Genomic DNA, 288,358 nt, shown 5'->3' with positions numbered 1-288,358 from the left:
CATCTTTTCCTCTTTTACTGAATTTGGGTCTTAATATATTTTTTATTGATTTGTATGATTTCTTTATATGCTAAGTATAATATTACCTTAGATATCTGTTAAAAATACTTTCCTAATGTATTACATGCCTTTTACTATGTTTTGTTTTCATATTTTTAATAGAGAAGGTTTTTTTAAAAATTATTTTTAGGTAAGAAGTCAAGTCTATCAGTCTTCTCTTCTGTTGCCTCTGGGCTAAAAAATCCTTTCCTATTCCTGGATCAGAAGCCTTTCCTATCCCTGAATATTCACCTATATTTCTATCCTTTTCATGTTTTGTTGATTTTGACATTTAATGTTTTAATCCATCAGAAAATAGATGATCATTTAGTAAGAGAAAGAATTGTAAGCTTTTTTCTAATTGTTTTAGAAGTAATTATTAAATAATCCTACACTTTATTATTGATTTTTTTGCCTCCTTTATCAGATATTAAATCTTATTTATATCGTTATTTTTCTGAATTATCTATTTATTCACTTGTCTACCGGTGCTGTACAGATATAATTGCTATAACTTTACAGTAAGTGATAATAAATATTTTAAATAGAATCCAGTAAGGTTGTTTTCTGCCTCATTATATTTCTTTTTCAGTATTTTTTAGTGCTGTTATATCTCATCTGTTTATTCTTCTAAGTCATGTTAAAAAATATTTTGGCAATTTTTAAAAGAAAACAAACCCTGTTGAAATTTTTACTGTAATTACATTAAAACAAGTTAATGTAGGAAAAATTGACATTTGCACATTAATCACGCTTCCCTTCAAGAACATTTTACGTCTACATTATTCAAATTCTTTTATATCTCTCAATTGAGTTTTGTAATGTTCTTCATAGAGATATACACATTACATTTTAGTGTTATTCATAGACATTTTCTCCCTTTTATTGCTACTGTGAATAGAATCTTTTTTTCATTGCTACTGCTAACAGGTTATTAGCCACAGTAATTTCAACCCAGAAAACTTTTAAAGCAAGTATTACCAAGTGCTCATTTCTATAAAAGAGAAATAAATCTCTGTAAAGTACTCATAATACATCTAACCCTAAGAATTGTGTCTTTCTGATGAACCCTCTAAAATAAACTGCACATACTTTTATGTAATTAAATAAGTTGATTTGCTCAATTGCTTAAGCCATAAATTTTTGGATATGGGATCATGCTCACTAAAACAATTATTTTTAGTTAGAATTATTGCTCTGAAATCACAATTTTTTCTAATAATTAGATAACAAAGCCAGTTGTCTACTGAGATTTCTCCTAATCTATGAAAATAAAACCATGCAATCTGCTAAAAGAAGAATGCTTAATTTCCTCTTCTCTGTAACAGGGTGAAGTGAAGGGAAAGGAGCATGTGTCCCCCTCATTTAAAAATTCTGTAAAGTCTCTAAGATGCACATGTCATAAAGAAGAAAAGCCAGAATGTGTCCTTATTTTAATGCTATGAAAATGAATTAATTTTTGCAGGCTGTCAATGAGCATCAATGGTTGCATGTGACAAAACTTCAACTCAGTTCAGCTTAAGACAGAAAGAGCATTTACTGACTCACATAATTGGAAAGTCGAAGAGTAGACAAGGCATACTTAAGGTTTCCCTCTACATTCCCCCCTTCATCTGCCTTCTCCTCCTTTCTTTTGGTTCTGCTTTTCTATGCTTCTCTTTGCTTATTGCCTCATTTTCCAGTGGAGATGAAGAGGGTTTATCTGAAACTCATGTGTCTTCCACTTATTCCTCATTCTATCTAATTAACATGATCTCATCAACACAATGGACCAAAGTGAAGCTCTGCAGAATGTCCAGATAATCCAAGTCCCTTCAGACTATATTATGACAGATGGAAGGAGAGTTAGCACAGTCCTGTGGCAAGATCATAAATGTATACTGTTGTCCATTCCACATAAATGAAAACTGGTTCTGATCCTTCTTCTTGATAAAGATGAAAAAAAATTCTTTCACCATATTGATGGCTGTATATCATCTACCTAAGGCTATAGTCATCTACTCTAGCGAAAATATGTCTGGCACAGCAACTGCAGCTGATGCTACTATTGATTGCATTTGTGGTAGTCCACCACCATCTGCCAGAGACCATTGAGTTTTCATAGGGTCAAGACTGGTGAACTAAATGGGGATTTGATGGAGATGACCACTTCTCCTTTTTTTAAGTTTAGAAGGTCATTAATCTCTGAAATAACCCTAGATTGCAATATTGTGTTTTTACTTATTGTCTTGGCCAGAAACTGTAGGACAGTTTCTGAGACTTCCAGTTGGCCTTCCCCGGGTGATAGCTCTTAAACATAGGCCAAGAAACCAATGTGGGAGTGCTACCAACTTACAAGTATGTCGACTCCCATAAAACCTTTCTTCTTTTCTAATATAAGCATTTAAAGCTAGAAATTTTCCTCTAACCATTGCTCAATTGGATCTCACAATTTTGATGTGCTGTATTTTCATTATCATTCAATTTGAAATATTTCCTAAGTTCCTTTATGATTCTGTTTTTGACCCGTTGATTACTTAGAAGTGTGTCCATTCTAGTTAAATATTTGGGAAATGGGGAAATGACCACTAAGTGGGTTTAGGACCCTTTGTGGACTGGACTCGGCCAGGACTCCATTTATTACCTGGACCCCATATACCACCGCTCAACCTGGGAGGCATGATAATGCTTTGGGTCCTCAGATATCAATGTCAACTCGGACCCTGTGTCAAACAGTCTTCAAAATGTGGAGGTAGTCCCCTTTCCACAGCGAAGAGTTTCCCCAGTATAGGGTTACCTGAGTAAATGGCCATGATCCCTTTGAAAGACAACTGGGAAATTCCTTAATGCATATACTTACCATAGTGTTTTGGCATTCTTCCTCATGGGAACCACCTTCTCCTTCAGTCAATGGGCTCTATGTCTGAGAAGTGACTTAGTCCAAAAATTGGATAAGGATAGTGAGATTTTATTGGGCTAACTGGTATCAGCCTCCTGATCATCCATCCTTAATTTCTTTTGATTGTATAAATGAAGGAATACTCTTGTTAACTTCCATCTATCTTGACCCTAATAACATTGTGTGCTAGCAACCATTTCCATAGCTCTCTGAAGTTCAGGCCCAGCTCACCACCATTCCAACCCCGTTGCTCATTACAATAATTGCACCCATATTGTTTCCAAGGGATAAACTTTGCCATCTGGCCTCTGTGTATCAGGTACAGTTCTATAACAGTATTTCCTACCATCAGTTCTGACATACAAAGCTTCTCAATCCTGTGAGGAGCTATTAACCTGGGATAGACCTTAGAGTTGTCCCAAATTGAGGCAAGTTGGCAAGGCCTTTGTACCCCTGCATTGACCAGTCATTGACTGAAGACTGTCTCGCCTCACCCCCAACTCCTCCAATCCAACCCCTAATCCCTGCCCCCATCCCAGGAGAAGGTGTAACTTTTGGTGAAGCAGCTACCTTCAGTCCACAACTTCCAAAGGGAGATGCTCTGTGAGGCCTGACCAGCCAGCACTCCTGGCAGCTGGGGGAATGAGGGCCTCAGTCCACAAGGTGGGACCTGGGTGGTACACCACAGTATCATACATTTGAGGAATGATTAATAAGATAAAAGGCCTATAGTTTTTGGAGGGTGGGGGAATAGAGGACTGATTTTTTTTAATTGACTGAATTACATTCTAATTCAAACCAGCTGAAGCCATTTTCATACAGTAAATAAAAATAAACTCAGGAGATTAGGCACATAGTTTTGAAGTCTTCATTAAACGGCTCCCAAGGCAGGACACCTTCTCTGAATATTTTCTTTAGCTTTATGAAGAACGAGGGTATCTGGATTGTACACTGGTGGCCTAAAAGTCCAAAACCTGCCCACAGATGTATTTTGATTGGCACACAGAGTGTTTTGTAAAAATTGAATTACTTGCAAATAGTTAAAATCAATAAATCTCACAATAAAATCAAATTGTTGACTTCTTTTGAAAAATGGTAGATCTGAGAATACTGGTCCAGCAAGAGGGCATTCTCAGGGGTAGGCTGCCCTTTCCCCATTGTTATACTCAATGGCTGGGACTCCAGCTAAACTGGTCAGTCTCTTCTGGTGAAAGTACTTTCTATTGCCTTTAGCATAATAGATATAAGTTGGCAGAGGTTCAGGCTGCAGTAAGTTTGCACTACTGTAAGTTTGCAACCAGGAGCCTGGAATATATTCTTTATTTCCTGGAGTTTCAGAGCATCACTAATGGAATTTGCAAACACTTTGATCCACCTAATTCTTTAAGACCCCTAATCTCTAAAGGCTAACCATATGAACAGACAGAATCTGGGACAGCTACGTCAAAAGTTAAAAGAAGAACTGACGACTTCCTAGCCAGTTCAGAATAACCACTTTTAAATGTGTTCATAAACAGAAATGAACTCTACTATACTATACTATGCTGGCTCCAAGATTAGATATTTTTAAAAGTTTCCCCCAGATTATCTCCCACCCTACCACTCAGTATTGAAAGCTGTTTTGTAAGGACTTTTCTATTTTAAATGGGAACATCTTTATGAAAAGAATGGCCCGTAGTAGAGTATCCTCTTGCTCATGAGACCCAAAACAAACATATTATGGCATTCAGATCCCTGAGAATCATAACTTTCTTGCATAATATGTAGAATGGACCAATGAACTTTATGTGACCATGTGCCCAAATAGTCAACAAGTATACTTCCTTTGCAAAAGGAAGTATAAAGGATAAGAGCAATCACACCTAGATGAATAAGGAAAGGAAAACAGAGACTCCTACCATTCATGTCAGGGACTGAGAAGCAGCCGCCTTAATGGTGACAAGAGAAAATGGTAGTAACTTCTCACAAAGTATGTAAAGTCTTTTCCCCCAACATCCAAGAAAGAGATGAATTCCAAAACTTTAGCCATGGTCTGAAACACAAATCTCTCGATATTAACAGCACTTGAAAAACAAATCATCAGGATCTCTATATAAAAATCTCAAATGTTCAACAGAAGAGTCTTAATCATTGCCAGTCATGTAGGTGTTTCCTAATAGTCATTCTTCTTTGGTAATAATGGGTTTGGCCGGAGCAAGCAGAACAAAGGGAAAGATGAGATGGTGGCAGCCTGGGAAAAACAGGCAAAGTGCTGAGGTAAGAATATAAGATTTCTAACATTGGACACTTTCCAATGATGATAAGATAAACCCATCTCACTGGAGTCTTGTGGGAATGAGGTAATCAAAATTATGCTATGGCTTATTATGCATAGAATGATGAACAGATGTTTTCGATCTCCTCTGAGGAGCCAACAAGTAGGAAAGGGCACACACTGCAGCATAAAGTATGTAATAGTGTTTCTGCAACTTTAATGTGCATCAGCATCACCTGCTGAATCAGAATCTCTCGGGAAGGGGGGAGGCAAGAATTTGCATTTTAGCAAGCATCACAGGTGATTTAAACAGAGGTGGTCTATGGACCATATGTACATAAACCCTGCACAGAAGTGAATCAGAAGGAAGAACTGTCTGGAAGTTGGGGGTTAAGTCTCTGGAGTGACACAGTGGTGGGAATTACTGAGTCTCAGAGGTCTTTAGAAGTAAAACAGGGATGCTGCTTTCTTGGTGACCTGTGCATAGTTCTGGAAAGCAGAAGGATTTTGAGGCAAAGAATGTTATTTTTTTAGAATAAAACCTCATTGGCTACATCAGCAGGAGGTCAATAAGTAAAAACTACAGTGGAAAGAGGTGTAGACCGAGCATAATATTGTTGAGTACTCGTCTCTCTTCAACTCTAATCGGCAGAGTGAACTTCAGCAAATCGCTTTACTCTTGGTACTTCTTTGGGCATGATTTTCTTGATGAATAAAATGAGATTAGCCTAGAATTTCTAGGTGCCCCTGTCTTAGTTTTCTATTGCTTCACAACAAATTACCACACACTCAGCAGCTTGAAACAACCCAAGTTTATTATCTCACAGTTTATGGAGGCCAGAAGGCCAGGCTTGGCAAGGTTGAATTCTCTGCCCAGAGTCCCACTGGGCTGAATCAAGGTGTTGGCCTGGGCTGCAGTTCTAACCCAGAGTTCGAGGTCTTCCTCTGTTACAGATTGAATTGTGTTCCCACAAAATTTGTATGTTGAAACCCTAACCCCACATTGTGACCGTATTTGGAGATAGGGTCTTTAAGGAGGTAATTAAGGTTAAATGAGGTCACAAGGGTGAGGCTGTAATCTGAGAGGACTAGTGTCCTTATAAGAAGAGGAAGAGACAACAGAAATCTCCCTGTCTCTCTTTTTCCCCACCCTCCATAGCCCCAAGTTCACAGAGAAGAAAGAAGGCCATATTAGAACACAGAGAGAAGGCAGCTGTCTGCAAGCCAGAAAGAGAAACTAACCCTGCCAACATCTTGATTTCCAGAACTGTGAGAAAGTCAATTTCTGTTGTTTGAGCCACCTAGCCTGTGGCATTTTGTTATGGCAGCCCCGGCAGACCAATACATCTTTCAAGCTCACATGGTTGTGTCAGAATACAGTTCCTTGTGGTTGTAAGACTGAGGCCCCTGTTTCCTTGCTGGCTGTCAGCCAGGGGCTATTTTCAGCTCCTGGATGCCATATGCGTTCCTTACCATGTGGTGCCTTGTATCTTCAGGTCAGCACATTGAATCTCCCTCGTGCTTCAAATCTTTGACTTCCTCTGTGTCTGACTTCTAGACCCAGATTTAAAGAGTTCATGATATTAGGTCATGTCCACTCAGATAATCTTTCCATTTTAAGGTCACTTGATTTGGGATCTTAATTACATCTGGAAAATCTCTCTAAGCAGTATCAACGTTAGTGTTTGATTGAACCACTGGGAGAAGATGTATGTACAGCAGAGTCCAGGAGTCTTGGGGGCCATATTAGAATTCTGCCTACCATACCCCTTCAAAAAGGTCAGCTTAGCGCTAATGTTCCGTAATTTTATGATATAAAGAGTTACTCATTATTTTCCTTTCATTTATAATGTCATGGTTCCTGGCAAACCTGGACATATTATATGTGCCATCATAAAGTTTCTGGTTTTGTTTTCCCCTAAAAATGAAATTTCTGATTATTGTCTTTTTATTAAAAATATTAAATAGGGTGGTGATTAAGGTTTATTTGTTTGTTTTTCAAAAACTCAAAAATAAACAGAAAAATACTTTTGGACTACTAACTTCCATCCGTAAAAGAACAAAACTGAAGATATTTAAAATCATTTAGTCTACTCATTTTTAAATATTTCTTTAGCTGAGGAATCCTTTAACCAAGTGAAAACTTACATAGAACTTCAAACAACAATTAGGCTAATCTGCTGAAGTAAAATGGGGTCCTATTTGACCCATAATAAATAAAGAGGCACATCTGTATGGAACATAATGCTACTCCCTCACTTTACTGAAACTTTCAGTTTAAAGACAAATGTGCCTTATCCAGGCCTATATATCCAAATCAGTGATAAAGTGAAGCCTAGAACTCAGATTTCCCAGGTCTTCGTTTAATGTTCTTGGCAGTCAGCGTGTATGTAGACTATAGTTCTCTCCTGAATCTTTTCTACCTACAGTAGTTCCCCCTTAGGTGGGGGGATGCATTCCAAAACCCCCAGTGGATGCCTGAAACCATGGATAGTACCAAACTCAATATATACTATGTTTCTTCCTATACATACATATTTGAGGTATGACAGCAAAACTTGCATGAATTTCTTTTTCCTTCTTCACAATTTCACAGATAGAAGATTCGTTCTTACCATAGATTTCAGCAACCTCAGCTTATGATTTTTTCTTTCCCTATTAAGTCAAGAACTTTCACCTTTTCTCTTACAGGAAGCACTTTATGGCTGCTCTTTGGCATATCTGAATTGCCAGCATGACTACTCTTGCACTTTGAGGCCATTATTAAGTAAACTAAGGGTTACTTGAACCCAAGCACTGCAATACGGCAACAGTCGCTCTGATAATCAAGATGGCTAAGTGACTAACGGGGGTATAGCATATGTACAGCATGGATACTCCGGACAAAGGAATGATTTGTGGGACAGAGCAGGATGGTGCAAGATTTCATCATGCTACTCAGAACCGCCCGCAATGTAAAACTTATGAATTGTTTATTTCTTGAATTTTCCATTTAATATTTTCAGACTGTGGTTGACCATGGGTAACTGAAACTGCAGAAAGCAAAACCGCAGATAAGGGGAGAATACTGTGCCCAGCATTACGCATTTACCATGAAGTAGTTGGAGAATTAGATTAAGCCCACTTCCCAAGAAGGGACCTGATTGTTTTAACCTAATCAGGGCAGTCCCCTTACTTTTGCCACAGTTAATTGATTAAGGTAAACCAGACCTAAGCCACTGTGTAAACAGCATTCCTTAGGTCAAAGTGATTGAGTCAGAAATGAGCTTATGACCCAATTCAGGCCATTTAGTCTTAGAGGGAACTTTACTGCAAATGAAGATCCCTCACTCTTCTGAGACAGTCAGTAGAAGCCAGTCCTCACACAGACTGATGCTAAGCTTTGAAACATCTCAGTATCTGGTTGCATTGAGGTAATCAGTCCCTGGCCTAACTGCCATCGAGAAGCAAAAGTAAATCACCACTGGAGGAAGATAACATTGTCCAGAGCCTCAGCTTCTCATTATAATATTTCGTACACTATTCAGAGCATGCAATCTAAAATTATCAGGCATCAAAAAGATAAGAATTGTCTGAAAATTAAGAAAAAAAACAGACAACAGAAACAGACCCATAGGAAATCCAGATATTGAACCTGTCAGACACAAAATTTCAAGTAACTTTGGTTGATATATTCAACTTAAACAAACAAGATGGAAAATATCCCAACTGAAAACCATTTTAAAAATCAAATAGAAATTCTGAAACTGAAAAACACAATTACTAATATTAATCAACTGAAGACAAAATTAATGACAAAAAGATAATTCAAAAGAAAATATCAAGTGGATGGGAAGACTCAATATTATCAAGATGTCAGTGCCTCCCAACTTTGTCTATATGTTCAATGCAATCCCAATCAATATCCCAGCAAGTTATTTTGTGTATATCGAGGAACTGATTCTAAAGTTTTTATGAAGAGGCAAAAGACCCAGAATAGCCAACACAATATTGAAGGAGAAGAACAAAGTTGGAAGACTGATATTATCCAATGTCAAGACTTACTATAAAGCTACAGTAATTAAGAAAGTGTGATATTGGCAACAGAATAGACATATAGATCAATGGAACAGGGTAGAGAGCCCAGAAGTAGAACCACATAAACTTAATCAACTGATCTTTGACAAAGTAGCAAAGGCAATACAATGGACAAAAGATTCTCTTTTCAATAAATGGTGAAGGAACAACTGGACATCCCCAGGCAAATAAACAAACCTAGACACAGACTTTATACCCTTTACAATGGATCACAGACCTAAACGTAAAAAGCAAAACTATAAAACTCCTAGGAGATAACATAAGAGAAAGCCTAGATGTGGGGATGACTTTTTAGATACAACACCAAAGGCATGATTCGTGAAAGAAATAATTGATAAGCTGGACTTTGTTAAAATTGAAAACTTCTGCTCTGTGAAAGGCAATGTCAAAAAATTGGAAGACAAGCCACAGACTAGGAGAAAATATTTGCAAAAGACACATCTGATAAGGGACTGTTATCCAAAATAGACGAAAATTTCTTAAAACTCAACTATAAGAAAACAAACTCGATTAAAAAATGGGCCAAAGACTTTAACAGACATCTCACCAAAGAAGATATATAGATGAAAAATAAACATTTGAAAAGATACTCCACAACATATGTCATCAGGGAAATGCAAACTAAAACAATGAGATACCACTATACATCTATTAGAATGGCCAAAATCTGAAACACTGACAACACCAAATGCTAGCAAGGATGTGGAGCAACAGGAACTCTTATTCATTACTGGTAGCAACGCAAAATTGTTCAGCTACTTTGGAAGACAGTTTAGTCACTTCTCAGCAAAACTAAACATACTCTTACCATGCAATCCAGCAGTTGCACTCCTTGGTATTTACCCAAAGGATTTGAAAACTTATGTCCACACAAAAACCTGCACACAGATGTTTATAGCAGCTTTTATCATAATTGCCAAAACTTGGAAGCAACCAATGTCCTCCAGTAGGGGAATAAATAAATTAATTGTGGCACCTCCAGACAGTGGAATATTATTCAGTGCTAAAAAGAAATGAGCTATCAAGCCATGAAAAGACATGGAGGAAACTTAAATGCATATTACTAAGTGAAAGAAGCCAATGTGAAAAGGCTACATACATAATATACTATATGACATTCTGGAAAAGGCAAAACTATGGAGACAGTAAAAAGATCAGTGGTTGCCAGGGGATGAGGTGGAGGGGGGGGAGGGTGAATAGGCAAAGCATAGAAAATTTTTAGATCAGTGAAAATATTCTGTGTTATACTGTGTTGGTGGATAAATATTCATTACACATTTGTCCAAACCCATAGGATGTACAACACCAAGGATGAACCCTAATGTACACTATGGGCCTTGGGTGATTATGATGAGTCAGTGTAGGTTCATCAATTGTAACAAATTCCCCCACTCTGGTGGGAGATGTTGATAATGGCAGAGACTGCATGAGTAGGAGCACGGGGTATATAGGAAATCTCTATACCTTCCACTCAATTTTGCTATGAACCTAAAACTGCTCAAAAAAAATAAAATAAAACCTTTTATAAAAGGAAATATACAGAAGGAATCAGAGAGGAAAAAAAATGGAAAATACAAAAAGTTCGAGACCAAAGGAATATGATAAAAATATGTAACACATGTAATTGGGCTCCCAGAAGAAGAGAGAGAATGGAAATAAAGTAATATTTGGAGTGATAATGCTACATATTTTCCGAAAATAACGAAAGACATCAATCCACAGATTCAAAAGGCACTACAAACCCCAACCAGGATAAATACAAGAAAATCAAGGCACATCAGAGTAAGATGTTCCTAATTTACTTACAGAACTAAAACTGCCAAAAAACAATGGCAAAGAGAAAATTTTTAAAAATAGCCAAAGCAAAAAAATAAGATCACTTTCAAGGAGTCAATAAGACTTGAGATAACTTTTCAAAACAAATAATGGAAGCCAGAAGACAATGGAATAATATCTTTAAAGTACTTTAGGGGCCGGCCCGGTGGCGCAAGCAGTTGTGTGCATGCGCTCTGCTTCTGCGGCCCAGGGTTCGCCAGTTCGGATCCTGGGCGTGCACCGATGCACTGTTTGGCAGGCCATGCTGTGGCAGTGTCCCATATAAAGTGGAGGAAGATGGGCACGGATGTTAGCCCAGGACCAGTCTTCCTCAGCAAAAAGAGGAGGATTGGCACATGTTAGCACAGGGCTGATCTTCCTCACACACACACACACAAAAAAAAGGACTTTAAAATTCTATACAAAGTCAAACACCTTTTAAAAGTGAAAATTCAATAAATCCATTTTCAAACAAACAGAAATGAAAGCATTTATCACCAGCAGACCTACAAAAGAGGAAGAGAGAGAGAGAGGAAGGAACTTAGACTAGATTAGAAAAATATAAAACAGACAATAATATGATAGGTTTAAATGCAAATATTTAAGTTATTACAACAAATTTAGTCTTACTAAATAGTCCAAGTAAGAGACAAACATTGTTAGCTTTGAAAAACAAAAAAAACTTAATTCTACATTCCTCATAAGAGACATGCATTAAATCTAAAGACACCAAAAGGCCTAAAGTAAAAATTGGAAAAAGATGTATTATGCAAACACTAACCCAAAGAGAGTTTGTGTACCTATACTAATATTACACAAAGTAGACTTTTTGTCAAGAAGCCTTATTACAGATGAGGGGGGATATTTCATAATGATAAAAGTACCATTTTAGCAGGAAATTATAACAATTTTAAATGCATACACATATAATAAATATAACCTAAAGAAAACATTAACAGAGCTAAAAGGAGAGAGAGGCAAATTCACAACCATACTGAGAGAGTGCAACATACCCTTCTGAATAGTGGATAGAATAAGCAGACAAAAAAAAAATCAGTTAAAGATAGAAAAATTTGAAAAACACAATTAATTAAATTGATCTCTTTATATAGAACACTGACCATAGTAATTGCAAAAGACACATTCTTTTGAAGTATATATGGAATACTTACCAAAATTAACCATATGTTGGGCCATAGAGAAAGTCTCAATAAATTTCAAAAGATCAAAACCATTCAGAATATGTTCTCTGATCATAATGAAATTAAACTAGGACTCAATAACAGAAATATAACTAGAAATTACCCATAGTTTTCCAATTAAACAATACATTGCAAAATTACCCTTGGGTCGAAGAAGAAATGACAAAATTAGAAAACACTTTTAAGTGAAAGTCAAGGTGTAAACGAACTGAAAATTGTGCAGTACAGCTAAATGTGTACTTAGAAGGAAATTTATAGTCTTTAGTGACTATATTTGAAAAGAAAGAAGGCTGAAAATCAATTACCTTATTCTAACAAGGATACCAGTCATTGGACCTGGGGTCCACCATGATGCAATATGAACTCATTTTAAGTTTGTTACATCTGTAAAGATCCTATTCCAGATAAGGTCATATTCATAGGTATCGGGGTTAGGACTTCAACATAACTTTTGAGGGGACAAAATGCAACCCACAACACTAAATACTAAAAATATGGCCTCTCTACCATGTTCGTGTATAGATTTAATGCTATCTCAAACAAAATTGAGGCAGATTTGTTGTGGAAATTGACAAGCTGATTCTATAATTAACACGGAAATAAAAGGGCCAAGAACAGGGCCGGCCCCGTGGCTTAGCAGTTAAGTGCACGTGCTTCGCTGCTGGCGGCCCCGGTTCAGATCCCGGCTGCGCACCGACGCACTGCTTCTCTGGCCATGCTGAGGCCACGTCCCACATACAGCAACTAGAAGGATGTGCAGCTATGACATACAACTATCTACTGGGGCTTTGGGGGAATAAATAAATAAATAAATAAAATTAAAAGGGCCAAGAACAATCAAAGCAATTTTGAAGAAGAAAAAAAACAAAGTCAAAGGACTTATACACACTTCAGAATGTCTAAAACAAAAAGACTGACATTGCTAAGTGTTAGCAAGAGCGGAAGCAGTCGGAACTCTCCTACACTGCAGCTGGAAGGATAAACTGGAACAATCACTGTGGAAGATTGGTAATGAGATAACACAAAGAATCAGATTGTCAAATCAGACTCAGAAGATTCAGAGCTTTTCTCTCATATGAACAAATAACTACAAGGATACTGGTCATTATGAGACACAGGTAAAGCAAGGAGAGATTGGTGATTGCCACTCTCCAGATTCTTTCTTGTCATGTTAGGAGGTCTGTAAGGAACGCATAGGGGCATCACATATTCTAACTGGAGCCATTTCAGTTCTTAAACATCTACATTTTATATTCTGATAATTAAATAGCTTAGGTGACATTTTCTTAGAAGCCATGTCCCATAAGGACATACATTCCAGGTTTATTTGCAAAAAAGCAACATAAACTGTTCAAGTATGTCCTGCTAAAAAGCATTCCATAGATTAGGACTCTCACACTAGTAAATACCAACAGTATATTTGCCAGTGGGTCTTTCATTGTCATGTATACAACAGGATTTACCTGGGTCATTTTTCTTTCTTTCTCAGGCATCCCAAATACAGTGGGAAAATTGATTGCAGGATTGCTGCCAAATCTTTCCCTCCCAGGTAATATTTTTGAAAGCTGAACACACGTATAACCTAATGCACAGCAATTCCAATCCTATATTCCTATCCAACAGAAAAGCATTATATGGGCAACAAAAGACACATAATGTGTCTTTATGTATCAGCCCTATTTATGGTAACCAAAACTGGAAACAATCCAAACGTCTACTAACATTAGAAAAGACAAATAAATTGTGATATATTCCTAGATGGAACACTATATAGCAATGCAAATTAATGAATTACTTCTATACCCAACAGCATGGATGAATCTTGCAAACACAATGCTGAGTAAAAGAAACCAAGTAGCAAAGAGTACATACTATACAATTCCAATCAAAGTACAAAAAAGGGTAAAATTAGTCTACGGCGTTAGAAGTCATGATGGTGGGAGAGAAGTCAAGATGGCGGCGTAGGCAGACTCTGAACTCACCTCCTCCCGCGGACACACCCAATTTACAACTACTTGTGGAAAAATTACCCCTGAGACAGAACTGAAAACTGGATAAGAGGAACTCTTGCAACAAAAGACAATCCTAATTGAGGTGGAAGAGGCAGAAACTCCCTTCTGGAGAGAAAAAACGCCACCTTCACAAGCCGCCAGCTTCACTGCCCCCCGGGAGCAGTCACAGGTATGCAGCCTCCCTGGAGGAGTGGGGCCCTGAGCCGGGGAGCGCCCCCGCTGTGGGAATTTTGTGGACCCAGCACAATCGAGACAAGTGGCATAACATCTGACTTTGCCTGCTACTAAAACGTTGGGGAGTACCCCAGAAAAGCTGGTTCACAAAGACATTAAAACAGGCCCTTAAAGGGCCCACGCACAAACTCACCCGTTTCAGAAAGCAACCTAAAATCACCAGAAAGAAAGGTGCATGGTGCTTTGGTGAGAGGAGACTCACCTCATAGGCTCTGAGTGCATTGCAGTGAGAGGTGGGACCTCTCCGGGGACTGGGACATTGACGGCAGCCATTGTTGTGGCCTGGTGTGGGCATGCTGACACAGATACTGGAAGATGCCATTGGAGTTCTCCCTGGGGCCTGCTAGCCCAGGGTCTGCCTCACCCACTAGAGCACCGATTTAATCCAGCTCAGCCAGGGCAGGCAGCCCACCCTAGGGACTGGTCCCACCCAACAACAAGCCCTTGGGCAACTTGTGAGCCTGCATAGATTGGTGACTGGATTCTCTGCAGCCTGGCGACTGAGCCCACTTCAATGGGGCAGGGCGTGCACAAGGAGTGGGTGGAGAGTATGGGGCGGTGGTGGAGTGTGTGGGGCTCCTGCCGTGGAGAGACTGGGTCCACTTCAGGAGGTCGGGGTGCACACATGGGACAGGACTGTGTTGACTGTGTGTGTGGACCTGTGGGCAGCAGGGCTTGTCAGCTGCAGAAGACTTGTGCTTCTCAAAGACTCCCATAGGGGATTTGCCCCACCTTCCAAAGCTTGAAACAATTGGGTGAACTGTGTCTGAGGCCAGCCCCACCCAGCTGCAATCCTCAGAGAGCTGACAAGAGACCTAAAGGCTGGAGGCTTATAGCATTTGTAAGCCCAAGCATAACAACCTGCCTCGCTGTGGGCCTACTCACTTAAAAGAAATACTGCAACACAAATGTGGTATTAGAACTTGTAGCCAACTGTGCTGGGGCTCCCCACACCCGATAAAGAGACTGAAGGGCCCACAACAACTACAAGCAGATGAGCATTACAACAGCTGGCCAGGAGCATAACTCGGCCTCCCTGGGCGCCTACAGGGAGAGGAAACACGCCACAACAGAAGGACACACGTAGCCCACACAGGGGCTTCCAGGGGTCACCCCTGGAACATTGAGAACTGAGGGAAGCACACTGCAGGCCTCCTAAGCCATCACTTATATAAGGTCTCCTATCCCAGTGCAGGAGACATAGCTGTCCCACCTAATACACAGACACAAGCACAGGGAAAGAGGCAAAAGGAGAAGGCAAAGGAACATTCCAAGTAAGGGAACAGGACAAAACCCCAGAAAAGGAACTAAGTGAAAGAGAAATGAGCAACCTACGTGACAGAGAGTTCAAACAAAGGGTGTTAAGGATGTTCACTGATCTGGGGAGAAGAATAGATGAACTCAGTGAGAATGTCAACAAAGAAATGGAAGATATAAAAAAGAACCAATCAGAAATGAAGAATACAATACTGGAAATGAAAAATTCACTAGCGGGACTCAAAAGCAGAGTAGAGGACACAGAAGAACGGATCTGCAAGCTGGACGAAAGACTAGAAGAAATTACCCAAGCTGAACAGGTAAAAGAAAAAAGAACTAAAAAGAGTGAGCACAGTCTAAGGGACCTCTGGGACAACACCAAGTGCACTAACATCCATGTTATAGGTGTCCCAGAAGGAGAAGAGTGACACAAAGGGGCAGAGAATCTATTTCAAGAAATAATAGATGAAAACTTCCCTAACCTAAGGGAGGAAACAGACATCCAGGTACAGGAAGCACAGAGAGCCCCAAACAAGATAAACCCAAAGAGGCCCACACCAAGACACATCATAATAAAAATGTCCAGAATTAAAGATTAAGAGAGAATCCTAAAAGCCGCAAGAGAAAGACAAGTTACATACAAAGGAAACCCCATAAAGCTATCAGCTGACTTCTCAGCAGAAACCTTACAGGCTAGAAGAGAATGGCACGATATATTTAAAGTGCTAAAAGGAAAAAACTTTCAGCCAAGAATACTCTACCCACCAAGGTTATCATTCAAAATGGAAAGAGAGATAAAAAGTTACCCAGACAAGCAAAAATTAAAGGAGTTTGTCACCAAGAAACCAGTGCTACAAGAAATGTTAAAGGGACTGATTTAAGGGGAAAAGAGAAGACCACAAATAGGAAAAATTATCTATTTCCATAATAAGATGGTAATGGATACAAATGCACAAAAAAGAGGTTAGATATGATATCAAAAACATAAAATGAGGGAGGAAGGGAGTTAAAGAGTAGAGCTTTCAGACAGAGGACAAACTAAAGAGACCATCAATTCTGTATAGAGGACTACTAAAAGACTGAGGGAAAAAAAAGTTAAAAAATGGCAGTAAGTACATACTTATCAATAGCTACTTTAAACGTCAATGGGCTAAATGCTCCAATTAAAAGGCATAGGGTGGCTGATTGAATAAAAAAACAAGACCCATATATATGCTGCATACAAGAGACACACTTCAGACCTAAAAACACTCACAAACTGAAAGTGAAGGGATGGAAAAAGAGACTCCACGCAAATGGCAATGAAAAGAAAGGTGGGGTAGCAGTACTCATATCAGACAAAATAGACTTTAAAACAAAAACTATAAAAAGAGACAAAGAAGGGCATTACGTAATGATCAAGGGAACAATCCAACAAGAGGATATAACACTTGTAAATATCTACGCATCCAATGTAGGTGCACCTAAATATATAAAGCAATTATTAACAGACATAAAAATGGAAATAGACAGTAACACAATAATAGTAGGGGACTTTAACACTCCACTTACACCAACGGATAGATCATCCAAACAGAAGATCAATAAAGAAACATTGGCCTTAAACGACACACTAGAACAGATGGACCGAGTAGATATATACAGAACATTCCATCCAAAAACCGAAGAATATACGTTCTTTCCAAATGCACATGGAACATTCTCCAGGATTGATCACATATTAGGCCACAAAACAAGTCTCCATAAATTTAAGAAGACTGAAATAATACCAAGCATCTTTTCTGACCACAATGGTATGAAACTAGAAATCAACTATAGGAAGAAAATCAGAAAAGCCACAAATATGTGGAGATTAAACAATATGCAACGGAACAAGGTTGGGTCAATGAAGAAATCAAAGGAGAAATCAAAAAATACCTGGAGATAAATGAAAATGAAAATACGACATGTCAGAATTTATGGGATACAGCAAAAGCGGTTCTGAGAGGGAAGTTTATAGCAATACAGGCCTATCTCAACAAACAAGAAAAATCTCAAATAAACAATCTAACAATGCACCTAAAGGAACTGGAAAAAGAAGAACAAACAAAGCCCAAAATCAGTAGAAGAAGGGAAATCATAAAAATCAGAGCAGAAATAAATGAAATAGAGACCAAAAATCAATAGAAAAAATTAATAAAACCAAGAGCTGGTTCTTTGAAAAGATCAACAAAATTGACAAACCTTTAGCTAGACTCACCAAGAAAAAAAGAGAGAAGGCTCAAATAAGTAAAATCAGAAATGAAAGAGGAGAAATTACAACAGACACCTCAGAAATACAAAAGATTATAAGAGAATACTATGAAAAGCTATATGCCAACCAATTCGACAATCTGGAAGAAATGGATAAATTCTTAGAATCATACAACCTTCCAAAACTGGATCAAGAAGAAGTAGAGAATTTGAATAGACCAATCACCAGTAAGGAGATCGAAACAGTAATCAAAAACCTCCCCAAAAATAAAAGTCCAGGACCAGGCGGCTTCCCTGGTGAATTCTACCAAACATTCAAAGAAGACTTAATACCTATCCTTCTCAAACTCTTCCAAAAAATTGAGGAGGGGGGGAAGCTCCCTAACTCATTCTACGAAGCCAACATTACCCTGATACCAAAACCAGACAAGGACAACACAAAAAAAGAAAATTACAGGCGAATACCACTGATGAACATCGATGCAAAAATCCTCAACAAAATACTAGCAAATCACATACAACAATACATTAAAAAGATTATACACCATGATCAAGTGGGATTTATTCCAGGTATGCAGGGATGGTTCAACATTTGCAAATCAATCACGTAATACACCACATTAATAAAATGAAGAATAAAAATCACATGATCATCTCAATAGATGCAGAGAAAGCATTTGACAAGATACAGCATCCATTTATGAAAAAAACTCTGAATAAAATGGGTATAGAAGGAAAGTACCTCAACATAATAAAGGCCATATATGACAAACCCATAGCTAATATCATCCTCAATGGTGAAAAACTGAAACCTATCCCTCTAAGAACAGGAACCAGACAAGGATGCCCACTCTCACCACTCCTATTTAACATAGTACTGGAAGTCCTAGCCAGAGCAATCAGGCAAGAGAAAGAAATAAAAGGGATCCACAGTGGAAAGGAAGAAGTGAAACTGTCACTATTTGCAGATGACATGATTTTATACATAGAAAACCCTAAAGAATCCACCAGAAAACTTTTAGAAGAAATAAACGAATATGGTAAAGTTGCAGGATACAAAATCAACATACAAAAATCAGTTGCATTTCTGTACACTAACAACAAAGTAGCAGAAAGAGAAATTAAAAATACAATCCCATTTACAATTGCAAGAAAAAGAATAAAATACCTAGGAATAAACTTAACCAAAGAGGTGAAAGATCTGTACACAGAAAACTATAAAGCATTGCTGAAAGAAATTGAAGAAGACACAAAGAAATGGAAAGATATTCCGTGCTCTTGGATTGGAAGAATTAACATAGTTAAGATGTCCATGCTTCCTAAAGCAATCTATAGATTCAATGCAATCCCTATCAAAGTTCCAACAACATTTTCACAGAAATAGAACAAAGGATCCTAAAATTTATATGGAACAACAAAAGACCCCGAATAGCTAAAGGAATCCTGAGAAAAAAGAACAAAGCTGAGGTATCACACTCCCTGATTTCAAAATATACTACAAAGCTATAGTAACCAAAGCAGCATGGTACTTACACAAAGACAGACACACAGATCAATGGAATAGAATCGAAAGCCCAGAAATAAACCCACACATCTATGGACAGCTAATCTTTGACAAAGGAGCCAAGAACATACAATGGAGTAAAGAAAGTCTCTTTAACAAATAGTGTTGGGAAAACTGGACAGCCACATGCAAAAAAATGAAAGTAGACCCTTACCTTACACCACACACAAAAATTAACTCAAAATGGATTAAAGACTTGAATATAAGACCTGAAACTATGCAACTTCTCGAAGAATACACAGGCAGTACGCTTTTCGACATCAGTCTTAGCAACATATTTTCAAGCACCATGTCTGACCGGGCAAGAGAAACAATAGAAAAAATAAACAAATGGGACTACATCAAACTAAAAAGCTTCTGCACAGCAAAGGAAACCATCAACAAATGAAAAGACAACCTAACAATTGGGAGAAGATATTTGCAAACCATACATCTGATAAGGGCTTAATCTCCAAAATATATAAAGAACTCATGCATCTCAACAACAACAAAAAAATGGGCAAAAGACCTGAACAGACATTTCTCCAAAGAAGATACACAGATGGCCAACAGGCACATGAAAAGATGTTCAACATCATTAACTATCAGGGAAATGCAAATCAAAACTACAATGAGATATCACCTCACGACCATCAGAATGGATGTAATTAACAAGACAGGAAACAATAAGTGTTGGAGAGGATGTGGAGAGAAGGGAACTCTCACACACTGCTGGTGGGAGTGCACACTGGTGCAGCCACTATGGAAAACAGTATGGAGATTCCTCAAAAAATCAAGGATAGAACTACCATATGATCCATCTATTCCACTGCTGGGTATTTATCCAAAGAACTTGAAAACACCAATGCGTAAAGATACATGCACCCCTGTGTTCATTGCAGTGTTATTCACAATAGCCAAAACTTGGAAGCAACCTAAGCGCCCATCAAGGGAGGAATGGATAAAGAAGATGTGGTATATATACACAATGGAATACTACTCAGCCATAAGAAACGATGAAATCCAGGCATTTGTGACAACATGGATGGACATTGAGGGTATAATGCAAAGTGAAATAAGTCAGAGGGAGAAGGTCAAATACCGTATGATCTTACACCTAAGTAGAAGATAAAAACAACAACAGACAAACACATAGAGACAGAGATTGGATTGGTGGTTACCAGAGGGGAAGGGGGGAGGGGGGAGGGCAAAAGAGATAATTAGGCACATGTGTGTGGTGATGGGTTGTAATTAGTATTTGGGTGGTGAACATGATGTAATCTATGCAGAAATAGAAGTATAATGATGTACACCTGAAATTTATACAATGTTATAAACCAATGTTACTGCAATAAACAAAAAATAATAATAATTAAAAAAAAATGAAAGGCCACCAGAGGGCACCAGACTGCACTTTTCTGGATTAAGAAAACAGCCAGTGGGTATGGCACAGTACAAACGAAGGGGTCACAGTTGAAAGAAATTAGCTCTTATTGCTTAAAGCGTATTTTTGTTCTCTAATAAAATTAGAAATAAAAAAAAAGAAATAAGTCATGGTGGTGGTCACTTTAGGGAGTCCTAGCTCCTTGGTGGGGGCACAGGAAGGGCTTCTGGGATGCTAGTAATGCTCCAAGTCTTTAAATGGGTGTCGGTTACACGGGTAACCACCACACTGCAATAACTTATTGGTCAGTATGGTTATGACTTGTGCACTTTTCCCTGTATACGCTATAATTTAATTTTAAAGTTTTTGTGTTTTTTTTTAATTCTCCATTCTCACGAACCCTGCCCAAACACTCACCATCTTGTCATGAGGGGATGACTTTGCTTTCTACCTCACAGGGAAAATCGAGGCTGTCAGTAAGAATGCTTCTACTTCTTGCCCTGCCCGATCAATCCCTCTCCCTCACAAGCTCATCTGCATCTAAACCTAAGCCAGCTTTCCTTCCGCACAGAGGGGAACAGCTATCCCTCTCCTGTCCAGGGAACATTCTCCGTCTTTGTTTGGAACTACCTCCTTGGGAACCTCGTGCCATGAAGTATCCTCCTCTCACCTTTCTCACTCTGCTTGTCCTCCCTGGTAGCATCTACGTTTCTCAAGTATTTTCCATTATGAAAAACCCTATCGCGGTCCTAGCCCCGCTCTAGTTAGTGCCCTCGTATCCTCCTTTCCTAGTACAGCTGCTTGCAAGACTTGTCTGTGCTTGCTTTAGCTACTCATCATCTTACATTTACTACTCACGTCATTGCCTTCTGATTTTGTCCATGCCGTTCCACCGAATGTACCCTGACCACCTGTTTGCAAGGTAATAAAAAGAGGATTTCTCAGCCCCTGTCTTAATTTACTTCTTTGTAGCAGTTGGCTTCTCCCTCCTTAAAACACTGCACATTCTTCTCTCCAGATCTTCTTTCCCTTCCCTGGCTGTTTCTCCCCTGCATAGGCAGTTCCCAGGGTGGTTATTTGCTTCTTCAAGGCCAGCAGGAGAATGTTTGCTGCTGCTTGTCACGGTTAAAGCCTACCTAACCAGGTGAGGCCCACCCAGGATAATCTCCCTTTTGGTTAACTCCAAGTCAACCAATTAGGGACCCTCATTACATCTGCAAAATCCCTTTACCTTTGTCATACAATGTAAAGTGATCACAGGAAGGATATGTCCTGTGATTATATTCACAGGTTTGCCCACACTCAAGAGGAGTGGATTATAAAAGAGCATGAGTCCCTGGGGGTCATCTTGGAATTCTGCCTATCACAGGGCCATGGTTATTAACGGAAAGGGCTCCAAGAGAATGAATGTCTGGAGGGGAACTTGTAGGATTAACATGACAGTTTACCAGGAAATAAGAAGGGAGACCGATTGATCCCCACCCAGCTGCGGTGATCATTTTCCTGCCACCCCTATAAGTCACTGGAGGCCCCAAAGTGCCTTGGCCCAGGACTGAGAAGTTCAGCCTCAGGCAATGGCAAGCCTCCTGATGGGAGATTTCCCCCTGAAGGCAATGCCCAGATGGGAGTAGGGGGTGGACAGAGGGGCAGGGAATCAAAATCTGGAAAGGAATATGAGGACTTATTTTTTTTTACATTTATCAAAAGGAGTCATGGGTTTTGAAAAATTGAGAAATGCTGCATTAGATATTGATGCATAAACACATGAACGCGTGGTCAGATCTAAGAGGAGGACAGCGTGAAAGCCAGCGCAGAGAGAGCTACTGCAGCTTGCGCCCACTGTTTCCTCCCCCAGCGCCAAGTACGGCGTCCGAGCATAACGCGTGAGAGCCTCAGCTGCTGGTTACTGCGCTCCTACTAAGGAGCCCTCACTAAGCACAGAGCTTGATGCGTGTGCTCTGGTCTTCACAACAACTGGAGGTCAAGATGACCTTGAGCTTGCAGATGAGGAAACTTGTAAAGCAAATTGTTCAAACAGCCTAGCTAATAAAGGGCTGAGCTGGATTTAGGCCAAACTGTCTGACCCCAAAGGCTCTTAACTATGACGCTATACTCCCCAAATAATCCCAGGCACCAACCTGGGCCACACAAGGCTGGAGATTTGCAGGCATCGTCTCATTTACGCCTCTGGACAGCTCCATGAGCAGGCGTCAGCTCTGTTGTACAGATCAGGAAAAAGGATCAGAAAGCACCTTGCCCAAAGGCATAAGTGTCAGAGTTGGACTCAAATTCTGATCCATCTAAGGTTAGACTGGGTGATTTCTATGTTGAAGCGTATCCCTTTTGTAAGTGAACAAAAAACACCACCATCTGGAGGCTACTGAACAGATCTGGACCTTGCTAATCCCAAGGGGATAGTTTGTCTTCTTATCTCGCTTCCTTCTCTATACCTTTCCTCACCTTTCTCCTTTCCTTTGTTCCCACCTTCCCCCTCTACTTCCCTGAAGCACCTACACATAAAAGAATGCGCCTTTTACACCTTGAGGTGGATTTAAAACAGTACTTTAACTTTCTAGGGATATGCACTTTTAAGTCTCATTCCACATTGCATAATCAATGATCTTGCCCCCAGTTAAGGAATTTTAGCAAATCTGGGAAAAATTGGCAGGGCAGACACCAGAAGTTTTGCCACAGATTGTCAACTTTTCTCTGGCTCTGTGGAATTGGATATCTGATAATTTCCTAAACAAAAATTACATATATCATACACACATATATTTGCGTATCTCAGAAGGTTTGGGTTTTTTGTTTTGTTCAAGACAGTTGGGAATAATGAGAAAAATATTCTACTGTTCTTCTGTCTTAGGGCTTCTTCCACTCCCCAGTACTTATCATTAAAATAATCCTGAATGTTAAATCCTCTTTTTTTAAGGTCACCAATGTATAGGATTAGTACCCCATCCTTATGACCTCATTTAACCCTAATTACCTCCTAAAAACCTCATTGCCAAATACAGTCACAGTGAGGGGGGAGCACCATTCAGTCCATAGTGAGGACTAACGGGTCCATTAGGTACATGGGGTCTTGGAATGAAAACAAGCTTGTCTGGTTAAGGAACAGAATTTGATCACTGTGTGATTGTGGCTCCTGGTTGTCTAAATTAATCTCTATTGATTGCTTTCTCAAATCAAGTGTCCTGGAGGAATAGTGAATAAAAAAGCAATAAGCTTTTGTAAGACACACATCTAGCAGTAAATGCCCAAATTGATTATTCAATAAAAGGGTAATTTTTTTAAGTTTCTATCTTCTCATTTCTATATGGCAGCCAATCTTGGCTTCTATAACAGTCGTCCTTTTGTTAACAATGTTAGAAAAAGGAACTTCTGGTGCACTGATTTGGGTGTTTCTGTGAACTGAGCCCGCCATCCAGTGGCGAATGTAGAAACTGCAGAGACACACACACAGCACACAGTACTTAGGGCAGAGATGGGACTTCTTTTCGTCCAACAGCTTCACATAGTCACTGCTAATTACAACTGCCACCTCTAAGACAAGAAACTGCTTCTGGAAAACAGTTACTTTAATCCTAAAGTGGGTTCACCTTAGACTTTCTTAGTTGAGAGGAGGGTAGAGAGCAAATGGATAGTGGGGTTTGTGGGTAGAATTATAGGTGGAGAGAGGGCCAGTGCTCAGCCTAGCTTCCTTCCCTGCCACAGCCCTCCCTCTCTCCTGATGTTCCACCACCAAAGGTCTCAGCAGACACATCTCGACGCTGTCCAAAGCCTCTCACCTTTGCCAGCCTCCACCCACCATTGCTGCTGGGTCTGCGCGGGCTTTTTCTCCATCGACCTATTTCCCACGCCTTTTAAGCAGACATAATTAAAATATCTCAAACTCACTATCTTTCCCCAAAAACTTGCTCCCTCACTGGTGTTTGCTTTCTTAGTGAGTGGCACCACCATCTGGTCAGCCGCACGGTCCAGGCACCTGAGCCCTCCTCTGTTCCACACGTTCACACCAATGGTCACTGAATCTGGCCCAGGCTACCACTGACTGTGTTTCCAACTCTCCTCTCTGTTGCTATTATCACTTCAGCTCTAATTGATTTTTCTGTCCCCATTCTTGTCTCATCTGCATCCCTCCAACCCATTCTCCATATTGCTGCCCAGTAAACTCTACAAATTTGTACTCCTTGCTCACTTTTTTGGTGAGCCATATTAGACAAGGCAGCTAGGCATAATAGAATATTCCTTATAATAAATATGAGATAGACCAAAGAACGAAATGAATGTAGATGATAAATGTGAAGGTGTATGGTATATATATATATGTATGTATATGTACAATACATATACGCACACAGACACACATAGATATATCAAAGTGGAAAAGACCTTTCTAAACATAGTACAAAATCCAGAAGCCGTAAGGAAAAGATTAATCTGACTACAGACAAATTTAAAATTTTGATAAAGAAAAATAATGTAATAAAAGTATTTGGGGGCTTTCTTGGCTAAAGATCAAGGAATATACCCTTTCCTTTGGCATATTTTAAAGAATATAAATACAAGTCTGTAAAGAAAAAATTCAGAATTCTAAAAGACAGACATCAGTCAAAATCTACTACTCAAATGATTAATATCTACTCGAATAATTATTAAGTAATAATCAAGTATCACAAGAGCTGCTTTTTCAGACTTCTGGTGGTAGGGGTTCTTTCTTTTCATTCAAATGTTGGAATGGTGGAGACCTCCTTCCACCCATCTTAGGATGGACCAGCAGAGAGGTTTGTCCACCACCACGCCCCCAGGATGAGAACTGCTCCCTTTTACCCAAGAGTGAAGCTACCTGACTCCTTTTTACGGCCAAGTTGATGAGAGTGACGAGACGAAATTACAACTTTTCTTATTTGAGTCCCTTAAAGCTGAGCTTCCTCTATTTTCTAATAGTAATTTTACAGAATAACCAGTGTGCATAATTTCTCAGAGCAAAAGACATAAGAAATTCAGAGTATATTTCATTCTTCTGTTTCTCTTCTTGTAACTTGCATAAATTAACCTTTTGGATTGAAACTGCTCAGGTTTTGCTCTAAAAACAAAAGTGAGAGCCTAAGGGGTGGCCCTGTGGCCTAGTGGTTTAGTTCGGCACACTCTGCTTCGGTGGCCTGGATTTGGTTCCCAGGCATGGACCTACAGCAGTCTTTGGTGGCCATGCTGTGGCAGCATCCCACATACAAAATAGAGGAAGTTTGGCACAGATGTTAGCTCAGGGCGAAGCTTCCTCAGCAAAAAAAAAAAAAAAGTGACAGCCTATCAAGTCCCGGTCTCTCCAGGTGAGACAAAAAATGTCAAATGTAAATGGCAAAGCAAGAGTCTTAACCTGGACAAGCAGGATTTTTCAAGAAAGAGTCTCCTGACACAGGTAGCAAACTATCAGCTTTAATAATCACCTCCCTACAACTCCAATGGTCCCAGCAGAGATCTGACCTGACTCAACTACCCACTGACTTAACACAGAGAAGTTAGAAAATCAGGGGAACCCAGAGCAGGGAAACAAGCTGAGAAGTGCAATGCCTGATAGGAAGGTCTTACAGGAAACCAGTGCGTGAGCAGTGACTCCTGGCAGATTTAACCCTCTCCTGACAGAAAAGCAGGATCCAACCAACAGATTAGCTCCTGCCTGAAAGCAGGAATCATGAGGGAGAAATTCCTGTCACAACAGGCAAAAATAATAATGGAGACGCCTTCCCTTCACCACCACCACCAATAACACACCCCCATTCACTCACACGCCTACACACACACACACACACACACACAGACTTTACCCTTTTACCTCAGTGTTGGAACAATCAAGTTGGAACAACGAACTAGGAACACGGCCTCTCTCTCCCAGGAAGAAAACCTGTAGCGTATCAAGGAAGCTTTGCTTCCACTTTCATGAGACCTCTCTGTCTAGACCTATTACTGCTCCTTACGTGTCTTCCTTGAGCTCCTGTGGATGAAATTTTTGAGAGCCTTTAGCTCTGAAATGGCCAAAACTGAACATCTGCTAAATTAACTTCAAAGCCAAACTGCACCCTGAGCCAAAATGCACTCCCTACCTATTTCCCACCTCAAATTACGCCCAGCTGTGGTGTCTAATAGAGCCCCCCATGAAGTGTGCAAGGAGCGCAAAGGACATTTTTAAATCCCCAAATTCTTCAGCAGCAATATAAATATGCACCAAATTTGGACAATGTGAATCCTTTCGAATAGTAAGTGTCTAGAGAGAAAGTGGACTCCAGAAATAAAATCCTCTTGTATATATGGCTGAAAAAATTAACCCCCAAATTTGTTCCACTCCAAAATCCTTATGCTGCTTCATCTTAGAGAATCTCACCTCCATGCCTGGGTGGAGTCAGGCCCTGCTTCAGTAGCCACAGCCTAACTTTCACAGACTAGACTCCTGCATCACCTCCCAAGCTGAATTAACCAAACTCAAACCTCTCCCTTAAACCGCTTGTACAAGGAATTAGAGTAAATGGGAAAAATAAGACATCCAGCATTAGCACCCCAGGCACAAAATTAGCAAAACACAAGTGGTCAGCTCCTACCATAGTTACTCCAAACAAAATAATCTTCTCAAAACCCAGAATTTAAAACAATCCAGAATCACATTAGGAGACATATACCATCAAAAAGGTAATTGTGATATTATACGTCCCCTTTCCCAGGAAAAATAATTCACCTATACATACTGTACCTTCTCCCAGAAAAGCATTTGAGACCTTTCTGTCTTCTAGCATGTTGGTTTGCAACTTCAGGAGCTTCCCAAGTGAAATCTGAAATTGGTCCCCCATACATGGAGGGCAAGGAGAGACCGAAGAAAGAGGAAGACCACATCAGATTGGTGGGTATCAGGTTTAATAAGTGAGAGAATTTACATACAAGGCTTATCTTGCCTGGCCCCAAGATGACTACATCTCCACACTTGCCCACCAGACAGTTTCTATAGAGGTCTTTAAGTAGGTTCAGTCATATATATCGTCCAGATGGTCTCAACAACACATTGCTCTCTCAAGGATGCGTCCTTGTGAACGGCTTCCACTGTGGGAATAGCGGGCAGAGAGTACATTCCAAGGATGGGGGCAGGGGGGAGGGTGGGAGGGTGAGGAGCCTCTGATTACCCCATCCAGCTCTTAGCTCAACCAGCGGTCACGTCCTCTCAATGACCTCCTCTAATATAGCAAAATAGAGAAATTTGCAAGATGGTGCCTCCAAGTCTCCAGGTTTTACCTGAGATTCCCTCACCCACGCCTACCCCAGCATCCATTCCACATATTTTAAAGCCTTTTAATATTCAGTTTCCCTTTGAACCTTGTGTTCCTGACATCTTCATACTTGACTGGTTCAGAATTCAGACAGGGAAGAGTGATATCATAAATTAGATGCTCCTCAAACAACTCAACAATTTATTAACAGTCATAAGATCCCCCCTTCCCAAGCCCAATCCCAAAAGAAACACAGATTTGATATATTTCATATCTGTCTTACCTGATCTCTAAGACCTTAATCTTTCTCCTAAGGAACTTCTTTTCTTTCTCCAGCTCAATCAACAGTCTTTTCTTCATTTTCCTTTTACTTCCCAAGTATTCCTATTCTGAAGTCAAGCCTGAAACCTGATTTTACCAATTACATTCATTCTTGAATTTCAGGACAAATCTGATTCTTGGAGGTATCTGTACTCCAGTTACATCCCCTTCAATTTTCTCCTAAATTTCAGGGTTTAGAGAATTCAAATGAATTTATTCTCAACCACAGCAAAAAAAGATGAGGTAACAAGCATACTTGATGACCCTTGAATTTACAACATTTGCCACTAAATAGTTGTAAAATGCAGAGGTAACAGAACTTAAGGGAAATATATGGGTTGTATGAGACCCAGTTTTTCAGGAGGTAGTACTTTGCTCCACACATAAGAATAGGTACATTCCCTAGGATTCTGATTTATCTCTTAAATATATTTGTACCGTCTCTCCTCTAAGTCAGGATTGATATCTTCCCCATCTTTTATTACCAGCTTCAAGCACCGTATCCCACATGTAGATGGGGCTCAGTAATTTGGGGAGCACGCATGTGCCTCCTAACAACAACAAAAATCCCACCCCTGTATGCTATTGTGACTCCAATTCTTACGACACATGATGCAGAATCAAGAGGCCCAGGTCCAGTTTCCGCCCAGGCAATGAGTAGTTGTATGACTCTGTAGGGTGGTTTCACTGCAGGGGCCTCTCTTGCCTCAGTTACAAGGTGAGAGGATTGGACCTGACCTATCTCCAACAACTCCTCCAGCTCCATGTTGCCATAAGAATTACTCTCAAGTCTTTTTAAGATGAAGTGTGCATTTCAACCATGTTAAGATATTATACTTGTGGAAAGAATGTAAATAACTAGGTAATTAACATATTAGAAGAATTAGCTGATTGTCCTACTGTCACTGACTAGGCTCCTCAAGAAACTCAAGAGTGGGTTTGGAAGCATTTAACTGTTTTTCCAAGTTGTTTTTTTCCTTCTGTATGTTAACGTGATGTAACACCAATCACCCTGAAACTGACGAAGCCTCACCACAAGAGCTAAGCCCATGACCTTTGTCTTACTTCTATTGCTAAGATCCCTCCAGGAGGAGCTTAGGCCTCATTATGTGGAAGCATGTTTTCCAACTGAGCCTGTGCAAGCAAATACCCACCTCTCCCTTTTGAATATTCATTCCTCATCCAAAATAAAATTCCTGCTTCCCTTTGTTTGGGACGCCATGACTTTGGAAATGATTCCTCATGGCCTCCTATTTACTGCAAATACACTTTACTTTGTGAGACAACTTCCACTGGTGTAGAGTCTTATTTAACTCACCAGGAGGGGAGCCCACTTGGTTCAGTAACACCATTATAGAGCAGTTAGCTGAACTTCAAAATACATATCTGTCATTAGACTGGTAAATTTTGAGTTTGAATTAGGAAATACTGGAGCATGAATCCTGTCCCAATATTGGTACACATCAAAAGAGTCCTGAGCATCCAGCAGGCAGCCTGAGGCCCTCAGTGCTTCAGAGGAGTTCTCCAAAGAGGCAGGAAGCTCTTGGAGGAAGGTGACACCAGGACCTGGCCCGTCTTCCTCTCCATCACAAGTTTACCAAGGGACAACTTTGGTCCTGCAGAAACAGGGAGCTGAACTCATTGTTTTACCTCCAACATAATCCAGGAAGCCACTGTTTGTGATTCTTTTCCATTTCTTCTTTAGGTAGGTCAGTAATTCTTTTGAAACTGTGCTTTTCTCTCTTAGGTTCCTGCACATTGTTGAGTCTGACTGTTGTCTTTGGTCCCATCACTACCTCAACATTTCAGCCCACAGTGGGTGCCTTCAGTCAGCTGGGTCCTCTCTATGTGTACCATAAATGGATGCACGAATTCTAGCAACGCCTCAGACTGTATTTTACTTCCTTGGACTTTCAAACACCTCTCCTTTAGTGAGAATACCCCCTCCTTCAATAAATGACCAAGTGTCACTGCATTTCAAAATGTGAGTCCTGAACACACATCACACACTCTCAGTTCAGGATATCAAAGGGGCTATTAGGGAGAAAAGCTGTTAGGGGCTGCTGGTGGGCCTGACTCTGTAAAACAGCAGTGTTAATGACATCTTTATCCAACAGCTCACATCAAAAATTAAATCTTAATTCTCTATAAGATTAGCAAGTAGAAACTGGATCACGTTTAAAGAAAAGTTGTGTACCACCACTGAGAAATGAAAAATAAATCAATTCTTCAATCACATCTGCAAAGTTTCCCAGAGAAAAAATCCAGTGGGATTTTCTTTTTTACTTGTATGCTCAAGCTCTACCCAGCCTACTTACCATGCACAATTACACTACAGACATGCATGCACACATGCACACACAGTCACATACATACACAGCTGCAAAATATTTAAATCCTACGAACAGTTTCATCTATACAGTTACACTACACAGATCAATATTTTAGCTTCTGATAAATGCACAATCTGTTTTCAAATGTTTTTTATTCATTTATCCTTACAATACTGAGTACACTGAGTGCTTTTCTTAACCTCAGTGAATACTGAAGTCATAGTTCTCTCTTCTTCATCAATAAATCAGATCACATTTTTTCCATGTAACCAATGTCTCTCCAACTCAGTGTCCTAGGTTACTTCTCAGCATAACCAAAAACTTCTTGAGAGAAGAGATTTCCATTAGCTTTAGACTCCTTTCAGAGTTTTTCTAGAACTCTAATGGGAACTCCAAGATGAACATAAAAAGCTTCCCTTCATGTAAGAGATGAAATCTTTTCTAAGAGACACCTGTGTGAAGAGAGTCTTCACCTGGAAGCTTGCCTCGGGAGACATGGAAAATGTGGAACATACTCTGACAGCCTCTCAGAGCAACAAACCCCCTGTACATCAAAAGTCACACAAGCATGGAAATAGCCAAAACAGACACAGGAATAATCCTCTACCAACTCTTATCAAATAGCAGATCCATCCACAAACTCAACGCCTTCCTTATATCCCATTTAATTGCAAAGACGTGACTGTCATAAGATGGAGGATGTTGCCGAAAAACGGAGACCTTGTCACTATAGCCAAATCAATGAACACAATGACAAAGGATTGAGGAAAAGACAGTTATTTTTAATTTTGCTAGCAAAATGAGGCTGTAGTGGGCTCGTGCCACAAAACCCACAGTTCTCCTGTAGCATTAACAGTCAGGATTTTTAAAAGTTTTGAGGAATGTAGCTGCTTGTAGGGAGGGGGAGCCTGTGGCCTTGATGGTCAGCATTCTCCCATCAGCCTGCGTTTGGCCCTGATAAGGGAAACTGCAGGTGGGTGTCCTTGGTTATCTGCCTCCATGACAAATGGTGGATTTTGGCGCCTGGAAGCCAAGGAGTTGGGATCTGGGTTAGCTTCAGCTTCTTGATATTCTCTGGATATCAGTTTCTCTGCAACAAAACTTTAAAGGACCCGTAATTAGCCAAACTTCAGTGTGAGCGCCAGCGTGAGGCCAGCTGGTCTTTAACAATTTGTAGCCTCCATTTGCCTTGTGAAATTCAGGGATACAAAGGTTAGAAAAACCAATATTTACATATGAATGTAACTTAGGGGAGCAGAGAAAAGGGAATGAGCGCTTTTGGTTTTAATCCCATATATGCTTGGTTTAACATAGGGGAACTGATATCAGGGCCGGCATCAGGGAGACAATCATGATCTTTGTTCTGCCAGGTGCCTTCGTGTAGCTGGGTTCTTTACACATGTTCCATGAATGGACACACAGATATCCATGGGACTCTGCCAAGCACTCACAGGAAACTCCCTCACCCATTGCAGATCAGTGCAAACATACCCAGTGCTTTCCCTCACCCAATTTCTAGTAAGTCAACCATACACTGGAAGCAGAATCTTAAAGCTTGTTTATGAAACGTACAACATAGTTTGATCTATTATTGTCAGAGAAATCTAGGAAAAGTAGTTTCCTTCACAACTTGTTAGCTAACTAACATAAAACTTATGTTTTAGACATCAGAGCATTGGGCACAATGTCAAGAAGCTAATATTTGAATACTGATGCCCTTACAATCAACAAATAGGCCACTGTTTTTTCTGGCTTAGAAATACAGACTTCATGTTTTTATAAGATGAGAGTCAAAATTGGAGTAACTCTTTGTTTATATGTAAGATATATTTGAATGTATATAAATCAAATTTTAGAGAGTCTCACAAGGAAAACTTTTTTTAAAAAAACAAAGACCTATAACTTGTGATATAAGTAATCATGCCCCTAATTTATACCTTTGGTAAATTTCCACGTTTATTTGTTAAGATATTTTATTAAAGTCAAGCCTGTTTTTACTACCTAAAAAATAGTGATCAATCATGAACCAGGACTTCTGACAACAAAGGAAAATCCACCTGTGTCATCCTGCAATGCTGGCAGTCATCTCAGAGAAAATGTTGGTGGATACGGGGTGTAAGAAAATACAGGAAACTCCACTTCTTACAGCTAAAGATACAACAGGTGCTTCTTCTGGAAAGCTCCATCATAGTAACACTGCACTAGCAGAAATGCCAGCCATTCCGAGGCACAGGGAACCCATGAAGGGAAGGCCTGAAGGAGAGATCAAAACCGGCAAACAGTTAGCCGTTGATGATTAAGCAGCTAGTAACTATGGGGGATCAGAATTGGCCCCCACCCCCACTAACTAACCAAAGGAGTTTGGGATAGGAGGCCTGCCCCCAGAACAGGCCATTGCCATAGACATCTCCGGTGTCTGGGTGGGTCCGTGCTAAACCCATTCTTAGTTCTGGTTGCCCTTTATAAAATATATTTACATTTGCAAAGAAAATCTCCGTTTGTAAATGTATCTTCTTCCCTGTACCAGGAAGAGGGGGTGGGGGTGGGGGCTTACCTAGAAACTTATCAGAACGGAAGATGAGGACTTAAATCTGCATGATAAACTTACCCATTGTTAACTGTGCCGTTTAGGCAATATGCTATCTGACTCCCACCAGGTTCCTACAGGTAACATCCCCCTGGAGCCAGGGTCACCATGGTAATGGGTGTTTGAGCTATTTTTTCTCAGGAACTGAACCCCTTGTCCACTTCAGGCCAGATTGAGACCACCAACCCATCAAATGGGCCCACGCAGACAAGTGTCCAATAAGCGACCTTTTGACGGCAAGAGGTTGGAACTCCACCCTCAGGGCATGCTAATGCCACCATTTTGTGAACGTGCTCCTACATCCTACGAAGAGGCGTGAAGCCTGACTACACTTGTGCAGTTGATCAATTACCTCACCTCTCCTCACCTCCAATCATTTCAGACCACCTTGCCCCCTACCCCATAAATATCCCAGAGTCCCTATTTTCGGGGAAGCAGATTTGAGGTTCACTCTCCCGTTTCCACACTTGGCTGCCTTGTGATTAATAAACCGTCTCTCTCTGCAATCTCGTCATCTCGGTGATTGGCTTTCTGGGCGACCGGCAAAAACAGACCTGGTGCGGTAGCAAGCTCACCACTTTCTTGGTACAAGAGGCTAAAAAAAGAAAGGTTCTGGATTCCCCACTCCCTCATTTCTTTCTGTGGCCTCTTAAAAAGGAGCCCCTTACAGTGTAGGGTTGCATTTACATGGTGACTGACAAACGATAATGTACAACAAAAATTTCACAATAAAAAAAAAAAAGAAAATTATAAGAGCAAACAGCAACAAAAAGGAGCCCCTTACAAAGTCTGTCCAATTTAAGCCTTTTTAATTGTAAATGTTATTTAAAGCTATTTTAGATCACCTCGTAACAAACAGAGCCATTGTTTTTCACGGCTCTGCCGCTGTGAAACAATAAACAGGGGTAGCTGGAGGTGACCTCAAACCACGTATTGTTACAGATCACAAATTCTGGTTCTGTAAGGCATGGAGCACATTAAACCCTAAAGCAGATGGCCTGAGCAGCATCACATCTGGTGAAGACTTTTCTAGTAAATCAACTCACAGACCAAAGTATACGTCCAAAGAACGATAACTCCCAAAGCCCTTGGGAAGTGAACCTTCTGGTGATCCTGAGAAGGAGCTGAAATGGATGTTTGTTCTGCAGACAGATTCTCTTCTCATTCCCTTCCTTGTGGCCATTACCCTGGGAGTGTTTGGAGGTTGGATTAATATAAACAGGCTATCGAACAATCGGTGGGTTTGAAAGATGTGGAGGTTGGCCACTTCCCAAGATCTGAGAGAACTTCAGCCTGCGTTGCCTAAGAGCCCTAGCAAAGAGGAAAAATCCACACAGGACCCCCAAAAAACAAGCACTGGACAGCCAGAGGGCTGCTTCTCCCCAAGAAATGGGAACTAGTTTGAAAGGAGTGAGTAACTCAGAAATAAAGATGAATTTCATATTGAGCCCCAACGGGTTCCCCTGGGGTCTGCTTAAGAAAGCTTGAGTTCCTTAAGAGCAGCCTGGGAAAGGGAGTGAGTCACTGTCTTCTCTCACAGATTAAGCACAAGCCTCCTGGAAGCGAGGCACTGGCAGGCACCATTTAACATGACAAAAGGCAGAAAAGCCTCAGCTAATTACAGCCCTGGAGGGAGGCAGGTGGTCAGCACTTCCTTGTCTCAACACCCAGCTGTCACAGAGAATGAGTCATACACTGAACCCAGCTCAGAGGCAGCTCAGTGCCCTCTAAAACTGCATTTATTCAGGAACCACCATCTGGGCCAGCCCAAGACAAAACCATGAGCCAGTTGCGTATGCCCCTGGTATCCTCCCAACTGCATTTTTGCAACCCCTTTTGGCTTCTGAGCAGAAGTGTAACATTATTTCCCCTCCCCTTAGATACATGATTTTTCTGGTTTGTGTTATTGCTAGGACATTTCTAAAGAGAATTGGCATAACCACCACCTCTATCCATGTCACAAGAACACCTCAAAGCCCAGGACCCAAGTCTGCACCTCCAGGTTGGAACTCCCTCCTGTATTCCCAAAGTTGCTCTCCTCTGCATGGCTACTGACACGTCTCAGAAGTACCTCCAAACTCAGCCTAGACACAACTGAATATCTTCTCACCCAATCCTACACCTCTGGTATTCCCTGTCTTGGTTAAAACACTGTTTTAAAACAGTGTTTAAACAGTGTTTAAAACAACTGTTACCGCACAAAGGGCACGATCTGCTCACCACGAGACAAAAGCCAATCGTCAAGAGGCAAGATGGTGGAAAAGAAAGGGCAGTTGATTACAGCTTGCTAGCAAGGGGGAAGCTGGCCAACTAACGTCTCAAAGAACCATCTTCAGGGGGCACAAAATCTTACAGCGGTTATATAGGCCAGTGCGTTATACAGGAGGGTGTTAGGAATGTTGACCCCCTGGTGTTACAGACTGGGAGTGCCACACCCGATCTTTCAGTTTTCATTGATGATGGCTATCAGCATAGACTCTCTGTTTGGGGGTCATCACATTCCTAAGGAACTCAAAAGAACAAAGTTATCATCTTATTGCAGTTGGGAGGTACATGCATAAGCAGGGGTCCTAAAATATACAGAGCAGTTACAAATCCTGGAGGGTGCATATCCAGCTGGGTTAGTTTGTGAGAGGTCATTCAAAGTTATAATAGCGGGGCCAGCCCCGTGGCATAGCAGTCAAGTGCTCGCGCTCCGCTGCTGGCCGCCCCTGTTCGGATCCTGGGCGCGCACCTACTCACTGCTTGTCAGGCCATGCTGTGGCGGCGTCCCATATAAAATGGAGGAAGATGGGCACGGATGTTAGCCCAGGGCCAGTCTTCCTCAGCAAAAAGAGGAGGATTGGCATGGATGTTAGCTCAGGGCTGATCTTCCTCACAAAAAAAAAAAAAAAGGTTACAATAGGGCTTCTTTTCTACAATATGTCTTCCCTTATGTCAACCTTATCTTGAGTTGGTATCACAACCACTCAAGCAAGCAAGCAACTGGGCACCATTCCAGGTTCCTCCCCTCAATGCAGTCTCCAAAGCCTGACAATCAGCATTTTAACATCTCTACAACGTGTCTCTTTTCTCTATCCCCATCACCTCATTAGTGAGAAGATCCCAGGTTACAAAATCAAAGTAATTCCTTTCAGTTGTGATTCTTTTTTTTGACTATTTGGAAGACTAAAAGACTAATTATTTTTATATTGGAAGTTATTTCTATATTGAAAGAGAAATAAATGAGGCTTTATCTAGAACTATCAAGAAATGGGACCATTTCAAGGGACATAGATCAACCTAAACAGAAAATTCCTTGTAAAGTTTATATATATTCACTAAACCAAATAGTATAGAATAGTATATAGGTATCATAAATCTGGGAAAAACTTGACACCGACTTCTGCCAGGCAGGCTAGTATTTTAGACTATGTTATAGTTAGTACCTATGCTGGATATCTTCTATTTGCCCTCTTATATTTACTCTCAACCTTTAACCACCCTAATGTGAGCCTTAGGAGGTCGACTAGAAGAAACTACATTAATGGGATCCTTTGCCTTCTGGCTTTTGGTAAGATTTGGCCAATGAAAGGCACTGGGAAGAAATCAGAGGAAAGGAGTGAGGTCAGGCAATTTATTCTCTCCCTTCCCCCTCAATTCCTTCCTTTCCAGGTTGTTTGAGTTGGCTGCCTCCTCCCAAAGGGTTACTAGTAACTCCCTCTCTGGGTTTCAGTAACCACTTCCTCCCTTTGCCTCTTCAGACCAGGGTCGTATCAGCTCTCTATAATTACTATCCTACAGTACTGCATTATTCTCTGTTGGTTCCTTAAACTTTACCTACATCTTTATAAATAGTCCCCTATTAAACCCTCCTCAAAATAACTAGTTTGAGTAGACCATTTGTTTTCTGACAGGACTCTGACTGATATAGTAATTGGTGCCTGGAGTGGTCCTGGGAAAAAGACTTTACAATGAAATTCTGGGATTTGAGAAGTTCATAGATAACCCTGTTAAGAGAAAATGGGATTCGAGTAATCCATGGCATGTGCTGGCATCACAACTACTCAAATTATCACAGGACATGGGATGAACTGGAGGTAGAAGCCAAGTTGCTGAAAGATAAAATGTCTGGAACGTATCACTGCTATGGCAACAATAGCGCTTATAAAATTAGTGGGGTTGATTATAAAGATTGTGGGGCCAGCTGGCTTCTGATGGCCCAAGAAAGCATACACAGGGAAAAGAAGAAATTGGAGTTTGTCACCATCCAACTCAAAACATGAGTGGAAAATCGGAAAGATTCAATGACAAGGTTTAAAGAGTCCCTAATCTTATGCAGTCACAGAGAAGATATGGCTCAGGACTAAGAGCAGGCCTGATTTTTGGAGATGTAAAGTTATAAAACCTATTAAGTGCTCAGCCCCACCATGTCTCTTCACCAAGATAAGGGTATTGGCTGGTAATGAAGGAGTGGGAACCTGAGAGATGAGAGGGGATCTTTTGAGCAGTCAGAAATGAGACTGAGAACTTCACACCCCCAAATATTTCTGAACTTTCCTTAAGAGTGGAACCCACCCCTCCCCACTCTCCATCTGAGGGATGCAGCCTTCTGGGGGAGACAAAAATTTCAATGACTGCATCTGGCATGGTTGCTTCAAAAATGGATGCTTATTCTCTTCAAGACCCTCAACCGTTTCTTGCCTCCAAGTTCATAATGGGAGCTTGATACTAACAGAGCTCAGACAGAGAAGTGCATTGTCTGCTGCAGGATTCTGAAGAGCACATATACAAGTGATTTGAAGAGTGTGATACTGGGAAACTGAAATATAAAGCTTGATTGGACTGCATTTATTGATATGGATCCACTTACCCAAGAATTAGAATTTAATGAATTGGCTTCAGCACCCAGAAGTGGTGTTAACAGTCCACTGGATTGGTTAATTGAAGCCTGGACACAACAGTGACAAGCAGTCAATGAGGCTAAAATGCCAAAAATTCTGGTTTACTGCAGAAGAAGGAATCCAAAAGCTCAATGAGATGGAAATGTTGGACCAAATCTATTACAACCAACCTACTCAACCTAACTTTACTCTCTAGAAGGAACTGAGGACACTTCATTCACCAAAACATTAGGAAATTAAGATATTTATTGATGAGAAGGGAAGATATTTATTGCTAGGGAGGTAATCAGTATCTTTGAAAAGCTCTATGGTAGCTGGCCTCTAGAAGCCAATGACAACAGGGGGATACGCTACAATAGAACTATGCTCCCTGGTTTCAGTGGAAATAATGGGATCCCTGAATAATAGAAGACAGGTGGTAGCCTTCGCCAGCACAGACAAGATGGGCACGATTACCACAACCATGAAGTGAGAGGATAAATGGAGTCTTGGACCAAATGGATCACCCAGTGGGTCCAATGAGGCCAGAGATCCATCCTATCTATAGTTATCCCTTTAATCCCAGAATGTGGAGTAGGAATAGATGTATTTAGTAACTGGTAGAATCTTCATTTTGGTTCTCAGGCCTTTGAAGTGAGGGATATTTGGATAGGGAGCGCAGGGTGGAAGCCTCTGGAACTGCCTCAACTCTTTCCAAAATAATAAACCAAACACAATACTACATCCCTGGGGTAACTGCAGCAATTAGTGCCACCAGCAAACATTTAAGAAATGCAGAGAAGAGATAGTAATTCTTTTTTTTTAATTGTGGTAAAAAACACGTAACATATAATATCACATCTTAACTATTTTTAAGTGTACAGTTCAGTAGTGTTAAGTATATTCACACTGTTGCAACAGATCTCCAGAACATTTTCGTCTTGCAAAACTGAAACTCCATACCCATTAAACAAGAACTCCCCATCTTCCCCTCCCCCCAACCCCTGGCAACCACCATTCTACTTTCTGTTTCTATGAATTTGACTACTTTAGATACCAGGCATGGTAATTCTCAACACAACACCATTTAACACATGTGTTTGCCAATGCAAAAGCCAGATAGGCACAAAGATGACTATAGATTATTACAAACAGGAGCAGGTGGTGATGCCAACCACTGAGGCAATTCAGATGTGATATCTTCTCTGGAACGAATTAACATAGCCCCTGGCAATTAGTGTACACTTAGCAATTTCTTTCATTCTTATTAGTAAATATAATCAGGGGTAGTTGCCTTCCTGTAGCGGGAAGAGCAGTATACCTACACTGTGTTGCCTCAGAGCTATGTAAACTGACACCAGAATTCAATAGACAGCTAGGAATAAAAAGACAAAGAAATGATACAGGAAATAAAATTTAGTAAGAAAATTAAAGGACCAGATCAGGAGATCTAAATCAGAAAAATAGGATCGCCAAAAAAAAAAAGGAAAAGAAAAGAAATAGAGAAGAAATAATTTTTTAATGTCCCAGAACTGAAGACCATGAATTTCTCCATTGAAAATATCCACCAAGTGCCCAACACAGTGAATGAGAAAGTGAATTAGAAAGACTGCATCTAGAGATAGAGCCTCTAAGGAAGTGATTAAGGTTAAATGAAGTCATAAGGGTGGGGCCTGATCTGATAGGATTAGTGTCCTCATAAGAAGAGACACTGGAGAGCTCACTCACTCTCCTTCCACACTCACGAAGGAAGGCCCATGTGAGGACATAGTGAGAAGGTGGCCATTTGCAAGCTAGGAAGAGTTCATACCAGACTCTGAATCAGCTGGAACCTTGATCTTGGACTTCTAGCCTCCAAAACTGTGAGAAAATAAATGTCTGTTGCTTAAGCCACCCAGTCACTGGTATTCTGTTAACAGCATCCTGAGCAGACTAACACATAATCGAAATCATTCAAGTATTAGGTAATGAAAACATGTTCAAACATGCAAAAATCTCAAAAAATTAACCTGACATGCACCCTTTTGCTAGAAATTTCTGGAGGACCAAGTATGGAAGTAATCTAAGAAAGAAAAAGGCATGGAATTCAATGCAGGAAAAAGGCAAAAAGAATTTCCAGGATGATAGTAAAAGGGAAACCAATATTCAGAAACCCTCTTGGAGAGAATCTATCCAGATTGGGTCGGGAGAACTCAGAGCTACAGCAACAAAGTCACCAAGGGGGAAAAGAAAGGGGTGGGGAGGGAGTAAGAGGGAGAGAGAGGAAGGGAGGAAGGGAGGAAGGAGGGAGAAAGAGAGAGAGAAAGAAAGAAAGAAAAAGAAAAGAAAGAAGACTCTATATGTCTGGATGTACATAGAAAACAAAAAGCTGTATAAAAAAGTTACAGTACACTACACAGCTCAGCTGTGAACAGTATGTACGTAGTCATAATAGAATAAACGTAAATATTGATTTATCATATATGTGATAATATTAGTAGGACAGGGTGTTATATGCGTGGGGGGTGGGAGAGTATAAAAGCACTAAATGCTCATCTTCAATAGTGGAAACTGGGTAGAAGGAAATTAAGAAATAGTGATATAAATTTGTTATTTAGGAATATTATGGTAAAAGGAAGAGCTAAAAGCATGAAAAACAGAAGTTAGGGTGGGAAGCGGTAGGGCCCTGTCAAATATATTACTTTACGTACTCTATTTTATTGTTCTTTAATTTAATAATAATTATAATAGAGCACCAAAGAAAGAGTACCTTCCTTGAGAATTATTAAACAACCATTTCAGTGGTGGAACCTAATCCTTGATATTCGTCTAAGAGTTCTGTCTAACAGGAAGAATACAGTCGATGGCATTTTTAAAAGAGTAACCCTTTGATTCATGAAGAGTCCCTTCCTTAAGTTAGCAATAAATTCAGCTTTCATAATCTTTTTTGTTCCGGATGTTAAAATATCAACACAAACACCTATGTTTTTAAAAGATGGAAAGAAAAAAGAATTCTCTGCTTGTGATTGTGTGGCTTTCATGCCACAGAGCAGGAGTGGTAAGAATACATATCTGGTCCTGCTATCTAATTGCTCTCTGAAGGTTTTACTCAAGATCAACTATTCAAAATCAAAATTGGAAGTTTTGGTAAATGTCATCTAATACTACTGCCTAAAAATCCCGACGTTGTGAGCCTATTTGGTTACTAAGGGGTATATAATACAACCACTTTATCTTGAAGGATTCACCAAAAACTAATATTACTTAAATTTAGATGCTTTTTTTTCTGTTTATGTTGGAAAGCCTAAGGATATCATAACCATGCTATATTGTATAAAAATTTGGAATTCATTGTCCTGTTTGTTTTTATGTTGGAAAAGCTCCTGCATTTTTTTATAAAAATAAAACAGAATCAAAATAAAATAAAATAAACTCATGCTTCATTCATGAAAAAAACGTGCAGTTTTCTAAACACGACATTTGGCTACCCCAATTCAACTATCTAATAAAGTACATGTACCTGCTCCAAACTGGAAACTTAGAACGTCATCCATACAGAATTTGTGAAAGAGTTTAATCTCACAATTCTGCTATCCAGTGCTGATCAAAAGCGCAGTTTCAAAGCATGATTTTATGGGTAATTGCTTGATGATAAAAAGACCATTCTTTCCTGACAATCAGAGAAGTAGAGGCCAGGACCACATCATTTTTAGTCCTCATAGGATGGCTTACACTGAATTGTTCTGTGACATTGTGCCAGCAGCTTGCTTTGAAAGATATAAGCAGCTCTACCAATTCTTTTATAATTACTCCATTTAACACATCCTTGAGCAGCACGGATTTGTTATAAACCATCTTGTGATGGTTAATTTTATGCGTCAACTTAACTGGCCTACGGGATGCCCAGATAGCTGGTAAAACATTATTTCTGGGTATGCCTGTAAGGGTGGAAGAGATTAGCATTTGAATCAGTAAACTGAGGAAAGAGATCTGTCCTCACCAATGTGGGAGGGCATCATCCAATCCGTTTGAGGCCCAAATGGAACAAAAAGGCAAAGGAAGGGAGAGTTCCCTCTTCTCTTCTTGAGCTGATATGTCCATCTTCCTACCCTCTGACAACGGAGCTCCTGGTTCTTGGGCCTTCAGACTCCAGCACTTATATCATCTGCAGTCCTCGTTCTCAGGCCTTCGGACTCAGATGAATTACAGTCGTTTCCCCTTATCTGAGGGCGTAGGTTCCAAGACCCCAGCAGATGCCTGAAACCACAGATAGTACCAAACCCTATATACACTATGTTTTTCCTATACATACATACCTAAAATAAAGGTTAATTTATAAATTAGGCACAGTAAGAGATTAACAACAATAACTAATGTAAAATACAACAATTATAACATAACTGTAATAAAAGTTATGTGAATATGTGAAAAGTTATATGAATATCTCCCAAAATATCTGTAGTCCCCCACCTTCTTCTTGTGATGATGTGAGATGATACAATGCCTACGTGATGAGATGAAGAGAGGCGAATGACGGAGGCACTGTGACGTAGCGTCCCCGGGCAGGACTGGACAGCGCGAGATTTCATCACATTACTCAGAACGGCGCACAATTTAAAACTTATGAATTGTTTATTTCTGAAATTTTCCATTTAATATTTTTGGACCATGGCTGACCTTGGGTAACTGAAACTGCAGAAGGCAATGCCGCAGATAAGGAGAGACTACTGTATACCACCAGCTTTCCTGGTTCTCCAGATGCAGACGGCAGATTGTGGACTTCTCGGCCTCTGTAACTGTGTGAGCCAATTTCTATAATTAATAAATAAATGTATATATATGGCTCTGTTTCTCTGGAGAAACCTAATACACATCTGATTCTGAAACATTTTTCTAAAAAAAATATAAACGACTTTAGTATATAAACAACTTCAGTACAGAGTTTGTATCCTTTCCCAATGCTCTGCATGCTAAAATAACATTCTTAGGCATTCTTAATGCCTCAGAGTCACCTGTTATATTAAATAGTCCTTCTGTCTCCAACTTTGCTATCAGCTGTCACTAGCAGAATTTCTTTTCTCTTAAAATGTCCCGTCTAATTTGTTACAAAGCTCTCTTTTATGGAACCAATTTTACGAGCTGATTCTCTATGGGCAGAGACTCCAACAGGCCTCTCTGAGGAAAGGCTCACTCCCAAATGGATGGTGGTTCTTGGAGAGATTTGGCTACATCTTGGAGCCTAGGGTCATCACCATCAAACCCCAGCCCTGATTCCACAGCTTTCAAGCCAAACTGCCATCTTTCTAAACTACTTCTGATTATCTCCTTCCAATCCTTTTCCATTAGAAACTTGTTCTACACACTCTCTTTTGCTTTAACTATTAAGTGTTTACATACTATTGAAGTTCTTTTCTCCAGTGTCAGTTAATCTCCCTCCAGTGAAGGGTTGATCTCCTTTCCCAAGGGGCCACCTTGTTGATCACACAAACCAGAGGTCAAGTCCTAATGCCTTCAGTTCAGAGTCTAACCTCAATGCTAGCTGGCCTGCTGTTGGGTTGCTTGTGTAAGAGATTAAAAGCTCTCCTCCAACCAGCCTGCAACTAAGTCCACTAGGTCTGCTTGCTTTTTCAACAAAATAGCAGTGCCAAATCCAAACACAGCCTGGAGCTCCCATGGGCAACATTAAACCAAGCTCACTGGCAATAGGCCAGGCTCAATGCAACAAGGCTCCTATATTCTGATGGGTAGTTTCAGGAAAACAAGCCCAAGTATAGCTCAGGACAACCAGAGGTAGTCTGAAGCCCAGGCCAGGACCCTGAACTCCAGGATGGCCCTAAGGTTTACCCTCCTTGGTGATGCAGGGTCCGAGTTATCAGAACCAAGGGCTTCAGGATCCAGGGAAATTAGCAGGGTAATAGAGGCCCATCTTGAGAACTTCGAGGAACACTTTTACCCGTGTCCACTTTTCCTAGAATCCACGGTAATGTGAAACTGAAGCCGGGTATCTGAGAGGTACTGTAGATATTAAACCAATTTGCTGTTTAACTTGAGGGGTGACTCAGGGCTCTCAAGGATTTGTGAACTTGTTTTGCAGTAGAAAGAGAATGCCTTCAGGGATGTTGCGATCACCGGATGGCAGGCCCCCAGCAGCTGTTGAAGCCCAGAAGTCAGATTGCCCAGAGGCTTATCAGGAATGACCCCTTTGTTTCCCTGAAGTCCCTCCTGCCAAGCCCCTTAGCTTATAAAACCCCCCTGCTTTCTGTTCTAGGCAAGGTGGATTTGAGCAAACCCAGGCTCCAACCTACTCGTTTTGGCCAATTCGAATAAACCTTTCTCATCTCCAAGCACTGATGTCTCAGTGTTTGGCTTGCTGGGCATCAGGCGCATGAACTTGAGATTAAGAGGTTCGGTATCAAAACCTAGGCCGGACTGCCGGAGCTGCCAAGTCAGCCACCATAGCCATCCTCTCCCATTTCCAGCAGGGTCTAAGCCTAAGTTTCGGCTTGCACAAGCACAAGCCTAAGTTTCTAACTGAGCTGGATTTTCTGTTACCCAGGCCACAGGGAACAAAATCAGGAACTCACTTCTACTAACAGCATAGCACAGTGATATGAAAAAAAGTGAAAAGAAAATTCAGAGCCACTTATTGAAACTAAACTGGAATCCATACATATGCGTGGCAAACCCCTTCAGTTACTGTCAATCTCCAGGCCAGAACTGGCTCTATATCAGCTTGCTGGTATATACAACCAAAGGCAGAGAAATGAATCTAAATGTGCTGTGGACACTAGAGGACCAGGGACAATCTGAAACCCAGATATGCCAGTTTCCTAAAGTGAAATTTTGAGCCCCCTGAGGCCAAGGACAGGGCCTCATTCACCCCTAGTCCCCAGTCCAGAACACGGTAATAGATCAAGAGTAACTTGCTGGGTCAGGTGCCCAAGTTTCTGCATGCTATAATCTCAAAGTAGAAGCAAGAGTTATACATTTCTCTAGGCATTTTATAGCATGATTCTTAGAAGCTGATAGATCAGAGATACAAAATGGTGTATATAGAATTTCCTGATGGAATTTTCCCTTCAGACAAGGTCAGAAAAGAGTATAATTGATATGTGTCATGGCAATACAATGGATAAGTGTAGTCTTTTTTAGGGACACACAAAATAGTAGAAAAAGAGAAGAAAAATTTCCAGAACCAGGGGTTTTGGCCAGAGAGATAGATGGAATCAAAGGGGTCAGTGGGAAACCTGAGAAACTAACACCAGAACCTATAACGATGGGGTGCTGAGAAAACCCTCCTAGAAGCCATTTGGAGAGAAGAAAAGGACACGTGTCTGGCTTAGTGTCTCCTACAGAACCTTCTCCAGATTATGTTGGTAGATGTCTCCACTCAAGAACTGATAATTGGGGCTGGCCCGGTGGTGCAAGTGGTTAAGTGCACACGCTCCACTGTGGCTGCCCGGGGTTTGCCGGTTCAGATCCCGGGGGCGCACTGACGCACCACTTGGCAAGCCATGCTGTGGCGGCGTCCCGTATAAAGTGGAGGAAGATGGGTTTGGATGTTAGCCCACAGCCAGTCTTCCTCAGCAAAAAGGAGGATTGGCAACGGATGTTACCTCAGGGCCGATCTTCCTCAAAAAAAAAAGAACTTTTGATAATCAAAATAACCACTGGAAATAAAAGTGGCTCATTATAATAAAAGGATACAATACCAAGTAAAATGTATATGAGGAAACTATTAAGGCTGGATGTTACCTTTAAGCCATGAACTGCTTTTTATTTGTTTTACTTGAAACATTTTTATTGCGTTTATTACGTGCCATGAACTGTTTCTAAGAAGTTTACAAATGTTAACACATTTACTCCTCATAACAGTTGTAGAAATAAACAAAGACTGCCCAAATGAGAACAAGCAAAGGCTGTATTTTCCCAGCTTGCTATAGCAAGGGAGTCAGCCACCATCACTTGCCTTTGGCAGAGACTCAAAGTCAGGCAGAGGAGTGGGGAACTTTTATAGTGGAAAAAAAGAGAAGTCTTTGGGTACATCCTGATTGGAGGGTGTTGGCATGGGGGAAGCTGTAGGCAGACTAACCAGAAGCAAGGTATCCTCTGGGATTCATTAAGGATGAATATTTGTCTTTCTCTGGTTGGTCCTAAGTTGGAAGCAGGACAAAAATTGGAGATGCTGTCAGTTATTAATCAAGTGCTGATCATCTTAGGCTGATTGATAGAGCTTTTACTGCTTGCCTTCCTGGATTGTTACTAGAGATAATGGTCTAACTTCCTACAAGTCTAACTTACAGATAGCAGGCTGGTTTCCTGGGCTGGTTACTGTAGATAATGGGTTGGCTTCCTGGGCCAGTTGCTATGGATTGTGGGTCAGAGTTCCACTTTTTATATATGGTCTGGCCATTATTCATTTGCATATTCAGTCTCCCAGTCCTACCTTTTGGTCATTCTCTCATTTGCAAGAGGCTGACCAATTCAGGGAAAACTAGGGATCCAAATCTTCACCACTGAGACTATCCAGTCATCTTCATAGTCAACTGTATTGCAAGATCTTCTCAACCATTTTGTTGTTATATCATCATGGTGATTGTCTGATGAGGCAGCAGCTACACACATGCATTTAAGTGTCTGGATAGAATGCAATGGACCAGCATCATGACCACTGTGACAAAAATAAGAACAATCAATAAGCCCTGTAAGGTTTTCAAAACCAGGAATGCCAATCACTCAACCCAGGCCAAGAAAACAAATCCCATAGGCCATAAAGATCAATCTTAGAAAGCCAAATAGCTTTTTCCTCAAGGTAATGTATACCGTGTTCAACCTTGCCTGTTTCATTGATCCAAGTACAACAAGAAGTACTAGCAATGGCACAGATGCCACCATGATTAGTCAACAAGAAATCTAGAGCAATGCAATTGCCCATCACAATGCATGCCAATGAGTTGAGACTGGTCTGTATTCCATTTAGGGCAGAGATGGTGTCTTTAATGACTTCTGCCAGATTAGTGATAGGTTTCTTACAGTCTTTTCTATTTGTATGATTCCCACCCAGGAATACTGCTCTGACTGTTTGCATAAACAAGTCAGTAATTCCCCCAGGTAGTATGCTTGAATAATCAAGAGTGGTCTCATTTTGAAGCTCATATCTAAGTCCAAACTTGGTGACTTATAGAATTTGGGTCTCTGTGTACAGACAAGTCTCAGAATGCTATTCCTAACGTGTATGAGGTGCTAGTCTGGGGCAAACAAGACCAGGTATCCTGGCCACAAAGGAAGTGGAATCCAGTAGGGGCACATGGATATACAGGGAAAAAAGGAGTTATTCATGACATGAGGTAAAAGCCAAGACCTCACATTAGCTGGCAGACAAATTTAGATCTCTATCAGTCTCTTCCAGGTATAAGTATTTGGCCCATTGCCCTGTGAAGGTTGTTGAATTCAAATTTAGAATTACCTAGGGTCTGATCAATAGATTGTAACTATCAGTTCCTTTTCTGGGATAAAGGAATACTAGCAAAGTCCCATGTTAATTTGTTTAAGGTCAATTCTCCATGTAGGTACAAGTGGAAATGCTATCAGCTATAATTCCCTTTGGTCCCATTTAATGAAACCAGAATTGCCCAGAGGTTTTTATCATAGGGTCTGGTAATACATAGCATGTCCAGGAGTCAGTAAGATTGAGGGCAATGGTTACTGTTTGGATAATCTAAGAACAATGTTGGTATGAGTATGTTCTGAACTAACAATTATAATATGGAGGGAAGAAAAGAGAAAAAGGGCCATTATGAGTGGACAAGAACAAGGGGCCTATAGAAAATGAGAATAATGACTATATGCAAGCAGATAAACAAAACAGGAATTAGATGGGGGTCTTAGTCCAACATCTTGGGCAGAAGCCGCCCACTATCCATCCTCATCTGCTTGATCAAAAATTCTTGGGTCAGCTGTCTACTTCTGAAGACCAGCTGCTTCTGGGGGATCTCTGAGAATTCTCAGTTTGACTTCTGCTGTTGGAATAGCCTTCTAATTGTGTGGAATTCTAAATTTCTTCTTTAGTTATGAAACGTGGACCGAAGGCTTAGCTCTCTGGAGTTTCACTGCTGTCTCTGTTGTTAATGGTGCCTGATAGGGTCCCTTCCAACAAGTTTCAAAAGCAGTTTTTCTCTGATGTCACTTCCAATAGATGAAATCTCCTGGTTGAAGATCATGAAGAGGCTATTTAGGAAAATGTTGTGGGAAGGTGGCCTTAATCTGTAGGTGATAGGACTGGGTATAGCACGTGAGTCCCTTGCAATGTTTTGCCATGTCCACATGCAGTAGGGCAGAGCCTAGTATTGGAGGTGAAATCCTAAATGCATGGACCTTCAAGTTACTAATTCATAGGGGGATAATCAATGTGTCCCTGAGAGAGTAGACTGTGTGGCCATAGGACAATTGGGAACAATTTTGGCCAAGGGAACTCAAGAATTTCTGAAAGTTTTACTAATTTTACTTTAAGGATGCCATTGGTACTTTCAACCTTTCCAGACTGAAATTGTGAGTGGTAAAGACAGTATAGTTTTTAAGCAAGGGGTAATGTCTTACGGAGTTCTTTTATAATGGTTCCTGTAAAGTGTGTGCCTCCATCCCTTGATATAAAAGTTGGAATGCTCTAGGTTGGAAACCCAAAATCAAGCAGATTTTTAACAACTGTAAGGGCTATAACTTTTCACCAGGGAAATGCTTCAACCCATTCTGAAAATAGACATATAATAACAAAAACATATCCAAATCCCATGGAGGGCGGAGGCTGGATAAAATCCATCTGAAGGTGTTCAAAGGACCTTTTGGTTCCTGGCTATGTCCCACCTTTACAGTTTTTCCAGGATTATGTTGTTGATAGCTGACACATGACCCAAAAATACTCTCTGCTGTCTTTTCAAAGTTTCCCCATCGATGCTGATTTAAGATACTAACCAATTTGTCTACTCCATGATGAGTAGTTTCATGGAGAAACTTAGCTAATATCCATTTGGGATCATCTGGTGCTACCAAGTGGCCATCTTGAGAGTGCCAGAGAGTGCCCTGAGTGAAGGGTACAACTAGATTTTTTCCAATCTTCCTTTTCAAAATCAGGGCTAAACACTGATATTTTATAATGACCTCTTTGAATTCCTCCAGGGATTTATCCTTTGAGGGTTTAGACAGGATCATAATTTTGGTTAAAGCAGCTCGTTTGGTATAATGATCTGCTAGAGCATTTCCATATTATCTTTTTACGTGGGTATCAACCTTTACAATAGCCACCTCTCTAGGAAGTAGGAGTGCATCTAAAAGTTCCTTAACTTGCTGTCTATTTTTAATGAGAGTTCTAGCAGAGGTGAGAACCCTCTTTGTTTCCAAAGAGTTTCAAAGTCATATACTACCACAAGAGGACATCTGCTATCAGTATATATGTTTACTCTCTGGTCTTTGGCTAGTTGACAAGCTCTGTAAGTGCAACAAGTTCTGTCATCTGGGTTGGTTTTCTGGGCCAGTTGCTACGAATTGTGGGTCAGAGTTGTATTCTTATGTATGGTTTGGCCACTGTTAGTTCATATTCAGTCTCTCACAACCCCACAGGGTAAGTACTATTATTCTCACTTACAAATGAGGGGAGCATGACACAGAGATAGTTAGTAAATGGCAGAGCCAGAGCTCAAACTAAGACACTCTGTCTACAGTCTGTGCCCTCAGTCCTGCAGGCAGCTGCCTCCAATGTTCCTATCCCAGTGTTGGGTCTATTCTGGACATTTATTTTCTGTGAGAAAATTTAAATCTCAATTCTTCTTCCCAGTTATTTGGGGTCGTACCCACCCATTTTTGTGGCCCAACCAAAGAGGATGAGAGCTTGACTTGGGCATGCTAAAGCACGATGCTGATGCTGTGTAATGCACTGTTACATTAACAACTTATGAAATAATTTGTTTGTATTTTGTTTCTGATTGTCTTCCCTGGTAAGACTAGGAAAGGAGAATTTTTACAGTTGGGTTCCCTGGAAGCAGACTCTGAAACAGATCAGCAGGCAGAAAGTTTGTTAGAGACGCCTCTTGGACTCAACCCCTGTGGAAGGGAGAGGTGGGAAGCAGGAATGAGCAGAGAGAGAAGTGCTCTGTGATGCAGCCTCAACAAGGGACCCAGCCACCCCCATGGGGCACAGTGAAGCTGGGGTGGCCCTTCAGAGTTGGCCTGCATTGCAGCAAGGGCTCTGGCCTTATATTCCCCCCGAAAGTGGTGAGTAGTGCAGGCTGCCCCCAAGAACAGCCGTGGGCAATTTCCAGGGGGAGCTGAAGGCCGTCTTCTGGCAGCACTCCCAGCAGCCAGAAGAATGAGTCCTTCCCCCATAAAGGGGAATCCGCATCACAGCATCTAGGACAGAAAATGAGCGTGGAGCGTATTTATTGAAAAGATCATTCTAAGAGAACAAAGCACTGAGAAGTTACTCCTCAGACAGTACTAACAAAGAAAAAGTTTCTAAAGTGTTAATTCCTGGTGGTGTTATATTTGGCTGCACTGAAATAGAAACCGTTGAGCCAATAACGAACAGCCCGAGTGCTGCTGTGACAACCTGCCGGGTGAGTGAACTAATAGAATTACGTACTCAGAACTGTCAGGGGTGGGGGGAGGCCACGTGGCTCATTGCCCCAGCTGGTGCCGAAGACGCCTTGGGTCCCAGCTTGATCCTCATTCACACACAAACTGCGATTTCCTTAAGACACCAGTGTAAGCGCATGAGACTTTGTTCCCGAACTGGAATTAGACCAGAGCATGGGTCAATCAGTAAATTCCTTTGGATTTCAGAGCAGCGTCTCTACCTGCTCTAGTTTAAATCTTGTGATCCCTGAGCCAGGGGCCTCTCCCTTGAACTCTAGCTAACTCAGGGGCGATCTGGAAAGAGATTGAGAAAGTTCCACTAGGAGGAGGAGGGGCAACAGAATGGATGAAGACAAGGGAAGGGGCGGGAGATAGGGAGGAGAAAGGAGAAAGGGGGAAAGGAGAAAAGCAAAATAAGCCTGAAAATAAGACACTGCTTACACAGTGTCCTACCTGAACACAGGAGACAGATCAGAAGACATTTCAAAATTCTTTCATCCTCATGAGTCTAAGATTAAGTTGGCTTTGCAAATAATTTCCTGGTAGAGATCGTGTGCCCCTCTCCCCACCTGCTAAGGCTGGTTTATATTTGGAGAATAAAGCATTCTTCTACGTGCCAGCACTGCACTACAGGAGAACACAGTAAAGCTTTATAATGTTTCCCTCCTGTCTCTTTTAGCAAATAAGCTACAGAAAGACACAAATCATGAACTGAAACCAAACCCTCCTCGCTTATAATAAAGAAAACGGGTGGCAGACAAAGCTAGGAAGAGTGACACCCCATAATAACTGAGTACCGAAAGCTGAAAGCAATCTTTTCAATTCACACTAAAAGTAATACTATGAAAAGGAATCATCTATTTTTCAAGTGATTTGCTCTGTATAACAACAAGTTCAATGCAAAAAAAAAATGCTTAACAGTTCAGAAAATAGCTTTGGAATTTCATATACATTTTCAAAATGTATATGAAAATTCATATACATCTGAGAATTTTCTCAAAATGACCTACAAAAAACTGTATACCATTTATGGGAGGAAATAAGCTATTTTCAAATGTTGAAGAGCCCAATAAATGTCTCTCTTAGATTTCCTAAATATCGTAATAGAAAATCCCTCTCTTTATTGCACTGAAAGATCCCTTCAGAATGTTAAGCATACATTTATTCCAAAAGTGCGCTACTTTGAGATTTGGCTTTTTCTACTTTTTTCACAGGTCTCTTAGCAAAACATTCAGGCTCTCCTGGCCTCTTGCTAACTCAGACAGCTGAAGACTTAATCGGTTAAGGCAGGATTTGGAAACTTGCTTTTTTGACTTACAATACAGCTAATTCCCATATTAATTTTTAAGAAGTCATTCTTACACAGATTTAGCTAAAACTCAGGTAACCTGAACCAAACTCACATTGGAAGGATGTTAGAAAGTATAACCCTCGTGCTAAGCAACAAGATTATTTCTTCCTCTTAGATTTATTGTTTGGAGTGCAGCCTATAAAAGCCTATATGAAGGATCCTTATAATAATTAGAAGTAACTAAGACATGTCATAGGTATTTGGCAGCCAATTAAATATTAGTTATTTACACCAAGTTGTTCATTGTGGGCACTTCTGGAAAGATGTTTGTTTCATTTTATTTTTCTTTATTTTGGTGTTAGAAGATCCTCCTTTCTTTTTGCATGGGAACATTCATTTTTTTTTTTTTTAAAGATTTTATTTATTTATTTTTTCCCCCCAAAGCCCCAGTAGATAGTTGCATGTCATAGCTGCACATCCTTCTAGTTGCTGTATGTGGGACGCGGCCTCAGCATGGCCGGAGAAGTGGTGCGTCAGTGCGCGCCCAGGATCCGAACCCCGGCCGCCAGCAGCGGAGCGCACGCACTTAACCGCTAAGCCACGGGGCCGGCCCTAGGAACATTCATTTTTTAATTAAGCAGCCTAAGTTTTTTTACATATGCAAACTAGAAATTTCATTGAAGAAATTCATTAAGGTTGAAACATTCAGCCAAGAATATGCTCTATGTTTTCACTTGGAGAAGGGCGGAATACTTCACAATTCCCTTTCCTTTTTACCAATCTCTGTTTCTAACACCGACACCGAGTCTGCCTCACCTGGGGATGACACCATCATCTCTAAATATGGCACATCTTCTTTCTCTTTATTTACTGTGTGGGAGATCAAGATTTGGTCACCCTGATCTATCTCTTTACCTTGATTGTTTTCTCTGATGGACATTTGACCTCCCCCACTAACTGCCTAAAGAATTTGACATGGTGGCTCCTTCCTGGAACAGATCTTCTATCATGATGGCTGTAAAGATAACGTAGGATAAATGTTACAATAGGAAAGGCACCAAAAGCCCATCTTATCGGAAGTTCTGTCTCTCTGGCCACATTCTCTGGATGGTCCTGCAAGGAGTTGCCAGACAAACATTTACATTTATAAGGGAAATCTCCATTTGTAAAGGTATCTCCCTCTCTGTTTTGGGAAGAGGGGGGGCTGGCCTCATTTCTAGAGGCTTATCAATGTGGAAGGTGAGGCCTTAAATCTGCATAATAACCTTACTCTTGTTTACTGTGCTTTAGTGGTAATCTCCCCCCACCCCCAACATCCTCCTTTGTCATTGGCTAAACATGGTATTTAAGATGAGAATTTCTGCTATTGTGTTGAGAAACGCAGTGTCCCTGCTTTCTCCCATGTATACATGTTATTAAACTTGGTATTATTTTCTCTTGCTAACCTGTCTTGTTAATTATTTGGCCAGCCATAAGAACCTTAAGGGAAGGGGCAGAGGGGGATTCTCCCTTTGTCCCGACAAAACTGACACATGCAAGCTGTCACAGGGAAGAAGGGTCAATAAAAAATTATCACTTCTGCTGTGCTCCTGTTTCCTAAACACCCGTCTTATAGAGCGTGGACACTTGCTGGAATGGTGAAGGTGACGGTTCACAATTTCATAGGCCCCAAGGCTAAGAATTTAATTTTCTCTTCCATCAAGTTTTGAAGTGATATTGCTCTACTTTTCCTATGAGCACAGAGAAACTAACATAGATGTGAGAAATTTTTAAGCATATTACCCCAGTTTTGCTTAGCATAGACTTTGGTGACATTCTAGGTAGGGTCTGCATTATACTAAACCAATAACATAACTAAGGTGCTAAGAGAGTATAGAGGAGTCAGCAAAAGTTTCCATTTAAGTAGATCCATGAAGGCTTCATGGTGGAGGTGACATTGGAACAGGGCCTTGAAGGGAGGGTAGGGTTTCATTCAACAGAGAGCATTCTAAGAAGAGAGAGCAGCAGGAAAGTGCTGGGCACCCATGGCAAACCTGTGGTTGGGTGCAGGTACACATGACTTTTCTGAACTCAGAAAATAACAAAATATCATTCAGTCACCTTCAGTCATAAAAATAGCTCAACTCAAAAATTAAAGTACTTAGTCTCATATAATAGCGAAAGTTCCAAAACTTAGCTTAGCATTACATTTTCTCCAGCCTTCAACTTTTTCTGGCTTCAGTTCAGAAGTGGAGAAGGGGACGTCACTTGGTTCTTCTGCCTTCTACTCTCTCCAGCTTACTTCCTCTCCCATGGGGAAGCTTTGGTTTCAGACCCCTCCTGGGTTGAACAGGGGCAGCAGCAAGTGAGGCAATAAGGGATTCTTGCTTGACTGGTATTCCCAGATGGGTCTGGCTGTTAATTATACATGGATGGTAGTGTTGCTTTCCTTGGGCTCTTCAGAAGTTCGCTGAAGTTCCCATGACCCCAGGGAGCCTCTTGGCAACTCCTTCTTCAACCGTTGGACACCAGAGGTACACTACCAGTCTTGTTATGCTGAGTTTTCCGCACTCAGCCAATCGACCCTATGCAACAAGCCCCCAAAAGACCGCACACCAGGTTTCTCTCTCATTTGGTCCACATGTGTCCACAGGAAACAATCTCACGTCCTTTCCCTGACAAACTCCAGGAGAACAGGCTGCTCCCACACAGCAAGCACCAAGCACCTCTCCTGGCTCTGCCCCCAGAGTAGCTATTAGCCCTGCTCTCACTCTCTGGAATTCCTATGCAGCTGTCAGACCCCAGGCCTCTGTGTCTCTCAGCTGTGGGGAACACATTTCAAAGCTGTCCAACTGGCCCCATGGAAGCCCTGATGGGTTAGAGTTAGAAAAGAATACTCTGTCACCCCTCCTCCAAAGGGGACATTTGTCTGTGCATATATATCCATTGATGGATGAATGGATAGATAGATAGAATAAATGACATTTACTTAAATGGGATCATACCACTTTTAATAAAACATTGGATTTAACAGAAGGAAAATTGTGAACATCAAATCAATGTTCTTTCTTCACAAGAGTTATTACTTCTTAAAATACTATTCTAAGGATAAGAAAAAAATTGAGGAAAACTCAATTTTTAGTCATTCGTTTTTTTCTTACATGCTTCAATTTTAGACATAACTGACTAACTCCCTGCTATGAAAGAACACATATTCTCATATCCCTTCTCCTAACTCCTTGATTTTTCTTAGCTATATTATTATTTTACATTGTTCAGATTTATATCATTTACTTTGTATTCTGTAACCATGATTCTCGTGGGTGTTAGTATGAGATCTATATTTAAATGGATTCAATGCACCTCCCAGTCATTTTATTACAGCATCTCTAGTCTGATGTTCTTTATTTTGATTCAACTTTTTTTTCTAGATTGATTGGAAAAGACATTTTCATGAGTACTGTATTTCTTGCATGCTTAAATTAGGTAACATGCACCAGAAGTCTTTAGTTGAAGGACCATCTTCATTGGCTATCATATTCTTGGGTCAAAATTTCTTTCCCTCAGAATTTTGTGGATTGTTCCATTGTCTTCTGGCGTTAAAGATTGGGAAAGTGAGGGAGGAGCAGAGGCCAGTCTGATTTTCCCCCTTGTGGGTGATTTGCTTTTTCTGTTAGGATGCCTGAGGGTGCAAAGTGGAGATAAAGATAGAGGGCATGCCACAGGAGCTGGTCAAGACAAGGATGTTCACACAACAGGGAAACCAGGGAGTGGCTGTTGGTTCATTGCAAGACCGAGGGTTCTCTGCCTCTATTTTAATCACTTTCGCCAAGGAAGAGCAAAATTCTGCAGGAATATCCTCTCTGCAAAGAAAGGAGGTGCTTCTCAGATCCTTGTGGCTGGTGGGAACAGCCAAGATAGAAGTCTGTATCTTTCCAAAAGTTCTAACACAAAGAGAATATTTTAAGCAGAATTTAAAAAGAAAATGAAGAAAGTTTCAATCAAGGCCTAGTCAGTATCTCTCATCAAAATATCCGATGAGTCAGAACAATATAGCCTAAACATTTGGGACAAGTCTCACTAAAACTAAAGCAAAAGTTTCTTTGGTTCAGGCTTGATTTGAAGAAAATCATACATATATACCAACATGAGTCTGAAGTTTACCAAAGACATTTTATTTAAGGAAAAAAATGAAATCTAGGCACTAGTAATCTTTAACAAGATTTATAAATTTGAATATTGTAACAAGTTTCTAATATAGCTCATGGAAAAATCAATTAATATTAAATAACAATTCATTCAATACCTACAGTGACAAATTATCTTAAAATAATTCTAGGGGGCAGGCCTGGTGGCGCAAGCAGTTAAGTGTGCGTGCTCCGCTGTGGCGGCCCAGGGTTCGCCACTTTGGATCCTGGGCACGCACCAAGGCACCACTTGGCAAGCCATGCTGCGGCGGCGTCCCATATAAAGTGGAGGAAGATGGGCACGGATGTTAGCCCAGGGCCAGTCTTCCTCAGCAAAAAAAGAGGAGGAATGGCAGATGTTAGCACAGGGCTGATCTTCCTCACAAAAAAAAAAAAATTCTAAATTATGACAGTACAAACTCTTTTACAAAAAGAGAGCTTTTATTTTCTTCTAATTGTTTTAACTCCGCAAGCTGATGCCTCTCTTAAGTTGCCTGTAATTTCTAGTCATAGTTATTTGTAATACTTTGCAGAGGACTTGCTATTAATAACTTTATACATCTTCACTCACAGGATTGTTCTTCTCACTAAAGTTATTTATATTAAGACCACATCAACAACTGAATTTTACACACCAAAAATTTTTAGACTTCTGGTTCCTCCAAGATGGGAGTAGCCCCATTCCTCCCAAGTCCTCTCCCTTACAACTAAAAAGCCCTGGACATGATACAAAAAGCTTTGGAAAACCCAAACTTTGGACGACTTTGAAAGGTGGAAAGAAGGTGGAATGCCCAGGACCTCAGGACTTGAGAAACGACACAGTGGTGAGTACCCTGGGTGTATTAGTCGGGGTTCTCCAAAGAAACAGAAGCAATAGTATAGAGAGAGAGATATAGAAAGAGATTTATTATGATGGATTGGCTCACATGATTATGGAAGCTGAGAATTCCCAAGATCTGCAGTTGGCAAGCTGGAGACCCGGGAGAGCTGATGATGTTCCAGCCCAAGTCCAAAGGCCTGAGAACCAATAGAGCCAATGGTGTAGTTCCAGTTCAAATGCCAGCAGGCTCAAGACCCCATCTGAGGCCATCTGCAAGCTAGTGGCCCAGAAAGTCCAGTGGTTTAGTTCCAGTCCAAACCCAAAGGCCTGAGAACCAGGGGAGCCAATGGTTTAAGTTCTAGTCTCAGTCTGAAGGCCTGAGAACTAGGAGCACCGATGAATAAGGGTAGGAGAAGATGGATGTTCCAGGTCAAACAGAGAGCAAATTTGCCCTTCCTCCTCCTTTTTGTTCTATTCAGGCCCTCAATGGATGGGACGATGGCCCACACATTGGTGAGGGTGATCTACTTTACTCAGTTTACTGATTCAAATGCTAATATCTTCCGGAAACACCCTCATAGACACAGTCAGAAATAATGTTTTACCAGCTCTCTGGGCATCCCTTAGTCCATTCAAGTTGACACATAAAATTAGTCATCACACTGGGTTTCCTTGCTGCCTACCTTATGTCCTGGACATGGTGCTGCAGAAACCTCCAACCAGGAATCATCAACAGGCACAGATGGAAAAAGCTCCAAGGAAAATCTATGCCTCCCAGCCAAAGGACTAGGGAAAGGGTGACCTAACAATAGAAAATCTTTTTGGTAATACCTGCCATACTCCAGCCAAACACCAAAAGGAACAGCCACAGCCATCCCCACCTCCCTGTGGTCTTAATGGGGCTGGGCAGGGAGTCAATCTGCCATCCCACCACAACTCCATCCCTCAGAAGCATGCAGTGGTGTTGGCATCAGTGGGACCAAGCAAGGAGCTGATCTTCCATCACCCCCTGGAGGAAGCAAGTGATGCTCTGATTCCCCCACCAGGATAGTGTCAGCAAGGTCCAGGGGAGCTGAGTCTCCAGCCCCACCTAGCAATAACAAGATTGAATGAGGCCAAGCAAAGCAGGGCCAGTTGGCACTCCTGTCCCCCAACTCCCAGTATATGCAGGGCCCAGTGGGGACCAGAGCCTTCATCCCGACCCAGCAGCAACTAGGTGAAATGGAGTGGTATCAGGTGGATTAGTCAACACTCCACTCCCACACCTCCTCTCCCTGGTAGCAGCAGGGCCCAGGGGGAGCTGATCTTACACTCCTACTTGGAAACAATGAGGTGGTGCAAGTCAGTGCCCCACTTTTGCCAGGAAGGTGACAGTGGGGCCATGGGGGGAAGCTGAACTTCTACCCCATCTGTCTGCAAGGAGGCAATGGGAATCAGTGTCTCACTTTTTCCAGAGTGGTGTCAGCAGGACCCAGAAGAAAGTTTAAAATACCTGGTCCTCCAGGTACATCTCAACAGGGGGACTGCCTGCTAAAAAGAGAAAATTAAAAAGCATTTGGCATCTCATAATATAATATTCAAAATATCCAGGAGATAATTAAAAAAATTACTTGCCATACCAAGAACCAAGAAAATTACAACATGAATTTAAAAAGGTAATTAAGGCCAAGATAGGTTCCCTGGTGAATTCTACCAAACATTTAAGGAAGGAATTATACCAATTCTCTACAATCTCTTCCAAGAGATAGAAGCAGAGGGAATACTTCCTAACTCATCCTGTGGGCCAGCAATACCCTAATACCTAAGCCAGATAATACAAGAAAAGGAAGTTATAGACCAATCTCTCTCCTGAACATAGATGGAAACATTCTCAATAAGATATTAGCAAATCAAATCCAACAATGTATAAAAAGAATTATACACCATTACCAAGAGATATTATTCTAGGTATGTAAGTCTGGTTCAACATTCGAAAATCAATTAATATCACATCAACAAGCTAAAGAAGAAATATCAATTCATCACATCAAGAAGCTAAAGAAGAAAAATCACAGGACTATATCAATAAATGCATAAAAAGCATTTGACAAAATCTGACACCCATTCATGATTTTAAAAAAACTCTCAGCAAACTAAGAATAGAGAGGAACTTCCTCAATTTGACAAAGAACATCTACAAAAAACCTACAGCTAGAAGCTTTTCCACTAAAATTAGGAACAAGGCAAGGATGTCTCCTCTCACCACTCCTTTTCAACATCATACCAGAATTTCTAGCTAATGCAATAAGACAAGAAAAGGGGTAAAAAAAGGTATATAGATTGGAAAGGAAGAAATAAAACAGTCTTTGTTCATAGATGATATGATTGTCTATGTAGAAAATCTGAAAGAATTGAAAAAAAGAACCCTGGAACTGATAAGTGAGTATCAGTACTCACTGATAAGTGAGTAGCAAGGTTACAGGATACAAGGTTAAAATACAAAAGCCAAATCACTTTCCTATATACCAGAATGAAGAAGTGGAATTTGAAATTAGAAACACAACACCGTTTACATTAGCATCCAAAAAAATGAAATACTTAGGTATAAATCTAACAAAATAGGTACAGGATCTATATGAAGAAAACTACAAAACTCTGATGAAATAAATCAAACAAGAACTAAATAAATGGAGAGATATTCCACTGTTGATAGATAGGAAGACTCAATATTGTCAAAATGTCAGTTCTTCCCAACTGGATCTATAGATTCATTGCAATCCCAATCAATAGCCCAGAAAGTTATTTTGTGGATATCAACAAACTGATTCTAAAGTTTATATGGTGAAGCAAAAGATCCAGAATAGCCGACATAATATTGATTTTTTTAAAAATTTTATTTATTTTTCCCCCAAAGCCCCAGTAGATAGTTGCACTTCCTTCCAGCTGCTGTATGTGGCCGGAGAAGCGGTGCGCCGGTGCGTGCCTGGGATCCGAACCCGGGCAGCCAGCAGCGGAGCGTGCGCACTCAACCGCCAAGCCACAGGGCCGGCCCCGACATAATATTGAATAAGAACAAAGTCAGAGGACTGACACTACCTGACTTCAATCTTCAAGATTTACTATAATGCTCCGGTAATCAAGAGAGTGTGGTGTTGGTGAAAATAAGAGGCAAACAGATCAATGGAACAGAATAGAGAGTTCAGAAATAGGCCCACACAAATGTCAACTGATCTTTGACAAAGGAGCAAAGGCAATACAGTAGAGTAAAAAATCATCTTTTCAACAAATGGTGAAGGAACAACTGGACATCCACATGCAAAAGAATGAATGGAGACATAGACCTTACATCCTTTACAAAAATTAACTCAAAATGTATAATCAACCTCTACACAAAACACAAAAACTATAAAACTGTAAAATGCAAAATTATAAAACTCCTAGAAGATAACATAGATGAAAATCAAGATAACCTTGGGATTGACGATGACTTTTTAGATACAACATCAAAGGCATGCTCCATGAAAGAAATAATTGAAAGTTGGACTTCATTAAAATTAAAAACTTCTGCTCTATGAAAGACATTGCCAATAAAATGAAAAGACAAGCTACAGACTGGGAGAAAAATATTTGCAAAAGACAACTTCTGACAAAGGGTTGTTATCCAAAATATACATACTCTTAAAACTCAACAATAAGAAAATGAACAACTCAATTAAAAAATGGACAAAACACCTGAACAGAGAACTCACAAAAGAACATAATATAGATGGAAAATAAGCATATGAAAGGATACTCCACAACATATGTCACTACATATCTATTAGACTGGCCAAAATCTGGGACACTGACCACATCAAATGCTGGCAAGGGTGTGGAGCAACAGGAACTCTCACGCATTGCTGGTGGGAATGCAAAATGGTACAGCCACAAAATAGTTTGGTGGCTTCTTACAAAACTAAACACACTCTTACCACACAATCCAGTAATTGTGCTCCTTGGTATTTACGCAAAGGAGTTGGAAACTTATGTCCACATAAAAACCTGCACATGGATGTTTATAGCAGCTTTATTCATAATTGCCAAAACTTGGAAGGAACCAAATGTCCTTCAGTAGGTGAATGAATAGATAAACTGTGGCACATCCAGACAATGGAACATTATTCAGCACTAAAAAGAAATGAGGTATCACGCCATGAAAAGACATGGAAGAAACTTAAACGCATATTACTAAGTGAAAGACGCCAATCTGAAAAGCCTACATACTGTATAATTCCAACTATATGACATTCTGGAAAATGCAAAACTACGGAGACAAAAAAAAGATCAATGGTTGCTAGAGGTTAGGGGGGTAAGGAGTGATGAATAGGTGGAGCACAAAAGATTTTTAGGGCAGTGAAACATTCTGTATGATACTATAATGATGGATATATGCCACAATACATTTGTCACAACCCATAGAATGTACCATATCAAGAGTGAACCCTAGTGTAAACCATAGACTTGGGTGATTATGATGTGTCAATATAGGTTCATCACTTGTACCAAATGTACCACTCTGGTGCAGGGTGTTGATAATTGGGGAGGTTGTGTGTGTGCAGACGTAAGGGACATATGGGAATTCTTTGACTCTTCCACTCAGTTTTGCTGTGAACCTAAAACTGCTCTAAAAAATAAAGTGTTTTTTTTTAAAGGCAATCAACAGATACCAACACCAATTGAATTATCCAACAAGGACTTTAAAGCAGCGATCATAAATATGCTTCAACAAGCAATTACAAATTCTCTTGAAGCAAATGAAAAAATAGAAAATCTCAGCAAAGAAATAGAAGTTATAAAAAAGACACAAATGGAAATTATAGAACTGAAAAATACAATAACCAAACAAAAACTTGCTGGTTGGGCTTAACAGTAGAGAGGAGATAACAGAGAATAGAATCAGTGAACTTGAGGGCAGATCAACAGAATTTATGCAATTTGAACAATAGAGAGAAGAAAGACTGGAAAAAAATGAACAGTCTCAAAGAGCTATGGAAAATAACAAAAGGGAACATTGTATCATTGGAGTCATAGAAGGAGAGGAGAGATAGTAGGACTGAAAAATTGTTTGAAATTTGGTGAATGACACAAACCTGCAGATTCAAAAAGCTGAATAACCACAAGTAGGACACACCCAAGGAAATTCACACCAAGACATATTATAATTACACTTGCAAAAAATAAAGACAAAAAAAAAAAAAGCCTTAAAAGAAGCCAGAGGAAAAAAGATGCATTACTTATAGGGAAACACCAATTTTGAATGAAAGTGGATTTCTCATCTGAAACCATGAAGGACGGAAGGAAGTGGCACAACATTTTTCAAGTACTTTTTTAAAAAAATAAAGAACTATCAAGTACAAATCTATATTCAGTGAAAATATCCTTGAAAAATGAAGAGGAAATAAAGATATTCTCAGATGAAGAAAAACTAAGAATTTGTTGCTAGTAAATCTATCTTTAGAGAATGGCTGAAGAAAGTTCTCTAAACAAAAAGGAAATGATAATCCAAGATGAATGCTTGGAACTTCAGAAAAGAAAAAAGAATATCAGAACAGGTAAAAACAGAGGTAAATATAACAGACTATCTTACTTCTCATGAGTTTCTTAAATCATATTTGATAGTTAAAACAATAATTATAACACCATCTGGTGCAGTGATCAATGACTGTAGAGAACATTCTTGAGACAAATATATTTTAAAAGTGGGAAGGGTAGGAGAGGAAGTCAAGATGGTGGTGTAGGCAGACTCTGAACTCACCTCCTCCCATGGACACAGCCAATTTACTACTCGTGGAAAAATCACCCCTGAGACAGAAGTGAAAACTGGATAAGAGGAACCCCTGCAACAATGGACAATCCTAATTGAGGTGGAAGAGGCAGAAACTTCCTTCTGGAGAGGAAAAACGCTGCCTTCACAAGCCGCAGCGCTTCACGGCTGCCCGGGAGCAGCCCACAGGTACGCAGCCTCCCTGGAGGAGCGGGGCCCTGAGCCGGGGAGCGCCCCCGCTGTGGGCATTTTGTGGACCCAGCACAATCGAGACGAGTGGCATAATATCTGACTTTGCCTGCTACTAAAACATTGGGGAGCAGCCCCAGAAAAGCTGGTTCACAAAGAAATTAAAACCGGCTCTTAAAGGGCCCACATGCAAAATCACCGGTTTCAGAAAGCAGCATAAAATCACCAGAAAGAAAGGTGCACAGTGCTTTGGTGAAAAGAGACTCATCTGATAGGCCCTGAGTGCATCTCGGTGAGGGGTGAGACCTCTCCAGGGACTGGGACATTGATGGAGGCCATTGTTGTGGCCTGGTGTGGGTGTGCTGACACAGACACCATTGGAGTTCTCCCTGGGGCCTGCTAGCCCAGGGTCTGCCCCACCCGCTAGAGCACCGATTTAATCCAGCTCAGCCAGGGCAGGCAGCCCACCCTAGAGACTGGCCCCAACCAACAACAAGCCCTCAGGCAACTTGTGGGCCTGCATAGATTGGTGACTGGATTCTCTGCAGCCTGGCAACCGAGCTGACTTGAGCGGGGCAGGGTGTGCACAAGGAGCGGGTGGAGAGTGTGGGGTGGTGGCGGAGTGTGTGGGGCTCCAGCCGTGGAGAGACTGAGTCCACTTCGGGAGGTCGGGGTTCGCACACGGGGCAGGACTGTGTTGACTGTGTGTATGGACCTGTGGGCAGCAGGGCTTGTCAGCTGCAGAAGACTTGTGCTTCTCAAAGGCCCACATACGGAATTTGCTCCACCTTCCAAAGCATAAAACGATTGGGTGCTCCTGTGCCTGAGGCCAGCCCCACTCAGCTGCAATTCTGAGAGATCTGACAAGAGACCTAAAGGCTGGAGGCTTATAGCAATTGTAAGCCCCTGAGCCTAACAACCTGTCACTCTGGGGGCCTACTCACTTAAAAGAAATACTGCAACACAAATGTGGTATTAGAATTGCAGCCAACTGTGCTGGGGCTCCCCACACCTGAGAAAGAGACTGAAAGGCCCACAACAACTACAAGCAGCTGAGCATTACAACAGCTGGCCAGGAGCATAACTCGGCCTCCCTGGGTGCCTACAGGGAGAGAAAACAGGCCACAACAGAAGGACACACGTAGCCCACATAGGGGTCACACCTGGAACATTGAGAACTGAGGGAAGAACACTGCAGGCCTCCTAAGCCATCATTTACATAAGGTCACCTATCCAAGAGCAGGAGATGTAGCTGACCTACCTAATACGTAGACACAAGCACAGGGAAAGAGGCAAAAGGAGGAGGCAAAGGAATACCTTCCAAGTAAGGGAACAGGACAAAACCCCAGAAAAGGAACTAAGTGAAACAGAAATGAGCAACCTACCTGACAGAGAGTTCAAACAAAGAGAGTTAAGGATGCTGACTGATCTGGGGAGAAGAATAGATGAACTCAGTGAGAATGTCAACAAAGAAATGGAAGATATAAAAAAGAACCAATCAGAAATGAAGAATACAATACTGGAAATGAAAAATTCATTAGAGGGACTCAAAAGCAGAGTAGAGGATACAGAAGAACGGATCTGTGAGCTGGACGAAAGACTAGAAGAAATTACCCAAGCTGAACAGGTACAAGAGAAAAGAATTAAAAAGAGTGAGGACAGTCTAAGGGGCCTCTGGGACAACATCAAGCGCACTAACATCCGTGTTATAGGTGTCCCGGAAGGAGAAGAGCGAGACAAAGGGGCAGAGAATCTATTTCAAGAAATAATAGATGAAAACTTCCCTAACCTAATGAAGGAAACAGACATCCAGGTACAGGAAGCACAGAGAGCCCCAAACAAGATAAACCCAAAGAGGCCCACACCAAGACACATCATAATCAAAATGTGTAGAATTAAAGATAAAGAGAGAATCCTAAAAGCTGCAAGAGAAAGTCAAGTTACATACAAAGGAAACCCCATAAGGCTATCAGCTGACTTCTCAGCAGAAACCTTACAGGCTAGAAGAGAGTGGCACGATATATTTAAAGTGCTAAAAGGAAAAAACTTACAGCCAAGAATACTCTACCCAGCAAGGTTATCATTCAAAATGGAAAGAGAGATCAAAAATTTCCCAGACAAGCAAAAATTAAAGAAGTTCGTCAACAAGAAACCAGTGTTACAAGAAATGTTAAAGGGACTGATTTAAGGGAAAAGGAGAAGACCACAAATAGGAAAAATTATCTATTTCCATGATAAGAATGTAATGGATACAAATGCACAAAAAAGAGGTTAGATATGATACCAAAAACATAAAATGAGGGAGGAGGGGAGTTAAAGAGTACAGCTTTCAGACAGAGGTCAAACTAAAGAGACCATCAATTCTGTATAGAAGAAGAAAGGAACAGAGGAGGACTACTAAAACACTGAGAAAAAAAGTTAAAAAATGGCAATAAGTACATACTTATCAATAGCTACTTTAAACGTCAAAGGACTAAATGCTCCAATTAAAAGGCATAGGGTGGCTGAATAGATGAAAAAACAAGACCCATATATATGCTGCATACAAGAGACACACTTCAGACCTAAAGACACTCACAAACTGAAAGTGAAGGGATGGAAAAAGATACTCCATGCAAATGGCAATGAAAAGAAAGGTGGGGTAGCAGTACTCATATCAGACAAAATAGACTTTAAAACAAAAACTGTAAAAAGAGACAAAGAAGGGCATTACATAATGATCAAGGGAACAATCCAACAAGAGGATATAACACTTGTAAATATCTATGCACCCAATGTTGGTGCACCTAAATATATAAAGCAATTATTAACAGACATAAAAACAGAAATAGACAGTAACACAATAATAGTAGGGGACTTTAACACTCCACTTACACCAACGGATAGATCATCCAAACAGAAGATTAATAAGGAAACATTGGCCTAAAATGACACACTAGAACAGATGGACCTAGTAGATATATACAGAGCATTCCATTCAAAAACCGAAGAATACACGTTCTTTTCAAATGCACATGGAACATTCTCCAGGATTGATCACATATTAGGCCACAAAACATGTCTTCATAAATTTAAGAAGATTGAAATAATACCAAGTATCTTTTCTGACCACAACAGTATGAAACTGGAAATCAACTATAGGAAGAAAATCAGAAAAGCCACAAATACGTGGAGATTAAATAAAATGCTACTGAACAATGACTGGGTCAACGAAGAAATCAAAGAAGAAATCAAAAAATACCTGGAGACAAATGAAAATGAAAATATGACATGCCAGAATTTATGGGATACAGCAAAAGCGGTTCTAAGAGGGAAGTTTATAGCAATACAGGCCTATCTCAACAAACAAGAAAAATCTCAAATAAACAATCTAACAATGCACCTAAAGGAACTGGAAAAAGAAGAACAAACAAAGCCCAAAATCAGTGGAAGAAGGGAAATCATAAAAACCAGAGCAGAAATAAATGAAATAGAGACCCAAAAAACAATAGAAAAAATTAATAAAACCAAGAGCTAGTTCTTTGAAAAGATCAACAAAATTGACAAACCTTTAGCTAGACTCACCAAGAAAAAAAGAGAGAAGGCACGAATAAGTAAAATCAGAAATGAAAGAGCAGAAATTACAACAGACACCTCAGAAATACAAAAGATTATAAGAGAATACTATGAAAAGCTATATGCCAACCAATTCGACAATCTGGAAGAAATGGATAAATTCTTAGAATCATACAACCTTCCAAAACTGGATCAAGAAGAAGTAGAGAATTTGAATAGACCAATCACCAGTAAGGAGATCGAAACAGTAATCAAAAACCTCCCCAAAAATAAAAGTCCAGGACCAGGCAGCTTCCCTGGTGAATTCTACCAAACATTCAAAGAAGATTTAATATCTATCCTTCTCAAACTCTTCCAAAAAACTGAGGAGGGGGGGAAGCTCCCTAACTCATTCTACAAAGCCAACATTACCCTGATACCAAAACCAGACAAGGACAGCACAAGAAAAGAAAACTACAGGCCAATATCACTGATGAACATTGATACAAAAATCCTCAACAAAATACTAGCAAATCGCATACAACAATACGTCAAAAAGATTATACACCATGATCAAGTGGGATTTATTCCAGGTATGCAGGGATGGTTTAACATTCGCAAATCAATCAACGTGATACACCACATTAATAAAATGAAGAATAAAAATCATACGATCATCTCAATAGATGCAAAGAAAGCATTTGACAAGATACAGCATCCATTTATGATAAAAACTCTGAATAAAATGGGTATAGAAGGAAAGTACCTCAACATAATAAAGACCATATATGAGAAACCCACAGCTAATATCATCCTCAATGGTGAAAAACTGAAAGCTATCCCTCTAAGAACAGGAACCAGACAAGGATGTCCACTCTCACCACTCCTATTTAACATAGTACTGGAAGTCCTAGCCAGAGCAATCAGGCAAGAAAAAGAAATAAAAGGGATCCAAATTCGAAAGGAAGAAGTGAAACTGTCACTATTTGCAGATGACATGATTTTATATATAGAAAACCCTAAAGAATCCACCAGAAAACTTTTAGAAGTAATAAACGAATATGGTAAAGTTGCAGGATACAAAATCAACATACAAAAATCAGTTGCATTTCTGTACACTAACAACGAAGTAGCAGAAAGAGAAATTAAGAATACCATCCCATTTACAATTGCAACAAAAAGAATAAAATACCTAGGAATAAACTTAACCAAAGAGGTAAAAGAACTGTACACGGAAAACTATAAAACATTGCTGAAAGAAATTGAAGAAGACACAAAGAAATGGAAAGATATTCCGTGCTCTTGGATTGGCAGAATTAACATAGTTAAGATGTCCATACTTCCTAAAGCCATCTATAGATTCAATGCAATCCCTATCAAAGTTCCAACAACATTTTTCACAGAAATAGAACAAAGAATCCTAAAATTTATTTGGAACAACAAAAGACCCCAAATAAGTAAAGGAATCCTGAGAAAAAAGAACAAAGCTGGAGGTATCACACTCCCTGATTTCAAAATATACTACCAAGCTATAGTAACCAAAACAGCATGGTACTGGCACAAAAACAGACACACAGATCAATGGAATAGAATGAAAAGCCCAGAAATAAACCCACACATCTATGGACAGCTAATCTTTGACAAAGGAGCCAAGAACATACAATGGAGAAAGGAAAGTCTCTTCAACAAATGGTGTTGGGAAAACTGGATAGCCACATGCAAAAAAATGAAAGTAGACCCTTACCTTACACCATACACAAAAATTAACTCCAAATGGATTAAATACTTGAATGTAAGACCTGAAACTATACAACTTCTCGAAGAAAACATAGGCAGTACGCTCTTCGACATCCGTCTTAGCAACATATTTTCAAGCACCATGTCTGACCGGGCAAGAGAAACAATAGAAAAAATAAACAAATGGGACTACATCAAACTAAAAAGCTTCTGCACAGCAAAGGAAACCATCAACAAAACGAAAACAACCTAACAATTGGGAGCAGATATTTGCAAACCATACATCTGATAAGGGCTTAATCTCCAAAATATGTAAAAAACTCATGCATCTCAACAACAAAAAAACTACCAACCCAATTAAAAAATGGGCAAAAGACCTGAACAGACATTTCTCCAAAGAAGATATACAGATGGCCAACAGGCACATGAAAAGATGTTCAAAATCATTAACTATCAGGGAAATGCAAATCAAAACTACAATGAGATATCACCTCACACCCGTCAGAATGGCTATAATTAACAAGACAGGAAACAACATATGTGGGAGAGGATGTGGAGAGAAGGCAACTCTCATACACTGCTGGTGGGAGTGCAAACTGGTGCAGCCACTATGGAAAACAGTATGGAGATTCCTCAAAAAATCAAGGATAGAACTACCATATGATCCAGCTATTCCACTGCTGGGTATTTATCCAAAGAACTTGAAAACACCATTGCATAAAGATACATGCACCCCTGTGTTCATTGCAGCATTATTCACAATAGCCAAGACTTGGAAGCAACCTAAGTGCCCATCAAGGGACGAATGGATAAAGAAGATGTGGTATATATACACAATGGAATACTACTCGGCTATAAGAAACGATGAAATCCAGCCATTTGTGACAACATGGATGGACATTGAGGGTATTATGCAAAGCGAAATAAGTCAGAGGGAGAAGGTCAAATACCGTATGATTTCCTTCATTAAGTAGTAGATAATAACAACAATAAACAAACACATAGAGACAGAGATTGGATTGGTGGTTACCAGAGGGGAAGGGGGGAGGGGGGAGGGTGAAAGGGATAATTTGGCACGTGTGTGGTGATGCGTTGTAATTAGTATTTGGGTGGTGAACATGACGTAATCTGTGCAGAAATAGAAGTATAATGATGTACACCTTAAATTTATACAATGTTATAAACCAATATTACTGCAATAAATAAAAAATTTAAAAAAAAAAGAAAACCTATTAAAAATAAAACATAGGTTAATGGCAATGTCCTAAAAAAAAAAAAAGTGGGAAGGGTAAAAGAACATAAATGGAGTAAGTTTTCTACGCTTCACTTGAAGGGGGAACACATTGATATCAGTAGAATGTGACACTTGGCATATAGATGTTCTAACACCTAGAGCAAGCATTAAGAAAACTATAAAAAGAGATATACTCAAAACCAGTATAAATAAATCAGATGGAACGCTAAAAATTGTTCAAATAACCCACAGAAAGTTAGGAAAAGAAAACATGGGAATGAGAAACAAAGGAAATAAACAGAAAATAAATAATAAAATGTCATAGTTAAGCCCTAACATACACAAAAAGACAAGCTACAAATTAGGAGAAAATATTTATAAACCACATATCCAACACTGTATCATTATCTAGAACATATAAACAACTCTCAAAGAAAAAAAAAATCCAGGGGTCGGCCTGGTGGGTAGCAGTTAATTGCACGCGCTCCGCTTCGGGGGCCTGGGGTTCGCAGGTTCAGATCCCGGGCACGCACCAACACACCGCTTGTAAAGCCATGCTGTGGCGGCGTCCCATATAAAGTAGAGGAAGATGGGCACGGATGTTAGCCCAGAGCCAATTGTCCTCAGCAAAAAAAGGAGGATTGGCAACGGATATTAGCTCAGGGCTAATCTTCCTCACACACACACAAAAAATCCAATCAGAAATTGGGCAAAATATATGAGGAGACATTTCATCAAAGAGCATATCCAGATGGCACATAAGTACATGAAAAGATGCTTAACATCTTTAGCCATTAGGGTACTGGAAATTAACATCACAATGACATAGCACTACATAAATATCAGAATAGCTAAGATTAAAAATTGTGAGACCACCAAATGCTGGCAAGGATGTGGAGAAATTGGATCACTCATACATTGCTGGTGGGAACATAAAATAGTACAGCCATTCTGGAAAACATTTTGGCAGTTTCTTGTAAAACTAAACATACAACTACCATATGACCCAACCACTGCATTCTTGGACATTTATTTCTCAGAGAAATGAAAATTATTTTCATACAAAAACCTGTCAACGAGTGTTCATAGCAGCTTTATTCATAATAGCCAAAAATTGGAAACAATCCAGATGTTCTTAAACAGGAGAATGGTTAAACAAACTATGTCACATCCATACTATGGAAACTAGTCAACAATAAAAAGAAAGAAGCTATCAATACAAGCAAAAACTTGGAGGAACCGCCAGGGAATTATGCTGAAAGAGCCAATCTCAAAAGATGACAAACTGTATGATTCCAAGTATATAACATTCTTAAAATGATAAAAGGGTAGAAATGGAGAACAGATTAGTGGTTGCCAGGGTTCAGGGATGGGAGGTGGAGTGGGTGTGTCTATAAAAGAGTAACTCCAAGGTTTTTTGTGGTGATAAAAATGTTCTGTATCTTGACTGTATCAATATCCCGGATGATATATTTGCAAAATGTTACCATCTGGGGAAACTGGGTAGAGGGTACACAGGTACAGCTGCATGTGAATCTATAATTATCTCACAATTAAAAGTTTAATCAAATTTTTTTAGAACTTTTTTCTGGGGGAAAAAAGTTACCCTTTCTTATTTATTGGCCTATAGAAGAATTAATGTTTAATTTTAAACGTAGGCACATTTAATTTCAACCGTGCTATTAATTCTGGTCCCAATAAAGGATAGTCAACTTGTTTCAACTCCACAATTGCTACAATTAACATAAATTACAAATAAGCTCTGTATATTGTTTTTTTTTAAAGATTTTATTTATATATTTATTTTCCCCCCAAAGCCCCAGTAGATAGTTGTATGTCATAGCTGCATATCCCTCTAGTTGCTGTATGTGGGACGCGGCCTCAGCATGGCCGGAGAAGCGGTGCGTCGGGGCGCGCCCGGGATCTGAACCCAGGCCGCCAGCAGTGGAGCTCGCGCACTTAACGGCTAAGCCACGGGGCCGGCCCCTGTATATTGTTTCCTAATCCTGATATAGCCAGATGAAACCAGCACTGACCATCAAAAGATTGGGAGGGTGATAGCTAATTTTCATCTTCTCTTACTAAGATCAGGAATAGCAACACCCTCTAAAAAACACAACTTAGTATGCAAGAAGACAGTATCGTCCTCTTGGCCACGTGACCAGTGATCTCTGTGAGGCCAAATCCAGTGGGCACTGGTCTGTTCCTCCTTCCACAGCTCTCAGCTGACCACTCTTCTCCTGAAGCTCTTCCGACTTGGCATCTGTGCCATCATTCTCTCGTGGTTTTTGTCTACCTCTTCTCAATGTCTTTTACAGGCTATTCCTCTTCTACCCATTGTCCAAATGTTGGAAATCTCAGAGCTCATTTCTGGGCCCTCTTCTCTTTATTTATATTCTGCACCTGGGTGATGCCATCTATTTCCTAGTATGTAAATACCATCCTTACGTTGATGACTCTCAAATTTACGTCTCCTCCCCACATAACTCTTCCCTGAACTATATGCTCAGATATCCAACTTTCCACTCAAGTATTTCACAGGCATCTCAAAATTAACATGTCTAAAACTGAACACATGCATGATTTACACACACACACACACACACACACACACACACACACGTTTCCAAGTCTTTGCTATCTTAGTAAATGGCACCATTACCTATCCATTTGACAAGCCAAAAATCTGAGCACTGCCTTGATTTCTCCCCAAATCTAATTGTTCAGCATGTTTTTTATTTCTACCCCCGAAATATATATCAAATCTCTTGACATTCCTCTTCTCCACTGTCACCCTATTAGTCCACACTACCATCAACTTTCTCCTGGAGCCTCCATACTGATCTCCCTGCTTCCCCTCCTAGCATATAAATTGGACCAAATCATCCCCCTAATGAAAACCCTTCAGTGGCTTCCCATTATACTTCAAATAAAATCTGAACTCCTTACAATGGTGTGCAGGACCCAGCCTGGCCCTTGCCCACCTCTCCAACCTCACCACCTGTTCACCTTCCATGCTCCCGTCAGGATGACTTTGAACACACCAGTTCTTCACTTTAGAGCCTGTCAGGTTTCTTCTGACTGAATCACTCTTCCTTTTACTTTTTGCATGGCAGGCTCCTTCTCACCTTTCAAGTTTAAGCTAAAATATTGCCTCTTTAAAGAGATCTTCCCAAAAGTACACCACCACACTATTATCTGTCATTGCAGCCTATTCGTTTACTCTATTTCACTTACCAAAAGTATATATACATAAATGTTTGTTAGGAACTGGATTTTCCCACTACTGAATTCCCAGCTGCTGGCCCAGTATAGTACATTCAATGAATGCCTATTGGATAAATAAATGATTGAATGAGTGAATGAGTATGACAGAAATAAAACTAGTTAGCTTTAGGTGTGAATAGAGGAAAAGTAGAACAGGGCAAAGGAGAGAGAGGGAAAAGGAGAAGGGAAGGAAAATTAAAATGAGAAATAAAGAAGAAATACATATAAAATTGAACTTAGACTTTTTATTTTAAAAAGTTGGTTTGGCTCAGGGCTTAAGAAATTGTTGTGAAGGTGCAACTCAATTCATTAGTCAGGAAATTAACCCGGCTGGTTCAAGTTTGGCATTCATGGTTGGTTCACTTTGAAGAGTTTGATTTATAGGAATTTGTATAGTCATGTAAGTGAACACACACACACATCCAGTAACCACTGGATTGCAGCAAAAATGATAAAGATGACTCGACCTCTACTCTCATGCCAGATAATTTATCTGGCTTAAGAAAATGCCCATAAAACTAGTGACTTTTGAATATATCTAGGGCATTTTATCATCAAAAGACCAGGGTGAGAGCCATCTGAATTAAATAAGTTCTTCCCCATTAGAGGAAATGAACTTTTGGAAGCAGGGTAATTGGTAGGTTCTGAAATCACGTATCTCTAGATGCATGGCAATTTTTTATTATGTTATATTGAATTAGCACTCTCTTGAGAAATTAGTTACCTTTTTAATATCATCAAAGTCAGGCATCACATTATCTTATTTATAAATCAATATCTCAGCTCACTTGACAGAACTCTGAGCAGACTTATTGACTGATCAGCAGGCTGGGATTCTGGCATATGAATTATGGAGGAGACTTGCGAAGGTACACAGCAGGATTAATTAGTGAGGATATAACAATTTGATCATACCATTTTTGAAGGACAGAGTTCATCTGAGTAATTAGAAAATTGCAGGGGAACCCAAGAGCATTTCTGGGAATTGATGGTCATAGGGGAAAACTAAGAACTTGAGACTTTGTTTACCCCATTATGCCCAGCCATTAACCCCAGCTGCTCATTAATCCCTCTGGAACTCCATTTTGCTGATCCTGCTCTATTGTTGGTATCACTTCCCCAATCCTTCTCCAGCCCTTCCACCACCACCATCACAACCACCATCACCTTGCCATTTGAAATTAATCTGAAGAGAATGGCTGGGTAATACAATAATATCTCTTGGTATTGGGAGTAAAGGGGAAATGGAAGTGGTTCTGGGCTGTGATAAATCTACAAGGAATTAATTTCCTTAATCCCAAGTGATCACATTATTACAGATATAATCATAATTATGACTATATTGCCCTTTTTACTGGAGAATAACTTCCACCTTAAATCAAAGTATTATATTCACTTAGTACTATCTATACACTTTTTCTAGTGAATGTTTAGAAACTATTGCTAAATAAATTAAAATACACAAAATCAACATTTATTGAGCACCATGGGACATACAAAGATGCTTCTTGCCGTTGGTAGGATTAAAGTGTAGGTTGTAGAAACAAAATTGAAACATGTATTGGGTAAATAACAATAGAAGGGAGACTACAGATCAGTCCTTGATAAATAGCCAAAGAGCCGTTCAACCAGAAAAAAGGTAAAGGTGTTCAAAAAAGGTCTGAATGACTTTGGAAGATTTTTATAGAGTAGAAAGAATTGAATTGGCTTGCGAAGAATGCTAGAATTCAGAGAGGTAGAGAAGAAATCGAGCAATCCAACCAACCGAAGGCAGTGTGGAGTGAGCTCCTGGCGACTGAGCTAATTGGTCTGGGTGACAGAGAGTTCAAGGAGAAAAATGGTTGGAAACTAAACCAAAGAGAGCTGGTTGCCTACTTCAAGATGGCATGAGAAGTCCACTTATTTAACTCCCTTTCAAATATAAAAATATGGCAGAATCTTTATCAGCTCTGGACATATTCTACAAGATATAATACAACTAGAATCAAATTGAAGGAAGGCCCCACCATGCCAATTTTTAATGTATAAAAGCAAAGGGGCAGGAAATAGGAGTTAGGATTCCTAAGATAAAAAAATTATACATCCAGCAAACTCTGAGTCGTGGGCCTGGAGAACTGGGGGCTGTGCAGGGAGAGCAGGAGCCAACATCACCCTTGCAGTCATGTTTGGAGGGCAGAGGCACCGAGGCCTGAGCACTTCCCCCTCCTCCAGCCACACTAAAATGGGTGGGGTGTTAAGATTAAAGAGACAGAGGCAATTTTATTCATCAGAACTCCTCTGAAGTGGAGTGCTGACTTTCTACTCATGACAACGTCTTGATAAGTCTTGAGGCAGAAGGAGACCCTGCCAAGTGTCTGGCTAGTGCCTACATCAGGAGAAAAGAGTGAGGGCCCATTCTGCCTAGGGGGAACTCCTGAGGTTCTCAGGAGAAATTAGGGTGGAGGAGAAGGGCAAGGACCCTTAAAGCTGGGCACAGCATGAGGACACAGCCCAGTGATGTGATGACTGAAAGGAGACCTTGAGAAGAACACAAATATCAAGGAGATGGGTTTACTTGCTGTGGGGTGTGTGGCATAAACCCCTACATACGAATACACACCTCCCTGCTGAAAGCTTTGGGAAAGTCATTGTGGTTCTTAAAGTCTTCTGCATGAATAAATTCTTTTGAGGGATAATAAGGTCTCCATTCAAACTGGTGTATGGGGGGGATGCGGGGTGGACAGAGGATGCACGTCTTGACACAGAAGCAAAGTACTTCATAACAACCTGGAATTAGTAAAAAAGTCATGGGGTGGGCTCTCAACTTTTCCAGGATGCACTCGGCAGAGAGTCCAAGCTAATTATGCCAAGATCACTGAGGGAACACAGGAGAGGCGAGCGGGTAGGGGCATCTGGGATATAGCATGTGGTGTGAGGAATTAAAAAAAAAATGAAAAAACCTTTCCATCTTCAGGAGACTATAAATTAAAAGAATTTAATCTTATTTAATACTGTTAGTTGATAAACAAAGCAGACACTAAAATCTGTCAAGGCCCAGGACTCATAAATGCAAGAAATAGCCCAATTTACTATTGAATGCTCCACGACTCATAAAAAGCAAGAAATAGCCCAATTTACTTTAGCACAGTAGTGGAAAACATTCTTCTTAAGGGCAGAGCCAGAGGCCTGCTAATAAGAGAAGGATTCTTTTCTTTATACAGGAATAGACTGTGTTGTTTATTTAAAAAATTGATTTATAGACAGTTGATTAGTTAATTGCCTAGCAGTTCTAGTGAAAGGAAAATTACACTAGAATTGAGCCATTGTTCACCTTCCCTAGACTCCAGCCCATTCTCCTGCCGAAAAGTTGTGCAGAGCAAACATCATCTTTTCTGGTAAACTCATGGAGAAGCAAGATGGTTTTAGAGAGGAAGCAAGAAAGAAGATCTCCTCCTGTGGAATGGGTGTAGTTTTCTTGAGGGAGGACAGGGGGTTACCGAAATAAGAATCTTGCAGAAGGGGGTATATATGATCCAGGACATGAGTCTGAGGGCAGGAGAGTCAGAGACACGAAGACCTAATCTTCGTATTGCTCTGTAGGACAGCAAAGACCAACCCTTGAGAAGTGAAAAGGAAAAGGATCAGCTACACCTGGAAGATATTTGACACAGAATTAAAGTTCCCTATTTTATCTCTGACTTTGGCTCTAGCTTCTGCCCTAGGCTTTAAAAACAGGTTTTAATCAAGCAGTAACAACATCCTCCAAGTCAGAGAGGTAGAGGCTGGAGCTGATGGTGACAACGACACCAAGCTTGACCCCATAAGCAACTTCAGAAAATGCAATGTGGGTCAATGCGCAGGGGAGAGAGCTGTGGTGCCCACCTCACTTATCGTGTGTCAAGTGGGGTTGCTGCCATGGTAGGCTCCTCATGAGGGTGGTCAGGCACCAGTTAGCACGAGATTGATGGCCTCCACTGACTTTTGCTGACACAATAAACACGGAAAAACCAGTTCCTGGCTCCAGGCCATTCAACTACCTTGGGCTATGGCTTTCTTAATGCTTTTCACCATCAATTAGAAATTAAACTAGCAAAATAAAGTGATAGAAAAGATAGGTGGTCCTCTTTCCCCTTTTCCTGGGACTGAAAGATTAAAACAGAGACTCACAGCATCTCTGAATCTCCAATTCTAACACTGGAAATTATAGGCAAATGTATCTGTAAGCTTAAGCTAAAAAGAGAAATCACCAGACTCCTGGTTTAAAAGAAGTGCACCAACCTGGGGAAAGGAAGTACATGTCCCTCTACGAAACAACTTTCCTGTAAGAAACATACAGTAAACTGAAAAACACCCTATTGTATTATCACTACAATTTAGAAGGATGTTCCATCTAAGAAATGGGGAAATCGAGATCAGGGAAGTCAGTTTTAGATATAAAGGAAATTACAGGCTATATGAAATAAAATGGAAGTATTAACTGTGAGTTAGATATCACAGGAATAATGTATAAAATTGGAAATCTAGCTCAAGAAATTTTCCCAGAACTCAGAGGAAAGATACTGGTGATGAACAAAAGAAGAGATGTGGGAGGCTGTATCATAGTGGTTTAGCCTAGTCCAGGAGTCACTCAGGCCTGGGTTTGAATTCTGGCTCTGCCACTTACTAAATAGGCAACCTAGGGAAGTATGTAGCCTTTCTAAGCCTTATTTCTTCATCTATAAAGTAGGATCTATAATTATAGTATCTGAGTCATTTTTGGAAGATTTAAATGAGAAAATATATATAATGAATGTAGCACAAGGCCTGGCACTTAGAAAACACCCATTAAATGTTACTGGTGATGCTGTTGCTGGTGCTGATGAAAATCATGATGCTAAATGACAATAACAATGCAGAAACATAAATATACTTGTAATAAGAATTGTAGCATGAAAGAATGAAGTAGACGGTGCAGCAATATGTCAAAGAAGATGGTTTGGCTACAAGTAATGGAAAAGCCCACTAAAGTAGGAAATTCATTGACTCACAAAAAAAGAAGTCCCAAGGGAAGGCAGCCTCTCAAACATATCAGCAACATCCAAATTCTTTCTATCTCTGTATTCTACCAGTTCAGATCAAGTTGGCCAGATGGCTTCAACAGCTCTAGGTCTCACATTCCCTACACATGAACATCTACACCAAAAAAAAAAAAAAAAAAAAGAGAGAGAGACTTTTTCTTTGCAATCCTCTTTTTAAAGCAAAGAAATCTTGCCCAGATGCAGCTCCAACTCAACAGACTTCCCTCATTGTCTCAGTGGTTAGAACTAAGCTCCATGCCCACCCCTAAACAAGCAGAATGGGCCATGATGTTGATGGACATTGCACAGTCTCTATGTTATAGCAGTTAGCATATCATAGTTAATACATGAAAGTAGACTTTGGCAAGCCCCATTCTCTGACTACAGGGTAACGTGTCCATTAGCAATGCATTCAGCTGCAAACAACAGGAACAAAACTATCAGTGCCACAGGTCTTCACCTGACTTACATAACCAGAAGTCCTGAGCTGGTACATCTACTCAACGATGCCATCAGGGACCCAGCTTCTTTCTATCTTTCTGCTCTACCATTCCTAGCACGTTGGCGTTTATCCTTATGCTTGTCTTTTCCTGTACCTCCAGATATCACATCTGCACTTCAGGGAGGAAATTTATCTAGGAGGAAAGGGAAAGGGCAAAGAGACAAATGGGCTTCCTCCTAGTTAAGTCTTTGCCTTTTTGTTCTGAAAGCAACTCTATCCACAGAAACTTGTGCCTACATCTCACTGTCAGAACTGTACCACATGTCATAACTAGCTGCCAGGAAGACTGGAAAATTGAGTAATTTTAGCTGAATACTTTGCTGCCCTCGACAAGACGTGAGTTCAGTTTCTAGAGAAAAATGGAAGAAATGGATATTAGGTAGCCTATTAGCAGTGTCTGCTACACTCAATAAAACTAGAAATAAAAAAGTAGGCAGATACTTTTAAAAGTAAAACGCTTTGCAAATTTAAAATCAATCTCCTTAGTAATCCTTGGATTTAAGAGGAAGTTAATGCCATCTGTACCAATTATAATATAATACTACATACCAAAGCACACAAAATAACCCCAAAGTACTCAGAGTAAGATGGGGGCTTTATTTTTATCATTACTTTTTTTTAAATGAAAATGAAGAAATTAATTGAAGAAACTAGAAAAAGAGCACAAAATTAACCAAATAAAAGCAGGAAATGGGAATTAGTTATGGTAAAATCATAAATCAATTAATTATAAAATTAAAAAGAAATACACTTGATGAATAGATATCAAGGCTGTTCTTTGAAAAGACCAATAAAAGACACAAATCATAGTAAAAAATATTTATCAGAAATCACTATTAAATATAATTAATGGTAATACAAAATTATTGCCAGAAACAAGCTAAGCATACTTGATTTCACCACAATTATTCAACATTGTTCTCAAGGTTCTTCAATGCAAATTGGAAAAGAAGAAGAATTAAGAGAGATTCATCATGCACAATAAGATAAACCATTATCATTTTAGGTACATGAAATGATACTCTACCTGGAAAATCATAAAGAATCAATAAAAAATTTATATAACTAACAATTCTTGTCAAAAAAATATTATTAGTCTTACTAATAACAACCAGCTGAAAATGTAATGGAGAAAGTTTCTATTCGTAATAGCACTGACAGGAGCAACAAAAACTACCTAGGAATAAACTTAACATATATGATATACATAAGACCTAGATGAAGAAAACTGTAAAGCTTTACTGAGAGGCATAAAAGAAATTTGAGAAAACCAAGAAATAAGTTGTGTTCCTTATAGGAAATTTTGGATAATGTTATATGAGTTATCTCCAAAATTAATCTATAAAATTAATGCAATCCCAATCAAAAGTCCAAAATAATTTTTGGAACTTAGAATAATTTTAAATTCACTTAGATGAACAAACTTAGGAGAATCGCCAGGAAATTTTTTTAAAGGATGAGGAAGTATTTGCCACAAGCAGATATCAATGTATATTATATATAACATATATACTATACAGTTGCAAAAATTTAAAATAGCATAGCACTGGCACAAGAACTGACAGATAAATGGACTATAATAGAAAGTCCAAAAAAGACCCAATTTTATAAGAATTATTTAGTAGGTAATACCATAAAACTATTATTTAATAATTAGTAGTAGGGCAACTGGCTGGCTAATCACTGGAAAACTAGAGTTGTACCTCGCTCCTTAATCCAAAATAAATTCTAAATGGAAATAATTTTAAATGGAGTTTAATAATTTTTCTAATATATATGTTTTTGTTTGTGAAAAAAATATGAATACAATTAAAGGTAAACGACAAACTGGGGGAAAAATCAGAAATATAACAGAGAAAAAGTTAAATCCTAAACCCATAATTTTCATAATTTTATGTTTTTTTAAAAAAGAAGGTCCAATTTTTAATGGATAGAGAAAAAGTACAAGTTACCAATAAACTCATGAATTAATGTTTGATCCTCATTAGTAATAAAATAAATTCAAATTACATACAGTAGTGAGAGAATTTTTAGCCTATCAGGTTGGCAAAAATGCAAAAGAATGATAATACCCAGTGCTGGTGAGGAGGAGGAAATGACCACTTTCTGGAGGACAATTTGCTCATATGTATCAAAGCCTTACAATGGGAAGTTTTGACCCTGCAAGTCTATATATCTAGGAATTTGTACCAAGAGAATTTTCATTTTTTAAAAGTATTTAAAAGGATGTCCATCGAAGCATTGCTTATAATAGTGAAAGGAAATAGAAATATCCTAACTATCCAAAAACAGGGGATTAGTTAAATAAATCTATCATACAATAGAATGCTGTGTAGCCATTAAAAATGACGTCATGGACATGACAAAATGTCAAAATGCATTTCAAAGTGGACAGGAAAGCAAACCCCTAATGGAAACTATGGTTAATTCTCAGTGGGTAGATTATAGGAATTTATTTTTCTAACCGTATTTCTATTTTTCCTGATGAACATATACTGTATTTGCAACTTTGCTTTTAAGTTTAATATAAGGAAAGTTAGTGCCAAGTTCCAAAAGGCCTTGCATTCCAAGCTAAGAGGTTCTCAGAGCCCTTAAAAATGCAGACAGGGCGCCTGCAAACAGCAAGGGGCTTACTCTTGGCTTGATTCTCCTCCATGCCCCTTTCTATTGGGAAGGATGAGCTCAGCATCTCCCAACTAGAGGTCTAATAGGGAAGAAACAGGCCTAGGCTAGAATTCCCACACTGGACACTCTCAGGACCCCACAGAATGAGTGTGTGAATAGAAAACATTGCTCAGAGAAGGCCTGTTTAAATAGTTTTTCAGGATGAATTTGAACGAGACACTCGGGGTGTTTAGTTTGCTAGGGACACCATAACAAAATACCACAGACTACGTGGCTTAAACAACAGAAATTTATTTTCTCACAGTTCTAGAGGCTAGAAGTCCAAGATCAAGGTGTTAGAAGGTTTGTTTCTTCTGCAGTTTTCTTCTCTTTGGCTTGTAGATGGCCGTCTTCTCCCTGTGTCCTCACATGGTCTTTCCTCTGTGAGTGTCTGTGTCCTAATCTCTTCTAATAATGACACCAGTCATATCAGATTAGGGCCCACCCTAATGCCCTCATTTTAATTTCATGACTCCTTTAGGGCCAGCCCTCGTGGCCTAGCAGTTAAGTTTGGTGCCCTCTGCTTCAGCAGCCCAGGGTTCAGTTCCGGGGTGCGGACCTACACCATTTGTCTGTCAGCGACCATGCTGTGGTGGCAGCTCACATACAAAAAGAAGCAGATTGGCAGCAGATAACTCAGGGCGAATCTTCCTCAGCAAAACAAAAAAGAATTTAATTACCCCTTTAAAGTGGTCTCCAAATATAGTCACAGTCTGAGACAATAGGGGTTAGGACTACAACAAACGAATTTGGTGGGGGGGCAGGTACACAATTCAGCCCATAACACAGGGTTATCCTGGGACTGCAGTTATCACAGCTGGGATGGGTGGCCTGAAGGTCAGGCCCACCTAGGATGGTAAGCAGTATGTTACTTACCCTAAGCTTCAGAGATGCTCTCTACAGGAGTCCAATTCTATCTTGAAGACACTTAGAATCTAGGTTTGGAGACTAGACATAAATCATGAGATTCGTTAAATGAGGACTAAGCATCACTCTCATTCTGTCTATGAGGCTCTGGATTGAGTTCTCTGTGTTGGGCGGGTGGGGTAGGTGAGAAGAAAAGAACGTTTAAGAAGCCCCTTTCTGGATTGTGGGGAGCCACAAAATTTTCTCAATACAGGGCACAGGAAGATTTCCAGTTGAGAGCAGAGAAGTAAATCCAATTACGCCCTGCACAGAGGAACTGAGGCAGACTTAGATTTAAATTCCTGCTGCTCTAAAAATGAATGAACAGATTCTAGCTTCTCTGTGGCTGACAGAAACTGGTCCAGAGTAAACACCTCCCCCTTCCCCCCCAAATCTTGACACATGAGCCACACACCTGAAGCCAAAACCAGAAGAAATGGTCTGATTTTCCTGTGCACGATATAACCTGAAATTACCAAAATTGACCAGTGGATGGTGCTCTTGAACCGGTGAGATAAATGTTTAGTTACTCCCAGTGTAAAAATCAGCCAAAGGAGAGAAAGAAATAAGCTGATGGGTTCTTGGTGGATGCTTAAAACTGTATAAATTCAAGTGAACCAATAAAAATAATAAATTCCTCTTCTTAGGACCTAAGACAAAGAAAGTCTGTGGGGTTTGTCGAGTCCCACATCTTTTACTCTAAGACTTACAGAGTTCCAGCAGACACCTTTGTCTCCGGCCTTGTTTGTTACTATCTCACATGTTGAGCATTCTCCAGCTCAAATATCCGGACCCTTAATTGGCTACAACAGCCTTTGAGGAAATTAAAAGTAATTTATATTTAGAAATTTTAAGAGTGTCTTAACCAGAATATTCATCAATTTCCCAATATTTTATTATTCCAATTATTTTCTTATAAGCTTCTGGACGGCCGGCCCCGTGGCTTAGTGGTTAAGTGCTTGCGCTCCGCTGCTGGCGGCCGCCAGGGGTTTGGATCCCGGGCACGCACCGACGCACCGCTTCTCCGGCCATGCTGAGGCCGCATCCCACACACAGCAACTAGAAGGATGTGCAACTATGACATACAACTAACTACTGGGGCTTTGGGGGGAAAAAATGAGGAGGATTGGCAATAGATGTTAGCTCACAGCTGGTCTTCCTCAGCAAAAAGAGGAGGATTAGCATGGATGTTCGCTCAGGGCTGATCTTCCTCACAAAAAAAAAAAAAAAAAAAGCTTCTGGAATGCCCATCCCTTTGTATCCTTTGTTAAACAAAAAATAACAGTTACTTTGGTACATCAACGAATATAGCCTGGTGCCCCTAAATACCAAAATGACCTAACTCCCCTTTCTTTAACCAGACCACTAACAACCTTCTGATTATGATGTGGCTACCCCTGTAGGTCTCCTATAGGCAAAGGATGAGAAGCTAATGTGGATTATACCCACAGTGTGCTAAGAACTATGCCAAATGCTATTCTTCATTTAATTCTCCAACTACTCTAAGGCTGTTTCCTCTCATAAAAGGAGGAGGAAATGTTTGTTGCCCGCCACAAACTGCGCACCCTTGCAAAGTAAATCCTCTTTATCACTCAATACACGTCTTTCGTAGATGGGAGCTGGAGGATACATGATAGTGTCGGCTTTGCTAAAAAGGCACTTTCATACAAACAGCTGGAAATCCTCTGAATTTAGGATTTGGGACATTTAGCACATTTTGTTAATCAACTCTAAGTTTAGTCAAAATTCCAAAAAAATAAGGAAAGCCCTACTTGGCCTCTAACCCTACCTGTTTACATATTCACATGCTGTGATCTCTTTTCCCACTTTTATATTCTGTTTGCACAAACAGGCAAATACATGACTCTAACTCTTCAGGTTGCACTGAAGGCTGACTGCACAGGGTATGACACACAGCGAATGCTTAAATTAGCTGTAATTGCTATTATGATTTCTTCATATGACCTCCTGACACACCCACACAATTACATTATCCTTAATTTGCTTCTTTCCCTCTGGGTACATAGTTTTATCTTAATTTAGGGAAGACCAAAAAAATTCCTATCAGGCTTTAAACATCAGCTTCTAATTTGGCCAAATTTCTGATCATAATTTATCAAATCCTTTCAAACATCTTATCAAGTTTCAGCTGGGACAAACAGTAACTATTCCTGACAGCATTAAACAACTCCATTAATTTTTTTAAATTTTAGTTTCCCTTTGACTGTTCAAGGGTAGCATTTTCCCAGAAAATCTCTCTGAGTCTCGTTAACCCTGGGAGGGGCTCATATTGGGTCCCCCCTGGAAGGTAGAAGATGGAGGTGCCCATAAAAGCCAGACTTAGTAAGTGCACTTCTTAAATGATCTTACCTAATAACAACGTTCTTTCTAACAGGCAATGTACAAGTTTTGGAGGCTTGAAGGCGCCCCCAAGTGGCCACTGTAATTTTAAATTACCCTGGGTTATCTTGGGCCAAAGATTCTTTTCTTTTTGCAGTAAGGATCCTTTTTATAGCTGTTTTTGAAGTCAATTTGACCATTTTAAAGTGAGATCTCCTTTATCATGCTTAATTAACATTGCCTGAAGGGTGGATTTATATGCCTTCATGATATCAGGCAAGGGAAATGTTTCCCAATGAGACACAGTATTTATCTCCACAATATAATTTAAAATACAATCAGGTATAAGAGATGTAATAATCACTTTTATACAAAGCCCATCATTCCTGGCTGGTGCTGTTGGAAGATCAGCACAATGACAAAAACAAAACAAAAACTCTGAATAGCTGTTCTTACTTCCTTCCATTGCCGCCTCAAAACTTGCTGAGGCTTCTTGGCCATAAGGTTTGGGCGACCCTGACTGTGACCTCGACCTCGGGTGATCAGGCATCTCTGATCCCTCACCCAGTCGGTCCCTCAGGGACTAGCACTGGTCCTTGGGAGAGGGGCTCCCTTAAGGGACTGGCAAAACTGTTCCCAGGGAAAGGGGCTCCCTCAGTCCCTCCCTGGGGAAAGGCCTCTCCTTTCCCTCAGTTCGTTCCTGGGGAGAAGCCCCTCTTCTCAGTCCTGCGTGCGCGCACACACCCTGTTCTGATGCTAAACCGAAGGCAGACTTTATGTTGGCTCACGGGACATCCCCCTTGATCCAAACGAAGCGGCAGAAGACAAAACTCTAAGTGCGGCCGCTGGTGCCAGTCTGGTAAGAGTCAGTGGGGAGAGTCCCCACTGAACCGGGCAGGACAGTCCTGGTTTGCCTCCTGGTCACAAGACTCTGACAACATAGGTGAGTCAGCCCTAGATGTGCTGCCGCAGCCCGTTGCTTCACCTGTTGGGAGCCAAGAGGCCGGGATTGAGGACAGTAGCCAGCCACTATTCCAGTCCCGCCAGAGTCGTCATATTCTGTTACCTAGCTCTAAGGGACCAGTGACCCACAAGTGGGTCCTTTTGCCCGGAGCCTCTCACGCCAATAGAATGAGACTGGGTTCAGAATAGCAGAGCAGAAATGTTATTCATTGATCAAGGAATATGGAGAAGGAGAGCTCCTGCTCTAAAATACAGGAGGTGAGCAGGGTTCTTATGGGATGTGAAGGGGGAGAGGTCTCTGTATCATCGCTGGGGGCCAGGGGCATTTGGGGCATTTGTAGATCATCCCTTCTTGCACATGGCACCTTTTGCACACATTTCCTTTTGTACAGGGCATCTTTTGCACGTGGCACCCCATCGCCATCTTTGACCTTTCTGGTTTGGACAGGTTCTGTGGTTTGGCCATCTGGCAATGTTCTGCCTTGGTTCCTATAATTTACAAACAAAGCATTAGACATGGAAAATGTTTTAGGGACTTCTTTGGGTGACACAAGGAATTTCTAACTAAGCATTGTTTCATAGGGACCTATGATATTGTGTGAGTAAATGTTATTAATGTATTTTAAAAATTATATGACATTCCTAAAATTCTGATCCGTCCTGGTTGTCAACCATAATTCTAGTTATTAAAGTGTAGTATGTCACAAAAATATCCAAATTTCTTTGTCAATTGCCATTGTTAAGTCTTTTGTCATTTACAGACAGTTTTGTTTTACTTTGCTTTTGCAAATATGTTTCATCTTCAGAGAGATTCCTGGAAAGGACTCTGACACTTGCTCTAGAATGCAGGTTTCTGATAAACTTTCAGATGATAAGACTGAATTGGGTAAGAAATTACAGAACTCTAATGGAGTAACTGATGACTTCATGAAACTGTTAACAAAAGATCAAGTGTTGGTTACATGAAACTGAATGAACTGATGTGGATGATTCTAATTTTTATAACTTTTGTTTGAAATATTACTGATTTTTAAAAACGTTTTGTTTTTTCAGATTTAAGGAAACCTTTTCCTCTTAAGCTAACTATGACTTATAGCAATTTGATAAATTACACCTTTGTAAGCAGAATTGAAACATTTGTCTTTTTCTCTCTACCTGATCCCTCCAGAATTTGGAAACTCTTAGTGAGTAAATATAGTTATTTTCATGGCAATATAGTTATTTGTATAAGTTCAATAAGAATCTGATCTCCTATTTATAGGACACAATTGGAAACATTAGTTATATTACCAAAACTTTGATGGGAATGTCATATTTTAGAGACACATGCATAGACTCAGATGACCAGACAACTTTGAGGAACAGAGATTGCTCTTTATGGAATAAAGGTACTTGGAAATATTGGCCTGGTACCTTGTTCACAGGGTTCCCAGCAACCTTACCAGGTGAGTAAAGAAGGTCACTTCCCTGGCAGGTACAAGTAACCTCAGGATATTCTGGGGAACCTCAAGAGAAGAAAGGAATTCGCCCAAATCTATAAGTATTGCAGGCAGAGTCTGACGACAAGTCCTTGGCGTTACTTTTCTGCGAGAGGCCTTGCAAGTTCCATCTGAGATTCTTTATAAAAGGTTCCAGCAACGCAGATTTAAAAGAGCCTATATGATCCATTACTATTCGTGCTGTACTTATGTAAATAATCGGGTTAAGTTTATTGAAACTAGACTTATTTTACAAACCAATTAGTCTTAATTTGGCTATCTTTGGTAAAGATGAAGGTGGTTTTAGAGAGAAAAATTATGTTTCAGTAGAAACTATAAGACACAACTGTGAATATTAGATTCTAGTTCTATTCATTGTCTTTCAGGTTTTTGTTTCCTACCTGTAAACTGAACTGGATCCTGAATTCTTCTAGTCTCCTCAAATATCTGCCTACAAATCTCCAAACTTAAAACCCAGAGATGTAATTTAGTGGGGGTATTAGGGCGCCCAGAGAACAAATGGTTTATTAAACCTTTAAGCTACAAATTGGGTGAAAAACAGTTAACCCATTCCTTTCTATACGTGCCAGAATGCCCTATTCCTTTGCTGGGTAGGGACCTACTACACAAATTAGGAGCCTCCATTTATTTGAAAGGAGACCAATTGGAGGTAAACATCCCCTCAGCCATTGGTTACCAGCTGATTATGCTCCTGACAAAATGGACTGAGCAAAAAGATTTAAAGGGAAATAGTGGAATTACCAGAGGTAAATCTCCGAGTTTGGGCCCAAGAGTGGGGCATGCTGTCCAAGCGAACCCCATGATTGTCAAACTAAAACCTGGGCAAAAAGGCCCAATGTTAAACATTATCCTCTCAGATAGGATGCCCTAAATGGTATGGCCCATCATAAAAAAACTTGACGGATCAAGGCTCATCAGGCCATGCCAATCGGCATACAATACTCCAATCCTCCCGGTCAAAAAGCCAAATGGGGAATACCGGAGGTACAGGAGAACAACTAGAGTATGCTCTTCAGGTAGGGGAAATGGTGAAGGCGCTCACAGCTTATGGCAATGGTCCTGCCTGGCCCCATGGACCTGGCCCTCCAACCCTTCCAGCCTGGCAATTGGGTACCCTAAACTGCTCACGGCCCTTCCAAGAGGCACCTACAACTTAGGGTTATGTAAATAGTGATGACATCATCACAGACAGACCCACTAGGCTACTAGAAGAGTCTAATTGGTTAAATAAAAAAGACCAACCAGACCTACCAAAACAGATCTGGAGTGGGGTTAACCAGGCTCTTCCCAGCCTGATCTGGTTTCTACCACTTTTGCGGCCTCTGCTGGCTATTCTTCTTCTCCTCCTTGGACCTTGCATTCTAAACTGTCTGGTTTCCTTTGTTAGCAAAATACTAGAATCTATTCAATTCTAAGTGGTATTAACCCAGGGATATGAGAGGTTGGGAGTCCACCAGGTAGGACATACCAAACATAACTAAAAGTTGCTAGGGATAAATTCTGCTCCTCTATACAACATCCCTGGTCAGCTGGAAGTAGTTGTGGAAGACGGACCTTCATCCATTGCCCCTCAAGAATGAGGAGCAGGACCTAGTCAGGGAAGGGGTTTTGTCACCCAGAGAAGTCCCTGAAACATTTCCCATGTCTAATGCTTTGTTTTTAAGTTGTGCTTATAGGAACCAAGGCAGAAAACTGCCAGATGGCCAAACGCAGAACCAGTCCAAAACAGAAAGGTCCAAGATGGCAATAGGGTGCCATGCACAAAAGGAAATGAGCAAGAAGGGAAGATGTGTCTTCCTGGGCATGTCTCAAGTGCCCCCCGCCCCAAGCGATGATGCAGAGACCCCTCCCCCTTCACATCCCATAAGAACCCTGCTCACCTTCCCTTAGGGCAGAAAGTTTTAGAGCACGAGCTCTCCTTCTCCATATTCCTTGATCAACGAATCAAGTTTCTGCTCTGCTATTCCAAACCTGGTCTCCTTCTATTGGCGCAAGCAGCTCCAGGCAAAAGGACCAGTTTGCTGGTCACCAGTCCCTTAGGGCTTGTTTTTAAGATGGGACAAACTTGAGGCTTGAGACTGCTGAAGAATGATGCTACACACGAGAAATTCAAGTTCAGTTCATCCATTCTTACAGCAAATACTCTAATGTGCTGAGATCATTCTGTACCAGTTACTTGCACCTGGTGATCAGGCAGGTACATAGAGCAGAGCCTCCAAAACACACTCTGGTGGTAGAGAGTGGGGGCAGGGAGTGGGGAAGATAGCAAAACCCCAGAGGGAACTGATGGGAAATGGAGAACTCGGAGACCTGGGAAGCCTCTGCCTCTGCCTAGGAGCAAGCTGCTCTGTCTTCTGCTTTGTGGAACTATCTCTGAGATTCCATATCCTCTGCCATTAAAGAAACTTATATCTTCTGTGTCTGTTGGTGGGGTCTGTCAATCACATGACTGTACTATCGTGACAACTGCACACAACTGGAAATTAAAAACAAACAAAAACCCCTCACTCAAACAGGTTTAACATGAGTAAAGGGAATTTAATGCCCCATGTATCTGAAATATTCAAAGGTATGTTTGATTTCAGGAAAGGCATGAACTAGTAGCCCAGAAACATCACCAACAATCTGATTTTTGTGCCATGTTTCTACCTGCCTACCTCAGTGTCAGCTTCATTAAAGGATGATTCCTTATGATCCTAAAATTGCTCAAATGCTCCCAAGTTCCATGTTTCCTCATTAATAACAGCAGGAAAAAAGAGAACATATTCGTTCCAGCATTTCCATAAAAAGTCCTGAGATTCAGTCTAATTGCAACAGCTTAGGTCACATGCCCACCCCAGATCCAAACTGTTGCCAAAGACTAGCTTAGATGAGGTCATAAGTGCCATTCTCATACCCAGGTTGGAATTATTCCCCCTGGAACCAACCCAAACAGAAATCAAGAGTCATGTATGCTGGGAAAGCATGAAGTCCACTACAGATGATAACAGAAACCAAAAAGGTAATTTTCCTTCTCCCTCTGGCTATGTATTTGGCATGAGACTATACCATATTTCATTTCAAGAATGTTCAAAGCAATGCTTAAAATAGCAGAAAAATTGAAGCCACTTTAATGTTTAACAATATAAAATCAGTTAAATACTTCACACTACATCTATAAAATAAAATCCTATATCAGCAGTTCTCAACTTCCTAGGTCTCAGGACCCTTTTATAGTCTTAAAAATTATTGAGGACCCAAGAGCTTCTGTTAATGTGGGTTATATCTATCACTATTTACCATTTTAAAAATTAAAACATAATTTCAAGAAAATATTTATTAATTTGTTTAAAAATAACAGTACTAAGTCCATTACATGTTAACATGAATACATTTTTTTGAAATCCTCCCCACCCCCACCAAACAGTGAGAAGAATGGCACTATTGTCTGGTTTAACAGAAGTGGCTGGATTCTCAGATCTGCGTCTGCATTCAGTCTGTTCTGATAAGCTGTTTTGGCTGTAGTATATGAAGAAAGTCTGACCTCAAACAGGTTTGTAGTTGGAAAAGAGAGGAGTATTTTAAAGCCTTTCCAGATAATTGTAGACATTCTTCTTTGAAACTATACCAAAACTGGACAAGTGTTAGTTTAAGCGTGTAATCTAATTAGTTGCAGTGTGTAATCTGAAACTATACAAATGAATTTTTTCATACTCTGCTACATACATTAAAATTCATTGGTCCATTGTGTGCTTCAAATGGATCTTTTACCCATGCATGATTTTATAAGCTCACGTAATAGTCATCCAGAAAATACCGGTTCACGGAGTTATGTAGATCTTCTAAATGTTGACAAAAATAATTATCTACTGTAAAAAAAAAATTTGTTAATCCTACCCACCTCATTAGAAAAGTCTTTATGTTATGGGAAACTGTCAAACTCCTGGTAGCAGACACAAGTTTTCCAAAATTATAAATTTTGCTAGAAATCTCAAATTTTATCATTGGCAACAAATAACCACCAGTTTTCCTTGAAGTGAGAGGCTGACTTCGTTCCATTTTGAGAAAATGTCCACAAATGCCCAAGTCTGAATCACCAATCATAGTTTTATATCAGTCATTCTTTTCACAGCAAAATGGTATTCCACGAAAAAAAAGCAACTAATTCAATTCACAACTCAATCAGTCAAATGAGTGCTTTTCCTGAAGATGAACATCATACTCTGGTACGTAGAAGAGCTTCATGCATCCTCGCCATTTCAGCACACAGACTATTGCAAAGATGTGTGTTTAAGATTGAGAACTGATAAAACCAACAATTTAGTGTCATTATCTTGATTTGCACCAAAGTACCAGGAGTTTTACTCACTATTGCTTTGCACCCTCAATGCAAATATCAACACAGTACAAAAGGCAAATAATATCTTGGTTTTATGAAAATAGTTTTGCTTTTGCAGATCCCCTGAAAGGGTCTCTGGAACTCCTAACAGTCTGCAGACCACACTCTGAAAATCACTGTACTATATAAAGCTACTAAAAAAGATTCTGTGGAAGACTATCTAATGACAGGGAACAAAACATGTTCAAAAATATATTCAAGTGAACTATAAGTAACAAAAAATATGTTTATGTTTGACCCTTTAATTCTATTTCTAGAGACGATCTGAAGTAGAAAAAAATGACAAAATCACCAATAGAAAAGCAATTATATAAAGTATAGGATATTCACCAAATAGAATAGCATGTAGCTGTAAAAAACAATGAGATAGACCAATATATACTGACAGAGAAAGGTCTTCACGACATATTAAGTAAAAAAAGTTTGTTGCAGAAAATTATATAGCATGATCTCATTTGTGTTAAGAAAAATAAGAATGTATGCATAGATACTCATGCAAAGGCATGTAAATGCAGAAGAAATGACTAAAGAACTACATGTCATATATTTATTTATTTATTTATTTTTTAATTCAATGTAAGCCTTTTGTGAAGTGTATTATTTTTTATTTTATTTTTTTTTTTTTTGTGAGGAGATCAGCCCTGTGCTAACATCCGCCAATCCTCCTCTTTTTTTGCTGAGGAAGACGGCCCTGGGCTAACATCTGTGCCCATCTTCCTCCACTTTATATGGGACGCCGCCACAGCATGGCTTGCCAAGCAGTACGTCGGTGCGCGCCCAGGATCCGAACCAGCGAACCCCGGGCCGCCGCAGTGGAGCGCGCGCACTTAACCGCTTGCGCCACCGGGCCGGCCCCTACATGTCATATATTTAATATGAGTCACCTTCTAGAAAGGGGATGGGAATGGGATGTGGGGGAAATGGGAATATGGGGGATTTTTGTGGTTTAAACATAGCTTGAAAGTTTTACAAAGAAAATTCATTCATGTATTATTCATGTAACAAACTAAGAAAGGAAATGAATATAAAAAGGTTTGGCAAGATACACAAAAAGGGTTAACTGATTATCATAAACTACTGGTGATTTCTATTTTCTTCTTTTTCACTTATCTGGATTTTCTAGTTCTTCTACAACATACATGTATTTCTTCTTTATTAACAACAGTTATTTTTATTTACAAAAAAGTCAATTAAAGGCGATATGGTAAACTGCTTAAAGTCCTATTAACTATGGTTTACCCAGCTCAGTGTCAGAGTGTGATTTTTACATATTTAAGTTATATGTGCTACAAAGAGATAGAATCAAACTCTGACATCCTTAAAAAATAAAATACTCAAAGTAATTAAGTAAATGAAAGTTTATAAAAATATATATATCTTTATAAAATTCAGTATGAAGGACACTTTTTATTATTTGAAAAATAATAGAAATAGTATAAAAAATACGAAGTGCATAGCTGCCTAGTGCAATTGGTCTCCTTTGCTATAGTCTTTTTTCCTATCTACACGGAACCCAAAATGTTTCATTTTCACTTGTCTGATCCATTACTACCATTTAACAACGTGTATAAGAGTTTCTTCTAAAGATAATAAAGAAGACAATTTGTAAAATAACTATGCTTTCTTCATTTACAAGACAGAACTTTGGTAATATCAGAATATTTTATATCACACACACAATCATCGCACACCTACTGTTATCTATATCAAATCACACTTTCCAAATATACTGTTGAAATAAATAAAGAGATTAGGACACAGGGCAGTAACACCATTTCTTAAAGCAATCTTAAAGGAAACTAAATTAATATTCTATTCTATGATATACTCACTCAGGCTCTCAGAAGACTCAACTTTGTGTGAATTGCACAAGGCTGTTTTAAGATGCCAGCTGTTCAATAAAGACGTGAGTTTTACTTTGAGAGTAGAATAATTTTTAAACTGAAATATTAACCCCCACTCTTTTCAAAAATGAAATACAGCTCTCCTTTTATAATACAGCAAGACACACATAATTCCACTGGCAATTGCCAATTTAACTAAAAAGACCCTTCTTTTTTGTTTTGACCATTGATTTTTTGCTGGTAGTTAATAAGGTCTTGTTCCCTTTGCCAAACCACACATCGAATTTTCTCTTGGATTTTCTCGTAGAGGCTTCAAGATGAAGTCTGTAGGAAAGAAACAGAAAAAGAAACATTTGTACTGTTGAAAATGTGTGGCAGTTACAAAAAGTAACATGGGTTACTGCATATATACCCACCACCCTTCCCTTGCCAAACAAAACAAAATAATGAGATCTATAAAATTTATTTCTGGATCAATAAGCAAATAAAAGAGAGACAAAATCACTATATCATTTCTTTAGGCCATTACTTGTTATCCTATTATCTATTCTTAGACACTCAAGTGTAGAGACACTCATTTGGGAAGGGAAGAACTGAATATTATTTTAGATCTATGTCCCATGGTATATTTGCTTTGGGTTGATCAAAACGGTGAATTTAATATTCCAAGGAAGGTATCTGCCTGGGCAGGTACACACACACACACACACACACACACACACACACACACACGGAGTTATATTAGGCGTTTGAAAAAGCAAATAACTTCTACATCTACAACGGTAAACAGACTAACAGAGTGGTTCACTCATCATCAGTACCTTGCAGAGTTGCTGAAACATAATAGATACTCAAAAAACATCTGCTGAATAAATGGAAAAAAATTGTTTTTTGTCTCATACACTCTTGAGAATCTGCTAAAAACTACAGAGATCCACTTCAGAGAAAAAAAGACAAATGTATACATAATACTTTGCACAGTTTTAGGGATCTCATGCACCAAATGAAGTCTCAGAACCCTAAGTTAAACATCCTTGAAAAACAATTTTTTTTTTTTGGTGAGGAAGAGTAGCCCTGGGCTAACATCTGTTGCCAATCTTCTTTTTTTTCTGAGGAAGATTGGCCCTGGGTTAACACCCACGCCCATCTTCTTCTACTTTACATGTGGGACGCCTGCCACAGCATGGCTTGATAAGTGGTGTGTAGGTCCTCACCCAGGATCCGAACCCGTGAACCCCAGGGCCGCCGAAGTGAAGCGTGGGAAATTAACCACTACGCCACAGGGCCGGCCCCAAAAAACAATGTTTTTATGAACCCAAAAGCAGTGCTGTGTACTATACAACCTGCACATGAAAAAAAAATAAAACAATTTTAAGTAGGTAAGTGATCCTTAAGACTAACATGGTATTAATTTGTGTTATCTCAGTTTGAGCACTAGATCCTCAAACTAATGTGACAAAGAAATTATTCTAACACAAGTACACTGTGGAATCCAGCAGAGTTAGTTATTGGAACTATTCGAAGGACTTTATGATAAGGTGGCCTCATTGAAGTTACGATGTTTCTGTTAGCCTAAGGAATAAAAGTATAATTTATTCCATTTCGAGAATGAAGACTATATCTATATATTGTTCATCAACGGCTTGCTATGTTTTACTATGTTTTCTATGTTTAAAATCAGTTTCAAAACACTTAAGGATGGGGAAAACAAGTAAAAGATCTTTGGCAGAAAACTGTGAAACCTTATATTAAAAAACGGTAAAAACTGTTAGCTGTTCCAGCTTAATTAAAGAAATCCAGTGTAGAAGAAAGGGCTAGTCACACATTAGTAAAAGCTAAAGAAAAAACTTGGCTAAGATAGCAACTTTTCTCCCAGGTACCTATTTCCTCACAGGGAAGAGAAGACCAGGAGAACAGATGAGATTTATATACAGTGTACGATACTATAATGTCTGACTAAGAAATAATAAATATTAGGGACAGAAAGTGACACAGAAAAGGGCTGGTAGAGATAAAACTGGCCCAAAATATTTATTCTTCCCAAAAGATCTTAATATCAAAATCCATTGTAGCCATAAACAACTACAGTTGCTTGCAACTAGAGTTTGAACCCCAGAGTGCACTGGGAGGAAGGAAACTTCACTGGGTGAAGATTATAGCAAAGCCAAAAAGAAAAACAGAGCACACATCCGAACAGCAACAGAACAGAGGAAAAAACCCTAAGTCTTGTTGTAGCCAAATACCATAGAATAAGCAGGAACTTTGAAATCAGACAGAACTAAGTTTGAGTTCTAATTGAGTCACTTGCTAAATGTATGACCTTATGAACGTTATTTAAGCCTCAACTTCTTCACACTGAAAATGAGAATAATGGTACGTAACATCACTGGATTATCTGAAGAATTAAATGAGAATATATGCACAATATCAACACACATTCTAACTTATGCTTGGCACTCATTAATTGGTAGCTAATATCATTTAAAGTCTTTCACCTTCTATAACATTTCTACAGAATGTGATATTCAGCACTTATTCTATAATTATAATAACGATCTTATTTCACTGAGAAAGGGGGAAAATGCTTACTTCCATTGAGTGTATCTTTTTAGTCTCAACAATGAGTATCTGGAGAGGCTTTAATTATGAAGTCTAAGTCACCTGACAGAAACAATGCCTTTCAGTGACTACGTCTTTCATCAGTAGAAGACTAGAATTCCTAGCAATCATAATAAAATTTTAAGGGGGTATTTACATTTTTTGATACTCCAAATTCTATTAACAAGCTATTATCATTAAGTTGAGAATACAAAACATTAACTCACTTGCTGACTACATGTACACATATGTATGTAAGCAAATAAATACGTGTTATATTCATATTTAATTTCATCTAAAACTAAGATAAATCTAAACATGAGTTATCAAGCCTGAGGTATATGTCATGAAAACTATGTTATTAAATTACTTTTGCCTGTGAATGAGTATCTATAAGTAAATCTTCTATTTCTGGATCGCTGGATGGCTGATTCCAAGAAGTTAGCCTTAGTGAACTTCTGTGACTCTTGTCTTTCAGTGAAAAATCACAAGGATGCCTTCCATCAACCTTTGACATTTTTACGGAATACAAAATAGTTAAGGCAGGCACTATTTTCTTAGCAAAAAAACCCCCAAAACTATGCCTAAAAAAGCTTAAGAAAATTTTTATTACTCTGAAGTACTGAATTTTAATAATAATGATTACAATAATATTATCCATAAGGCATTTTTTCTGAGTATCTAAAATAGTTTATAAATAACATTGTATATTTTAATTTATAATGAAACTCAGCGGCAGGACAGAAAATATCACTCTCTCAGGCAGTCAAGGAAAATAAAAAGGAAAAAAGTGATACGGGAGGAGAAGGTTCTGGGAAGATGGTTGCAGCAGCAGTTTTTTAATTTCTCTGAATCCAGCATTAAAACAGAGACAACTAGATAGCAAAAGCAAAAATTCATCGTGTACAACGAAACTAAGTTTAACAGTATCCTCAGGAAACCCAAACTATAAGCACGTGAAGACAAACCACCTCAGCCATAAGACCTGCATGAGAGAAAGCAGAGACAAGCAGTGCGGTGCCTGAGCACAGGGGAACCCCAGAACAGCCCACAGGTATACAACGGGAAGCACAATAGATTAATGTGAGAACAGCGTCTGAAAGTGGGAGGGCTTCTGCCCAACCCAAGAGCAGGTGACTGAAGTGGTCCGCAGCAGTGTCTGAAGTGGCTAGAGCAGCCGGCCCTGTGACCTCTCCTGAGCAGCTAATGCTGCCTTCCAGGAGAGGGTCCCACACGTGGAGAGCTGCTGGAGTTAAACCAAAATCAGGTTTAACAGAGACATAGGGAAGAGAAAGCTCAGGTACAAGTGGCAGAAGAGTATATCTCATAAACCAAGTTTCCGTATTTTGAACATTACACAAAAAAACAGAAGAGAGAGCTCTGTAAACTTGGAAAAACTATCCTGAACCATGTATTCTTTTGAAAGTGCAGGAAAACTAATTTCACATGAAAATGAGCAACAGAAAAGTATCAAGATCAAATCCCAGACACCAGAAAGACTTGCTGAGATACAGAACAAAACTGTAATCTCTCACAATAAACTGAAAAACATTAAGAAAATGATTCAAAACAAGAAAGAACATCATACATCAAAATCAGAAAAACTCAAAGCTGAGGGGGAAAGCTCAGGAAAGAATTAGAAATAAAAGAAAAAAATTATAGACGTGAATACTAAATTATGAGAAACATAGCAATAAATACAACAGATTATGTCCAAAGAGAAATGGAAAGGTGAAAAAGAAAAAAACAATTTTAAATTAAAAAGAAATGAAGAACTAAAAGGAATTCATGAGCAGTGACAAAAACTGAAGCTAGGCAAAGAAGATCCAACATAGAGATAGCAGGAGCCCCTGAGGAAGAAATGCAAAGCAATGGGACAAAAATACTAAAAAGTAAAATTTAAGAAAAATTTCCTGAAATAAAATTTTTAAAACTATAATATAAGAAAACTTTCAAGAAACAAAAAAAACCTACATATTTGGGGCCAGCCCAGTGGTGTAGAGGTTAAGTTCCAATGCTCCACTCCAGTAGCTCAGGGTTTGCGGGTTTGCATCCCGGGCGTGGACCAACGCACCGCTTATCGAGCCGTGCTGTGGTGGCATCCCATGTACAAAATGGAGGAAGGTGGGCACAGATCTTAGCTCAAGGCTAATCTTCCTCAGCAAAAAGAGGAAGATTGGCAGTGGATGTTAGCTCAGGGTTGATCTTCCTCACCAAAAATAACAAAAACAAAAACAAACTACATATTGAAAGAACCCACTGTGTACCTATGTATATTTAATCAGAACTACCAATAATCAAGACATAACCTTCCTCCATTAAACACAGGCATGATTGAGCTTCTATCTTAATAGCAATCACAATAGATGTAAACTAACAGTACATCTACTAATAAAAAGAATTTGTTCTGACATTATTCTTTATCAGAATCTCATAATTATAAAACGAAATAAAAAAGGGATACAACCCAGGTCAGTAGAGAAGGTGAATGTTAACCTATGAAAGATTCTGAAACTAGGCCTCCAACAGACTCTACAGTATTCACAGTAGCTTTCTATACCAGGAAGCAAATGTAAGAAAAATAGTTTGGCTGGCTCCTTCACTTCTTAATCTGCTTCCCAGCCCCAACATCCTTGTTCCCCTAAATGGGGAAAAAAAGGGCTAAATCCAGTAGGCTTAGTATGATTTCCACCCACTCCCCAAAAATCCCACTCTGTTGTAGACATCTGATGTTATTTCAATAAGGGAAAAGCAAAAATGTTGATGTGTGGTTAAAATAATATCTTACTATAAATATGCTTCAATATTCAGGAAAAATAACAAGTTGTTCCTTTTCATGTATTGAAAGGTAGAAGTTGGGAAAAAATAAGGTCTTAGGCACCTGATACAGATTTCAGAAATAAAAGGCTGGGAATAGAAGCCAAATTTCACTAACACCACCCAACATATCTTTTCTTTAATGCCTTTCTTACAGCTAGTTCAACTATCAAAATAATGTAAAGAATTCCAATTAAGTAAACTTTATTAGGTTATCTAGGACATGACTATATAAAAACCTAACTGAGATACAGAACTTAAAAAGACCAATTCTTCTTATTTTTAAGCTACTGAGAAAAGGAGTTTAACTGTTGGAAATCCTACAAAGATGACCTTAGAACTGAAATGGAGTCCCTAATTCTCTAATATAAATATTAGCAACCACCTACTACCATGCTGAATTTATCATCTAGAAACTAAAATAATTTTTTAGTTAATTATTAGTTTTCACAAACTTTTAATCATGGAGTCATGTAATTTTGGACCTGGAAGATACTGAAGGTCAAATTTTCAAATTTATGCAATCATTTAATAGAGTCACATTGTCAAAGAACAGTTATCTTCTGATTACTATTTATCTCACACTACACATAGAGCAATAATTTTCAAAGCATTTGATTTTAATCAATTGTACCATCTAGAATAATACTAAATTCATGGTCTTTCTCCAATCATGCAAAAAGTTCACTGGGATATGCTCAGGACCATAAGCAACAATTACCCTTGTACCTGAGATATTCAGTATAACAGGAACAGAGCATGACCAATGACCGAACGAGAGACACATCACTTTGGCGGGTATTTCTAACAGAATGTGTTTTCACTTTCATTAAGCACATCAACTGCCATATGCTTAAAGCCAATATTAACTACATCTACAAAAGCAAGAGAATTTCTAGGCTACACAGTCAATAAAATGTAGAGGTAAAATTTAAGCTGACATTCCACACAATAAGCTAAATAGATGACTACATTCCCCTTTCTCTATCATTTAAAAAATCACTTTTCTCAGATCAGATTTATGACAAGCAAAGGAAACATAGCACACAGATAAAAAAGCAACCTTATATCAGAATTTATAACAGTTTAAAAAGTACAGCATTGTAGTATTAGAATCTGCAAATTGAACAAACTGACACCTTATGAAAATTCTACATATAATTAACACCTTGGTATTAGCGGCTACTTCTTCCTTGCTTCTCTTAGAACTGGAACAGCTCTCTTCAGAGCTGGGGAAACACCTCTTTTTGTTGGAATCACATGAAGGCTGGCATAACAGGCTGTTGTCACAATCTTTTTTCAGGATCTCAATTGCCATGAAGATAAGGTATGTGTCAATGTTTTCAGGAACAAACATTCTAATTAGTTTAGTTTTATTCATATCTGTAAAGGATGAAAAAATAAGATTTAAAAATAAATTACACAGAATATTTTAGAAAACCTATGAGCTGGATATAGTGAAATATTTTGTAGAAAAGGAGGAGGAAGGTGGCCAAAAAAAAGTTCCTCTTTCAAATGCTTATAGTCCTACAGAATGGAAATGGAGTAAAAGGTGTCCCCCTCACTCCTGTATCACCTGCACTAACTGCCTCCAAGACCCAAAGACAAGTCAGTGCCTAATTATGTTTCAAACTATTGTGTGTGTGCGTGTGTGTGCGTGTGTGTGTGTGTGTGTGTGTGTGAGGAAGACTAGCCCTGAGCTAACATCTGTTGCCAATTCTCTTCTCTTTGCTGAGGAAGATTGGCCCTGGGCTAACATCCATGCCCATCTTCTTCTACTTTATATGTGGGACACCACCACAGCGTGGCTTGAGAAGTGGTGCGTATGTCTGCACCTGGGATCCAAACCTGTGAACCCCGGGCTGCTGAAGCGGAGCACTCGAACTTAACCACTATGCCACCAGGCTGGCGCTGTTTCAAACTATCTTTTGTGGCCTGCCCTAAAAATCAAAACCACCATTCACAGAATTGTTTCCAAAGGAATTATGCTTCAAATTCCTGATATCAATTACAAGTTAATTTTTTGAAAATAATTTATTCTTAAAATAGAAGCTAATCATACTTGTAAATAAGATGCTAATGAAAAGGATCCTTTCAATGGACATCACGGCATAACAAAACACATCAATTATTTAAAATGCATATTAACTAAGTGAGTTTTCTGGGAAAGATATATCTTATTTCCAGAATCAAGGAATTTTTAATTTTTGTAACTCAACAGAACTGATTCCGACTGTGTCAGTCTCTCCACACCTTTTATAGATGTGTAGCAATCTCCTACAGAACACTATGTATGTCTCAAGCCCTTTCTTCCAACATCACATTCATCTGCAATACTCTAGAGTGTGGTAAAACTAAGCAGTTAGAACCTATTCACTCATCTTCATGTAATTTATAAAACTGCTATCAAACATTTCTGACACTCAATTCAAATTCACAATCAGAAACCAAGTAATTTTATTTATTTATTTATTTATTTATTTATTTGGTGAGGAAGATCAGCCCTGAGCTAAGATCCATGCTAATCCTCCTCTCTTTGCTGAGGTAGACCGGCTCTGAGCTAACATCTATTGCCAATCCTCCTCCTTTTTTTCCCCCAAAGCCCCAGTAGATAGTTGTACATCATAGTTGCACATCCTCCTAGTTGCTGTATGTGGGACACGGCCTCAGCATGGCCAGAGAAGCGGTGCGTCGGTGCACGTCCGGGATCCGAACCCGGGCTGCCAGTAGCAGAAAGCACGTACTTAACCGCTAAGCCACGGGGCCAGCCCAAAAAACCAAGTATTTTTAAATGCCACCATGAAAAAGTGGTCTTTAGATTATTACAGTTTTCAGGTTTATATTCTCTTTTCTTCCAAAGACCTTATCATTGTTCTCCAGGACTTCCCCAAAAACTGCAGTTAAAAAAAAAACAGGAAGAGAAGGTTCCACAGCTAATAGAAACTAGAACAGTGGGATACCTAATTATTTAGCCTGTACTCTAAAGTTTTAAAATGTAAAACTGACGCTAATCAAAATCTTGGAAAGATAAGATTACCTCTAAATCTAATAAAATCAGCAATGTGACTATCATATCTATCAATCACACTAAAGCTTTATTTGTCCCTTGGTCATTACCATGGAAATTCCACCAATTTTACTACTTCATCATTTTTTAATGGCCCAAGAGTCTTCTTTTGCATGTGTCTATCAGAATTTACTTTGAGTTCCCTTTCATTTGTCTTCAATTTTTTTGGAAAAAAATCTTCTAAGGAACACTATATTATATGTATCTTTCCATATTTCTAGATTCCTAAAAGTGAGACTGCTAGTTCAAAGGCTAGACACATTTTATATTTTGATATATATTGCTAAACTACCTCTATAACTGTGCTGTCCAATACAATAACCCCTAACCACATGTAGCTACTGAGCACTTGAAATGTGGCTAGTGTGGCTATGGAACTCAATTCTTAATTTTAAGAATTCTAATTAATTTAAAATTAAACTGGAAAACTGATACTTGATTCAGTTATCAGAAAATTTTTAAGTATGTTTGGAACAAACTGGGTGTCTTCATCTACTTTATTCAATTGTAAATTTTATGAAAGCTAAACACAGATCAAGTATTTCAAATTAAAATTTAGCATCAGAATTGAAATATGCTGTGAATGTGAAATACATAACTGATTTCAAAGGCTTAGTTAAAAAAAATACATAAAATTATCTTATGAATAATTTTTATATTGATTATATATTGAAAGTGTTTTTAATACATTAGGTTAATTAAATTATATAATTAAAATTAATTGCATCTGTTTATTTTTACTTTTTTAATGTGGCTACAAGAAAATTTAAAATTGTATATGTGGCTCACATTATATTTCTTTTTGGATAGTGCTGCTCTAGAAAAACCATACAAATTTTCCCGCACTCTAGCCAACTAACACAATTTACATTGTATTAAATTCATTTTCTTCTTGTAGGTATTTAAATATTGGATAAATAAACTACACATCCTTAATTTCACCATACTGTAAATTTATAAACCAGTTTTTTGGGGAACATCCACACAATCTTAAACTATCACAGCATCATGGGCTAAAGGAATTATGTTGAAAAGAAAAAATAAGATACTTTATCCCATTTGAAACACTCTATTTCTAAAATTAGAATGTCTTCTTTTCACAAAATTATGATATATAAACATTTGCCTATGGTTTTAAACCACTGTTAATGATTTAATAAAAGTATAAAGTTATACTATAATTAGAATCTAATATCTAGATATAATTAGAAAATTCACATATTTACTTACACACTGCTATAAGTACCCTTTATATTTTTATCTTAAAGTCATCCTATAATAAGCATATGCAAATAAGTGGCATCTAGCTTTAAAGGTGCATCTTACTCTGTCCTAACTGTCCACGCAAACTAGTGCTGAACACATCTCCTGGAGAACGAAATCATGGACACTGGCTACACTCCTTCAGTGCCTCAAGAGAGATTGTGTTACCTTTACTTTTGTGGCAGGTCCCTTGGAAACCACTCTTGAGTTTCCAGTTACATGCACATAAAGAATGGGAGAATGAAATCATTCAAAATATTATCCAGGCACCTCATTAAATGTCTTGCTTAATTTATAATTAAGCATAGTTAGAATCTCAACTTCATAAAAGAAAAAGCTTAAAATTTTATAAACATGGAAAAACTAAAAGAATAAAAAGGTACAGGATTCCTTTAAATATTAAGTTACAAAGACAAAATTTAACAGCATGAAAATAGATATGATTTCTCAATTCACAAATACTCTATTTTTAGGTATAAGATTATGTATGCCATAATAAAATATAGAAAATTCTCATTCAGGATTGTGCCAAATTTAAATGCCAAACTTGTTCATTAAAACACTGAATTACGTGAAATGGCTCTAGTTAAATAAAAGATGAAAATAACATATCTGACTCATTAATGTAGCATGTATATCTTCATTTCTTATTATAATTTATAACTCAACAATGTTTTCTCCAGTAAGAGAACAAATACTATTTTATCAAGGAAAAGTAAGAATTCAAAAGTAAAATTTAACATAATAAATGACATCTTATAGACTATAAATGTACAATCAAAAGAAATAAAAGTTAGAGCTCATGGTTCTCACAATCTTAACTTTCTCAATTTTGGTTCTGGAAGTAAACTACAATAATTTACTTTTACATATTATATGCACAACCTATATACAGTGTATTGACAGAAAGATGAAATAAGTGTTTAATAAGTATATTTAAAAGTGTTCTCTATTGTTCTTTGGAATTTCAACTTAATATTTATCACTGAATGAAAATTCATTTGCTATACTCAGTGTACAGTGGTAAAGAAAAATGTTTTAACTAATGCTTTAGTCACTATTGATTACAAATATTTTTCTCATCTTCCTGATATATATTGAATAAGGCTGTGCAATTATCAAGAGAATTTTTCATTATATGTTCTGCTTGATTTTAGTATTTCTTAACTTAAAAAGTTATCTAACATCAGAAATTGAAATTGCTAAACTCAAAATAAGAGAGGGTTCTAGATATAGTAGAGAATATTTAAAGATACTAAATATATAAAGATAGTAAACTGATTATAATTAACTACATTTATTTTTCTCATCAATTAGAGGCTTATAAACCCAAATCCTGTATCAGGATTAGAAACTGCATTATTTCTTTCTTTTAAATAGTTGGCAGTACAACTTTACCATGATATAGTAAAAAGAAAAACGCTCAGTCACATTAGCCTTGACATGACATTAAAACAATCCGCAACTCTCTAGGCCTCAGATTCCTATTTCTGAAACAGGGTGGGAGCAGGAAAGTGAAAACTTAACGAATTCACCCAATTTCCTTTCCAAATCTAAAATTCTATAACTTTACAACTATATGATTTAGAAAGCAAATTAGCAGTACCTCGATTGTTCACCATAGCCAAATAAAATATACGTTGTCAGTACTTGGCTGAATAATAGAATCTTAAATCTTCCTCTACCATTTTCCCCTGCCAATAATGAACTGAAATTAGAACATCCATTTTATGTCATTCAAGAATATTTGCCCAAGAATTCTTTAGTACTTGAAAAGAGATAATTAAAACCTGCCTGAATTATTAATGTTTTATGTTTCTATAAAATACAGTTTTGAAACCTCCCTGCTTGTATACTTATTAACTTCATATTTTCTTAATTAGCTACTAAAAAGGGTAGAGTATAAAAGTAATCATATGTAGAGGGTATTTTTAAGAAGCCATAAGATTTTACCATCTACTTCTTCAATCATCATGATCATATTCACCACCAATGCCACCAGTGCCACCATCACCAGTTATGAAATACTTAGCAAGTGCCAGAGCATTCTGTACAGTATCTAATTATTTCTCACAATTCTGTAAGAAAGGCAATATTAGCCCTCCCTGTTTTAGAGATGAGGAAACTGAGGCTTAGGGAGATTGGGTACTTTGCCTAAGGTAACATAGCTCTGAAATGGTAGAACCAAGACCTGAAACAGGTCAGCTGTTACCAGAGCCTTTTCTCTTACTGACCAAGCTAACACCATCCGTCAGTCTTCAGGATTTAAGGAAGGCAGCCAAATGATAGCACACATGATTGTCAACAGGAAAAAAAAAAACAAAAAAAAAAACCTGCACGAATTCTTTCTGAGAATACTGTCTACTATCCAACAGCACATCAAAAGACACATATATCTCTAAGTCCTGAGAGATTATAATATATATATAAAGGAAAAAACAGTTCCAGAGTATTAAAATCAAGAAGACATCTGAGTCTTTGACTTTCTCTAAAATACTATTTCTATTTGCATTGGAGAAAGAGAGGTTTTATATAATCATAATTCTAATCCTACGAAGTAACTACTGTTTCCTTTCTCTGCCTTAATTTCTAGGAAAATGGCTGCTGCAGTTAGAAAGACTGGAATGTGACCAGGAAAAATGGCTAGCTTTCTCATAAGATGACTCACAGCTGAGTTATCTTGGATATTTTATCACAATCCAGGATTTGGCTCTGAGGTTTTCAGATTTAGAAATCTAACTTAACCTTAATAGATCTACATTAACCAAGTTCACAAAATGCCAATTCATTAATTTACAATTATGAATTCACAGTTATCACAAAGATAAGTATCCAGAGTAGCATGACTAGTGCATATTTTCCCTATAGACAGATCTACGTGGGAAATCAAATCATAACCAGAAAGGTAAGAAATGATATAGAAGCAGAAATAGTTGTTAAGGCATCTTCCTCAAATAAGATCTTGACATAACTTATCAACAGGCCCTTAATATACTTGAAGTCTCACTGGCCAGGATTAGAAATGGCATATTTCTTTCTTTTAAATAGTTGGCAGTAAGTACAACCTTTACATGCTATAGTAAAAAGAAAAACTTTAGTTCTCGGGAACTAACTGAGATGACCACTGCCCAAACTTGCCCCTGCATCTCTCCTGTGCTTTCACGGTTGATCAGTGCAAGAGATGGAGGCCTTCTTTCTTTAGACCTTCAGTCAAGTCTTGCTCAAGCCTAGAATTAATGCTGCCTTTTAAGGCGACTTCAATATCTTTGTTCCGATCAATTAAGTATAGTCCTGATGATGCTTCCAGAGAGTGATCTTATTTCTCTTATTTCCAAATTTTTGGGGGGAAGTGTATAGTTGTTCCCAAGCGGGAAAGAATTTGAGGTAATAAAAAATTAAAGTATTTGCACTGCAGCTTTGGTGATAAGGCTTTTTGTATGTCCATTGCCCTGTCCTAATAGTCTGAAAAAATTTATCAGGTTTATTGAGTTATAACACACCCAGTTTATATTTGTACATCTAGGGGGGAAAATCCTCTAATGTTCCTCATCTTTTACTTCTGTAAAAAAATGGATGATAATTAAAAATAGGCATATTAAAACAAATTCTGCAGGGCAAGCACAATTATACACATTTCCATGAGTATAAGTGAGGTTCTGCAGCAAAGAGACAAGAGGAAATCCTTCTACAAGGGACCTAGAGAACTTGGTCCATCCCTTCAACATCACAGAGACTGATACCACTGACTCTACTGATTAAAAAAGCTACTTATGTGAAATCAGTGACAAGGAATCAGAAAGATTTAGGGGAAAACTAGGAGTCCATAAGCTATGGGGAATGAATATGGAAAAAAATGTGTTTTTGAATTCAAGTGATAAGGTAGAAATTAGAAAGGATGAAAGTGCACTGTTTTGAGATGGGTGTGGAAGTTGTAATCCGAAGCTGAAAAGGAAAACAAGAATTGCTCGGATGCAGACTTTCCTGTGAGTGATAATGGGAAGAAAGACTGTTTTTCTAAAACAATAAAAAGCATTCCAAAAGTCAAGTTTTCATAGTTGCATAAAGGGTTAATGCTGTTAAAGTGAAGAACAGTGGATTGCTTGTTTACTTCATCTGGGTTCCAAGACTCAAGTCATTAAGGCTGCAGAGGAGGGTCACCTGAGTTGATGGGAGGCTTTCGGATAACATCAGCAATAATCTTCTGAACCTCTGGAGTCAGGCCTGCTCGCTCCATATCGAGTGGGTAGCCAGCTCTCAGTGCTTGGAATAAGTGCATGCCAACTGCTGTGAGAGGCAGACTCTTGTTCTCGGCTATACTTTGCTAGAGAAATAGCACCAAAACATCCAGTGAGTTTTTAAAAGTTCCCACTGTACTGTATGGAAATAAAATGTCCAAAACCTTCAGGCAATAAATGTTCACTGAGAAATAAACAGTGGACTAAACCTTCACTCAAAATTTTCATTTTAACTATTTCTTTAAAACTACCCACATTATAGAACTCCACAGGTTCTACTTTTTATACTTATTATATTGAATAAAACAGTCACCCAGCTTTAGCTAAGAAATTAATCCTAGTCCCTCTGTAATTATTCATTTTAAAAACCTATTAGTGGCAGAGAGTAGTCATTCTATGTAAGTCTAATAGCTGCTGCAACATTTTGAAAATATAGTAAACTGTAATCCAATATTCTATATACTTGAAATAACACGTGGTACTTTAGTTACATGAATTTCCAAAAAGACAAACCCTAAAATGCTTAGTGATAACATAATCCAGATGCATTCTATAAAAGGTTCTTGAGAAGACTTTAATAGGTGTTTTAAATTGGCTCTAATAATAAAATAATAACTACAATTTGACAAGGGCTGTCATCATTTACCTAGTATTGAACTTGACACGAATTGTGTTAAATTTAGGACAGTGTTATATATTTATGTAGCTTTTTAAACAAATGAAGCTCCAAATCTATTTAAGATATGTATTATATAAAACATTCTTTTAAACACTCAAAAGTTTAGTCACTCAGTTCCAAATTATTTCATTACACTCTCTTTTAAAACATCTTGGAAATATGAATTTGGACTGTATTTTTGTGAATGTTGATACTTTTACAGAATAGAGCATTTAAAGCAATATTTGCATCCTTCAAAGGTAGGTTTTAAATTACTTTCATTAATTGTCTACGCTTTTCTACTAGATAGTGTGCACCATTTGTGCCTAATATCAGCGTTATTTGATACCAGGCATCAAATTACCTAAAACTAATTGTATTACTGCTCCTGATTAATTAGTCCTTAGGCATGTTTAATTTTGTGGTTAACTAGAAAGACCCTCTCAGACTCCTGGGAGGTACAGATAATTATACCACGATATTACACAATAATACACAACCAAAAAACAGCAAAAGGCATAAATGAAGATGATACCACTCTTCACATTTTTAACCATGAATATGTAACACAACACACGAACCCTATCATGGCTGAGTATTAGAATGCACTTTATTCAGAAAATTTGGAGGATACACCAAATTTTGGACCATAGAACAGGCACTGGACCATATAGCCTGTTCCAAATCAATTTAATGTCAGAGAGGATAGGAATTTAAACTTAGCTGGAAGCCTCATTCTGTCCCTATTCCATTAAGATATACTCTACATTTTGTATATTAAAAAAACCTTAAGGACTTATGCCAGAACAATGAAGAAACATTAAGTATGGCCATTTTTCACAGAGCATAGATTTTTTCAAAGAGCATCAGGTATGGTTAAAAAAAATAGAACAACACTAGAGGATATAGAGTAAAAAGCAAGTTCTAACGTCCTTCCAGAGATATTCTATGTATTTTTATATACATACTCAAGGATATGTGAATATATAAATATGCATATACAGACGGATACATTCTGAGAAATGCATTCTTAGGCAATTTCATCATTGTACAAACATCATAGAGTGTACTTACACAAACCTAGATGGTATAGCCTATTACACACCTAGGCTATTTAGCACTAATCTTATAGGTCCACCCTCATATATGCGGTCCATCGTTGACCTAAACATCATTATGCGCCGCATGTGTATACACATAAACATTTATATGCTTGTTTTTTACACTGCTCTGCATCTTCCTTTTTACTTAACAATATGCCTTGGAGATTATTTCTTATCACTACAAATAGTTTTTTAACTATTAATCCCACTAAAAAGATAGTCTTAAAATATGGCTGCTCTAATATCCCTAAGCTATAAATGTTTATCAGTACCTCTGATATGAGATAATCATAGTAAAACTATTCTTGCAGTTTTTACTTGACAGATGTAAGCTTAGCAGAAAAAGAAAATGACATTCTGCTCTAAAATTAAATATTAAATGAAACAATATAAAATATTGTAGGATCAGAAGAAATTTATCCCAAGTCACAACTTTGATACAGAAAAACTGATAAAATACATGTTTAGATAAATTTAAAAATTTTCTCTACTTGAAAGTAACACTTACCAAAGACATCTTCTTTTCCTGGAATAAAGAATATGTGATGGCCACAGATTGTGAAATCGAGCATGCTTCATTTTTCACCACTAGACTTTTCTTCTGTTCTTGAGGTTTTATACTTGGAAAGAGGTCTGTCTACAAAATTTTAAATGTATCACAAATGATCAATAATAATATCAATATAATGACAGAATATCAATATGATCATTAGGCATTAGGGTAAAAATAACACAAATAAAAGAAATAGTCTAAGAAACAGTCAAAAATTCCCTTTTTATGAGGACCTCAAAAAGAAGTCAGTTTTTTTTTTTTACATATTGACTTACAAACGTAAAAAGGGAATAAGTTTTTAATAAAATATTTGTAATAACAAACTTGGTTGTAGAACTAGAAACTCCTAGTCTTTCCTTTAGCTAATAATAGGGAATAAAAAATGAACTAAAATGTGGACCACTGCCTCTAAGTTAGTCCCCTAATCCCCTGGAAGTGAATATTGAATGAATGAATAAATAGAATTAGTATTCAAATTTATGTACTATGCCACAAATTCTGCTAATGTATCATAACTATACACATATAGCTAAAAAAGATACATACAAACCATGGCTCTAAACTTGAAGCACTATGTAAATTCTTAAATATGGTTCCTTAAGAGACATTTCAAAGAAAAAATGGGGTGGAGGATTGAAAAATAAGATTAATTAAGAAATACTAGAATTTTTTTAAAGCCTACAAAAAAGGTAAACGCCAAGTGATAGTTATAATAGAATTACATGACGTATGAGTCACACAGATATATGAATAGTTTCCCTCCAAAATGCCAACATTATCTTCCAAAACAAAAGAATCAATACTAGAAGTAAAAGAATTAAATCCAACAGAAGTTGGCTTTTTGTAACCCACACTAGTCCATTTCTAGCCTAAACAAAAAGTGAGTCTGTAGGTTAGTTCACAGATTCCTGGGACAACGGCAGACTGGGAACAGAGAAGCCAGACAACACCACGAGAAAGGTCTCCAGGTTGTTTCTAAGCACCCTTAGATTCTCAAGGAAGAATATTTTTTATTAAATGAAAATGAAGTGTTTCCACTTGAGACCTTAACACTGTCAAATTCAGCCTTAAATTTCTAGGGATGCTTAAAATCAAACTCCATTAGCCAGATTCCTCAGGATTATAGTGTACTCTATACTTGGAGACAACAATGAGACACCCCTACACCGAGGTCTTGGAAATGTTGACCACTGTCACTTATACTGCCAAATCCATAAAGATTTTAGGCTTTATGTAACAAAGTCATGATATCGTCTATAAATGTGTGACTAAAGGGTTTAGAAACATCCAACACACTTAGCAAAGTAATATGAGAGTAATAATCTCAAGAAGGTAGGCTAGAATGTGATTCTAATAAGCAAATATCGAATCAAATCATATTCTATATAGATAAACAGAACAGAGAGTAGTCAATCATGGAAATATATAAATAGGAAAGGCAGAAGGACAAAAGTAGGCAATGCCACGCCAAGCACCGCTCAGATGAGAAGACGTCTTGGCTAACTGGATTTGAATATTTTCTTGGCAAATAGTGCATGAGAATGCCTCAACCTGCCTTTGCTGCTGAGGAACTACTCAAGACACTATCAGAATTTCCCTCGTTATATGCCAAGCTTCCTAAACAACTTTTGGACAAGACAGCTTCCCTTATATCTTCTTCTATAGGAACACACTGGTTGGATCAAGTGAAACTTTCCAGTTGTATATCTCACTATAATGAACTTGAATTCCAATATTTACACTTATATTTATATACACACATACACAGATACATAAACCAAGTTCACAGAGAAGGATAATGCAAATCTACTCCCAAAAACACAACTACTCTATGACAAGACACATCAAACATTTAAGATTACCAGGGTGAGGACTAAACTCCTAGCCTAGACCACAGCAAATGCCACATATGAGTAGCCAGCTAGACTTCCCCAGAAAATATGTATTCTACCTTGATGCATGTTTACTAAAAACTGCAAAACACAGCTATTCTGAAGCTTTAAAATAGAAACAGAAACATATAACACCTGGCTGTTTCACTTAGGCATGTTATATGCTCAAAACATCAAATCCCCACCCCTAAGATTATTTGATTGGAATTATCTTTTGTGTTGATGTGAGAGTATAGCTCTGATATTCTTTCATATGAAAAGTGAAATCCCAAAAAGGTTTGGAAAACACTTTACTGCGTTGGGTCAGATAATTCAAATTCTAAAATTAGGCATCATATATATGACATGGAAAAAGTCAAACAAACATTTATATTTCTCACCAAAGCAGTAAACCAATACTCAGCTAATATAATTTTTGATTAAAATCCCTAAATGACAGGATATGGAAATAAAAAGTAAATTTCTTTACCAAAGAAAAGCTCATAAATATTTTCTCATATATCTATACATACAATAATGGACCACAAAGATAAAAAAGCTTATCAAAATGACACCAATATTATTCATCAAGGGACCAGGCTCTCTAACTTGTTTAATTAGTTTGTTACAGGTTTCATTATGACTACATTATGCTGTTTTAACCCACCTTTTAAGTGTCGTTTAAGGCTTTTCTAAGCAGCTGCCAAATATGACTTCATCTTTGGAGGGGGGTGGATATGTAAAAAAATTATAATTTTCATAAAATGTATTTCTATAAAATTATTTTAACATATTTTTCCTAAATGGCCATCTTAATGGGTTTAATATCCATGTCCTCATATTTGTAACTTTTGATTTATATTCTGACAGTATTTAAGTTTTACTTCAAAATTTTAAGTAAATATATTAAAAGCTTAATGAAAGCAGTAAATAACAAAACTGGTCTAAGTTTATTAATTTATTTCTTTAATAAATGGCTTGTATTTGCAGAATAATCCAGGTGTAATTCCTAACCACAGAAATTAGCAGTCATTTTCTCTACCCAGAAGGTTCAAAAAGATTTAATACCTATTATTTGGAGCATTTATCTTTTGCCCTCTTTCAATTTCGTCTCCTGAAGTGGGGTTTCATTATTAAATAATACCATGAATTCATGAAAGAAGGTACTACCATCAGTGTCCAAAGAGAGAAAACTTATTCAATTACCACTGGTTAAGTATGGTATTCTTCATCAAATTGTTAAGAAACTGTAACTTTATTTTCAAAATATCCAAATGAAATATGAGATATTTTCATATGATGCCTTGCATAAGAGTATGAAAAGAAAATTTTAACTCGCCAAAGATATTCTACATCAAAAGAGGGAAACGCTACATACAGAAAGCAGAAGAGTTTTCTACTTATAGTTAGAGAATGACTTTTCTGAAGTGGGATGGGCCTGTCCATAGCTTACAGGAGGTTCTTAGAAATAAAAACAATCCCTCAATACTGCCTTGCATATTTTTAACTCTTCCAACTTTTTATACACATCCCATATCTTTTATGTTTTTAATTCACCCGTTGTTTCTTTGATATGGGGAAGGAAAGTATCATTTTCATTGTGTAGGTCAGGAAATGGAGACTCCAAGACGTTAAAGAACATGTTTGGGTTCACTAGGTGAACTACGGCAGCATTAAAATTTTGATTTCCTGACTCCGAGTCCAGTAGTCTTTCCACCACCTCACTCCACCTCATCTGTGTCAGAGTACACATCACAGCGGAGTCTGCCTGTGGAGTTAAAGAAAGTAACCCAAAGGATCCTCGTGGAAATGGTCATTTATAATGGAGCTAGAAGTAATAAAAGGATATGAAGAAAATGCTATTAAGACTGAAGAGAATAACATAGAATCTACTTAATATCAAAAGGCAGCACGACTGGAAGGGGAGGGTAACTAGGGAATATGACAAACAATAAGAAAAACAAAGTGACTGGGATACCAACTGATATACCAACTAATAGCAAGCATAACTTTGCAGCGTTAACTTCTTTCTACATTTGAAAGTAAAAGTTAGAATTTATCAGCCTAAAATACAGCACTTATTCAAATTTAAAAACAAAATCTCTCAATAAAATAGAAATAAACATGAGCAGCCTAGACAACTACTTTAGTATCATCTTTAAAATTAGGTAATGAACATGTTTTTATAACTGATTTACTGTAGAAACAATCTGAATTCACTTTCTAAGTGTTCAGTGTAGAAATGAAAATAAAGGAAAAAAATGTTGCCTTTGGAGGGTGTTTTTGAAACGGTCAAAAAATACATATTCTCTCAGAGCTCCTGCAAACCATAGTATTTTACCTGAACACTACTTATTTGACAGAAATGCTTGATGATTTCCAACAGAGGGGCCAACATAGTAGCTTTGCCTTCAGAAACACCGTCAATCCTTTTCACATTTTCAACGGTAGTAGGTCTGCCACATTAAAAAAAGAAGTCAAGAAACCACTGAAACATTATCAATCCAGCAACACAGCTGATGTTCACCTTCATAGTGATGCTTAAAAAACATATATTTTTTCCAACAATCAAAAACAATGTATAACATAGGTAATCCTGTTTTATAATATCTTTCTTTGCTTTCTACCATTTAAAGATTCACTGTTTCAGTAATTTACGAATAAAAACACCACCACCACCATCACCACAAAAACACAGTATTAACTGGAACACAGGCCATTATCATAAAGAAACAGGCTAACACCTAATGTTCTACTCTAGTATTGATCATATTTTTTTTAATAGATATGAAAAGAAAAACTATGAGGCTCTGAGGACATCTAAGAGACTAAGAAACTCTCAGAAGAAAGTTCCACTCATAATTTACAAAGTGTTTACCTGTTACAGTAAACCTGCTTACTACTTTAGGCTTTTAACATAATATTTCTTATTGTGTCCAATATCCAAGAGGCTGTATGATGTGTTCTTTCTAAAAATCTGCCAATCTAATGATTACTCCTTTCCTTTAAATATCTTTTCTGAATATTAAAATGTGGTCTTAGAATATTTATTTATTTATTATTTTTTTGTGAGGAAAAGCGGCCCTGAGCTAACATCTCTGCCTATCTTCCTCTACTTTTGTATGTGGGTCGCCACCACAGAGAGGCTGACGAGTAGGGTAGGTCCGCACCCGGGATCTGAACTTGTGAACCCGGGATGCTGAGGTGGAGCGTGCTGAACTCAACCGCTATGTCACCAGGCTGGCCCCTAGAATATTTATTTTTTAATGAAATAATTATGATAAGATATAAGCACTATGTAATATTAGACAATTCTGCACTAAAGTAACATCTCTTGGATGAAATTTTCTGACAGGGGCCGGCCCAGTGGAGTAGTGGTTAAGTTCGGGCTTTCCACTTCGGCGGCCCAGGTTTGCAGGTTTGAATCCCAGGTGTGGACTGACAAAACACTCACCAAACCATGCTGTGGCGGAATCCCACATACAACCTAGAGGAAGATGGGCACGGATGTTAGCTCAGAACCAATCTTCCTCAGCAAAAGGAGGAGGATGGGCAACAGATGTTAGCTCAGGGCCAATCTTCCCCACCACAAAAAAAAAAAAAAAGGAAATTTAGTGACAATTTTTTTAAAGGAAGCAAAAAAGATGAACACAATTACCAGGCAACTATTCTTTGGAAATAATTTCTTCTAAATATTTATTTATTTATTTATTTTTGCTGAGGAAGATTAGCTCTGAGCTAACATCTGTGCCCATCTTCCTCTATTTTGTACACGGGATGCCACCAAAGCATAGCTTGATAAGCGGTGCGTAGGTCCGAGCCCAGGATCCGAACCCATGAACCCCAGGCCACCAAAGCGGAGCGGAGTGGTTAAGTTCTCACTTAAGTGAGAACTTAACCACTATACCATGGGGCCAGCCCCTCTTCTAAATATTTATTGACCACCTAGTATTTATTAGTTGTTGTGCTAGGTGCTTTGTAAGACACAAAGAGATGAGAAACATAATATCTTTATTCACAGAATTTAAAATCTAAAAGATATAACACATTTACACCAATAATAACAAAAATATATATAAATCATTGTGTGCTAAGTGCCACAAAAGCATTTTTAGAATCATCATTTAAAAGTCCTTTATAAATTTCAGCGAGAGGAATTACTTTGCTGATAAGAACATGTAAGACTTCAGGGAGAAAATAATAATAAAGCTAGATCTTGAAGGATTTCCTAACATGAGCTTTGGGGAATTGAGGCAACGACAAGGCTGAAGTAACACTGTAAATAAGCATACGGAGGTTGAAAAGAGGTCTTCAACAAATGATGAGCAATCCAGGTAAGATAAACCCATTCAAAATCCTGTGACTTAGATGGAAAAGTGGGTTTAAGTCCATAAATGGAGGCCCTTGAATTGTAAGCTAAAGAAGTTAAACAGTGGGAAACTAGTTAAGCAGAAGTACAACACGATAAAGAAAGATTAATTTGGTACTCATATATCAGATGACACAGAGAGAGAGACTGAGGAAAGACTGACTAGTTGAGAGCCTTTTACAATAGTCCAAGGGTAATGGCCTGAACTAAATGGTGTCACAGAAAAGAGGGATGGCATGGGCAGACATACAAGGAACATTTAAATAAAAAATCTAAAAATTATTTAAATAAGACGAAGAAGGGGATATATGTTAGAGGAGTGAAAATGATATCAGAGGTCTTAAACATGCATAACTGGGAACAAAAATAAGAAATTCAGAAAGAAGAGTTTCGGTATTTACATGAAATGCATGTATGGAAGGCTGGTGGATAATGAGCTAGATTTTATATACACTGGATCTGACTGCTGAAAACAGCCGGTTTTCATTCAGGTAGAAATGTGTGGAACTAAACCCCCGTGAAGAGATCATCGGCAACAGCATGGAGATTTGGGACTCACCTCACAGATGTGAAAGTTGGAGCCATAGGCATATTAACACTTAATGATATATTTCACAAATCTATTATGTTAGAAAAAAATAAGCTAGAACACATACAAAAATAGATGGTTTACCTTATTTTGGCCATATCCAACAGTATCTTATTTGTTGCCAGAATAGCTGGAGGAACATCCATTTTATTGGCGTGTTTCTGCCTAGTTTCTAACAATTTGCCATATAATACAGTCTGAACAAAAAAAACAAAGAAACGACGCAACATTTTTTTAAACGTACTTGGAAAAATACAGCCCTTTGTTTTTAGAGCTTCAGACATTACATTTTCCCTTAGGATGAAAATAAACTGAACTCTATCTCAAACTCTTAGCTAAAGAACAATTTTTAAAATACTGGTGACAGAATTTCAGCATGCATAGAGTCATATCCTCTCATAAACTGTCTTTTTACAAAAGCCCTACCTGAGTCTCCTGCTCTTGCGCTGAAATAACAGGTTCTGAGGACTTGTAAGATTTCCTTGGTGATTTCACCATGACGCTAAAATATTTAAAAGAAAATAAATAATAAAAGCTTCTCTTTCTCCTAGTTCACTTCTTATTTCACTCCCAAAATGAGAATATGTTTCCAAGTCAATACTGACATTTATTCTTCGAAATACCAGCAAGGCAACTTGCTACTCACATGACAGCCTAGATTTTAAACATTTTGGATCAAACACATTCATTATAATGGTAAAGCTAAAAATTATAATTTGAGTTTATCACAAAATTGGTATACTTAAGAACAGTATTTGCCCCATCCTCGTCCTCAATCAAATGCTTTCAAAGAAAATACTCCTTATCCATACTGAAGATAACATTTTTTTAACCAATAGGAATACAATCTATGATTCTTATGTGATATCACTTTTCGGTTGATGAGGAACATTAGCATGGGATTAATCAAATTACTCAAAATTTTCTTCAAAATCAAACAAAGAAAAATAAGCCAAAAGGAGTAATTTTACTTTTTGAAGGATAAAAAACACCCAGTTGGCAAACAACGTGGTGTGAAAGGTGCTAGACAGCAAATTAGATAGAACGCCAATTTCGACAAGAGGCATTTCTCACTGATAAATTAATTATAAATAGAAAAAGTTACAAAAACGAAATTGCATAAAATAGCCTATAAAAGATGCCAAATTGAAATAAATTCCTCCCTTTGGGGGGAAAGGGAAAGAACAATGCTTGATATTTAAGAAATGTTTATAAATTCCTCTGTTGCAAGAATTCAAAATCTACAGTGTAAAGTAAGATTTTGTTTTCACAATTATCAAACCCTTTCACTAAAATAAATAGATTTAAACCAGAGGAAAGGTAACTCCAAGTTCAAAGAATTAGTAATATCAGGTTAGTCAAGATAATGACACATTTGTTTTAAATTGTATAATTAATTTAACCTTTATGTTAGTATTTACGGAAGTCTTTATACTAATGTACTATTTACAAAATGGTATTTTAAATTATTTCACAAAGAAATTTTAGTGCCATATATACTGGCAAAATTCTGGGTAACTTATCCCTAAAGCAGAAAGATATGTGGAAAACATTTAATAAAAAATGTTTTGCCTTTGAATGCTATTACAAGTACACAGAAGCATAGTTCAAAATAACTATAAGGAATATCATCAAAGAGATAAGTGGTGGTACTGTATCTACGAAACAAGAAAAGATTGCTATACATTATTAAAGAAACAAAAAGAGAATAAGTTCTTAGAAATTAAAAATTTGATAACCAAAATTAAAATTTCACTAAATGGGAGGGGATATAAAGTGAAGGAACTCTCCAAGAGAGGAAACAAACAAAAAGAGATTGAAAATAGGGGAAAAGAAAAATTAGTAATCGGAACACTAAAAACCAAGAAAAGAAAACAAAAAAAGACAATTATTAACACCAAGGAAAATTAAGGTAGTGGTGGCCATAATAAAAGTTTGGCATAGTAGTATATAATATTAGAGTAAATATTAATAATGTAAAAGGAAATTATTAATATGACCAAACTTGAAATATAATTAAGTTGGGGGCAGGAGGTTTGAAGGAGAGGAAATGAGGGAAGTGGATATGGGAGATAAGTCCCAATCTACCATGATAAGACGTAAACAGAAAATTTCTAAACCTGTTAAGTCAAAAAATACTAATCTAAATACGTCACTTAGAAACATGGAGGCAAACACCAGAGAACCCAGCTGGGAGATTTGAGGGTGACCACTTCTTTTTTTTTTTTTTTTTTTTTTTATTTATTTTTTTAATTTTTTGTTTATTGCAGTAACATTGGTTTATAACATTGTAAAAGTTTCAGTTGTACATCATTGTACTTCTATTTCTGCATAGATTACATCATGTTCACCACCAAAATACTAATTACAACCCATCACCACACACATGTACCGAATTATCCCTTTCACCCTCCTCCCTCCCCCCTTCCCCTCTGGTAACCACCAATCCAATCTCTGTCCCTATGTGTTTGTTTATTGTTGTTATTATCTACTTGACCACTTCTATAGAGAGGACAAAGTGGATTTGGAAAGGGTGTGGACTAGTGTGCTCTGTTATAAGCCTTTAAGTACCAATTGACTTATTCAACCGTGTACATGTGTTACTTTAATGAAAATGCAAATGAATTTTAAAATAAGTTACTGATATGTAACCATCTTTCTCACCTCTGTACACTAAGCCCATATATTAAAATTAATTTCTGGACCACTCCACAGGTATCTCAAACTCAGTATGTCTATCACTAAATTCCTAAATTTAACCTCATCCCCTAAACATCCAACCTCTCAAACTTATCTTCCTCTTATGTTGCCCAATGCAGGGAATAACAACACTCTCACCTGCAATCAAAGACAGAAACCTAAGAGTCATCTTCAAATCCTCCATTTTGCTTAACCCACTTATCTTTTTAATCACCAATTCCTAACAATTCTATTTCCTAAAAATCTTACAAATCTATTTCTCTCTGTGACCACTGCCACTTCTCTTGTCTAAGCTCCCATCATCTCTTGCAAATACTACTGCAATAGCCTCTTTATTTGTGTCTCTGCGACTCCAATCCTCCTATAATCCATCCCTCCACAGCCAGAGTCATCAATCAAGGGTTGGCACCCTAGGGTACATGGGCCAAATCCATCTGTTCCAGTAAGGCTTGTAAGCCAAGAATAGTTTTTTTCATTTTTAAATGGTTAAAAAAAAAAAACAAAAGAAGAACATTTTGTGACATGAAAATTATATGAAATTCAAATTTTGGTGTCCATAAATAAAGCTTTATTGGAACACAGCCACACTCATTCAGTTACATACCATCTATGGCTGCTTTGAGGCTACAACAGCGAAGTTCAGCAGTTGAGACAAAGACCACATGGCCCTCAAAGCCTAAAATAGTTACTATCTGAACCTTTACAGAAAATGTTTGTCAACCCCCAGGCTCAATAATATTTGATGGTGTCACTGTTCTGCTTAAAACCCTTCCTTAGCTCCCAAATGCCTTTATGATCAAGTCGAGTGCTTGAAAGGAACTGGCTATTCCGGACCCTCTTTAATTATCTCGTCTTAAATTTTACCACTCTCTTGCTTCCCTGTGCCAGGTAATCTCTAGCCATACTATTGAGCTCCTCAATCATATCATATATTCTCTTGCTTTCAGGTTTTAGTATGCGGGTCATTCCTCTGCTTAGAAAACTCCCCTCACTTCACCTAACTTCTCCTCAAGCTTAAGTGTCACTTCTGGGAAGCCTTGCTTAAGCCTCTATGCATTTCCAAAGTGTTACAGCCCTGGACTGCGATTTTATGTTCCTTTATTTGTACATCTCACTACAGTATAAACTCTGGGAGGGCCAGTGACTATGTCTCTAACGTTCTTTACTGAATCTCAATGCCTAGAATAGTACCTGGCGCAAAGAAGACGCCTAGTAAAAACACAGCAAATGTTTAAATGAAGAAATGCTCCAGCATATTGAATGGATTCATTGTTTTATACGCTCCTTAAAGTTTTTGTTTACCTAAACATAGTATTCACAAACCACATATCCAAACAAAAAGAAACTGTATTGGGTGGGAGACTAGTATTGTGGTAAACGCTTTTGTTGGATCCAAAGCAGTATTATCTATCTAAGTAATCAAACCATTAGAAAGTGAATAACAGTATTAGAGCACATTCATTTCCTTTCACCTGATATGTATGTAAACATAGTCATTTAATCTGTGTATAGGCCCTGACAAGTTTTTCAAATTCTCCATCTTCAGCCCTTCTGTAATTCTGTACATTCATCACTCTTTTATTAAGTCAGCAAGTCAAATATTAAGCTTAAAAGTACAATAGGTACATTACCTTTATTCTTATCAACTCTAATATCTACCACTTTATGTTGCTATGAAATCTTCTTTTAAAAAAATGGAGTGGGAATATATATTTCATACAAATATAATTAAATAGTGTTTAGATGCTACAGGTTGACAAATATAAATCTGAAACCCAGCTCTGCCATTAACTAACTTGCTCAAGAGCATGCAGGTAACTTCTTAACCCTTGGTATCTTCAACCGCAAACTGGGGATAAATAATAGTAGCTAACTCATAGGTTTATGCTTTAACTTCTTTCTGCCAAGGAAACAGCCCAACTTCTGACAGACCTTTATCTTTAGGAAAGAAAGAAAAAAAGTGCTGATTAAATATAGAAAATAAAAATTTTGAACTTTGTACCTTTTTGTAGGAATGTTACTCCCAGAAGAAATTTTATCAAACGCTTTGTAAGAATACATCTCCAAGTTAGACTGCTTTTAAACATATAAAGGTCCATTAAAAAAAAATTAGAAGCTTCAAAAAACTTTTAAATATGAAGAAAATAAGATACAAAATATCACAATGACAATTTTTCCTCTGACTAACCAGGTCATCAAATAAATCACCTGAAAATAAGCCCTTGAATTATCAACTTCTAGGGTTCTAAAGGCAGTTAGCAATGCAATGCAATGTCCCATTCCCCACAAACCTATAGAGAATATATGATCAAAAGAATTCTTTGACACACAGCAGGAGCCAAAGGTACAAAAATGATTTGATTACATTCTGCATACTTTAATAAAGCAGAAAAAGTTCACTAGAAAATTTAACTCACCACATTTGTCTAATACCCCAGTGTTCTAATTAGCTGAAGTCTGCCTGTGGATAAGTATTTAATCCGTAATAGTTATCTAAGATCCAAAAACAAAGCAAGACAGTATGCATGTATATGCGTGTGTGTCTATGTGTGTTTACCTTTAATGAGAACATTTAGGAATCAGGCTTATTCTTCCATACTCTACACATCATAATATGTAAAAAAAAAAACCCAAGCCAAATAAGTTATAAGATAGGCCTAAAAGAATCAAAATAGTTACTTTCTCAAATACTTCTAACTGTGCTATTAACCCCAGAAATCATATATCACATATTTTACTCTGTTCATATCACTTCTTTTTCCAAATTTTATGTTTTGTTATATATGACATTTTCCTCTTTAATTGGAGAGGAATTAAAATATAAAATTTTAAAATAAGAGTTATATCAATAAAGAATGAAATAAATAAGAACCACCTCTTTAATAAAAACAAACCTTCTCTGCAGTTAATTCAATTGGCATTTGACTAGAGGAATGTTGTTCAGTGCCTGAAGACACAGGTTTAGAACTGAAAAATAATAAAAATAAATTATCTCAAATATTAAAATGTAATTAATACATGAATCATCATACCTCCACTCTTACAAAGGCAGATAAGATTATATTACTCTTTTAGAAGTGATGATTCTTCAAATTGGTTTTTTTCCCCAGAAAAAGCTCTGAAAAGTTTAAGTTTAAAAGAAAAACTGATAACCTAACGCACAACCTAGTGATTACAGTCAACAAAGCTGTATTATAAACTTCAAAGTTGCTAAGAGACTAGATCTTAATTGTTCTCAACACAGAAAAGAAAAAATAATTATGGGACATGATGGAGGCGTCAGCTAACACTACTATAGTAATCATATTGCAATATACAAGTGTATCAAACCAACACGTATACTTCAAACTCCCACAATGTTATATGTCAATTATATCTCAATTAAAAAAAAGAAAAAAACTGATACATGATTGATAACATGTAAAGGTAATAAAAAGTAGGCAACAAGTGTATTCTGTTCCCTCCTTCTGCACCTAAGAAGGAAACATGGTATATGGATTCTTCAACACTGATCTCAATGCTGCTGCTTTAATCAATAGGAAAGCCGCTTTCTAAATACTATACTCAACTGCTTCCTATTAACCTGGAAAGTCTTCTACGATTTATCTTTTTCCCACTGACCCACACTCCCAAACTGACTAAAAGAGGTATGTAAAGACAATATCTTTACTCATTTTACTTGTAGGCTGCCTGTAAATTGGTATAATTTGAATCAATTAAACAACAAAAAACCCGCAAGTTTAAAAAAAACCTGAAAAATGGACCTTGGTAGAAGAAACTTCTTTGGACACAATTCTTCATTAGCTTGAAGGATAAGTCTCCGAGGAGATCCTGTATTGGCTTTATCAAGCCAATTTCTACCCTATTGAATGCAAGAAGAACCTTTTAATACATAGTGAGAAAAATTAAATCAAATAGGTAGACTTCTACATTTTTACCTTTTTTGTAAGCGTGCAAATCTTTACAAATTTCCTAGGCCTGGGAACTTCGACCAAGAATCCCTCAGTCACGAGCTGATGGGAAAAAGCCCTCCACCACTTCCTTGTTTGATCCTTGCCAGTGCCAAATAAACTATGACTGCGATGTTTATCTGCAAGATACTTGGAATTCTGAAATTAGGAATAAAATCAATATCTAAAAATGCTTATTTAAGTAAACAGGTAAAACACAACACTGTGTATTAATTCTTTGGATTTAACACTAAATTTCAGCTTTAAACACCTACAAAATTTTTATACCCATCCTGCTAGCTCTGAATATTTAAGTCACAAATAAATATATAATCAAAATAGTGTTCCTTTTGTGTTTTAAATAACGAAATTCCACATATAATTTACATGCATTTCCCAATGTACAGTTTGGATATGTTTGGAATATTTAACCCCTGCTTTTTAGACCTTTTATTAACATACCCACATCACTGTTTGAAAACAGTGATCATAATCTACAGCTCAAGACCAGAAGCACGGGCGTTAAAAGGCAGTGTGACCTGATAGCTAGTCAGCAAGTGCAGCCCAGCGACTCAGGGTTTCCACCGCGTGGCTGTTTTTACCATGCCTTTGTTCACGATGCACTGCAAGGTTTACTTCATCATTTCTGATGTAGCTGCTTCACTGAGATACACTAGGAAAAGTTCTAGAAATGTTGGGGAAGCTAGTCTGTCATACACAATTCTCTCGTCCTCTAATGTAGACAACTCTCCCCACCTTCACTCTCTATAAAGTACTTTTCCATTCACCTGGTCCTCTTACTACTTCTTTCATTCATTCTACACACTTAAATACTACTTTTAAATGTATGTATACAGTAGGATATGAACATAGGGCTTTATGGAAAATTGCTCCTGTCTAATGTATGTGTGGTGAAGACGGCAGATTCTAATTCAAGGGTCATTCTAGCCTTCATCCTCTGTGACTTCCTCTACCACAGAATCTGGGAAGTTATACACACTATTTCTCAAATTTCCTTTCAGCTAGGGTTCCGAACATGATTTAAGTTCCACTAGTCAGAAGCATTTTTACATGACATCTGTAAGAAAGAAGTACTATTTTTGTAGATACACTTGATTGTGGAGGGGTTTTCTTTTTGCGAGAAAGTGTTAGCAAAGATCCAGCATAAAACTACTAGTTCCTAAGTATCAAGAGGCATCATCCATTTTGTTGATACAGATTATAGCAGGTGCAGGGTGGTTCCCAGAGCGAGCAGAAGTAGAACCTTCCTGATGTTACAGCCCCTTTCAGTGCAGTTGGGGGTCAGGTGCTGTAGTGGCAGCTTCCCAAATTGACAGATAGCTTCTCGAGTACGGAAGAGGCAGCAGCTCCTGTGGTGGACTACTTTGCAGTATAATCTTATCAACAATACTACAAGCTATTTAATGCTCAATAATAAATATGTTTTTGTTTAAATCAGCTAGAGTAATTATGAGCTTTCTAATATAACTACTGTATTTTAGGTTATATTGATGTTTCAAAAACGTTCATCTCTTGAATATGTCAAGCAGTTACTGTATTCTAAAAATTTCAATATAAAACACAGTCTAAAATTTTAGAAACAGACACAGCCTGTAATTCAACATTTTTACATTTCATCTATACCCTAATGAAGGTTTAACAATCAATGCATATAAAAATACACCGATCAAAATCAAAAGAATATATAGGATGAGTTCCAGCAGACATAACTCAGGCACTGTAAGGCTCTCTATTATGAATGTATTGGTTTTATTCAACTGATGAGAATGTTACAGTTAAAAGTTTATCTTTTGGGAGTGTTAAAAATGTCAATATAAGTGAAATAGTCTAAATGAGGCGGATCCCTCACACAAAAGAATCTAGGCTGAGATCAGATTAAATTACGGTAAATTCCCATCACAGACACATCAGCACCTAGACACTGGGCTTAAAGCTAGGCTTCTGATAGGTTTAATTAACAGTCTATAACACGCATTCTATTAAATCGTAAAAACAGAAATAGAATTCTTTTTATTAAAGTAGCTAAGTAATGAGCTTTAGTATCTTGATTATGTTTACAAAACTTTTATTAGAACAAGACTTAGAGAAATAGAAACACCCAGATACAATGTGGCACCTTTTTCCTTGTTAACAATCGCTGCCTATGCTATTAACTTTGGGTTGATTTGAGTAGAATGTTTAAAATCAAACCTTAAAGAATTTCAGAGCTGGAAGGGACACTGAGGCTGTTAATCTACTTAGTCATTTTTTACGCATACTGCTCATAAATAATCAGAGGCTCAAAGATATTATGTGGTATCCTAAGGTCCTAGAGCTGGGACTAGAACACAGGCCCCAGAGTACTAGTTCTAATCTTTTATTACTATACCATGCCCACAAACACACGTCCCCCTCCCCCCGATATACATACAGATGTACATACATATACATATATATTTTGACTGTAGTTAGTGCAGGTTCTCAAGCTGGACTACCTGAATTCAAGTCAGAGCTCTGGTACTTACTAGCTTTTTGACTTTGGACAAGTTATTTATCTGTGCTTCTATTTCCTCAGCTGCTATACAAGCATAATAATAGTTTCTATCTCTTGGGGATGGAGTAAAGATTGAGTACCCAGGACAGAGGCTGGCTCAATAATATTAACTTTCTTTCCTTAGTTAACAGTTGATCCTTTAACTCAACCTGAATTTCTTAATCTAAAAGCAAAAACCGTGACTTAGTATCTAGTCAGTTTTCCCTGGAACACTCATAATGGCACTCCACATCTGCTAGGGGCTTACCTTTGCAGTAGGAGATTCTATTGCTTGCAAACTACTAACACCAAAGGTATTAATTGCCTAACTAGTACTAATTAGCAATCTGGACACTAAAAGTTATTCCTCTAGCCTTCCCTTTCATAAGCAGAAAAAAAACCTGAAGTGAATGAACACATTTACTAGAATGAAGCATGAGATTTTTTTCTAATCAGTAGGGAGTAATTGTTCCCTCTCCTCATGATCAATAATCATTGTGAATACTGTATACTATGTGAATAAATTTACATTGTCTTGTTTCCATGGCAATCATCATGCATAGAACGAAATATCTCGGTTCTTTGAGACAGAGCATTTTTATTTTAAAGAAATCATACTCCCTTTTCAACAAGAAATCAAAACTTAACCAAGCAACATTTTTGAAAAAACAGAATACAATAAGGATTTTCAATAACAAATGTCTAATAATTTCTTACTCTGAGCAAGGCATCCTCCATTAATTGCTTACGTGTTCTAGTTAATTTTCTTTCCAGGTTAACCCACCGATGGAGTAAAAGTGCGTAGGATGAGAAAGCTGCTATAGAGGATATAGGAATTCGGGCACTGATTTCAAGGAGGGCACAATTTTACACACACATCCCTTACCAACCACAAATCTTCACTCTAGTATCTCTAGATCATTCAACCTAAAAATACAAATTTAAAACTGCATGTGTACAGCATAATAAATAGAAAAAGGACTAGAATAGATGTCAGGAAAGCTTCTTGCTCATCTTGATTCTGGCACAAAGTAACAGTATGACCTAGGGCGGGTCATTTAACCTTCTGGGACTCTAGGGCAGATCATTTAACTTTCTGGGACTCTGGATCAACCACTATAAAATAAGGTGGCAGGGTTAAATAGTCGTCTTGCTCTAAGAGTCCATACTTCTATGGGATATACTCAAAATGGGAATTATCATCTCATTCTTTTCCTTTAAAAATCAAGTTGGAAAAATAAGGGGCATCAAACTGACTTATCAAGGAATATGGACACCTACTAATTGATGGATAAGTGGTAGAATAAAGAGAGCTGACTGGCTAGAATACACGACCCAAAGTATCACTTTCTGATAAAATCACAGTCTTTGCACCACTATCTGACAGAGAAAACAAACAAAGTTACAACTTCTTTGAATTAACTTATCTTTAAAAATCACAATTGCTTTTTGTGGTAATTCTTTCTGCTGGGAATGCCACATTCCCCTCCCCCTTTCTTCCCCCATTCCATCTCTGAATGCCAAAATCTACTATATCTCCCAGCAAATAGAAAGCTCCAGCGATAACTTCACAAAGACTCCTCTGATTTCCCAGCTATTAACAAGCGCTCTCTCTTCAGAACTTCAATAATACTTTCTATCTATTCATATGTTCCTTATCTCTTTCTATGCTACACTATACTTATTTCTTCCCAAGTAACACTCCCATACTAGATGATAAGCCTCATCTAATTCAGCTTTGGATTCTCCAGAAAACAGAGTATAGTGCCTTACACAAAAACAAATATTTAATAACTAGTGGAAAAAATAGTTATAAACTCTTAACTCAAGAAGTTTTAAATCTCTATGTTCTTAAAGTACAAAAAAAGTTGTTTTCATTTTAGTTAAATTAGTTAACTTAAAGTAGTTAAAATGTAAAAAGCTTGTTTTGGTTTTTGTAAAAAGCTTTTTTTCTTTTGTCTCTTTCTCAGTTCCTACAGGCCAAAGAAGCTCTGAGCTACCAGGGCTTAAGAAAGTAATTGCTGGAGCTGTTATTCTATGTACAAAATAAAAACAAAAGATAAAGTAATAATAATTATCTCTAGGAATATATTTCAATCAGATGAAATAACTTATCCAGAAAATTAAATGGATAACCCTCTCCTGTTAGATACTTTGAAAATTATAAAGGGTGATTTAAAACTACCAATAGTTTTCCAATGGCTATAGTCAAAGCATCTTTTATCAAAAGTGTTAGCTAATTCTGGAGCCATGATAAGGTTTAAAACTTTGATAATGAGATCAGGGAAGAGGTTTCACTTAATCTCCTGGTTATGCAAATTAATGACTGTATTTCTGTTTCCTAATCTATAAAATTGAGATAATTGCATACCTTATCACTTATTCATTCACACAAGGTGTTTAAAGATATTCATGTGGTGAGCTGCTTAGACAGCTAAAACAAAGTTCCTCAGGAAACATTTCTACTATTTAATTTCTAACTAAACTTGTGCTTTAAAAACAAAATTTTAAACTCCATTCACAAATACCTGGATGGGCTGCATAGTCGTTTATACTATTTAGAAAAATCTTGTATAAGAAAGGAGAATCATGTGGTGCTGAAATTATATTTGTTATATATTTACAAATATTATCTCTTTAAATAAACTCCAAGAGTTCCCAGTTTAAAATATTTATCATCTTTCAGATCAAAATTATCCACAGAGATATTAATTTTTCCTACATTAGCTAAGGTGGATGATTTACTAAATTCCCAAAGGAATTACAATTATAATTTAAAAAATAATATCCCAGTAGACACCAAGATCACTGCCACAAAGGGGAAAAAAAACTTGCCTTATTTTCACTGTAGTTAATGTCTACAAATTTTCGTTAAGTGGTACTTTTTTAAAAGTTTTACACCTTTATCTAGCAGGGGTAGTATAAAATTTCACAAAGAATAAACTTCTTAATTTGAGGAATCCCAGAAGAGACTGTCAGTATAAGCGGTCTGACTTGGTTTTCAAATAATAGGTGAAATCTGATCTCTCTTGTGACCAGTTCAAGTTCATCTAGGAGCCCACTTACACTTATTTGTTGATACTGGATACTGCTGGATTATACCAAATTAAAACAAGAATAATTTTTATAAACTATACAATCAACTGGGATACACAGGTTTTGAAGATGATAGAGACAGAAGAAATTTTCATGGATCTCAATTATATTTAACCTATCCCTTGCAATTTAAATTCTTTTTATAAAAAAAATAGTGGCACTCATAGCAGCTAAAACTAAGTTCCTTAGGCAACACTATTATTAAATTTCTAATCAAACTTGTGACTTAACAACAAAATTTTAAACTCCATTCTGAAGCTAAAATCATCAGTACCTGAGAAGTGAACATGTTTTCAACATATTTCATTAAAAGTATTTCTCAACTGACTAATTTAGTGTGTCCCTTTTTAAATAAAAACTCATAAAATAAATACTTACATGAAGCATTCGAGTATTTAACGAATAAGTTATTTGCTTACCCAAATTATTTTAAAAATTCTACTTACAAAGTGAAAATTTTAATCTCTACTTTTAAGTATATTTTTAATAAATGTACATATATGCAAAGGATTCTATCTCCCACTTTTGATATATTCAACTAATATCAACATGCAGTACTTAGCTTTGCTTTACAGACTTCTAAATCAGGAATAAAATCATATAAACAAAAGGACTACAGAAAAAGCTCTTTAACTGTAAGGGTCATGACATTCATATTGCACCTGCAACTGTTAGCGTAATGCTGGCACCCTAATCACTCAGAAAAAAGTAGCTGAATTGACTATTCATTGGTAAAGCAAAAAAAAAACTTTCTTGGAATTTTAAATACTTCTAATAAAAAACAGAACAGAGAGAAAGAAAAAATATATTGCCAAATATTGTTATTGAACGTAGACATTTGCAAATAATCATTGAAATTAAAGTTTTGCTCAAAGAATTTATTACTTTCCAGGGCACCAAACGATATAATTTTGTTCTACTTGTCCCTTGACACAACGAAAGTTAACTTTTCTTAATTATCCTAAGAAAGACCAGTCTGGGGATTCAACCAACTGCAATGTAATGAACTAATACAACACTTCCAGACTGAGGTGCAGAGCTGAACATCAGTTTGAAATATGAAAACAGCATATGTGATATGCACATGTTTTGTCAAAAGTAATGAATGCAGTGCTTAACTGGGAACTTAATATGACTCTCAGTTTCTAATAACTCATCTAAAGCCAAAGCTACACTTGTAATACAGCAAAACTCTGAAAAAAGTGTAATAGGAGTAAAAGAAGAACTATAAAGGTTATTCACTGATATACTTACAGATCCACAGAGAAATAAAATTGGAACTCTAATTCCAAACTTTTCTCCTAAGATATTCACGGCAGACAATAGCTGGAATGCTTGCGGACCAAAGTCCTGGGCCGCATCATCTGAGTCATCAATGGAAAAGCAATGATCCAATCTAAATAAAAATAATATGTTAGAAAGCTTAGCCAAGGCCTGTACCTTTAAAAATAACAAGATTCAGGGCCGGCCCCGTGGCTTAGCGGTTGGGTGCGCAGGCTCCGCTGCTGGCGGCTCGGGTTCGGATCCCGGGCGCACACTGACGCACTGCTTCCCCGGCCATGCTGAGGCCGTGTCCCACATACAGCAGCTAGAAGGATGTGCAACTATGACATACAACTATCTACTAGGGCTTTCGAGGGGAAAAAAAAAAAAGGAGGAGGATTGGCAATAGATGTTGGCTCAGAGCCCGTCTTCCTCAGCAAAAAGAGGAGGATTAGCATGGATGTTAGCTCAGGGCTGATCTTCCTCACAAAAAAAAAAAAATAATTAAATGAAAATAACAAGATTCAGTGTAATAATTAGTCAAGTTAAAAAATATCTTAAATGTGCCAACTGCTTCAGAAGCTACAAATAAAGTTCCTTACAGCCAAGAGCATGTGAAGTATGTAAAACATGAAATATAAACCATAATATAGCATCAGAGGTATGTTATGTTGATAGTTCTCAACTCTAGTGGCCTAGAACCCAAATTTTACGGGAGGTACCTTAGTTTAAACTCTAATGACTGTAAAATACGATGCAAAGATTATAAACTTTTCATTTAAGTCTATTTAGATGTTAAATTTCTAAGCCATCCTTCAGGTAGATTTAAAATTATCATTAACACAAGTAAGAATTTTTTAAAGCAGGATAAGAACAAAAGGACTCCTTAGAGAAAATCAACCAATAGAGGTCAACTACCTAATTCAATTGCTTTCTTCATAATAAATACCTTTGAAATAGTAATAAGAATATATTCAGTATTCCAGATAGAATTATATGTTTGTAGATAAAAGGACTGTCTAGGTTTACTCTCCTAGTCTAACCTCTTTAGTACAATACTTAGCTCATTAATTTTCTTTTCTAATACAGTATTTAAAGCTATCAAATTCCCCTACCTAGGCTGCATCTTTTTTTTTTTTTCTTGTAAGAAAGATCAGCCCTGTGCTAACATCTGCCAATCCTCTTCTTTTTCTGCTGAGGAAGACTGGCCCTAGGCTAGCATCTGTGCCCATCTTCCTCCACTTTATATGGGATGCCGCCACAGCATGGCTTGACAAGCGGTGCATTGGTGCGTGCCCGGGATCCGAACCAGCAAACCCCAGGCCGCCGCAGTGGGACATTCGCACTTAACCGCTTGCGCCACCAGGCCGGCCCCCTATGCTGCATCTTACAAGATTTAATGTATATTATTCTAATTGTCACTAAGCTCTAAAAATGTTTTAATTTCCAGTTTGATTTTTTCTTCAATTGATGAGTTATTTAAAAGTGTTGTTTTTAATTTCCAAATGAATGAGAATTTTTTTGTTTCTCCTCATATTTATTTCTAATTCCACTGCATTCTGGTCAGAAAACATGGTGTGTTTGATACCAACACATTGAAACCTTTTGAAACACGCTACGGTCTGGTACAGGGGTCAGAAAACTTTTATAAAGGGCCAGATAGTTAATAGTTTACGATTTATGGGCCATATGGCCTCTGTGTCACAACTACTCAGCTCAACTCTGCAAAAACAGCCAGAGACAATACATAAACTAAAGGGCGTGGCTGTGTTCCGAGAAAACCATTAAGAAAAACAGGCAGAAAGTGGATATGGTTCACTGGCCATAGTTTGCCAACCACTGCTCTAATACGTAGTCAATTTTTATAAATATTCCATGTATGTTTGAGAAGTGGTCTCTAATTCAGTGCTTCTTAACCAGTGTGCTGCAAATGGATTATAGGTGTGCTGAAAGGTCAATCACTTCAGACTGAGGTTTCTGGACAGAACCTAGACTCAATTAGCCAAGTGTGCTATACAAGTATTATCATTAGCTATGTGGGTCATGAAGTAAAAGTGTTTGAGGTGCACTGCTCTAATTGCTTGGCACAGGGTTCTATACACTACATGTCTGATAAATCAAACTTGTTACCATACTGACCAAATTTTCTATAGCTTACTAAGTTTTTGATTGTTTAACCTACCAATAACCCAAAATTATACAAAACTCTTCGACCTTCTACTTTGATGATGGATTTGTTGATTTCTTCCAGCTGTTCTGTCAATATGTGCTTTATATATTCGCAGGGTTTTGTTCTGTTTTTTAAGGTGCAGAAAACAATTCTGTCCTCTTCGTGAAGGATCCAGTTTTCACTGCCATCACTGAAGAGAACATCTTCATCCCTAATAATACTTCCTTGGTCTAACAGCTACCACACCTAGGTATACAGTTACCTCAACTAGGTATACCATTGGTTTTTATTTTTTCAACTAATATACAGTTACATTATGTGTCTGTGTATGTGTGTGTAAAGTTCTACAAATTTAAACACACCCATAGATTCATATGCACAGATTCATCTAACCATAATCAGTTTCCACCACCACAATCACAACACACAACAAATCCATCATTGCAAAATACTCCCTAGTGCTATTCCTTTGTAATCATACCCTCCCCCTCTCGCTAACCTCTGGCAACCACTGATCTTTTCTGCATCCCTATAGTATAGTCTCATGCTTGAAAGAGACTATCATATAAATGGAATCATACTGTAGAACTGGCATTATTTTTCTATTAAATGTTTGGCAGAATCTGCCATTGAAACCATTTGGGCTAGAGAATTTTATTTTCAGAGGTTTTTTAACAAGGATCCAATCTCTTTAACAGTTGTAGGACTATTCAGGTTATCTATTTCATTGTCAGTGAGTTTTGTTAGTTTGAGGTTATCAAGGAATTGGTCCATTTCATCTAAATTATTGAATGCACCTACACTGAGTTATTCATAGTGTTTCCTTATTATCCTTTTAATGTCTGAAGGGCCTGTAGTGAAATTCCTCTTTCATTCCTGATATTGGTAATCTGTGGCTTCTCTCTTCTTTTTCTTGTTAGAAGTTTCTATCAATTTTATTGACCTTTTCAAAGAATGAGCTTTTGAGTTCACTGGTTTTCTTTATTGTTTTTCTGTTTTCTGTTTCACTGATTTATGCTCTTATCTTTATTATTTCCTTCCTTCTGCTTCCTTTAGTTTACTTTGCTCCTATTTGCTTCTTAAGTTAGAAGCTTAATTACTGATTTGAAACCTTTCTTCTAAGTATTTAATGCTTTATATTTCCCTCTCAGTATTGTTTTATTTTTTTTAAACAGAATTTTTTTTTTTTTTTTTTTTTTTGTGAGGAGATCAGCCCTGTGCTAACATCTGCCAATCCTCCTCTTTTTTTGCTGAGGAAGACTGGCCCTGGGCTAACATCCGTGCCCAACTTCCTCCACTTTATATGGGACACCGCCACAGCATGGCTTGCCAAGCAGCGCGTCGGTGCGCGCCTGGGATCCGAACTGGTGAACCCCTGACCACCGCAGCAGAGCGCGCACACTTAACTGCTTGCCCCACTGGCTGGCCCCCTCAGTATTGTTTTAGCTGCATCGCATACACCTTGTATTTTCATTTCATTCAGTTCAAAATATTTTCTGATTTACCTTGAGACTTCCTCTTTGACTCATGGATTATTTAGTAGCGTGTTATTTAATTTCCAAGTGTTGGGAGACGTTCCTGTTATCTTTCTGTTATTGATTTCTAGTTTAATTCCATTATAGTCAGAAATCATACTTTGTATGAATACAATTCTTTTAAATTTGTTAAGCTTTGTTATATGACCCAGATTATGGTCTATATTTGTGAACGTTCCTTCTGCACCTAAGAAGGATACATATTCTGCTATTGTTGTGTTCTATAAAAGTCAATTAGATCCAGGTTGTTGATAGTCCTGCTCATTTCTTCTATTTTCTTCCTGATTTTCTGTCTACTAGTTCTATTAACTACTGAGAGAGGTTGTTGAAATCACCAAGTATAATTGTGGATTTCTCTATTTCTCCTTTCAATTCTCAGTTCTTTTGTTAAGTATATACACACTTAGGATTATGTGTTCTTGGATGTGATGGTTAACTTTATGCGTCAACTAGGCTAGGTTATGGTGCCCAGTTGTTTGGTCAAACACTAATCTAGATGTTGTTATAAAAGTATTTTGTAGATGGGATTAACATTTACAATCAGTTGACTTTAAGTAAAGGAGATCACCCTTCATATTGTGAGTGGGTCTCATTCAATCAGATGAAGGCCTTAAAGAGCAAAGACTGAGGTTTGCTGGAGAACAAGGAATTGTGACTCAAGATTATTAACACAGAAATCCTGCCCAACTTTCCAGCCTGCCAGCCTGCCCTACAGATTTCAGACTTGCCAACTCCCACAACTGCATAAGCCAATTCCTTAAAATCAATCCCTTTCTCTATCTGTGTGTGTGTGAATATATATGTGTATGTGCGTTTCTCTAGAGAATCCTGACTGATACATTGGTAAACCAACATTTTTATCATCATGTAACATCCTTCTTTATCCCTGGTAATATTCTTTCTCCAAAGTCTCCATTGTCTGATATTAAAATACCAACTCCCAGGCCGGCCTGGTGGCACAAGCAGTTAAGTGCGCATGCTCTGCTGTGGCGGCCCAGGGTTCACTGGTTCGGATCCTGGGCCCGCACCAACGCACCGCTTGTCAAGCCATGCTGTGGCGGCATCCCATATAAAGTACAGGAATATGGGCATGGATGTGAGCCAAGGGCCAGTCTTCCTCAGCAAAAAGAGGAGGATTGGCAGATGTTAGCTCAGGGCCAATCTTCCTCACAAAAAAAATAAATAAATAAAATAAAATAAAATAACAACTCCATCCTTCTTTTGATTAGTGTTTTCATGGTATATAGTTTTTATCCTTTTATTTTTACTCTACTTATATAATTATATCTGTAGCGGATTTTTATGGACAACATATAGTTGGGTCATATTTTTAAACCAATTCTCACAATACCTGCCTTTAAATGGTGTTTTTAGAGTATTTACATTTAATGTAACTATTGATATGTTAAATTTAGGTCTAACATTTTATTGGTTTATCTATTTATAAAGCAAAATACTCTAATATTGTTTGCTTTGTCTTCTATTTAAATAAATACATTCATTACTTTGTTTTAAAAAACTGCTGTACATATCTCTCAAAAAAAATTCAATTAAAAATGATGTGAAAAAGAAGAGAAACAAAAACTTTTAGAATGTCCATCTAGAAGGAGAAATCTTTACCTGGACCTGCAATTATCACAGCATTTTTCAGTTCCCATAATACCCAAGGAGGCCTTTCGCAGTTGTTTGTCTTCAAAATGAGACAAGATGATTCTACCCAAGAGAAAATGTAAAATTAAATAAAAGAACAAAAACGTATACGTTAAATTCATTGCTGAAAATAATGAAGTGAAATTATCATTAATTGATTCGCCTGGGACCTCATTATTTGGCTTTAGTTTACCAAGGCATAAAGAAAGCTGCCTAAAAAATTCAGCACATATGTAACACCAACAAAATATTGTTTCTAAATACTAATTATTTTGCAAAACTTTCTTCTTAAAAGAGCACCATCCATAAATCTATGTTATTAATTGATATAAAATAAACAATACATACTGTCGCCTACACTTGCTGGAATGAAGATATTTTTCCATCTTTGCCATCATCTTTAATTTGTATAATCGAAACTCTTCATCACGTATCTCACTAAGGAGGTACCTGTCAATTAAAAATATCACGGAATGTGTAAATTTGCATTAGCGATTTTGTTAATTTATTACTGTTTATTTTTCATAACCTATAACATCTACACCCCTATCAAGATAAAGAACAAGTCTATCATCCCAGAAAGTTATTGTGTCCCTTCCTATTCAATGCCCCCAACAAGAGGCAAGCATTTTTCTGATTTTTATGAAAATTACTTTCGAAAGAATTCTACCTATGTTCAAGCATCAGTTTTTTAGCTGCCTTTGAAAAATTATTATAAACTCTATAAAGTCTTTCATTTTGATTTACATACTACATGTTTTTTGGCAATCTTTCTACCATATATGAATTTTTACTTTTTCCCAGTAAAAGGTTATTCTTTATTTTATGTTATATGAAAAACTAAAAGCATCTATGTAAGAAATACTAAAAGAGGCTCATGATCCAAATATGAGCCTTCATCCCTGTTAGCTCTTCAAGCCCTCTAAAATCTCTCTCTTTGTATTACAGGGTATTATGGGACACCACTAAAGTATCAGAATTAAGTTACTTCCCCAAACAATAACTAATTTTTTTCTACAATATTGAATTCATTTAAAATTGTTCAACTCTAAAGATGTTTGTTTTTTCAAAAGTTAATGCTGCTCTAATTCATCCTTTTTTTTTTTTTAATAATTTTATTTATTTATTTATTTATTTCCCCCAAAGCCCCAGTAGATAGTTGTATGTCACAGCTGCACACCCTTCTAGTTGCTGTATGTGGGATGTGGCCTCAGCATGGCCGGAGAAACGGTGCATCGGTGCGTGCCCGGGATCTGAACCCGGGCCGCCAGTGGAGCGTGAGTACTTAACCGCTAAGCCACAGGGCTGGCCCCTGACTTTGTTAATTCCACTCTTCTGTGAAGAAATTCCATGATTATCAGATATCAGATAATGACAACCTCCCAAATAGCTTTGTATGTCTTTTCAAACATTCTTTCCAGGAATAAATAAAAGTCTGAGTTGAATAAATTTCAGATATTTCAAAAGAAAACAATGATTACCTACAAGATCTAAGCGATAGTCCTCACCCTCATCAAAATGGACCCCACTCACTAATATTTTGACCATCCAACATTCTGACTGATAAAAATACCACTGTATAGTCCTCAAGGATGACACCAACAGGAAATCCAGTTAAGTGAGTTCTGGGCAGTCTAAACACACAAATGATCTCTTATTCAAAAACATTCTTGTCATTTGACATCACCAACCACCACACCCTTCCGTGCAGTTTCCATAAAAGTTTCTTCCAACTGTTGACTCTAGTTCCTAGGTTAACTATCTCATTCTTCCTAGCTCACGGGCTAAAAATTGCTCCTTTTTTGCTTTATTTTGTTTGTTTGTTTAGCTCACCTCCTCCTCAGATAGAAAGAACAAAGAAAACAAACACCTACACTCTTAAAACTAGATCCTCCCTTATATCTGGTTCAGATGACCTACATTTAACTAATCTTATCAGTGTCAGTAACAAATCTGAGAAAATAAAATTACAAGTCTCTAACAGCAAATCAAATGAATATTTATTCTTCTTTTGGGACTATTAAAATAGTTAAAGTACAATATTCTACAGAATAAAAACAAGTTGAAAAAGAAAAAAAACTCTAAAAACAATACCATAAACAGAGATCAGTTGGAGCGAGTGGAAGACTTATTAAATTGAGATTAATTTGCAAATTATTCACTTAAAAAAAGATTATAGTAACTATTGGGTTTGATTCTTTAGAATAATAGCAAATGCTGGGGCCGGCCCGGTGGCGCAAGTCGTCAAGTGCGTGAGCTCCGCTGCGGCGGCGCGGGGTTCGCTGGTTCAGATCCCGGGCGTGCAACCGATGCACTGCTTGGCAGGGCATGCAGTGGCCACGTCCCATATAAAGTGGAGGAAGATGGGCACGGATGTTAGCCCAGGGCCAGTCTTCTTCAGCAAAAAAGGAGGAGGATTGGCAGATGTTAGCACAGGGCTGATCTCCTCACAAAAAAAAAAAAAAAGAAAAAGAAAAAGAATAATAGCAAATGCAGACTTTGAAACTTTGCCAATGGTATGGCTTCTGCAATAAGAAACATAAAGTTACATATTTACACTGATGACTGAATAAGTTTCTTCTCTCAGCCATAGGCTTCTAGCATAGGATAGACTCAAAATTTTATGAATTACAGCGACCTTTTCAGTTGAGAACCAGCAACTCCATTTATTCTAAAACTTTCTTTTTTCTAATAAAAGAGGTTTATCACTAGGATGACACAGATCTGTCCTCAATCCTTGCCAAATTCTTTTTTATTCTGATTAACCCTATAGTTTTATTTCCCTTAGGATGGATGCAAAGAACAACCTGTCTATACTACAGATTCAAGTTTTTAAAGATTCATGGGTTTTCTGGCACCACTATTTGATTACTAACCACTGTTTCTTCCTATTAAATCTTAATGAGATAATCATTAAAAATATCGTTTGAGACCCAGATAAACAGGAACTATATCTATTGATGAACCTGCAAAGCCACACTATAAAATTCAAGCTGTTAAGTCTTCAGCACTTTTAGCATAAAACACAAATAAAATCAGAACTCGTAGGAATCAACTTATGTTTGATACAATCCCAAACTTAATAGTAGCATGCAGACCTATGATCTATCCCAATTACTTTAGTTTATTAAAAGCTTTACACAGACACCAGTGTCAAAAGGAAAACAATAATTGTTCTGTTTAAGAGGATGGTTTTATTAAGCTACTGACTACTCTTAAAAGGAAGAGTTTAAAATTTATAGCAAACATTTTTACCGAATTAATCCCTATTCTTCTTCAGACTCAGCTTACCCTATCACTTCCTGAAGGAAGCCTTACCTGACCTTTTTAACTTGGCAAACACAAACCCCATTATACACTCACTACTCAATACAACTTTCCTTCATAACACTTAACACAGTTATAATTTTACACATATTTCCATGATCCTTTTTAAAAAAAATTTTATTACTGAAATTTTTAAACACAAAAAGAGAACAGTAAAGTGAACCCTATGTATCCATGGTTGTGTGATTCTGTGATCTGCCGTTCCCACTATACTGTAAGCTCTACGAAAACAGATACCACAACTGCTTTTATTAATCATCGTAGCCCCAGCACAGAGCATAATGCTGGGAACACAGTGGGCACTCAAAAAAACACTTGAATATGAATAAAAATAAAAACTGTATTGGATAGGCATTCTCACCATTCTAATAAAATGGGCTAATATGTCCATTCGAGAGCTCAATTTATTCAGCCATATGGAGGTGCATTTTGGCACGCCTACCAGTTACTACACATGTTTTTTTCCTGAGTCTTTCTTCCCACTATGGATGAGGGAATCTGTTGCTAAACTCTGTCCCTACAATTTTTGCAAGATGAAGTTTTCCTTTCCAACTACATCTCACAGAACTTAAGTGCCAATAAAATATTTGTTTAGTACTTAAGAAGAATGGTTTTCCTCTACTTAAACACTAAACACTTAATATTTTTTTCATGGCAATCAGTACAGTGCAACATGATTATTCACACACAGTCAAGGAGAAGTGGCATGCTCTCATAGAACAAAGAAAACAAATGGTAAAGAGAGCCAAACAGGGATTGGTAGAAATCACTTGGAATAAGCATCATTGCAGCATGGGAAGAAAGAACCAATAACAAAATAAATGGTATCTGAAGTAACTATGGCTGAACACATAGCAAAACTTAAGAGGAACTGAGGAGAAAAAAACAGCTCATCAATGCACAATATTTTGGAACGTATTCCATTGGATCTATGTTACTTTCCCAGTATAGTCTTGATTTAGTGAATTCTTCATATTAAATGAGGACTGGCTGAAATTATGTCATCCCTTCTGGGTGGCAACACTTACCACAAATATTATTCTTAAATGTCTTCTGGTTTTTTTCGGTTTTAAATGCACTTTTTTACTTGAAATTTCAGATGCTGCCTGAAATACTTTCAAATCTTATATGGAAAGAAAGAAATCTGCAAGGGTGAAAGTAATAAATGTTTTTACCTATTTACGTTCAAGTCTACTGGAGACCACAGCAGATGACAAGAACTTGGAAGTCCATCACGGCCAGCTCTACCAATCTCCTGGTAATATGATTCCATTTCCTTAGGAGCACCATAATGAATGACTTTGCGAATGTCAGCTTTATTAATGCCCATTCCAAAAGCTATGGTAGCTATGACACACTGAGAATAGATAACAACAGAGATTGACAAACATTTAGCAGAACTAAAACCCTACATGTTCACCTTTTGGTAAGAATAATTAATTCATTAACTAAAGTCCTTGGCATGAAACTTAATTTAATTAATTTAAATCAATCACTTATAAATTAAAAGATTATCTGCCCAACTTACAAATAAAGGATTGGTGATCATAAAATAGGATTTCTGTTCCCTCTCTATAAAAAGTAACAAAGTGGAGATGCCAGCCCAGTGGCATAGCGGTTAAGTGCATGCACTCCGCTTCCGCAGCCCAGGGTCTGCAGGTTCGGATCCCGGGCGCGCACCAACGCACTGCTTGGCAGGCCATGCTGTGGCGGCATCCCACATAAAGTAGAGGAAGATGGGCAGGGATGTTAGCCCAGGGCTGGTCTTGCTCAGCAAAAAGAATAGGATTGGCGTCAGATGTTAGCTCAGGGCTGATCTTCCTCACAAAAAAAAAAAAAAAAGAAAAAAAAGTAACAAAGTGGTTTCTCTGAATACCTATGAGTAGAAGACACAAAAGAGACTCTTAAAATGTTTATTATATTAAATGATACTTTTGCCTTATTATGAAGTTTCAAGAGCCCTTACTTGATTGCACAGTATCTTAATATTTTCTGGCATTATTCTAAGTGGAAGGAAGCTTTTCATTAAAGATGGTGAAATGAAACATGAATAATCTCTTCATCTTTAAAAGGATAAAATGGGTAGACTATTTAATACGTATGAGTATACTGGCATGAGATTTACATGATTGGGGGAAATTTTATAGCAGAATTAGCGATAAAAAACACACAAAACTAAACAAAAAATTTTAAAAGTATGAACAATAACAATACAATAAGATATGCAAGAAAAGTAACTATAATATACCACATGGCTTGGAGATAAAAAGCATTTACAGGGGCCAGCTTGGTGGCACAGCAGTTAAGTTCTCACGTTCCGCTTTGGCGGCCCACGGCTCACAGGTTCGGATCCCAGGCACAGACCGACACACCACTTGTCACGCCATGCTGTGGCGGCGTCCCATATAAAGTAGAGGAAGATGGGCATGGATGTTAGCCCAGGGCCAATCTTCCTCAGCAAAAAGAGGATTGGCAACAGATGTTAGCTCAGGGCTAATCTTCCTCACCAAAAAAAAAAAAAAAAAAAGGCATTTACAGAGAAATAATTATGTAAATACATAATATTTGAATATATATATATTGACCTAATCAAAATTACAATGTTAATATTAGGAGGAAAGGGGGTTAGCAATATTTTCACATGGATGGAGTGATAAGTAGGGCAGGAAGTGATGTAAAAGAGAGCTAACCGTTCATCTTTCATAGTGGGGAGTCGAAAGATAAGGCCTAAAACTAATAAACAAATAAATAACAAACTACGCAGTAGCAGTATGAGCAAATTATTGCCAGATATAGTGGTAAACACCAAAAGAATAAACTAAAAGAGTTGGGAGTGGGAAACAGAAGTGGGGAAGGTATGAGGGACTGATGCTTTTCATTGTAAGCACTGTAGAACTATTTGGTTCCTTAAACTGTGTGCATGTATAACTGCTAAAAATTAAAATGCCATTACAAATAAAATGTGTTAAGATGGAACAAGAAAAGCAGAAAAAAAAAAAAAAGGACGAAAGAAAGAAAATGCTAAACAAACAAAAGGAAGTAAGACAAAGGTAACAGAAAAACAAATACAGGAATGGAAATAATATTAAGAAAAAGCTTTGAGTGAATAAAGCTAGCAATTTTGCTAAATTTAAGAGCGAAGAAGGAAAATAATAATAATTCTACTTCTCTTTTTCTAATGTTATTTCTTACGCAACTTTTTCCAGCTTTATTGATATACAATTGACATATTATATAAGTTTAAGATATACAATGTGATTATATATATACATATATTGCAAAATGATTACCACAATGAGGTTAGTTAACTCATCCATCACCTCACATAGTCACCATTTGTGTGTGAGTGGTGAGAACTTTTAAGATCTAATTTTCATCATATGATACTGTTTTTAGATGAGATCAACCTATTCTACAAATACGATTTTCAAAATATCCTATAAACTCTCAGATGTAAATAAAGATACTTTATCAAATAATTTATTCACAACCTCATTCCAGAAAGGAAAGACATTCAAGCCATCTTGAAAAAGCAAATAAAACACAAAAAGACATAAAACTAAAAGTCAGAAGTAAAAGTAAGAATGAATGGTCACAGACTAAAAACGCAAATCTACATCTAAATCTGGGTAGATTTGCTTATGAATAATAGAAAAGAAAAAAATGTTTTTCTAAAATTGTAAAATAGAAAATACTAAGACTCTGAGCATCACTCAATCCAAGACATTAAGAGCTAAGGAGGTCAGCTCTACTGTGAGACCCAGACTAACGGATAAATCAAGTGTAAAAAGACAGGAGAGTGAATATCTAGAATTCTGTAAATATATGCATTCAGTAGGCACTCAATAAATACTCCATGGCAAGTAAACAATTCCAAGAGCACCAGACTATTCTACATAGATGAGGAAATGTATTTTCATCATCTTGAGAAGGTGTTGGAGAACTCGCAATGCAAATATGAAGCTTCTGAAGTATTTATAATGGCAAAGGAACACATTGGGTCAGCTGTCAGATAAGCAGAACCCCCGAAGTCAGCCTAGGGTGACACAATCAATATTAACATCTATTTTCATAATGTGGATAAAAATTTGTGACATCCTGCCACATAAAGGGAAAATACAGCAGCACATACATATATATAGCCTTCTAGATATTAGGTGTAATTGGTGATCATTGTGAGGTTTTTCAAGCCATATTTCAAAGCATTAATGTTTCAATGAAGCTGTGTGTTGGGAGGAAATCAGATGCATCCAACAAAGTCTCCCATCACAACGTAACACAGATAAAGTTTGTACTCTCTCATGTCTTTGGGACATGTTTCTATCTAAATGAATAATTAGCAATACATCAAGTGACACATCAAGACCAAGAAACCATTGGTCAGTTAATGGCTCAAATATCGCTTGTTAAGATTCAGTAAGCAGCAGCTAATAAATTTTGTCTGGTAATTTTCAAGCTCTTGAGATAACAGAATAAAAAGGTAAGCATTTAAGAATCTGGGTAAAATCTCTATTCTAGGCAGCTGTAACATCTGTTCCCATCTTTAGAAAGAAGAGGAAGAAAGAGAATAGATGCTTTCAGGCAGGTATGCATTGCAGCATGACAATGCAGAGTGAACTTCATAGACAGTTCATAGGAACCATACTTGAGGTAAGTTGTTTGAATAAGGCTGGTTTGGGGTGGTTAACAACTATACAATAGGAAGCACTGGAGAGAGAGGAAACGGATAACCAATTGGACAGAAAATACAGAGCAGAAGTTAAGTTCATCTCTTAACTTGAGAGGAGGGCTATCCAAAGGCTTGACAGTATGGATATGCTGACAGTGGGAAGTGGTTGATTTACACCTACTAAAGTAGCTTGAATTTAAATCTTTCCAAATATTCTGTATGACACCTACTGAGCCAGGATTCCAATCATTACAGATTGAAATTATTACATGATTCCAAACATTACAGGAATCTCAGCTATAGCACTTTACAGTAACTCCATCGATACCCTTCCTTTCTTTAGTTTTTCTCCTTCAAATCAATCCTACACAGTACTGCTAATCTAATGTTTCTATAATACTATTATCTTGCTCAAAAACACAGCACAATCTGTCATAATGGTTTTCAAACTCTATTCTGTGTAGCTCTGAGGATAAGACACCCACAGATACTGTCTTGAAGATAAGGAGGCTCTTGGACCCCTTTCTCCCTCCAATCAACTTCAACAAGAATTATTCCACTTTAATCTGTTTTATCCATTAGGTAAAATCTCATTTAAATAAAAAATTCTAAGGCTCAAGTAGTCTGGAAAAACTACTACCATCCCCATTACACAGCCTACCTTAACAGCTAGCATTCCATCCTCTGTGCCCCTAAGCACTAAGTACAGGCTGCTATTTGTACTAGTCTACAATAGTTTGTTCACATATCTATCTCCCACATTATACACTGATTCCTTTTATCAGAGGGACTGCTTTATGCCCAACACAAAGAAGGCATTCAACAAAGATTCAGTAAATAAATATTAGAGAAATATCTGTTTCCACTATGGGGAATAGAGAGTAATGATGCTCGATCTTCACACCTGAATTTCATCTCTCATGAACCTATGATGAACCTCTTTCCTTGAGCTAATATTCATGCCTGCATGGTATGTTCCACAGGCTAACTTCAGTTTCGTGAGTTCAGCTGTAACTTGTTCTGTCATTTTTCTGGAAAGACAATAGATGATAGTTGGACCTTCAAATTCCCAGGCAGAACTAAAGAAAAAGAAAAACAAAAGAACATACATATTTATACACACAGGCTTCAGACCAGTTTGGGTTTTATCTTAATTTTCCCGTTCTTCTTAAATTTTTGATTTAATTTCACTTTAATTTTTAAATTTTAATTTTCCTTTTAGTAAAAGAGTAACAGGAGAAAGCATATGGAAAACAATGATATATTTAACAACATAAAAATCTAAAACATTATGGAAAGTCAAATGTGAAAATTATGTTAAACCACAAACACCTTTGACCCAGTTTTTGCTCAAATTAAACTTAAAACCAGAGACAAGTTTATTTATTTAAGCAGAAGCCTTAATAAAAACTTATAAACTACTGGAAATGCAATTTCTACACTTTGGGAAATGCAAACAAAGCACAAGATTAACAATTAGTCTTCATTTACATTAAGAAAAGTAAGTGAATATTTACATAAAAGAATGGATAAAATTTGTATTACATTATTCTTATTCTTTCTTATGATCATGAAATTGAGATCCTAAATATGTTTACTAAAAAAGCAAAAACTTTCTTATAAAATTAAAAGATTGTTTTTATAGTTCAAAGAAGTATTTACTAATAATCTTGAGACTAGGACTGTTATAGAAAACAACATCTGTTAGAAAGTCTGTTTTAGAAACTTATGCTTATTTATTAAAAGTGTAAACAATGATTTCCATAGAACATTTAACTCCTCAATATATTCATTTACACAAATACATTCTTTTTTTTTTTTTTCATTTTCCTTGTGCCTCTTTTTTTGTTTGCTGGGAAGATTCGCTCCAAGCTAACATCTGTTGCCAATCTTCCTCTCTTTTTTGTCCTCCCCAAAGCCCCAGTACATAGTTGTATATTTTCTAGTTGTAAGTCCTTCTAGTTCTTCTATGTGAGCCACTGCCACAGCATGGCTACTAACAGACGAGTGGTGTAGTTCCAAGCCCAGGAACCAAACCCAGGCCGCCAAAGCGGAGTGCACCAAACTTGAACCGCTAGGCCATCAGAGCTCGCTCAAATACATTCATTTATAATCACTTAATCAATAATAAAAAGACTGTATTATTTTAGATTTAAGAAAAGTTATTTTACTTAATTTTTAATGCATATATCCTTTGATATAATTTCAATTTTAGGAATCTATTTTACAAATATACTCACATATCTGCCAAAAGATATATATACACTATTATTCATAGCAAAACTATAATAGTGAAAAATAATCAATTTTCATCATTATGTACATTCATACTATAAAATACTAAGCAAACATTAAAAAATTAAATATACAAAATCTTTACGAAGGACTATGGCAAAAGTCATTGAAAACTTAAGCAGAAGAGAAAAAATCAGGAGTAATTTCACTCTAAGAGTCTTACAGAATAATCTATTCAAAGCAATTTTTGATAGTGACCAAATGGGCTTCCATATCAAAAATTCAGTAGATAACTTCATGGAGTGAGAAAAAATACAATTTTTTTTTTCAGTGAGGAAGATTGGCCCTAAGCTAACATTCATTGCCAATCTTCCTCTTTCTGCTGAGGAATATTAGCATTGAGCTAACATCTGTGCCTCTCTTCCCCTATTTTATATATGGGACACCGCCACAGCACGGCTTGATGAGCGGTAAGTAGGTCCGCACCCAGGATCCAAACCTGTGAACCCTGGCATGCCGAAGCAGAGTGCATGAACTTAAGCCCTATGCCACTGGGCCAGCCCTCAAGTTATTTTTTTAATGTACAAGAATCTCATTTAAAAACACTTTTCAGGGGCTGGCGCGGTGGCGTAGCGGTTAAGTGTGCGCACTCCACTTCAGCAGCCTGGGGTTCGCAGGTTCGGATCCCTGGTGTGCACTGATGTAACACTTGGCAAGCCACACTATGGCGGTGTCCCATATAAACTAGAGGAAGATGGGCATGGATGTTAGCCCAGGGCCAATCTTCCTCAGAAAAAAGAGGAGGATTGGCATCAGATGTTAGCTCAGGGCTAATCTTCCTCACCAAAATAAAAAAAAAAACACTTTTCAAAGAAGAAAAAACCATTCACCAAAATGTGGATATTACAATATCCTATACATTAAGGTCCTGATTTAAGAAACACAATAAATAGAAACATAGCAAAGATACTTTAAATGAAAGGTGGAAATTGCAAAAAAAAGGGACATACTATGAAACTGTTTCTGTATAAACTTAACAGCAAACACTAGGAGAGCATATCTGCACAGTACAGAGTCAGCTTAGAAAAGATTATAAAGCTAAATGCCAAAATATCAACACTGATCATAACTGAGGAAGATAGTTGGAAGATTGAAGTACTTTTCAATTTACATACATCTGTATTATTCAAATTGATACTAAGATTATGTATCGCTTTTTACATTGAAAAAATAGAAAATACACAAAAATTTGAACTTACGGAGCAGAAAAATCAAAGGAGTAAAAATTCCTATTACAAAAGGATTCATTACTTTGCCAAGTGGTTTACTAAGACTGTTATTTCCTTACAACATTTCCTGAGAGGGGAAAAAACCTCTAATTTAATCTAACCATTAAATTAGATAGGTAAGAGGCTTATCTATCTAATTTAAATGTATCATGAATATAGAAAACAAGGTCAGAGTTTAAGAAACCTGTTAGATCAATGAATAGAAAAAATGTGAATATTGATAAACAAATGGCAGACTTAAATGAAGGGAAGAAAATGGAAACAAAGGCAATACTCCAAAGTCTTAATTACTCTCCATCTTCTTGCTCATTAAGAAGAAAACTTCTATTTGCCTAAGATCTATAGAAAGCATTCTGACTCTCAGTGGTTCCCTGCTCCCAAAACTCTTCTTGGAGGATTGAAAATTAGTACAAAATCTTTTTTGGTTTGCTTTTGGAAAAATCATTGTCACATTGAATATCAAAATCTGGGATGGTCTTGGTCGTTAGGCTAAGGAGTCTGGCCTTTAGTCCACAGGAAAGAGGGAGCCACTGGAAAGGAACTCCAAGACCTGGGGATGTGCTTTCAGATGACAAATCTGAAAATTGTGTACAGAATGCAACAAGGAGCACTGAGGAGGAGGGAGGTGTGTTAGGAGAGATTATAATAGTCTGGCCTTAAAGGTAATAAAGAGCTTAATCAGCAGAATTAACATGAAAGATAGTGAGAAGAAAACATTTACATAAAATCATAAGAGGACGATACTATCAGAAAGATAGGATGCCACAAGGTCACAAAAAATGGTAAACACAGTTTCAAAAAGGAGAGGGCACTAGAGGAAAGTGCCACAGAGACTGAGAATATGGACTGAAAAGGACCAAAGATTAGGAGAGCAGATAATCTGACTGTGGGGATTCTAGCCTAGAATAAACAGCCTTCTTCAAGAGAACGTTTTTTCCCTTTAGGATGGAAGGGAAGTAAAGTACAACAAAGACTCACTTTGGAGAGATCACTAGAGCAGCCAGAACACTCAGAATATATTCATTACATTCTTATTTTATTCTGAATACAGGACAATCAAGCCAATAGCAAATCCTACATTTAAATTCATCCTAAAGGTCCGCAAGAGTTACCCTAGGGTTTCCTTAATTTAGAATCGATCTCTTCTTTTTATCCCTTTCTGAAAAGAAAAACACTAATGATGTTCTTTAAACTCTATTTGTCTAGATTTGTTTTGTGTTTGTATTGGTAGGACAAACATTATTCCTATGTATTCTGACTTAGAAACACATTTCACAACACAAAAATTATCTTTTCACTGAGCAGACAGAGCAGGGAATAAGGCTATGGGAAGCTTCTTAGCATAATATAAAATGCCTTGAAACAAAGGAAGAAGTATTAGTGACTAGTTTCTTCATCAGTAAAATGAAAATACGTAGCTTCCCGAACAGTTATAAGGATTAAACTAGATCACTTACATAAAGCGCCTAGGATAGTCCTTGGCACACAATACGGGTTCAGAGAGAGTTTATTACTAAGATGACTTCTAAAATTCCTGAATACTCAAGTTAGTTATATAATTAGTGAACTACGTAGACTTCAGATAAAAGACTCTGTTGTTGTTGTCGTTTACCTGTCAATTATTAAGAATGTATGCCATGTTTAAGCAACATTACGGAGTACAAAAATATTAGAAGAATTGGTTTCTGCCTTCAAAAATTGACATTTTTCCTCAGTCACTGTCTTGATTATATAACATTACACTTGACTTAAACCAAAGCTAAGTAGAATTTAAAATGTTAAATACGCATTAGAAAGAAAAAGAAAAAAAATAAAATAAATTTTTAAAAGAGAAGGAAATAGTTACCCAAATTTATCAACCATGAAATCCTCACCTTGTCTTCTGAACAAGAAATTGCTTCAGATCCTGAAGGATGTTTCCTGTTTTTTGTCCAACCTCTAAATACAAGTTTGGTCGATCAAAACCAGTGCAGGTAATCTGAGGATTCTTCAGTTTCAAGCAACGTATGATGTCTTCCCGGATTGAAGAACTTGCAGTAGCAGTGAGTGCGATGATTGGAACCTGAATGAAGTAAAATGGATTTTTAAAAAAGATGAGAACTCATTAATTCCCAACATTTCTACTGCCTTCTTACAAAGAGAGTGGAAGACAACCACAGGAAGAACAGGGTTAAAAATGCAACTTTAAGAATATTCTTTTCTAAAGAAGAAAAAAAAACTTCCTACTTCCTTGTTTCTCAGCCTTGTGAATACATGTACTTTATTTACATCAGAACTCATTTAAATAAAACACTAAATCCATGATTTCTAAATGCAATCTACCTTGTCTTATTAAATTAAGCCTACTTATTAGCTATCTACTTCTCCATTTATTATTTTTCAACATTTATTACATTTATAATAATGCTGATATAAATGGGGGTTATGTTGTGCTCTATTTTTGATTAATCTATAATTCACAAATTTCATTTTATTCAATGAAAATCTAACTATACAAAGCAATGAGTCTTTTTTCATCTCCTACATTAAATATACTGGTTTATGGCTCCTCAGCTCTAGAAGCAAAGCTCTCAACGACCTGGATAAACTCTCTCCAGTTTTACTAAGTTAATCATGGCACACTATACACAAGAAAAATGCATAAAATGAAACATCAATTATTAACTGATTCCTTGAGCAACCAAGTCATCATGTTCTATTTTCAGTCTAGCAAAGACTTCTTGACTAGATTAGCAGCCAAAGCAGGAGGCATAGCAGGTATCAGGAAAAACATGAATATGTAATCTTGCAGAAATTCCAAAGTTAGGAAAACAACATACTTCCTGTGAAACTAGATTTAATATTTTTGTCCCTACTATCAAAGGGAGTTATAATCAACCATGCAATTATTTCATAATCAGAAAAAAATGGACTAAGTCTTGAAGTTTTCCTAAATCATTAGCTGTTCTATACCCAGAATACAACTTTCTTAAAATATTGTTTTTGGCCCATTACAAATACAGTAAACTATTTCCTCATAAAATGGCTCTTCAGATACAATGCGTCTACCTCACAAATCAGTTTAAGCAATTATCTTGTATGTAGGTGAAAATTTATATGCAATTTGTAAAAAAGCAATTATAGAACTTGAAAAACAAGATAATTTATTAAAAACTATAAACTACTTTTATAATCAATATAGCTTTACTGAATTAAAAATTATCTCAAAGCTCGTGTAAAAAAAATCAACTAAGTTTGGGAGTATTTTTAAACTGAAAAAATTATATCAAAACCAATGTGACCACGTAATTGGCATTTTTGCATTCTCTATCCTTAAATGTCGTGAAATTATTCAAAAATGTAACCCCCAAATTAATTTCATTGATTTCTGGCTTACAATCAGACTGTTCTCTGAATTTATAGAGTGCCTGCCTAACAACTTATAGATGAATAGGCCAACTTATAATGAAGTTGATTTCTCTAATCAAGCCTTAATATGTATATATATATCTGCCATATATCTCTATATCAATTAAAAAGAAAATATCTATATATCAAATATAAGGCTGAGAATAAGAGAAATTTAAACATCAGAAGTTCTTAGGACATGCACATATTCACCCTCACAACAACAAAGCATTTTCATCTAAATTGATGAAACAATTTATAAATACACTAATAAAATACTTGTTTAACTACATATGCAGATAAAGACAGACGTTTTTAGAATGGAGACTATAAAAAAAGAGGGTCTAGGACCAGCCCCGGTGGCCTAGTGGTTAAGTCTGGCATGCTTCGGTGGCCTGGGTTTGGTTCCCGGGTACAGACCTAGACCACTCATCTGTCAGTGGCCATGCTGTGGTAGTGGCTCACACACAAAATAGAGGAAGACCGGCAACAGGAAGATTGGCAACAGATGTTAGCTCAGGGTGAATCTTCCTCAGCAAAAAACAATATGGTTTGATTTGTTTCTTGGCAATATAATGTATGAGAGGAAGGACAACACATTTATGGAAATAAGTGTGAAACGTGACACATCTCTTGAAGATGTTAACAGAAAACTCAGGTAAAACAGCAGCACGGTAGGGAAAAAAATCCAGCTTAGAATCACTTACCTGAGTTGAAATCCTGCCTTTGCCACTAACTAGGTGTGAGATTTGTGCTGTTCAATTAACTCTCTAAGCTTTGGTTTCCTCCTCTATAGAATGGCTACAATAACAACAACAAACTCACAAAGTCGTTGTGAAGACCCAATGAACTCAAACACGTACCGTAATGTGCTGAACATAATGCACGGTAGAGTCAGCACTCACAAAGGTTCAGCTGTTACTGATATTGTTACCGCAACAACTGAACAGCATTCTATACAAGAACCCCAGAGACATGGGCACTACTCCCAGATTTGTTTGCTGAGTTTGGCAAGGGCTAACTTCTCTTGGTCTCAGTTTTTTCTTCAAAATACAAGATGGAAAGGGCTACACGATGTTAGGTTCTCTTCCAACTTAAAAATTCCCTCTTTGCCACTAGAAACCCCCTATTCCAGCGACCTGCTAACAGTGAAAAATCACTATAAATTCACTGTTTTGGCCCCCAACATTTTAGAAAGTCACAGTTAAGAATGCTGCCTCCACAATCAGAAAATAGAATAAAGTAACGGAATATATTAAACTTAAAAAAACCATAGTTATTTACTTTCACTTCAGAAATGAACAGAATCTTTTCTCTTAGAAGCTTGTGGTGCTTTATGACATTTAAAATTTTTGAACTAAGGTGAAGCTGAAAAGTAACACTCAGGCTGGTTAAGAGAAAGTGACCATGCCTCCTGGTTTGCTGGACACCGCCAGTTTACGCTGTCATCACAGCAGAATTATTAATCACTTGTAGCTTTTAACTTTCAAAAGCAAACTGGTTTGGATGATATAATGTCACTTAGTTATATCAAGTTCTTAACTCATGAAACTCTTATTCTTTAAGTTGGTAAATCTTGGTTTCTTTGGTAATAAGTACCAAGTTTTGTTAAAATAAGCAACAAAATATAAGCTAATCTTGTGACTATAAATTTAGGAATGACTTAGTCATATACTTCAATGGTGTAGCCCCTACAGATTCAGAGAATTATAACTATTCCATTTGTTTCTAAACCTGGGTTGTGGGGCTAATTCCAACTCTGTACTCCACAATATCATGCTTCATTCATTCACTCATCATTTCAAACAGTTATTGAGTGTCTACTATGTGCTGATCTCTGTGAAAGGGCTGGGCAAGAAGTGATGGAAAGAACCAACATGTCACACGGATCTCACAGATCCTCTTATTTGAATTTTACAGAATTCTAAGACTGATGTAGAGCTTTCTGCCTGGCTGTTCTTTCTTGAGACTCACTTTGTCTGATTCTCTCCAAACAGAAATCTTTGTGCCAAATGTGATTTCTCAGTGATTTCTTTGCTATTTTTGAACTTACTGAAATAATATGGTGTGAAGCATTGCAGGTTTACAGCAGTTGTCCCAGTGTAATTACAACTGGAAGGAGAAAAAAAGCACTGAGAACAGTGAGGAGAATGAGAGTCCTACAACCACCAGGTGGCATTTCTCACCCCTTAGCTAATAACAAGGATTCATGAAAACACTGGGGGAAAAAGGTTTTCTCAGCCATTGCTTGACGAATACCCTGTGCTACACTGATTCATGCCAAGAAATGAAAATGATCCAAGGGCCCACAGCTAGACATAATAAAAGACTAATTCAACAATGAAAAGTGTTTAAGAACTGCATAAAATATTTAAAACTCCTCTAACACAATCCTTCTAGAATCAAAGGCCTAGGAAAGGATTACAGAAAGCAATTTTCCTAGTTTCCAAAAGCTTACTTTAAACCATTCTAAATTAACAGAAAGCAGTCCTCAAGGCACACTGAGCCTAGTGACTTCCCACCATACAAATATGTTCTTTTTCTATTACATGTAACACGGTTAGACTTGCTATATTATTTGCACTGTTTCATATACCATTTATTGTTTGGTACTATTGCTTCTACTTTTAGAGGTATGAATCTAAACTCCTCTACTGGACTATAAGCTACTTTAGGGCAGAAACTGTTTTATTCTCCTTTCAAGTCATTTGATTTAGAAACTAGCACAGTGTCCCACTGTGTAGCCACTGCTCAACTCTACCACTCACCACCTGCGAGGGCAAGTTACTTCTCTGATTCTCAGCTTTCTCATCAGAATTCATTTATTCATTTACACAATTTTTTATGGAGCACCCACTATGTGTCAGGTACTGTCCTAGATTTTATAAACCAATCCATCAAAAACCCCTCTCCACAAAGAGTATTCTAGAGGGGACCCACAGACAATAGATGAGATATAGTACAGTAAGTTAAACAGTGATAAATGCTATTATAAAAATAGCAAAGGAATATGAGAAACATCAGGAGGAGGGTTAATCTGAAATTTTGAATATGGCGGTCCAGGAGGTCTAAACGAAAAAGTAGTATTTCAGCAAAGACCTGAGAGAAGGGATCACACCACATGAACGACCTGGGTGAAAAGTATTCAGGGAGAGCAAAGAGCGGGAAACAAAGCCCTACCGTAGGAGCATGGTTGGCATGTTTGAAGAATATCAAGGAGAACCATGTGGCTGGAACCCAGTGAATGAGGAGACAAGTAGTTGAGGATGAGGTCAAAGAGGAAATGGAAGACTAGATCATGTAAGACATTGCAGTGACTTTTGTCTTTATTTAGAGTGATGTGGTCTGCTACTAGATGGTTTTGAGCAGAAGACATGATCTATCTGACTTATATTTTAAAAGTATCACTCTGGACGCTGTATTGAAATAGACTGAAGGAGGAACAGAGTGAAAGCAGGAAGACCAACTAGGAGGCTATTGTAACAGCCCAGGTGAGGGAGATGGTGGCTCGTCCCAGGGCAGTGGCAGGGATCAAGAGAGAAGTGATCAGATTCTGTATATATTCTGAAGACCTCATGAGATTTCCTTACAGTTTAAATGTGGGGTGAAGTGAGAAAAAAAGAAGAGTTGAAGAAAATTCCAAAATTTTTGGCCCGAGCACCAGAAGGACAGAGTTGCTATTAAATGAGATGAGAGAGACTAAGTGAAGGCAGGTCTGGGATCGAGAGAATACCAGGAAGTCAGTTAAGAAAAGGTTCAGTTTGAGATGCTTGCTAGGCATCTAAGCAGAGAGATCTTGAGTAGGCAGTTACATTTATGTAAATGTGTGTATGTATGTACATAAATATAGAGTCTATAAAATGGTTAAAATAAAAAATATTGATAACACCAAATGCTAGCAAGGAGGCAGAGAAAATGGATAACCCACACACTGCTGGTATCAATTCAGGGTGGGCATATAAATTTGGGAGTTGTTAGCATATAGGTGGTATTTAAAACCCTATGTTGAATGAAATGACCAAGGAGGTAAGTGCAGAGAGGAAAGCGAATAGTCCAGAGTCTAACGTTTCAGGCATGCCAATGTTAAAAGGGCAAGGAGGTGAGAAGAAACAAGCAAAGGAAACTGAGAATGAAGAGACAGGAAGAAAGAAAGACAACCAGGGGAGTGTGCTATCCTAGCGACAAGTGAGGAACTGTTTTAAGAAGAAGGTAATGAAGATACTAATCTTGCTGGATTGTTATGAGGGTTAACCAAGATAAAAGCATTGACCCAGGGCCAGTCCCAGAGTTGAAGCTCAATTCATAATAGTTTGATTCTCCTTTAATATATACTTGCTAACTGGCACACTGAAGTTTTTTGTTGGTTTGTTTTATTTTACTGTAATGTCTGCTCCAACCAAATCTTTATGAGAAGAGCTAACAAAAAGAAACTATTTTTAAGATAGCTCTCAATTTACTATTCATAAGCCCAACTAATATGTAATGAAATTGAACTAGACAATCTACCAAAAGAACAACAAACAATTTCTAACACTTTTTCTTAGTTTATTCATATAACTGTTAAATCTTGGGCTCAGAAGACACTATAGTCTCACTACTACCAGGAAAACCAATCTTGTTTATCCACACAAAATTAATACAGTAGACTAGAGAACCCAGAAATAGATTCACACAAATATACCCAAATGATTTTCAACAAAGTGGCAAAAGCAATTCAATAGAGGAAGAACAGCCTTTTCAACAAATGGTTTGAAGCAAATGGACATCTACAGGCAAAAAAACGAACTTCAATCTAAACCTCACACCTTATACAAAATTTAACTCAAAACGAATCACGGACTTAAATATAAAACATAAAACTATAAAAATTTTAGAAAAAAAAATCACAGGAGAAAATCTTCAGGATCTAGGGTTAGGTGAAGAGACAACAAAAGAAAATGGTGATAAATTGGACTTCATCAAAATTAAAAATGTTTGCTATGTGAAAGACACTGAAGAGAATGAAAAAACAGCTACAAATTGGAAGAAAATATTTGCAAACCACATATCTGACCAAGGATTCATATCTACAATATATTTTTTTAAACTCAATACTAAAAAACCAAACATTCCAATTAGATCAGGTATTTCACAAAAGAGGCAGTTAGCACATAAAAGATGTTCACCATTAGAGAAATGCCAATTAAAAACACAGCATGATATCACTCCACACTTATCAAAATGGCTAAAATAAAAAAGTGACAACACCAAATACTGGCAAGGATGAAGAGAAACAGGATCGCTCATATATTGCTGGTGGGAATGTAAAATAATATAGCCACTCTGGAAAACTGTTTGGCAGTTCCTTAAAAAACTAAACATGCACTTATTAGGACTCAGCAATTGTACTCCTGGGCACTTATCCCAGAGAAATGAAAACTTATGTTCACAGTTTTAATCATTCACCCATTAAAGGACCTTTGGTTTGTATACAAATGTCACAGCAGCATTGTTCAAAATAGCCAAAAACTGGAAACAAAAGTTCTTCAACAGGGGAGAGGTTAAACAAACTGTGATAATGCCATACAATGGAATACTATGCAGCAGTAAAAAGGAATAAACTTTTGATATACATGAGAACTTAGATGGATCTCAAGGGAATTATATGGAGTGAAAAAAAGCCAACTCCAAAAGGTGACAAACTGTATGATTCCATTTATATAACAGTCTTGAAATCACAAAATTATAGAGATGGAGACCAGATTAGTGGTTGCCAGAGATTAGTTAGGGGTGAGGGGAATGGTGGGTGTGGCTGTAAAAGGACAGCTCCAGGGAACCTTGTGGTAATGGAATAGTTGTGTGTCCTGATTGCAATGGTAGTTATACAAATCTACATATGGGATAAAACCGTAGAGAACAACACAAACACACAGGCATGCACACACAAGTACTTATGAAACTAGACTAAGAATAAACTGAAATAAGAATAAACCGTGGAGACTGTACCAATGTCATACTCCTAGTTTTGATATTGTACCACAGTTATGCAAGACGTTACCACTGGGAAGTTGGGTGAAAGGTACATAAACCCTCTCTGTACATTTTTTTACAACTGCCTGTGAATCCATAATTTTTCAAAATAAAAAATAAAATGGTTGTCAGTATTGTAAGTTTTGAAGCTGTTCATGTAAAATATGCCATTCACGTAGAACACTCACATAAAACTTTGGTCTTCTTTATAATTAGGGAAGAAAGTAGAATTCTAATACTAAGAGCTTTATTAAAACCCTTTAGAATAGTCCAGTTTTTAGGTTTTCAATATGATATAAGAAGTGGTAACCATGCTTTCTTCCACAGCATCTTAGAGTAGAATGACATACGGATAAGAGATCTGTGAGAAGGCATGGGGTCTAACCATGGCTCCTAAGCAGCAGTCTACAAACCATGTTCTACAAGTTAAACCTGGCCCACAGACTGTTTTGTTATGACCCATGAGCAAAGAACAGTTTTAGCATTTTTAAAGAGTTGTTAAAAAAACAAAGAAAAATATGTGACAGAGACCATATGTGGCCCATAAAGCCTAAAATATTTATCTGGTTCTTTCAGAAAAGGTTTGCCAGCTCCTGCTCTATAGTATTCCTCGATAAATTACACACCAACCTTAGAATGAAGACAAGCTTAGCACTTGTTAGAAATCTGTCCCCTGCTGACATCATCCACTTGCTCTTTCATAGAGAAGTCCTCTGCTTTCTCGCCACTCCCCAATCCTGGACTCTCCCTTGGTGAGAATGTCATTTCCAGACACCGCACTTGGCAAAACTTACCAACGGGAATACTCTTTTTAGGGAGCCCAAACTCCTGAATGATTCTCTAAAATCATGTCCCCACTCAGAAATACAGTGAGCTTCATCCACAGCAATAAGAGTGATACCTATAAAAAAGAAAAATATAAACGGGGAAAATAAAGTTCAAAAAGAAAGAATAGACTCATCTAAATCAACATCAATTTCTTCATTTAGGATATATAAATATTACAGAAAGGAGAATGAATAATCAAATCAAAGTATTTGGTTCATATAAAAATATAAGCGTAAATAACATCTGATAATACCAAAAATCATTATTGAGAATAGAGGTGGGGAGATATGTGGATAAAAGGCATAAGGATAAAAGAAGGAAATACCTGTATCTTATTCAAACAACATATTTATTGGATTTCAGCTTTCATCATTATTTATTACTCAGAAAAATGAATTACTTACTATTATTTTGTCCTTAAAACTACCATTCATGAACCATCTGCAACAATAATGCCCTAAGAAAAAGAGCTGATCTATTTCTCTTTGGTAATACTTTCAATTTTAGCTCACGGATTAGCTATCAAAAGAGACAGAAAGACTCAGCACATTTCTAGTGAGATTAAGTGAATCACTATCCATGATTGATCACAGATCATATTACAGAGTTTCTCTGAAATGCCAATATTGGAAGACGGGATGGCATCCACATTTTCCAATGTAAAACGGTAAGGGAAGAACCAAATCTCATTATGTACAAAGTAGGTAAGAAGGAATATCATTTTTTCCTTCTTCCCCTAGCAATCCCTCCACACTACCCCCACACCACAAACCCATGTTGAAACGGAATCAATAGTGTATAGTAATGCATTTCAGAAAACAGCTTTACGGTATAACCTTCCATTACAACGACGTCAGATATTTCAAAGTAATGACAGTAATGCTTTTGCTCTCAATTAGCAAATTAATATTTAAGACAAAAATAATCTTTTCCTTCAACAGAGATGATCATTCCTCACTACTTATCTGAGTATTAATAATGTTCTGCCACTAGTGGCGCGATTAGAAACCTGTGCTCTGGAGTCAGACTGCCTGGATGAGGAACCTGGCTCCATTGCTTACCATTCGTACTACCTCACGCAAGCTACTCAAGCTTCCCAAGTTTCAGTTTCCCACAAGTAAAAGGTGGACAATAATCATACCTAACATTTTTTAGTTACTCTGAAGATTAAATTAGATCATACACATAAAATGTTAAGATAGGGCCCAGCATAAAAGAGAGCTCAATAAAAAAAGAGTACTATTATTATTATGGTTATTAAATGCCTGCTATGATCCAAACATTTTTATAGAAATAAAAAGATTAATAAAATGCAATCCATGACCTCGAGGAGCTTACAATTCTACAAGGAGACAGACAAGCAAATAAACAACTATAATTCATCGATATTACCAAAGAAAGAAAAAACAAAAACCTATTAAATATGAGCAAAGTGTGTTGATTAGCATCAAAATTCCCCAGTTACTAGTCAGTGGCTGGGAAAATTCAATGTTACCACTACATTTTGGCTTTAGAAACTAAAAGACCTAGATTTTAAATTAAATAGGTTAAAATAAAGATGATGGCTCTTCCTTTATTTTAAAACCTTCCTTTAAATTACAGGTTTGACTAACTATCCTTTAATGGAGCTGAATTTTGTCCCTCACAATCAGTTTAGGCAAGCTTTTGCCAACTTGCACTTTAAATGTGCAAGTCCAAGTGTCTGCCTAGTCCCTATGCATATGTCATTTTGGCAAAACTGTCATTCAAGCCTTATTTCCAAAGTTAAAAGACAATTACAAGTGTGTTTGTTTTTAAGGAGTCTCCATATAAAACTATGTTTGCTGCTTCTGTTATAAACTCATAATACTTAAATAATGTAACATTTATCATAAAAATCATAAATCTGATTAGCTAAATGTCATACTGTACAAATAAAATTCCGAGTATGCTCACTTTTGCAAGCATTTTACAATTTCCCACAAAAAAAAGCCAAAAAAAAAATATTTCAAAAAGAATTTATCCCTTCTTGTTCAACAATGAGAGTCAACCAAAAAGAACATTTTCATCCATCACATGAGGAGTATTCTGCTGTAATGACTGCAGTGTTCATAACTTAATCCAGTACAAAACAAAAATAGAGAATTAGAACTACCTGCCAAAAGGATCTAAGTAAATAAGCTAATTATTGATTAACTCCATCACAGGAACAAAGCAAATGCTAAAATGGACACAACATATCCAGACCACTATAGACAAAGACCCTACCTTTTGCAATAAACCTAAGAAATTTACAAATCTAGGGTAGTTAGGCTTAATCTAAGTGAAACACTCATAAGAACTTCATACAACCTAACAGGAGATACATATTTGTTTTCTTTTAAAGGAAAAATATAAAATGCCAATAAGGGAGTTTAACAGCTGATGGATGCACTCTTTGATAATATATTTAATCAAATGTTATATTTCTACCCTCAGTCTTTTGCTGGTATTTAACACATACTAAAAGATAGAAATTTTTTTTTATTATCTTGTTAGAAAAACTGTTAAACATTTTCCTAGAGTTATATGCAAATAACCATTAAATGAGATGTTGCAATGCTGAAAACTTTACGTATCTGGAATTATTTTAATACATAATTGTACAACAAGATCACATAATATTAGAAAACTAAGATTGGTTGGTTCAACTGAATGTTTGAAATATGTGCATTCACAATAGAAGCCATGATTGCAACTCTTAGATAGCTAAGCCTAACCAGTAAGAAGGAAAAAACAAACAGACAAAAATTTTCTAAGCACAAAAAAAATGGTACCAGCTTTTGATTAATTCTATATTTACATTTTCTAGGAAATAAGCTCTGACTTATTATCTAATTTTTTTTTAATTAATCATACTCATTGGTGGCAAATAATCAAAGGTACTGTGGTTTCCAACCCTGACTACACATCAGAATCACCTATGAAAAACTACAGAGGCCAAAGCCCCACTCCAGGCGTGTTAAATCAGAATTTTCAAGGTTGGAGGATTCTACATTGTTCTAAAGTTTGAGAGGTGAGTCTCAGGAACAAGAAGAGTGGAGAGCTAGTACAATGATTTAATTTAGATTCAGAATAGGAAAAAAGAGAAATTATACTTTCATAGAATCTAAGATTCAACATTCATTCAACAATACATTTATTATTATTTTTTGTGTGTGTGAGGAGGATCGGCCCTGAGCTAACATCTGCCAATCCTCCTCTTTTTTTGCTGAGGAAGACTGGCCCTGGGCTAACATCCATGCCCATCTTCCTCCACTTTATATGGGACGCTGCCACAGAATGGCTTGCCAAGCGGTGCGTGGGTGCGCGCCCGGGATCCGAACTAGCAAACCCCGGGCCGCCCCAGCAAAGCACGTGCACTTAACCGCTTGCACCACCGGGCTGGCCCCAACAATACATTTAAATGCCTACTCTGTGCCAGGCACTGCACTAGGGAAACATAAATAAATAAGAATGGTATTTTTCCCCCCAAAATTTATGGTCTAGCAGAAGAAAACAGACATATAAACAGGTAATTATAATACAGGAGCCTAATTTCTATGGCAGAAGGAATTAGATAAGACAGGAGAGCTACCAAGTTGGACAGTCAGAGATTTCCTGGAGAAGATAATTTTTGAAATAAACTTGAACAGAAGTGAAATCCAGTATTCATGCATAAGTTTAACTTTAAAGGATAACTCAATTCAATAAATACTTTAAAAGGTCCTATCATACCACTTACCAATATTAGCCTGAAATTGTTGGAGCAGGTGCAAGTTACCTGAACAGAATTCTGGAGTTATGTATACAATCCGATACTTGCCTCTGTAAAAACAAACAAACAAAAAAATAGGAAAGGAAACATACTACCATAAAGAAAACAATCACCCAATGAGTTACAACTTAAAACCATAATATATGATAAATTTTTAAATAATACATTATGCCACTGACCAAAACCTAAACGCACGTTATATATATGTGTATACATCCACATATATTAGTTCTCTGATTTCACTTCAACACATCAAAATAAAAACTGGCAATGCCTGTCAAGAAGTACTCAGCATTAAGGTGACATCAGATGTCAGGTTCTGATTTCCAAGAGCCTAGCCCTGAAACTTTAGTGCTTGAGGTAAATGATCAAGCCTATAGTAAACCTTTTATATGTTAGCAATCCACCCACATACCGCCCTCCTTCTCAGAGAACTACAACCCATTACCCTATGCCCACCCCCTCCCCATGATTAAACCCACAGCACTATGTTTCTCCTATGTATTCTGCTCTTTTGTCCATACCTTCTTGGGCCAGGGACAGACAGTGTATCAAAGTCAAGTCAATTAGTCTCTGTCTTAGAATTTGGGGAATCTGACCAAGAAACAACCAGTCAGTCTCTGCAAGTGGCAAGACCCGTAACACGTAAAAAAAGCAGCTGCAGAGCAGTCTTCTATTTTGTGACTAGAAGAGCAGAGAATGCTTATCTCCTCAGGGAGAAGAATGAGGAAGACACATAGAAGCTATAAATAAAAAGAAAGCCCTATTGTATTTTCAATACCCAATTCCAGTCTCTTCCTAAAGGATGGCTAACTTCTTTTCAGTGGGATCCGTGAGACATTCCTGTATCCTTAACATAAAATTCAATATTCGCTTAAGCTAGCTTGATTGATTTCTACTCTGGGCAGATAGAATCCTAATTAAGACAATGTCTATAATAAAGATTAAGTCTAGGGCAAAATACGTATACAGTCTCTTTTCCATTCTACTAAATGAAGATATAGGCCAAGTAAAACAAAATGAAATTTAGTTTTCTTTATGAAAAGACTTTAAAATATTTAATCTTTAGTATGCTAGGCACGGTACTTTCACTAGGAATGAGAACAAAATAATTAAGAACAAAACAGATATGCTTTTAATCTCATGAAATTAATTCAGTATTCTAATTAACACAGGAAACAAATAATAAGCTCTGCTGTCAGACTGCCCAGGTTTGAATCTCAGTTCTACTTCTTACAAGCTAAGTGATCTTAGGCAGGCACTTAACTTCAGTGTGCCTCAGTTTCTACAGTGTAAAACAGTGATGATAATTACAAAGATAGCTAATTCTCTATAACCCTAGTTCCAAGGTAAACCCAATCAAAATCTCAGCTGGTATTTTAGTTGAAAAGGTGATTGTGAAATATTTATGGAAATCTAAAGGACCTAGAATAGACAAAAATCTTTGAAAGAAAAGAACAAAATTGGAAGACTTGCACTATCTGATTTCAAGACTTAAGATAAAGCTATAGTAATTAAGACACCAATCCAGATAGACAGATTGACAGAACAGAAAACAGAGGGTAGCAACAGACCCACATGTATGTAGTCAATTTATTTTTGACAAAGGTGCAAAGGCAATTCAGTGGAGAAAGGATAGTCTTTTCAACAAATGGAGTGCATCAACTAGATATCCTTATGTGAAAATTGTAATCAACACCTTGTACAATATACAAAATTTACATAAAATGGGTTATAGACCTAAATGTAAAACTTAAAACTAGAACACTTTTAGAAGAAAATCTTTGTAATCTTGAGTTAGGCAAATATTTCTTATATTCGAGACCAAAAGTAAAATCCATAAAACAACAAATTCACAAACTAGACTTTATCAAAATGAATAACTGAAAAACTGCTTCTCTTTAAAAGAACTGCTAAGAGAATGAAAAAAGAAGTCATAAACTAGGAGAAAACGTTTGCATAGCATATATCAAATAAAGGATTTGCATTCAGAATATAAACAAGTATCAAAACTCAATAAGGAAAAAATAATAACAAAAAAAGGACAAAAGATGTGACTGGACACTTCCTCAAAGAAGATACACAGATGGCCAATAAGTGTATGAAAAGATGCTCAATATCATTAGTCATTAGGAAAATGCAAATTAAAAACACACTGAGCTCCTATTAGAACGGCTAAAATTAAAGACTGGCCATACCAAGTGATGGCAGAGATAAGGAGGAATTGGAACTCTCAGAAACTGCTAGTGATGGTACAAACTCTCGAAAAGTCTGGCAATTTCTTAAAAAGTTAACATAGAATTATCATATGATCCACCAATTCCACTCCTAGGCATATACACAAAAGCGCTGAAAACATATATTCATGTAAAAACTTGTACACGAATACTCATAGTACCATTATTTATAACAGCCAAAAAGTGGAAACAACCTAAATGTCCATCACTGATGAATGGATAAATAAAATATGGTATGTCCATACAATGGAACATTATTTATCCATAAAAAGAAATGAAGTACTGATAACATTATGCTAAGTGAAAGAAGCCAGACACAAAAGGCCACATACTGCATGAGTCCATTTATATGAAATGTCCAAAATAGGCAAATCACAGAGACAGAAAGTAGATTAGTAGTTGGAAGAGCGTTGGGGAGGAAGAATGGGGAGTGACTACCTAATGGATATGGAGGTTTTTTGGGGATGACGAAAACGTTCTGGAATTAGGTAGTGGTGATGGTTGCACAACATTGTGAAAGTACTAAAAGCCACTGAACTGTACACTTTTAAAATGGTTAAAATAACGAATATTATATTATATAAATTTACCTCAATTAGAAAAAAAAAGTTAAACATATATCCACCACAGGATCCAGCCATTCCACTCCTTGGTTTAGATCAATGAAATGAAAATATATGTCCATACAAAGACTTGCATACAAACGTTCATAGCAGCTTTACTTGTAATAGTCCAAAACTGGAAACAATTCAAATGTCTACCAACAGGTGACTAGATAAACAAATTGTGGCATATTCATATGATGTAATCTATTCAGCAATAAAAAGGAATGAACTATTGATACATGTGACAATATGGGTGAATCTCAAAATAATTATGCTGTGTGATTTAAACCAGACAAAAACGGGCACATATTGTATAACTGATTCTGTTTCTCTATAATTTTAGAAAATGTAAATTAATCTATAGTGACTGCAGATCAGTAGTCCTGGTGAGTGAGGTGGAGAAGGTAGGGAAAGGTGAGAGGAATAGATTACAAAAGGTATGAGTAAACTTTGGGGGTGATGCGTATGTTCATTATCTGGATTGTGATGATCGTTTTGTGGACGTTTATATGCCAGAACTTACCACATTATGTAAAATTTTAAGTATGTAAAATTTATTGTTTGTCAATTATACCTCAATAAAGGTGATTTAAAATGTTTAGGAAAAAAGAAAACATATGTTTAAGAAAAGATTTCATAGGAATGTTCATAGCAGCTTTATTAGTAATAGCCCAAAACTAGAAATAGCTTAGGCGTCTATCAATAAAGAAATGAAAAAACAGTGGTATTTTCATACAATGAAATACCACTCTGAGATTTTAAAAAAAAACTACTGACACATACAATGACATGGAGGATCCTCAAAACATTCTGCTGAGTGAAAGAGTCTTACACAAGAGTTCATATTATATGACTCCATTTATATAAAGTTCTAGAACAGACAAAACAAAAGTACAGTAGAAAAAATTAGAACAGTGGTTTGTTTTAGGATGGAGGATAGAAGGACAGACTGGAAACGGACATGAAGAAACTTTCTAGAGTGACAGTAATATTCTATATCTTCCTAGGGGTTTAGGTAACATATTTGTATGTATTTATCAAAACTCAGTAAATACATGTGTGTATGTGTGTGTATTAATATATATACATATACTTTTGTTTGTGTCTGAGATTTTATTTTTGTTAGAAATTACGTCATGATAGGACTGGTGGAGCAAGAGATCTAGAATCCAGTCCCTGCTCAGTCATTTATTCACTGAGTGACTTTGGGCAAATTACTTTCTCTGGGCCTCAGTTTCCTCATCTGTAAAGTAAGACAAAACTAAATACTCTCCAAGTTTTCTTCCAAAACCAAAATTTTCCAATTCTATGATTACAATACTAACCTTAGAGTCCAAGAACTGAAAATAATAGGTTTAAGTTTGTAAGATTTTAAAATTAACAGCTCTGCAAATGTACTATAAAAGAAAGTACATTTTTAAATCATGGACATTTTGTTCGTGCATTAAATAAAATTTTTTTATGTACAAAATTCTCTCACACACCATAGACACTTGACCATATGGATCAGAAATCATATAAATTACTCACAATTTAATATCCTCTAGAACATTTTTTGACTGTGCTGATCCCAGAAAACAAGCTGGAACGTTGGACATTCTATAAGGAGAAAAACAAATATTCTGGAGCCACATACACACTACAAATACCAACGGCATTCTTAAGTGAGAAGGAATAAAGAAATATAATGATGCACATTCCTTTTCTTTGCATTCCTCACTCTTTTTGTAACTCACTAATTTGACAAAATCCTTCAAGGAGGCAGGTTGCTAAGGTGGGTTTTTTCAACAAGTTTGCAAGCTCTGGTTAAAGAAGTTTACATTTTTTTCATAACTAAAAAATATACTTCTATGTATACACTTAAAGAAACAAGTGTAGCCAAAAGAAAAGAATTTTGAGATATGCAATGTAAACTGGCATAAAGTTTGCTTTCAAAAAATTTTTTATCAGGGCTACTTGGTAGCCTTGAATTACAGTGAGCTCAAGAAAGAAGATACATTCTTCCACTAAAGTGTCATTTATTACTGATGAAGACAAAGCAACCCTTATAAAAATGTGTTACTGGGAACTAGATTTTAACATACATGATAGATCAGATGTTTCCGTCACAGAAGGAAAAAAAGGGATGATAATGTGGCAATGAAAACACTACTTACTCAAGCTGGAGCACTTGGTCTTCCATCAAAGAAATAAGAGGAGAGATAACAAGGCCAATCCCGCCTACATAAACTGGTGGATACTGGAAGCACAAACTCTTTCCAGATCCTTAAAATAAAAATAACACACTCATAGAAACAAAAATAAAGCCTTGGTACTTTGATTTCTTCTTAAAATGTACTTGTATGAGATGAATGGTCACTATATGCTATATTCCTAAGAGCTAATTCATGCATTAATTTGAGCATCTACTCTCAGTTCACTCTCTTCTATATTTTACATCATTTGTATTTCTGTTTGTATTTTGAGAGTTTAATGAAAGATTAAGCATTTCAAAACTTCAAGTTATATTTTTATGTATAAGTATAGTAAGTATAACTTACCAGTTGCCATGACAACAACATTATCTCTTCTTTCTTCCAATACAGAATGAATCACTTTCCACTGAACCCTGGAGAGTTAAAAGCAAAAAGCTGTTTTGTTTTACTAACAAGAAACCCAAGGGACAAGGTGAAACCCATTTAATTTTTTTACTTTCTCTAACAGAATTTCTTTTACATTTTTGAGTCTCAATATAAAAATGTATCAACCCTAGAACTTTAAAACAAAGAGCCTTATGTATTAAATTTTATTACATATATCTAAAGTATAAAACAAAGTCCAAGCTACATACTAGATATCCAATAGAATCATTGACTTAAAACAAATAAGAGAAACACTCCAGAGGCAAGGGTTGACTGAGAAGGAAAATGAGGGAATTTTCTGGAGGGATTGTAATGTTCCATATTTTAATAAGGGCATAGGTTACATGGGTTCGTGCAGGTACACTTACGATTTGCAAATGTACACTTAAGGTTTGACCATTTCCTTGTACGTAAATTTTACATCAAAAGAAAAAAACATAAATAAATATTTAACTATAGTTACTGATTCATACGCTGAAGTACTTAGGAGAAGTGTAATGATGTCCACAATTTACCTTGAGATGCATTTTAAAAACTGGATGGATTAAGGAAGGAATGGATAGACAGATGATCAAAGGATACGTGATAAAGTAGAGTAAAATGTTGACTATACAGGTATTCATAGTAAAAAAAATTCAACTTTACTATATCTTTGAAAACTTTTTAAGCAAAATGTTGAGAGAAAAATCAATCTGAAAGGTGATCTCCTGGTGTGCTGATAATGACCTATTCTTTTTTATCTGAGTGCTGTTTACAGAGGATGTCTAGCTTGTGAAAATTCATTGATCTATACATTTATGTGCACTCTTCTGTAGGTAGGACAAAGTTCAATAAAAAAAAATTATTTAAGACCAAAAGAAAAAAGGAAATAAATGTTTCCATGAATTAAATTTTAAACTCCTAGAATCAGAAAAATCCAGTCTAGATTTTTACATTCTTATCAGTTTTATTTAAATTTACTTGTTCCTCATCTCATTTTAATACTTAGATGTAAATACATTTGAATATATTAAAATTGATAAGATTATCACTGTTCTTCAAACTGTTGTCTCATGAATTTCTATTACATCAACAGGCTTTGGACAATAAGATGCACAGAATAGACACACAGATACTTATTTAAGGAAAAACAAGTCAGTATTAAATTAAGATTCATTTATTAGGGGCCGGCCCCATGGCTTAGCAGTTAAGTGCGCACGCTCCGCTGCTGGGGGCCTGGGTTCGGATCCCGGGCGCGCACCGACACACCACTTCTCCGGCCCTGCTGAGGCCGCGTCCCACATATAGCAACTAGAAGGCTGTGTAACTATGACATACAACTATCTACTGGGGCTTTGGGGGAAAAAAATAAATAAATAAAAATTAAAAAAAAAAAAAAGATTCATTTATTAATGTATTTAAACTAGTTTCTACCCAGAATTCTCTATGGTAAGGAAAATGATTTTTCCTCACTTATAAAAACAATCTGCAGACATGAATTTTATGTAAATATTACTTCAAAATAACTCTGTAGTCACTTATAGGAAATACAGTGTGGCATGTATAAACTATAGTGAAGTTGGGCTGTTACTGTTAAATGGATGGATTATTTGCCGTTTTTCCTTTGTGAAAAAATAGTAAACATGCAATTTAATCAACTGAGATTATACTCACGGCTTAAAACTGGAATGGCCAAAGTAGGTCTTGAGGCAAATAACTTGTTCTGCGTTAGGTCCTGGTAACGAATGGCCTGAAAATAAAACGGGCATTTATGTTAAAATAGAAGTACACAAGGTGAGATGGAATAAAAGTTTTAGTTCATTGGCTTCTTTTAAAGAATATAGTGAGAGGTGCCAAAGGTTACTGTTCTGTGCCTTTTAAATCCAACCAATTTGGTCCTCTGGGTACCAGTCATGACTCTAGGTAAATACTTTGATTATCACCTAATACTAAGGATTAGAACTTTGTTGTGGTTCTCACTTTGCCAGCACTGTCAAAAACCAACGTTTTGGAATTTGCTAAACTTCTGAAAATTAACATTTAGACCCAACCATGGAAAAGCAATATACCAATCCAAATCTTATAATAACGGTAATCAGAAATTACATTACTGTCACAAATAAAATCCACAGATAAAATAAAATCTTCATTTTAGTTACCATTCCACCAAACCTTTGACCAAAATTCTAACTGCCTAGCATAATGGAGTTATCTCAATTTTACCCAACTGATTTTCATTTTCAACTCAGGTTGAAGGGTTCATGAGCGGCCAAGAAAGAGCAAAGCAAAGAATCAAGATAATTCATCTCTAAAGAAATGAAAATTTGTTATTATACTTCTCAGCTTTAACAATTCTAAGTAGAAAATCAAATTGATTTGGAGATATCACATCTGTATTTAATAGAAGAAAACAAAGGGAAAAACATTTTTTTAACATCTTCATATACTTTCCACATACAAAATGTATTTTAAATTTCCCACATTATAACACTGATGAAATCTAACCCTAGAGAGAGTCTACTTTATGACAAGACCCTACAGTTTGCCATAATGAATACTGTTACTTACACTTAAATAATAGGAGGTTCATTTAGTGGATTCTTTACTATAGTTAGCATAGACGGTATGAAAATTAGTCCATTTTGCTTTTTGACATTGTACCACTTGTTTTAAGTAATAAGCTCCTAAAGAACCGATACTATGTATCTATGCCACTTACAATAATGTTTAATATAATTAATTGATTTTTTATGATTTTGACAAACAAAATATAAAATTCAGGATAAAAAGTTTCACATCACCATATTCACCAAATGACACAACACTTCTATCACTCTACTTTTATAAGTAGTAAGATCCTGCTTTATGAAGACCAAACTATTAAGGAATTTAATAACAAGCTTTTAGGACCTAATTAATGATATGCCACAAAATTGCTGACCTCCAAAACGTTTAACAACTGGACGATAGGGGCAGGCCTGGTGGCAAAGTGGTTAAGTTTGTGCGCTCTGCTTCGGCGGCCCAGGGTTTGTGGGTTCATATCCGGGCATGGACCTACGCACCGCTCATGAAGCCATACTGTGGTGGTGTCCCACATACAAAATAGAGGAAGATGGGCACAGATGTTAGCTCAGAGCTAATCTTCCTCACCAAACAAAGAAAAACAAAACTGGACCCCTAAATTAAAGTCAGCACTAGCTATCAGGGGCGAGTCATTTCAAATGTATAACAGTGCTTACCTTTATCATCTTGTTCTTCCTCTTCAACAGCTTCACGATCATCTTCATCATCTTCAGAAGGAACATCCAGATTTCTTTCCATTTCTGTGCCTTTTGAATGAACTGGATCTACCGTGCCACTATGTAGGTTTTCTAAAGACTGGAAGTTTAAAAGAAATTTTAAAAGCAAAACCATTGCCAGTGTTGTATCTTTTTCACCAAACACAAAAGGAGTATTATTAACAGAGCCTACAATTTTGTTCAAAGCTGCCAGATGTGCAAGCAATACCACAAAAGAACATGTGTGCTCCAGTTTAAATATGCACTCAAGAATGGTTTCTAAGGCACAAGGCCAAAGATGGAATACTTCCAGAAACAGGGTTCATTAATAGCATATAATGAACTGCCCCTGGGAATGTTATCATAAATTTTGAATTTAGATAATTTTAAACATTTTTTTATCATACTTCAATGTTTTCAATTCCCAAGTGGTAAATGTGGGTTTTAATATTACTTTTGTAATGAGTTTCTCTATATCACAAGTCAGTGTCAGTCACATTCTTTTTGAGTAAGCTTAAGGTTTAAATTATAAGCAAACAACAAACATGTTTAGGAAGTGTCAAAACAACAACAACAAAAAAGATTCAAATAACTTTAGGAATGAAATACTACAAACGTGAAATAAAGTTGTTTTTATTTTGGCTTAACAATATCTGATTTTCTCCCCTAAATGAAGATAATCAATTTAAGGAATGTTAGGATATTTCAAAATTGTTGCATCTGTAAAATTTTTTACTGAGAAGTGACAGGAAGAACTATTAAACCACAGTTCTCATTTTCTCTTTTTATTCAACCTTCCATTTACTAAATTTGAATTTAAAGGTTTTTAAAAAAGAGTATTAATTTCAGGCCTGGGAAAGGAAAAAAAGTGATCCTGTTCTTGATTTTTCATTCAAGTCAACAAACATACTTAGAAAAGCATTTTGAGACTAAACTTCTCTCATATGGGCATCAGGTTGCCTTCAGAGGTTCAACATACAGCACAAGTTTGTAGAAGTCCACAAGTATCCTATAAATGCACTACTTGAACAGTACCCCTCAGAGAAATGGCTAATCAATAAAGGAATATAATTTAGTATTCATGTTCTATTACTACTGTTAGCTCATATTCATTGAACGCTTATAAAATGCCAGACGTTATACTAAGGTCTTCACAAGTTAACACCTTAAATAACAATTATAACTGTTAACTGACTATCAAAAAGGCTAAGAAACTTGCCCAAAGTCACACAGCTAATAAATGGAAAAGCTGGGATTCAAATCCACATCTAAATTCAGAATCCACATTCCTAATCACTACCCACTACTCTGTCTCAAAACTAAAGAATCAGGAATCTAACCTCATTTTATAAAAAGAAAAATCACATCGACCTAAAGATGAGGAATAAAAAGTATGCATAATAGTGAACTTCTGTGTTTTTCTTCATTTTTCACTTAATTTGGCTAAATTTAGGCTTTACTTTCTTATTGTCCACCCCTGATTCATGAAATCTAACAAAGAAACTGGAAGTTGAGGGAAGGGGTAGAAAATACATAAATTGTAAAATACTATTTACAACATATAATAAAATCAGGGAAAACTGAACCATTTAAAACATTAGAAAATTATATATAATATAAAATATCCATAGTAAATAAAACCAAAGAAAGTAAAGAAGAATACTGAATGTATAAAACCAGAACGTCCAAATAAAAGGGGATACCTATTTCAATAGTGGAGAGGTGAATCACTACCCACATTGCAGGAAAAGATTAAAAGAAAGTGACCTAAAAGGGAAGACAGAAAACATACTAGTATGTTTTCTAGTATATAAAAATTAGTATACTACTACTACTAAAACATTATTCATAGACAATATAAACATATAAAGAAATATGAACTGGAAAACAAAATCTAATGTTACATAATTGATAGCAATCTCATTGTGTGGGACCAGTTTAAGATTAGGTAATATTTAATTAAATGTCCTTTGGGAAGAATTGGAAGTAATTTTCCATAATTTTAAACATACCTTAATCATCTCCATTTCTAAATCTTCATCACTTTCAATTACAAAAGATGTATCCTCTTCATTATCCTTGGAAGATAAATCCTTTAAAAAAAGTATTTCAAACATTAATTTCCAATATAATTGACTCCATACCCTCTTTTCTACAAAATTAAGGTCCTATACACTAGATATCTTTAGACAACTTCCTCTTCTTCTCTGATAGATAAATTTATAATGTGTATTTATGTTTATATGATAAATAGATAGAAAGGGAGAGAGGGTAGTAAGGAGGCAGAAAGAGAAGGAGAAATAAACATAAAAACAAAGAAAGAAACAAGGAACCAAATAAAAAGAGAAAGAAAGAAAGAAATATAACTGGAAAGACAGACAAGATAGACTTGAAATAAAGCCCACACTCTAAATGAAAATACAAAATGACAAGTCCAACTATGGTTAAACAATGTCAAACTGTGTTTCCCAAACTTGTTGAGTACAAGAACCTCTTGGCAATGCTGAAAACTTCTGTATAAAGCCAGGAACAACAGCTGTTCTTTTATATCCTCTGATTTAAAAAAAGATCACAAAAAGCTACTATGATTGTAATAATACCTTTAAATAAATTGCTATTGTACAAACAGCATCTACACATATTTGAAAAACAGTGTTAGAGAAGTTATTTATTCAGCCATAGCTGATGTTTGGATATGAGGAACTTTTACAATAATTTGGCAATCCCCAGGAAGCAAGTGTCCAACAGCATGGAATCTACACAAAAGAAACCCACAAAAGAAATATAGAAAAGGGACCTCCAAAAATGTCTAATCTTTAAATTGAAACTAGGAAAACGAAGTATAGCCTTAATTAACCTGCAAAAACTAATCTTTAAGAAAAGATTGTGCAATAAGCTTTACACAAGAGAAAAATTCTTTTACTTTTTAAATGGGGTCTTTAATGAGTAAAGGAAAAAATGCTAATAATTATTACATAACAAATGGCAATAATTGGGGTGAAAGATGTCAGTCAGATCATGAAATCTTGATCATAATTCTGTATCATTATTTGAAAAATACCATTTTAAAGTGTATATCTAATAAGAAATCTCTAAAAAATTAAAGGGTAATGCAGACGTCAGCAAAAGATAAGTCCCCAAAGGGGAATCTGATTTTCAAGTGGTTGGTATGAGAATAGTTTGAAAACAACTTTAAAATAAAATGCATTTAGGGCCGGCCCCATGGTGTAGCAGTTAAGTGCGCACGCCCTGCTGCTGGCGGCCCGGGTTTGGATCCCGGGCGCACATCGAGGCACTGCTTGCTTGTCAGGCCAAGCTGTGGCGGGGTCCCATATAAAGTAGAGGAAGATGTGCACGGATGTTAGCCCAGGGCCAGCCTTCCTCCGCAAAAGAAAAAAGAGGAGGATTGGCATGGATGTTACCTCAGGGCTGACCTTCCTCACAAAAATAAATAAAATAAAATAACATAAAATAAGTAAAATAAAATAATTAAAATAAAATAAAATGCATTTATATACTGATAGAAGTGACTGCTAATACAGTTACCAAACATAGAGAACTTCTCAAATACTGATACTTTGATTGCTATTAGAAAACTGAGGGGGAAATAACCCTATTAAATGACTTTCAAATCTAATTTTAAAAACTTAAAACTTAGTTACTGCAAAGGAAAATGTATAAAATTCTACCAAATATGGGCATCATAGGTAATTTTTTTAATTAATGAATAACAAATATGATAAAAGTATACAGCTATATGGTACCACTTTTTATGATTTGTCTTTACAATAAAAGAAACACAATAATTCCTCTACTACAATGTCACTGTTTCAAAAGATATGCTTAACTTAGCCAGGAGAAAAACATAATTTCACAAATTAATCAAATCAGAACATAATAATTAGAAATCTAAACATGAAGTCAATAGAGAATATAGAATATTCAACAATAATCTATCAAGAAAAAAACATAGATTACTGACTCTCCAGATGACAGTAAAAGTTAGTTTCAAGCAAAAACATTATTAGAAACTTTCTCACAACAGCAAGTACAGAAAATCTATATGAGGAAAGAAAAATACTCCCAAAAGTCAAGTTTGGGAGAGTAAACAGTAGTAGATATGTAGGGAATCCACAAAAAGCAGAGATATCTGCTATGAAAAAAACAGGAGAAATGCTGAAATAGCAAATTACAACAAATACGTATTGACACTATAAAATCTCTCCACTGTAAGACTATAAGATGCTGCTTATGTATGATGTATATAAGTCAGGTGCAGCAAACTATGGCTCACAAGCCAAATCTAGCCCACTTTTTGTTTTTGTAAATAAAGTTTTATTGAAATGCAGACAAGCTAATTTGTTTACACTTGTCTATAGCTGCTTTCACACTAAATTGGCAGAATTGAGTAGTTACAACAGAGACTATGTGGTCTACAAAGCCTAAAATATTTACTATCTGCCCCTTTACAGAAAAAAATCTGCCAACCCCCACTAGTGAATGAAACTGTTTTCTCTTGATTTAGTACCTCAGGAGATTTGCAAGTAACATCACTAAGATTTTTTTCCTGAGCCTGCTGTTCCAAAATTTGGAGTTCATATTCTGTAATATCTAATGACATCACACAACTTCTTTCTGTATTCTCTTTCAACTTATTGTCTTCTAGTCCATCTTCAAATCCACTGTCTATTTTTTTAACTTCATTTCCAAGTACATTTTCTCCATCATGTTTAAATAAATCATCAAGTGTTATGTCCCATGTCTCATCTTCAACTTCAGTAAAAATTGTATGTTCTCTAATTTGTTTCTGTTGTACTCCACCAACAGTTGGATCTTCCAATGGTGATAAGTTAAAATTACTGGTGGGCCCCAGTTCAGTCTCGATAGAACCAAATATCATCTTCCTCAATGAACAGAGACTTTCTGAAATATCCTTCAATAGTATAGAAACCCTAAAAAAAATTTAAGAAAGGTTAATTCAACTTTAATTTCATTAACTATAAGGACACGTTTTAATGCTTTTTAATAAGTAGAAGCTTTCTAAACTGACCTTCACTTAAAGGACAGATTGGATTAAAGTTGCTCTTCATTCTCAAATTCCCACTATACGCGTAAAGCTTGTGGGCTACTCTCTAGTACAACAAAGCACTTCTGCATTCAACAGTTGACGTGTATGCTTACTAGGCATCAGTAGTGTTTGCTTCCAAACTAATTGTTTATGCCAGTTATACTTTTTAGAGTAATTAATTAAATTAAATGTAAATCAAATCAATGATACATGACCACCAAAAAAAAACCATTTCTTTGAATTCTAAGTTGAACATGTGGAAAGACTTTGCAAATTTCCTTTTAAAAAAAAAAGTTCTGTGTGATTAACTATAGTCGTACTCCCTATAAAAGTTTGGAGGAAAAATCTTAAAAAACTCCTAGGACTCTGCATTCAAACTGCTTCAAGTGTCTTAAGTTTTCACTCCATTTTAAAGAAACTGAAACTAGAAATTGTAGATGATACATTATGGGTGTGCTTTAAACAAGAAACACTGCAGAACTCCAAGCAGCAAGCCTATATTTAATGAAAAAGCCATGATGTATTATCAAAAGATTGGGAACCAAATATACATTAATATATTAGTTAAGTTAAAAGAAAATTTTTATCATCTCATGTTTTACCTAACTTTTTCAATTTACCAATCAATTACTAGTCCCAACTGCAACACATAAGAGTATTTATGTTATAATTCAAAAATGATGCCATTTTGCATCTTCAAAAACCTTAAAACCAAACTCATATTCTTTGGAATAGAAAAAAAACTTCCCATCAGTGGGAAAATATGACAAATGAGAAAATATGGAAAAGATGTATATAAACAAATATGAACTGTATATCTCAACTCCTTAATTAGAGTTGCTAATACAACATTCTAACTAAGTGACTTTAAATGGCTATATTATAACCAAACCTGATTAACTGGAAAGGAAAACCACAGCTAGAGTGTAAAATGAGGCACACTATCTTGTCTGTTTGTTATAGGGCTTATTAAAGCAATTTTTAGTTACTTCATAAAAGTGGATATTAGAGGGAGAAAAGGGAATATGAAGAGCAAAGAGACATTTTACTATTTAACTAATGCTTTTGTTTAGCTCTTCTAATTTTTCTGCATTAAAATCAATACTTAATAAAAGCTGACATGACTTTCAAAGTTTTATACTGATGATTCAAATAAAAATTTGATCATTCACAGAAATAAACTATCAAAAATGCTGAGTTGTTTCCATACTAAAAATAACACCATTAACAGCAATCCAAAGTTGGGCTCACACTTAAGGTGACAAAGTCTACATCGGTACAAACAACATCAAAAGAAAAATTAAGTTCAGAACCTAAAAACTCACTAACACTCTAAATTTTTCAAATCTTATGAAGAATATTTAGCATTATACACAGGTATTCAAATATAAGAACTACAGGCATACCTCATTTTATCGTGCTTCACTTTATTGTGCTTCATAGATACTGCATTTTTCACAAGACCCTTCACCAGCAAAAAGATTACTACTTGTTGAAGGCTCAGATGATGGTTAGCATTTTTTTAGCAATAAAGTATTTTTAATCAAGGTATGCACATTGCTTTTTTAGACGTAATGCACACTTAACAGGCTACAGCATAGTGTAAACATAACTTTTATATGCACTGGGAAAGCAAAAAATTCGTGTGACTTGCTTTTTTGCAATATTCACCTTATTGCCGTAGTCTAGAACTGAGCCCGCAATATCTCCGAGGTATGCCAAAATACTTTAGTAGAAACAGATAGGTGACACAGTTTAATTGTTAAATGCATAGAGAATGCTCTCATATATAAACATAGCAACAGTGACACACACATTGACTGACAAGATCGTAAGGGCTCATTTGTCTTGTGCTAACATCAGAAAATGACACGTTTCATGTAAGATAACTATTTACTCTAACACATATCAAAGGCTGTCCTACCTTCTTCAATAAAGCTTAGTGTACTTTTCCTTCTTTCTCAGGATTATTATTATGCATATTAGCAGCCTGCAGACAGTCTCAAGACCCAGCAGAATGTCAAGTACATGACAGCAATATAACAGACATGTATTGAATTTAAATCAATGACTAAGTAGTACTATATAATCCAATACCTTCCAGGCCCACTGAAGCATAAAGCTGTTCCCTTCTGTAACAAACCTCAAACTGCTCTATTTCAAGAGTTCTTAGTTTGAATTTTTAAAGTTTTATCCACTCCTTCACAGACTGCCAGCTGCAACTTCCAGCTGTTGTCATGTGCCTACCATTTGTTATCTATACCTGGTTTTCATTTTAAATGGATATCCAAGCTTGTCAAACAAGCAAATATGCTCTGAATGTGGCCTCCTGCACTCCACTGGGAATGCAGTTAAATGAGTTTGAATTCATGCTGATGGCATATATTTTGGCTGTTCAGAGGCCTTTTTTGTTCCCTCCCGGCTCTGAGGTGTAATCTAGATAAGTTAGGTATTAATATAGACTGCTTACAAAGAACCTGAAAATAAGAGATTTAACTAGTTCTTGTTTTGACATTAAAACAAGATTTATCTTTACTAAAAATGAATCCAGTATTTTCCATTCTTAAGTTTTAAGAAAACCTATTGAGCTTTGGTATTACAAAGCAAAGCATTAAGCATATGTAATTTACATTCAGTAGAAATGTTAATTGCTAGAACAAAAATCTGAAATGCATGTAAACATCACGTAAATGGTGATTTTTCTTCTTTCATGAAAGGAAAAATGTAAAAATGAATATGAAATGGCTTTATTGGTACCCTTCCCCATCTGACAGTGACATCTTTCCAAAATTCTCAAAGTTACTAAAACTACTAAAACAAATTGCTAGGAGGAAAAATGACTCTGAAAAACAGCTAAATTTCTATATTATATTTTGAAATCTCTCAATCAAAATATATATCACAAATCTCATCCAAAAAAGAATACATTAACATCACAATGTGTCAGAGTCAGAATTCTATTTCAACTAACTGCTTCACATTTCTACAAAGTATTTTTGACTCAAAATTATATTAACACATTGTAATCATTCACTGTTTAAGAGCATTCCTGCTTTGAAAGGAAGTAATGCAGCAATTAAGGCTAGGGCAAGGCCTGGTTCCAAAAAGAGTCAGCTATACGGCACCAGCAGTCCAATGTCTATTAATCCAAATATCTCTAGTTATCTAGTGCTTTAGCTATAAAAAGATCTTTAAAATCTGAATGCCTCTTGTTCTCATTGTCTACTGATGCATAAAAGTTGCTTTTATTTATAGATTTCAAGTGACTAAACTATAAATATAATTAAATGAAAGATGTCCATAAACAGAAAGAAAAATATAACTTTGAATCTTAAATATTTTACTTCATGTGGACTTATGAATTTTATTCTGCTTTGTTTCATAAAACATCCTATAAAGCAGACAGAGAAGCCCTTAAACGTTTTGATACATAATTTAACAATTGGCAAGATATTTCTTAAATTTATACATTAGTTTGTGTGCATATATTCAAGGAAATTTATATGAGTCTACCCTAACGAAAAGTAATTTTTCATATATAGGAAAATGCAATAGGAACAAAAAGAATCGATAAAAACAGATAATATTTAACCTCTGTGGATTTTCCAATTTTCTGAAAGTGTCAGGAAGATGCTTAACCAGATCCAGCACATCCTCAGAGATTGAAGTCAATTGTTTCTTCACATCACTAGGCAGTATTTCCTCCTCTAGAAAAACAGAATCAATATTAATTTTCAAACCACAAAGCAGAGATATTTATTTAGCCATTTATTTAAACAGTATTAGGGCTCACGTGTTCATTTTCTTTCCTTCAATGAATTCCAACAAAAAGACTTCCTTATCCTATACCCAAATCACCTCAGTCACTTTACTTCCCTTTCAAATTTTGCTATTTAAATTTTAGAATAAATGCCAAGTGATGTGCAGATATACATATTACAATCAAGTGGTTATCAACCTAGCCAGAAACAGAAGGTAGAAATAAGACTCTGAACCCATCTGTACTCTTTTAAAATCAGAAATCAATATAACACCATGTTGGCTGCTACTTATTAAATACAGTTTGGTAAACGTAACCTTACCCAACAGCCATTCCTCACTGCCCTCATTGCCAGTCATCACCAAAATAACATGCAAGCCTTTCTAATCAGTGATCATCTTCCAAACTCGCAACTTCATTCTGTCTGGTACACCATTCTCCACCAACACCACATAACCTGCCCTCCTTTCCCAAATCCCTCCTCTGCTTAGAATTTCTTACTCTTCATCAACACTTCTCTCTCTCTTTTTTTTTTATAATTTTATTTTTCCCCCAAAGCCCCAGCAGATAGTTGTATGTCACAGCTGCACATCCTTCTAGTTGCTGTATGTGGGACGCAGCCTCAGCATGGCCGGAGAAGCGGTGTGTTGGTGCGTGCCCAGAATCCGAACCTGGGCCGCCAGCAGCGGAGCGCGTGCACTTAACCGCTAAGCCACGGGGCAGCCCCAATCAACACTTCTCTTGTCCTTCAAAAAGTCCAGCTCCTCTGAAGCACACAACATAGGATTATACCATCTGCTATTCCTGATTGGTGCAGTTATCTTGTGATCTCAAAATAACAACCTTTCATTCATTGAAGATTTTAGTGCCTAGTTCACTGTCTTTCCCTTCACTACTACTGTAATCCCTAGTGATTTCAACATTTGCAGAGATGCTCTACCTAAAAGTATGGCCTGTTCAGTGCCTTCATCTCTCTATTTCCAACGTTTTCCTCAGCTGACCTCAGCCACCCATTCCTATAGTCACACCCCTGACCTTATAATTGCCAATAAAGTCACCACTTCCAAACTTCAATTGTAGGCATTACACCTTCTGAACATCAGCATGCTTTCTCCAATACAACAATTCTTTCACACTTTCGGAACTAAATCCATTGACCCTACACCTTTTCCTTATCCATTACCCTTCCCACTCCCACTCCCCACCATGTCTCACTTTCCTTTTTTACCCATATTATAGTAATCATTCCCTTCTATGGACTCTCAACTCTTTTGCTCTTTTCTCTCTCCACGGTACTTACCTGGCAAAACCCCCACTCTAACTAAACCCAGCTTTTTTATCAACTTGATGCCTATATCAAGCAGTTGAATATAGCTGAAAATAAAACACAACTATGACGACTCACTTCACTTTGCTTTAAACTCATGACACAGATCTCAAATGAACCCTCAGTGATGACTGGTAATTATTCTATATTTCCCACTTTCCCACTTTCAAGATGACTATTTCATACCTCTTTCTTTCTCTCCAAGACCCCAACATCTGCTTGTCCCTCCTTTTACTCAGGGAACAACTTCACCCCTTATGTCACTAAGAAAATAGAAAAAAGAAGAAAACTATTTCATCTTCTCACCCCCAATCTGCTAATTCATATCACTATTCCCATTTACAGCAAAACTCGTTGAAAAAGGTGTCCATACTCACTGTCTTAATTTTCTACTCCCATTTTCTCCTAAACCGACTCCAAGTAAGCTTTCACCCCCACCAGTAGGGCACAGCTGCTTTGGAAAGGTCACCGATGGCCTCCACACTGTCAAATCTAATTGTTGATTCTAGTCCTCATCTCACTCAAACTCTTGGAGGTATTTAAAATAGTTGGTAACTTCCTCATACTTAAAACGTGTTCGTCACTTAGCTTCTGAACACCACACCTCCTATACTTCCTCCATCATTCCTGCCCCTTCTCAGTCCTCTTGGCTGCACTCTCCTCCTCTTCCTGAGTGTTGGCCTGCCCTTGATGTCAGTAATTGGGCCTCTTCTGTTCTTTATTCCATTCACTCCCTATTTTATCTCATCTAGTTTCACTGTTTCAACTACCATCTGTATGCTGATGATTCCCTAAGTCACATCTTCAACCTCAACCTTTCCCCTCAACTACAGAACCACATTTCCAACTAAGATACTTTCTTGGATATCAATAGGCATCTAAAATTTAGCATGTCTAAAACTGAAATCTAGATTTTTCTCACCAAAACCTGCTCTTCCCATAATCTTTCCGCTGTAACTGGCCCTTCCATTCACTCAGCTGATCCTACCAAAATACCTTGATTCTTACCCCGTATGGAGAATTCATCAGCAAATCCTTCACAATGTATACCTTCAAAATATACACACAATCTGCCACTTCTCACCACCTCTACTGCTACCAGCCTAGTCTGGACAATTATCCTCTCTTGCCTGGACTATTACAATAGCCTAAACACTTGCCCTCTTATAGCAGCCAGAAAAATTATTTTAAAATAAACATTTAATCCTGCCATTCTCCTGCTCCAAATCCTGTAAGGGTTTCCCATCACTCATCATTGTATTTATTTTAGATAATAAAATATTAAGTCAGAATCACAGCTTATAAGGCCCTAAATGATCTAGACCAAGTTACTTTTTTAGTTTCATTTTCCTACTACTTCCACCCTTACTCATTTCTCTTCAGTTCTACTCACTGTTCCTCAAACAAGGCAAGCAGTCACCCTCAGAGGCTTTACTCTTTCCTTCCCCTATGCCTGCTATGTTCTTCCCTCAGGTATCTGCATGGCTCATTCCCTCACTTCAGTCAAATGAAGTGAAGGGGCTGGTCTGTTTTGTTTAGTGCATTTTCCCCAGCAACTGAACAGTGCCTGACCGATAATAAACACTCAACAAACATGTTATATGAATAAATGAATATTCCTTTTCCAAACCAAGCTTCTAAAAAAAGTTGTTTACACATGCTTTCTCACATTGCTTAGATCTAACTTAGTCCTTTATTCACGTTAATATGATTTCACCCACATCATTCCACTACTCCACTCTTGCTATGGTTATAGCACCTTCATGTTATCAAGCCTATGGACCCTTTTCTGTTTTAATAGCACAAGCCCCAAATGACCACTCTCTTCGAAACACTCTTTTGTCACCCAGCACACTTTTGCTGTAGTAGAGGGTTACAAATCACTGCCACATTGCCAAATCTAATAATTAATTCCAAGTCCTCAGTTTCTCAAACTCTCAGCTGAATTTAAAAGTTGATAACGTCTCCTACTGAAAACATGTTCTCCACTTGGCCTTTTGCACACCACACCTCCTAATTTCCTTCTATGCCTATGGCAACGCCTCTGCTGTCCCCTCCTCCATGCAAACTTTAAACACTAAGAGTTTCTCAAGAGTCTAAGCCCCAATTCTTTATCTCTAACTCCCAATTCTTTACCTTTAATTCAAACTGTCAACTGAGTTATAGGCTGTATATCTAAGTGCCCACTGGCCACCTCCACTTTGATATATCACAGCTTCCTTCCTTTAACATATCTAAAATCAACTGAATGACTCCTCATCCCCAAATCTTGCTCCTCCTTTTCAATGTTTTTCATCCCTGTTCCTCACGCCAACGACACAGGAATGACCCTTGACACATGGCTCTCATCATCACATCAAATTCTACTGATTCTACTGCTCTATTAAATGTATTTTGAATCTAGCCACTTCTCTATCCTCAATACAACCAACCAAGCCAGGTCACCATCACCTCCTCACTTGAATTACTGGCACAGCCTCCTAACGGGTCTTCCCACTGTGACCCTTGCCTCTGACAATCCATTTCTGCTCTATAGCCCCAGTTGTTGTTATTTTTTTTTAATGTAATTCATGTCACCCTTGTGTTTAAAACACTCAATAGCTCTTAGGAGATAATGTAAACTCCTTAACATGCCCTATCTGCTTTCGTGTTTCTGCTTCTCCTTCATCCCTCATCCTGTCATATTCCATTGTTCACCATACCAAACTACTTTCAATTCTCTATTGATAACATGATTTCTCTTACCTCTGAAACTCTGCACCTGCTATTTCCTGTGCCTACGACACTTTCCATGTACTCTTCAGCTAGCTAAGTCCTGCTCATATTTCAGGTCTTGCCTTAAACATCACTTTCTCCAGAAAATATTCTCTAATACCTAGAAATATGCAGTGGATGCCTCTCCTATGTGCTAACAACTGCACCTTGTTTTCCCACATCATAAAAAATCATCTCCCTACATTGCAATTGCCTTTTTTGTTCATCTGTATCTCCCATTAAACGGTAGGTTTCCCTCTCAGGAAACAGATTATGCCTGTCTTGTTCACTACTGTATTTCCATACTGTAAAGTGCTCAACAATATTTAATAAAGGAATAAATACATAATTAACTACTATCTGATTTAGTGCTTATTAACTACCTAATATTTTAACAGTGAGGAACAATGTGAAAATATCCTTTTATTTCCTGATGTTCTAATCTATTTTTATCCTTTAGTAAAAAGAAAAAACACAATCTTATAACATAAACTGAAAGTGGTCATTTGAAAACATCATCTATGTATACATCAGAGAAATTCAAGAAAGGTGAGGCTGATACCTCTGGCTTAATAACACGAAGGAAGGAAGGGAGGGAGAGAAAAAAAGAAATGATAATCTTAGTTAAAATTCCCTGGGATGCTAGTCAAGTTACTTCTCTTCAGATATTACAATATACTTACACAGATAACGTAATAGAGGATAGAAGTAAGGGTCAAAGAATGTAGTATTGCAGTGACAGGTACACAGACACCAGGACTTCAGTACCAACTTATAAATATATGTTACTTTAGTGAGAAATATCTTAAATGTTCCTCAGAAGCATTTTAATCAGACAAAATTGCGAGTGTCACCTACGAGCAATTCTGCAAACTATAAAATCAGAAAATTATGAACCCCCTCTGTTGAATTTAATTCTAATACGAGTTAAATAAGTTCTTATATATAAGGAGAGAAAGAAGTATTAGAAATCTTCTACCTTAACATGTAAAGAGGCAGGGTCTACCACAGAGGGTATGGATCCCTTCTCAATGACAATTATAAAGGATATTATACAATTTTATATGAGGACGTCATACCATATTTTTAAATTTATTTAGCAAAATCACCTAATTTAATTAACATCTTAACAACCATAATTATTTAAAATCTCCAAAAAGCAGCCATAAGAATAGTAATAACAGCTCTATACAGATCGATATAGGTGCTTTGAATATTGTGTCTCTTTTAGTGCTCACGACTATTCTATGAAATAGATATTATGCTATCACGCACATTCCCAACACGGGGAAACGGGTGAATTCCAGGTCACATGGCTGGGACTCCACTGCTGGTCTATGTGACACAAAAGCCTGTGTTCTTCCACGCTACTCTGCAGACCTGCCATCAGTGACCTATCGAGATATCAGAGACAGGCACTGGAGATGAATGGAGTGGCCATTCTTTCTGGGGAAAAACAGCAGCGTTATCCTACCCTGGAGAAAATTTAGAAATTTAAACCAGGGCACTATAAAGCATCTTATATACCTTAAATTTTTATAGCAAGGATGTGTAATCCCCAGACTGGGAGACAGCTGGCTGTATCACTGATGTTTTCAAAGCCACAGAGCCCCAACGCTAGAAGGCTAAGCAACAGCAATGCTACAGAGTAAAAGTAGTAAGTCTTGCTTTGCCAAAAGTAACATGGCTGAAACCCTAAGCTTTGGTCAAATAGATCTTACCCTAATGTCAAAACTGCCCAGGCACTCAAGAAGTTGTCATAATACTTAGTATTTCACACGTGTGAATATTGTCTTTTTGGAGATAAACCTCACAAAAGAGCAAATTAAAATTTTATCTTTTATTTTAGATCATAACATACCTTTATTTATAGCAAACATTTGCATAGCATCACCCAAAATTTCTAATTTTCGATAAATAATGAGGCCAGCCTACAGAAAAACGGAAAAATGAAAAGAGCATACTAAAGATCACCAAAATAAAACTCTATGTCCCATCTTTACAAAAATCCAAAACAACGATTCCCAAAGCACCCAAAAAGCTGAATTCAACCTATTATGTTATGCAAAGATCTAAATGCCTTCATTTATTCACCACTGCAATTGTGAGAATGAACAAATTAAACGATCTACACCTTAAAATAAAAGTTTAAGTTTTCACCTTTTAACATCCAATATTATAAGCAGGTTATCCCAATCAAATGACTTACAAATGGAATTGAACAAAATATAATCAAATAAGAGAAATCTGGTTTTTTTGTGGGGTTTTTTTTTTTTTTTTTTTTTTTTGGTGAGGAAGACTAGCCCTGAGCTAACACCTGTTGCCAATCCTCCTCTTTTTTTTGCTGAGGGAGATTGGCCCTGGGCTAACATCCATGCCCACCTTCCTCTACTTTATATGTGGGATGCCTGCCACAGCATGGCTTGATACGCAGTGCACAGGTTCAAGCCTGGGATCCGGACCTGTGAACCCCGGGTCGCCAAAGCAGAATGCGTGAACTTAACCACTACATCACCAGGTTGGCCCAAGAGAAATCTGTTTTGACTATAGATATCCATTCCCCATATCTCATGAAATCAGCTGAGAACATTAGGGTATAAACAGTCCTCCTTCTAGGTTTACTATTTATAAGAACAATGAAGTCACACTGATGTTTCATGGATAAAAATGCTACAGAACTTGTGTTAGTTCTGAACAAGTTTTATGATGTTTTTAAACAGAACATAAGGGAAAATTATCCTATTTCCCAAAAAAACTGCATTTTTTTCTGTTTATGGATAAAAGGAGCTTCCATTCCTAAAAACAGATGCAAAAAGGGAAACAAGATACTCATCTACAAATATAAGTATGAATTAGGGAAAAATAAATCCACTGGGACATAAAATACATTTCTTGAGAAAAAGAAACCAGTAGTGCTATATATATAAAGATAAGCCCATATTTCACTATAAATATGAAAATACATCTGAGTAACAGCTAAATTTGGAAGTAATTTTTCTAAATTTTTACCACATTTAAATATAAATATAAGAAATAAGGCCAGTTTCAATATAGAAACTCTCTTGTAATTATTTTATTCTGAAGTTGCTTATAAATCAAATACATCATCAATACCATTTGTGCTTGCTCAATCTGGGCTTATTAGCGTTTCATGTTTTCAGAGAACTCACATTTTTTACATACAAATTAGACATTATTTTGGCTTCATGACAATAAAAATAACTAGCATTAAACAAACAATCTGTTGATTGGTACTTGCTAATTAATATTGAGAATTAACAGTTTCACTAAACGTCTTCCTAAGCATTTTTAATGCCAAACTGATTTAAAATATTTTAGTTGAGTTTGTGCCACAATAAAATTTTTCTAAAGTAATTTATTATAAGGTTTAAAAAATACATCATAGTCTAAAGATCTTTGTTACATACATAAGCATCAGTGGCTGCATACACTTTCTGATCTTCAGTGAGAGGAAAATTATTCCAATTGCTACAGCGGACAGACTTGTCTTTCAGAAGCTGTTTACCAAACAGGTGTTGAACCAAACCATTGAGGCTCCAGGTCTCTGCACATCTCAGCTAGAAGTAATAAAAAACCAACATAGCAAATATCACTTCCTTCTATTTTCGGATATTCCTAAATACCACCAAATGACTATGCCACAAATAAAGTTGGAAATGTTATACCAAAATATAAGGAAGGCAGAGATAGTCCTCAATAAATTTCCTGTCACTAGAAACGTCATTTGCAGTGGTAGTCCTTAATAAATTTCCTGTCACTAAAAATCTCCTTTGCAGTACACATTATAAGAATTTAATTCTGGGATCAAGACTATGCGGTGTGTGAGTGTATGTATATGCATGTGTGTGTGTGTGTATATATATATATATATATACATGGAGTACTACTCAGCCACAAAAAAAGATGAAATCTTGCCACTTACAACAACATGGATAGACCTTGAGGGTATTATGCTAAGTGTAATAAGTCAGATGGAGAAAGACAAATACTGTATGATTTCACTCATGTGGAAGATAAAACAAAATAAACAAACAAAACATAAAACAAAAAGAAACACATAGTTACAGAGAAGAGATTAGAAGTTACCAGAGGGGGAGGGGAGTGGGGAGAGGGCAAAATGGGTAAAGGGGGCCAACTTCGTGGTGGAAACTAGATTTTGGTGGTGAGCACATTATAGTATACACAGAAGTTGAATTATAATGTTGTACACATGAAACTTACATAATGTTATAAACCAATGTCAGCTCACTAAAAAAGTTAAAAATTAAAATTAAAAAAATTTAATTCTGGAATTTCCCCAATAGGTACTAAAATTCTTGGACTGTAAAGTATTGTTCATGGAAAAAAGTTGAATAGGTTGGTAGGCTTTCTACTTCCCAGCCAAAGAATACTTGGCTAAATACGAGAATTTAACTTAATGACTACATTAATAAAATATGTGAAATATAGGTAATGGAACTGATAGTCAAATTTCCACTAAGAGCATCATACCACTGGAGCAGCATTATGCTCTCCCTTAAAAAAAGAAAAAAGGTATTGATATAAATGGATGAAAGAGAGAAACTTAAAATGCAATATTTAAATTTGCAAATATATGAAACAAAGTGCAACAATACTAAATATGGGGGGGTTGCTTGTTTAAAGAAATTATTTGCTAAGGCAATGGATTAGAACTAAAGGTTTTTGTTATGTAACACTCATTTGGGACTTCTTTATTGTTACAAAAACATTATACGGCTTAAATTCTTTTTTCAAAAAATCTAACAGTCAGATAGAGGGGACATTCAGTGAAGTACAAATTTATCTTGTTTATGAAAATAATATATGTATTACATTTACCTTTTCATTTGCAACATCTCTCAGCTCCAGAAAACTCTTCAATTTGATGTCAAAGTCACGCAGAAGTTTCCGCTGATCTCCTTCAATTCCTACACCTGCTTTTTTAATTGCTTCATTTTCAAGCAACATTTTTAATCCCTGAGGAAAACCTGTAACATTTTATTATGATTTCCACAGGTTCTATCAAGTATGATGGATTTATTTTCTACTTCCTACACATTCTATATTTAGATTTAGGTTTAGGTTTATATTAAGTTTAAATTCAGAAACACCCTCACTTTGAGTATTTCTTTTCTTACGTAAAGCAAAAGTTCTGGGCCGGCCCTGTGGCTTGGTGGTTAAGTGCGCGCACTGCAATGCTGGTGGCCCGGGTTCGGATCCCAGGTGCGCATAGAGGCACCACTTCTCCGTCCATCCTGAGGCCGAGTCCCACATACAGCAACTAGAAGGATGTGCAGCTATGACATACAACTATCTACTGGGGCTTTGGGGGGAAAAAATTAAATAAATAAAATCTTAAAAAAAAAAAAAAAAAAAAAAAAGTTCTGACAGATAAACAACAAGAAAAACAAGTAGTTTGAGTGTTACCTCTACTAACACTAACAGTACATTCCTGGTCATTTTGCCTCTCTAAACTTCAGTTCTCTACTGTCTAACACAGGAATAACATCAACGCCTGACAGAGATGTTGTGAAAATTAAATAAAACAGGGATATGAGTGAATCAGGTGTAACATAAATACTTAAATAAATGGAAGGTGATGAGAGAAGCACTAGCTAATTCAAGAGCTTAATTTTATAGGGATAAAGTTGACATAATACAATTATCTATCATATAGAAATGAAACAAAAGAGATACAAACCTGACATAGAAGAAATATGAAACAAGTAACATTTGCTCTCTGACACACACAACTGAATTAGTGCAACTGTGCCCAGTCTCCCTTTCTTGTATATCGGGGGCCATTCCATGTCAAATCCTACCACATCTCCATCAGACAGACTCATGCTAAAGGGGGAAAAATAGTAGAAATTAATTACATTAAAATTTTAACTTCTGCATAACTAAACACATCATTCAAAAGTTAAAAGAGGGCCGGCCACAGGGCTTAGCGGTTAAGTGCGCGCGCTCCGCTACTGGCGGCCCGGGTTCGGATCCCGGGTGCGCACCGACGTGCCGCTTCTCCGGCCATGCTGAGGTGGCGTCCCACATGCAGCGGCTGGAAGGATGTGCAACTATGACATACAACTATCTACTGGGGCTCTGGGGGGAAAAAAGGAGGAGGACTGGCAAATGGTGTTAGTTCAGAGCTGGTCTTCCTCAGCAAAAAGAGGAGGATTAGCATGGATGTTAGCTCAGGGCTGATCTTCCTCACAAAAAAAAAAAAAAGTTAAAAGAGAAGCCGTACGCAGTAGAAGATATCTTTCCTACACATAACTGATAATGAATAGCCAGAAAATATTAAAAATTCCTTGAAAAATCAGTAAGCAAAAGACAAATAATCCAGTGAAAAAATGGAGAAAAATAACACAAATAACATATAAATAGCAATTCCCAAAAGGAAATCTAAATGGTCAACAAATCTAAATAAATATGCAAAGACAAAAAATCTCACTAGAAATCAGAAAAATGCAAATAGATTAAATCTATACAATTTTATATTTATCTGATTGGCAAAAATTCAAGCCTCAGAATATCAAGTGCTGAGAAGGATATTTACCAGTGGGACCACTCATATACTGGTGCATGTTTAACTTGGTAAAATCCTTTTGGAAAAAGCTTTAACAATATTTAGCTGAAGATGTATAAATACTATGACCCAGCAAGCTTTTCTCATATGTATGTGAAACTCTCGTATGTGCAGAACCAAACAGAAATGTTTAAGAATGGTCATTGCAGTACTGTTCCTACTGGCAAAAGTGGAAACAAACTCTATTTCCATCAACAAAAGAAGGGGCAAATTGTGGCATACTGAAACAATGGAATATTATATACAAGTTAAAATAGAAATACATACACCAAAAAGAAAAATTGTCAAAAACATAAAATGTTGAGTGAAAAAGACAAGTGGCAGAATACAGACATAGTTTGATAGTATTTTTTAAAGTTTTTAAATGGGCAAAATAATAGTATATGATATTTTGGGATATAAAATTATGAATATTAGGGGCCGGCCTGGTAATGTAGCGGTTAAGTGTGTGTGCTCCGCTTCAGCGACCTGGGGTTCGCAGGTTCCAATCCCGGGCACGCACTGACACACCACTTGTCAAGCCACGCTGTGGTGGCGTCCCATATAAAGTAGAGGAAGATGGGCACGGATGTTAGCCCAGGGCCAATCTTCCTCAGCAAAAAGAGGAGTATTGGCATCAGATGTTAGCTCAGGGCTAATCTTCCTCACAAAAAAAAAAAAAAATTATGAATATTATAGAAAACTCTTGAGGGAATGCTAAACACTGAATTCATGATAGAAATGATCTCAGAGGGCTACAGAGGGGAGAATCAGAAAGGGCTTACACGGGCCCTCAGCTATATTTATTGTTTCATTTCTTAATAGAGATTTGAAGAAAATAAATACTAAGATTTAAAAAAGCTAGGTGGGAGGAATATGGGTGCTTGTTACATTGTTATCTACTATTGTTTATATTTGCCTATTTCACAATTTTTAAAAATTAAAAATGTGTTTTAAAAATTATAAAACACTCTACTTCTGCTTTGGGCCAAGATGGAATACTAGTGATCGGACATACCTTTCCTCCATGAACAAACAGAAAATGGGAAAAAATATATAAACAGTTTTCAGACACTGGACAATAGGCAGTACAGGACTATGCCCTCTGAAGGAAGGGAAACAAAGGGGAACCCTACTGTTGCCCCAGCTTTCTGCCTAGAACACTTTCCAGATAACAGAACAGGGAGGAGAATCCAAAGCAGAGCACTGAGTTGGCGAGACAGGGTTCAGAGCCAGAGAGGTTGAGGCAGCTGGAAGTCGTGGGTAGAGTTTTGGAGAGGAGGGAGCCTGGCAAGCTAGGGAGCTCACGCAGGCATAGAGTGAAACTATGAGGCTAGACAAAGAACAACCAGGGAACTGTATGCTGAACAACTATGTATGCCCATACAGAGGAAGAGGCATTAAAGTTCTGAAAAGTCGGAGTAGAGATTCCTGTTGACCACCTGGGGCAGTCAGCAAAGACTCTAGAGGGATCACACCTTATTGTAGGGCTAAATTATCCCCAGAGTGAAGGGTATTGTAGACCTGCCTAATAAAGCCTAAAAATAAGCATCAAATTGTACAGCTGATCTTAGGTAACTTAACTGCCCGACAGAGCAAAGCTCCTTTCTTGGTAGGAAAACAACAAAATCTAACATTCAACAAGGTAAAATCACAATGTCCATTCAAAAATAGTCCAGCCATGAGAAAAAACAGGAAAATGTGACCCATAACCAAGATAAAAATCATTTAATAGAAAAAATAACTAGAATAATGGAATTAACAGACAAGGACATTAAAACAGCTATTATAAATATGCTGAATATGTTCAAAGATTTAAAAGAAAACATGAATATGATGAGAGCTAAACGTAAGATACTAAAAAAAAAGAAACAAATGGAACTTCTAGAGGTAAAAAATACAATAAAATTAAAAATTCAGAGGATGGGATAACAGCAGATCAGACACTACAGAAGAAAAAAATAAGTGAACTTGCAGACATAGCAAAATAAACTATTCAAACTGAAGCATAAAGAGAAAAAAGAATGAAAGAAAAACAAAAAAAGACTGAAAGGAAGAGAGCCTCATGACCAATGACACAGTCATTAAGTGTGTATTGAGAGTGCCAGGAGAAAAGAGTAACAGAACAAGAGAAAAAAAATTTGAAAACATTTTTTAAATTTGATGAAACTATAAACCCACAGATCCAAAAAGCTAATGAACCCCCAAGCGAGATAAATACAAGCCACACTACACAAAGGCATATCATAATCAAATTGGTGAAAACTGGTAATAGCAAAAATCCTTCAAGTGGCCAGAGAAGGTGAAAAAAACCCTGCTGCCTTTCATAAAACACATGCAATTCATCAAAACTACAGTCTTCAAACCACTTACGCTTACTGCCTTCAGATATGACATACTACGGCACAGTCAAAGCTAAGATGGTGGCGTTAATATATAATCATAAACAGAATTTACCCTTCTCCATGAGACAAATTTAAATCTATATAATGAGACCCAAAAGTGGTCAGATAACTACAGTGGGAGGGAGGACACCTGAATGCTATCTAGAAGACATCTCACCAGGAGACCGTTAACAAGCAGCTTAACTTATCTCTGCTTCTTTTAACCCAATGTATAACAGTTTGAAAAAAAAAAAAAAAAACAGAATAAATATAACAACTTCAAATATCTGAGTGAATTCCTTACTAATTCTCCCTGTAAAATGCTTCAAGGGTCATAGATTGTATTATTGCAGAGTCCTAATTTAACAAGGCAATTGAAAAATACTAGCAGTTATTTCTGATGTTCTTTTTAAGGATCATTTGCTATAGCTGTGGCTAACTAAATGCAACAGAGCCAATCACAACCATTATTAAATATTACTATGTTGGCCTTTTTTACGAACTATAAACGGGCATTTACAAGTTGAGTAATTCTTGCATTTTTTTTCCTAGACTGGTGAAATAAACATAAGTTCAGTAGTTCTATATATAACATCTTAAGAACTGAAAGTAAAAAAATTAGCTAAAGTAATAGAAAGGTTTATGAATGAACAAACAGGTACATTACAAATGTAATTCAGTGATTTTAAGTTTTTATTTAAAAAGTGGAATTAGAAATTAGCAATATTCTACATGTAGAAATAATTATCTATTGAACACATCTCAACTGTAAAATTCAATATGCTTATAGATATTACCATAACAGTTACCTTCTTAGGGTCCAAATTCAAATGAAACTAAGAAATTCAAATCTCTTACCTAATATCTTCTGATAGGAAAGAACAATCACTAGCTTCATAACTGTACACAACGGATCCAGTGAATTCTAAGAAGGGGAGGTCATCTTTAAAAACACTCTTCTGAATAGATGCCTTGAGTTAAACAAAATTCCAAAAAGGCACAAAGTTCATAAATAATACATGTTCATTTAAATAATAAAGTTCACTGAAGCATTCAAATTATACTTCTAAGTTTTATCAACTAATTCTTTATAGACTAATTAAGTCACAAGGACAATTTACAAAGATAAAGCCACCCACTGTAAAATTATTTTCTAAGAAGTTTATTTGCAAGCTTCTAATCCTATTTTCATGAAAGTATTTTATTAATTTTTTTCTGTAATTCTGCTAGTATTCTAGGTGTAATAAGGTTGCCTTAAAAATGCTGAAGACTGAGGCCGGCCCAGTGGCGTAGTGGTTAAGTTCGTGCACTCCGCTTGGGCGGCCCAGGGTTTGTAGGTTTGGATCCCGGGTGCAGACTTACACAGCACTCATTAAGCCATGCTGTGGCAGCATCCCATATACAAAATAGAGGAAGATGGGTACAGATGTTAGCTCAGCGCTAATCTTCCTTAGCAAAAAGAGGAAGATTGGCAATGGATGTTAGCTCAGGGCCGATCTTCCTCACCAAAAAAAAAAATGCTGAAGACTGGTTGGTAGATCTCAAATCTACGAGGACTTAAACTTGATTAATCAGAAAAATTCACTGAAGTAAATACTATTCTAAATTATCATCTGAATTGGAACAAACTAGTAAGGTCAACCATGCAAACTAGCTAAAAAGGGCAAGTACTGACTAAGAATTCTCATTTTGTAAACCCAGTTAAAATTTAATCCCATTCACCCATTCAATGACTAGATTCTGGTTCATTCACACAACGGCAACTCTAACTTAACTAACGACCTGAAGTTCACAAGTGAAGACTGACTTATTTTACAGTCCAATTTACATTAAACTTCCCATCTGAAAGAACAATTGATAAATTGCATACCTTTCTTTCTTCTACAGCACATCTTTTATTCTGCATAGACATCCATTCAGGAAGTTTCCGCTGCTTTGCAGTTATTTCCAGTTTTTTTCCATTCATCTTTAAAAGGCTCTAGTTGCAAAGTCCAAAAAACAATTACTTTGTGAATAAACACAGTACAACCTTTGAAAAAAACTCAAAGACAGGCCTGTCAATATGTTTGAAGAACCAAATACATATTTTTAAAGTAAGTTATGGCATCTAGGCCCAAGTACAGGTTATCAGAGCTGGAATCCCAAAAGGAAAAGAAACAGATAAAACATGCTAGATCTAATCACTATACATTTAGTATTTCTTCTTTGTAAAATACGTGAGCCAGTTTAATTGAGTTCTAAGGTTCTAGCAGTTTCAAAATCCTATTATTCTATGACTTCGATCCTTTCAAAGAATAATCTTTATCTCATTAACAATGAGAGTCCTTGGGTATAAAAATTGTTATAAATTTTTAACATTTTTAATTTTCTTATCATCTGTCCTAAGATCTAAGTAAACTCAGCAAACTGTTAGATTGGTTCACAAATCTACCTTCAGATGAATTTTGAGACAGATAACAGCTTTTCTATACTAAGGTTTTCTTATTACGCTCTTGGCCTAGCAAGCGAACAAGTTTCCCTAAGAATAAGAGTCTCACAGAGGATATTTTTTAAAAATCTGTTACTAGCTTTGAGGGCTCTCCTCAGTGCAAACCAAACTTCAAGAATGGTTATAGAGAACACAATGAATAGGAGAACCATGACATACTCTTTTTGTTAATGGTAAAATGGATCCATACCCTCATGTGACTTAACATACTAAATTGAAGTAGCCTTAAGTTCTTAATAAAATTCTTCAAATCCCAACCTTAGTTCCTATTATCTCAAATTTCTAGTAAAAGGGCAGCAGTCTTGAATATATACCTGAAGATTCTTATGATGAAACATGGTTAACATGAAATAATCAAAGCAACTATTTACGATTTAGGGATAGCCTGTTATCCCTATTGATATTCAGCAATATAAACTTAGAAGAAAATAAACAATGTCTGGCAAGTATCCATTTTAATTGCTCATTTTTCCAAACATAAACCCCCAAAACTGCAAAAATTGATAATTAATGGAAGAAAATTTTAAAAGATTAATTTAGCACACATAAATTTTCTATATAGAACTCCACCACTCTTATTCATTGGGAAAGAAAGGATTAACAGTAGGCTGGTAACTCATTCTCCCTACTGGGGGATTCCAGTAAACATGCTAATGACCTCAAAGTAGATGGTAGCCTTGTAAACCTATCAATGGGTATTTACTAGCAGAAAAATACCAAAGAGTACCTATCCAGAAAATGTTAGCAAGATATAGCTCAACTATCAAGATTGCTTATCGTAAATAAGTCTGGAATTACGGTTTATTGATTTATGGCTGGAAAACGGTGGGAGGGGGAGAGGTAGTCAAGTAAGCTGTGTAACTAAGAGAACATAAAACAGAGGAGTTCCCAAACCAAAATGACTTCCTCTGTGCAATTACTTTTTTCTTGTACACATTGCTCAAAACTGTTCTATTAACCCAAACCATAACATGTCCTAATGCAGAAGAAAAGGACATTTTTGGAATCTGTGTTGGATAGCTTGGGGTTCCTCCAAATAGAAAAATATTCCATCTGCACTTGATGCTTGCTTGTATTCTTTGAATCATTAGCAAAGTTTGGCGTTAGGTAAGACCTCTGATTCACCGAATCAGAACTGACAACTCAAGTCTTTGGTGTTACCACTTGCATTATATGTAATAACATAAAATATGTGAAATATATGCGCTTTACTCACTGTAAAGCATTTTACAAATGTTAGTGGTTATTAATAAGTTTATATTTGCCACAAATTCAAAACCCTTGACAGGAGAATCAAAAGTTGATCCCAAAGTGTGTGTGTGTGTGTGTGTGTGTATAGTCTGTTCTTAATCTTCAAATCTATTTTTATAAAACTGGAAAACAAGTTTTTGCTATATGCAGAGTAGATCATCTATTTGCAAAACTGCCAGAAAATTGAGGTTTCTGCAAATAATACACAACTCTACAAAAACAACTATAAAATCTTCGAATTTTGTAAGTCATTCATTCACACTGTCAAGACAGAAGTAAATTTCAATAACTCTTATCTGCAGCCACCTATTACACCAAAATCATTTTAATTTGAAACGTCTAATTTTTAGATGTAAATACTCTCTTTTGCACACAAAATCCTGTCTAAGTGTTTCCAGGTAAAGAATTTGAAAGTAAAGTTGTTTACAAAGCCAACATCTTTGTCAAATTTACTTACATCTTGGTACAGATAAAAAGCATACAGAAAATCAAAGTTGTAGAATCATTTGCAATGGGGACATTCTTCAACATACATGAGGATTTTAATCGTTGATCAGATAAAGGTTATTCTTGGAAGGGATCCAATTCATTGAATAAAAGAATATTTTATATATATATTTAGCTGTTATGTTGTTGAATATGAACAACTTTGACACATCCTTTTCTAAAATCAAGTCTTTTATCATTTCATAATGGTTCATGCTGTACCATTAAAGGATCTTAAATTCCTCTTTGAAATAAATAATGTATTTTGATTTGCTTTGACTTGGACTTTCCTGGAATCATCTTGCCTATCCATCTACCACTATCTGCCACTTTTCAATCTTTATCACTTTTTTAAAGGCCGTCTTTAAACAACATACACCTGGGATTTTTGTTGTTGTTTGTTTTTTCTGTTTTTTATTTTGAATAGCCCAATTTGAACATGTCTGTCTTTCAATAGGGAAATTCATCTCATTCACAGTTAGTGTAAGAACTTGAGCTTTCCTTTTCATCTTACAGTGATTAGTATTTATCTTACTTTCTTCAGTTTCCTCTTATTCTTTTCCATTTTTTGACTGGGTGAAATTATCATTCATACTCTTTTTTTCCCATTGTCAGTGTTAAAATCTCACTTTTTTCCCACCCTACTATTACTATACTATCCCAGCAAAATAATAAATCTATTTCTTCCCCACCAAGACCCTACATTTGCACTGTCCCTCTTCCCAGCAAGGCAAAACTCGCAGAATGTTTTTACTTCCCCACCCTTCTAACGACTGTTTTTTGCTGATATGGTTTCAGTTACAGCCTGTCAGATTTCTTAGTATTGTTTTTCTATTTCAAGAATTCTTACCATTTTCCAAACATTTATGTTACAAATTTCATCATCCATTTTAATATAAATGTATACATAAATTAAAATACATATGTAAATTATATATGGCTTACTATAGTTTCCTCTTCCCTTCATCTTACCCTATCTTGAATCTCTGTTCTGACTCAATTGTTTGTTTAGAGGACTTTTTTCAATTATTTTCTTCAGATAGAATATGTAGGTAATAAACTCTGATCCCCGGCATATGCGAAAATGTATTCTTTCAAATAGACAGAAGAATGATGCATCGGCTGAGGATAAGTCTCTTAGTAGTTTGTAGATGTTCTCTTACTGTCATCTACCTTTTAATGTTACAAATAAGATGTCCATTGTTTTTCTGTTGCTTTTTTCGGTTGTGAGTAATCTCTTTTTCCCATCTGGGAGCTTGAAAGACTTTCAAGGATTTTTATATTTCAAAGAGCCTAAGTGTATGTATCCTCCTTATTCTCCTTGGGATCAGTGAGTCTTTGGAAAGAACTCCTTTCCAAGTCTTTTCTTAAGATCAGAAAATTTTCCCCATGTCATGGGTTAAATTGTATCCCTCCCCCAAAAAAGATATGTTGGAGTCCTAACCACCCCAGTACCTCAGAATGTGACTTTATTTGGAGATAGTCTTTACAAAGGTAAGCAAATTTAAACGAGGTCATTAGGATAGTCCCTAATCCAAAATGAGTGGTGTCCTTATAAAAAGGGAAACTTGGACCCAGAGACAGACATGCATAGAGAGAAGATGATGTGAAGAAACACATGGAGAAGATGGTCATCTACAAGCCACAGAGAGAAGGCCTGAAACAGATTCGTCTTTCACAGCCCTCAGAAAGAACCAATTCTGCTGACAACTTGATTTCAGACTTCTAGCCTCCAAAATTGCCAAGACAATAAATTTCTGCTAAGTCATCCAGTTTATTGTACTTAATTATGGCAGTTGTAGCAAACTAATATACCCCTATTACTAGTTCAGTTATTAATTGTCATATCTATTCCTCCTTTCCTTCTACAGCATTTATTCACAGGCTAGTGAATTTCTTCTTGCCTGAATCTCTTCTCCTACTCTCTGTTTTTTCCTTCGTGACTACCATTTCTTTCATTTTGTTCTGTATTTTAAGACTTCCAAGATGCTAACTTCACCCTCAACAGTGATAGGCCTCTTTCAGTTTGTCTACCGGACTTTTATAATGTTAAGATCTAGATTGTTAGTTTCAGAAAGTTTCTTTGTACTCTAGTTGAGTCTCCCTAAATGTAATATTCTTTCTTTCTTTTGTAAAAGTTATAACCTAGCCATTTCAAAGATCTGTTTCAATAGAAGTTCCCTATTCTGGATGTTCTACTGGTCTTCTTTCCACTGACTCTGCATTCCCCAGGGAGACCGCTGTTTTACTTCACCTGTATAATTCTATTTGCCATCTGCAGTAATCAGCTCTTTGGGTCCCTCAGGAAGTTGCAAATAGGGGACCAAGAGACCACAAATCTACTGAAGCATTGCAAGGCAATTTCTCTATTCACAGGTCTCCAAAGCTGTCATCTCAAGGTCTAGCCCCCAGCCCGCTGAGCCCATCAGTACAACTCCTCTGCAGTCCTCTAAGACAGGAAAGATCAAGTAGGCTTCCTAGGACCAATCAGTTGTTCAGTTCACTCAACAAATATCTATTTAGTTTCCAGCCATATTTGTTCTACCACCGTAATTCTATTGAATATTTTACTTAGGGAATTATGTTTTCATTCCCTGCTTATCTTCCAATTTTCCTTTTCCACAGTTTTCAGTTTTTATTAATACATTTCCTGTTGAATCAACTGATAATACTTATTGGGACTTTACGTTCTTTTTTGTTTAGAAATTAATTTTTATCAACGGTCAACTATTCACTTTTTGAGCTTGATATCTATTGATTTTCCTCAAATATATTATGATTCTCGATTTACCACTTTATTTATAAACAATGGTCTACACCAGGAGTTGACAACATTTTCAAGTTCATGGCACATTCAGAAAATGAAAATATTTTTATGGCAAACTGGGAAGGGGATCTGCAAGGGTGAATATAAAATTTTTGAAAACTTTTATTATATCTTCTTTTAAAATTAAAATTTTCAAACTTTTTAAATAAACTTGAAATTGTTTACATGCACATAACTTTTCTATATTAGGTTTTATGCCTAAAATGGCTACACACAATTCCTGAGACCTTGTAACAACATTTTCTTAATATTCTATACAGTAACCATCACAAGGAAGCTTTGTTAGCACAAGTGATAGCAAACAGCAAAAGAGGAGACTTTGCTCCAACACACTGAAAACTTCTTTTTCACCATTAACCAGCATTCCAACAATTCAGTCTTTTTAAATTGTACTTCAAGGATGCTAAAATTCTTTAATAGCTCCTCCTTTTCTTCTACTGAGAAATAGGTTAATTTCTTCTAATGATATAAATAAGCTTTGAATACAAATGAAGTTTTTATATCAAGTATTTCAAAATAATGCTAAAGCTCTGTCTCAGGCACAAACTGACTTCGCCCTACTAGTATTAATTCTTCTTTAGGATACAAACAACACCAATTAAACATCACTTCTAAAACTATTTTAACTTCACTCTCTCACAGCCGAATTTTTACTCTGAATCCATAAACTCTGTCAGTACATGCTAATATATTTTCCACATGATCATTGCACTTTTGATTAAGTTAATTCAAGTGCTCAAAATGTCAGTTAAGAATACCACTTTTTGAAGACAATAACTATACTTCAACAATTCAGCAAAGTAAGAATTATTCACACAGAATAATTTGAAATTTTCCTTTTAGTTTATAAATCTTCCTTTGGACTGTCAACACACTTCAGTAATGAAACTGCTAATCACATATCTTCACGTAAAGCTTAAAAGAAGGTACTGTAGCAGCTTGGATTTCACTGGGTTCACCATTTTTATGACATCATTGAATGTGGAATTCAGAACTATAGGCAAATTTTAATAAACAAGAGCTTCTCTGTGAATAAGACAACATATTACTTGGAATATTAGGGTTTTTTAATAAATATTGAACTTAATGTAAAGCCTTTATACTCTCCTGTTATTATCAGTCCCAAACTTCTACTGTTTCCATACTATCTTGTATGTTTCAAATTACTCATTTTTTACTTTGAATATTTCATCCCCAGTTGGTTTTGGAACTTCTTTGCCAAGCAAATAATGTCCTTCCAGGTGTTCTTCTTCAAGGATTCTATAGAGCCTTCTAACGAGGACCATTACCAACATTTATGGATTCATATCTGCAATGAACACCTTTTTCATTAAATAATCTTCTGGATTAGTGTTGTCTCTATGTCTCTGACAAATCTTCAACATATTTTCTAAGAGAATAATTGAAAATGGCAACTTTTCCATTTTCTTTGCCTCACTGGTCCCAAACATAGTGTTGCATACAGGCAGAAAAAAAGGGCAGATGTGGCAAACTAGTGAGGTATCTGAGCTTTATTAATTGTGCAATCCTTCAACTAGCTTCTTGAGCTCAATCTGATTATCACTTTTATCAATCTCTTAAAAGAACTTTGTTCTTATTTTGTGCTCAAAATTGCTTTCAAAAGATCAAATCTTGGGGTGGGAGGGCGGTGGAGTAGTGGTTAAGTTCGCATGCTCCACTTCAGCAGCCCAGGGTTTGTGGGTTCATATCCCGGGCGCGGACCCACACACCGCTCATCAAGCCATGCTGTGGTGGCATCCCACATACAAAACAGAGGAAGACTGGCACAGATGTTAGCTCAGGGACCATCTTCCTCAAGCAGAAAAAGGAGGAATGGCAAGGGATGTTAGCTCAGGGCCAATCTTCTTCACCAAAAAAAAAAAGAGTACAAGATATTTCCACCTAGAATGGTGTCACCTTCTAGAAAATGGACAGACTTAACACCAGTCTCATAGAAAGCTGCGTTTCAGTGGATTAGCTTAGAGATTTCCTTGTTCCTAAAACCTCTAACTAAGGTAAGGAAATTTATACCAACTGTTGCCATGGTAACTGACTTGCCTAATTGCTTGAGGGCTAAACTGAATAAAGTATCCCAACCTTTTTGACAAGCATCAAAAAACAACAACAACAACAACACTATTAAATTAAATGGCACATACAGATAACCATTTCAAATCCAGGAACAAATTATTAACAAGTAGTTCAATGTTTAACTCTGATAGGCAATTATGTTGTTTAATGTGGACAAATTTACACTTTTACTACCTAAAATGGTTCAATTCTATTTTGTTCAAAATATGTAAAGGCAAATCTGATGAAATACACTGTTTTATATATTCTGATTATTTAATCAAAAATATAACAATGTTTACAATTACTCTGAAATTAGCTAACGAAATGTCATAAAAGAGTAATCATGGTATGTAAACTATAATTTCAATTTCTCACCTGGGCATTTAGCAAATTTTACAAACATCCATTGAGTTTCACAATGTTTTCACACATTCACAATGTTTCTCTGAGGAAGAAAGCTATATCACCATCACTGAGCACAAAGGAAAATTAATAACAAAGGATAGCTGATTTTGCGAAAGTAGCAGCCTGCTCTAGTGTTAAAAATTATACTATGAAGAAGCAGGGAAGTAGAGTAGAAAGAAATCTGGACTTGGAGTCAGAAAACCTAGGCTCCCTTGGGGCCGGCCTGGCGGCGCAAGCGGTTAAGTGCATGCACTCCGCTGCAGCGGCCTGGGGTTCGCAGGTTCAGATCCGGGCGGGCACCAACGCAGGGCTTGGCAAGCCATGCTGTGCCAGCATCCCATATAAAGTGGAGGAAGACGGGCACGGATGTTAGCCCAGGGCCAGTCTTCCTCAGCAAAAAAAGAGGAGGATTGGCAGATGTTAGCACAGGGCTGATCTTCCTTACAAAAAAAAAAGGAAAAAAAAAAAAGAAGAAAACCTAGGCTCCAACGTTGCTTTGTGTCGAGAAAAACTATCTGAAAGTTGGAAGTAAGACAAAGAAAGGCCAATATGTCCTTTCAGTGTCATACAGGAGCACAAGCTCACCCAAAGATTACTTCATTAGGGAATACACCTTCATTTGACCCACTATTTACTAGTGATTAAAAACTCAGACTCTATGAAGTTACATGTTAACTTGTAAATTTTTGTCTAGTAAAGATGCAACTGAATTCTGTCCAGTTGAATAGATAATCTCAAAGGCTATGGTTTTTATTGCCCTGTAGGACAGCTCTGTATCTAACCTAGCAATCTTTTTTTTTTTTTTTTGTGAGGAAGATCAGCCCTGAGCTAACATCCATGCCAATCCTCCTGTATTTGCTGAGGAAGACCAGCTCTGAGCTAACATCTATTGCCAATCCTCCTCCTTTTTTTCCTCAAAGCCCCAGTAGACAGTTGCATGTCATAGTTGCACATCCTTCTAGTTGCTGTATGTGGGACGCCGCCTCAGCATGGCCAGAGAAGCGGTACATCGGTGTGCGCCCGGGATCCGAACCCGGGCTGCCAGTAGCGGAGAGCACACACCCAACCACCAAGCCACGGGGCCGGCCCCCTAACCTAGCAATCTTATTCCCAAGTTCTTTCTCCAATGTCTATATGTGGTGGTCAACTTGATGTGTCAACTTGAGTAGGCTAAGGAATACGAGTCCAGAGCCAGTTAAAATATTATTTCTGGGTGTGTTTGGGAGAACCTTTCCTGAGAAGCATTTGAATAGAGAGACTGAGTAAAGAAGATTGCCCTCACCAATGCCAGTGGGCATCATCCAATCTGTTGAGGGCCTGAATAGCAAAAAATGGCAAAGGAAGGGCAGATGTGCTCTCTGCTTGACCTAGAACATTCATCTCCCGCCCTCACACATCAGCAATCCTGGTTCTCAGGCCTTTGGACTCAGACCAAGACTCACCCTATCAGTTCCTGATTCTTGGGCCTTCAGACTCGGACTGGGACTTACACCATTGGCTCCTCTGGTTCTCAAGCCTTCACATTTGGACTGGAATTACACCACCAGCTTTCCTGGGCCTTCAGCTTGCTGATGGCAGATCGTGGAACTTCTCAGCCTCCATAATCACAGGAGCCAATCCCTCATAATAAATCTCTTTCTATATATCTATATATATCTTATTGGTTCTATTTTTATGGAGAACTCCGACAAATACAGTATGTAATCTTTGTTCCTCTTTGAACCAACTTTATCTCCTGTTGGTTTCCTCATTAAAGAACTGAATAAATGTGATTCTATATTTGTAAATTCATTCTATATTTGTATGAGAATTTTTTGGAAAATTATGCTTTGACACTTGACCACTTAGTATCCATGTGACCTACAACAAGCCACTTTACTTTTTTAAGTTTTCATTTCCTCATTTGTAAAATGGGATTATAGTCTTATTATATTACTTGTCTTATTATATTATTATCATGTATTCTATAACTTGCCTTATTAAATTACATTATCATTATATATTATATTAATTGCCTTAGTGACCACATGGTTGATGTGAAGATAAACAGCAATAAACACGATGCCCTATCTTTTAACTTGCAGTTGTATATGAATTGATATATTGACAGGAGTGGTGAAAGATCTTGTACTGCTATTATACCTCGTTCCCTTTAGTATACTGAGAGGGATCAAAAATCTGTGGGTGGAGATAGAGATACAAAATCCAAAAAAACTAGACAAAGTATATAAATTTATCAAAAGTTAATTAAGCACTGAAGTGCTTCATAGTTGGAATGTTCTTTTAAATGCTAAATTCAAACACAGAAGAAAAAATGGCTTCATTCATACAAGAAGACTTTATTCTTACCCATCGGACCTGATCCAAGGAGTAAACTGAATTTCAACATGCATCTACTTTCTTTCTCTTAAACTATACTATACAAACTATATTTAGGAGGTTTCCAACTACTATCTAAATTACAATAGTAATATTCATATACCCAAACTTTTCACGTGTGTAGCAAGGAACAAAGAGGACATTTCAATGACTGATAAATTATAAAACTAGATTAATAAGTGTTTTCAAATAACCTAACACAGAAAGCTTATAAAACCAAAGTAGCTTAAATGCTTCAGCAATTCAATTTGGTTATCAATGCCCCAAATTTGCTTAGACTCTGGGTTTCACTTATGCGATTATAGAATACTTACTAAGAGAGGAAGCTTCCAGTCAAAAAAGCCTTTCAAATGTAATTAACAATGCAATGAACTTTAAAATTTGGGAGTTTGATTTCTTTTCATTTATTCTTTTTCCCAGTTTTATGGAGATATAATTGACATACATCACTATATAAGTTTCAGGTGTACAGCATAAAGGTTTGACTTACATATACTGTGAAATGATTAGCACAATAAGTTTAGTTAACATCCATCATCTCATATAGATACAATAAAAAGAAATGGAAAAAAAATTTTTTTCTCCTTATAATGAGAACAATTAGGATTTACTCTCTTAACAACTTTCGTACATATCACATAGCAGTGTTAACTATAGTCATCATGCTGTACGTTACATCCCTAGTACTTACTTATAACTGGAAGTTTGTACCTTTTGACCACCTTCCTCCAATTCTCCTTCCTCCAATCTCCCCCAACACATCCCTACCCCTCAGCCCCCCACATGCCTCTGGTAATTACAAATCTGATCTCTTTTTCTGTCAGTTTGGTTTGTTTTTTTAGATTCCACTAAAGTGAGATCATGCAGTATTTGTCTTTCTCTGACTTATTTCACTTAGCATAATGCCCTCAAGATCCACCCATGTTGTTGCAAATGGCAGGATTTCCTCATTTTTTATGGATAAATAACATTCCATTGTGTATATATATACCACAACTTCTTTATTCATTCATCTATCAATGGACATTCAGGTTGTTTCCACGTCTTGGCTATTGTAAATAATGCTGCTATGAACACGGGGGTACAGATATCTTTTAATTTATTATATTACATATTTTCTGAAAATGTACCTTGCCCTTTGAGTGTTTCTATACTTACCAATATACTAGCAACGAGTTCATATATATGCATATATACACATACATATATAGATGTACAATCTATAACTTATTGGAGAAGATATAATTTACAAGGCTATCTCCTGTATTGCTTTTGAGAATGCCTTTCTACTTTTCTACGCAATAATAAGAATAGGAGGGGGTGGAGGAAAACAAAGAGAAACCCAAAAATTCATGACAAACCCCTCATTAAATTCCCTAATTAAAGAGGCAGTCAAGATTTTCATTAATCGATTGCTAGATTTCTGCTAATCTAAATTTCCCTCCAAATAACTCAAGCAAGCAAACTACAAAAGCTAAATAAAACCACCTATTAGCATTTGGTTTGGCTACAGTAAGTCACTGCAATTATAAAAAGTAATAGGATGAATTTTTTTAAGAGAACTATTTCTTTATAGATATCTACCAAATTCTCATAACTGTCAAATATTATATAATATCTTTATATAATAAAAATTATATAAAAAGCAGTTTTGTATTAATAAAGTCAATTGAAGTAAAGTGTAAATGGAACCAATCAAATAAATACAATAAAATGCCATTAAAATGCTAGCAACAAGGGAAAAGGATAAAAGCCTCTCTCTATGCTGTGTCATGGTGAGAAGCCGCACTGCCCATAAACCCAGGAGCATAACTTGACCTGAACTGAATCCATGGCACAGTGAAGAGCTTTATAACTGAATTTCATTATCCAACTGAATAATTCATTATTTTTAATGAATTTCCTCTGTTCTGTAAGTAGCTATAGCCAGTCAGCTGAAATCAACCATTATAAAATGGGAAACTACAGAGAAAGTTTTCAAGTAAGTCAATTTAAAACTTGCTTAGGCTGTCTATTTTTCCTTTTATATTTATTACTGTTACTTCATATGGTCTGAGATAAAACCTTACGGGACTGTACACTGATGGTTGCCTACCCAGCACCCACTCCACCCTGCACCCTTTTCACAGTATCATAAATTTAATTAAGATAATGACCAGTTACCCACAAAGCCAGTGTGCTTCAGGGAAGCTGCCCCTACTCCCAGCTCCCATGGTAAACCCAACCGATCTAAAGGTAATCCTATTCCCCTTGCCACAATGATGATTCAGAAATTCAGGCCTAACTCAAGGCATTCCCCTGGATTTGGTTTAAGAATAAAATATACGACTTAATTCAGGCCAATAAGACACAAAAGGTGTTTAGGAAGATTTCTGAGAATAACACTGTCTTGCTCTTGTAAGAAAGCTACCAGAAGAGATGCCCTCTGAGAATGTAAGCCTTGGTCTTCTACAGCATTTTGACACCATGATGGAAGTCAGCCAGAGGAAAAAGCCAACTTAGGTAAAAGGCCAACATAGAGAAGAAGGCAAAAATCAGAAATGGAGCCACAATGGACTAAACCAGTCTTCAAGTCAGCCCTACCTCTGCCTTCAAGTTACATTTTAATAATAAATTTCCTTACTTTTTAAGCCTGTTTGAATCAAGATTTCTGTACTTGCATTCTAACTGATACACGAATATAACTGAAAATAAAATTATGTGGTCAATTCTTTTCTTTCTTTAATATCTTATCTTAAATAAAAATAAATTATAAGGCAAAACAAAATAGCCACACAAAGTATACTATACCAAAAGTTTCATAACTTCATATATTGAGGACTTTAAAAACTTTTTTTAAGTCAGAATAAGAATCAAAATAACACTAAACAGCAATTTAACAGAAAACTATAACTTAAATGGGCATGATGTTTAACTTTAGGATGCAAAGCTCTGCATTGGGTTGAAATTCAGCATTGCCAGGTAGAAAGAAAAATGCATAAATTTTACAATAAGACCAATTTGAGTGTGGGAGGAAGAGTTAAAGATAAAAATGGAGACTGGGTGAAAAAGAAATTGGAAAATTAATACACGATTCTAAAAGCAACCATAATCTGAACACACATTCTTCCAAAGAAGACATACAAATGGCCAACAGGCACATGAAAAGATGTTCAACATCACTAATTATTAGGGAAATGCAAATCAAAACCACAATGAGATATCACCTCACACCCATCAGAATGGCTATTACTAAAAAGACAAGAAATAACATGTGCTGGAGAGGATGTGGAGAAAAGGGAACTCTTGTACACTGCTGGTGTGAATGTAAATTGGTGCAGCCACTATGGAAAACAGTATGGAGATTCCTCAAAAAAACTAAAAATAGAACTACCATATGATCCAGCTATTTCACTGCTGTATTTATCCAAAAAACATGAAAACACTAATTTGAAAAGATATATCCACTCCTATGTTTACTGCAGCATTATTCACAATAGCCAAGACTTGGAAACAACCTAAGTGCCCACTGAAAGATGAATGGAAAAAGATTTGGTATGTATACACAATGGAATACTACTCAGCCATAAAAAAAGATGAAATCTTGCCATTTGCGACAACATGGATGGACCCTGAGGGTATTATGCTAACTAAGCAAAATAAGTCAGACAGCAAAAGCCAAATACCATATGATTTCACTCATATGTGGAAGATAAACAAACACATAGCTACAGAGAACAGTTTGGTAGTTACCAGAAGGGAAGAGGGGGTGGGAGGAAGAGAGGTAGAGGGGCACATGTATACGGTGACATAAAGTAACCAGACTTTTGGTGGGGAACAGGATGTAGTCTATAAAGAAGGCAAAATACAATGATGTACAACTGAAATTTACACAATGTTATAAATCAATGTTACTACAATCAACCAAAGCAACCATAAATTTATCCAATGCAAATCTTTCATAAGAAATTCAAATTTAGGGCCGGCCCCGTGGCTTGGTGGTTAAGTGAGCGCGCTCCACTGCTGGCGACCCGAGTTCGGATCCCGGGCTCCCACCGGCGCGCTGCTTCTCCGGCCATGCTGAGGCCGCGTCCCACATACAGCAACTAGAAGGATGTGCAGCTATGACACACAACTATCTACTGGGGCTTTGGGGGGAAAAAATAAATAAATAAAATCTTTAAAAAAAAAGAAATTCAAATTTAGTCTCTTCAGACAGGGCAAGTTTATACAAAATGAATAAAAGGAAAAGTCTGCAATTTTGTGATTGTATACCTCCTAGAAGGCAAAAGTTACCTTCCAGTCTAATTATCTTTCCACTGTACTTCAGTGCCTTCATTTTATGAATAAACAGAAAAAGCAGATCAGGTGGCAAGAGGTGATGTCTCATCAAAATTTCCAGGAGAAGCAACAAAGCTTTGATATTTTTTCCAATGGCTTCTATTATTCCTACTGCAGAGTAGGAAGATCCCATACCTCCCTCTTCTCGGCCTCAAAGAGACCTTAAAGAGAGGGTGAATCTCTGCCCTCCCTTGAAGAGCTAGCCTATCAGAACAAAGGCAGAAGAGATCATAAAAAAGCCGAGACAAGAACAATGGAATCAGAAAGAAACAAAGGTTTGAAGTAGGCTCAGGAGGAAGATCATTGGTTCCACTTATTTTGGGGAGAACATGAAATTATTCTAATTTCTTATTTCCCTATGAAGAAATTAAAAAACCATCCTCTTTCTTAACTCTCCCATATATAAAACATTTTATCAAAAAAAGAAACAAAATCACCTTTAAAAGAGGCTGACTGCTATTAGTAACCAGCTTTTACACGAGGTAAGTTTAATTTTTATCAAAAACCTAAAGTCTCCTAAAATAAATAATTTTTGCCCAGTATCTCTTTGAGGCCTGGTAATTTATCTATTTGATTAAAAGGAACAAATACTCCTGAGATGACCAGATTCAAGATAAGCATATCCAAATTAAGTTCTTTTCTATATATGAGCAAGAACGAATTAGAAAATATAATTTATAATTAAACTCAATAATAGCAAAAATGATCAAGGAATAAAGATAACATAACATATATGAGACCCATTTTAAAGACAACTAGAAAAGTTTACTAAGACATCAAAAGAGGGCTAGGTAAGACACAATGAGTTCCTGGATAGTTAGTCTCAAAACCGTAAATATATTAATTAAATCAATACACTCAAGCAGCAATGCCAAGAAAAAATGTCAGCAGGATTTTTCATTGAACCACACAGTTTACATTAAAGTTCACTAGGAAGAGGAAATGCTCAAGAGCAGTAAATATTTTTTTGAAAAATAAGACCAATAAGGGGAAACTCATTCAAGTAAATATGAAACAGTACAAAACAACAGTAATTAAAGTAGTGCAGAATTGGTATAAAAATAGAGATACAAATCAATGGAATACAACATACTATGTCTAGAAATAGATCCATGTAAATATAGAAACCAGACACATGATAAAGGAGGTATTTCTTTTTTTTTTTTTTAAAGATTTTATTTATTTTATTTTTTGCCCCCAAAGCCCCAGTAGATAGTTGTATGTCATAGCTGCACACCCTTCTAGTTGCTGTATGTGGGACTCGGCCTCAGGATGGACAGAGAAGTGGTGCCTCGATGCGCACCCGGGATCCGAACCCGGGCCGCCAGCATCGCAGCGCGCGCACTTAACCACCAAGCCACAGGGCCGGCCCAAAGGAGGTATTTCTAATTTTTAAGAAAGAACACAGTATTACCATATGATTTCCTTCATTAAGTAGTAGATAATAACAACAATAAACAAACATAGGGACAGAGATTGGATTGGTGGTTACCAGAGGGGAAGGGGGGAGGGAGGAGGGTGAAAGGGATAATTCAGTACATGTGTGTGGTGATGGGTTGTAGTTGGTATTTTGGTGGTGAACATGATGTAGTCCATGCAGAAATAGAAGTACAGTGATGTACACCTGAAATTTTTACAATGTTATAAACCAATGTTACTGCAATAAACAAAAACAAACAAATAAATAAATAAAAAAAAAATAAATTATATCTCAATAAAGCTGTTTAAAAATTAAAAAAAAAAAAAAGAAAGAACACAGTATTCAATAAATGAGGCCAACAAAACTGTCTATAATTCAGCAAATATTAAAAAAATTAATCATATACAATATTTGCAAGAGAACAGAAACTGGTCTCATCATTTTCAAAGACATTTTGTAGAAGTTATCGACATCTTAAATCTGCATACCCTTCAAGCCTAGAATGTAGGTTTCTGATACACTTTCAGATTATAAAACTGAGCTGGATAAGAAATTACAGAACTCTAATGGAGAAACTGATGGCCTCATAAAAGTGCTAACAGAAGAGCAAGATCAAAAATTGATTACATGGGACTGAATAAATTGATGAAGATGACTATAATTTTTATGACTTTTGTTTGAAATATTGCTGATTTTTTAATGTTTTGTTTTTCCAGATTTAAGGGAAACTTTTTCTCTTTTCTCTTAAGGAACTATGACTTATAGCAATTTGTAAGCAGAATTGAGGCATTTCTCTTCTTCTCCGAATCTGATCACTCCAGAATTTGAAAACTTTTGATGAGTGAGTATTTTTATTTTCATGGCAATATAGTTATTTGCATAAGTTCAATAAGAATCTGTTCTCCCTACAGCAGGACACAATTGGAAACACTGGTTATATTACCCACGCTTTGACTGGAATGTCACATTTGAGAAAAACATGCATAAACTCAGATATGACCAAATAGCTTTAAGGGACAAGGATTGACCTTATGGAATAACGTCACTTGGAAATATTGGCCTGGTACCTTGCTTACAGAGTACCCAGCAACCTTAGCAGGTGAGTAAAGAAGGTCACTTCTCTGGCAGGTGCGAGAACCTCAGGATATTTTGGGGACCTCAAAAAGAGAGGAATTCACCCAAATATGTAGGCATTGCAGGCACAGTCTGATGACAAGTACTTGGCTTGGCTTTCTTGGCCTCAAGGGGCCTTTAAATTTCCATCTGAGATTCCTTATGAAAAGTTCCAGCAAAGCAGATTTAAAGGAGCCTATATGGTCAAGTGCTATTCTTGCTGTACTTATATAAATGATTGAGCTAAGTTTATTGAAACTAGACTTATTTTGTGAACCAATGAGTCTTAATTTGGCTATCTTTGGTAAAAATGAGGGTGATTTTAGAGAGAAAAATTATGTTTCAATAGAAACTATAATACACATTTGTGGATATTGGATTCTGGTTTTGTTAATTGTCTTTGAGATTTTTTTTTCTATCTGCAAACTGAAGCTGGACAACTTGATGTAAACTTAAGAGAGAACACCATGACAGCCCATGCTCGGACAATCTTCAAGCCTGTTGCTATATAAGCCACTCAAAAAGTTTACCGGAGCACTCAATGACATCATCAGAGACATTTCGAACTACAGGGGATACTTCAACCCGGACATCCAGAAATCTTCTTGACTGACCATCCCCTGGGCCCAGGAATTGGTTTGTAATTTGCTTCAACCATTAACCTTGTTTTCTTTTTGTTTCTCTGGAAATGCTTCTTGTTAAATACCTGGTTACTTGCTTACACAATATAGGCCTAACTTTGGGAGACCCTTCCCATGTCCTAGAGACAATCCACAAGACACGGAGAGAACTCGAATTAAAGAACTAGAGAGTGTCAGATATTCCTCTGCACCATCTTTATCATGGAGACTGGGTCCTATTAAAATCCTGGAAACACAAGCACCGAGAAGATCAACTTCACCCCCACCAGATGGGACCATATGAGAAAAGCCACAGGGAATGGAAACCATGCCACGGAAGAAAATCACAACCAGGATCACCCAAACCTTGGCTGGCTCCATACTCTAGACACTGACTTCTCCAAATGGACAAGAGAACCTCTGATACACCTCAAGTTGCTCTACAGAAGACAGTCTCCTAAACATAAGTAATGAATGACTCCCAGGTTCTTACCTTACTTGTTGGACAAAATTAGACAGCAGGCCACATGGCTACATCAGCTTTCATCTGGGGCTCCAGGCCCTAATCTTGATTGGTTTACAGGCCTCTTCTCCAGGATTCTCCAAGGATTAAGTTTCATTATGGAGGGAATACCAAAATTTGGGCTGTATATTTTGCTAATATGTGTGATTGTTTATGTAATTATAAAATGTGGACTTAAGTGTTGTTCCAAAGCCATTGATAAGGGTACTGAAAATATTAGTCATGCAGAACATACCTTGCTCTCCCCCCCACCACCAGGTACCCAATATTCTTGCGTATAAATAAATAAAATAAAGGTAGAATAATTTCATTTCTCTGACCTTGAACTTCACCCTTTCACAGCAGGAAGCAGCTAGAGTGGTCTTTCCCCCATTCCCCAAGATTGAGGAATGATCAAAAGAGAGTGGGGCTTGAAACTGAGGATGAAGGAGTTAAAATTTCCCTGGATTAAGGTTAAACTGTGTTTTGTAGCCAGAGGTTAATGTGGCAAACCAAATAACCAACGTTTCTGAGCTTGCGTTGCACAACAGCAGGAGGACCGCTGATAAGAGAGGAAGTTACTCATAGCCCTCTGCCTGCCTATGCATCTTGCAGGAACACTGAGAAACTAAAAGGACTCACTGTAAACTTTAGACATCAAAGACTAAAAATCCACGGCATGCGACACATAGAACAGAGAGTCGCGCTTGTGCAGAGGACTCTTAAAACTTCAGCCCCCAAGGCCACATGTTCCCCCACCCCTACCTAAAACCCCAAATAAAAACTCTTGCTTGTAGCTTTTCCGGGAGTTCGGGATTATGGGGTTAGCTGCCCATTCTCCTTGCTCAGTGCTTTGCAATAAAATTCGTATTTTCTTCCACTACACCCAGTGTCAGTGACTGGCTCGCTGCACGATGGGTGAGCAAACTCACTTCAGGTTCAACATCACTATCTCTACTCTAACTTACTGGCCTCCTAGGCTGCTCTTTGAACACACCAAGCAGGTTCCCTCAGGGCCTTTGTACTTTCTTTTCCTCCAGATAGCCACAGGACTAGCTCTCTCACTGCCTTCAGCTCTTTACTCAGAAATTACCTTCTCAGTGAGGCCTTCCCTGACTGCCTATTGTAAAATTGTAGTTCCCTACTCCCACTCTTCATCCTTCTTTCCTTTATTATTCTCCATAGGATTTTCACCTTCTGACATACTAGGCATTCAACTTATTGCCTGTCTCTCTCCAAAATGTAAGCTCCAAAAGCAGAAAGATTTGTGTCTGTTTTGTTCATTGTTGGTATCCCCAGTGCCTAGGGTAGTCCTCAATAAATATCTGTTGAATTAATAAAGGGAAACCACTATTCAATGACATCAAAATCTGAAGTGTCCTACCCATTCGGATCTCCAACTCCGTAAAAATTAACACACCGAACTATACCATCCTAAGGATTTTATTACGCTCTTCCACGCGGAGTAGTATTTTACATACCCAAACCGATGCAGAAAACTCAGATTCAGCCAAGAAAGGGGGAAAAAAAAAAAACCATTAAAGATTGAATGATTTGAACTCAAGAAATCCAATATAATTTGCTAAATTACACATAACAGGCTATTTCCCTCGACTTCGTTGTGTAAATACAGAGTGGCTCAATTTCTCCAGCAATAAAGGCCATATCTGAAGGATACAACCCTAAGAGCACACGATAGGCGACCAGTCGCACAAGCTGGGAGCGGGAGGGGCAGAGAAGACACTTTTTAACTGACGGGAAGCTCTGATAAGGCCTGAGACGGTTGGGGATCCTTTTTCTGGGAGGCGGAAAGGGGAAGGAGGTTGCCCGTAGGAATCTCCTACACACAGCCCAGACGCCTGCTCCGACAGACCGAGCACCTCCCGTGGAGAAGGCTAGAATGTTACCCCGGGGTCTGCAGCCGGCGGATGAAGGGGTCCGGAGGTCACGTTACCTGAGAAGAGCCAGTTCAACGGGTCTTCTTCAGCTGGATGACTTGTGAAACGCCAAACAGCAGGACCTAGAACCCAGGCACCCAGGATAACCACCACTTCCACACACTATTCCTGCGCCGCAGAGTGCAGGGCACAGCGACAGGACGCACAAGGTACACCTCAGTTCCGGGAATCCGACCTTCCCCACCCCTCCCTCCAGGGTCCGCCCCGCCCCCGTCCTCAGTTCGCGATGTGCCGCGCTGCAGCCCTCCCACCAGCTGGCTACGCCGTGCGCATGCGCAGGAGCTCTCGCTGCCGCTGAGCACTCTGGGAAGTGTAGTCTGTATGCGGATGCCGGTGGGCCGCCAGAGTCCTACATCCCGGCGGAACCTGAAGAAGTCAGAACACTCTCGCCACCCCGGTCCTTATTCTCATCTTCACACCTGTCCAGTCAGCTCGCACTCGCGCTCCATCCCCACGCGCTGGGCTTCGGTCAGGGCGCGCCCCGAGGGAGAGTGCGAGAATCCCTCTTCCCTTCAGCAGGCTGTGCTGGTGGAGGCGGGGTCCGCTGCCCGCCACCCTCCCGGTCTCCCCCCCCCTCCCCGGCGGGTGCCGGGCCGGTGCCCGAGGAGAGGCGGCGGCCCCCGCAGCGGCCGCAGGAGGGGCGGCAGCGGTGGGCGCCGCAGGCGATGCCCCTGCCCGGCTGCTCCGGCGGGGGGCGGTGCGAGCGGCGGCGGCGGGGGAGCAGGCGGGGGGCGGCGGCTGCAGCAGAGGGGCCGAGAGCTGGCGGCGGCGGCGGTCGTGAAGGGCATCGGCGGCGATGGCAGTGCTGATGTGAGTGTCTGCTGGCTGGGGCCCCCGGGGCTGCCGAGCCCGAGGCGGGCGGCCCGGCGGCGAGCGGGAGCGGGAGGCCGGGCGGCGGAGGGATGCTGAGTGCGCGGCGCAGAGTCGGGAGGCGCCGCCGCCGCTGCCGACCGGCCGGCGGGAGCGGGAGCCGAGCGCTGCGGCGGCCCGGGGTGGGGGTCCCGGGCGGAGGCGGGGGCAGCGCAGGCCGAGGGGCGTCTGCGATTGTTCTCAACACCCCTCCCCCACCCCACCCCGTGTGTCTGTTTGTCACTTGCAGCTGAAGATGGAAAGAGCCAGGCGAAGGGGAGGCGGCGGCAGTGGCCGTGGCCGCGGCGGCAAGAATGTAGGGGGCTCTGGCCTGAGCAAGAGTAGACTCTATCCCCAGGCCCAGCACTCCCACTACCCCCACTACGCGGCTTCAGCCCCCCCTAATCAGGCTGGGGGCTTAGCCGAAATCCAGGAGCTGGCCTCGAAACGAGTGGACATCCAGAAAAAGAGGTTTTACCTAGACGTGAAGCAGAGCTCCCGGGGCCGGTTCCTAAAGATAGCCGAAGTCTGGATAGGGAGAGGCCGGCAGGACAATATCAGAAAGAGTAAACTGACCCTCTCCCTGTCTGTGGCAGCGGAGCTGAAGGACTGTCTAGGGGACTTCATCGAGCACTACGCGCACCTGGGCCTGAAAGGCCACCGGCAAGAGCACGGCCACAGCAAAGAGCAAGGCCCCAGGAGGAGACAGAAGCACTCGGCACCCTCCCCACCAGCGTCCGTGGGGTCCGAAGAGCACCCCCACAGTGTCCTCAAAACAGACTACATAGAGAGGGACAATAGGAAATATTATCTGGACCTAAAGGAAAATCAACGGGGTCGTTTCCTAAGGATTAGACAAACCATGATGCGGGGGACTGGCATGATAGGTTATTTTGGCCACGGTTTGGGCCAGGAACAGACTATTGTCCTCCCAGCACAAGGAATGATTGAGTTTCGTGATGCCTTGGTTCAGCTAATTGAAGACTATGGTGAAGGGGACATAGAAGAACGAAGAGGTGGAGACGAAGACCCACTGGAACTCCCAGAGGGGACTTCTTTCAGAGTGGACAATAAAAGGTTCTACTTTGATGTGGGCTCTAATAAATATGGAATTTTCCTGAAGGTAAGTGAGGTGAGGCCACCTTACCGTAATACTATTACTGTTCCATTCAAAGCTTGGACAAGGTTTGGGGAGAATTTTATGAAGTATGAAGAAGAGATGAGGAAAATTTGCAACAGCCATAAAGAAAAGAGAATGGATGGCAGAAGGGCCAGTGGTGAAGAACAAGAATGCCTCGACTAGAGTGAAATTGAACTCCATCAGGCAAAATTTAAAATCATAAATTGGCTAAAAGTACTGATCCGTAATCATTTCAAGAAGTTTTTCCTCTTTTTGGCCCTTTGTTAGTAATACCTCTACTAGTTTATACTTCAAGGAGTCTGATTCTCATGTTATGTTATACATAGAACACTATAATTCTTATGGGAATTCCAACCTTCCCAGAGCTAAATAGTTTAGCTGCTTCAACTGCGCCAGACTATTGAAGTATGCAAATCAGCACAAAATGTGACATTCTGACCTTCTAAGTACCATAACTAAGATTTACATTGCACTATGACATAATCCTGAAAAAAGATACATATACTTAGTATGGAAGTGTGAATTTCTATTTAACAGGTTCCCCCAAAAAAGTATTCCATCCCTACTTCTTTAAAAGCTGCTAAGCTTACTCATGGGACACTTACCACAGAAACAGAAATTGACCTCAAGTAGAGTATAAATATATTTATTTATAAAAGTACAAGTAGAAGTATATTGTCCATTGGATAAGTGATTATTAAACAGTACCATTAAAGAATCAAATCTTAGAGTTACTGTAGTTTTCTATAATTTCAAATATTGTGGTAACTTTACAGTTTTTAGTTGCCATATTAAAGCCATGGGAGAGTTCTAATTGGTTATTCTAAGCTAGTTAAAATCCCATCTTCACCTCCGCTTGTTGTACCATACTTGTGTTGACTTTTTAAAGTTTCAGGAATTACTTTTATGTCACTGTTGAGTGGGAGGCTTCATCCTATGGCTTTGCTATGGAAATCTTGGTGTTTTAGCTTTTCATGCTAATTTGAAGGTTGTGAGAAGTTTTCTTCCCAAAATATATCATGGACGCAAGGTGTTATATTTTATGCTGCTGCTTTAACACTATTTCAGAGGGGTTGGTGCACCAGTTAACTGATACAAGAATACATCTGTAATAATATATTTTAGTAGCACTTTTGCAATTGCTGCCCTTAAAACTGTGTCAACACTTCCAATATAAACCTGGCTTTTCCAGGTGTTTTAATTCCAGAAAAAAAAACAAAACTTTTTTTCTAAAAAGCATTTAGAATATAAGTTTTCGGCCTGGGAGTAATACTCTTTGAAGATTGGTTATAAACATATTAGAAAGGAAAATTCAGGCATTTTCCAAGGTGCTCTTTATGATACTTAAAAAGGTTTACTTTACGTAAGACTCACCCATTTACCTGTATTAAAAATTACTTTTCAGGAAGTGCCACTACAATTTTTCAACACCTAAGCAATTTTTTAAACAAGTGGATATAGTGTATGTGTGTACCAACCACCCTGTATTAACTGACTGAAATTTTATCTGTTGAGCTGCATTTTATTCTGAATGAAATTACTGTCTTTTATCTTGGCTTTATTCACCTCCCACACAATAAGTCCATAAATCATGTTTAAGAGCCAGACTCTGATTTCAACCCCCAAATATAGCTCTCATTGATGAGAGCTGGCTGCATGGGTTGAGATCAGAATGTAGCTCTTCTTTTATAGGCTGTAAGTAATTCACAATTATTTTAACAAGTTTTTTCCTCCAGAGGTTTGTCCTTGAATACATTTAAGTAAGATCACTAAGAAAACTTTATGATATGAATTAAGAAAATGAATTTCACTGGTTTGTTACTTAAAAACAAGCAATCAATAATCCGGACATATATGCTGGTATTGGTTTGAAGATTGTATTTCACGTTTCCTCAAGTAGTATGAAGGAATCTCATTAGTTCATTAAATTGTGGACCATCTGGAACAACTGAAGGTTAGAAGATAATGTTAGTACCAGAGTTAATAGCACATGGTGGGTGTTGAGATTCTAAAAGTGGCAAGGATCTTTATACAGTCCTAACTGTAAAATAACTATTGTAGGCTTGATACAAGATAGTTTTTGGTATATGAGGGAGTGGTGTGCACTTGAATTACTGTACTACTGATTGTTATTGCTGCCCGTCATAGTGCCTATTAATAATAATCAACCTGTCAGATTTGGCAAACTGGAGCTGTGAATATTCCAGTATTTGAGCGTTCCTATCACTATTGCTGTGACTGTATACTCTCTTATAACCTTCCTTTCTAAAATATTTATATCCGTTAAGTCTAAATTATTTTTTTTAGTCTGATAAAATGAGTGTGTGTCTATATATATACATAAGTCTGTGTGTATATATATATATATATATGCATACACACATAATAGTATGTTGGACTTAAATATATTTAATTCATTGTATATAAATATTATTAGTTTAATTTTACATTAATTGTTTAAGTAAAGAATTAGTTAAGCAGCCAGATTTTCCACATTGTATGTATACTTCAAAGTTTTTACCATCTCAAAGTTACAGATTGGATAGATGCATATATACCGGCGACTGAATATAATTTAGACTCATTAAGCCTTCTGCCAGTCCTCTTGTTTCATTTTTTTATAGTTAATGTATTCCTTGAAAAATGAAATGATGCTATGATTTTTTGATACTTAAAATTGGCAATCATTCATTAGCCATAATCAAAGAAGATCCAGTTCAAAACTGTGGTATTAAGACATATATTGCCATGTATCTTATAAAATAAGCTACTATTCTTATCTGTGCAATATACATTTTATTTGTTGTCATTTGTAACATAAATGGAGCTGCAGTGTACATGGTATTCTTCAAAATAATAGGATCCCTGCCTTGAAGACATTAAACTCTTAAGGCAACTGGATGTTAGAAGTCCAAAAATGAGCATTGAAGTTAGTAACCAAAATTACTAGCTCACTGTATAATTCTAAAACACTGATGATGTTTGCACATAATAATCCAAGCATAATGAGGTACAGACTCAAACTGTAATAATATAAGCTAATAGTATGAAATTTGGAAACGGGTTCCTCATAATAGTTGGCAGTGTGCTCCTAGCTATTGAAAGCAGCAGTAATCTGTTGCTTATATGCAAAAGATGCAATGTATTATAAAAGTATTAAAGTTCTGCCACACTTTATAATTTTCCTTGTTAAAGCCCCAAACTGCCATCTCCCTTAAACTTGAGTCAAACACAAGCTTATTTGCACTAAAGAGCATGGCCAAAAAAGAAATGACAGGGTGGAAAAGCTAGTTGGAACCTCTTGAAATAATTGGTTCTAATGGGAGAAGTTCACATTTGTCTATTTGAGAGCTATATGATCCAGGCAGACAATCTGTCAGTTCACTAATTTAATAATGCACTTTACCTTTTGTATATAGAAAATGTACATTTATGCCACTGGACAGGTGGGATGTGTTTCAATAACCATGTAGTTAGAATCTGTAGGGTGATCTCTTGCATGCATATGTTTGTGTCGAAACTGCTGTAGTAACAAGTTTCTATTAAATCAGTGTAACAGAGAAGGGTAGAAGATGCTTTTGAAACAAATCCCAATACATTTAACAAAGAATTTTAAAGTAGAGCTCATATTTGTATTCTTAAGGACTAGAATCAATAAAAAACTATTTCTAGCCCAGATTAGTATTACAGATGAGAATATATCTAGTTGAAACTCCCCATAATACCCTGGAAGTTAATTTTGGGAATTTGTGCAGACAAAATTTTTTTAATGATTCTGTTTCATTGTTGTTGCGTGTTTAAATAACTAATGAAAAGACAGAGTACGTGATACTGTATTAGAATTAAAAGTATGGTTGGCTGATATGGCGTCATTAAGAAAATACCCAAACTAAAGAAATAAAGTTTAAAATTAAGGGAATGCAAAGAGCCTAAGAACAGTTGCTAAAATACATACGGTATTATTTCAAAATTTGCAGAAGAACTAACTTTCACCAACCAAAAAGGGTATTGGGGGATTTAGTGTGTCCTTCCATCCTAAAGACTTCCTAAGATGTACATTTGAAAACTAGATAATTGTTGCTTAATAATAGGTTGTATGTACTTTACTAAGAAACACTGTGTACTGACAATTCATCAAGAGTATGCTATATTTATTGCATTCATTTTATAACTCTGGATAAGAATACATTATATATAGTCATCCTATCTTAATATAATCATGTATTTATATTGTAATTTTGCAAATATTTTCAGTAAAATAAACATTTATCTGAGCTGTACAATTTGAAGAGGATGAAATTGGAATACACCCTCAGACACTCATTTTTAATAAGCAGCTACCATTGAAAGCTGATGTATGTACTATCATTCCTTTAGATTTTGTTTTATGGTTTATTTTAATATTTAAGTGAATTGAACTTAATTTGAATTTTTAAGTGGTGTTCTGAAAGTAATTTTTTCATAAGTGTGAGGTTTTTTTCCTGCTTGTTTCCAAATGTCTTTCATTGGAACTATTTATAAAATCCTATTCCAAGCTTTATGTAAGGGCTTTGCTTAGTCACCACATAGTTTGAGGTCTGTCTTTACCAAAACACCAGACGTCTTTGGCAGGATAAAAATCTAAAGTAAACCACAAAGAGAAGTTAAAATTGATTCTTTGCCAACAGAATAATACAGGTGTGATATTTCTCACTGCCAAATAAGATTTTTAAAATCTTTCTGAAGATTTCTTGAATTTCATAGAGAAATGGTGGCTAATGGCTAGCCCATCAGAGGGAAGAATGAGGATGTTAGCATGCTGTTGAGACAATCTATAGTCCACAAAACTGTAGCTATGAAGTACTGGGAAAATGTGTTTTTCCCAATTGAATGTCATGTGAAAATTGAGTTTTTGGATCCAGTTACTCTATCATAAAGTAAATATACCAAAATTTCTGTAGGTGGATCTTAGAGAAACAATATATGTGTTAGTATATTTTCTTGTGTAATGTAAAAAAATTAGTCTTTTTTCTTAATTTGACATAATTTTTAAAATTAAATTTATTTTAGTCAGTTTTTAATCAATATTTTTAAATAAGGAAAACGTACATATAGTATACAATTTAAATGCTACTGATGGGTAGACAGTAAAAAGTAGCAACCAATGTTACTAGTTTCTTCTTTATCCTTCTAGAGTTACTCTGCATATACAAGCATATGTGTATATACATATATTCTTTTTAAACATACAAATGAAAACATATCATATACACTATACTGTACCTAGTAGTATCAATTTTAAATGTTATTTTAAGTGAATTTTTTTCTCTTTTACCTAGATACCATACTTGATCTAGTTAACATAGCATTTAATTTGAACTATATTATTACACCAAGGGAACCTCAAGGAAATTTTGAATGAATCCCATTGGTATTTACTTAAAATGCAAATATATGTATATATTACTTTTAAAATGTGTAAATATTCAGTTTCCCTTCCCTATCCCTAACCACCTTGCCTTCCTATCTTCTCCTCTTCCTTCCCTCAAAAAAGTATTGGTTTTTTTCCTGAAGTAATACAATTCAGGACTGGCAGGATATTAAACTATTTAACCAAGTGTTATTTTAGATTAACCATGTTCTCTAATGGAAAACACCCATATTTTAAAAGCTTTAACAAATTATCACTTTCAGTTTTTACTAATTCTATTACTGTTACCTTATTTTTATCCAAAGACCTTTTCATTATAAGAGCAAATGAGAACTAGAACTATAGTGAAAGGTTATGTTATGACTCTGTTGAGATCTTTTGATTTATTAACATGAGCTTTTATCTTTATGATGAGAAAGGTATAAGGTTATTAATGAATAATTCATTTAGCAACTTAAGTCAAATCCAATACTAAACAAAGGGATAACACTAGTCCTGATAGTTTAAAGCATTGATTCTGCATTGAAGGACCCAGAGTCAGTCAGATGTCCTTGGGACCAGAAGGGGTACCATGCTGATTTGGGGAGAGAGTAAAAACTTTGGGGCTTGAGGTTACAAGTACAACTAAACCATCTCCATTCTCTGCTGGAAGAATATGAAACAGTAACTATAATTAAGAAGGAAGTTAGCAAAATTATTATTCCTAAAAATGTAAGCAAAGCTGCTTTAATCGTTCCCCAAACCCCACCACCACCAAAAAAAAAAAAATCACAATTCTCTTTTCATTCACATCAAGGGTGTAGTTTAAGGTTGCTTTTCTAAAGACCACCAAGAGAAAATTATCTGAAATATTAAAGGTCCCGTACTTGAACCCTAAAGGACACTATCAGAGTAAATATCCAATACTATTAGAAATACCTTAAAGAATATATGGGTTGAGGTAGAATTTTTTAATGGGTTGGTATCTGTAAATTGTATGAAAATGTTACAAGGTTTAAAAAATTAAAACATTGGTTTAAACTTTAGAATAATATATAAGGACTGCTACTCATGACTGGTAGCGTGATTTTCTGTTTGGAAAGTGAGAGGGGTGTTGTTAGAAGACAGGATCCTTTTAAACATATTTTTAAAGCATAAAAGAGTTTGCTTATTTTATTCTAATGATAGCTCATTATTCTTTGCAGAATCTGTAACATTGATAAAGATCTCCTGGTATTTACTTGTTTAAGCTTAAAATGGTTTACATGTATTGTTCCTTATTTAAAGAAAGGGATCAAAAGGAAGGTAAATTCACCTTCAAGGAATGAGTTTTGCCTAAATTTAGGCTAAAAAAATATTAATAATTTCCCATCCTTAATCAAGGAAGTTCCCGTGTTGGTGCTTTCTGGTAAATTATGTTGTCCAAACTTTACCTTCTTTCTAATATCCCTTGTGAGAAATTGCTTATTCTTATTGAGGCCAGTGGCTTCTACCAGAAAATAAAAACTTACTCATAATGAATTAGTGCTGCTGCAGTGAAGTTAGTTTGTGATGTGAATATGAAGAAAATACTCATTTAAATGGCACATACAGTCTCTTCTTTAACGTTGTTGACTTATTTCTAAGATTGGAGTTGTCTGTCCTCATTTTTCCTTCTTAGACTTAGTTTCTGTAAGTGTTATTCTATTCAAAGTTTTCATTGTTCCCAGGAAGTAATAGGGGTAAAGAAAAGGGAAAGTAATCCCTAAGAAAAGTGTTCATAGTATTTAAAAGTTAGAGTTGCTCAAAGTGTAATATTGGGGAAAAACATGCTTCTGTTGGTTTTGTCTTTATTAAAATAATGCTATAAGTCTGATTATTTTATTTGGTCTGATTACAGTCAGAATTTCTTTTCTCTGAGACTCCTATATTCAGAAATATTTAGTATTTTATTTTTATTAGAGAAAATAGTTCTGTAGGAAAATGCTCTTTTTCAGCATTTTATTTATTATTTGTTGTGGATTTGATGAGGTTGTTGCCTAGAGGTAGCAGATATAAAAGAAGAGAGAGAGAAAGGTAGTAGCTTATTATTTTGCTTGCCTATAACAAAAGAAATCGATCCACCGGAAATGAAAGAAATGTCATTCTAAAAACTAAATCTGTATTTATTTAGCCTTTAAAAGAGCGTTGAAAAAGAATGAGACCTAATTCTGCTAATATATGGCCTGACCTTGAGCAAATCATTTAACTTCTATTGGATGGCTTCCTTATCTGAAAAATGAATAAGACTGTGCTAGAAGCTAGGGTTCCCTCCTACTCTAAACTTGTGAAATTCTATATCAATGGAGTGTGGAAGAAAAAATAGATGGAGAATACCAGAATTGGAGAGTGTGAGTAGGAGAGCCTCTCCTTATATTAAAAACAACTATTACAATGCAGCAATCTGTGATGATACAGAAAATAACATACAATTTTATACCATGTATGTATCTCTGTAGCCACACTAAATAAAATTTTCTTCCTCGTCCTTTTTAAGACCAAATTGTTATATACAATTCTAACTACATAACTATCCTATGCTTTAATTTTTTTAAAAGAAATATTTTTATTATCTTATGTAAGGTCTCATTCTTTGGCAGCATCACTTGTTTCTACACATTCTGTAATCATTTCTTATATTCTGCATGACAAAAGAATTTTGAAAGTTAACATCACTTCCTGAAACATCATTGTTCCTGAAATAACCATAAATTTGCTAAATAATACATTGCAGCTCTCATTGCAGTGGTTCCTGAGAATCAAGTACTGCCTTTGACCCCTATTTCCTTAGTCCTATTGAACGTCCTATGTTACAAATAATGATGTTTAACAAAATCAGGAAGGACACTGAACTGTGAATAATATGGTTCTGCTTTAGAGGACCTGTAACTAAGAGGGTGTGCAAAGATAAAACATCATAATGAGTTTGTTTGTTTGTTTCTATGTTTGTTTTTAGCCTTGAGAAACTGCAAAGGTTGATGATTGGAGGGGAAGAGAAGCAGCGCACAGATTTTCTGTCTTAGAGGCATTTATGTAGGTACCCCAGTCCTCCAGTATGCAGTGCCACCACCACTGTCACTAGAGAGGATTAAAAAAGAGTGTCACCTTTCTCCCTAGGCCTCTCTTTTTGGTGCTCATTTGTTTATCAACGACAGTGTTTAAGAGTAAACAGAGTGTATTTTGAAGTGCATATACACGTGTATTTTGTTAGTTTCAAAAATATCTGTGCACATAAAATTCCATTGCAGAAACATTCAATATAATAAAACAATCTAGCCTGGTGGTGGTTCACAATAGCAATCTAATTGGTCTTTTCTCAACAAATTCTAGAGAGTGAATTGGCTATTGTAGAAATTTTTTTCTCTCTTCTCCCTCTCCTCAAAATAGTAGATACATTTTAGGTTTGTGATTGCTCCTTCTTCAGTGTTGTTTGAAATCTAAGTGGGATATAAGAGAATAGTTTAGTTTGGCAGTTCTTTGCCCTTACCATTTTGTAGACATTTTTCTCAGCTTTGTATTTCAAACATTCCAAGCAACTTTACCAAAAAAACACACCTAAGTGCCAAAGCTACCCAGCAAATAAAACCACAGAGCCGTAAGATAATGATTTAGGAATAAGCATAAGGATATACACAAGACACCTAGGTACAAGACATTCCATATCATTTGCTAATTTACTTCAGAAACTGCTGTATATTATTTCTAGGTTCTTCAGACTAGCAATGTGGTTTATAACAATGATTGTCAGTCTAGAATTTCAATAGGACAAAATATTTTGAAGGTTCAGTTGAGTTTATTATGGAATTTTATCTATTGCTGTTTAATAAATTCTCCAAAAAGGGTAAACCCTGCTATAATCAGGTATAAAATAGAATTCTAAAATTCCATCACTCATAACCTTCTTCCCTTCTTCTCCTCCCTCCCATACACTGTGCCCTGTTGGAAGTGGGTAAGAACATGAATTTCCCTCACTACCACCATGGCCCCATTACATCCTATTTATTTGTTCAAATGACAATTGAAACACAGTAAACAAAAGACTAAAGCTGCACTTTGAAAATTTAGAAATTGCCCTATAAATAGATCTATAGAGTCTAAGAAAGAAGAGCTACTGCTTCACTCAACTAATCTCAATGCCATTACTATATTTCTATATAACAGTTCAGCATAAATAGAAGACAGTCCACTCGACATGGTAGGGACTGAAAGGTCAGTTAACGCAACTTTTCAATACACAGTGGATCTTCAGAAAATATTTTGACTAGCATAATTGACAGGTAGTTTCAGAAATGAATTTAGCCTCTAGAAAAGTTGCACCATGACCATTTTTAAGGAGAAGGTGGTAACAAAAGGAAGAGTCAATCAAGATTTATTAGTACTAATACCTATTACTTATTGAATACCTACCATACACTAGGCATTGCTGGGCACCTTATGTCTGTTATTTCCAATCCTCATAAACAACCCTATTATCATCCCCATTATAATATAATTTCCCAGAGGTTTAGAAACTTATTCAGTATTTCAGAACTAGTATATTTGAACCCATACTGACACCAAGCTAAGGATTGTGCTCATTCACTTAGGCCAGACTGCCTTTAAGACTTACTGTGAAATTTCACTCCCTAACTAATCAAGCACAATCTAACCCCAACCACCACTGTAAATCTGCCTCAGATTACTGGGAATTATTTTATCCAAAACTATTCCCTATATACGGGGCTAGTACCACCAAGAGACAGTTGCTTATATGAGGGTTCATCTAGTTGGTTAAAGTATGGTGCTAATAAATACATCTTATTTGATCTTTAGTATAGTTTACAGATTGAACCTCTCTAATCCCGACCAACTATTTCAAATAAATGTCAATTTTTAAAAGGGATCGGATGATGAGAATCTAGATGGCTCATCCAAATTCTACCCTCAAGAGTAGAGAGGAGACAAATTACTATTCACTATAGGTCTACAATTTCATTTTCATGAACCAAAATCAACTGGTTATGTTAAATTGGTTTGGAAATAAGTCTTATCAATATTGGTGAGAGTTTTATTGTTTTTTGCAACTTTTTCTGCCATCTTATGCTTTCTACATGATTCCATTTATTTTCCTATTTAATTACCAAGTTTCCTCTTCTTTTCCTTAACTCCAGCAGGATAAACTGAGATGACTGCTCTATTTACAGATACATACACATTTTTCTCCATTACTCTAGGCCAGTGGTTTTCAAACTTTAGTGTAATTAAGAATCACCTAGAGGGTTTGTTAAACCACAGATCGCTGGCCCCCACCTCCAGAGTTTCTGTTCCGTAGGTCTGGGGGAGGGAGGAAGAGAGGGCCAAAAACGTGCATTTCTGGCACATTCCCAGGTGAGCCAATGCTCCTGATCGGGGGACCACACTTTAAGAACCACTGCCCCAGGATGACGTGATTTTACCTTAACTATAAAAGATAATGAAGGAGAAACTTGGTCAAAACAACTGTAGCATCTTGGTAGAAAGAGGACTCAGTGCTACTCATTCTGCCTTGAGAAGTTTACAAATCTTAAAACAAGCAACATTTTTTATAAATTGCCTAGAGTTTAGGTGAAAATTATTCTCTTCCCTTTTTATTCTTTCATTAGATTTACTAACTTTTCCTATTCCCCTCTGGTTTTTTGACAGCTGTCTTGAGATAATTCTTATGGGAACTAACAATTATGAATCCTTATATGAGAAGCTTAGCTTTCTAATTTATGGAGACTGAAGCATATTTTTAATGTATTAAATAACTCTGGTGTATAAATCTTAGTAAAGGAAAGTGAATAATTTCTATACTGAAGAATTATTAATACAAGTTTTACTGAATATTAAATATTTAGGACTTGAAGGGACCTTAGAATTAATTTAGTCCCTTAATTTTCATTTTGTGACATACGTCATGTAGTTCAAATGGTTCATAATTACTAAAATAGGCTAAGTAAATAGAAAATAAAGGCTAAAGCTTAAAATGCTGATTATCTCTTAAGATATATAAGTGGTAAGAAATATACTAATTTCTTTTAAAAGCATATAATATTTTCACCATCTTCCTGTGTCCTATCTATATGTCTAGGATAGAGGAACTATATATATACTGTGTGTATTTATGGTACTTTTTTCAAATTAACAATTGGACCCATTGATTTAAATTTAGACATACTTCTCTTGGACACTCAGCATATTATTTGAAAAACGTACTTCGTATTTAAAAATAATTTATATAATGTTTGCCAACCCGTGGACATTCTATAATTAATGTGTTGATCAAAATTAACAAAACTGTATATTATAAATCTATATAATTAATATAGTATATAACTATACATAACCTCTTAATAGCTGTCATTCTAGTGGATCACATCCTATCAGAAATACTAAATTAATTTATATATAGACATTTGGCAGTTCTGCAAGTTCATTAACTTCTCTCTCCAACTACTACCCCTTCAATGATTAGTGCTCCAAAACAATGAATGAATACATAGTTGTGAAAAAGATTAACTGCTGATGTAACAGAAATAGTCATCAACTCAAAAGGATCATTATAAGCAGTGTGACTTTTTTTTTAATTCTCTAACCTGTTTGTATTATAGCTACAATTTAAATTTTAGATTCAAAAAAATTTAAGTCTTAGAATTATAATCTGAGTAGGCCTCAGACAGGATAGAAGTTTAGAGTAGATTTATAGGTGATTTCAGCTCAAAATGAGGGCAAACTTGAAGTAGTGTTACTTCCCTGTTACTGGAGTTAAGACAGAGACTAGACATGCACTTAATGTAGGATGCATAAAGGGAATTAATGAATCAGAAAAAGATGCACTGTTATTACCTTAAAGATTCTTTTCAACACTGAGAGTCAGAATTTCTTGGGAATAATACTTGAACTTTTTTTGTGTGTGTGAGGAAGATCAGCCCTGAGCTAACATCCGTGCCAATCCTCCTCTTTTTGCTGAGGAAGACTGGCCCTGGGCTAACATCTGTGCCCATCTTCCTCCACTTTATATGGAACACCGCCACAGCATGGCTTGCCAAGCAGTGCATTGGCACGCGCCATGGATCTGAACCCGGGCCGCCGCAGCAGAGTGCGCCTGCTTAACCGCTAAGCCGTGGGGCCGGCCCTGCTTGAACTTTTGTATTCAGGTCTTCTGTTTACCAGATTGGATAAAGAAGTGTGATTTCAATTTTTCTAGTATTATTCTAAAAATATATTAAGAAAAAACTTATTTCCTCCCACCCCATGTTATTGCTAAACAACATAGGAAACAGTTTTCAAATTTTCATGAGCTTTACTAATTAAATTAATTAGTTAAGATAGGTTTCATGAAATTTGCCTTGCAAAATTAAGTCTAGCTTTTATAATTTTCATGAGAAAATTTTCACTTTTAATCTTTTTTTTTGCCAGAAAAAATTATATGAAGGAATAAATTAAGTATTTATATTGCTATTTCAAAAGTACCTGCTACGGGTTTATTTTGAAAGACATAAGTGATAGGGCAATAAATAGGAAGACCAAATTATTGGATATTATCAAATAAAGTTTTTCGTTATAAAAATCCAGATTAAATTGTATTTAAAGGTTGAAGCAATAAAATAATGTTTTCATTCTCCATTTTTTTTTTCTTGCACTGCTAATTTAACTTAAGATGGAAAGAAACAACATAGTTTGCTAATTTCATCTTAAATTTTCTGTGTTGGAGAACAAGTTTCCAACTAAGTTGATTATTGCTGCAAATAGTATGTGTGATTCTCTCCTGGAGAGTTTCAAGGCTTTATAAAGGGCAAAAGGGTAGCTGTGGCAATAATATCTAAATTCAGGGATCTACTGTGAACCAATATGAAACTCAGTTCTCACTTGCAGGGTCCACTTTTTCTTGTCACTTCTTCCAATCATCTGTACTTTCTTATGATACTGTAACATTTCCAAATTTCAGTGGACACATAATAATACCTTGTAGAGGGAAATCTGAGTAAGTTGAAATGTATTACACCAAAGTCTATAAACTATATCTGTATTACACATTCCTAAATATTTAGCTAAGTAAATTTTACTCTTCACAAATATTGTGTGTGTGTGTGTGTGTGTGCAAAATTTTAAAGAGAGCCCAATCCTTTCCACCCCCACTTCCATGCCCCTGGAGAAGTAACGACAAGTTGTTTTCATCTTATTTGTTACTACAATTGATTGGCTGCCCTAAAGTGCTATGTTGAGAATTTGAAATCTGCATCTAGAGGGAAAGAGAGAAGAACAGCATTCATGCCAAATATTTGCTCTTTGTCATGCCTGCTTTAGAGCTACAAATGTTCTCATTGTGGCTCTAGAAATTCTAAGCTTAGCCAGATAGCTGGCTCTTGCAGCACAGACTACCATTTGACTCACCTAGGAATGTATCTCTTCTAATACTTCAAAGAGATTGTTTTAATCCAGTCTCTAATGTGCCTCTGAGGAAGTCAAAGAATTATGGCCATGATGATGTCATCAAAAATACCCTTAAGCATTAAACTGTATATTTGTCTCTAATGAGTTCTAACCTCCGTTAAAATGATAACAGTTTCTGCCTTTAAAATTTAGTCCAGTGTTTCCCAAACACTAGTGTACATAGCATATTAAAAATGTAGGTTCGGGTCCCCATGTCCAAAGATTGTGATTTGGTTGGTCCAGGGTGAAGTTCAGAAATCGGCATTTTTGTCTCTTTCTGATACAAGTGGTCTGGAGGCCATTCTTTGTCATGGACTTACACTTGCATCCTTTCTTCTATATCATTTTTCCAGTTGGAGTTGTTTAGGTTTTAATACTGTCAGCCATAACACCATGGTATATGGATAACACCATGGATAAGGATTTTTTGGTTATACTATTAACAAGTAATATCTAGGGCTCACTTTAAACACAGAGAGGCTAAATACATAAATCCAAGTGTTTCGTCTAAGATTTTGTACTGTCATATTGGCTAGCTTTCTGGGCAATGATCACTAGGAGTGCTGGTTTCTCCTCCACCTCCTAAGGTCAAATTCAAACTACTTGACACGTAACCACTGGTTGCATACTCTGCAGATTTCACAACCAAAACATTTTCTGAGTCTTTCCAGCCTGAGTCAAGTCCATAGGTGATTTGTCTTTTGCCTTCTCACAAGTTGACCCTCTTAAGTCCCAAATGACTTTTCTCAATCTTTTCTTTTTTTTAGATATAAATTTACAAGTTATTAGGAGTAGAAAAAATACCCTTAGTCAATCTGAATATCTCACTCTTCTGGTCTTGTTCAACTTTTTTAAATTGTGGTAAAAAAAAAAAAGCACATAATGTAAAATTTACCATCTTCACCATCTCTAAGTCTGCAGTTCATAATGGTAAGTATATTCAACTTGTTGTACAACCAATCTCCAGATCTTTTTCATCTTGCAAAACTGAAATTCTGTGCCCATTAAACAACTCCCCATCCTCCTACTCCATCCTCTGACAATCACCACTCTACTTTCTTCTCAACCTTTTTTTAAATAGGCAAGATATTTGCTTAACCCTTCTCCCATCAAGAATGGGTTTATAGGCACTGGCCCCGTGATATAGTGGTTAAGTTCAGCGCGCTCCACTTCGGCAGCCCAGGTTCATGGGATCGGATCCCAGGCGCAGACCTACACCACTCGTCAGCCATGCTGTGGCAGCGACCGACATACAAAATAGAGGAAGATTGGCACAGATGTTAGCTCAGGGCTAATCTTCCTCAAGCAAAAAAATAATAAATTATAAAAAATAATAAAAAAAAAAGAATGGGTTTATAGTTATTGCCACTTAACTCTCCAAGTATAATCCTTATATCCTATATTATTATAATTCTCACATGTAAAAAGATTTACAATTATAAAGCAACCGTGCTTATATTAAGAGATCCTTGTAATATTTGAGTGACTGCAAATGAAAAATATTTTATCCTGGAAGCTTGCCACTGATTTACAGGGAAAGATAACTCTAGGTCTCATGGGGACTCCAAAGGGATACTTTGTGCTTATTTGTTTGTTTATTGAAGGTTTGAAGTTAGAGTTACCAGGACAATTAGGCTTAAGTCCTGGAATTTCTGTAGATTTTTCCTATGTACATTCTAGGATGGTTTTCTCAATACTTACATGGTAGATTGGAAGTTTTTCTGGAATTTGACAGTGTTAATGGTCATTAAATGATTTCATAATCTTTGCTTAGTATAATATGAAACTTTACCTTTAAGCCGCTTTATTAGAAATATAATTTGGAAGGAAATAGGCATAAGTAAAAATGCATTTTCTGTAAATGGAGTGTTTCAGATGTTACTTTCAAAATCATTTGCAGTAAGAAAAACCTCAACCCAAGAAACATTCTTAAAACTCTCATTTTTCAAAAGTTTTTCTTCAAAAAATTTCTCTTTGTTATTAAAATTTTTTCAAGAAGTCAATAAAATTTGAAGTCCTGCAAGCAGTATCCATCTAAGTAACCAGAAATGGTATAATTATGAGTATTATGCTTATGATTTTGACATAGGAAAAAGTCAGCCTTTTCTTGGCCTAAATTATCTTGGAACTAACACAAAAACTAGTTGATCATGATTTTTGGATAATGATAACTGAAACTTTCTTAATTTTATGAATTCAACAATTCATAATATCGATGTATTCTTATGAATTTTTCAGACAAAGCAATTTATTTAGAATTTTAAATGAGTCCATAATTTTTGTAGCACCCCGATTTTTCTTTAGTGATCTGCTCCAAGATATTGATAATATTTACTTCAAAGAAAATTCTTTAAAATTGAATCTCATTATTCTTTTCATTTCCATTATAAAGTTAGAAATGTTTTTTCAGTAAGGGGAAAAAATTCTTTGAGTTGAAAAGATTTAGCAAAAGTTGTGGAGCATCTGGTTCAGTAACATAGCGAGCAATTACTTTTCTTTCTTTACAGTGCTCCCATCACTATTTAAGATCTTTCTTTGTCACTCACCATTATCACCCCTAAATCACAGAAATTCATTTAGCACCATGCAATCCTCAGGGCACATGCTGCCAGCAACCTAGAACTTAACTGCTCCTCTGTTTGTAGTCTCTCACATAAGCCAGGCACTAATATTTTGCCAGTAGGAATCTTTATCTAATACAGTAAACTCCAGCCTGAAAATTCACCAAGTTCTGAGCCTTTTTTTGAGAATTATTTACCTACTTTATCAATTATAATATTAAATTTGCTTAGAGTAAAGGATGCCTCTGATTTATTTTAACTAAAGCTAGTCTGCATTATTGTTCTTCAAGCGTTATTAAACTGTTACTAAACAAGCATTATTAACTCCTGTTTTAGGGATCTTTTGGGTCTTTAGGTAACTATGTGCAATTTGGTTTGTGAATCACCATTTATTGTTTGATTCATTTTTTTTTTAAAAAAACAAATATTACGTTTAGTGACATACCAAGGTGGGATTCCAGAAGTACCTTCCATTAAGGTGATTTGCATTTGACTTGAGACATTACATGAAATCACCTTTTTATTTGATGGAACTTTTTTATCTTTTATGTGGAAAAAATGAATCAATCTTAGGTAAACACAACCTGATTCTGAAATTAGATTTTCAATAATTCAGTTCTAAATGACAAGTTAGTTTTAATAATTTTGTAACAAAATAACTATAAAATGAATGGGAATGCCAAATTACTCACTATATTTGTGCTATAATTAATAAAGCCAAAAAAATTTAGTTGTGTATTATTTGGACAATTATTTCAAGCATTCATGGAATTTAAAGAATCCTAAGGTCTCACCTTTGCCCTCTTGGTGTGCTGCAGTGTGGTATAGAGGTAAGGGCACTGTGTTATCGCTCAGAAGCCCTGGCTCTGTGCCTTCTAGTTGGGCCTGGGGCAAGTCATCTACCCTCTGTGGACCCCAGCTTGCTTATCCATCCATTGTGGATGGTCCCTAAGAACCTTTCAATTTCTCTATCCCTGGAGTCAGTGAAACTTCTCTTAAAGTTACCTTCAACTTCCTTCTGTGGCCTTGTCTCTTTTTTCTGCAGATCCTCTTTGTTTTATCTGACATTTATTGACCATCCTTTCCTTCTTGACATCCTTTGTATTTAGTTATGGTTGCTTTAGTCAAGTGTCTCAGTGTGCTGTTTCTCTGTCTAATGTGACCAGTCCTCTTTTTTCACCCTGCCACTTAATTTTTATATATATATAATATATAATAGAGAGTTAATATATATATAGACTATAGATAATATATATATATAGGATTCTTATATATACATATCTTTTGGCCCTGTACACCAAAAGCTCTAAATAGGCAATTCTTCTGCTTCCAAAAGATTTTTTTTAGACACAGCCTAAAACTTGATTAAATATGTTTAAAATTTTAAACTTAGTTTCCCATATAAAAATCCTATCTCCTTAACTTGAATTGAAGTTTAAAACCAGGGATTGTTTCTTCCTTTTTTTCTGTTCCCTTCTACCCCAGCCCTGTGCTGATTACTTAAACCATCTCTCTTTGCTCAATCACCACTGTTTCTGTTCCTATTTTGCCTTTGAAATCTTGTTGCTTCAGGATCACGGTACTTAACAGACAAATCAAAATGGTGACAAGTGAGAATGAAAGTGATAATTTAAAAACCTGATAAATACTATGTCATTTTATTTCAAAGAAGGACTCACAAATTAAGGTGCGGTAGAATGTGGGATCTTTTGTTTCCTGCACATCCTAATTTTACTTCAGAAATATTCTTTCCCTTGCTTAATAGATAAATGATCCTGTTCTGTTCACTCAGTGGATGTTGAGTGGCTGCTCTGTGCCAGGCCCTGTGCTAGGGACTAGAAGTACAGTAATTTACAAAAAAAAATATTCCTCTGCCATTAGCTTTAAGTGTACCATCTTCAAGGTTATTTGATTCAAAACAGCTTTTGGAGCCTGGTCAAACTGTTTCTTCATTCAGTAGATATTCATCTGACTATCTGCCATGTACCAGGCAGTGTGTTGGTATATATGAGAAGTGTATTTGAAGCTATCATAAAATGCTGTATGTTATTTTCTCTTTAACAATTTTTCCTTTAAATATGATTAATTATCTACATTCTGTTATAGTACTCAAAATACATTATATTGATGCAAATTTAGAGAACTACAACGATGCTATTTTAAGCAATAATTCTGTCTTCTCCATTCCAAATCTCTTTTGATGTCCTATGATGAAAATAATAATTCTGTTTCATCTCATGTGCCTCTGGTATTCAAGTGGTAATGACTTCCTGAGCACTAGGTTGGAGATGACTGTAAAGCCCCATACAGGCTCATCAGAAAAGACTGCTGTGATTTCTGTGAGATCCTGGGGGGCCCTCCCTGCCCTAGGCTTTTGTATCCCACCTCACTTTAATTTTATTTCACTCTCATCACATATACAATATCTTCACAAACTCCTTTTCTCTCCACATATCTGGATTTACAAAAATCCGTCCATGTTCTCAACTATGAGTATCTCACCAGCGTATTAGCCAAATGAAATAAGCCTGATTCTACCATGAAGTTTAGTAAATCAGAAGTTGTAATAGTTTTCACTGTAGATACATTGCAATGAAAAGCCATTAATGGATAAATTCAATTAGTTACTGGTACAAAAGATTCGTTTGTCCTGAAAGTTTTTCCGTAACTGGCCATTAATTCTGAACTATTTTCTAATTAAATTAAATGTAAAAAGAATATGGAATTTTAAATTACAATAATTTACATATAATTTGACATATTTTTCAAAGTTCTTTCACATACTGTATCTCATTTCATCCTGATGAAAATACTAATTGAGATTAGTTTAGTTCAGTATCACTAACCTCACTTAACAATGAAGAAAATAGGCCCAGGCAGCTTAAATGATTTGCTGTAGCTCACTTAGCAATCTAATAAAATACCAGGGCTTATAAGGAGCCCACTGCTCATTGAAGCTTTCATAACAACACTAGAAATTTTAAATGGTAAACTTGAAATCAAAGTTTGGTAACATTAAACACATTTTTATAGCTAATTTAAATTTAGTTTTTTGAAATGCATTCTAGGTATTTTCCTGTTTTCGTCACATCTTTAGGCTCCGTTCGGCACTCAACCTGCTGTCGGTTCTGCACTGGCAGAAGGCATATCAAGTCATTATATTGGTGCTCCATATACACAAACCACTTTCCTGGGTTCAGCCTCTTTACCTCTAGTTATTGACTCTTTGATCCTCTCTATTCTTCTCTTACTGCCTGAGCTCACCACCTTAGGGAATCTTCCAGAACTTGATCCTAATGACTAGAATACAGATCCCTTCCTGTCCTGTCGACACAAATCTTTTCATGGCACCTGAATTGCAGTGTAGCCTTCCAAAAATGTTAGAGAATTTAAGAGATAAAACTACCTCATTTGCACAGTAAGTTCAGTTAATAATTAAAAATCAACTAGAGAATTTTTTTCCTACATTCTTATGAACAAGAGATAAAGGACCACATAATAAGTTGGAAGCAGGCCTTCTCAAAAACTTGTTTGAAAGGGATATTCTAAGTTTTTATCAGATTAACTCAAGAATCCATATCTTCTTCATTGACATCATGACACAGTGATTATAGTTAACAGTGAAGATTCTAGAGCGCTGAAGTATTCTCATTCACACGCAAACTTGAATCATGCTCACTATATTGTATTTATTCAATATTCAATAGGATTCAATTTCAGTAGGATTAAAAGCATTGTGGTTAAAGCTCTGTGGTTGACTAGGAAATTCCATTAAATAAATGACTTTGCTCTGAGCATTCCCAGTTAACCATGGTTTTGTAGCATCACTGAGGAGGCATTAGCAAGCTGAATTCTAAATTCTTATATGCAGATTGAATTTTTCTGTCCCTATATTTCTATGGCCATAAAAGTTTCATATTGGCTCAATCTGCACAAATTATCACGTGGTTATAAATATTAAAAGATCAATATGCCTAGGATTATCAAGAAAGAGCTTAATAGAAGTTCCACATTCGCTTTTCGCTATGAGAGGAATAAAACAGCAATAATTTTAATCCATTTTCTCCACCCCCTTAAGCAATAGTAGTAATTTCAGCTGTATTTTTTAGGTGCTTGGTACCCCCAGAGTTATCAGGCAGTCTCAGTGGCCTTAGTACAGAATAGTAAAGAGCACACACCTTGGTGTCAGCTAGTCCTGGGTTGAAGTCCAAATTCTGTCATTTATTATGTAATTTTGGGCAAATCATATAACTTTATAGAGTTACTATGAGAATTTATTCAATCAGCATTCAGCATTGCTAATGACTCACTATGTGCTGGGCAATTGTCTAGGTCCAGGGAATGTATCAATAACAAAACAGATAAGGTTCCTCGCCCTTACAGAACCTATAGTCAACCAGAATTTTCGTAAAGTTAAATGTCTTAAGATACATGAAGCTGTTAGCACCGTTTCTGTCACATAATAAGCATTTAATAAGTATTAATAATATCATTAATTCTTCCCAAGCCATTAAATGGATGGTTCCCCAGAAAGTATAACAAAATTATGCAAAATTGGAAGGGAGCCTCCTTTTACCACAGGAACTCTTAGGTATAGCAGAGGCAAGGGAGTTGGGCTAGTTATAGTCTCTTGAAGCTGTTTTCAGTCAAATGCAAAAGCACACAACTGTGCAGGCAGAAATTTCTTGGACAGGAAACAAAAAGCACTAACTTTCATAAAAGAAAACAATTATAAATTAGACTTCACCAAAATTAAAATTTTCCATTCATCAAAAGACATCATGAAGAAAATGAATAAGCTGTCCACAGACTGGGAAATATCAAAGCACAGTTTTATTGCTGCAGGAAATCAGAACTGCTTTGTCTCCTTTTTAAACAAGATGATTGTTAGACCATTTGCATGGTATGGGGACAAGTTGCCCTGCTACCAAAAGGATTACATTTACCTTTTTCCTAGTATTTGTGTAGGTATCCGTAGTGACTTGACAGCCTAGGATTTTCTTGTCTAAATCTGCCATCAACTTTGGATTTTTTTACCTGAAGGAGTCTTTGAAGTAATGTAACACCTTCCTTTTACAACAAATAGGAAAAATATTAAGGATGTCATGTTACTTCTTCAAAGTTGTTTAACTAGTCATTTCAGAACTTGAACTAGACCTTATTAAGTAAGTGGTCCCTCCAGTACCCAATGTCTTCTTCTTTATTACTTTGCTTCAAAATCAGTGGGAGATAGTATGTGGGCTTTATTCAGAATATTTGTTTTTTTCTTTCAGCTAGAAGAGTTTTCTCACCTGTTTATTTTAAAGTTGAAAACTTTATTACAAGATTATGTTTGTGGGTCATTTTAACTCTGAAAAAATAGCTCTTTGATAATTGATATACTCTTTAGCCCTTGGTTTTAGGATAGTAAAGTAACTATAATAATTTAGGCCTCAGTTACTGTCATAAAGAGGCTCCTATAGATCGTGATCTTGATACTGAGCTTTTCCTCATTTCAGATAATCTTGAACTATATCTTTTTTATCTTCCAGCACTTGGTATTCTGTTCTTCTTTGATTCTCATGAAGCTTTAAACCTCTCACTATCTCAGATATGTTGTCAACAATGATCTTTAGTGTCATTAATTGAGTTTTTAAAAGGAAAATTTTATAGTTAAAAATCTAGGTTATCTTGTATAGATTTATTGTTGTTGTACAATTGTGTCGATTTATATTTATGCAATTTTTATGTCAACTATAGCAGTAGCAGCAATAATGACATGTGGCTTAGGGGTTTCAGAATACTGCTTTTTTTTTTTCTTTACTCATTTAGTATGTGCCTATGCTTTTCCTTTTCCGTCATACTGAATTTTTAATGTGCGTTAAGAAGCTGCTATGTGAGATAAGAAATAGCGATCTGAGGGAAACGAAAGCATTCATTCTTTTAATCAACAAATACTTGTTGAATTCCTTCCATAGGCCGGGCATTGTGCTAGGGAAATTGCTTACTTTTTTCATTTTTTTTCCTCTAATCTTAGGTGAAGATAAGTTGTAAAATTATGTATTTTAAATGTCTTTGTATGACATGTGAATTTAAGACAACACAAAACTTTAGTGGGTTTGAATTGGAATTACAAAGAGACATAAATTGGAGAAATAATTATCTGGCTTTTGATTACGGTTTTAATTCTGCATGTAATACTTGGCATCACTTGTAGATAAATTCTATTCAGGATATTACTATTTTCTTCTCAGAACCAAGAGAATTTTTTCACTTATTTATTTTTAGAATTGTCAGTAATGAGGTTATTTCTTAGGAAATTGGGAATTCATCGGATATTTTAATTCTGAATGTAACCTCTTTAAAGTTGATGAACACATGGCCCCTTAGATTTGAAGTGGTGAGGTAATCATTTATAAATTAAGCCCCAACCACTAGCATTCAAAATGGTTTTAAAATATGATGTACTATATATACACTTGATTATTCACCAAGTAGCATAAGGTAAAAATCTTATTTTCTTCCCACCCAAATGTTTTAAGTTTATAGGTCTCCTTTTTTTTTTGGCTGAGGAAGATTCATGCCCTGAGCTAACATCTGTTGCCAATCTTCCTCTTTTTCTTTGCTTGAGGAAGATTTGCCGTGAGCTAACATCTGTGCCAATCTTCCTCTATTTTGTATGTGGGTCACCGCCACAGCATGACTGACGAGTGGTGTAAGTCCCCGCCTGGAATCCAAACCCGAGAACCCAGGCCGCTGAAGCAGAGCATGCCAAACCTAACCACTCAGCCACAGGCCTGGCCCCTATTGGTCTCCTTTAGATACTAATGGAGTACTACAACTCTACCAGTATTCACTCATCCTCAGGGAACCAAGAAAAGAGTGAAGGCCATAATACCATGATCACTTTTAAGTAGTATTTGAGCCGAGTTATTATTTGATTTTTTTATGCCTGTATAAATTAGAATTTTCACAATGATAAACCTGACTTGGAAAACCTTTTCTGTTATAGGATACTTTTTAAACATAAAATATCTTATATCCTTTCTTCAAGCTGATACATTTAGTATGGTCCCTAAAAGAATTTTTCTTCTTTTCTCTCCAATAATAAAGAACCTGTTTTGGTTCGGTGCCCTGATATAAAATCCATGTCCTCTGTAGAGTATTTGTTACTCATGGCTCCCGTTCTAGGGTAGGTTGCTCTCTATGGGAAAAATTGTGGTAAGGGAGAAATTTTGAAATGCAAAACAGAAAAATGCCATCCAACCTCTGATGCTTCAGCAAGAATACTGTGTTTAGAAGTAATGCTTTTTAACATTTTGTATTAAGGTATAATTTACATACAGTGAAATGTTCAGATCTTAATGTACCATTCAGTCAGTTTTGATCAATATCAAAACATAGAACATTTTTATCACCCCAGAAAGTTGCCATGTGCCCCTTCCCAGTCAATACCCGCACCCTCCCTCCATCCTGACTTCCAACAGCAATCATTGATATGATTTCTGTCACCACAGGTTAGTTTGTCTATTCTGGAATTTCGTATAAATTAATATGTATTTTTTGTATTTGGCTTCTCTCACTCAGCCTAATAGTTTTGAGATCATCTCTGTTGTTAAGTTTATCAGTAGATAGTTCCTTTTTATTGCTGATGATACTTTTTTAAAACAGGCAAGAAATAAGCAGATCTTCTCTGAGTATCTTAATTGACACATAACTATTATTAACATCATGGCTACAAACCTGTAGTAAGAATGGAGGGGACAAAATACCCTCAAATATTAATATTAAATGACAGTACTCCTAACATTCAAACAACTCTCCCACCTTAATTAATATTATATGCATCAAGAGTTACTCTTTTGGGAGACTCTAAATTATTGTATTAAAAACAGAGATACTGGGGGGCTGGCCCGGTGGCGCAAGTGGTTAAGTGTGCGCGCTCCGCTGCGCCGGCCGTGGTTTGCTGGTTTGGATCCCGGGTGCGCACCCACGCACTGCTTGGCAATCCATGCTGTGGTGGCATCCCGTATAAAGTGGAGGAAGATGGGCACGGATGTTAGCCCAGGGCCAGTCTTCCTCAGCATGAAAAAAAAAGAGGAGGATTGGCAGATGTTAGCACAGGGCTGATCTCCTCACAAAAAAAAACAAAAAAAAACAAAAAAAACAGAGATACTGGGAAAGTTCACTTCTGCAATTACAATGGCCATAGAACTGTCATTGTTTCCTTCACTTTATAGTTCTGCTTTGACTCAGAAAGTAAATGTGAAAAATAATTCCAGGTGGGGAGATAGTGCCTAAGATATCTCTATTATCAAAACATGCTGGAAGGAATGCTTTCATTGTTTATCAATATGGTGATGCCTGGGGAACTTTTAGGAGCTCTTAAAATTATATAACGTAGACATTATGAACTCAGTCTTATTATTAGAAACTCACTTGGATCCATAATTTATATAAATGAGGGGAGAGTAGATACAATGAAAGCAACATCCAGCTTGCATTTTTTTTCCCTGAAAATTCTAATTGAATTCACCTAAATTTTGCCATTTTAAGGAAAGATTCATTGAGATTCTGGGGAGCAGCAATAAATTTAAGCAAAGATTATGCTGTGATTTTAGCAAACCATAGTAAATTGTGTGCCACTAGATCTAAAGGGTGGATTTTTACTCTCTGCTGTTGTCTTTTTCAAGAGAATTCTATTCTTACCAAAAAGGAGTCTGAATTTTGACAAAACTAAATAAAGGAGAGAATTGAGCTGGCCTTTGGCTAGTCCATCTCAGTCCTTACCATCTCCACCTTTAAGATTCTAAAATAAGGAGCTGCAGAACCACTAAGTCACATACCAACAGCATCACAACAGGCACTTTCAATGTTTATACAACTGTTCAGCAAGGGAAAGAAAAACCGTATAGCACTACAGTGCTTGTATCAGTCCTATGGAAAAAGGAAGGCACTCAGATGAAATAAGAAGTTTTGCTAGGTTACTGAGAGAATATTAATCAAGTTTTAGATTATTCCCACTATCTGAGTCCCTCTCATCTACTTATTTTCTCATTTCTTTTGCCTTTCTGCCCACTACTAAATATATACACTTTCTTCTCCCCTCTCATACTTAGTTTTCTCCTTGTTGTTGTTAGTGCCCAATGAGTCAATTTCAACTCCTAGCGACCCTGGAGTGACCCTGTGGACAGCAGAGCTGAACCCTGCCCCGTCTTTTGTGCCATCCTCTCACCTTCCAGCACTATATCAGACAGTGCTCCGCTGCTATTCACAGGGTTTTCATGGCCAAGTTTTTGGAAGTGCGGGTGACCAGGTCCTTCTTCCTAGTCTCTCTTAGTCTGGAAGCTCCACTGAAATCTGTCCACCATGGGTGACGCTGCTGGTATTTTAAATCCCGGTGGCATAGCTTTCAGCATCACAGCAACACGCAGCTGCCACAGTATGACAACTGACGGATGGGTGGTGTGGTTCCGTGACCAGGAAACAAACCTGGGCTACAGCGGTGAGAGCACCGAACCTTAACCACTAGACCATCAAGGCTGGTTTATTTTTCTCCTTATGGTTCCTCAATTATTTTACCACGTTCGTATTTCATTCTGATACTTCCAAAAATACTGAAATGAAACTTCTCTTTAACATGACCTACTTTAGTGTAGAATTTGGCCTAAGTCTTATTTCTCATAAAAAGGCAGTTCCATTTGAATTACCAAGAGAATCTCATTTGTATAATTTAACCCATAAGGAGGACTTGCAGTGCTATCATACTAAGCCTCAAAGATATATGTTCTAAACTATAAAGTCGAATAACTACTTTTAAGCAGTATGCATGAATTCTTTAAGCAGTTCATCATCATTTTAGTTGTTGTAATTAATTTTATTTAACTGCCAATAAAGTTTATTGCCATGTGGAAAAAATGAGAATATGGCCCTTGTTCCCAGTGGATTATGAGTAATGATACCAGTTTAATGTTAGAAGGGTAAAGAGATCTTAGGTTGTGAAATAAAGAATTGTCAGCTTGAGGGCCGGCCTGTGGCTTAGTGGTTAAGTGCGCGCGCTCTGCTGCTGGCAGTCTGGGTTCAGATCCCGAGCGTGCACTGACGCACCGCTTGTCCGGCCATGCTGAGGCCGCATCCCACATACAGCAACTAGAAGGATGTGCAACTATGACATACAACTATCTACTGGGGCTTTGGGGGAAAAAAATAAATAAATAAATAAATAAAAATTAAAAAAAAAAAAAAAAAGAATTGTAAGCTTGATTTCCCAGTAAGTACACGCTGCTTGAAGGGTTTTTGAAAAGCCCTACCTGGGACCAGCCTGGTGGTGCAACGGTTAAGTGCGTGCACTCTGCTGTGGTTGCCTAGGGTCCGTAGGTTCAGATCCCGGGAGTGCACTGATGCACCGCTTGTCAGGCCATGCTGTGGTGGCCTCCCATATAAGGTAGAGGAAGATGGGCACAGATGTTAGCTCAGGACTAATCTTCCTCACAAAAAAAAAGAAAAGTCCTAGTTTAGCAGAAATTAAAGCTGATAGGAAATCATTTTTCCTCCTCCCACGTATTTATGGTTCTGGCTAATAAAAATTACATTTTTCCTTCCTAGTTTTGGAATTAATGTTTTTGTTACTTAGTCAAAATGTTCTCATTAATAGTGCTGTTTTTATTAACATGGACAGCAATTTAAATTAGAGATTCAAACTTAATACCATTATCATTTGTTTTTTCTACTGATGTGATTTTAAACCATAACTCTAATTTTTACAAGAAATAATTTCACCTTCCTCTCTCTGAAATTGGAAATGAAGTCATGAATTGTACTTAATTGGTAAGACCTATTCTTTAGGGGACATGGCCGTATAAAGTAGCGGGAGCAGGAGCAGACTCCTAGCTACTAATTTTGCCAACAATACAAAGTTTTATAATATCCACACTATATTGACATAATTTAAGTAGATTTATTCAGGATTTAAAAGGCTTTACATGGTATTGTTACAAAAGAAGGGATTATGGTGTTTTCAAGAAAACTTTTAATACTCACGGTTGTTTAAGAGTTCCAGATTATCAAAAATTTACAAGTTTATCCTTTTTTCTTAAAAATAAAATATATTTTGAATACTATACAGATTCCCATCATATCAGAGGAGGAACCAGTTAGGACAACATAGAATTTTAGAGCTGGAAAAGACTTTTGACATCATCTAGTTTAACCTTAGCATTCACCTAGTTCACTAAAACTCCTATCGTCTCAAGGATCTTACCTTTCCTGCACTAATTTCCAAAAATTGGAGAATCTCTAGTCCCCAATTCCTTTTGCTGTATATGTGTAACTGTCTTTTCATTCCCTTATGATACTTCCCATATTCATGCTAATGATTGCAGCTGTGAGGATTATTTCATTGATTCTTTATGCCCAAATTAACTTAAGAAAAGAATAGTCAGTCCTATGCAGGAGCACAACTTTTGTTTTAATACTTGGCAAAAGGAAAGGTGATTAATTGAAAGTTTTAGGAGTAGTCGTAGTAACAGTCAATCATGTCATTGATATGCTGGAGGACACATACTGCGTGGGCTTTGCTGTAGTGTTTTGAGCGTGAGTAATACTCCTCTTATTTTTTTATTTTTTTTTTTTAATTTTATTTATTTATTTATTTTCCCCCAAAGCCCCAGTAGATAGTTGTATGTCATAGCTGCACATCCTTCTTAGTTGCTGTACGTGGGACACGGCCTCAGCATGGCCTGAGAAGCGGTGCGACGGTGCGTGCTCAGGATCCAAACCCCGGGCCGCCAGCAGCAGAGCGCACGCACTTAACCGCTAAGCCACGGGCCTGGCCCAATACTCCTCTTATTAATACGAAGAATACTACCTACCCTTTTGTAGTAGAGAAGCAAGAGTGGGCAAGCACAGCTTTTCAGTTGTGGGGCGAGGGTGGGGCGGTGGGGGGTTGGCGGTGGGGAGCAATGGGCAGCATGTTGAGGTTCTTTGTTCTGTTTTTTCAATTCTGTTTCTCATTCATTAAGTCAACAGGTATTTATTTTGCATACAGCATGAGCGAAACACACTGCCAGATCTGGATGTACAGCAGACAAGATCCAGTCTCTGGCCCCAAGGAGCATATGGTATAGACACATAGCATAGGGCAATGCTAGATAACTACCTGCAGAGCAGGGAAGATACGTAAGATCTCTAACAACCCTGTGTCGCTCCACCACTGCACAAGCAATTTGTTAACTGGCCTTCCTCATGGCGATACAGTGAGAAATAACTATTACAACTAGTTGTGTGCATTTTGGAAATGAAAAATGCTATAAAAGAGCTGAATAATAGAAAACAAGATTAAATTATGTGGTAGGAACAGTTCTTATAGGTCTGCTCAGTATTTATGTCATCATGATAGGACTGCTACCAGGGAAAAGCTAAATTAGGTAAATACGATTGCCTCGTTTTTGCAAAGTCAAGAAAATATCTGTATTAGCAAGAGAGATTGTGAAATTTTATATTATTTGGGGTATTACATGAGCTAAATATAGTTGGAATATCACATATAGTGTGAAGTTTCCACATATCTACAGCTTCTATTAAGAATATTCTGCGTTTCAATGTTTATTTGAAGTATTTCTCTTAACAGTTTTTAAATGCTGCCACTATCCAAGATTATTATTTACGAACAGGGGTTATATTCTCATACTCAGAAACTACTATTTAAACTACATTTAATTTGTATAGGATGAATATCTATCCTTTCTGTGATTAACCTATCAGTATGTTGGGTTTGGGGGAGTTTTTATTGGTGATTTATCATGCCTGATTCTTTCTGATTTTACTTATGTTTTTGAAGTTTGTTAGTTCTCTCAGAGGACTAGGATACCAATTTATATGCCATTCCACAGCTTCAGAAGATGAAGAATTTATAGAATTGGGCATTTCTTTCAGGTGTTTTTATGTGGTCATTCTTACAGCAAGATTGAGATTCTCAAACTGTAGGAAAAGGAACGAGTCCTTTTTTGATCATCATTTAATGTTCCATGACTATGAACTAATCCTAATTTTAACATTAGCACTGTTATGTTTTTAGCAGCATTTTTCACCCCAGTTAAGTGAGACACTACATCACAGTGTTTAGCCTGTGGCATAAGAGAAGACAGATAACCTGTCATTGAAATCATGATCTTACATCTCTCTTTCTTCTGAAGAATATAATTTTTTTGGTCTCAGTTTGTAATGAGACGGCTCTCTAGTTTAACTTCATCACACCCAAACAACAAAAATATTAAAAATTTAACTTTATGTGCGTGCCATTTATTTTAAAATATATATTAATACAATTATTACATGGTAAAGGGATCTTCATTTTTTATTGTCTTCCCCTGATGTACCAAATTTAATAATATGGAGAACTTCCACACAGTTGCTTCTTATTTTATTTGCTCCCATATATTGGTGCTTTGGTCTCTATTGTCCTTTGGTCCTTATTATATTATCTCTGTACATTTCCATTTAGTGTTTCTCTTTAGAATAAAGAGATAGAAGCATGAAAATTAATAACCCATGCATCGAACATTTTTGCTGTGCTTAATAGGAATGAACAATTAAGCTAGAAACCTTAGTGTTTAGTACTGTTTTCAAAACTCGGTTATTACATATATGGTCACTTCAGTGATTGAAGAAAGTAAGTATAATATGTAGTAAGATAAAAACAGGATGACTAAACCAATGTTTTTAAAAAAAAAAGCATATAATGTCTGTGCATTGCATGGCAGAGTATTACCAAAATTTGCCTAAATAACCTCTCATGATGTTTTCACATTTTATGGGAATGCTTTGGCTATACTTGGATTTGAATCTTCATAATGACAAATGTTCTTAGTTATTTTTTTAAAACACACTACACTATTTTTAGAAAGTTATAATTCATCTTCCTGCTTATATTTGTGCTAAGTTTGTGAAACTGTACTATACTATTATGAAAAAGGTAAAAACTTTATATATACTTAGATTTTGAAAAGTAGCATTGTGTGCATTTAAAAAAATTGGTAAATTGTGGCACTTTGGTAAAGGAATGTGCAATTATAAAGGTTTATGTCATTTTAATTTTTTTTTTTTTTTAATTCCCAGGAATTACTCTTACTAGGCCTTAGATGCAAAGCCAGACCCAATTTGAAGACTAGCACTTTTTTCCTACTGGTAGTTCCTGTTTTTTCTAATTACGTAGAACATTTAACTTAAACCATTCTTTGCAATGAGTTTTAGCTTTCCTCTTCCATCCTAATCTCAAAAACTTTTAATTTAAATACCATTTTAAATTAATCCAGTGGTAATTAGAAAAGCATTTTAGGTACCGTCACCATTTAATTTGGTGCCTGACTTTAATTTTCTGATAAAAATAACTAAATTCCTGAAAAAGAATATTCAAACATTTTAGTTTTTATTAGTTATAACCAATTGAGTAGTTGATGTCCTTATAGTCATAATCTCTCTTGAAATCTGGAGCTGCCAAGACAACTAAGTACACAGCTGTGCTTAAAATACCCCCATGTCCTCCAAAGAGAAATGACAAGAAGAAATGGAATTCTGTATGATAGGCTATTATATATACTTCTATTAGGTTACCAGTATTTTACTATGATACATCCATGGGTAGTAGAAGCAAATGAAAACAAATATACATGCTTTAACATTAGATGTCAGCATCAATATGGATTATGCATAAGCTATTGCAATAAAAAATATTCATTGTGCCTGTATTTGAAGAATTCATCTTAGATTTTCTATAGATTTTTTCATCTAAGGCTGCACAATCATTTTAAATGTAAAGACAACAGAATATATGAATAAATGAAATGATAGCCCTGTTTGCCATGGATTAAATATTCTGTTGAATTTTTTGAGGGGCATTGGCTGCTGCATATTATGACATAAACTAGATTGTTCACAAGCCACATGTAAGTCTTATATACAAATCACAGCATTTAGAAATTATACATCTTTCCCTTTCCTCACAAAATGAGTTCAGAATTTACAGTTCAAATTTTATTATTTTAAGCCGTTATTAAAAATTAGCTAAGATGGATTAAAAGATTAAATAAAATATAGACTATGAAAGAATGCTAATTAATAGTATAACCCCATAAACTATCAAACTTCTGATAATATTAAGTTTCTTATAAAGCCTTAAAATATTTTAGTGAAAAATTAATTACCTGGAAATGAAGGCACTTTATTACCTTAAACTAGCTATTTGTCTGTATAGAAATTGCCTAAAAGCCCATAAAATATTCTTTATCCTTTTATAAATGTATCCTATTTATGTGTTTTTCTAAAGCTTCTTATAATATAATGTAATAATTCAAATGATTTTAGCTGAGAAAATTGCATTACATAATTTAACCAATGAACAACACAGAAATAAACCTCAAGTAACAAAAGTGTATGTGATAACGGCAGAACTGTTAGTCTAAGTTAGTCTACAATCATTGGAGGTTAAAATGTTGTAAAATTTGAAGACTTTTTCATTGAGCAATTTTTAGACAGCTTTTATTTTTAAATCTTATTTTTAATTGGTACTACCTTGTGTTGAAATGTTGGTCAAATATAAAGGCAATCAAAACTATTAAGCCAGCCTGCCATAATTCAATTTTCTTTTGGTTGAGTTTCTTTTAATGTAACCCTAAAACATTAAGAAATCAGTTTTGTTTCTTCTGTGCTCAAGTCAGCCATGCCTGGTGAATTATCAAATTTAAATCAATAATGTGGATGTGCTGCTGTGTATAGCTGTTTCCTCTTCAGAAAATTAGTAGTTGACTTATACGGTGGATTTGGTTCAGCAGAAAAAGCATAGGATAATTTTTTTCAAAAGTTGAATTTTTTCTCAAGTTAAACCTTACATCTTTCTGACATTTATAAGGTTAGGCTAACTTTTTTCCAAGAATGTTTTTCAACAGAAGAATATTTCAAAACGAACAAATGTTGCTTTCTGTTTCGTTTGGTGGTAGTTCACTTAAGTAAAAAACGTATTTCTATCATTTTACTTATTTTTAATTCTTTCTCTCTGGTGGCCATTTTTCTTTCACTAGTTTTAAATGTTTTACTACATGTAAATGCTGTATCATTACATGGTACAGAAAGGAGTCAAGTTTGTTAGAGGTCTACCCTTACCCAGGAAAGACTAAAGGTAAATTCCATGTCAGTTCTTTGGTTTGTTTCTTTGTTCTCTTTTTTAAATAAGATATAATAACCCAAAGGTGTGTTAATGTCATGGCATGAACAATCTTAAATGTAGATCTATTGAGTATTTTGTGATGCTGAATAACAGACTTTTCTCAAATCTTTGTGATGCTAAATATTTTCCTTAGAAGGTTTTGTTTAATGTTAGATTATTGTTCTGAAAGATGTTGGTCCTCGTGGGATTTTTAACAACTGGGAAAACAAATAAACGCATGTATTACAAGTATAAAAATGGTTAATTGTAAACTTACCGTATAATACTGATTCTATTTTCAAAAATGTTTTGCTGTTAAATATATACAACATAAAATTGCTGCCATACTGTAATTGAGTACTTTTTCCTAAATGACCCTGTTATCACTATTCCAGAATTAGAACTTGGGCAGATACATGATTGATTCATGTGTCTGCATAGATGCTTCAAGGTATATTCTTCTCTTGGTGAGTAAAAATATTTTTTCCTTGGCATCAATGCATCAAGATATGAATATACCTGTATCTATCTATTATTGCACATTTCTTATACAGTATCTTCTAATATGCCAAAATTGGCCTAGACACAACTTAAAACTGAGGGTTTGTTACATGTTTTCTAATAGAAAGGTTTTCAATGATATTCATTATGGGTGTATACTGTGAAAAATAGTGAAACTCCCTTTAAAATTTCATATATGCTAAATTATAATTAATATTTTTTCTTTAGCTCAAAAATTACCCTAAATCCAGGGAGAATATCAACCTTTTTCACTGTTGTCAAATCCAGCATAAGGAACAGCCCTATGACACTACAAAAACAGTTGAGGAATAAGGAATAAATGTCTTATGTTACACTTCAGAACAAAGGCATTCGGTGAAGGAAATGAACTGAAGTTCATCGTGAATGCAAGGCTTCTATACTTGACATTCCTCCACGGAAGGGAAGACAAGTGGCAACACCATTGGCCTCACTTTCAAACTGATCTTATGTGGCATATCTTCCACCACACTGGAGCACTTCTTCACTCTATCAGGGTTTTCGGGGTTTTTTGTTTGTTTTTTAATTCATCAAGCCTTTCAGTTTTCAAAAAACCATCTGTCAACATTGAGGTAAAGAGACATAGATTTGAAAATACTTTCTTAAGAGATCATGTAACTATATAACTCTGAATTTAAAAATTGAGGAGGAGGGATCATTTCAACCCACTGCCTCTCACAAGAAACATGTTTTTAAATCTGTAACTGCTTTAGTGTTAACAGGGTACAAAGTGTTTTTTGTCCTGTCTTGTACGCAAAAGGTTCTCATTGATTGGTGATTGTATTGTACCGTATGAAAACAAGTCATACATTGCCTTGTATTGTTTATAATAGACCATACCACGTACCACTTCAGTTTTCATGTTCCAAGTTTTTCAGTGATGCATGTCAACAGTTAGGTCCTAAAATTCTGTGGTGCTAATTCTTCCATATCCAATGGTGCTTTGTGGATGCTAACTGCACACATGCTGAACAAAGCTTGAAGTTTAAAACTTTCCTCCCTTCCTCTGTTTCTATGAAGTCAAATAAAAACTGGAATTTGTCTCAAAGTATCACTGACAATCTAATAAACTGGTTTATATGTGTAATATATATTAGTTTGGATTCTCTATTATTTTTCAGAGAACAGATTAGTTCTACTGGGCACTCATATCAACCAAAAGTACATCTTATTTCATTTGTTCCCCAAAATTTGTTGTATCTTTAGGAATTTAAATCCAGTCGACTTGGTTTCTAAATCAAGTTTAGATTACATCTATAATAACTAGACCTGTCAGACCTGGAAATAAATAAGTTGAGAAGACCAAAACTGTACTGAGTGCCTTTGTCTGTTTTAATATTGATTAGTAAAATTTTATCATCTGGTTGAGCCATGAGATAACATTTGCAATGGAAGCAAGTATGCCTTTAAAACCTTTACTGCAACGCAGATGATATTGAAAAGGCCATTCCTATATGCTGATCTTTAAAGTAAAAGTTCCCCTCCACATGTATGAAAATAAGGACAAAAAAATCAAATTGGAACTTTCCAGGACAAACTGATATCACATGCCAGAATGGCTTAATACACGACCCCAGACAGTGGTTTTATTGGATTTTTCATTTTAGCGTCTGCGCTAAGAATCACAGCAGTAGGACATGTGAAGCTGCTGTCCTCAGGAGGGCACAGGGCTGTTTCTCCTAAGCCAGAGATAAATTCAATATTAAGGCAGTGTGCCAATTTGCATTCTGACTTTGGTATTTTGCCCAACCCTTGGGTAACCTTAAATTTAAAAAGATCAAAATAAATCTATTAAAGCTCCTTAAGCAACAATCACTGATCTCAAATAGAAGATGGTCAAAGGCATCACTCTAATCTAGTGGGTCCAACGGCTGGAACGACATTTCCGTGCCACTCTGGTTCTTTGTTATATAAAGAGTGTAAGGCACAGTAATTTTGCCTCAGATAGTTATTAAATCCTGTCTAACTTCTAACATCAGAAAATGAAGTTTAGAGAAGAGAGCCGAGTGAACACTGGGCTGGCATCTCTGTGACTATCTTGAACAAATGCAGTATTTACTAAATCACAGCCTCTCTCCCCAGATATTTCTACTGTATATTTTTGTAACTACAGGATTCCATTTTATGAAAACTGGCAAATAATAAATGTGCTACGAAATAATTCCAGGTTTTCTTTAATCAAAAAGAGAGAGAATATAGGTAGGTCTATGAATGTTTTAGAGTATCTTTATTTCTGTGGTAATATTTTGCCCGTTAATCAAAAGAAAAGTTCTGATTTTCTGGAAGAATGGGAAAATAAATAAATTGATTTTGGGAAAAAAAATCTACTTTTTAATCTACATGAAAAGATCTCTAATTTTTATCCTCATAGTCAACCAGATTTATGTATGACTGTTCACCATAATGTTTGTCCCACCTAAAAAATTATTCTTCACAAATTTTTTATCAGCGTTTTTAGTATGAAATTATTTTAAAAACTCATCAGCCTTTTATAACTAAAAAGTAATATGAGTAATACAATGAGTACACTTTGTAAGTTGGTTCATTTATGAAAATAATGTAGTCCCTCTCACATTAAGTGAAACCATCATTGAAGTTTTTTAAAAGTTACAAAATTATATTTGTGTTTTACAAAATTACATATAAGTTTAACAACATTATTTTGGTATGTTACATTTTCTGTTCCTTAATAATTTCCCTTGGAGATATTAAGCTTAAGGTGTCTTCTGTAAATCCTTTAAGGAAAGCACTTTCAATAAAGATCCAGATGTTCTCCATTGAGGAACATCTTTTAAAATAAGTTTCATGTCCATTAAAAGCCTAACCTTACTCATCTTAGGGAACTAATTTTTCTCATCAGAAGTTGCGTTGAGTTTGAAAATAGCCAATAATAATATTGACCTTGTTTTTTTTAAGAAAAGAGCAAATTTATAGCCTGATCATTTCAGATTTGTCTTCATGTTTTCTTTCTAAAACTGTTGAAGTAGGTGCCTGCTGAGTTCATACTAAGGCTAAAGTCACTTTTCTTACCCCCACTTTATCCTTGGGGAAGTGAAAAGACTCCTAGAAAATAACCAAAAAGTAGTATAATTCAACACAAAAACAAATGAGTGGTAGTTCATAAGACTAAATTACCCATAAAATGCAGCGAGCACCGCACTACACACATTCTCCCAAAATGGTCTTTTATAGTCTGTGAGTGGCAGCTAAGGCTTACCTTTTTGCAAAGCACGTTTGCCGTCATAAAAGACTCAACTAAAGCCTGGCTCATGAAGATTAAAAGGACTCTGAATGAAAGGGTTGGCCCTGAGTTTTGTGTATTTACAAACTCAGTTTTGTTAGTTCCTCCTGGATAAATACAGAAGAGACGCCTTTTAAACAAGGTCATAAAGACAACACCCTGAACATCAGATATCCAAGGGAATAAACAATTAATTTCCAACAAAAAATAAAGTGTTACTCCTACGGAGTGGGATTGAGAGGAAAGTGGAAGTGGATTTCAAATTTTGCTTTTATACTTTTAAAATTATTTAATAATAAGCATGTACTATTTTTAGGAAGGAAATAAAAGCTAGATAGATTAGAATACCTATATCAACTGGTTAGCACATTCTCTTTCTAGTAGCAAAATTTACTTATAAAACTTAATAATTAACTTCAGAATGTTGCCTGACAAGTATAAAACCAGATTTAAAAAAATAAATCATATTAATGAACAGTAGCATGTTATGATGGGCTCCATGATAGAGACCTTCCAAGGAAACAGAAATAATCACATTAGCTTATCAAAACAGTCACCCCAAGTCAGAGATGGAGATCACTAACAAATCCTTATACTTCATATCTTTTTTTCTAGATTCCATGTAACACCATCTTTCAGTATGAAAATACTATTGCTTATATAATACAATTAAACCACATTATCTTATATTAGTATCACTTTAGGCTCCTTAATGATATAATACCATTTTATAATTATTCTTCATTAAGCATTATCATTATTCATATAAAATTATGTAGTCATTATATATTGTTACATCCTTATATCATCACTAATGATCATCATTATTAATCATTAACCATCATTCTCATTAATCATTCACTATCATTATGAATATCATTCATCATTAACAAAAGTTTCACATATGATACCCCCTCTGACCATGATCCTTCTTGATAGAGACTTTGGGAACATCCCAATTCAGGAGTAGCTACTAATGAAAGATCAAGACCCTCCTCCCTTGCCCTCATGGCAGACCTTGCTAATAGATCATGGCACTCTTTACAAGGGACCAGATATAGCCCTAGAATCTTAACTCAGCACTCCTGGCAGCCACCACCAGTTGACTAGACTTAGCATACAAGATTGACATGTTTGCCATTCTGCCTTAGAGGCCCACAGGCACATAAACAAGCCATCTGTCTGGGTCCTCCAAGAAGCAGATGCAAGATGGGATTAGATGTGCAAGAGATTTATTAGAGGACATGCCAGTGAGGGAAAATGGAGAAGGAGCTGGTAGAGGAGCCATCAGACTATGATGCAGGTCTGCCCACTGCGAAGGAGAAGAAAGAAGAAACTAGGGCGGGAGGGAGGGAGGGAGGGAAGAAGAGAGTAAGGAGTTATTTCTTACTTCTTCAGCGCACTTCTAAGAAAGTTTAGTCAGGCCTATGGCAGTTCTGAGCCAAAGCTGCCCTTCAGAAGAGGCCCGCATCTTACAGGCAGGGGCCTGCTTAGTATCCCTGCTACACTCAGTCATTTGCTGGGAGCAGCCTAGGGAAAGCACAGCCTCAGTGCAAACGTGGTGATAGATGTCAGAGCACAGCAGCTGGTCTGTGGATCAGCGATGCTCCCTGCAGGAGGAAATCTGAGAGCTGCATTTTCATCGCCACCACAGGCTCCTGTTTGCACTGCACAGATCTACATCTCCACCTAAGTTGGAAGAGCACCTTCTCCATGGTCCCCACAGGCCTCTCTTCCTGAGGGGAAAAAAATCAGAAAATAGAAGTTAGTGGGATAAAGCACAGCCCTGGTGCCGCATTTGCTCTCAGGGCCACAACTGGAACTCATCCTCTTCCTCCTCCACCATCCGTTCTAAATTACCCCTCACCCTCAGCTCTCACCTTGGCAGGACTCAGTGGCTTACCTGGTGGTGTGATTCAAACTTTCATTCCTGAGGGGTCTGATCTCTTGGTAATCATACCCTTCTCAGGCCGTGGTTGCTGCACAGGTCCTTCAACAGTTACAAGGGGCAAGGAAGTACCAGGAAGCTGCCTGAGTAGACAACGTGGGTTCCACACACATTCCTCCCTCCCTTCTCCCATTGTTTAAAAGCAGCACTTTCTCCTACTGATCAGGGTTAATTACCCCTGCCCATATGGTGACTCCTGTCCTAACCTGCTGGCTCCTAGGAATAAGGAGTCCAAAGTGCCCTGGCAGCAGCTGTAACTTGTAGTTCAATGGATCCTTGACAAGGATATGCCCATTTGGAAACCAGAACCTCCAACTCTGCAGAACCCAGAGCTGCAGGGACAGGGAACACAAACTCCCCCAGTGGGTCATTGCTAGTGATGGTGAAGGAGAGCAGAATATGCCACCCCAAAATATGCCACTTTGGCATATTGATTATTTTGAATTAAAGTTACTTAAGAAACAGCTGGTATAAGAAGGACACTCTCACCCTCAATTGTCCCTCTAAAAGCAGGAAATAAATTTCCCATGTGAAAGTATCTTCCCAATATCAGGAGGGCAGAAGGCACCCTTATCACCAGAGGTAGACAATTTAAAGCCAAGAAGACTGTCTAAACAAACCTTGTTACTTCTGCACTAATTTGCTACCCCAAGCCCAAACTCCTTTGTTTTGTCAGTTCTTCCCAAATTTATTGTTTGCTTGTCTAAAAGGTAAAAAAGCTGCCTGCTTTGGTCACTTCTTGGAGTCTCATATTTTTATGTTCTCTCGTATGGTCAAAATTAAATTTATTTTTCTCCTGTTGATCTGTTTTATGTCAGTTTAATTATTAGATCAGCCAAAGAACCCAGAAGAGATGAAGGGAAAAGTTTTCCACCTCTAGAATGGTAAGTGAGCCTACTCCTGCTTCCACCTCTTGAGTCCCAGATTCACGTATTCTTCCTATTGAGTGCACAGTACTATACAGAGATCTCTGATTTCATGCACATACTGAATCACGAAGGATGGTACTGTGTGCTTTCAGAGTATTGCCTCAAGTTGGAGCTTCAGCTGTGCGTTTCAAGACTGTTTCCGGAGGCCGGCCGGGGGCGGGGCTCCGCGGCCATCGCTGCCTGCGCGGTTGCTGACCCTCGCCCGCTCCCCGCGCTCCCGGGCCGAGTGGAGTTGGGCGGCGTCGGCGGCGCAGCCTCGGGGCCCCGCGGCTTCAGGGGCTGGGCCTGCAGCGCAGCGCAAGGTCAGGCGCCGCGACAGCGCCGTGAGGCTGAGGCCGCGGCCGTGGCGCTGGGCGGCGGCGGCTCCGGGCCGGGTCCGCTCATGGTGCCGCCACGACGCCGTCGCGGGGCAGGAAGGCCAGGTGCGCTGAGTTCTTCACCTCCTTGTAGACTCAGATTTGCCAAGTTTTCAGGCATTGCTCTTGAAGATCTCAGAAGGGCCTTTCAAGTAAGACTGCAGATGGTGTGTGTCTTTATCATGAACCGAATGAATTCCCGGAGCAGTGGTTTCACTCAGCGCAGGCGAATGGTTCTGGGGATCGTTGTTCTCCTACTTGTTGACGTGATATGGGTGGCATCCTCAGAACTTACTTCGTATGTTTTTACTCGGTACAACAAACCATTCTTCAGCACCTTTGCAAAAACATCTATTTTTGTTCTCTACCTTTTGGGCTTTATTATTTGGAAGCCATGGAGACAACAGTGTACAAGAGGATTTCGAGGAAAGCATGCTACTTTTTTTTGCAGATACTGAAGGTTACTTTGCTACTTGCACAACAGATACAACTATGAATAGTTCTTTGAGTGAACCTCTGTATGTTCCTGTGAAATTTCATGATCTTCCAAGTGAAAAACCAGAGAACACAAACATGGATGCTGAAAAAACTCCCAAAAAGTCTCGTGTAAGGTTCAGTAATATCATGGAGATTCGACAGCTTCCTTCAAGCCACGCATCGGAAGCTAAGTTGTCTCGCGTGTCATATCCTACTCTGAAAGAACAAGACTCCTTACTAAGAACTGGGGAAACTTACTGCAACTCAAGTAGCAAAAATTAGCTTTTTTTTTTTTTGCTTTGTGCCCCTGACAGCCCGAGTTCTACTTTCTGTCTCTATGAATTTGACTACTCTGAGTGCCTCAGATGAGTGGAATCATGATGTTTTTCCTTTTGTGACTGGCTTGTTTCACTTAGCCTGATGTCTTCAAGGTTCATCTTTGTAGCATGTGTTAGAATTTGCTGCTTTTTTAAGGTGGTTTTTGGCAAATTTCTCATATCAAGAAGCACTTGCGGACACACAAGTTGCTATAGTTAATATTTTGTCCTCAACTTCTGCAATTTTTACCTTAATCCTTGCTGCATTGTTTCCAAGTAACAGTGGAGATAGATTTACTCTTTCTAAACTATTAGCTGTAATTTTAAGGTTTTGTAGGTCTATTAATCTACTGCTCTTATGGCCAGGTTTCTTTTTACTTCATTATACTGGATTTGAGGACTTTGAGTTTCCCAATAAAGTAGTATTAATGTGCATTATCATTAACGGCCTTATTGGAACAGTTCTGTCAGAGTTCCTGTGGTTGTGGGGCTGCTTTCTTACCTCATCGTTGATAGGCACACTTGCACTAAGCCTTACGATACCTCTGTCTATAATAGCTGACATGTGTATGAAAAAGGCACTATCCCTGTATTTTTTTCATTTTTTATTGCAACTCTTCTATGCCATTATAATAATTGGGATCCTGTGATGGTGGGATTCAGAAGAATTTTTGCCTTTATATGCAGAAAACATCGAACTCAGACGGTTCCGGAAGACAGCGAACAGTGTGAGAGTCTCATTCCTATGCATGGTGTTTCTCAGGAGGATGGAGCTAGTTAGCTGTTGTCTGTAGCCCAGCTTGATAATGGAACATTATACAGCGAAGAGACAATCTCTGGCAAGTTTTTGTAGAAAAATGTTTCAGGGCCGGCCCTGTGGCTTGGTGGTTAAGTGCGCGCGCTGCGATGCTGGTGGCCCGGGTTCGGATCCCGGGTGCGCATCGAGGCACCACTTCTCCGTTCATCCTGAGGCCGAGTCCCACATACAGCAACTAGAAGGATGTGCAGCTACGACACACAACTATCCACTGGGGCTTTGGGGGAAAAAAAAAAAATAAATAAAATCTTTAATTTAAAAAAAAAAAAAAAAAAAAAAAAAAAAAAGAAAAAGAAAAATGTTTCAGTGCCTAGTCTGAAAAATAACAGTTTCAGTTCTTTGGAACTCTAAAATATATTTTCCTCATATCTGTTTTCTTCATTTTCATAATGAAGTACTTTCCTCTGTAGCTGTGTATGTATTATTACAGTTATAGGAATTTCCAGTCCACAGTCCATCTGAAGGACTGACCTGCCTTACACATCTCAAGGAATTCAGCTGATGAAATAATTTGAACTAATCAAGGAATAAAATCTTAATGTTCTGGAGACTTTATTTTCACATATTATTTGTTGAATGCTGGACTATATTATGAAAATGTTTTCTAGAAATCATTTAAGTATATAGATCAGTATTTCTTACAGGTAAAATGCTCCAATAAGCCGCCTATAATAGGTACAGATTGTAATTTTGAGTTTTGTAGAACATTGCAAATTAACAACAAAAAATGTTTAATTTATGCAACAAGTATGTTCACACAAATTTGGTGGGCCTTTACAAAAGAATATTTGAGAAAAGATCTGGTTCACTTACACTACATATACTGTATTACCCTTTCATAGCATTAGGTTGCCTTATATTTTAAATCTGTGACAAACCATGACAGATTTTTAAAGGGGAAGTATTATTCTAACATAAAAAATTATGTATTTCTAAAAGCTGTATTGCTGTACATTTACTTGATAAAGCTCTGATTAGAGTTTTGAAGAAATATTCTCTCTTCAATTAAGATGTTTTCATAATGGGGTGATTTAAATTGAAACGATAAAGAGTATTATTAAAATAAAATGCTTATATATATGTAAAAAAAATAAATAAAGACTGTTTCTGCATTCTGTGAAGTTGCCTTCTTCTGGGTGGTGTGATATTCGTGTTATAGGCCTTCTCCATCCACCTCCTTCAATGTGAAGTGGGTCACCTGATTAGATACCTCTGTCTATGCTACCATGGCCACTCTGTTCTGAGGTGGCCAATGGCAGTATGACTCATGTCAATTGACCAAGTCATTTTATCTACTTGGTTGTTCAGTGCTTTTTCCATGGTGGTTACTGTCTGGTTGACATTAACATGTGAAACAAAACTCTTCACAGTTGATGCCCACTCCCATGTGTCAGTCCACCTGCCCCTACCCCACACCTCGTTGTTCCAGTCTTCCAATCCTTTTTCTTCCAGGCTCCTGACCAGATAGCCAGGACAGTGACCACTGCCCAGGAACTGTAAATACTTTCACCTTGGGCCATGTCTTCCATGCAAAGTGGATGACCAGCTACACTGTTTGCAACTCTGCTCACTGGGAAGATTTTCCATCTCTACTGTCTTTCAAGGCCACCCCACCCATTTTCGGCTGACACTCCCATACCAAGCCACCTTATCCATAAACCAAGCTCAGGATTTTTCTTCCTCCTTTTTCTGGTTGTATGAGTACCCCCATATTCCATAGGTATGAGATGGGAGAAGGACGCTGGTGCGTCTATTGAGGGTGATAAGAATAAGGAGCTTTGGGCTGCCTGCTCATGCAGTGTACTCATGATCCTGCTCAGGCTTGATCTTGGATGTATCATTTCCATCTCATGATGAACTACCACTTGGCCCATCCAACTTTATGACTTGGAGGGTTCAACAGAACCCAAATAATAATGGAAAATTCTCTACCCGTGGTCAACAATCATCATCTCCACCAGGGCCCAGTAGCCCTCCGAGAGCTGTTTCTCGAAAGGTGTCTAATTTTCTGCTAGGTGGCATGGTCTTATTCCAGAATCCGAGGGGCCTGCATTGTGCTTCTCCCACTGGGGCTTGCGAAAAGCTATATCTTTTCCCATTGCATCTTTTCCTAACACTGACATTTCCAAAGCCATAGAGTCTGCCCAATCATATGAACCAAGCAACAGGGCTGCTGCACCTGCTGCAGAGCCTTTTCTGCTCTGAGCACTTCACAAAGCTGGCAGTTATCTATGTCACACAGTATATGGGCCAGAGCAGTATTCTTATCTGTGGAATGTGTTGTCTCCCGAGCCCAAAAGAGCTAACCAGGGTGCTGAGCTTCCTTTGTGTCGTAGGGATGCAGGATGCATCAATATGTCTTTTACTTTGAAGAAGATATCCTGGCATGCTCCTGACCACTGGACCCCCTAAAAATGTCACTGAAGTGGCAGGAGCCTGAATGTTCACAGTGTACATTCTGGAGTTCCCACTTCCCTCAGCTCCTTTATCTCTTCCTCTGATCATATAGACCAATGAGCAGAGTTGCTTGCACTACAGCCTGAGCCTGTTGCAGAATATTTTCTTACTGAAGGCAACTCAGAAATTTCCACTTCACTAAGTGTTGTCATTGCTTTTTCCAGACTTCTAAGAACCACCCTAGCAGTGAATTTGCCCCATTCCCTGAGGACCTTGCCAAGGTGTTGAATCTCAGGTCCTGACAAAGTTAAATTCCAGGCCCCTTATCAAGCAAAATATCTCAAAATGCAGTCCAAGGTGTACTCCTCTGGCTAATTCTTGCAGCTCTTCTGATGTGTAGTCTCTTTCCTTCTTAATTGTTCCCAGCATATATCCACCCGTGTTATGCTGGTACTGAACCTTGGTTATCAGACAGGAGGGAGGTGAGGGCAGCTACTGAGGGGAGCACATGTTCCTTAGGAGGAAGGTCTCTGGCATGATAGAAGCGCTAGCTCTTACTAGGGAAGGATGGGACGCCTCTGCAAGCCTAAAGGATTTGGTGGTAGTAGGGTGGGATGGAATCCCACAGAGACAATATACTCGGGGCCATTCATCTACATGTCCTCATCCCACTTTTGAGGGCCCCAGGTTTTCCCTGACCAGCACCCTGACCTTGTCATAACAGCTCTGTCTTGACTGAATATTCAAACATCTAGGGATCTCTGCAATTCTATCTGATCTTTGGCCTGTTCAACTGTGGCTGCTCTCCCACACTACAGGAAGTAAGGGCCTCTTTGTAAGCTACCAAAGGGACCCTCTGGCTCTCACACTTAGCCATTAACTGCTTGTTAGTGGCTCTGAGCCTCTCATTATCTCTCTGCTGGCATCAATACAACTTAGCAGTAATCAGCCAACTCTGCTGTCTTTGAGGACATTGTTTCTCCATAGCTTTCAAAGCCTGAGTCATCACATCTGCAACAGCATTCCCCTCCTCCAGGACATTTCCCCAGGTCACCATCAATGAAACCTTTAGCATTTGAGTCACCACATTATGCTAGGGACTCTCCATGCCCCACCTGTCAACCGGGTTAACATTCTCTTTACCCACTGGATGGTTAGCGGGTGAGTCCCAAATCACATCTTGTATTGGATCATTCTTGGTACTGCTTGTGTTAGTCCAGGTCATCTGAGAAGCAAAAGCTAAGATAGGATTAGATATGTAAGAGATATATTGGGGCAGATGCTGGTGAGGGAAATTGGGGAGCTGGAGGAGGTTGGGAGAGCCATCAGACTGGTACTGATCCAGCCCCTGTGAAAGAGAGAAGATCATCTTAGGCCGCAGCATTGTTCTAAGGAAGTTTTGGCAGGACCAACAGAGAGTCCTCAAGCCAAAGATGCCCTTCAGAGGAGTCCTGTGTCTTTCAGAAATGGGCCTGCTTTCGTATCCCTGCCATGAGCAGTCAGTCATTGGGAACAGTCCAGGGGAATGGGGCCTTGGCGGGAACACAATGATGGAAGTCAGAGCACAGCATCTGGTGCCTTTGGTTAATTACCCTCCCTGCAGTAGCAGTTCTGGGAGGCATAGTCTTATGGCTGCCACACCATTGCACAAAGCCTTTGTGTTCACAAAGACCTCATCTCAGCCATTGATGAAATGCTTATTTGGCTCATTTTGAGAGAGGGATAATTTTGATCCTTATCCTCAAAATCAGGGGAGAAGGATTAGCCTAATTGGAGTCTGAACTGACCACGAGTAATAAATTTAAAAATAATATTAAAATATTCATGAGTACTCATAAACTTCATAGTCATATTTCTACTGCAAAGAACAACTACTTTAAGACTTTAAAAAATATTTTAATATACAAATATTTCATATATATAATATATATCATATATTAAAAGAAAAATATTTCTTTCAATACACAAAGAATAAATTGGTGCAAAAAGTAAATACAGAGCAATTTTCAGGATTATTTTTAAAAGATTTCCTATACAATGTATTTAATAGCAAGTTCTGCTAGCATATTTCTTTCATCATTTTAGTTTTTGATTTTACTTGATCACAAAGTAACATATAGATGTATTTTTTTAAATTAAATAGTGCCTAAATGTATAGCTTAGAAAGTTAAGGTCCTCCATAATCTTACTCCTCATAGGTTTTTTTTAAATAACATTTTTTAAAATTGAGATATACATAACAATAATTTTATGTTATGTCACATAACATAAAATTCACTATTTCAAAGTATACACTTCACTGTTTTAGTATATTCACTATGTTGCACAATCATCACCACTATCTAATTCCAGAATATTTTCATCCCCTCAAAAAAGAAAGCCTATACTTATTAGCGTTTAGATACTGCTTCCCCACTTTCCCCAGGGCCTGTTAGCCACTAATCTACTTTCTGTATCTATGGATTTGCCCATTCTAGACATTTCACACAAAAGGAATCATAAAATATGTATCCTTTTATATCTGGCTTCTTTCGTTTAGCATAATGTTTTCCAGGTTAATCCATGCTATAACGTGTACCAGTGCTTCATTCCTTGTTACGCCTGGATAATGTTCCATTGTGTGGATATACCATATTTTGTTTATTTATCAGGTGATGGACATTTGGTTGTTCCCACTTTTTGGCTATTATGAATAATGCTGCTATGAACGTTTGTGTACAAGTTTTTACGTGAACATATGTTGTCAGTGCTCTTGTGTATACACATAGGAGTGGAATTTCTGGGTCATATCATAATTTTGTGTTTAATTTTTTGAGGAACTGTTGTCCACAGTGGCTGCTCCATTGTACATTCCCACCAGTGAGCAAATTACTTTTTATACTTAAAATATCTTAGGCATCTTTCAGTGTATAAAGATTAATAAAGTTACTTTAATAACTGTTTAGTATTCCCTTGTATGAAGGCATCAAAATTTTTTTAACTAATCCTCTAATAATCGACATTGCATTGTTCTCAGTTTCTTACAATTTCAACTAATGCTGTATTAACATATTTTACATATATCTTAACAAGTGAAGTTACTTGGTCAAAAGAGATGCTTGTTTTAACTATTTTATTAAGGCATAAGTGACATCCAATACACTATATATTTCAAGAGTACACTTTGATAAGTTTTCATTTTGTATACATCCATGAAACCATCAGTACAATCAAGATAATAAACATATCCATCACCCGCAGAAGTTTCCTTCCCTCTCTCACACTCATCCTCATCCTTTCCTCTATCCTCAGGCAACCACTGACCTACTTTCCATTAATATAAATAAGTTTGTATTTTCTAGAATTTTATATAAATTGGATCATACAATGTATACTCTTTTTTGTCTGGCTTCATTTACTCAGCATAATTATTTTGAAGTTCCTCTAAATTGTGTATATCAATAGTTCATTCCTTTTATTTATTTATATTATAGGAATACTATCCTAAATAATATTCCATTGTATGGATATACTAAATTTTTTTATTAATCTATTGCTGGACATTTGAGTTGTTTCCAGCCTTTGGCTATTAAAAATAAAGCTGCTCTGAAAAGCTGTGTTCAAGTATTGTTATGTACATTTGCTTTCATTTCTCTTTAGTAAATACCTAGGAATGGAATGACTGGATCACATGTAAGTGTATGCTTAACTTTCTAAGAAACTGCCAAATTGTCCTCCAAAGTGGTTGTTCCATTTTATGTTCCCACCAGCAATTCCTCCACATCGTTGCCAATACTTGGTATGATCAGATTTTCTCATTTTCGCCATTTGAATAGGTATGTAGGGGTATCTCACAGGGTTTTAATTTGCATTTTCCTAATGACTAGTGATGTTGTGCATCTTTCCATATGTTTATTTACTGTCTATAGACCTTCATTGGTGAAGTGTCAGATCTTCGCCCATTTTTGATTTGCCAATTTTTTTATTGCCTTGTTTGAATTTTAAGAGTTCTTCATACAAGTCCTTTATCAGATATATGATTTGCAAACATTTTATCCCATTCTGTAGCTAGTCTTTTCATTTTCTTAGTGATGTCTTTCAAAGAACAGAGGTTTTAATTTTGATGAAGTCCAATATATCAATTTTTTCTTGTGAATTGTGCTTTTGGTGCCATATCAAAGAATTCTATGCCTAACCCAAGGTCACAAAGATTTTCTCCAATGTTTTCTTTCATAAGTTTTATAATTTTATGTATTCCATTTTGAGTAAATTTTTGTGCAAGGTGTAAGATATAGATCAATTTTCATTTTGTTGCAATAGAATCTCCAGTTGTTTTAGCACCATTTATTGCAAAGACTCCTCTTTTCCACTGACTTACCCTTGCATCTTTATTGAAAAATTGGTTGTCCATATATGTGTGGGTCTATTTCTGGCTCTATTCTGTTCCATTGATATATTTGTCTATTTAGGTACCAATACCACACTGTCTTGACTAATAAGTCTTGAAATCAGGAAGTGTAGGTCTCCCAACTTTCTTATTCTTTATAAAGTGGTTTTGGCTATTCTAGGTTCTTTGCATTTCCAAATGAATTTGAGAATCAGTTTCTCAATTTCTGCAATAAAGCCTACTGGGATTTTGATGGGATTGCATTCAATCTACACATCAATTTGGGGGAAAATGACATCTTAACAATATTGAGTCTTCCGACCCATGAACATTTTGTATCTCTGCATTTATTTAGTTCTTTAATTTCTCTCATAAATCGTAGTTTTAAGTGTACAGGTCTTGCACATCTCTTTTCAAATTTACTAAGTATTTCATAATTTTGATGTTATTATAAATCATGTTGTTTTTGTAATTTAAGTTTCTTATTGTCCATTCCTAGTCTATGAAAATACAACTGTCCCGTGGATTGAGGGAGTACAATGCCTCACAAGCCCACTCTTCCTGAGGGATTTTGGGCAAGAGCATGTTTTATAGAGTGTTAGAGGAGGCAACAGGGAAACAGGTCATGATTAGCTAGGAGGTCGAGGATTTCCTTATTAGGCTAGCAGGTCCTATTGTCTAGGATAAAGTAAACTAGCTAAAGCTGGGTTGATTGCGTGTGATTGGTGTGACCAATTGTGATTGGTGTGTGTTAGGTTTCCTTGACAGGAGTTTTCCACAATGCAGGCTAACTGGTTTAGATTTGTGATGTGGGCCGGGCCACTGGAGTGGCCTCCATTTTGTGCATCCTGATATACAAATTAACTTTATCACTGCCAAGAGGAACCCTGTGAACAGTTCGCAGAGAAGGAGAAAGACAAGTCTGGGTCATGGATGGTTCAGCTCAGTATGTGGGCATCAACTAAAAATGGACTGCTGCTCCAGTACAAACCCACTCAGGGGTGGCTCTGAAGACCAGCGGTGAAGGGAAATCTTCCCAATGGGCAGAGCTTCAGTTAGTGCACTTCATTCACTTGGCGTGAAGGAAAAGTAGCCCAAGGGAAGACTATGCAGACTCATGGACAGTGGCAGATGGTTTGACTGCTTGGGCAAGAGCTTGGAAGGAAAAGAATTGGAACACTGAGGACTGAGGACAAGGAGGTCTGGGGAAGAGGCTTGTGAGTAGGCAAGAAGTGTGGAGATCTTTGTATTGCTTGCTCATATCCACGAGAGAATATTAACCAAGAAGGGACATTACACTCACACACAAATCTCAGAGTCTCAGAGCTGTTTTCCCCAAGGCAAATACACAGTCTTTGGGTCTTTGATTATATTTAGTACCAAACAAGGCATTTTCCCCAAAATTGTAATTCTGGTATTGGAAGAGTTTCCATATTTTCCCTCTGCATACAGTATGGTACCATTTGCATGAAAAGAGGGAAAATATTATATAGTCATATTTGCTTTGACGTGCAGAAAATATTCCTGGAAGGACATTCCAGAAACAATTGACAGTGTCTTAGGGAAGCAGAACTGTGTGATAGATTAGGAAGGAGACATTTTTACTGTATACACTCTTACTTTTTCTGAAGCCATGCACTATCAAATTAAAAATAAATTAGAAAAAATAAATTTGACCAAAAAGAAAATTCCAAAAGAGCAAGCACTTATTCAAACAAAGGTTTTTTGTCCTTTTTTCCCATGTCACACTTTCTTTTTCTAATCCTATAGTCAACAGAAGTTGCCACAAAAGCCCTTATCCATCCAACTTCAGGATCTCCGAAATTAGTTTCAGGCAAACAATTTATACAATCTCTCATCTCCCCTTCACTACTTCCCTTTCCCATATCCATTCTTTGTCATCTTCCAGTAAATCTTTCTTTTTTCTGATGCAATCCCACTTATCTTCCCATGTTCTCCAGTTTGTTTGTTTGCTTGTTTTTCCACTTTGACCATTATCCCCGTGATCTTGGGCCAATAATAACCTAGGCTTCTTCCTCTTAGGAGGTGGGGGGAGACAAAATTAGAAACAAATAAAATCTAATATATTTTCTTTTCTCCTTTTTATATCTCCTTCTTAGCATCACTATCAATTTTAATATCTTGATTTAATAGAGTATCTTCAGCACCTAAGACAGGGCCTGGCACAAACTTGACACTCATTATTTATTGAGCTGAATGAAAGAATGAAATTAGTGAATGAATGATACACCGTGCCCAGGTGTCAGATCATTTTTTCTATGCAACCTTAGAACAAACACTGCCACTCCCAGATTTTAGGAGGGCTACAGCCTCTATGTCTGTCCTCAGAACTCCCCTAAAAATGATTTGTAGATACCCCACTCCTGGCTGGAGAAACATGTTGTTAGATGCTTGCCCACTGTGGGGATATTTTTGTTTGCTTTGTTTCGTTTTACTAGATCACCAGTTTATTATAAAAGGATATAGAGCCAGCCCTGATGGCCTAGTGGTTGAAATTCAACACTCTCACCGCTTCAGGAGCCCAGATTCGTTTCCTGGCGGTGGAACCACACCACTTGTCTGTCAGTTGCCATGCTGTGGTGGCAGCTCACATAGGATATACAAGCAAGCAGTGGGGCTTTGGGGAGGGAAAAAAAAAGAGGAAGATTGGCAACAGATGTTAGCTCAGGGCAAATCTTTCCCCGCAAAAAAAAAACAAAAACAAAAGGATATAACTCAGGAACAGCTAGATGGAAGAGATGCACAGGGGGTGGGGCACGGGGCAGGGGAAGCGGGGCAGAGCTTCCATGCCCTCTCTGGGCACATCACTCTCCTATACCTCCACGTGTCCGCCAACCTGGAAGCTCTTGAACACTATCCTTTTGGGTTTTTATGGAAACTTCATTACATAGGCATGAATGATTAAATTATTGGCCATTGGTAATTGAACTCAATCTCCAGCCCCTCTCCACATGGGCTGGTTCCCATGGCAACCAGCCCCCATCCACAGGGGCTTTCCAAATGTCAGGTTATTAACATAAACTCAGATGTGGATAAAAGGGGCTTGTTAAGAATAACAAAAGACACCTTTATTACTCTATTATACTCATGACTTAGGAAATTCCAAGAGTTTTAGGAGCTCTGTGCCAGGAATGGGAATGAAGACCAACACTATGGGGATATTTAATGAAATTGCAGGGATGGCTTGCTGTGCTTCGTGTTTTCTCTGAATTCTCTAATCTCTGTGTCTCCCACTACTGTTGCAGGTCAAAGCAATTTGGCATGGTGTCTGTGCACTCAACACCTCTCTCAAATCAGCTTGAAGTCTAGGGCTGCTAAATTGGAAAATGTCCTTGTCTCCCAGGATGCTACTTCTCTAACTTCTTGATTTGTAGGTCTCAAAGCAGAAGAGGGAAAAGTTAAAAGTTTCCTAACAGTTCTCAAAAGAGACCAGAGAGTGAAAGGTTAAAAACACCAACACCTATCCCACAGATTGAAAGTTCTTTCCTCCATGCTAGCAAAGCGTAGATACTAACAAAAGGTAAATCATCCCCTTTTTATATTCCGTCCTCTCACTCCTGCCCCAATAAGCAAAGGTCTATATTCTGAAAAACGGCTAATTATATTCTGAATCTCTCATATAGCGAAACAGCAATTATATATTAGCAGCAAGCTTCAGGCTGAAGCCTGCTTTCTATTTAGCAAAAAACTCCTCCTCCTACTTATTAAGTATCACTGTATCATTAATTTATCACATACCCACCATATGCTAGACACTATGTTATCTTCTTTCACAGAAATGATCTCCTTTAATCTTTTTTCTGTGCATTTATTCAGTCATTGCACAACTGGTAGCAGGAGAAAAAAAAATTCTAATAAGGATTTATCTCTCTTGACTTGCCTGGGTCCTTAACAATGAGGACAGAGAAGATGAAGGGTTAGTGTAATAGGCTTTGATTTTTCTACAGATGGAGCATTGGTATTTAAACATAATTTCTTTTTCTATGTTGTAGTTCCTGGTTTTAAAACATGGATTCATGGTTGAGCTAAAACTAGATACATAACATCAGTCATTTAAACTCTCACTTGTTAATTATACTGGAAAACATTGCACCCTGTGTAAGGATTTGAAATCGCTGGCCACATTCCAACTTTGGGAAAGATGAGGTATAAACAGTAGCAAGTCTCACCACTGAATAACTCTAAATGCAACTATGTGATTTGGCTATGTCAATACTTAAAGTCACATATATTCGTATGTGCAAATTTGTTGGTATTTAAAAAGAAATAAAAGAGGATGACTCACAAATATCATTACAATCCAATTTTAGAATATTTCCATCCCTTGTAAAAGAAACCCTATACCTATTAGCTGTCAATCACCATTCCCACTCCCGACTCCCCACTTCCCAGCTCTAGGCAACCACTGATCTACTTTCTGTCTCTAGATGTGCCTATTCTGGACATTTCACATAAAAGGAATCAAGGGTCATTCATGTTGTAGCATGAATCAGTACTTCATTTATAAAGATTTTTTTAATATCCCAAAATCAAATAAATTTTTTGAGGTGATGGATAAGGTATATTGAAGATAAACACATAATTTAGTTATGTACCAAAATATCTTATTTTGATTGTGTCAAAGTAGGGATTTATTTGCACATTTTGATAGAGAGCTGTATGATTTAAGTTCAGAAAATAATAATTAAAGAGAAAGACTAAAGTAAGTAGGGCATGTTTTATACCTTAAATTTGATAATACATTTTACCATTTCTAAAAATTCATAGATATTAAGGAAAGTTAAATAGTTTTACTGCATTCACAAAGAAAAAAAATCTGAAGAGCTGAAGAAAACGGGTGCTGGAAAACTGATGAAGAGATTGCTTTTCTGTAATCAAATACCAAACTGAGGTCTGAAAACTCATTTGAGAGTAAGAATATTCAGTTGCCTTATAAATAAAGCAAAGTCATGGATTTTTCATTGTGTAAAAGGAACACGAAAAATGTCATGCCAGTTGTCGGCTGCCCTTCGGGCACCAGGCAGCGATAATATCTTGCAGCAATTCACCCCTAACTCTTCTCGATTTTTCATAGGTCCCTTCACGGTTCTGTGCTCTAACCTTCCTTTGACTCTCAGTTGCCTTCTGTCTCCATCTCTGATCTGCTCTCCTGTCATCTGATGCATCTCGCATGGAGAAAGATAACACAAGTAACCAGGCACAAAATGCCCAAGGGACTTTTTTCTTCTCCAGAAGCCTAAGGTGACAACCTCATCCCTACATCCTTGTGGGCTTTGCTGGGATGTACACAGGCAAACTAAGCCTTAAGGCTTCAGCAAATCAGAGATGCCAAACAATAAGAAAAAGTAAAATAATCATATGTTTAATATTTTCAAAAATCATCTAATTGTTATCCTAGCATAAGTTTAAAAATAATTGGACTTCCTGACACTTTTATTTTATAAGTTAGTACTGCTTTTATTTTGTCCCACACAATGGTGAGGTGTTGCAAACTGACCTAAGCCACTTTGGTATGCACAACACTTGGGTTCTTTTGGAAAGATGACAGTAGCTGCCTAAGACGTCTGCCTTGAATGAAGATTAGCCCTCCTCCACAACCTTGGTGCCTGGGTATGAAGAAAGGAGCCCTCAGACCACATCCTGCCAACACACACACATGTACTATGTAAGCATTCACTAAGCAGGCAAGCACACAAGCCATTCATACAACCTGTTCTGAGCTCGAAGGAAATCCCTACTTGCTTGCTTTTCTTTTCTTTCCTTCCTTCCTCTCTCTTTCTTCCTCTCTCTTTTTTCCAGATGCCCTAACCTCTCTGGCAGACATGCCAGAACATTACACAACAAGAATCCTCTTAGCCTAAGGTTACATTTCTAAGAATACATTCTACAGGTTTCTGTTGATTCTTATACCCTGTACATACAAGTGTGGGGAGTGTCTCTAAAACATTTCACCAATCAATATCTTGAAATTACCCATTTCTAACTTTCTTGATGTTCTTTAACAAGTCACTAATTTTACCAGTAAAACGACCATTTTTGACATTCACTCTGCTAAGTAGTAGCATAACTATAAGTGGATCAAGATGCAAGTAACCCCAGAAACACTAGCTGTGTAGGGTAGCCATCTCTGGCAATCTCTGATCAGAATGCCAGCTGCACTTGGCTATAGCTTAATCTAAGTAACAAGCACATAATAACACACAGTCCATGCTGACTTATTTTAGAGCAAATTACAGACATCCTAACGTGAGAACTGCACCATAAACTTTCCATCCTTGGAGTCTCAAGTCCCCATCTGAGCCTTATTTGTGAACTTCCTTGCACCCCCCTTGTTTCTTACAGCAACAAGATCAAGGAAAGTCCATCCGCCTTCCTCTTGCCCCTCACACTCAATCAGTTGTCAACTCCTGGCCATACTTCTGCCATAAGAAAGTTCTCGTCTGCCCCTCTGTGTACTCTCTTGGCCAGTCACCTAATTTAGGCCCATTGCCTCTCATGGTTGTTCTGCAAAACCTCAATAAGCTACATAAAGCTCAATAACTATATTTAACCATAATTTGCACACAATAGGTGCTCAACAAATACTTCAGGGAGTGAATTAACTGAATTAAAAACCAGAATCAAAAATCATAAAATATGTAGCAAACAAAGCTGGAGTAACTGATTAACACTATGTCCTGCAATATATTTAAGAAACAGCACTGCAGATTTCAAATGAGAAATCAAACTTGTTACATAATAATCCAAATACCAATGTAAGTGTACCTACTAAAATTCACTGTTTGGAAAGCTGTCTAATGGTAATAGTAAAAGGAGAGAGTTAGGTTGCTATCGATAAAAAAATGAAAAGCAATAGGATACATTGGAGTATATAAGGAAGCCATTTGTTTTAACACAAATTCAGCCTGACCTCATTTTTCCAAAAGGGCCTGATGTGGCCTGTTGAGCATGCATTGTACATCTGCTTTAGACATTTACAATGTCCCAAAGACAAGAATGATGCCCTTAAAGAGAGGGATATAGCTTCCCCCTGTATTGGCATTTCCTTAAGAATGAGCATCTCTTACTAGAAACTAAGGATTGATTACTAACTTTTTATGCTCACCTTGTGACCACTGACCTACTGTGCCAGCTAAGCATCTCGTGACGGTAGTAAAAGAGATATTCCTGTTATACGTAATGTATGCTCTTTGTTCCAAGATGATACATAACTACTCTGTACACCCCACGTCTTGGGGTGTGCTGCCTTCCTTGGGGAAGGAACCACTCCCCGGGCTATAGTCCTCAGACCTGGCTTATAATAAACTCATCCCAAATTTTGATTTATAGATTGATTATGGATTATTTGCCTCAACACTATTTGCTTCCATAAGACTAATTTTAATGGGGACATGTACAACACATGTCCAATTGTTCAATACATATTTATTGAACACCTACTATGTGTTAGGCACTCTTCAGAGTGCTAGGAAAGTGGCAGTGAGTAAAACAGTCTCTGCTTTCATGGGGCTTACATAGATTTGCATCAAACTGTAAATGCATCTCTCTCTTTTGGTGAGGAAGATTGGCGCTGAGCTAACATCTGTTGCCAACCTTTCTCTTTTTTCCTTGAGAAAGATTAGCCCTGAGCTAACATCTGTGCCCATCTGCCTCTAATTTGTATGTGGGATGCCGCCCAGTATGGCTGGATGAGCAGTGTGTAGGTCCACGCCCAGAATCCAAACCCGCAAAACCCGGGCCACCTCCATGGAGCACATGAACTTAACCACTACACCACTGGGCCAGCCCCTCTCTCTTAGTCTTTTATCACTCTGGTTGTCACCAATTCAAAATGGAAACTGTTGGAAACTTGAACCACTTTTCCTAAATCATGTTAAAGTTTATGTGATGTGGAGAAGTCAAGATGGCGGCATAGGCAGACTTTGAACTCACCTCCTCCCGCGGACACAGCCAATTTACAACTACTCATGGAAAAATTACCCCTGAGACAGAACTGAAAACTGGATAAGAGGAACTCCTGCAACAAAGCACAATTTTAACCGAGGTAGAAGAGGTAGAAACTCCCTTCTGGAGAGGAAAAACGCCACCTTCACAAGCCACAGCGCCTCACGGCCGCCTGGGAGCAGCACACAGGTCTGCAGCCCTCCCTGGAGACACGGTGCCCTGAGCAGGGGAGCACCCCCGCTGGGGGCATTTTGTGGACCCAGCACAATCGAGACAAGTGGCATAATATGTGACTTTGCCTGCTACTAAAACATTGCGGAGCACCCCCAGAAAAGCTGGTTCACAAAGAAATTAACACTGGCTCTTAAAGGGCCCACGAACAAGCTCACCGAATTCAGAAAGCAACCTAAAATCACCAGAAAGAAATGTACACAGTGCTTTGATGAAAAGAGACTCACCTAATAGGCCCTGTGTGCATCTCGGTGAGAGGTGAGACCTCTCCAGGGACTGGGACATTGGCGGTGGCCATTGTTGTGGCCTGGTGTGGGCATGCTGACACAGACGCCACTGGAGTTCTCCCTGGGGCCTGCTAGCCCAGGGTCTGCCCCACCCGCTAGAGCACCAATTTAATCCAGCTCAGCCAGGGCAGGTAGCCCACCCTAGAGACTGGCCCCAACCAACAACAAACCCTCAGGCAACTTGTGGGCCTGTATAGATTGGTGACTGGATTCTCTGCAGCCTGGCAACTGAGCCAACCTCAGTGGGGCAGGGCATGCACAAGGAGCGGGTGGAGAGTGTGGGGCAATGATGGAGTGTGTGGGGCTCCCACAGTGGAGAGACTGGGTCCGCTTCAGGAGCTCGGGGCATGCACATGGGGCAGGACTGTGTTGACTGTGTGTGTGGACCTGTGGGCGGCAGGGCTTGTCACCTGCAGAAGACTTGTGCTTCTCAAAGACCCACATAGGGGGTTTGCCCCACCTTCCAAAGCCTGAAACAATTGGGTGCTCCTGTGCCTGAGGCCAGCCCCATGCAGCTGCAATCCTCAGAGAGCTGACAAGAGACCTAAAGGCTGGAGGCTTATAGCAATTGTAAGCCCCTGAGCCTAAAAACCTGCCATGCTGGGGGCCTACTCACTTAAAAGAAATACTGCAACACAAATGTGGTATTAGAACTTGCAGCCAACTGTGCTGGGGCTCCCCACACCTTATAAAGAGACTGAAGGGCCCACAACAACTGCAAGCAGCTGAGCATTACAACAGCTGGCCAGGAGCATAACTCGGTCTCCCTGGGGGCCTACAGGGAGAGCAAACAGGCCACAACAGAGGAACACACGTAGCCCACATAGGGGTCACCCCTGGAACATTGAGAACTGAGGGAAGCACACTGCAGGCCTCCTAAGCCATCACTTACATAAGGTCACCTATCCAAGAGCAGGAGACATAGCTGACCTACCTAATATGTAGTCGCAAGCACAGGGAAAGAGGCAAAATGAGGAGGCACAGGAATACATTCCAAGTAAGGGAAAAGGACAAAACCCCAGAAAAGGAACTAAGTGAAACAGAAATGAGCAACCTACCCAACAGAGAGTTCAAACTAAGAGTGTTAAGGATGCTCACTGATGTGGGGAGAAGAATAGATGAACTCAGTGAGAATGTCAACAAAGAAATGGAAGATATAAAAAAGCACCAATCAGAAATGAAGAATACAATACTGGAAATGAAAAATTCACTAGAGGGACTCAAAAGCAGAGTAGAGGATACAGAAGAATGGATCTGTGAGCTGGACGAAAGACTAGAAGAAATTACCAAAGCTGAACAGGTAAAAGAGAAAAGAATTAAAAAGAGTGAGGACAGTGTAAGGGACCTCTGGGACAACATCAAGTGCACTAACATCCGTGTTATAGGTGTCCCGGAAGGAGAAGAGTGAGACAAAGGGTCAGAGAATCTATTCCAAGAAATAATAGATGAAAACTTCCCTAACCTAAGAAAGGAAACAGACATCCAGGTACAGGAAGCACAGAAAGCCCCAAAGAATATAAACTCAAAGAGGCCCACACCAAGACACATCATAATCAAAATGTCCAGAATTAAAGATTAAGAGAGAATCCTAAAAGCCGCAAGAGAAAGTCAAGTTACATACAAAGGAAACCCCATAAGGCTATCAGCTGACTTCTCAGCAGAAACCTTACAGGCTAGAAGAGAATGGCATGATATATTTAAAGTGCTAAAAGGAAAAAACGTACAGCCAAGAATACTCTACCCAGCAAAGTTATCATTCAAAATGGAAGGAGAGATCAAAAATTCCACAGACAAGCAAAAATTAAAGGAGTTTGTCACCAAGAAACCAGTGGTACAAGAAATGTTAACGGGACTGATTTAAGGGGAAAAGAGAAGACCACAAATAGGAAAAATTATCTATTTCCGTGATAAGAGGGTAATGGATACAAAGGCACAAAATAGAGGTTAGATATGATATCAAACATAAAATGAGGGAGGATGGGAGTTAAAGAGTACAGCTTTCAGACAGAGGTCAAACTAAAGAGACCATCAATTCTGTATAGAAGAAGGAAGGAACAGAGAAGGACTATTAAAACAGTGAGAAAAAAAAAAAGTTAAAAAATGGCAGTAAGTACATACTTATCAATAGCTACTTTAAACATCAATGGACTAAATGCTCCAATTAGAAGGCATAGGGTGGCTGAATGGATAAAAAAACAAGACCCATATATGTGCTGCATGCAAGAGACACACTTCAGACCTAAAGACACTCACAAACTGAAAGTGAAGGGATGGAAAAAGATACTCCATGCAAATGGCAATGAAAAGAAAGCTGGGGTAGCAGTACTCATATCAGACAAAATAGACTTTAAAATAAAAACTGTAAAAAGAGACAAAGAAGGTCATTACATAATGATCAAGGGAACAATCCAACGAGAGGATATAACACTTGTAAATATCTACGCACCCAATGTAGGTGCACCTAAATATATAAAGCAATTATTAACAGACATAAAAACAGAAATAGACAGTAACACAATAATAGTAGGGGACTTTAACACTCCACTTACACCAATGGATAGATCATCCAAACAGAAGATCAATAAGGAAACATTGGCCTTAAATGATACACTAGAACAGATGGACCTAGTAAATATATACAGAGCATTCCATCCAAAAACTGAAGAATATACATTCTTTGCAAATGCACATGGAACATTCTCCAGGATTGATCACATATTAGGCCACAAAACAAGTCTCCATAAATTTAAGAAGATTGAAATAATACCAAGCATCTTTTCTGACCACAACGGTATGAAACTAGAAATCAACAATAGGAAGAAAATCAGAAAAGCCACAAATACGTGGAGATTAAACAAAATGCTACTGAACAATGACTGGGTCAACAAAGAAATCAAAAAATACCTGGAGACAAATGAAAATGAAAATACGACATGCCAGAATTTATGGGATACAGCAAAAGCGGTTCTAAGCGGGAAGTTTATAGCAATACAGGCCTATCTCAACAAACAAGAAAAATCTCAAATAAACAATCTAACAATGCACCTAAAGGAACTGGAAAAAGAAGAACAAACAAAGCCCAAAATCAGTAGAAGAAGGGAAATAATAAAAATCAGAGCAGAAATAAATGAAATAGAGACCAAAAAACAATAGAAAAAATTAATAAAACCAAGAGCTGGTTCTTTGAAAAGATAAACAAAATTGACAAACCTTTAGCTAGACTCACCAAGAAAAAAAGAGAGAAGGCACAAATAAGTAAATCAGAAATGAAAGAGGAGAAATTACAACAGACACCTCAGAAGTACAAAAGATTATAAGAGAATACTATGAAAAGCTATATGCCAACCAATTCGACAATCTGGAAGAAATGGATAAATTCTTAGAATCATACAATCTTCCAAAACTGGATCAAGAAGAAGTAGAGAATTTGAATAGACCAATCACCAGTAAGGAGATTGAAACAGTAATCACAAACCTCCCCAAAAATAAAAGTCCAGGACCAGACGGCTTCCCTGGTGAATTCTACCAAACATTCAAAGAAGACTTAATACCTATCCTTCTCAAACTCTTCCAAAAAATTGAGGAGGGGGGGAAGATCCTTAACTCGTTCTATGAAGCCGACATTACCCTGATACCAAAACCAGACAAGGACAACACAAGAAAAGAAAACTACAGGCCAATATCACTGATGAACATCGATGCAAAAATCCTCAACAAAATACTAACAAATTGCATACAACAATATGTTAAAAAGATTATACACCATGATCAAGTGGGATTTATTCCAGGTATGCAGGGATGGTTCAACATTAGCAAATCAATCAACGTGATACACCACATTAATAAAATGAAGAATAAAAATCACATGATCATCTCAATAGATGCAGAGAAAGCATTTGACAAGATCCAGCATCCATTTATGATAAAAACTCTGAATAAAATGGGTATAGAAGGAAAGTACCTCAACATAATAAAGACCATATATGAGAAACCCACAGCTAATATCATCCTCAATGGTGAAAAACTGAAAGCCATCCCTCTAAGAACAGGAACCAGACAAGGATGCCCACTGTCACCACTCCTATTTAACATAGTACTGGAAGTCCTAGCCAGAGCAATCAGGCAAGAGAAAGAAATAAAAGGGATCCAAATTGGAAAGGAAGAAGTGAAACTGTCACTATTTGCAGATGACATGATTTTGTATATAGAAAACCCTAAAGAATCCACCAGAAAACTTTTAGAAGGAATAAACGAATATGGTAAAGTTGCAGGATACAAAATCAACATACAAAAATCAGTTGCATTTCTATACACTAATCATGAAGTAGCAGAAAGAGAAATTAAGAATACCATCCCATTTACAATTGCAACAAAAAGAATAAAATACCTAGGAATAAACTTAACCAAAGAGGTGAAAGAGCTGTACATGGAAAACTATAAAACATTGCTGAAAGAAATTGAAGACGACACAAAGAAATGGAAAGATATTCCGTGCTCTTGGATTGGAAGAATTAACATAGTTAAGATGTCCATACTTCCTAAAGCCATCTATAGATTCAATGCAATCCCTATCAAAGTTCCAACAACACTTTTCACAGAAATAGAACAAAGAATCCTAAAATTTATTTGAAACAACAAAAGACCACAAATAAGTAAAGGAATCCTGACAAAAAAGAACAAAGCTGGAGGTATCACACTCCCTGATTTCAAAATATACTACAAAGCTATAGTAACTAAAACAGCATGGTACTGGCACAAAAACAGACACACAGATCAGTGAAATAGAATCGAAAGCCCAGAAATAAACCCACACATCTATGGACAGCTAATCTTTGACAAAGGAGCCAAGAACATACAATGGGGAAAAGAAAGTCTCTTCAACAAATGGTGTTGGGAAAACTGGACAGCCACGTGCAAAAAAATGAAAGTAGACCCTTACCTTACACCACACACAAAAATTAACTCAAAATGGATTAAAGACTTGAATGTAAGACCTGAAACTATGAATCTTCTAGAAGAAAACATAGGCGGTACGCTCTTCGACATCGGTCTTAGCAACATATTTTCAAGCACCATGTCTGACCGGGCAAGAGAAACAATAGAAAAAATAAACAAATGGGACTACATCAAACTAAAAACTTCTGCACAGCAAAGGAAACCATCAACAAAATGAAAAGACAACCTAACAATTGGGAGAAGATATTTGCAAACCATACATCTGATAAGGGCTTAATCTCCAAAATATCCAAAGAACTGATGCATCTCAACAACAAAAAAACTACCAACCCAATTAAAAAATGGGCAAAAGACCTGAACAGACATTTCTCCAAAGAAGATACACAGATGGCCAATAGGCACATGAAAAGATGTTCAAAATCATTAACTATCAGGGAAATGCAAATCAAAACTACAATGAGATATCACCTCTCGCCCATCAGAATGGCTTTAATTAACAAGACAGGAAACAACATGTGTTGGAGAGGATGTGGAGAGAAGGGAACTCTCATACACTGCTGGTGGGAGTGCAAACTGGTGCAGCCACTACGGAAAACAGTATGGAGATTCCTCAAAAAATCAAGGATAGAACTACCATATGATCCAGCTATTCCACTGCTGGGTATTTATCCAAAGAACTTGAAAACACCAATGCATAAAGATACATGCACCCCTGTGTTCATTGCAGCGTTATTCACAATAGCCAAGACTTGGAAGCAACCTAAGTGCCCATCAAGGGACGAATGGATAAAGAAGCTGTAGTATATATACACAATGGAATACTACTCAGCCATAAGAAATGATGAAATCCAGCCATTTGTGACAACATGGGTGGACATTGAGGGTATAATGCAAAGTGAAATAAGTCAGAGGGAGAAGGTCAAATACTGTATGATTTCCTTCACTAAGTAGTAGATAACAACAATAAACAAACACATAGAGACAGAGATTGGATTGGTGGTTACCAGAGGGGAAGGGGAGAGGGATAATTCCACACATGTGTTTGGTGATGGGTTGTAATTAGTATTTGGGTGGTGAACATGATGTAATCTATGCAGAAATAGAAGTATAATGATGTACACCTGAAATTTATACAATGTTATAAACCAATGTTACTGCAATAAACAAAAAATTAAAAAAAAATAGTTTATGTGATGTACAAAACATAATTTGTTTTATAGAAATCTGTTTTCAAGCCAATTTTTTAAGAGGCAGATCCTTTCCTATCCTGTTCTCAGTCCTGAACTACCATGAGGACTAACTCACTCATTCATATGTTTGTTTGTTTAACAATTATTTACTAAGTATTATGTTCTGGGGAGAGAGCAGTGAACTGAACAAAGTTCTTGCCTCAGGAGCTTGCATTCCAGGGCAAAGAGACAGATAAACAAACAGGAATTTGTCAGGTGATACGAAGTGTTAGGAATGGAGGAAAAATAAAGCACAATGTGAAGAATAGGGAGTGTTGGGGGTAAGGCTAAGTCCTGGCCCTTAGCGAAGTTCTCTCTGCTACGTTGAATTTTCCCAAAAACCTGAAGGAAGTGAGGAAATGAGCCATATGGATTTCATGAACATCAGAGGGAAGAGCATTACTGGCAGAGGAACAGCAAGTTCAAAGACCTTGAGGCAGGATTGTTCCTGGCATGTTCAAGGAACAGCAGGGAAGTCAGTCTAGCTGGAACAGAGTTAATAAGAGAGAGAATAATAGATGAGATCAGAGAGTTGATGAGGAAAGGGGGACAGATCATGTATTGGTGTGTAAGCCATCATAAGGACTTGATGAGTGAGATGAGAAGCTCCTGGAGAGTTTTAAGCATGTGAATGTCACGATTTGACCTACATTTTAATAGGATCCAATAGACCTCAAGAGGGAAGGCAGAAGCAGAGAAAACTGTGAGGAGGCATTTGCAGTAACCCAGGCAAAAGATGATAGTGGCTTGAACCAGGGTAGCAGTGAAGATGGTGAGAAGAGGAAGGACTATAAACATGTCCTGAAAATAGAGCCAACAAGGTTTAGAAAATATGTGAGTGCAAGAGAAAAAGAGGACCCAATTGTCTGAAAAGTGAATCCCTCCCAAAAAAAAGAGTATATTTCTAAAAATATAATGCAGTTTTATATGTCATATATGTGAAATATAGCAACATAGTAACTTTGTATTTGGCATTCTAAATGCTTCTTGTACATTATCCCATTTTTTCTCATGTGTCTTTGTCAGATAACCCAAGAATCTCTGTTACTACATTACTCCAAGTATACATATGCAGACCACCTAAGCAATGGGTTGGCTTGCCCAAATTTATTTAAGACACGTTAGTTCTTACTGTCATTCCAAGTGTATTTTCTTTTTACACCCCATGCCCAACCACATCAATATTATCATCCAAAAGTGTTTTACACATGCTATGAAAGATTACATAAAAGGATGGATACCACTTTCAATTTTTAGGAAATTTCAGACATAAAATTTGACATCTGCAATCTCTTCAAAATGAGATGACTAAGTGGTATAAAATAGTGATGGTAAAAGTGTTTTCTAAAGATGGCTACAGGTTTCTCCCGCTATCCAAAAGTAGAGCGTTCCTATGAAACCTTTGTAAGCCAAAATGGCATTAAGCAAGCAAGCAGTTACCATTAATTTATGCGGAAAAAATTTTTGAGTGTTCCCAAACCCAAAAAATAACGTACCAAATCATACCAAATAACACATAAAACCTTAAATAATACTAATGTACAGTAAAAGCAGGAATGATATGATAAATGCACAGCCTATATAAAGTAGAAATAATGTCTGTGCAGTGTAGTCTCACTTACCAGAATCAGGAAGACAGGAGCACACTGAAGGCTGAGAGGTGGTGGTGGTGATAATGGGGTGCGAGGCTGAGTCGTCGGAGGTTGGGGTTGAGGGAGGTACAGGAGACTGGGGTGTAGGAGAGAGGAAGAGGGGCATCTATTAACATCTCATCACCGTGTATATCCATCGGGGCAGGCAGGTCACTAACACCTACACCGTCTTCTATGTCTGCGGCCTCAAGGTCGAAGGTTGAGGTTCATCATCAGCTGTGGCTGATATGGCCGATGTGGAAGGCTTAAAAGACAACAGTATGCTTGACTACTCAGCCTTTATAACAGCTCACTGAAAAACAAACGCTGACGCTATTTTCCCTTTTCGACTTCTTTCTTTTTTTTTTTTTATTTAATTTATTTATTTATTTTTTCCCCCAAAGCCACAGTAGATAGTTGTACGTCACAGCTGCACATCCTTCTAGCTGCTGTATGTGGAACGCGGCCTCAGCACGGCCAGAGAAGCAGTGCGTCAGTGCGCACCTGGGATCCGAACCCAGCCCGCCAGCAGCGGAGCGCGCGCACTTAACCGCTAAGTCATCGCGCCGGCCCTGGACTTTTTTCATAGAAGCGAAAATCCTCTTTAGATATCTTTTGATTAGTGAAAACAGGTACTGATGTGGGTCTTTTATAAAAGCAAAGTGGCATAAAATGAACTTTTTGAATAGTGGGGGAAATCTGTATTCAGGAAAAAAAGGGTTATTTAAATCCAAACATTTTTGGCCTATTATTATTAGATTTTTAATATCAAGTCACATATTTTCATAGGCATTTGCAAATTAACTTTTCACAAGGATGAGCTCTTCTCTGGCGCGTTTTGCACACATCTTGGAAGCTCACCAACTTGGGTCCATAGTCCAACTCTCCTGCATATTAGCTGTGTGATCTTGGACATTTCCTCATTGTACAATGAAGACAATAACAGTACCTACTTCATTAGGTTATTGGGGATTAAATGATATGCAGAATAATGCCTGGCGCATTGTAAACACTCAATAAATAATATCTTCTATCCCCACCACCATCACGGTCGTTAGGCTAGCAGTCTGTTAGTTGGTAAATCTTAAAATCTTAAATTATTTCCACCCAATGCAAAAACAACTGTTCATTGCAGTCAATTCATTGAAAAATCATTTGATCTAGTACAGATGAAGCGCCAGTTGTCTGTTAGATTTTTCTCCCCATTGCCTTTCAGCGGGTTATTTTTGGCAATATAGAGAAACAGACAATGGAAAGGAACTTTTCTTTCCTTCCAGCCAGTGTTTTCTCTTTGTGAAAATTGCTGCCAACAGGAACAGTCACTTAAACAGCAAGGGGTGGCTCTTATCTTTCAGGGCAATCCCTGCTTGTTCTGGACATTATTAGCCTGCAACAGAAACAGGTCAGGGCAAGTGCTTAGCATTTGTGTTTGAGGCTTTCTCTCGCTCATCACTAAACCATAGAAACTTGTTGGAGTAAAACAAATTCATTCATTGCAAAAAGAAAAAAAACCAACATATTTCTTCAAGCTTGAATTTCTGCCTATTTTTACCTTGAAAGGATGATTTCAAGTAAAATTCACTTTTTCTATGAAGATAAAGCAAACATTTTACTCTTTGACCTGTATGTTCTATGGATTTCATACACAAAATCCAAGTTATATCTTTCATCTCTCTTTTAAGTTTAAAGAATGTCGCTCTGCGTGTGTTGAATCTTATAAACAACATTTCATATCAGGGAGAGGAACTAGGGACTGTTCTGAAGGATGATGATTTTTAATCCCAAACATCAGCTTCTGGGCGAGAAAAGTTCCTGACTTTTCAAGATTGTGCAGGTATGGGTGAATGTCATTCCTTAAGTCTCACTTTAGCATCCTCACTTCTCTGTGTCTTTTCCCCAAAAGCAAAATCTCAACTTGACAAATTTCGCACTTGGAAACTGTTTGTTCACAGTATTTTCAACTTGTTTTCAAGATAAACTTGTTGATTTTTCACTACTGTATCCCTGACACCTAGCACATGAGTATTCGTTACATGAAAATAATAATGCTGAATGATTTCTTACTTTTTACAGAAAGATATGTGCTATGTAGGCATTTAATCAAAGAGAATTGTAAGAGAGAAATCACTCCACTTGAGTACTTGTAAGTAGACAATACAATCTTGCAAATTACTATTCTTCTACTCACTCAGGAGAAGTGAAGATTTATTAAAGACAAATGTAAAAGGATCAATTAGTACCTATGCTAAGAACTTGCTAAAATCAGAGATGACTCCATTTTTTTGGACAAGGCCTAATTTTTGTTCTTTTAAATAAATTATAAGAAAACGTTTTAAAAAGCCAAAAGATTCAGAGGCCAGTAAAAAAGATTTTTTAATACCTATTTATTCTCTAACCAAGACAAAATTAAACAACATTCAGGTATTACTACACTAGTTTTAGCCTTGCACTCATGGGAGTTCTCCATTTTTTCATATGTTTGATCGTATATAGCCCACCCTACTCTCCAGCTGAGAGGCTAACATAGTGGTTCTTACCTGTAGTGGTTGGTTTTCCCTTGCTTCAAAGAGGAAAAGTGTTCTGGCCCTTTTTAAAACCTCTGATGCAGAAAAGATGGGCAACAATGACATCTAATTGTAGTTCTATTACCTCAGGAAGGATTCAATGGGTGGGTCACTCTCTATTCTTTAGTACTAATATTAGTTTTTATATTTGTTCAAATAGTACAATATTAATATAGTACAATTTATATTAACATTAGTACAAATATTAGTGATTTCTCATAGGAACATTGCAAACTTTGCATGTTCCATTTGTGGTGATAATGTGAATTTCTTCTTCCCACAAAAATTGCACATGGGTCTTGGTGAGACTGGCTTGAGAAAACTAGTTAATAGCCACAGTTTTGTATTTCTTTTTTTTTTTCCAAGACAGGAGGGAAAACCATTCAATGTAGAATGAGTATCAGTAAGCTTAAGAACTATAAAAGAGAATTTTACCAAAGGTCTTCCGGAATAGAACCCTAATAAATAAATAAAATCTGTGTATTAAAAAAGAAGTGTAAATTGACTTTCTGTAAGTAGATCTATATTTTAAGTGCTGCTAGGGTCATTCCTAATTAAAGGATCTTTGGGGGAAATTCTTTTGAGATTGAAGAATCCATTTTTCGTATGAATAACATCTTAGCTGCACAACTTGGCAAATCTACTGAGTGTATATTGAGATTCCTTACAAGAGAATTTATCAATGGATAAGCGAATTGTGGTTTACTATGGAATAGTATAGTATGCTGAATGGAATATCATTGAACAATGAAAAGGACTAAACTACTGATTGAGAAACTGCCTGCCACGGCAGCGGCCCCACAAAGGACCATTATGACAGTTTGACCACAAAAAAACACCATGGGGCCACAGAAAACCCTCCACCTCTAACACTGAACACCCCTTTCTCTTTTGAAATGTCCCCAAACTGCTCCCTTGCTCCCTTGCAGCCAACCAGAGACTGCCAAATACCTGAAAACCAGTGAAAAAGTCTCTCTGCTTTCCCAAATCCCACATTAATAGAACACTTGCCAATCAGAGATTGTCTCAGTATTTCCTCTTTTTGCTCTATAAAACTTACTTTCTTTTCTAACACACTTGAACACTTGCTGAAACAAAAGTGAAGGCAAATGGATTCCCTTGCCACAGTATATGAATAAACAGTCTTTGTTAATTTTGTCTCAAACTTAGTTTCATCTTTGACATGATACACACAACAAACATGGATGAATCTCAAGAACATGAATAAGCCAGACACTACATGATTCCATTTATATAAAATTCTGGAGCAGGTAAAACTAAGCTCTGATGATAGAAATCAGGATAGTGGTTGCCACTGGGAGTGGAATTGACTGGAAAGGGCATGAGGAATCTTTCCGGGATGATGGAAATGTTCCATATCTTGATTGGGATGGTGATTACACTGGTGTATATGTTTTTCAAAGCTCGTTGTTCTACACACTTAAGATTTGTGCATTTTATTGTATGTGCATTGTACTTCAATTTTGAAAAGCAAGAATGCCTCTTGATTTGAAAGAGCCAGAAATTATAGCATTCAGTGTCTACTCATGGTTGATTTAGATAAACCGAAGCTCTTTCTGTGCCTTACAAGGAAATCCACCATCTCTCTAATAAACTTAAACCTTTATACCCCAAAGCTGGCAATGGAGGAGGAATCCCTAGAATAAAAATTGTAATCACTACTGTTTCTTGAACACTTACCATGATCTGTATATACATTATCTCATTTAATCCCCACAATAACCCTCTGAGGTAGTGTTACTCTTATCCTCATATAACAAAAGAGAGAACGGAGACCCAGAGAGATGAAGCCACCCAGTTTACTAGTAAGTTGGAACTAATAAGTGGAGAAGTCAGTATTTACACCCAGACAGTTTGATCCCAGAGCCTATGACATTAATCATCAAGCTGTATTGAAGAGGGGGTCAGCTGGACATCACAACCTTGACTTTGACCTCAAAACTCATTTTCTCTTTGGGATCTCTCATTAGTCCACTGTTACAAAACACCAAAAAATAATACGGCTTTTTAAAGAAGTTTATTTCTATCTCTCACAGCACTCCAGAATGGTGGTCTAGATTGGTAGGCAAATCCATCCACATGATCCTTCAGGGACCCAGGGTGATAGCTGTCCTGTAGTCTCAACGTGTGGTTCCCAAGGTCATGCTGGTCTTTACCATTCTAGGCAACTGACAAGGAGAAAGAATGGTTATCCAAAGCTGGGGATTTTCTCATGAGCAAGTGAGGAGAAGTTGTGTAGATCACTTCCACTCATTCCACGGGAACACTTTAGGTACGTGGCATCCCTAGCTGCAGGGGAAGCTGGGAAATGTAGTCACTAACTATGCAGCTATGGAATGGCACAGCTCTTTAACTATGAAGAAGACAATGGATTTTGTTGGACAGTTAGTAATCTCTTCCATATTACCCCAGACATATACAGATCATTCTTTTTTTTTTTTTAAAGATTTTATTTTTATTTATTCAGTTTTTCCCCCCAAAGCCCCAGTAGATAGTTGTATGTCACAGGTTCACATCCTTCCAGTTGCTGTACGTGGGACCCGGCCTCGCGTTGGACAGAGAAGTGGTGCCTCGGGGCGCCCCCGGGATCCGAACCCGGGCCGCCAGCATCAGAGTGCGCGCACTTAACCGCCAAGCCACGGAGCCGGCCCTACAGATCATTCTTAATTTCCCTAAACAAGTCTAAGACAAAGCTGAAATATTAGATAAGACTATACTTTGGGGAATAGTAAAAGAGAAAGAAAGAACGCACAATATACCACAAAATAAGGTGTCCTACAAGATACAATTTGCTTGTTGAAGCCCACAGGCCCCATTTCCTACCACCTCCTAGTCTATTTCATGAGGTAAGTACTGTCTCAATCAAGGCTCTTTATACTTGTCAGAGGCAAAAAGAACCACAGTCAAATTTAGCTCAAGTGAAAAGACTTCTTTTGGAAAAGACACAACAGACAATCTAAAAGACATCCACAGACAGGAAACAAAGCAGAGCTGATTGAACTACATAGGAAGGAACTGGAAAAAGAAAGTTCCAAATCTTATTCATTCATTCAACAATTTATTATCTATTATGAGCCACTGGACACTATTCTAAGTGATTCATATACAGCAGTAAAAAATCTCCCTGAACATATCTTCTTAATCATAGAGTTTACGTTATAGTAGTGGAGACAGACAATAAACCAAATAAATAAATGAAATATATAGTATATCACACGGTCTTAAAATTTTTTTGAGGAAAAAGAAAGGAAATGGAAGTAGAAAATATTAGAGTGGTTGTTTGTGACAAAGTTTGGTTAGCTGCTCCTCAAACCCACCTTTCTCTTCCTCCTGGACGAATAGCTAGATTACATTCCCCAACCTCCCTTTGTAGTCAGCTGTGGCCAAGTGACTGAGCTCTGCTCAGTGGAATACGAGTAGACATAATAGTCACCTTCTGAAGGCCTAGCCCATAAAAACCACCCATACACAATCCTCTGCTCTTTCCCCATTTGATCACTGAACAGAGAGCACTCTGAGACCTTAGAGGGGAATGCAACCACAAGATAGGAGGATTCTGGCTCCCAGAATGACCACATGGTTGGCTGTTCTCCAATCAGAAATCCCAAATTGGGCTTTATGTGAGAAAGAAGTAAATTGCTATTTAATTGAGCCACTGAGGTTTGAGGATTTATCTGTAACAGAGAATTAATTACTCTAACTAATATAGTAACTAGCACCAGAAATATCAATTATGAGCCACTGGAGGAGACCAGAGCCTCAAGAAGGAAAGACCATAGGCCCCTGAGGGATTAAGAGAAAGGTCACCTACCAACCCAGAGCACTCAGCTGGGCCTCATGTAGTTAGAAATAAACTTCTATTGTGTTAAACCACTGAAAGGTATCTGTTAAATGACTGGACTTTCTCTATTAGAGCAGCTCGCATTACTTCCCCTACTAATCAGGGATGCTTTATGATCTCTAGTCTCTTTTCAGCTGCATTGCTCTGCCATTCTCCTGCTTCTCTTTGAAGACCAGCTCTCTCAGCTCCGTATAATTTTGGCTGGAACATGGAGCTTCCCTGAATTCACCTCCAGCCCTGACTGTACATGACCTTTCAGTTCAATACCTGTAATCATCTAATTGACTCAGACTCTCATTGTCACAATTCAAACTTCTCAAAAGCAAAAATCTAACGGACCCATCTAGTATCTCATATCCACAACTTGTCCTATGAACTGTGCTAGGAGAAGATGGGTCACAATGGTGTTTTTCCAGGGGCTGTGGGCAGAACAATATCTTGAAAAAATCACTGTGGATAGGAAAGTGATGATTGCCAAATTTACTACAGATACCATCTTTGCATCTCCTACCCAGGAGCCCACACCCGGACACTCACCTCCCTGAAAACTCTCTTTAAAAATCTATCCCTAAAAATAACAAGGCCTCAAATGGGACACGTGTTCCTTGTTATATAGTCTAAATTCTGGTTTACTGAGTTAAGACCAATTGGATAAATGACACCAGGAATAATTGATCCCTTCAGAGAAAATCCTCACTCTATTCACAAGGGTGTGGTATTCCCCAACATCTGCAACACATTAACCAAATCTGGGTTCAACACAGCAACCCTGACATCAAAACAGAATTATATGTAGAGTAACAAGCAGGACAGATGTTTCAATCATCATGAATTACTCTTAATCACCTTTGATCACTAGTTCTTTCTACTGTCCTTAGTTAAGACTTGAAAAAAAATTATACTTACATTATACTCATTTTTAATAAAAATTCTTGGCTGGGACCATTATCATTTCTCCTGAATCTTCCACTGAAGGATGCCTGAGGGCTTGAAATATAAGAAATGACAATAATCCAATATCTATGGGGAAATTTCATGCCCACGTAACAGAGAATATGACTTCTGAACTCCCATGCAGCTAGCCGTGAGAACAGGGCAAATCTTGAGTTCCTTTGGGAAACCAAAGAGATTCTTGACTTAAACGGACTCATTTTGGATTTCTAAGGTGCTTTGGGCACATGCTTAAGTGTTATCTGTTGCTGCTTCCGGTATTGACAACAGGACTGAGGCAAAAAAGGAAGAAAAAGAAAAGGGCACATGTGGGAGAGAAAATTGCTGGGGAGAGAGGAGGAAAGGGACAATAGAGAAAAAAAAGGAAATAGGCATATTTGGAGGACGAGAAGTGAAATATTTCCTCTAACAACACCCAAGGATCTAAACAAAGGCCACCACTGGTCTACCCAGGTGAACCTGAGATGGTGTCTTTCTCAGCTTTCTTTTAATTATGCCCCACCCCCTCCCCAACCTCATTGCCAGACACACAGGCACACACACCAAGAGGCCATCTTACTACATTCTAATAATGTATTTCCCATCAACAATTCCCTTCAGCACCTTGTACTCTCTTTACTCTAAGTTTTTATTCCTCCAAGTTTTAAAATGCCTTCAAAATTATTTTTTAAAGGCTCAGAAGAGTGAGAACACTGCAAGTCATAGTATCAACGACTTGGAGTGGTTGGACTTGCCACTGGGATTTCAATAGTGTTTCTACATTGATTAGTATCTCGGATTTTGAGTCTTAGTCTAGGTTTATTACTTAATAAGGCTTTCTTTGTACTGGGCCTTTCTACAATACAGTCATGTGTTGCTGAACAATGGAGATACGTTCTGATAAATGCGTCATTAAGCAATTTCATCTTTGTGCAAACATCATAGAATATACTGAAGGGGAACAAAATTTGCCACTCCAAAATGTGTCTGTTTAACATGAGGATTTTTTAGGCTGATTATTTTTAAGAAACAAAAGACTCAGAAAGGTTTTTTTGTTATCTCCCCTTAACTGCCTAAAAGAATTTAGATAAAAAAATCTGTCTCCGGAAGCAAGCTATCACCTTAGCATAACATGAACTAGGTGGTAGACAGGGAGGAATCTAGAAAAGCCTGTTTGTTGGGCTCCCCTCTGTGTTCTTCTGTTTCTGTGTGGCCAAACACTTGTTTTCCAAACGTTTGCTCCTTTTCCCCTCCCTGTGAATTGCCTTCCTTACCCTTGAAGTTCCTGATTCTTCCCACCCCCAACATCTTCTTTTGCCTTTAGCTGAGGATGGTATTTAAGTTGAGGGCTTCAGCCATTTTGGTGAGTTACTTGGTTTTCCTAGGTTTCTCCCATGCATACATGCTGTTAAACTTTTGTTGGTTTTTCTCCTGTTAATCTGTCTCATGTCAACTTAATTCTTAGACTAGCCAGAAGAATGTAGAAGGGTAGAAGAAAATGTCTTCCTCCCCTATGGTACATATACAAACCTAGATGGTATAGCCTACTACACACCCAGACTATTTCATGCTAATCTTATGGGACTGCCATTGTATATGTGGCCTGTCATTGACTGAAACATTGTCATGTGGTGCATGACTGCACTAACATTAGTGCTAGGACTGAATGTGTCCCCTCAAAATTTAATGTTGGAAGCTTTAATTTCCATTGTGTTGGTATTTGGAG

General features: G+C 37.3%; 2 protein-coding genes and 1 pseudogene across 8 annotated transcripts; 2 read left to right on the top strand and 1 right to left on the bottom strand.

The window, feature by feature from the left end:
* Nucleotides 1–90,117: 90,117 nt before the first annotated feature.
* WRN (WRN RecQ like helicase) lies at nt 90,118–213,167 on the bottom strand. Of its 6 annotated transcripts, XM_087418489.1 has the most exons (35): nt 213,018–213,157; nt 200,680–200,749; nt 193,050–193,157; nt 192,038–192,150; nt 187,929–188,074; nt 187,067–187,215; nt 185,635–185,784; nt 184,068–184,137; nt 177,958–178,072; nt 173,826–174,249; nt 171,310–171,390; nt 169,259–169,397; nt 167,694–167,769; nt 165,960–166,027; nt 165,576–165,684; nt 164,950–165,018; nt 160,545–160,627; nt 156,769–156,875; nt 148,453–148,640; nt 143,959–144,133; nt 139,561–139,742; nt 135,407–135,508; nt 135,029–135,121; nt 129,695–129,836; nt 122,800–122,970; nt 122,626–122,723; nt 121,756–121,828; nt 120,864–120,937; nt 116,588–116,663; nt 116,246–116,358; nt 113,545–113,659; nt 109,288–109,416; nt 106,942–107,104; nt 99,622–99,836; nt 90,118–93,362 (listed from the first exon to the last, which is right to left on the bottom strand). In XM_087418489.1, exons 3-35 carry the CDS (start codon nt 193,143–193,145, stop codon nt 93,351–93,353), a joined length of 4,116 nt encoding a protein of 1,371 aa, XP_087274615.1. In that variant the 5' UTR covers nt 193,146–193,157; nt 200,680–200,749; nt 213,018–213,157; the 3' UTR covers nt 90,118–93,350. The 6 variants fall into 6 exon arrangements, 5 of the variants coding, with proteins under 5 accessions (XP_087274615.1, XP_087274614.1, XP_087274616.1 ...); XM_087418488.1 differs by lacking the exon at nt 200,680–200,749 and having other exon boundaries at nt 213,018–213,167; XM_087418490.1 differs by lacking the exon at nt 200,680–200,749 and having other exon boundaries at nt 120,864–120,934; nt 213,018–213,167.
* Nucleotides 213,168–213,364: 197 nt separating this feature from the next.
* On the top strand, nt 213,365–249,447 carry PURG (purine rich element binding protein G). 2 transcript variants are annotated; one of them, XM_087418487.1, is made up of 7 exons: nt 213,365–213,831; nt 214,121–214,993; nt 216,886–216,929; nt 219,547–219,552; nt 225,654–225,680; nt 228,391–228,402; nt 248,319–249,447. In XM_087418487.1, the coding sequence occupies exons 2-7, from the start codon at nt 214,127–214,129 to the stop codon at nt 248,428–248,430; spliced, it is 1,068 nt and encodes a 355-aa protein (XP_087274613.1). In that variant the 5' UTR covers nt 213,365–213,831; nt 214,121–214,126; the 3' UTR covers nt 248,431–249,447. The 2 variants fall into 2 exon arrangements, with proteins under 2 accessions (XP_087274613.1, XP_087274612.1); XM_087418486.1 differs by lacking the exons at nt 216,886–216,929; nt 219,547–219,552; nt 225,654–225,680; nt 228,391–228,402 and having other exon boundaries at nt 213,367–213,831.
* A 5,133-nt stretch (nt 249,448–254,580) lies between these two features.
* Nucleotides 254,581–256,485, top strand: LOC101404556 (solute carrier family 35 member F5-like; annotated as a pseudogene).
* Nucleotides 256,486–288,358: the final 31,873 nt, after the last annotated feature.

This window comes from Ceratotherium simum, chromosome 28 (assembly GCF_057802395.1).
Source record: "Ceratotherium simum simum isolate JZ-2026a chromosome 28, ASM5780239v1, whole genome shotgun sequence".
NCBI classification, from domain to species: Eukaryota; Metazoa; Chordata; class Mammalia; order Perissodactyla; family Rhinocerotidae; genus Ceratotherium; species Ceratotherium simum.
Note: the sequence above shows the minus strand (reverse complement) of the source record. Positions and strands in the feature narration are given on the sequence as shown.

Coding starts and splice junctions, on each gene's coding strand:
- WRN (XM_087418488.1), bottom strand. CDS start 193,145: ATGAATGGAAAAAAACTGGAAATAACTGCAAAGCAGCGGAAACTTCCT. Junction 171,391..173,825: donor TTACTTGCAAATCTCCTGAG/GTACTAAATCAA, acceptor CTTTTTTTAAAG/GATTTATCTTCCAAGGATAA. Junction 166,028..167,693: donor GGCCATTCCAGTTTTAAGCC/GTGAGTATAATC, acceptor TTAACTCTCCAG/GGTTCAGTGGAAAGTGATTC.
- PURG (XM_087418487.1), top strand. CDS start 214,127: ATGGAAAGAGCCAGGCGAAGGGGAGGCGGCGGCAGTGGCCGTGGCCGC. Junction 214,994..216,885: donor AATATGGAATTTTCCTGAAG/GTAAGTGAGGTG, acceptor ATTGGTTTGAAG/ATTGTATTTCACGTTTCCTC.